Source organism: Juglans microcarpa x Juglans regia, chromosome 8D (genome assembly GCF_004785595.1).
Source record: "Juglans microcarpa x Juglans regia isolate MS1-56 chromosome 8D, Jm3101_v1.0, whole genome shotgun sequence".
Classification (NCBI taxonomy): Eukaryota; Viridiplantae; Streptophyta; class Magnoliopsida; order Fagales; family Juglandaceae; genus Juglans; species Juglans microcarpa x Juglans regia.
In genome coordinates, this window is record NC_054608.1 from 17,031,361 (window position 1) to 17,319,718 (window position 288,358).

The window sequence follows — 288,358 nt, forward strand, 5'->3', positions numbered from 1 at the left end:
TATCACCCTTTTATGAGACCACTATCATTCCACTAGGAATGATAGAAGTTGGGTCAGGAATTGACTAGGACGAGATTAATGGAGCACTGGATTCGCATGATTGAGGAGGAGTTAGATCTGGAGAGGAAGTTGGACTTAATTTTGTTGTTAATAGCCCGAGTCCTTTATGCTTTAGATCGTATTAAGAGAATGTTATGACTTTGTATATAAGTCTATGCTACTTTAGTATTTCGAACATGATGATTATCTAATGAAGTTGAGATGTTTGAGTTATTCTGGCATATTTTTTCACCTGAACCTTTTATTTCCGCTGCGATTATTGCATACTCTAGTTGCATACTAGGATGCATTGCATATTAACTGTCATGAACGGGGGGTATCTAACCATGTGTTGCATGTCCCGACGCTCTAAGTCTCCATTTCATCCCAAGCGGGGATTGGGGCGTCACTATAATAGACTTGATGGTAGGGAAATTGAAGCGCCATGTGGATCTCTTAGAGTTGAAGAATGTACTAAGGATAGACCGAATCCTACGTAACTTGATGATGGCAGTGCTGAGAAATCTTAGAATATCTAAGTGGATGATGATAATACGATTGAGAAGTCAAATTTGGGAATGAAGTTTAATTCCCTTGAAGATTTATTAAGTTATCATAAGGAATATGGTAAGAAATGCAGGTTCGGGATGATGACAAAGCAGACTAAGAGGGGAGAAGATGAGTTTGTTAGATATGTCACCCTTACTTGTGCCCGCAGTGGGAAGGCCCGGAATAGGATGTTGAATGTTGCCAACCCACGTTTGACAGGAAAGATGGAATGTAAAGCAAAGATTAATGCCTCAAGGTAAGATGAAATGTTTCGGTTGACGACAATACATAATATCCATAACCACGACCTTAGTCCAAAAAAATCCTGCTTCTTCCGATGTGATAGAAAAGTTAGTGATGCTATAAAAAGGGTCCTAGATACAAATGATTTGGCTGGCATCTGAACGAATAAGAGTTACGAATCTCTTGTTGTTGGCACGGGTGGATTCGAGAACCTCCCATTTTTGGAAAATGATTGTCGTAATTATATTGACAAGGCAAGACATCTACAACTTGGCGCAGGTGGTGCTGGAGTGCTCTGAGAGTGCTTTTCTCAGATGCAGTACAAAAATCATAGGTTCTTTTATATGATGGATATAGATGATGACGAGAGGTTAAGCAACGTCTTTTGGGCAGACTCCCGTAGTAGAGCAACGTATCAATATGTTTGGTCTCTCACTCGACTGTGACTTCTGAATGTGATGGGCAAATGAGTTATTGGTTTTCATTTCTGCCCATATTTTGCAGTGTTATTTACATGACTGAGTTTGCATTTTTCAATATTTATTGTTACAGTTCATTTTTTGTCAATCTTAAGATAACAATCGATGGGTTTTAGCTTATAATAAATAGATTTTTGGCGATTCTAGAATTTAAAATTTTGATCCAAAAAATTAACTTAAACTATCTCATTACTATTCTCAAGATTCTTATTTCAACCCACTCCCCAAGCATGCCCTTAGGCCGCCACTGGGCTATCATGGGCTAGCCTTCTATTCAACTGTTTTTTAAATTAAAAACAAATTAGAAAATAAATTATTTATATTATTTTTAAACTATCTTTTTACTGTCAAAAAATTGAGAATGATACGTGTAATATGTGATTATCTTTCCAAGTAATTAACATTATAGGAGTTATTTCTAAAATAAATAAATAAAGCAAAAAGGTGCAAAACTTAAATCACCATTCTTGGTTGTTTGACTGAATTTTTTTTATTAAATATTGTAAAAGAATTAATTGTTGAATTAGGATCTCTTGTTTTTATTGTTTTGTTAAAAACTTGCTGGATTTTTAAATTTCACGGCATATGCATAGGTAGCTTTTTCTTCTTGTTTCGCCCGTTAGGCGTTAGTCTAGAGGTACTGTTCAGACCCTCTCCTAACAAAGGCAAGGCAATTAGGGAAGTGCCACTCCTAGTGCTAAGCATGTAAAACTTTCACGTGTGCACAGTGCAATAGACTCTATGAGAGATGAAGTTCGAAATAACTCATTCCATCCATTATGCATCCTGTCAAATAAGATGCAACTAGATATTTAAATAGGGAGCGCCTGGAAGCAGGATGAGGTGACTTATAGGAGATTTACACCACCCAATCAACCTTTAACAAGTATGAGTTTTAGCAAATGTAAAACAGAATTAGTTGTAGGGGATAAATTGACCTCCTTCACCCTCTGTGTTTCTCCCCTCCTCACCCGTGAATCCTCTTTTGTCCCCCCCCTCTCTCTCTCTCTCTCTCAACAAAAAAAAAAAAAAAAAAAAAAAGAAAAGAATGGAGAAGGCACTGGAAGCTATAGGGGTGGGCTCCAACTCCAACGGAGTTGGAAAGCCCACCTCCGACCTCTGACTCCGATTGGAGTAGGAGGTCATATCGGACTTCGACTTCGACTCCAATCAGAGTCGGAGTTCGACTCTGATTGGAGTTGTCGGAGTTCGAGCATTGGAACGGATGTGAGAGAAATCACCACAAAAAAAAAAAAAAAAATCAATCCAAATATGATTTTCCACCCCTAGTAAAAAAAAAATTCAAATTTGATTGCCAAAAACAAAAACTCTCCAAAATCTCACTCCTCTAAAACCAACTAAACATGATATCAGGACAAATTAAACGACATAAAAAGGATGTTGAATTTAGCACATATCCCTTCTTGAGATCAAAATCCTAGATCGACAGGAAAACACCAATCAAAGCTAAAGAAATTGTACAAGCCAATGCAAGAAAACGATATAAACCCTAGTCCCTAGAAAAGCTTTGGTAGAATCTAATTCAAAACTTGGATCTCTCAACAAAGCAATCGAAAATAAGTAGGACTCTAAACCCTAGTCTCAAAACCTCTTCGTTGAAGTCCACAGAGAGAGAGAGAGAGAGAGAGAGAGAGAGTAGCGGCATAGGGTAGAGAGAAAACAAAGGAAATGTGTAATAGAAGCCGAAAGGAGTGAAGGCAATAGAGGATTATGGTTTAGAAAGAGATAAATATATGAAGGGTAGAAAACGGCGTCGTTTTATAAAAATAAAAAGTTTTCAAAAATGGGTTTGGTTGGGGTTTGAACACGTGACTCGTTATTTGCAAAACACCATCTCAATTGTTAGGCCACTGAGATGTCTAACACTAGTATTGTAATTTTAAATATATTTAATTTAGATACCAGAGTCAGAGTTCGGAGGTCGGACCCAACGCCGGCTCTGACTCCAACACTGAATCCGACGTTGTTTTTGGGAGTAACTCTGATTCCAACTCCGAACTCCAAATTCTCTGACTCCGTCAGAGTCAGAGTTGGAGTCAGAGCTGATGTTAGTCAGAGTTGGAGCCAGCAAAGTTTTTGCCCACCCCTAAGCAGCAGGACCAACAACCTACAAGAGCAAGAACCTCTAGTTAAGTTTGATACAATGATGAAATTTAAGGGAATAAAACATAATAATTGAGCTTAGGTGAAAATTTAACAGGATGCCCTTTTAACTTTTATAAAAGTAATGTAGTGCATTATGAAATTAAAATTAATTTTACAAAACCCGATGACGATGATCAGTTAATATGAAGTAGAAAATCTCAGAGGAGTGAGTACTGGTTTTATAAATATTTAGAAAATTGAAAATATCAAATTAATGAGAAGTTTTTAGATGAATGGATGATTGACAACCATTCCTCCAGACATATTACTTCACTCATCTTGTCTCAGAAACCAACAACGTTAAAGTTTAACATAAACCATAATCGAGTATTAAACCACTTAGAAAGATTAGGGATGTTATGAACGTGTTTCACCGCCACCACCTCATGATCACCTGCAACCAAAGTGTAGAGAGCTTGGGGGTCCGAGAGAATGCCTCTGATGCTTAAGTCAGTAATTTGAGGATAATAACAACAATAACAATCATTTCCTTTCTTTACTTACCTGAGTTTTCCTTTTATATGGAGTTTCATGATCTATCTTTGTTCCCTCATGGATAGTGTTTATCTTTTATTCAAATTCAAATTTAGAGATGAGGATTTATCTCTTAGCGAATTCGAATAATAATCTCTTTTATCTTTTACCATTAGTTGGATAGCTATTCCGTCGGAACTAGCTTAACCAGTCGTTATTGGCCATGGGCTGGTTTCTTTTGTACTAGGCTGGGCTCCTCAATAATGTGAGCTTTAGTCGTATGTAAGGGCCCAAGTCCATCTTAAGGGCTAATCGGTTGGAACATCCTCTCCAGTTACCCCGCGAAGTCTCTTTGCGTGTGGCGTGATGTGACTTAATTATTAGGCATCGTTTCTTTCTTCAAGGTGTGTCAGTATGTCACTTCGTTTTCTCTTCTCGGGCACGTCAACCGTCACTTCATTTCAACTTCTATTTATTGCCTACTTTCCCTCCTTTTTTGGTCTTCTGTCACGTTTCTTGCTTTCCTCTTCTTCTCTGAGTTCTTGCATTTCTCCTCTCTGGGTTCTTGCATTCCCTTTTTCTCTCCGAATTATTGTCTTTTTGTGATTTCTTTCAATCCTTCCATGGCTTCCTCCTCTTCCAAGGGTAAGGTAGTTGTTGCTTCCGACTCTTCTTTACCCCGCGACTCTCCTCCCCGACTCGTTGTTGCTTTGTAGGCTTCCATTTTTTAGGGTTCTTGCTGGTCCTCCGTCGTCACTTCCCGTGAGTTGGAAAACACTCGGAATAATTTCAATATCCTTGATTCTGTCGAGTTGAAGGCCCTAGTTCCCAGCCAGAAACCTATTGACGCCAAAGGTATGGCTGTTTTTGTTGCTCTTTACCTTGCTATGTTCACCATGGGGCTTCGTCTGCCCTTTGTGCACCTTGTTCGCGATGTGTTAGATGTCTTAGGGCTTGCTCCTACTCTATTTGTGTTTTGTGGCGATGGGTGCTAGAACCCGTGGGCGATGAGTACCCATACTTAACAGCCTACGATTTTTGTCCCTTCATGGGTTTAGGCGTTTGAATGGGAATCTTTGCAGTTTTAGAGCCCGTTGGGCCTTGGTTGACCTAGGGTGTAAATACTCTCATGTGAAGGAATGGACCAATAAGATTTTCTTTATTGATAGCTCTGGCTGGGAATTTCCTGCCGATGCAGTTCCTAGTCAGGAATTCTCCGTTAAGGCATGATGGTCCCCTGTCCCTGATGGGGATGACTACTAAGTGATTCTTTCGCCTCGAGAAGAGGCCCGTATTAGGCTAGTGGAGTCCTGGGTTCAAGCTCACCCCACACCATGGCTCTCAGATGCGCTTTTAACTCCAAGTAGCATTGAGAGGTTCGTGATGGTTCCCAGTCGGGCCCATATTTTGGGGCTTGAGTTTCTGGGTGCTCCCTCGCCGGTAGGAGACTTAAAGAAGAAGAAACGTCTTGGTGTAGGTGGGAATAAGCAAAGAAATGTTAAAAAGGCTCGCGTCTCACCTTGCTCCAATGAGTCTACTTCATCCAAAGGTGGTTCTCTTCTTCCCTTGGCAGCAGTCGGAGATACAAAATTGGTACCTCCTAAAAAACAGAATGGGGCTAGGTTGAGTTCTCCTCAGGACTTGTCGAGTAAAATTGCCTCCTAGAAAGGTGCAAGCACCAAGGTGGCCACTTCTCAAGAGAGACTAGGCTTTATGACCTCCTCTATGAATCCCATTATCTCTTTCCTTGGAAGACGTCATGTTGCAGGCCAAGGAAGACCTTGATAGCATACTCGCCGCAGAGGCGACTGTCGAAACTGCTACGCAATCTTCAACGACTCCAACTGATGATTCCCAGCAGGAATGTGATGACACTCCCGTGGAAGAGGACATTCTCATTTTGAATCCCATCCTCCTTACCACGTCACCTTCTACTCCTGCAAGCTTCCTGCCCTTTGAAGCTTCTACGCCTCTACTGATCTCGCCCTCGCCAATCGTTTTTGTGCATTCTGGCACTCATTCGGATCTACCTCTATTGGATGGGGGCGAAGAGGGGTGTGCTCAAGAGTTAACTACGGCGTCTAGTTCCCCCCTTGCCTCAATGATTTCGGGTGCGGTTACTCCAGATTTGCCCTTTGTTTTTCTAGCCCTCTCTTTTGCCAGTGACAGCAGGGTTTCGATTCCTTCGCCACCTTTTAGTGTTTCTCCTAAAGGAAGTGGCGAGACATCTTTGACAACTCCTGAGGAGAATCTCAGGATTGATCAGGCTGTACTCCGTCAACTGCTTGTTTGCCGCCTTTTGTTTATCGCCACTGAAGTTGCCTTTCCCTAGGGGGATTTTGCAAATGTTTCCTTGTCGGTTATCAAACCGAGAGGTTCCTCTAGCTCCCATCCGATGGCTTCCCCGGCCTCCTTACCTACTCGCTAAGCGAAGGTCATCAATGCCTTTGTCCAACAGCTTTGTAGCATTTTTGCACCGATATTGTTTATGTTCTCTCTAATACTTTGGTTAATCAGTCTAAAGACATATTTTTAATCATCAATTTTTTTTAGGGCGTTGATCGTCTTGCTGCTGACTTGGCGGATGATTGGATGCATTTGGAAGGCTAGAATAACCAATTGGCGGACGAGTTGGCTCTCTTTGAGGCTCGCTCCAATTCTTCTAATGACGAGTTGGCCACCCTTCATGCACAAGTTGCTTCACTCTAGGATGAGCTGGCGACTTCTGTTGTGGATGCTGACCACTATCGTCGGGAGGTGATAGCAATTGGGAAAGACCTGGATGACCTTGTTACTCGCCTCAATGAAGCAGAGGGAGCTGTGCGGGAGAGGGACAACTTAGTTGCCCAGGAGAGGCTTTCAAGAAAGAATGTGATGAGTTGGCTGCCTAGGAGAGTGTGTTTTGAAGGAGCGGGATGGCTTCGGCTCCAGCTTTGATCATGCGAATTTGGAAATCGAAGGATTGGCTAAATCCAATTCCGAATATGCTTCTCGCCTGGCCTCTCTTGGAGATGAAAAAAGGGAGTTACTTATAAGGCTAGGGGCAGCTGAAGGGATGAAAACTGAAGTTGAGAAAAAATTGGCTGAGGTGAAGGGCCTCCTTAAGAACAGTGACCGTCAATACCTTTAGCTTGATAAAGTTGTTAAATTTGCCAAGAAAACAATTTCTATCCTGGAGCGCCAACTGGCTGAGATGGGATCTGCCTTGGAGAGTTTTCAGAATGATCTTAATCGGGTCCTTCCCCAGCTGGCCGCAGCCCCCAAGATTTGATTACGAGCCTAGGGTATAGGCTTCAAGTTGTGGGTAAAACAGATTCGTGAGCCCTTTCTTTTGGAACCCACAATGAATCTATATACCTTGAAATGGAAGTCTATTTGGGCTAGTGAGATTGCCCTTCATTTCTGTGACTCCCTCGGTCGAGCTAAGATGCCTGACACTTTTCGCCGTTCATCCTGACGCTTGCTAAGTTGGAACTTTCTTATTCCCCTTGCTTTTGATTGAATATTTTAAGCCTTGTAAATGACTGAATTTCGAAAGACCTTTTTTTTTTTGACCTTTGTAGGCCCTTTTTGAGGCTTGTGAACTTTCTTTGATGGCTGTGAAGTATCCATTGCTATTTTTGCGTCATGATATCAACCCATGCTATTCATGTATTAGTCTCATATTTTTCTTGATTGTGATCGTTACGTCGCCCATCGATAGGAGTTTTTCTTGACCTCCTCTAACCCTTTGGGGCTAGGGTGAGGGTTCCTCGACCTCGTCACTTTTTGGGGAGAAGGTGTTAATGGGAGAGTTTCTCAACCGTTTTAACATGTAAGTTTTTAGGCAATCCTCGACTACGTCGCCTTCTGGCGAGAAGGTGTTAACGAGAGAGTTCCTCGACCATTTTAAGCATTAAGTTTTTCAGTTTGTGGGAGTGTTCCTCAACCATGTTGCCTTCTGGCGAGAAGGTGTTAACGAGGAGAGTTCCTTGACCATTTTAACTATTAAGTTTTTAGGCTCATGAGAGAATTCCTCGACCACGTCGCCTTCTGGCAAGAATGTGTTAACAGGAGAGTTCCTTGATCGTTTTAACCTTTAAGTTTTTAGGCCCGTGGGAGAGTTCCTCGACCACGTCACTTTCTGAAGGTGTTAATGGGAGATATCCTCAACCATTTTAACCATTAAGCTTTTATGTTCGTGGGAGAGTTCGTCAACCACGTCGCCTTCTGGAGAGAAGGTGTTAACGGCAGAGTTCTTCAACCGTTTTAACCTTTAACTTTTTAGGCTCGTGGGAGAGTTCCTCGGCCACATCGCCTTCTGGCGAGAAGGAGTTAATGGGAGAGTTCCTTGATCGTTTTAACCTTTAAGTTTTTAGGCTCGTGGGAGAGTTTCTCGACTACGTTGCCTTCTAGCGAGAAGTTGTTAACGGGAGAGTTCCTCGACCGTTTTAACCATTAAGTTTTTAAGTTTGTAGGAGAATTCCTTAACCACACGCCTTTTGGCAAGAAGGTGTCAACAGGACAGTTCCTCGACCGTTTTAACCATTAAGTTTTTAGGCTCGTAGGAGAGTTCCTTGACCACGTCGCCTTTTGGCGAGAAGGTGTTAACGGGGGAGTTCCTCGACCGTTTTAACCTTTAAGTTTTTAGGCTAGTGGGAGAGTTCCTTGATCACGTTGCTTTCTGGCAAGAAGGTGTTAATGAGAGATTTCCTCAACCATTTTAACCATTAAACTTTTAAGTTCGTGGGAGAGTTCCTCGACCATGTCGCCTTCTGGCGAGAAGGTGTTAATGGGAGAGTTCCTTGACCGTTTTAACCTTTCAATTTTTTTTTTAAGTTAAAAGGAATAAAACAAAACAAAGGGTGGACAAAATGTGCCGGCATTTATTGGAAATGATATTCATACGTAAATCAACAAATGAAACGAAGGAAAACTACATATCTTTCTTTTAACATAGTACTTTTGTAGGTGCTCTGCGTTCCATGGGTGTGGTAGCTGGCCACTACAACGTAAGGTCCCTCCCATCGAGGGCCTAATTTCCCTTTTTCTCCCGAGGTCACGCCGGTTTCCTTCAATACTAAGTTGCCTACTTTGAATGACTATGCCTCACTCGTTTATTGAAGTATTGCTCCACTTTCTTCTTAGAAGCCGTAACTTTGACTTCTGCATCTGCCCTTATCTCCTATGACAGGTCTAAGCTTTTTTCTAACCCTACCGCGTTTGTTTCTGGATCAAAGTTTCTTCTTCTGTAGCTTGGTAATCCGACCTCTACTAGTGCCATTGCCTCACTTCCATAGGCTAGGGCGAAAGATGTTTGGCCTATTGAGGTTTTGCTATCGTTCTGTAAGCCTACAAAATTTCTGGAAGCTCGTCGACCCATAGCCCTTTTCTGTCGCCTATCTTCTTTTTCATTATTCTCATAATGGTTTTATTAGTTGCTTCCACCTATCCATTTCCCTGGGGATGGTCTAGGGAAGAGTATTTGACCTTGATTCCTAGCCCTGCGCACCATTGACGATAATGTTAGAAGTTGAATTGTCTCCCGTTATCAGAAATGATACATTGAGGTATCTCGAAGTTGCATATTATTGTCTTCCATAAGAACTTTGTCACACTTTGAGTAGTTATTGCAGCCATCGCCTCAGCTTCTACCCATTTTGTAAAGTAGTCGACAACTGCAATGATGAATTTGACTCCTCCTTTGCTAGGGGGCATAAGGCCTACCAAGTCTACTCCCCATTGGGCGAATGACCATGGGATGTTATGGACCGCAACTCTTCAAAGGGTGCACCTGAGATGGGTGCATGAATCTAACACTGAACACATTTTTTCAAGAATTCCTTCGCATCTTTGTGTGCATTTGGCCGATAATACCCTACCCTTACAATCTTTGCGGCGAGTGATCGTCCTCCTGAGTGATTCTCGCAAATCCCCTATCTACTTCCCTCATCACGTACTTAACTTCTTCCTCTGTAATGTATCGCAACAATGGGTTCGAAAAACCCCGCCTGTAGTTACCCCGTCCATGATGGTAAACCTGGTTGCCCAGTTTCTTAGCTTTCTCACCTTTTCTCGAGATGAGGGAAGTTCACCTGTTTCTAAATACGTTTTTATATCATTAGCCCATCTTGGGGTGTTCTCCCCAATATGCAAACTTTCTTCTCCTACCGTTGGTCTAGCCATTGCTTGTAAACCAACCTTCCATGGTAATGTTTCTTCTTGCTTTGCTGAGGCCGCCGTGCCAATCGGTCAACCTTGGAATTGTCTCCCCAAGGTATCTTCTAGATTCGAAAGTACTTGGGATCTTTGCTTTGTTCCTGTACTTGATGAATGTATTTTATCAGCTTGGATCCCCTCGCCAAATATTCCCCTGTGATTTGCCTGACTACCAGTTGTGAATCGGCTTTCATCTCAACTTCTTCGCTTCCTAATACTCTCATGATCGCCAAACCGGCTCGGCAGGCTGACCCATCTAGATACACTTGCCATGGATTCTTCTCAGGTGGTTTGTGGACTTCTTCTTTGAAATTGAAAAACTCTGCTACAAAATCAGCTAGTATCTGCCCTTTCACAGCACTTTTTGGTATGTAGTCGATGTCATACTCACTCAGTTCAATTGACCATTTGACCAATCATCCTGAGGTGTCTGGCTTCTGCAACACCTTTTGTAGAGGTGACGAAGTGATTACCCTTATTGGATGTGCTTGAGAATAAGGCCGTAATTGCCTTATTGCTACTACCACAACGAAGGCGACCAACTCCACCTTTGGATACCTGGTCTCTGCTCCTCTCAACGCCCTGCTTAAGTAATACATCGGCTTTTGCTCCTTCCCTTCTTCTCGTACCTGTGCAGTAGATACTGCGTTTGGAGTTAGTACTAAGTATAATGACATTGGAACTCCCGTCATGGTGTGACTGAGCAGTGGTGGCTTAACTAGATACTCTTTCAACTGAGAAAATGCTTCTTCGCACTTGGCATCCCACTCTCGTGCTTTCTTAAGCACCTGAAAGAAAGGAAGACATTTATTTGTTGATCGGGGTACAAACTTGTTCAGAGATGCAATCCTGCCCACTAGTTTCTGTACTTCGTTCAAGTTTGTGGGCGACTTCATATCTATTATTGCTATGAGTTTCTTAGGATTTGCTTTGATTCCTCTCTTTGTTGGGTTTAGCTTCATTTGGTACTGATGTAAAACCTGGAAAGCCTCTCTAAGGTCCTTTATGTGTTGGCCAAACTCCTTACTTTTTACTAGTAGATCATTGACGTACACCTCCTTGCTTCTTCTAATCTGGTTTTTAAACATTTTGTTTACCAACCTCTGGTAGGTTCCCATAGTGTTCTTCAGGCCGAAAGGCATCACTTTATAGCAATACAGTCTCCGGTTAGTTATAAAGAAGGTTTTCTCCTGATCAACCTTTTTCATTCTTATTTGATTGTATCTCGAATAGACATCCGTAAATCTTAACATCTTATGCCCTATTGTTGCGTCTACAATCAGATTTATCCTTGGTAATGGGAAGTTGTCTTTTGGGCAAGACTTGTTGAGGTCGGTAAAATCCACACACATTCGCCACTTCCCGTTGGATTTTTTTACTAACACCACATTAGACAGCCACTCTGGATAGTGTGCTTCTTTGATGAATCCAGTTGCTAATAATAAAGTTTCTCTTCTTTTGTTTACTGGACATACCTTTGGGTCTACTTTCAGCTCATGTCCGATGACTTCCTCGCCTATCCCGGGTATATTCTTATGACTCCATGCGAATACATTTTTATGGTGTAGAAGGAAATCTATCAGTTGTTGTCTTTCTTCTTGCGCGAATTTTGTCCCGATCTTCACATGCCTTTTGGGATGGTTTTGCTCAAGGGTGACCAGTTCTAGAGGTTCATCTGCCTCACCATGCTAAAGGGTATCTTCATCCCTAGCCTCTAACTCTGTCGCCATCACCTGTGGTTCCAGCGGGAGGATCGAATGCTTTCTGGAAACCACCAAACTGACCTCCCTTTGCCCTTGTCTGAGCTCCTGCACATAACATTCTCTGGTCAAGACCTGCTCGCCACATACCTCGCCTATTCCTCTTGGTCCAAGCACCTCGCCTGTTGGGAACTTCATTTTTAGATGGTAGGTTGAGGTAATGGCCTTTAATGCATTCAACGTGGGCCGCCTAATGATTACATTATATGCCGACCGAATTCTCACTACTAAAAACTCAGTCATTGCAGTGGCGACATAAGGGTCTGTACCTATAGATATTGGTAATGTAATGGACCCCATTGATTGCATCGCATCTCTAATGAACCCTTTCAGCATAGTCGATGCTGGTTTCAATTGATCTTCGCCGATCCCCATTTTGCTGAAAGCATCCAGAACAAGTATCCGCTAAACTTCCATTGTCAATCAGTATTCTCCTAGCGATAAAACTTGCCACCAACATTGTTACCATCAAAGCATCATCATGGGGGTACACGACCCCTCGACAATCTTCCTTATCAAAAGATATCTTGGGGGATCCTTGCACACGGGGCTGTTTGATGGGCCTCTCTATGTTATAGATTTCTTCATATCTTGCCCACCTTGCATGGGTCTTTCTCCCTGAGGAAGTTGGGCCACCTCCTGCATATCCACCGGCGATAGTGTGTATCTCGCCCAGAGGTTGGTTTCTTCAGTTTTCGTCTGCTCTCGCTCTTCGGTCTCTAGGTTCATTTGACCTTCTCTCCCTTCTCGGTGATTCCCGTCACCTGGGGTTCTTACTTCTTCTTTCCTAGTGCTCATTCTTCCTTTCATTTGTTCGCCATGGGGGGCGGGGTCACGTTCTAACTCGCTATTGTTCCTCATTTCTTCTACTTTTCATTTCAGGTTGTAAAAGTCCTCGATTCTGTATCCCCTTGTCCTATGATAAGTGCAACACTTTTCGGTGTGCCGTTCTTTCTCAGATCGTTCTTCTTTTTTTGTATTTTCTGAATAGTGTACATAACCGCCACTATGCCTTCTTACTTTACCATCCCGCCTTGGCTCTTGCTAGTCTCTCTTCGCTTTTTGTCCTCCATCTCTGTCTTTCCTCTGTCCTCCTTTTGTTTCCCACTCACTCATTCTTTCTGGTTGGGTGGTCAAGGTGATCAAGGTGTCTTCAGTATTAACAAAATCATTAGCTCTATCCATGAACTCTCGTAAGGTAGAAGGGGTTTTTCGGGCTAGCTCGGCTATAAAAGGGCTCATTGGCCAAATACCTCCCAATAGCACTACTAGCATGATTTTCTTGTCTTGGTCATCGGTTGTCATCTTTTCTTTGTTGAAGCGAGTTAAATACGCTTTCAAACTTTCATCCTCATTTTGCTTTATGGACGTGTTTCACCGCCACCCACGATCACCTGCAACCAAAGTGTAGAGAGCTCAGGGGTTTGAGGGAACGCCTCCGATGCCTAAGTCAGTAATTTGAGGATAATAACAACAATAACAATCATTCCCTTTCTTTACTTACCTGGATTTTCCCTTTATATAGAGTTTCGTGATATATCTTTGTTCCCTCATGGATAGTGGTTATCTTTTATTCAAATTTAAATTTAGAGATGGCGATTTCTCTCTTAGCGAATTCAAATAATAACCTCTTTTATCTTTTATCATTGGCTGGATAGCTATTCCGTCGGTGCTTGCTTATTCAGTCATTATTTTTCATGGGCTGGTTTCTTCTGTACTGGGCTGGGCTCCTCGGTAACGATGTGGGTTTTAGCCGAAAGTAAGGGCCCAGGTCCATCTTAGGCTCTAATCTGTTGGAACATCCTCTCTAGGGGAGATGGGTTCCAAATCAATTTCTTGCTCTGGCTGAAGGTGATGTGTTCGAAATCGCAACTTTTAGAGAGGTGGGAAATCAATGGCCAGATGGGCTCGAGAGAGAACAAACCTTCATGAGATGAGAGAGAGAGAGAGACTAAAAGGAAGAACCCTAGAAACCTAATGGGAGAGGAGATCGGCCGAAGCCTTCATTCAGGAGAATGAGACACAAAAATAGGGGGTAATATTTTAAACTTGCACCCACTGTAAACAATGTGAATTTCTTATGTGTCCTTTTTCTACTGAATGGTGTAAAGTACAACTTTACACCATAACCTATTTCAAGCTTTTCTCATTTAAATATTTACAATACTACATTGCACAACTTGAGAATTACATTGCAGTACAAATTTTACATCTTTTACAACCAGTCAAACTTTTCTCCTATTGGTCAACCTCAATCTCATTGTGCTCCACCTCCACAGTTGGGTCAATTATACTTGCAATGAAATCTGCGGTTCAGTTTACCGGTACTGTAAATGGGCCTCCATTATAGGATTTACGTCTCAGTGATGCAAGGGATTGCTTTCGGGCTTTGTGCTGCCCAAGTCTTCAAACATTAACATTAAATTTAAGAATTAGACGGTCAATAACCCCGTATGCTTTACCCTAGTTGAGATTTGTCCCTTGTGTAATTTCTTTGAGGATTAAAACCTCATACTATCACATGTTTAGAATTATAGCCCTTCATCACAAATTCCGTCCATCCTACTTAACGGAAGATACGTAGTACATAAAATATAATAATTATAGTTAAACCCTCAGCTAGTAAGCTTTCCTCGAGGTCATTGATTGTCTGCCATCAACCAATTGATATCACTCTAGGAGAATTTCACTGAGATTTTCCCCTTCTCGCGATGTAGGGTAGTGATAAAAGTTCACTTATTCATTTTCACATTCAATCATTTATTTATCTAAATATAGTATACATGTTTAAAATAGGCCATTTCATAGTTCAATAGAACATTAAAAGATCACAATGCGATCAATTATTTTAATTACAAACAAAATGTCTAATTTAAAGATCTCTAGTTAAAGAGCTCCATTAGATTTTTAAGTGTTCTTTGGACTCCTCAATTTTTGTGTAGGCAATGTAAAACTATCAGTGCACAACTTTAATTTTGTAGCATTTCCTAAACCTTAGTAGATAAATAAACTATACCCATATACAAAAGATTCAAACCATAAGTTGTAATAGTTCAATTATTCAAAAAGTTGGGTCACTGTTAAGGACGTGTTTCACACCACCAACTATACGAATGACCTGCAATAGATGAGATGAAAGCACAGGGTGCCCAGTAGAACTCCGATGCCCTAAGTTAGAGGAAGTGATCTCAATATAAGTATAAGAATGAATGAATGACCAATATGTTACCTTTAAGTGTTATTTATAGGAGTATGAAGGTGTTGATAACAGTTAGCTCCATAGTTTATCTTGGATAACCCTAGGATAACTTTCTTGATCCATCAGAAGCGTTATCTATTCTCTATATTATCCAAGTATCCAACATGTGTCCATAGGTTCAATCTTTGGACTTGCAGATTAGCCTCGATTATTAAGGCCTCAAACTTGGGCACTCAACCACATGGGCTTATTCCTCCGAGGCCCTCCATATCCCTGCCAGTTATCCTACTAATTTTCTACGTGCCTGCATGTGGAAAATTCGTCAATTCGTGCTTTCACTCTACCCTGCTAGTTTGGGGTAGATGGACGACCCCTGGGATCGTTACTCCTTTTACCTCGCTAAGGGTCTATCCTAACTAAGGTGCGGGCTTTGGAAGATTCAACTTCCCGTTATGTTAAAGACATGGCCCACGTCATTCGTAATTGTTCCCGTGCTTCTATACATTTTTCTTTTATTAAAAAATGATAATCGACGGTGTTGTCACCCTTTTGCCTTCCCAAGAATCCCCTCATCATTGCTTCTTTTTCCCGCTCTACTTCTTTTATCTTCTAGCATCATTTCCTCTTATTGTTTCCTTTCCTTCCTTAACTCTATTCTCAATTTTCAAGAAAGACTCGCCACCCTTCACCATTTTGATCTCGTTTCTTCTGATTCATACAACAATGGCTTAGTGTGGATCTTCTCGTGTTCCTAGCTGAGCTTCTGCCCAAGCCCCATCAAGGGTTTCCTCTCATTCTGCACCCGGATCCTCTAACGGTCAAACTTTACCTTTCTTTGAGGGGTTCACATGGCGCTCCACACTCGCTGCCCAAGACTTGACAAAGCTGAGGACTTCGTATCGCATTCCTGACACCATGGTTCTCACTATTCCCTCGGAGGGCGCCGTCGACGAGGAAGGCTTCTTGGGGAGAGTTGCTTTACTAGTTTGTGCCCTAACACATGGTTTGCGCCTTCCATTCATTCACCTCATTCGTGATATCCTTGATTTCCTTTGATTGGCTCCTACCCAACTTCATTCACACGCTTGGCGTGTGCTTTTGTGCTCATGTGTGGTGTTCCATACGGTTTTGGAACCTCTAGGGGGAGATGTACCCAAATCTGACTGCTCATAAATTCATGTTGTTCTATTCTGTGAAAGGGCTACAGGTAACATCTGTAGTTTTCATGTTCGCTCACAACGTTTGGCGGCATTCGAAAGCTGCCATTCGAATGCCAAATAGTGGCAAAAGAGATTTTTTTCTTATTTCTGGTGGTGGCTGGGAATTCCTCGCCTATAAAATGACCATTTAGAACTTCCCCATCTGGCTAACTGGGGCAGGGTTCTTGCACTATTGGAAATTCGGGGAGTTTCGCTTTGCTTTGTACTATTGGAAATTCATTTTTTGATAAAGTTTTATGTGATCTTGGTGCTAGCATTAATCTTATGCCACTTTTTGTTTGCAGGAAACTGAGACTTGGAGAAATGAAACAAGCAACCATTTCTTTGAGCCTAGCAGACCGATCCATCAAGTATCCACGTGGAATCATAGAAGACGTATTGGTAAAGGTGGATAAATTTATTTTTCCTGTTGATTTTGTGGTGTTAGATATGGAGGAAGACCAAGAAGTCCCACTAATTCTTGGCCGGCATTCTTGGCCACTTGAAAGACTTTAATTAAAAAGGGTGAATTAACATTGAGAGTAGACAAGGAAGAGGTTATGTTCAACATCTACCAAGCCATGAGACTTCCAGAAGATCTAAGCACTTGTTTTTGGGTAGATGTCATTAAGCAATGTGTAGAAGAAGCCTTCCAAGAAGATGTACCAGCCGATCACCTAGAACGATGCATCACCACTTCATCTCATGCTTGTGATTTTAATAACTTTGCTGTTTGTGAATCTAATTTACCATTTGTTAGTGAAGAATTTCTCCACTATGTATTTACCTTGGGAGCCTTGCAGCAGGTTACATCACTTAGCAATGAGGTGGGGAGGCTAGAGACAATGGTAGCAAGGATAGATTCTGTAATTTCTAAAGAAAAGATCCAACAAACTACAACTCCAAAGTTGAAGCAATTACCAAAGCATCTTCGCTATGCATTCTTAAGTGATAGTTACACCTTTCCAATGATTGTTGCGTCATCACTCACACCCGAAGAAGAAGAAAAGCTACTGTGTGTGTTAAGGGAGCATAGAATAGCCTTGGGATGGACTATTTCTAACATAAAAGGTATAAGTCCCTCCATTTGCATGCAAAGATTTTAATGGAGGAACTTTACAAACCGTCGATCGAGCACCAAAGAAGTTTAAATCCAGCAATGAAGGAAGTAGTGAGAACTGAAATTTTGAAGCTCCTCAATGCTGGAATTATCTATGCTATTTCAGACAACTCATGGGTAAGTTCAGTGTAGGTTGTACCAAAAAATGGTGGAATAATAGCGGTGAAAAAGACAACGATTGAGTTTATTCCTACAAGAATAGTCACAGGTTGGCATGTATGTATGGATTACCGCAAGTTAAACAAAGTAACAAGGAATGATAATTTTTCACTTCCATTCATTGATCAAATATTAGATCGATTGGCTGGGTATTCCTACTATTGCTTCTTAGATGGTTATTCGGGGTATAACCAGATTGCCATAGCCCCCGAAGATCAAGAAAAAACTACATTCACATGCCCCTATGAAACATTTACTTTTAGGAGGATGCCCTTTAGATTGTGCAATACCCTAGTGACATTTCAACGTTACATGTGAGATCAAGCTTCCATGGTATCCTGATATTATAAACTACCTAGCTTGTAAAGTATTGCCACTAGATCTCACTTACCACAAACGCAAGAATTTTCTGCATGATGTGAAATATTATCTTTGGGATGAGCCTTTGCAATTCAAAAGATGCCCTGATCAAATCACCCGAAGATGTGTGCCAGAAGAAGAGATGCACGTCATTCTCCATCATTGCCATTCCTTATCATATGGAGGACACTTTGGAGCAACACTAACAATAGCTAATGTACTTCAAAGTGGTTTCTTTTGGCCTTTTATTTTTTGTGATAGTTATACTTTGGTAAAAACTTGTGACCGGTGCTAACATATGAGAAATCTTTCAAAGCATTAGGAGCTACCATTGAAAAATATCTTAGAGGTTGAGTTATTTGATGTTTGGGGAATAGATTTTATGGGTCCTTTTCCTCCTTATTTTGACTTTGTTTATATCTTGTTAGCGGTTGATTATGTGTCAAAATGGATGCAAGCAATTGCTACAACAACAAACAATGCAAAGGTAGTACTCAAATTTTTGCATAAGAATATATTCACAAGATTTGGCACTCCACGACCTATTATTAGTGATGAAGGGACCCACTTTTGCAACAAGTTGTTTGACAACCTTCTTTCTAAATATGGTGTGAAGCACAAGATAGCACTTGGCTACCATTCTCAAACTAATGGTCGAGCTAAAATTTCAAATCGAGAAATCAAGAACATCCTTGTGAAGACGGTCAACACCAATAGAAAGGATTAGGCAATGAAACTTGATGATGCTTTGTGGGCATACCGTACAACTTTTAAAACACCTATCGGGATGTCTCCTTACCGATTAGTGTTTGGAAAAGCCTGTCATCTCCCTATTGAGTTGGAGCATAAAGCTTATTGGGTTGTAAAAAAGTTTAATTGTGATTTGAAGGCATCAGGGGAAAAGTGACTTCTTCAATTGAATGAGATGGATGAATTCCGGAACGATGCTTATGAAAATGCAAAGATCTACAAAGAACGGACGAAGAAGTGGTATGAAAAACATATTCTTAGGCGTGAGTTTGCTCCAGGACAGTAGGTCTCTTCAATTCATGACTCAAACTCTTCCCGGGCAAGTTAAAATCAAGATGGAATTGACAAAGTTTCCTCTTTTGGAGCAATAGACTTGAAGGACAAGACAGGGAATATATTCAGAATTAATGGTCAAAGATTGAAGCACTATTATGGAGAACAAGTGGAGAGGAACTGTGCATTTATTCCACTTGGAGATCCTAATTGATAAAGATAGAAAAGTCTGGTTGTAGACTTTAAAACAAGCGCGTATGGGAGGCAGCCCATAGAACTTTCTTTTATTCTATTATTTTTATTATTTTTATTTTTATTTTTTTGAATAATATGGATTTTGATGCAGGTTTATTTATCATGAACAAAGAGCTGAAAATTACAAACTACGGCTATTACAATGAGGACATTGTTTAGTTTAAGTTTGGGGGTGTAAACTCCTATATTTTGTCTTCTTAATTGTTGGTTATTTTTCTTTTTTATTTATTTTTATTATTTTTTTACTTGTGATTTTATAAGTCTTGAGTTGTTGGATTCTCTTACCAATCATGTATTTGAGTATGATTGAATTCTCCATGACTTTGAAATTTGTGATTGAGGATGGATGTGAGAAATGTTTTTAAAAATTTCTTTTATGTCAGGCTGAGTTTTGTGGGTTCTTTGATTTAAATCTTTGTCCTTGAACATAATTGAGCACATAGTCTTTTTTTTATTCCATTTTGCTTGTGATGAGAATGAGTAGAATTAACTGGGTCAGGGAAGTTCAACTTTTCTTTGCTCTAGAATCCATTGATGGATCCTTGAGGCGAAATCCTAGTTGGTTCCAAATATTAGAGAAATGATTTAGACATTTTTTCTTGTCATAACCAAAAAGCCTTCCCAGCTATCCTAGTTATCATGCGATTATTCCATGGTGTATTTCCATAGTCAACCCCCTTGAGCTTTATGTTACATAAGCCTTTATTTGTTCTTTTAACTACAAAAACATTCTCGTTCATAGCTTGAAAAACCATGAATTTACCTTTACAGTTTGAGAAAATACTTTGGTGAAAATCTACATTTAAAGAGAAAGTTAGTTCAAAGGAAATTATCCACATTATGTTTGTACTGTTTGAATCAAAGTTTGAAAAGAAAAGAAAGTGAACGACAAGAATCGAAAAAGGTTGAAGTGGTTGAAAAGGCTACAAGAGTCGAGGTGACTGAATGAAAAAGGTGGGAGGTTGAAAAAATAGTGAGAGGTTGAAGTGCTGGGTTTGTCTTTTATTCGGAGGTGGTTTATCCATCATGGTAGAAAAAAATAGAGAAGACTCAATAAGTGGAGTGCAAATCACTTCAGAGTTTGCTAAAGGTGTAGTTGGTATTGCTTCATTGATTACAGCAACAACAATATCACTAGTATGAGCATATAATCGAAAAAGAGATATGGTTTGATCCTGTGGAATTCTATTTCATTGTTCTTTCCACCATGTATTTTTCCAGTTTGCTTTGATTTTCCATATCCATTTCTTTCTTAGCCCTCTCCCTGTGGCCTATCATTACAACCTGATTAAAGACCTATTGATCTCTGATTTTGGTGTTTGACTACATTAGTGGAGAGGATTTCTGAAAATTGGACTTATGGGGTTAACTTTTGAGAGAATTCTGATAATTTTAGTTGTTCTACTTTTATTTGAGTTTGCAGGTGGTTTGGAGTTAAATTGACAATATCACACATACACTCAAGGTCTTAGCTTTAGGTTGACGTAATGCGACCTTTAAACACCAACGTCGAGTACAAAGACTCGCGATTTGAGGCAAAAGGGCGCAGTGGTCAACAGACCACACAACCCTTAAACACCAATGTCGAGTACAAAGACTAGCAATTCAAAGAATAGGGGCACAGAGAACAACAATGACAAGTACAAAAACAAGCCACTTGCATAGTAAAAAGAAAAGCCTCGTGAAATCAAATCAAAGTGTAACATGGTAAAAAGCCAAAATTGGATAAGTGTTCCCAACATGCACAAGTGCATAAGTCTTCATATTGTTTACAAAGCTAATACAAAAGGCTATTACAAAAAGCTGTTAAAAGTGTAGGAGTGGAGGAGAACTATTTCAAAAGGCTAAGTGCTAGGATTGCCAGAAGGTGGAGGTGGGCATGAACTATCAAAGGCATCCGTCGTGGTGTCCTAACCAAAGGTGTCAACAAACTGACGCGAGGCTGCATCAGGTTTAAACATCACCAAGTCTAAGCGCCTCAAGTCGGTATGGGGATTGGCCAAGCAGTGTGATCTAAGCCATAACACGCCAGCCCCATATCCATAACCAAAAGCACGATCCCTGACGTTGCGCTCCAACTGTGGTGCCCCCAGGCCCCGCTTGGGATTTGAAGGAAACTGAAACGCCGGGACATGCAACACCAAGGTTACCTGCCACTCGTTCATGATAGATAAGATGCAATGCACCTACTGATGACTAACAGTATGCAATCTATTACAGAGGAAAGTCAATTTAAGTCAATTTAAAGGAAACATTGGTCATGGTACCGAAACATAATATCCCAATACTATTGCATAATTCAAAAGAGTCATCATAGTTGATACAAGTTTCTAAAGAACTCCCAAAAACACGGGACCAAACATTTAAAAGCTAAACAAAAGATCATTTTCCAAAAGTGGAATGGGTCAAAACCAGAGTCCCATTCTCAAGGAGACTTAAGAATATTCCCCTAGACGAGCGAACGTCTATGTCAAAACCCAATTCCGTGGCTATCTTCTTAGCCTCTATGGCAGAGTTCTTAGCTTGTTCTAGATGCCTTGACACAAAACTCATATCTTGCTCAAGTCTCAACATCGTTTGAGGGTCTAGTGATGAAAAACCGGCATCAGACTCATTGACAATAGCTATAATCTTTTTGAATCGCTGAGCTGACACCTTAAGCAACTTTAGGGTAGATTGACGACGAGCCTTCACAGTGAACTCGTCCTCTATTATTTCATTGATTCCATCCATACTTAATGGTCTCGAGTACCTGGCACAACTTCTATCATTTCGAGTGAAGAATGATAGTGGGTAAATACAACAGTGAGATTTCGAGAAATCTCAGTAAGTAACCAAATAACATAAAAAGATATCATAAGCAAATGCAACAAACTTAACAATGAATGCATGAACATGAACTTATACATATGCACTTGACCTTTCAAAGACTTTGTATAAAAACATGACATTTCATAACTTTTGCTTTCATAAACAAGCTTTCATCACTTCATACTTGTTCATTAACATACTTATGAACTCGTGGTGTTTCTTAACTTATAATATAACATTGGATACCTCACGGCTCCCCTATGCACCGTGTGTTCCGCGCTAGTTACCGCATCAACCATTGGTCACTTTGACCAAGATGACTACGTCTTGACTTTCATATATGGCAGCTTGTATTTTGCCTTCACCGTAGGTGTACCCACTAGCTTTAGGTGCAATCTTGCTCTAACATCCTTTTCTTTTAGGTACCATTCGAGATCAATTGACAGAGGAGTTCCACTAGGACATTTTCCCGTCCTAATATTTAGGACCGTGATTACTTTTAAAAAGACTCTTTTCTTTTCCAAAAGGGTTTTCATAATTCTAATATATGTGACATGACAATGAACCTTAGAACTTTCATGAGACACATGAAATACCAAAATGTTTCATCATAAAATAAAACACTCATACATGCAATACATATCTTGTTATGGCTTGAAAATATTATAACATGCGAACATGTTCCGTTATAACAATTCAAGGCATTCATATCAATCAAAGACATGCATTCCAATAATAAACATGTAAGGGCTGAAACCTTCAAACCCTAATGTAATCAAGAATTGTTCTTATCACATAAATAATCACAAAGTGCCAATTATCTTACTTCATTTATAAGGTTGGCCGAAAGCTTTGTGTAGGGAAACCATTCCAATCAATTTTTCATGAACTTAGAATCTTCTAATGCATTGAACAAAGTTTTTAACAAGGAAACCTCATGAGTGCCAAAGCATTTTTTTTTTCTGTATGGGTGATCCTTTCATGATCTTAGTCCATGCTGAAATGGTGAAATACAACATTCATGTTCAACCAACATAGAACATGCCGAAACCCTACATGACTTCTTACTCCATTTCCTTTCCACATTATACACATCTTCCATAACCCATTTCAATCATGCTTTAAAACAATCATATAAAGAGATATTCATAGCACATAAAAGAACAATAATATCATAAAAGACCATACAAAACCGAAACAACCAACAAGTTCACAAGCCATATACATAAAATATCCAAGTACAAGTTAGAAGTGTACTTACAAAAATCCAAAATATGTGTTTATAACAAGCAAGCTGAAAAGCACATGTATTACTAGTTAGGATCATTACTCAAGAAAAACCCTAACCCATGTGTTCAAGTGCAGTACTTCTTACATATTTTTCTTTCCAATAAAGTCCAATTTTCGAACCCTTACCTCCTGAATCTGAAACTTATCTTCAATAAAAAAACCCTAGCTACAACTCACTAGTGTCGTGACCCTCTTGCCTCAAAACATCATGTTTTAAAGCTTGAAAGAAATGAGTAGGGTTACACTTATCTTTCTTGAAGAAAACCCTAATCTAACCATGTGAGTTTAGGCGTGGTTCATGTGGAAGAACCTTTCAAAACACAAGCTAACTTTATCTAGCTCAAGTGTGTGGATGTTAGAGCATAAGTTCTAGATGAACTTTGCTTAAACCGAAACTTCCCTTCTTTAATGAAGTCGTGCGTGTGTATGTGTAAAGCAAGGAAACGTTAGCTTCTTACCTCCTTAGTTCCTTTTCATGAAAGTATCCTCACTATCCTTAAGAGAATGCTTGTGTGAGAAGAGAATATTGAAGTTGAGTGTTTGGTTGGTGAGAAAATGGTGGATACTTGGGAGGAAAAAATGTAGTGACTGGAGTCCTCAAGAGAAAACATAAAATGGCCAAAGGTTCTAGGGTTTTTGGTTTTTCCTCTTTTATAGACACTCGAAAGCTTCTTGCATGAACCAAGCTCATGCATGGATGCCAAGTGGGGTGTAGCCCTATCACTCTTTTCTTCTAGCTCATCATTAGATTGAGTTAGAAACCCTAAAACACCTCCTTGGATGTGGCATCCTCTTCCTCTAAGCCAAAACTCACTTCCTCTTTTGCCATTTCTTTTCATGTCTTGGTCCAATGTACGTTATGGCTAAAACGTTTTTTACTAAACTCAAATCTCCCTCCATCTCTTACAAGTGTGCATGTATGCCAAGTGGCATGTGAAGAGTGTGTGCATATACATGGGCTGCCAAACCCTACACTTCCCTAGGAGATCTTCTTTTTAACCATACATTTGGACAAACATGTGATTGGTAATTTTTGGCACAAAGAACTTTGCCTTAGCCGTCCACCTCAAGGGTTTACTTACACAAAATAATCTTCTAGAAGCCCTTAGGCATGTAGCCTTCTTTCAACCTTGATCTCACTCTTTCCCAAGGAAAACATTTTACCAACCTTCATGCATGGATGACACATGGCAAAAAGCAACCTTTCTCTTCTCCATTGTTGTCGTCCATGGCCTCTTGGCCTTCCCTAGTTCCACTTTCCCATAATCCTAATCATTTCCTTCTAGGTTCCTTTCGCTATAATGACATGTGTCAGAAAACTTCTTCCTACAAGAAAATCCTCATGCATGTGTGACACATGGCATGAAAGGGATTGATCTTCTTATGGTAGGCATGCAAGCCAAAATTCCTAGCTCCTTGTTACCTCTCTTCCCTTATTCCCATCTAGATTCATCAAGTCCTATACATAACCTCATTGGATGACAAGTATCATGCATAAACCTCAAGTTGGGAGTGAACCCTAATTCCATTGGGCTTAAAAAATACTAATTTCCTACAAGGGTCACTCTCATGGGCTTATAAGAGAAATTTTTTTTACACAAAAGCCTAGAAAGTCTTTGTCGTCACACCGACGCCAACTGAGGGTGAAGGCGGACAAGTTCTTCCCTCACAACTACCACGTCAAACTCCAACATCTTCACCTATTGGGTTCGTTCCTTCAGTCAGGTATCCATGTGAAGAAGTGCTTCGCTATGCTTTATCTGATGTTCATCTGCATCGGTGCAATTTTTCTTGTATTCCTCATGTTGTTTGGCCAGCTCCTCTAGAGCGCTGCACGCCTCGAAGAGGTCAAGGTTAGTTGTCGCTTACTTTGCTTTGAAATAGCCAGCGCCTCCTCGAGTTCGGAGCAGCGCTGTTGGGAACAAGACAACTCCTGGTAGATGAATTTAGCTCATCCTTGAGGGTGGAGTGTTCAAAGCGCGCATGATCCTGCTCTGACTCTAACTTACCCCGAGCAAGGGAAAGTTGAGCTCTAGTGGAGTTCAACATCCCTTAGACTGATGTTCTCACTCACGAGGCCGCCCAGAGAAGAGGATTCAACATCATCCCCAAAGGAGGAGGGAAAAGGAGAGGGGATAGAAACGTGGTCGCCGCCAGTCCTTAGGTCAAGCGGAGGAGTCTCCCCCCCCCCCCCCCCCGAGACAACAGTAGCCAAAGAGTGGGGAGTTGAACTTTTGCCCTCACTCTCTTCTTCAAGTTCTTCTATAATAGGAGCGTCGCCACCCTTGTCTCCACCTTGGACACCACAGTTGCTTAGGGCACCATCTTCACCGCCCTAAGCTCCCTCGTGGGCTACTCGGTCTACAAGGATCAACGAAAAAGCGGCATCCACATCCACATTGACCTCGTCGCTTTTCTTTGGCAAATCAGAAGCTTCAAAAATAGGGAATTCAAACGCTAGACTAGATGCAGAGTCGATTTGTTGATAAGGGAGGTCAAAATTGAAGGTGGTCACCATATCAGAAAGGGCTTGACCCATCAAGCCCTCGAGGTCATCAAGACCTAGAGAAGGTGTGCGAGTCAGCAAACGACTTAAAGGAGAAGCGCCAACACCTACACCTGCAACCACTCTTTCCAAGACGGGAGGAGCTGTATCAGTAGCTGTGGGCGAGGGCCTTTCCTCGAGGCCTTTGGAGTAGACTTTGAGGAAGGCTTCTTTGGGGAAGAGGGGGCGATGGCCTCGGTTAGAAATAGGCAACCCTTAACATTTGAATGATCAAGCATCACCATGAAACGATCAATATTGGCGGGTATCAAATGGACCTCGGTCCAATCCTTGTCCTCGTGTTCAGCTGCCCAGGCAGTGACAATGTTAACATAAGATTGCTCCCGTTCGGATAGGAAACCTAAAGATGTTGCCAGACCTTTGTCATCTGGGACCTTACTCTAGGTGCCCTTAACAAAGAATTCTTGGCACACAGCTTCTGAATGAGGAAATTCCCAACCTACACCATAAACGAAGAAAAACTTGATTGTCCATTGTTTGGCATTAGAATGGAAGCTCTCAAAATGAACCAATCGTTGGTCTTTGATTCGAAAATCGCAAATATTACCTAGAGAGCTCCTTAAAGAATAAAAGGCCAAGAACTCTCGAGTGGTTAAGTCTGGGTATTCTTCTTGAGTGGGCTCCAAGACTGAGCAGAACATTATACAAGAACAAAGAACTCGGCATGTGTGAGAGTGAAGTTGCGCAGGGGCCAACTTCAGAAGATCAAGAAAGTTGCGTATTGGGCGACAGAAGGGAAATTGCAGACCATGCTTGAGGGTGCAGACAAGTAGAGCAACCTTTTTGGCAAACTCTTCTTCATCAACATAGCCGCGACGAGGAATTTTGAGGAGTATCGAGTTTGGGATCCCATAAGACCTGTGCAGATTCACCAAATCCTTGGGGGGGTGAGAATGGAACGCCACATGGAATATCTTTCATGTGGAATATCTTTCACATGGAATACCTTCGAAATGTGGAATATCTTTAACTGTAGAAGACTCCGGGGTCTATGATATATTTTGTTGGGCCATCGTCACAACAAATGAATAGAGAAGAAGTGGAAAGGAGGAAAAGTTGCAAGCAAAGAAGTAGGAAGTGGGGAGTTGAAGTTGGGGAACTCAAGAATGTGAATAGGAAAGGGAGAGATTGGAGGGATGACAAAAGAATGAGAAGAGGTGAAGAAATGAGGAAAAGTAAGGATTGTGCACAATCATAGCCTGACTAAATGGCATCACAGGGGAGAATGTGGTGATGGTTACACAATAATGTATGCACGTTCTTCGAGTTTCAAATCTCCCACTCCTTGGAGAGTGGAAATGACGGACGAGGTAATTAATGGATGAGGTTATCTATGGAAAAAAAAAAAAGAAATTTCCCACACATACATGTGAGAGAAATTAGTGGGGAAACTGGAGGGGACAATGTTGATTTGGCCAGAACTAGGGGCCCGAGTACTAGGGACCCAAGGCCCATCTTTCATAAAGAGAGTTATGGATCATGCTTGGAGTCTAGCCGCCTTGTTTATTAGGGCGGAGAGACCCTTACATTGTGAATACAAATAGAGTGATGATCCAATATTTTCGTGATAATAGGGATAAGTCTTATTATGGCTAAGTCTCAGATGAAGTTGATCAATTAACAGTACTGATCCAATACTCTTCATGCCTATATATAGAGGCAACATGTAATTCTCTAAACGGATTATTGAGTATTCTTAAACCATCACCCACCATTTATTACTGACTTAGGTATCAGAGGTGTTTCAGGCATATCGTGCAACCAATTTAATGATTTGCAGGTGAACGGTTACAATTGGTGGTGGGACAAGTCCTTTACACATACCAGGACTATTTTAATTATGAATTTTATAAACAATCTTAATGACCTTACGGTATATATCTACTGTCCAGAAAATTTAAAATTCTCGGTTAGAGGAGTTCTTTATAATCGAAAGTGTTTCAACATAGAATAAATTTTAAACATTGGACTAAAGAACTCATTATTTAAGATTTATAGGTGTCATGATCAGTTTATAAAACGACATTTGGCACAACAAATGTTGGAAATATGAGGAAACCATGTATATATAATTGGGACACTCTCCTTAAAATATCAATATTAATTAGAGTTAAGGTTTGGCATTTAATTAATAATTATCATTTCTTCTCTGTCTCTCTCTCCCACTATGAGAAATTAGGTCTTTTCCAACACTCAGAATCGTTAGAAATACTCCTAATAATCGCTGCAATTGATCTTTTTCGGCGATTTCAAATTCGTTGCATGTTCGACGAAATTAAAGTGTCATTTCTGATAAATTTCAGCGACAAACAAAAATCGTCGCAAAAAAGTACTATTTCTGGTGATTTTTTTCCGTCGTAACTATCCAAAAAATCGACGGAAATAGCCCTTTCGTTTACCACTAAATCGTTTACAACAAAATCATTGACCATCAAGATATTCAAGAAATATATCTCACCATGTTTTGGAAAAAACCATTTACATCATTATTCCCAGCTAGAGCACCAGAGAAATCAGATTCTATTTGAACTTTCAACTACTGCAGCCTCCAACAATGCATAAAGCTCATAAATGCATAAATAACATATGACCCCACACTATCATGTACACAATACAACCTATGGAATATAAAATTCCTAAAAAAAATTTCAAGGAGCCATCAAGATGGCCATAAAGGGGAAGGGAAAAATTATCTTAGCACAACGGTTAAGTATTCACAAACAAGCAGGGAAAAAAAAGCCAATGATTAAAAGAATTGGTAATAAATTACAGGAGCAATTGTATAGTTTGGACGCAGAAAAACCTCTGTCAGCACATTGACAACTTCCTCTCCAGTCAACATATGTCCCTGTCCAAACCCAAATGCAAAAAACCTATCGAAATTGATATGTTCAATTAGTTCTCTGAAACAAAAGGCATATATGAACAAAACCTTCTATTTTCATATTTCAAAATTCTCTAATTCGTAGCAACAACAACAAAACTAAATTTACTTACTTAAACCCCAACTTAGTTATATGCCACACTTAATCCAAACCAAATCTGAGTCTTTCATCGTGTTATTTTTGTTACCAAACACTGCTTGAGGAATCGAAAGTAAAATCTTGCAAGAGTTCCAATTTTTTAAATTTAATTTTCTCAAAAACCAAACAAAGACAATACCTTTTTTACGACGTAATAAACAGCGGAAAAGATAGAAGCTTTGGGCACTGCAAGCCTCTATTTTGGAAATCTCTAGATTCTGAAATACAATGGGTTGCAATTTCTGCGGTGCTATGTTGTGGAGGAAGGCGGTGCATGGTGGGTATAGGAGCTTGAGCGAGATCCGTGAGGGGGAGAGCAGATCGACAGTGAGAGAGAGGGAGAGCTTTGGTGGAGGGGCTGGGGACCGTTGAGGGGTAGCTAGGCTGGTAGCTGGAGGTGGTGCGACGGCTGCGGACGCGGTGGCACTAGAAATTCGAGGGAGAAAGGAATTTGAGGGAGAAGAGAGAGGGAGATATGTGGGAGAGAGAAAAGCCGCGAGGGAGGGACTTGGTTGGGTTGGTCGGCGACAGTGGAGGTGGATGGTGACGGTGGGTCGACGGCGGCTTGCAGTGGCTGCTGCGTGGTGGCATGAAGAGTGGGGATCGGGGGAGAAGAGGGATTGGGGAGAGACGGGATGGGGGGAGGAGACGTTGGAGGGAATTAAAGGAACGAAGGGAAAAAGTGGGGGTTTTAAGTTTTATTAGATTTTTCGACGCTTTTGATTTGCTGTTGATAGTATTAATTGGCAAAAAAGACATTTACGGCGATAATATTAGTTGCAAAAAGCATCTATTGCGGCGGTTCTAAAATTCAACAGAAATAAAATGTCGCTACAGTTACAATACTTTGTTGTGACCAAAAAACCACAATAGGTATAAAATGTCACTGCAAAGAAATGAATAGTAAATCTCCCACAGCATTTCTCACTTTAGCGATGGAATTTAGCAGCGACTTAGAAATCGCCGTAAATAATGACCTTTTGCGACGATTTTTTTTTGTGGCGATAAAATCGCTAGAAAAAGCTTATTTTCTTGTAGTGTCCAAATGCATATATATGTTTAAACCTTCATGCCGCACGTGGCCTGAATCTTTTATAAGTCAGAAGAAGGGACCACTTAGCAGCTAGGAGCTGTGCAAATCAATTTAGAAATAAAACTAAAAAATTACTCGACAAGTTAGGATTATCTCACAACTTTGCAATTTTTTAATTTTTCTTTCCAAATGGACTTTGAGCTCCTTTTCGTTCCTGCCATTGACTTCGAATATAGTTCGACTACTAAACAAATTTACAATTCTTAAAGTCAACAGTCTGCACTTATAATTATTATTATTATTAATATTGCTAAAAAGCCTGCATGCATGCGCTTATTTAACACATGGATAGATTGATTATAAAAAAAGTAAGACCCATATAAGAAAACTTATTTTTTGTGTTTGATTTTTAATTTTTATCAAAGTGCTCGCATGAGATTTGCATATTTTAACTTGTATATAGCATTAATATTCTTGAACGAAAGTGGAGTTAGCTAGGGTTTGGGTTGATGGAATATTAGAAAGTTGGCCTTAGGAAAAACATGTAAGATTTAAATCTCTAAAAATACTGCAAGTACTTATCATGATGACCTTGTTCCCAATATCAGATGAATGGCATAACTTTAGCCATCATAGACCACCAATATTATTTAATTTTTGTAAACGTTGGTGCTAGGTAATAATTATGTCATGTTGCTTAACGTGCAAACATGATTATAGAGATTCAGCACAAAAAAAAAAAAAAAAAAAAAAAAGGAAGAAGAAGAAGAAGAAGCATGATTATAGAGTTCTGAGTTTCTAACTATATGTATTAGAAATTATTAGATACTTTTTTAAGAAAAACGCTCTTTGCAAACTTGCTTATTAACATATCAAACATATGTAGAAATTACTTATCACATGATCAGTTAGCATAAAAAAAAATATTTGTATTTTTTTTTTTTTTTTATGACTAAAGTGATTCTTGTGTAAGTTGTGATTTGCACATTAACTTATACATAGATATGAATGATGTGATACTGCCTGCAAAAATTTACATGAGTACTAGAAGAAAACACCAATCTAGACTCAATAAAGCAGTATTTTTCTCTCTTTTTTCCCCTATTTTTGCAAACTTGCTTATTAACATGATATCAAACATATATATGTAGAAACTTGTTACATCAGTTAGCATAAAAATAATATTTGTATTTTAATTTTTTTTTTTGTGACTAAAGTGATTCTAGGGTAATTAAGTTGTGTATTTGCACATTAACTTATAAATAGTTAACTCTTATCATAATATGAATGATGTGATATTATGATTTGAGAAACACCAGTGCTTGATGAAAAAGAACAGCTTATAATATGCATATTTGGGAGCTAACGTTCTAAATTATCAGTTTTAAACGAGCAACGTCCTTCTAAATGCTAAGTGGGTTTTTTGTGGCATTTCTACACAATTTTTTATTTATTTATTTATTTTTTCGCGCATATGTGGTATTTTATAAATTTTTTTATCTATTTTTAATTAATAATATAAATTGAGAAATAAAAAATAAAAATAAATTATACTTAATTTTAATAAAACTACCTTTTATAAAAATCGCAAGTATATTCAAGTTGGTGTACAAATTAACCGTGCAAATCAAAATGGAAATCATAAAGTATTACAATCTCAAAATTGAAATTCATAAAGTTCCATAATTCTTAAACACAATTTTAAAAAGATATAAGACGACACAACCCTTTTGTGGCTTTGTTCTAAATGGAGAACAGTTTTTAAAAAGTAAGTTGTAAAATAATTATATGAATATCGCTGTTTTAAAAAATGTCATCCATTTATGATAGAGTTTTTAAATAAAGATATAAAAATTAATATTGCATCGTATTTAACAAGATAACAATTATCAACCAACAATAAAGTTTTGATAAATAATATAACATAACAATTCAACAATAAATGGAGTGTATGTTAACATTATATTTAGGAATAAACTATGCATCAACTACTTATATTCACTCTCGCACCACATATCTATAGCCTTTTCATAGGGTGTGGGGGTATTTTTCATAGGGTATGAGTGTGTTTTTCATAGGATGTGAGGTGTGGGGTGTGGGGTGGTGCATAATGGCTGATGAGAAGATTTTTTCTTATATTTAACACTCTATTAGGTTAACATACACTCCAATAACAAAACGTTTGATAAAATAATATGACATAACAATTCAAAATAACATCACACACTAAAAAAAAAAATACAAAGTGAAAACTTTCACAGTTAACAACCAACAACATGCTAACCAATATTAGGGACAACGACATGACACCAACTTAGACCATTAATAAAACACTCCACATCAAGTTCTTTAAATCTTTCTCTATTGTTGTTAAATATTCTTTTTTCCTCTATTTTGTTATTTCCATATTCAAAATAGTTCACTCTTTATTTCAACAGACATGTTTTTCTAAATGTCATATTCTTCCAATGGATTTTTATTTTTCAATGATCACATTCTCCCAACATATATAATCTTCTAATGGTCATTATAAAAATACGATGATCATTTATTTCCACACTAATTCGCATTAGCTTACATACAAGTTTCTTGTCCAAATCGGGCATTATTTTCACTTTATAAATCGCTCTTGTCATTACAAAAATGCTTATTGTCGATTTAGGCTTTTATGAAGAGTTGGAGATACAAACGTGGCTGGTCATGGAAGAAAAAGGAGGATCAACATCACATGGTTGTTCTATACAATGTCACACATTCATCAGTCATGATTAGTTGCAAACCACACCAAAATTATTTTCGCAACTATTCTGCTAAACCACCAGTGTATTGTCACAAGTATTTTTGAATGAGGTTTTGGTTGAGTCGTTCTATTTTTCTCTCATATTCAGTCTGCTATAAAAATTCACGAACCTTATTTTGATAAAATAAGATATGGTTTCAAAAGGCTCGAGTTTTCTTCCATTCAAAAGATTACCACCACTAACAATATACTTGCATATGGTGTTATGACTTATTTTATTGATGAATACTTAAAGAGTACTTATGAAATAAAAATGATGACATTGCCATATTGCTAATGATTCATAAAAAGCATTGAATTCCAGGCATGTTGGGGACCGTTAATTGCATCCACTTGAAATGGAAGAATAGTTCGACTTATTAGCATGGCAACTATTTTGGTCATATCTATGAAACAACATTTTATTTTAGATGTAGTAGATTCTGTACGATTTGTAGATATGACACTACTTTTAGTTATGAAGATCTTATAATGATATAAATGTACTCGATAGATCATTTATATTTTTTTACCTTATTCAAGGGTGTACTTATTTTATCAAGTACATAGTAAATGGTCATATAAAGTATTAAAAAGGTATTTTCTCAATATGGCATATGTTGATGCAAATTTCAGTATGCCTGCGTAGTACTCCAATGACCTGCGAGCCGAAAAGAGAGCTTGGAAAATCCAATGGGGGATGCCTTTGATGTCTAAGGCAGGCAAGAGTTGTGCTCTTGCAAATGCTAATGAGTCTATGAATCAATGATACGTATGGTTTGACTGTTAATGGCATCTATTCGACACGAATATCTTTCTTGGGCTTAAGATTTGTATCTCATTGGTATATAGATAGTTAGGTTTTCATATCAGTTATGCCTTTTTAGGGTTTATCTTTGTTGACTAGCTCTGTTATTATAGGGATATAAGTGATTGACTTTTATCCCTAGACTCATATAGTGTGTTCACTGTAAATTGATCTTTTGACCACCTTTTGTCACGTGAACCTCGCATGATCATGGCTTTTAGTTGCTTGTGGCTTCTTCCTCGCCTATTAAACATTTTTATATCCAATATTTACCTTGCAAATTTCATTCACATATGTGCGCACTGGGAATTTCTTCTTTTCTTTTTATCTTTTTATTCCATGTCATCTTTCAAATCCAATACCTTTCTTCTAGGCACGTATCCTTCCCTTATAGCGTGCATAATTTGTACATTCTTTCTATCTGACAGTTAACGTACCGCCCCAAAGTTCACTTCATGCAGTGTAAATCTATCAGGTCGTCTGACACACGCCACCTCATAAAGCATTGAATACGATATTTGTTCGGTGTGTTTTATTTTCTTTCGACATGTGGCACTTTTTCTTTGGCTTCAATCACTACGCCCCTGCCGTTCTACCCAAACTGTCATCATCTTCTCTCTTTAATTTCTTCCATCTCCTTTCTTGCACCAAGTGTTTTTTGCTTCTCCTTAACCCGTCTGCCCCTTCATCAAGTTCTTTGTGTCTACCAAAATACTCCCTCCTACCTTCGAATATTTCCAGTACTTCGCTCAAATGGCTACAAGAAATTCTTTCTGCTTCGCTTCTCGATCCTTTTGACCTTATAGTTCCACAGACAAGTCCTGTGATGATGAGTCCTCACATCCCGTTACCTTTGAAGGGAGCCGTTCGTCTGCCACTATTGGTCGGGTCGAATTGGATTCAATGAGGGATTGGTATGGTAACCCTAACTCGGTGGATATGATCCTTTCCCAAGTCCCGTTGCAACATTGTCAATCTTGAGGGGGTCATGGATTTTGAATATGAGTGGAAGTTTTTGGAGATTTTTATTTATTTTTATCTCTAGACATGGGTGGAAGTTTCTCATTGGTGAAGCTGAGACGTCATGAGTTTCCAGTGAGGGCCTCGTGGCGCCATGTTCCTGTAATTTTGAAGTTACTCTCACCAGGGGAGAGATGGAACGTTTGGATATTGTTTATTCATGGGTTGGGGAAAACACAAATTTTGTTGATTCCGCTATGATCCTCAACTCACGTGCCCGTTGCCCCACTAGTCCAAAGAGAGGTACGGGGTGCCCTCGACCAACAGCCGTCCCTTAGTCCAGTGGTTGATACGAGACTCAAAAGTCACCTCTACTGACAAATCTTGATCACCTTGTAGACGTAATAGACCAAGGATCTTAGGACTTCGACTCAGTATTGGACACTATCATTCTTTAACTTGATTCCCGAAGACTTCCCAGACTCTTTTTCAAAGGTCTTATATGAACGGTTTGAGTTGTCTTTTTCTTCAACGGGAGTGTAACAGTCCGCCAGAAATGTAAGATATGAAATTTTTTAGGTTTTAGGAACCTCGTGAAAATTCGAAAGTTTTCATGAATCGAATCAATCGTGTAGGTTTTAGTCTGTCAGCATGGTCAATGTTACAATTCACTAGGGTGCCAGAAATTTGATTTTTATTTATTTGAGGTACTTAGAAGTTTCAGAATGGGATAGGTTCTACGCCATTAGTTTCACTTGAATATTTAAGATTTTATGGCGCAATAAACTCATTTCAGTTTTCAAATGAAACGCTTATTCGAAAACGTGTGATTATTTTGAGGCACTTTAGAGTCGAGATTTGATTAACGATTTGTACTCTAAGATTAGTATGATTATTTAGGATTTTACAGTATAAAGTTTTTTTCACTTTTTTTGGAATGAATAGTAACCTTGATAGTAGCACATAGGGCAGTGTTTTCAAAATCACAGCGTAGAATGTCAAAATTAGGTTAGAGAAGTTTCATTTGGACACTTGACAAGATCTTAGCCGCACTTGGTGAATAGTATTAGACACTTGGCACCAGGAGGAACCGTGAGATGGAAATGTGAAAGAAATCAAGTATTGAGATCATAGCACCTAAGCAAAATACTATTCCATCCAACCATCCAATTTGTACCAAACCAAAGAGGGTTTCAACCCTAGCAAAACCCTAAACAATTGGAATCTAAAAGCTTGGTTGAAACAGAAACCCTAAATGGTTTCCCCAAACTCCAAATTTGCTTCCAAACCCTAAATGGATCCAGTTTCTAGCTTAGTGTTTAATCACATGATTTAATCCCTTCCACATGCTATTAACCACTCAAACGAATGTTATGAAATCATTGTTCAATCCTTTAAGCCTTGAAAATTTTATTTGGCCAAGAAAAATTAGATTTGGTCTTGATAACAACCCAAACCCTAGCCAACCCCTCTTTAAACCTCAAATTGATGCCCATTCGGTTAAGGCCTATAAGGCTTAAGAAATTGAGTCACCTTTGCAAGGCTTATGGAGGAAGCTTCCCCCTTACCATGGCTAACCAAACACAGCCCAAAGCAGCCCCAAGTTATACTTGATGTGAAGGCCATGGTCACCTCATCCCTACCCCCTCACCCAGCAGTCCAAGAGCAAAAAACCATGGGCTTGTTTTGCCCCTTATTTTGGCTGACACAACCATCACTCAAGAAATTACCCAAGTACCTTTGTTTATGCACGTTAATGCTGAACAAAAGCTATTAGCATGGATTAGTAACCAATATAAAATATTAAGAGCATTAACAAAATAATTTGGTTACAAAGGGAAACCCTTTGAAGAACTCCTCAAAGCTAAAACCTTATGGGACAATCAAACCCAGGAAAGCCAATTTTATCGATTGAGAGTATTACAAGTAAAACGTTTACAAAACTTTTGCAACTAGACACGCGACCCACTTGTCTTCTACCGTTGTAGGTAGCCAGAACCTTTAGCGCTCTCTAATCTTTGTCTTTCCTACTGGAACCTCCAGTAGTTGAGCTTAAACACAGCAACTCCCCCTTAGAGTACGCTCTCACTCAACCCCACAAGCTATGCTTTTTGGAAAATCATTTTCTCAAGAATTTTCTTTTACACAATCTCTTGAAGTTCTATCCAGATCTTCAAGCTCTCAATGCTAGAGAATACGTGCTATTCAAGTGTTATTTAAAACCCTCAATTGACTCCTCTATAAATAAGCAATGTTGTGATTGATTTGGGGAAGGACTCTGCTGACCAGTTTATCTAGAATCTCAGTCAGATACATTGCTAACTATTTGCGAACATCTCAGACTAGATCACTTCTTCTAGATTGCATCGAGTTCAAATCAGCTTCAATTTCTTCAATAAAGCTTGCATCTTTATCTCTTCAACTGACTCTTAGACTCGAAACATACATATGACTCTTATAGACTCTTATCTTAAAATATAAACAAGATTTGATAAGAGTTACAATTCAAACACTTATCCTTATCGGATAACTTCTATTCAAATACTTATCTTTATCGTATGCAATCCTAGAGTCCTATTTAAAATTACATTCATCCAAAACTCAAATTTAAATACAAACTCACCTAGTCCTAGCCAAATATAAATTACATTTACAATTTTCCCCTTTGGCTGATTGATGAAAAAAATATATATTGGATGAATGTGATTTAAACCTGCATAAACAACTAATCAAACCACAAGCAACGATCTCATATAGAAAGTTATACTTCATATCAAAAAAATTCATCTTAGGCAAAATGTTTGAAGTATCACAATGAGTCTTAACGTAACCACACACATATCAGTTTAATGTAGCAAGTGAAATCAAAATTAGAAAAGCAAATCATTGTTCAATATACAAACCAAACTGAAAAAAACTTTTCAAGAAAAAGATAATAAAAGGTGGTGATGGTGGTGTCCGCATTCTGTCCGCACTGCCCTACTGCTCCCTCTACTGAAAGATTCATCCCATCTCCCCTTATGTTGTTGTTAGCATTAGTTAGAATATGATTTTTCTTCTTCTTCAAGTGGGTTTACTGTTTTCAGAATCTGATCCACATCCAGAACAACTTGCTACAGCCTATCATTCACCTTCTTTGACTTGTCCTGCAAGTATGCTAGCATTTGTTCAATTTTTCCCATTTTTCCTTCCCACTTATCCACAAAATAGTCAAATTCTGACTGCAAAATCTGAAGTTGTTCAAGCACTTCAGTGGATTCTCCTGGGGTAGGATGGGAAGATGTGGATGCCTCAGCGTGGCTTCTTTTCTTTCCACTAACCATAGCTTCTGACTTGGTAACCGTTTTAGAGGAGATCTTCCCGTACATCTTTATGTGGCCTCTCTGCTCCTTAAATGAGCTTTAGCAATTCTGGCCAACTTCGTGATGAGACCTCCAAATGGTAGATTTTCCTTGTCTGTCATGTCAGCCCTAGCCTTGAAAATAACATTAATGATATGGGAGGGAAGATCTATAGGTACACCTTTAACTAGAGCATACATAAACTGAACTTTTTCAATTGTCAGCTCGGTATGCCTAGTGATGGGCCAAAGATTTGTCAATGCAACTTTGGCAAGGAACCTATATTCGGGGAGCATTGACTTCATAGAGAGTCTATGAGTCTTCGAGGGCCATGCTGGTGCATTGGACCCAGCAAATAAATCTTTCATTTGGGCTTTTGATGAGGACCCCATACCCTTGTACGGAAAACCTGGGTTTTCCAAACTAGGGAGTTCATAGAACTCTCTAATAATCTCGGGAGTTATGATCATATCAACACCCCTAACAGTGGATGTAATGAAATTATTGTCCACACTTAGTAAAGAGTTGGCATAAAATTCACTCACAATTTCAATATAAGGGGCAGGGGCTCCCTTAGTATTTTTCTCTCATCCTCTGTCAGCAAATATGCGAGTAATGAATTCAAAAGCAAGGTCATTCACATCACTCAGAGTTACCTCTCGTTCTCCAAGAGCATTCCTCTTGGAGAACACAGTCTTGTAGGCCGTCTTTGCTTCCTCATTAACAAACTTTGGTGGTTTTGATCTTTTGGTAAGAGGCTTTGATATACTCCCCACTCCTTTAGAAGGGACAAATCCTTTATCTGCTGCCTTGGATTTTTTAGGATAGTTCTTTAGAGTTCTCACATAAGAGTCAGATTCTCCCTCACTAGAGGAATTTATTGGAGGTGTTTTGCTATCAAACTTCGCTTTCTTTGCAATCGACTTGTATTTCATCTACAAAAAAGAAAAAGAAAAAAAATCCTTTCTAAGCTTGAGAAATACGCAAAGTAACCAGATTCACTTTTCTCCCAAAATATCGACGTAATAAGGCAAAGAACGTGAAGATAATTCCTAAAAAAAAAATTAATCCAATCACACACGTGTTTCTAGGAAATTATTGTTCAGTGATTTTTACCAGATGAGGAAAATACCTAGACCTAAGCATAGGACCAACGCAACATAGGGTGGACAACGACGACATTGAGAAAATAACCAAACAGACTCACATGTAGCCTTTGTTCGTTACCTTCTACAACAAGAACCCACCACGAATGCTTTTCCAAGCATTATTTAACCCCTTAAAAAATATTTTCAAGTCCTGCCAACTAGGTTTCCAAAACTTCAACGATTTCAGATATCTTTAAGGAATCAGAGATTGAGAGAACTAAAAAGAGTCTTAAAGCAACAAAAACTTAAGAAATACATTCCAAAAAGAAGACTTACCTTAATTTTGTGCAGAAGATAAACACAAATTTCTTGAGATGCATGGACTAAATATGATGCGTTTCTCTCTAAGAGTGTATCGAAGAAGACAAACAAAGTGAATGGAAGAGAGAATCGAGGCTTAATGGTGATTAAGGGTGATTGACGTGTAGTTAATGCTGTAGAGCAGCTTTTTCATTTCCTGCCCAAAGCCTGAAATGTGTCATACACATGGGATCCCCTTTTTCCAACACGTAGAGCATGCCTTAAAGGTAACACCCCACTCCAATTCCAGTTACTCATGCATTTTTCTTTGTTTTCAAATTTTTTAAAAAGGAAAACAATTTTAAAGAACCTAGAAAAGTAAAAATATCATGTATTTTTTTTTATTATTCACAAAGGTTGGGCCTTTTTGAGTAATTTCCTTGTCCAACCTTTGTTACACTCAACGCTTTTCCACGTATTTAGGAGAATTATTCATTATTGGCCAGTCTTCACAATTGAGAATTTTTCTTAATTGATGACCAGCCAAGAATTCGTGTGTGCATGAGGAAAAAAAATATTTCCAAAATATTTTTATTACTATTTTTCTTTCTTTTATGTACTCCCCCTTTCTTTTATAATTGTTTCAGGTTTGCTCTAATAAGGGTGAACTTTTCTTGAAAGTCAAATTTTATGCTGGGGCCTAGATACCTGAAAAAGCAACTCCCTCCAAGCATTGTGCCATATTCACTCTATATGTCCATTTTGTATTGCATATCTTTTTCCACAATGATTGAGACAACGATTTTTTCTACAAGGACTTTTAGAGCTTAGATCCATGCATGAGTGTTCGTCTTTTTCCGCAATGACTTTTGAACACTGACTTTTTCTATAAGGATCGACCTTAATACATGGCAAGAGGAGACCTTTTTCGATTTGGTATTAGGTTCAACTAGTTTTAGTCAATTCAAGGCATAGATTCCCCCTCTCTTTGTGCAATGTATGAGTATACGCATATTGTCACCAAATTGGTAGGAGGTCAAATTTAAGTTCCTTATAGTGCAGAGAATAGAATCCTTGTGTGGTCTTCCTTAAGAGTTGTGCATCAAATGTAAAAACACATACTAGACAAGATCTACCTCAATCACAGCAAAATGAATTGGTGGAGTCACAAAGAAAGAGCCGGTACACTCATAAAGCTTGTAGCTTGCAGAATTATAGCAACATGAAGTTTTTGAAAGAAAAAGTAAAACAAACACCCGTTTTTTTATTATTTTAAAAAAAAAAAAAAATTAGGGCATGTCATACACACCAATGGCCTTCTTTAGAAATTCAAACCTTAGTCCATCTAAAGGTTTAGTGAACAAATTGGCCAGTTGGTGTTTGGTACCAACGTGTTCCAGAAATATTACCTTTGTTTCAATTAAGTCTCTTATGAAATGATGTCTTATATCTATGTGCTTGGTTCTTGAGTGTTGCACAAGGTTCTTCGATATACTAATTGCACTTGAATTGTCACAGTAGACAGTCATAGTATCTTGAGAGAACCCATAGTCCTCAAGCATCTTTTTCATCCAAAAAAGCTGAGTGCAACAACTGCCAGCCGCAATGTATGTGGTTTCAGCAGTGAACAAGGAGATGAAGTTTTGCTTCTTGCTCATCCATGCTACCAGATTGCTACCGACATAAAAACAACCACCTATGGTGCTTTTTCTGTCATCAGTACTACCAGCCCAGTCAGCATCAGAAAAGCCAACCAGACTCAGATTTGAATCTTTTGAATACCATATGCCATAGTCAACAGTAGCATTCAGGTATTTCAAGATTCTTTTTACTGCTGTGAGGTGTGATTCTTTAGGATTAGCTTGAAATCGTGCACAAACACCTACACTAAAAGCAATGTTAGGTTTGCTAGTAGTAATGCAAAGAAGACTTCCTATCATGCTTCTATACAGAGTAGGATCAATGCTCTTACTTGTAGAATCCGAACATATTTTAACCGAGGTGCTCATTGGAGTGCGAGCATGTGTCTTCCCTTCCATGACAAATCTTTTAACAAGATCTTTAGCATATTTAGATTGTGAAATAAAAATCCCTCATTCAGTTTGTTTAATTTGAATCCCAAGGAAGAAATTTAATTCCCCAATCATACTCATTTCAAACTCATTTTTTATTTCTTTGGAAAAGTCATGTGAGAGTTTGTCAAGAGTGGAACCGAACACAATGTCATTTACATAAATTTGAGCAATAAGTAGATGCTTACTAGATTTTCTTAAAAAAAGTGTTTCGTCAGCGTGACCTCTTACGAAGTCATTTTCAAGCAAGTATTTCGTTAGTCTCTCATACCATGCTCGAGGTGCTTGCTTCAATCCATAAAGAGCTTTATTCAATCTGAAAATATGGTCAGGAAACAAGTGATTAGAAAATCCCTTTGGTTGTTCTACATATACTTCTTCATTGAGTATGTCATTTAAAAAAGCACTTTTAACATCCATTTGATAAAGCTTAAAATTTAAATGGCTTGCAATTTCTAGCAATATGCAAACAGATTCCAAATGAGCTACTGGTGCAAAGGTCTCGTCAAAGTCAATTCCTTCAACTTGGGTGTATCCTTGTGCTACTAGACCGTCCTTGTTTCAAACAATGGTTCCATGTTCGTCTGACGTGTTTTTGGAGATCCACTTTGTTCCAATGATGTTGTGATCTTTAGGTCTTGGAACTAGCTCCAATACTTGATTTCGAGTGAGCTGGTGCAATTCCTTGTGCATGGCGTTGACCCAACTTTCATCTTGTGAGGCTTCTTCCACCTTTTTAGGTTCAACCTGAGACAAATAGCAAACGTATGAGACTTGATTTAAAACACATTTTCTTAATCTCATACCTTCATCCAATTCTCCATAGATGTTCTCCTTTGGATGATTGTGGTTGAGATATGTTCTGATAAGACAAGTTCTGAATAAGTTCACATGAATAAGAAAAAGTTAAGAAGTTTTTATGAAAATCTTAAGTCTCTGTTACAAGTCTTTTGAAAATGGTCAAGTGCATAAGTCAAGTTCTGATCAAAGGCATAAGTCAAGTACATGTCCATGCACACATTTCATGATATACCTTTTGTATGCCTTGTGTTAACTGTGGTATGTTGTGTGATTACTTGTTGAGATTTCTTGACATCTCATTGTGATAGTTTCCACTACTATTCCCCAATCGGAATGGAAGAAGTTATGACAGTTTTAGTAAATGACGACCATGACCACGAGAAAGAGAATGGCACCTCCTCCTCCGGAGAGGATTGTGCCTAAGATGGCTGTGAATCGGACCGAGCCCTCCATCCTGGAGCCACTCGAGGCCATCGACTTGGAGATCTTTGGTATACTTGAATTCATTGCGGAGTTCAAGTAGCGTAATAATCGGGATGAGGATAGGGCTTTGGAAAAAACATGTGAAACCTGAATCTTCTTGAAGAATACAGGAACTTAAGTTCTTTTGGTAGAAAAAAAAAAGTACTCATCATTTTAGACCTCAACTTTTATGGAACTATGTTTTGAGGACATCCCGTGTTTTAGGAGTTTTAAACTATACTCAATGATTTGGGATGTTATATCTTTATGATACATGTTTACATTTTGGACAATGTTTGGGATATAATATTAGTATGGTGCCATGTACTTTGCAATTGCTTGTCGCGTTGCTTAGTTTTGCCGACTTTTGCTATTTTTCCATTGCTACATTATTGCATATTGCTAGTGTACTTAGGTGCATAGCATATTATCTGTCATGAACGAGGGATGTGTAGCCTTGTGTTACATGTCTCGGTGTCTCAGTCACCGTCTAATCCCAAGCAGGGGCTGGGGGCGCCACAGAGCATGGTAGCAGAGCAATTACGTCTCTGGGTAAACCCACACGTTGTCCTAGGAATGCATGGTACCTTTAACTAGGTTTGGGATCTGTAGTTCTAGGCTTGGATCTTATAGCTTTAGGCTTGAATTCAAAGGAAGAAGAAGGTACGCCCGTAAGAACGCGAGTTCAAGAGAAGAAAGGTTATTCTACTTAAGGAAGGGACTGACCCACGTTGGTTTTGTGTATTTTCAGGAGAAGGAAATCATGGTTCCAAACTGGCATGAGAACGCATCTCCGAGAGGTGGGGATCAGGAGACTGGTTATCCTCCAATTGAAGGGGGACATGCTATAGCAGAAGCCATTCGCCAGATGATTGAGGTGGTACGCACTCAAGTGGAACAAGGACAAAACGCCAGACAAGTACCGCCTAGAGGGGAACAAGGATGTACCTATGAGAAGTTCATGGTGTATAGATACCCGAATTTCATTGGAACGAAAGGACCTTTAAAGGCTAACAAGTGGCTTATGGATTTAGAAAGAACCTTCAAAATTAGCAAATGCTTAGAAGAGCAGCACGTCCAATACGTAGGTCATATGCTTCAAGGAGAAGCTGGAATTCGGTGGCACACCAAATGGCACAAGAATTGGGAAGTCTGTCTGCACTCACTTGGGAGCGATTCAAGAAGGAGTTTGATAATCCTTTCTTTCCGGAGACAGCTAAGCAGCAAAAAGCTTTGGAATTTGCAAGTTTGACCCAAGGGAATATGATGGTTGATCAATATGCTGCTCATTTTATGGTGATGGGGAGGTTCACACCTCATCTGATTAGTATTGATTATATGTAAGAGAGGAAGTTCTAGGACGGTTTGCAACCTCGTATCCAAAATCAAGTAGCATGCCTACAGATAGGAAATTTTCAAGAATTGGTCAATGTAGTTTCGATAGTAGAGGCGGAGCAACGAAGACTAATCACACAGGCTAAAGCGGATAGGAAAAGGAGATTTCCTTACTCGTCAGGAAGTAGTACGGGGAAGCGAAAGGCCCCTGTAACTCCCAGTAAAGGAAAGGGCGTGGTAGTCGAGAAGGCAGCACCTGTCACTCCACCACCTTGTCGCCAATGCAGGAAGAGGCACAATTGAGAATGTCGTAGGGCCTCGGGAGCGTGTTTCAAATGTGGTCAAACTGGCCATATGATCCGGGATTGTTTGCAGATTACTCTTGGAGGAGCATTAAAGCGAAACACTAAACCCAAGATTGCAACGAAACCCAAGGTTTATATGCCATTACGCCAAGAGAGGTAGACCTAGAAGCTGATGAGACGGCAAATGTGGGAGTGATTACTGGTAATATTTCCAACTTTGCCTTAATTCATAGATAGCTTGTGTCTGGGAATCTTGAGTAATTATAATTACCTCTTTAGGAAAAGTTAGATTGAAGTAGTACGTGGTATGTGCTTTGTTTTACTCCGGAGCGTCAAGGTCTTTTATCTCTAGTAGATGCGTACAACAATGTGAGCTTGAGGCTGAGCCAATGCCTTAGAAAGTTTTAGTAGCTATTCCAGACGGGAAGGTAATCGGTTGCACAAGTGCTGCACAAGTGTAGTTAAGAATTGCTTGTTGGAAATTGCAGATTTTGTCTCCGCAGATTTGATTGTCTTCCACTTGATGGAATTCGACCTAATCTTAGGAATGGACTGTTTGTCTAGGCATTATGCCCAGATAGACTGTCGAAGCCGGGAAGTAGTGTTCAATCTACCTGCACGCTAAAGGATCTGTTATATGGGTGAGACTGTTCGGCTTGATTTGTCTACAGTAACAGCTGAACAAGTCAATAAGAGTTTGTTGAATGGGGCAACGTTTATCTAGTAATGATGATGGACATAACAGTAGGACCTAAAGAAATCCAAGGAATCCCTGCGATTGAGAATTTTCCTAGGGTCTTTGCTAATGAACTTACCTTGATTACCCCCAGATCGAGAAACGAAATTTGTAATTGAGCTTGAACCGGCCACAGCCCCAGTGCATAAGGCACCCTATCGAATGGGCCCCACCAAAATTGAAAGAGCTTAAAGTGCAAATTAAAGAGCTTCTAGCAAAGGATTTTATTCGACCTAGCTCATCATCGTGGGGAGCACCGGTCTTGTTTTTAAGAAGAAGGATGAGACTCTTCGGATGTGTATCAATTACAGGGAATTAAACAAGGTGACTCTCAAGAATAAATACCCCTTGCCAAGGATAGACGATCTATTAGATAAATTACAAGGAGCTATAGTTTTCTCAAAGATTGATCTATGATTCGGATATCACCAGCTCAGAATCAGGGTGCAAGACGTCTCTAAGACTGCTTTTCAGACTCATTATGGACACTTTGAGTTCCTAGTCATGCCTTTTGGGCTGACAAATGCCCCTGCTGCATTTATGGAACTAATGAATCGGATCTTCTGACAATACTTAGACAGTTTTGTAGTGGTGTTCTTAGATGACATATTGATCTACTCCCATGATGAGCAAGAGCATAAGAAGCACTTGAGGATTGTACTAGAGATATTACAGGAACATCGGTTGTATGCCAAACTTAGTAAGTGTGAGTTATGGCTCTGCGAAGTGAAATTTTTGGGACATGTGATTTCTAGCAAAGGAGTGGCAGTGGACCCTGCCAAGATTGATGTTGTAATGGAATGAAAAAGACCAACTAATGCTCATGAAGTATGTAGTTTCCTCGGTTTGGCAGGATACTATCGATGGTTTGTAGAAGGGTTTTCTAGACTTTCTGGCCCTTTAACGGCTTTGACAAGGAAGAAGGCTAGATATGTATGGACAAAGCAGTGTGAGAAGAGTTTTCAGGAATTGAAGAAGAGGTTAACCTTGGCCCCAGTTTTAGCATTACCAGAACCTCACAAGCCTTACGTGGTCTACAGTGATGCCTCTAAGATGGGTTTGGGTTGCATTCTAATGCAAGAAGGAAGAGTCGTCGCTTATGCTTCGCGACAACTCTAAGATCATGAACGGAATTATCCTACCCACGACTTGGAACTGACAGCGGTAGTTTTTGCACCAAAGATCTGGAGGGACTATTTGTACGAAGAGAAATGTGAAGTGTACACGGACCACAAAAGTCTCAAGTACCTGTTCAGCCAGAAAAATTTGGATATGAGACAACGGAGATGAGTGGAGACCATTAGTGATTATCTGTGCGAGATTAAATATCACCCCAACAAGGCTAACATTGTAGCTGACGCACTTAGCCGCAAAGCTCAGATAGACTTACCATTAGTCTTAACAAGATTGAGGAATCTAATGATTGGAGATCCGCTGCGAGATGTCATTTTTGCAGTAGTACAAGAGTTCATATCCGTGATTGAAGAAGAAATCCTGGAGGGATAGCATAAAGATGAGAAACTGGAGAGGGTTCGACAAAAGATTTTGAAATCAGAAGGGCCCCGACATTTCTATATTGGAAGGAATGAGATGCTCTTTTATAAGGAGAGGAAAGTGATTCCTAACATCGCTGAACTGAAGGAAAAGATATTAAGGGAGGCCCATTGCACCCCTTACACAGCGCACCCTGGTAGAACAAAGATGTATTGAGATTTGAAATGTCAGTTTTGGTGGGATGGAATTAAGAAAGAAGTAGCAGAGTTTGTGGCAAAATGCTCCACCTGCCAAATGGTAAAAGCCAAACATCAGGCACCGGCAGGTGAACTAGAGTCATTGCCTATCCTAGAGTGGATATGGGATGATGTGTCGATGGACTTTGTAATCGGTCTACCAAGGACATCTTCAAGAAAGAATTCGATATGAGTTATAGTCGACCGATTGATTAAGGCATGCACTTTCTACCCATAGCTAACACGGACTATATGGAAAAACTTTCTCGAATCTATGTTAAGGAAATAGTCCGATTGCACGGAGTACCTAAGAGAATAGTATCAGATTGAGATACCCGTTTTACTCCACGATTTTGGCAAAGTTTGCAAAAGATGTTAGGCACTCGTCTGAATTTTAGCAGTGCCTATCACCCTCAGACGGACAGACAGACGGAATGTACAATCTAGACTTTGGAAGACATGCTTCGAGCATGTGTTATAGAGCTAAGTGGTGATTAGGAAAGTCACCTACCTTTGGTGGAATTTGCCTACAATAATAGTTTTCAGACTACCATTCAAATGGCACCCTATGAGGCTTTATATGGAAGAAAATACAGATCCCCGTTGTATTGGGATGAAGTGGGGGAAAGGAAAATGCTAGGACCCAAATATTTACAAGAAGTTCATAAACAAGTAACCATGATTCAAGAAAGAATGAAAGCTGGCCAAAACAAGCAGAAGAGCCATGCCAATAACTGATGTAGGAGTCTGAAGCTTGCAGTAGGAGAATGGGTATACCTCAAAGTATCACCCATGAAAAGAGTCATACGTTTCGGTAAAAAGGAAAAGTTGAGACCTCGATACGTAGGACCCTATGAGATAATTGAAAGAGTCGGTCCAGTAGCTTACAGATTGGATTTGTCAACATAGATGCAGGGAATACATAATGTATTTCATATGTCAACCTTGAAGAAGAGTTTTGGAGAAAGACAGCCAGTAGTTATGGAGCCCGGCGAGATTCAGCTTCAACCCAATTTGTCTTATAAAGAATGGCACAGTTGAGAGAACGAAGACAACGTCTTCTCAGAGGGTGCCTTAGAAGAAAACAACAGGCGATAGCAGAACAATCAAGACAGATGGAGGTGTTTGAGCATCATCACACTCATGTGATGGATGCGGACGCTAGAGGAAGGCTTCATTTTCGACGAGCATTACCACATGAGGAACGACAACCGTAGAGTAGCTTGAAGGAAGTAGAGAGAAGAAATCTGTGCAATTTCAATCCAGAAGCAGAATCAAGTCGCACAGTGGAAGAACGTGCAAGTCGGTTCATATCTTTTGAGACCTCAAATACGTCTCTAGGTCGTATTCGCTTCCGTGAAGAAGGTCAACCAATCAAGGACACGAAGCTTGAGATAGAGCATAGGTTGAACAAAATGCGAGTCAATATGTATTTTGATTACAATTTGGAAGATATATTTTACTTTTCATAGGATTTCGTGACCGTGGAGGCAGATGAAATGCCCCCATCCTCAATATCGTCTGAGAAGTCTACAGCTGCTTATGGAAGAGGTAGTAGACCGAGATTTCTTCTTATGAGTATTTTAATGATTGTGGTGCCAATTTCAAGGACGAAATCTTTTTCTAAGGAGGGGAGGATGTGATGACCTGAGTTTTGTCTAGGCTTGGCCCTTAGAATTCGTTCTAGGTTGCCATGGCATTTTAGGAGTCTTAGTTACTTTGGAAGGCCTTAGAACCTTTAATTTGGTAACTTGAGCCCATGAAGAGAGTGACCTTAGATTACTTTGTAATTTTCGGCCCTATTTAGAAGCCTAGGTCCAATCGTTTAAGCCCATGACCCAACTCTATGTCACTAGTGCCATGTGTCATGAGAATGTTACACCTTGAAGCTAGTCTTGATAGTGGGTTAAGGGGGAAAGAGAGTTGTAGGAAAGCACCAAGAATGGCTTGCACACCTAGTCCATTGTTTTGTCCAAAATTCAAGTTCCAAGGTAGATTTCTTGGAAATGGAAGCCTAGGGAAGTGAAATGGAGCTTTTCTAGAAGTTTTGCATAGGAAACCGAAGGGAGGCACATAGGATTTCAAAGTTAGTCAGCTTTTGCCAAGTGTCAAGCATGCACTAAATTTCTAGAAGATTATGTGAAGAGACTTTTGTATCAAGGACAAGTTTGCCATCAGGGTTTCAGCTAGCACACTCCCAAGCATCCCATTCACTTGCCACTTGTCACTTAGTGTATTTTGGATCAATAGTACATGAAAGGTCACCTAGGGAAGGAGTAGTTGGAAGATGAAGCAACATCTTCAGAAAGGGAGATGGAGAGGATGACTAGGGCTAGGGCACAAGCCCAATGCCACTTGTCATCCATGCCAAAGGTTACTTGTTGAGAAAAAGAAAAGGCATGTATTATTTTACCAAGCTACCCTTGAAGAAATATTTACTTATTTAAGGAAAGGAAGGGCATAAAGGGGAGAGAAGGAATTTCGGCCAAGGAGGAGAAACCCTACACGCCACCCCCTAAAATGTCTCTTCCCAATACAATCCAAGTAGAAAACGCCAAGAGGCATTTCAGCAAAAGGCAAAAAGGGGAAGAAGAAACCTTGCCACTTGTCATCAATGCAAGGATTTTGGATGCAAACAAGGAGGGAAGTGAAGGGTCTCATATAAAAAGGGAAGGGTTCACGCCAAGGGGCTTTTCCCTTGCCATTTTTTCCGAATTGCATGAGCTCTCACTCTCTCCACTCAATTCTCCCATGTTCATTTGAAAGGTCCCTCACTTTCTTGTATCTTGCTTTCCAACCAAACAAGGAGAATCCTTGCTAGAGAAGGAATTTCGGCACCACTAAGGATTAGCAAGGTAAGGATTGGCTTCCTCTAAGTCTTGCACACACACGTCATTTCTCAATCCAAAAATGAGATTCAAATCTCATTAGATTTTGAGAAAGAAAGAACACACAAACTTTTTAACGTTTTCTTGGAAATATGACTTAGGGTTTTCAAGAAAACCCTTGAAGCCAATTAGTAAAAGGGGAGTTCATCCTCCATATTTTTGACCACCACATGTATCTTTACTTATCTTAGGTTTTGTTTTACTTCATGAGTGAAATGAAGGGGTTTTAGCCCAAAAACCCTAGAAGCCGAATGGTTTAAGACCAAGTGATGCCCTAGAAATCCACACACACACTCAAGAACATGAGGTAGGATTTTAGATACTCTCTCTCTAATATAGTATATTCAGATTTACAGCTTGCTAGTATTTCTTCATGTGGATTTTTGTAAGTATACACTCAACTTACTTTTGATTAATGCTTGTATATACTTGTGTAAATGCTTCCATGGGTTTGATTTCTTTGTTTGCTTATCTCTTGCTTGTTTCTTTGAATATGTTAATATGATCTTGAATAACTCTACGGAAGGAATTATATGTTTTAGATTTGTCATGAATATGTCATGAAATGTTCCTATATGTTCGGTTTTCACTTGATTGAGGTTGATGGTTTATGAAAGATGATGTTTCGGTTTGAAAATGCTTTGGGAGTTTCGGACTTGGTCAAAAACCTATGATTTCATGTTTGGTTTCACTATGTCTTAATTTCTATATTATATGCTTGTGGTTTGGAACAATGTTTAAGTGATGAATCTTCATGTTTTTGTACCTATGAGTTTCGGCCTAAGCTAGTTCTCATGGTTCCATGTATATCTTTTGACATCTCTTTTTGTTTATGTTATCATCCTATGAAATATACATGTTATGCTTGGTTATTTCATGCATGGCATTTCATATGTCATATGTCAAGTATAAGTAAGCATGTTATAAGTCTCATGTTACATGCATTTGGAGAAGAGTGTTTTCAAAAAGTGTTTTCAAAGAAAAAGTTTATAAGTTTTATCACAATCCCATGTGCTAGGGCTGGGAATTGTCCTAGTGGAACTCTTCCCTCTGTCCACTCTAGAGTGTTTAAGAATAGAGTGGTAACCCCTAGGTCGACAAAGTACCATCGACGAGCCTCGAATGGATTCTTTTCAAAGGATACCGAAGCAAGGAAGCGCCTAACGCTAGTGGGTGCATAAGGCATGTAGCTCGACGAAGTAAGGTCGAGTTAATATGAATCTCTATTTATGACGTATTCATCACAGTGTACAGACCATTGATGGTGTGGTAACTAGCAGGAACACATGGTGCAAAAGGGAACCGTGTTGTATCCACCCTCTGAACAAGGATAAGAGCTCATAAGATAAGGATTACTTGATGAAAATCTCGTGATATGATAAGGATCACTCGATGCAAATCTTGTGATATGTTCTAGTAAGGCAAGTTCTAAATAAGTTCACGTGAATAAGAAAAAGTTAAAAAGTTTTTATGAAAAGCCTAAGTCTCTATTACAAGACTTTTGAAAATGGTCAAGTGCATAAGTCAAGTTCTGGTCAAAGGCATAAGTCAAGTACATGTCTATGCACGCATTTCATGATATACCTTTTGTATGCTTGTGTTAACTATGGTATGTTGTGTGATTACTTGCTGAGATTTCTTGAAATCTCATTGTGGTAGTTTCCACTACCATTCCCCAACCAGAATGGTAGAAGTTGTCACAGGTTTAGTAAACGACGACCATGACCAAGAGGAAGAGAACGACACCTCCTCCTCTGGGGAGGATTGTGCCTAAGATGGCTATGAATCGGCCTGAGCCCTCTATCCTGGAGTTACTCGAGACCATCAACCGGGAGATCACTGGTATACTTGAATTCATTGCAAAGTTCAAGCGGCGTAAAAACCTGGACAAGGATATGGCTTTGGAAAAATGTGTGAAGCCCGAATCTTCTTGAAGAATATGGGAACTTAAGTTCTTTTGGTAGGAAAAAAAAAGTTCTTTTGAGTTCTTTTAGACCTCAACTTTTGTGGAACTATGTTTTGAGGAGGTCCCGTGTTTTGGGAGTTTTAAACTATACTCTATGATTTAGAATGTTATATCTTTATGATACATATTTATGTTTTGGACAATGTTTGGGATATAATACTAGTATGGTGCCATGTACTTTGCAATTGCTTATCGTGTTGCTTAGTTTATCCGACTTTTGTTATTTTTCTCCTGCTACGTTATTGCATACTGCTAGTGTACTTAGGTGCATAGCATATTATTTGTCATAAACGAGAGTTGTGTAGCTTTGTGTTACATGTCCCGGCGTCTCAATCCCAATCCAATCCCAAGTAGGTGCAGTGGGTGCCACAAGAGTCACCGGAGTCTCCTGAGGTACCTCGGTCATCCCTGCCTGGCTTGGCTGGGTAAGACGTAAAGCCGCTCTGGTAGCAGAAGATGGTGGAATGACATCTTTAACCTTCGAAACTAGCACCAAAGGTTTAGTGCGGCTAACCAAGATAGGGAGGAAGGGCAACGGGGCGGACTCTCCACTACTGTCTACACCTTCTTCAACTTGTCCCTTCTTCCCTTTCCCCTCCATTAGTGGGCTCGGCGGCCACTTGTTGTACCTACGCACTAGGGCTATGCAGATGACTTGAAAACCCTTTAGACCCATTCAAAATTACCGACCCGACCTTTATCGGTTCATTTCATGATTGGTTTCCAACCCGACTAGTTACAGGTTGGTGTCAAACCGTCCGACTATAAATAAGAAACTTATCAAACCCTAGCCGCCCAACTCCCAAGTCCCATTAGCTTTTTGCATCTTTCTCATCAAGTTCCGGCACAACCACATCCAGCTCACACGAGTCTCCCTCAATACCCCAATCCAAATATTCAACAATTATGCACATACAACAGTAACCACAACCACCCATAAATGCTAAATCATAATCTCAAAAGCCAAACCTTCTATTTCTTCTATGAGATACAATGGATGAGATGCAAACCGAGCCTTTTCTCCAAGAATGTCGTAACTTGGGTCTCTAGACAGATATTATTCTAGGTCAGATCCTTCACTTTCATAGTAGACTTCCTCTTCTTCAGACTGGTAATCGTCGGACTGCTCAGAGAAAGCCATCGTTTGTTTCTTAGCCTATTTTGCTCAAAGAAATTTTCTTTTATTTTTCTCCTATCGGTAGTGTAAGAAGAGATGGCTGAAATGCTGCTATCCGAGATTCCAAATGACTCACCACAGCGAAGCCAACGGCAATTCGACGACAGCATCAAGTTTCTACAGATGGCTTCTGTAAACGACTGCATCTGAATGACTATTCGCAAAGTTTTGCTCTTTTCATCTGAATGACTATTCGCAAAGATAAATCGATGTGCAGAAAGTTGGGTTTTTTTTTTTGTTTGGTAAAGGTCAGGTCATATGGGTTTGATCCAAGTCTATTTTATTTGGGTCGAGTTGATTTGGTTTGGCGCCAGACACAAATGCAGTTGGGTCGGGTACAAACCCGGTTGTACCAGCTCGGGTTGCAGCCCTATTATGCACAACGCCTCTCATGGGGACAGTAGGTTCATCGAAGTGGGTGTGCATTCGAGGAGCCAAGTAACATCTTATGTTGGCCTCAGTAAGGCCTTGGAATAGACGTCGTTCGGGTGCACCTTGGCCAAGGCTTGCACGATCTCCAACCGGGTCACCACCACGGGAGTCTCCTTGGGCTTCACTTCTTTATCTGTGGGCACTACCCACCATACGGCCCTCACGGGATACTCTCTCTATATGGTCTGCCCAGCAGGGAACTCCCATCCCTTGCCAAACAGAAAAAAAGAACAATCGAGTCCACCTTTGACCCATTGATGTTGTGATTCCAAGCGAACCACTGCCTACCCAGGGTGCGACTGAAGCTATAGGTGTTTCCCTTGTGCGTCAGAATGTTGTGCACCAAGAGGAACTCGAATGCGGTGAGGTCTGGGTTCTCGAGATCGACCTCCTCCAATGCCCTACGCCAAGCAATGCAACAACATACTAAGATCCTCCGTGCATTGGGGTGAAGTTGCATAGGGGTGAGGCCGAGGAAGTCTAGAAACTCATTGGGGTGAAGCTGCAAAAAGGGAGCCGCAACCAACATAACGAGGCGTAGTGCCACCTTTGAGGCAAAAGCCTTCACGAGTCCCAAGAATTTCTAACACAACGGTATCAAGGAGACCATAAGAGGCCTTCAACAACCGCAAGAGAAGGGGAGCAAGGAACAAGGAAAGCGAGAAAGCAAGGAAATAGGCAACCAGTGAAAATGAAAGCAAACGGACCAAAAATGGGTGAAGAAAGAGGCCTTAAACCTCCTCACGTCAGTTGAACTAACCCTGGCAATGTGCAAGACATGCACGACGTGGAGGAAAATGGATGGACATAGATCCGTTGTGCATGCCGCACAAAGCGACTTGAGAGAAGAATCGTATCTCAATTCTCCCATGCGAGAAGAAATAGACAGGTGCAATCAAATGCATACCGAACCTGTTATAAATGTGCCGTAAAAAAAAAAAAAAAAAAAAAAAAAAAAAAAAAAAGATTAAGGAGAAGGGGGAAGGGGGAAGGCAACAATGTAATTCCCACCGAACCAATTTAGCAAGAATTGGCGAGATAACTGGGAGGGGTATTTCCCACTCGGCCTCATCACGAGTGGGCCTAAGCCCAACTCTATGTGTTTAGCATTGGTCTCATCAGCCTGAGGCTCTAGTTCCATCCAAAGGGCCCAGGTCCTTTGGAGTCGCACCAGAGAAAGGAAAGTATGAAATGTGGGAAATCATCCATAGAGGACAAATGGGACCCTCTGACTCTAATGTCCCCTGTTACATCTGGCATTAATGACTTACGACGTAGAATTAACGGAATATGCAGATGCCCTCCATTCCCTAATGGAGGGAATCAAAAGTGATCGTGTCATTTACCCACCACCAGGACTCACTTTGGGAGTCACATCACATTAAAAGCACCATGTTAGAAGCCACACCACATTGAAGGCCCTGACCCAAGCAGTCGCATTGCATTAAATGCTTAAGCTAAGATGGACAAGAGCGAGATGACTCAACCTTGACACTGGGAACAGGATGTTCCCTAGGGACTTAGTATAAAAGTCCCCCATCTAGTTACAAAGGACTATCTCAGACTCTAAATACAAAAGCTATTGTAATACGCGCAAAGAAACTAACTTTGACATCGGAGGCTCCCCGGACCACTTTGAGCCCACACTTGGGGAAAGCAGATGGGACTCACCACCCTAACAACTCCCCGATCACACCCAACACTCGAGAACTTGCGCAGCCAAGTGAGTGGGAAACACGGGGAACCCTGGATCTCCTGACATCGGGTATGTTGGGGCTTAACAGAGAGCGTCAGTAGGGGAAAGTGAGTGAGGGAGCCACACCTTATTAATGGTGTCATTCCCTAGACTCTACGCCGCATTAATGATGCACCCTCTGAAGCCACGTCGCATTAAAGAATTCTAACAGAACGAATAGTGGAAAATACATAGGCTTCTCAAAGCTAGGTACTAGTTGTCCCCACCAAAAACCTAGTATAAAAGTCGATTCCTGGGTACAAAGAACTCTCTTGGATTCCTCTAAACTTACGCATAAACTACTAAGGAGATATACTGACTTTAGAATCGGAGACTCCCCGGCCACCACCACCAAGGCCCCTCTTTCTCCAAGTTTGCTTAAGTTGCATGTTATAGCCCGAAGACCTGAGTTGCTAGAACCCGGCCCAAAGGCGTGCGAAACATGATGTTAACAGTGTGCCATCTGTGAGATTTCTATAGACTTCATGTGTCCTTCGTATGCCTGCGACAACCCATTCTCAGACAGCTTAGGGATAGGAAGAAACAACGTCAACAAACATGGAAGCGAGGCTCACCGTAATGGAACAACTGGTAAGAAAATTGACTACCAAGGTGGAGACCCTCTGGAAGGAAAACGAGACACTCAAAGCGGCCACCAATGAACCAAAAAATTAGGCAAAACCAAGCAACAACGAGCACTTGGGATCTAGGAACTGAGGAGAAGAAGGCAACAGAGAGGAGGAAAGAAAAACCATGTAAGACGAGTTGTGTAACCTCAAAGAGAAGTACGATGAGATGGCAAGGAATATGGGCACATCATCATAGGTAGACCAATTGCTCACCAGCATAGGCCTCCCATACAGCGAGGAGGTGATGGGCAGGCTCCTACCACCAAAGTTCTGAGTGTCCCTCATGGACACGTACAATGGGACTAGAGATCCCTTCGAACACATGGAAACCTTCAGAGCCCACAAGATGGCCTGTAGGGCCTTCCCGCTGACTTTAAGGGGGCCGACAAGATTATGTTTCGTGTCTTTAGCGCTCGGGTCCATAGACTACTTTGGGGAGCTAGCTTGTCTATTCCTCACTTAGTTTATGGTGAGCCGAAGAAGGAAACATGCCACAGCATACCTCCTCACCATCAAGCAGGGGGAAGACGAGAGCCTGAAGACATACCTATCCAAGTTTAACAAAGAGGAGATGACTACGGACAACTAGGATGAGAAGATCACTCCAGAGTCTCTCTTGGGAGGACTGCGGCCCTGATCCCAATTCATGGCAGAGCTGGCAAGAAGAACTCTAGCCACCTTGCGAGAATTCATGGGCCAAGCCGACAACTATATCAATGCCGAAGATATACTTCGGGCCTTAACGAAGCCAATGAGGAGAGAACTGGAACCGACAGAGAAAAAGGCGAAGGTGCTGACTAGAGGCAAGGCTCCCGAGAAACCAGAGAAGGGGCCATCCGACAATAGGAGGGAAGAAGCACCAACGAAAGCCCCAAGCCTTCGATTTGGTCGACCGGTGCTCTCCATCCAGAAAGATGACCGCCAACCAGCCCAATCGAACGACTACAAGAACGCCAACCGCTGTTATTGCACCTACCACCAGTCCCCCACCCACAACACCGAAGATTGCCTTTCCTTGAAAGAGGAAAGATAGTAGGCTAGGTGACCGAGACTGCAGTACCCATGCACCCGAAGGCCAAAGCAGTACGGAGAGGATTAGAAGGTAAGGAAGGGAAGGGAGACCGAGGCAGAGAGTAGCTGCACAGGGACCAAACATGATTGCCCCCACGCACCGCATCAAGGAGGATAATCGCTAGGGGAGATTAGAACCATCGCGGGAGGCTTCGCTGGTGAAGGCGCAGCGCATGCCTGGCTGGCGAGATACAAATAGGTGTATTCGGCAGAGTGCCACCCAACCAAGTACAGAAGGCACGACCCGGCCCTAGTCATTTTCTTTGGGGAGAGGAAATGGTCATCTATCGGCACGACGATGCCCTGGTGGTAACTATGCTGGTCGCCAACTTCACCACTCGGAGGATCCTTATCGACAACAGTAGCTCCGTGGATATCCTGTTTTTGGAAGCCTTTACGTGAATGGGAATAGACGCCTCCCGACTCCAACCAGCCCCATGCCGCTATAAAATGTCTGTACTTGAAGCTAGGTTGGGAGATTGTGATGTGGACACTTGTGCAATAAATCATTGTATCTCTCTCATGCCTCATATAATGATTCACCCTCAATTTGGATGAATGTAGTAATATATTCATTAACTTCGCTGTCTTGATCGAAGGGAAATATTTTGCTAAGAATTTTTGTGCCAATTCCTCCCAGGTGGTGATGATGCCTGACGACAAAGAGTTCAACCAAGCTTTTGCTTTTTTCTTAAGTGAGAAAGGAAAAAGTCTCAATCGAATTGCATCATCTGTCACTCCGTTGTGTTTAAAAGTATTACAAATTTCTAGGAAATTTGCAATATGGACATTAGGTTCCTCTTGTGACAGCCCCCGAAACTGGACGATTTGTTGAATCATTTGAATGATGGCCGGCTCTATTTTGAAATTATTGGCTTGTATAGCTGGCCACCTTATACACATGTCGCCCCATTAACAGAAGGCATAATATTATCTCTGAACACCTTGTTCTCCTGGTCGGCCATATTAAATTTAGAAGCGGCAACTTCTTTCTTCTCCTCTTCTTTCAATCTCAGGATCAAAAATTGTATGCTCAAATGATTTAGATCGGGACTTGCATTTCTAATTCCTAAAAAGAAAAACCAAACTGACATCTAATTTAAATATTTTTTAAATAAAAATAAAGCCCAAAGTAGAAAAAAAAATCTAGCTATTATCAATATCAATAACAAATAATTAATCCCCAAGAACAACGCCAAAAACTTGTTGTATTGAGAATATCTGCAAGTTTACAAAATCGTAACAAATAGTAAAGTGTTTTAAAGAAAACGGATATCGAACTCACCGAAATTAGTTATGATATTGAGTACTGAAATTTACTACATTAATTACCATTTGGAAAACTGAAATTTAAAGAATAGATTATCTAAATTAAACTGGAAAAAAGAGCATTAAAATTAAGATTTTAAAGATAATAAAAATAAATCTAGAGCGTTTGATTTCACCTAACGAATCTCACACAATTTATTCTTCCTTATTATAGAATTTCAATTATCCCTTAACTATTCAATATTTTCTCTCGAACAATACTAAAAATATATCCAATTAATAATTTCATATCTCTATGTGAATTTAATTAGTTAGAGACTCATTAAGTTCTTTAGATTTTTCTTAAAAATCACACTAATCGTGATAAAGTATCTTTACTTTTGCTCAACTAATGGTGCTTGAGTATAAAGCTCTAATCACAAATCACCTCTCGGTCTCATTGCGATTCAATAGATCAAACAATAATTAGCTAGAAGATTGCAAGCATTACAAACAAGGAATAAACACTCAATCATGTAAATATTGAAACTAAAATAACCTAGAATATAAATTATGTGTTCAATGTTAGACTACATCAAAGCTCTAGAAAATAAAATTAGTTCATAATGAAACTAAAAAAAAAAAAACTAACGTTCTTCGTTGTAGTCGATTGATAAAGCATGCGGCTCTTGCCTCTGCTCCCCCAATCCGCCTCCTTAAAAGAAACTTAAAGAATAAACTCTGGACTATTGGCCTCTAACACTCAAACTCTCCTCCTTAATTTCATCCTAATGATATGTTTATACAGGGTAGAAAAGAAACCTTAACATTTTCATGATTCCCGCCTAAAAAATCGCTTAACTTTTAGGACTACTTTTGGCAGCCTCATATGCACTTCAGGAGTCAGAATTTAGAAATCCTTACAAGAGATAGAGTTGTAGCCCTTTAAGATAGCTTTCCAACTCATCTAGAATCGCATCCATCGAATGTGTGGGTAGAAAGTTATGATTGAAATACTCAAGCATGTCCAGGCCGTCTCCTAGTGTATTCCGAATTTGGACTTCTTATGGATTCCTTCTATGATTTCTTTCTCTTTTTCTTGATCAAAATTACTTTCAAACCCTTTGCTAGTTGTTGCCCATGATTTCCTTTAGGTTGATCCTTTAAGTTGGTCGATTAGACTGGTTGCCCAATCTAACTGCCCGGAACTCACCAAGTCTTCTCTCCCAAGAGGTGAAATATATCACTCATCGCCCAATCCTTTAAGGCCTCGTTTGTTTTCAGGAAGCATCTCATCTCATCTCATCTCATCTCACCTCATCATTACAACTTTCCCAAATCCCCACACAAAATAAAATAAACAATTCAACTTTTTCAAATCCCAAAACAAAAATAATATTAAAAAATATATTCTAACAATATTTTATTCAACTTTTTAACTTTAATCTCAACTCATCTCATCTCATCTCATCTCTGAAATCAAAAGAGCCCTAAGTTGTTGTCTAGGAGGGTATGGTTGCTTATATTGCTGGTAACTTGAGCGGTTTTGAGTCGCGGGCTGATTTACTTGTGAATTCTCATAGCTAAGATTGGGGTGATCCCTCCATCCCGGGTTATATGTGTTTGAATAGGGATCATACTTCCTTTGCGGTTGTCTAGGAAAACCACCCGCCGCATTCACTTGCTCAATGGGCTCCTCTTGAAGAGTTGGGCACATATCGGTTGAATGCCCTACTACCGAACAAATCCCACAAGCCTTCGCTGTTTGCATATTACCTACAACCATTTGACGAACAAAAGAAGTTAGACTCGCAATTTGTTGTCCAAGGGAGGAAATATTTACCTCATTAACATGCTTAGATGGAAGGTCAAGCCTAGTGCCAAATTGTTGAGAATTGGCCGCCATATTTGCAATCAAGTTTCTCGCAGCCTCGAGAGTTTTATTCACTAAAGCTCCTCCACTAGCAGTATCAATCATGCTCCTATCAGTGGAATGAAGGCCCTCATAGAAATACTGGATAAGTAGCTGCTCACTAATTTGATGATGGGGGCAGCTTGCACATAATTTCTTAAAATGTTCCCAGTATTCATGTAAGGACTCTTCGTTGTGCTGCCTTATACCACAAATTTCCTTTCGAATGTTGGCTGCCCTTGAATCTGGGAAATATTTCTCCAAAAACAATCTCTTCATCTCGTTCCATGTGACAACACTCCCGAAGGGTAGATAATAGAGCCAATCCTTAGCCGAATCCTTCAAAGAAAACGGAAAGGCTCTTAATTTAATTTGCTCTTCAGTCACCTCCGTGGATTTCATAGTCATACACACCACATGAAGCTCCTTTAAAAGCTTGTGAGGATCTTCACCTACAAGGCCATGAAAAGTGGGCAAGAGATGTATTAGTCCAGATTTTAATTCAAAAGTAGTAGTAGCATCTAAAGTAGGGAACGATATGCATAAAGGTTGTTGATTCAAATCAGGGGTGGCAAGCTCTTTCAAAGTTTGACTTCCAGCCACGACTTCCTCCTCTTCTAAATCAGAATTGCTAACAAATAGGGAATCAAGAGTCAAATCGTTCTTTTCAGAATTTCTCCGAGCTTCCTTCCTTAACCTGCGCAAAGTTCTCTCTATTTCTGGATTGCACTGAATCACCTTGATTAGAAGATCGAGTTGCAATCATAAACAATCAAGGAAATTCTAATAAACCGTGACAAACAAATCAGGAAAAGTCTAAAGTAATAAAAATAACTATTGAAAACTAACGATTTTTTTTTCTTTTAAAAATTTCAAGAACGAAATAAGGATCACATGAAGCACAAAAATCAAATAGAAAGCCTTAGCGCCAAAATTTGGTGTGCTGTAACTTTCGTGCACCAAATCTCCAAAACATCTGCAATTAAATCACATATTTGAATTGCACAATAAGGCCGAACGTTCTGAAACATCAGTAGTGCAGGTACGTCAACTTCAAGCCTGATTTCGACCTTTATTCAGCCAGTATCTTTCCAAACTTAAAACATGAAAGTTGTATATCTTTGTCTTGGGGTTCTATATCATCTTGAATCATCTCAATCAGAGCTCGCATTAGAAAGTTATGCCCAGATTATGAAGTAGTGTCGAAAATGTCCAAAACCGCCAAATTAACTTTGTTTTGCATTAAACGACTCCGTTTATAAAGGAAGATCCCTTAAATCAAGTAAATCAAAATCAACAAGATCAGCAAACAAATAAATAGCCAAAAATCAAGGATGTCAATGTTGTAACAGTCTGGAATTTTCTCTGTACAGTTTGGATTTTTTGCTATATCCGTTAGTCATAATTTTAGGAAACTTTCTTAGAATAGACTCTGTAATTTTGTATAAATCTTGTCATACAAATCAATCGAAAGTGTGTGAATATTTTCTCTATTCTTGGCAACAATACATCTCTACTCTGTTACTCTTCAAAACTCATCATGGTATCAGGAGAGCCATCCTCTAACGAGAACTCGATCCCCACTTCTGAGACCAATCGTAATTCGGTTACGACACCACCATCCCCCACAGAAACTCCTCTCATTGCTCTCAATATTGCAGCCCAAATTAATGAAAAACTCACACCCTCAACCTTCCCACAGTGGCGTGCCCAGTTTGAAGCACTGCTCATTGGGTATAACCTGCTTGAGTATGTCACTGGAAATCATCCCTGCCCATCTTTCCTTGATCCCACTATCACCAACCCACAAAAAAGTCACTGGATCCGCCAAGATAAGCTTATCCTCAGTGCCATTTTGGCATCTACTACCCCCACCATTACTCCTTTCATTTTCGCTGCCAAGACATCTAAAGAAGCATGGCACAAATTGCATACGATGTATGGGAGCAAATTGCGCACCCACGCTATGCAACTCAAGGAGGAGTTGACAATGATAAAGAAAGGAAAACAAACAGTTCAGGAATACCTGCATACTGTCAAGGCCCTTGCTGATGAGATCTCACTGATTGATCATCCTATTTCTGAAGATGATCTCACACTATACATTCTAAATGGACTGGGCAGTGATTTTCGTGAGATTGCAGCACCCAGTCGTCTAGAAGCTTCCACTCAATAGCTGGTTGCCTCAGCAAATTACTCCCATCGACAGTCCAGTTCTTCCCATGGAGGACAAGGAAACTGAAGCTTCCCCTAATCAAATGCCTCTGGCCAAAACGGAGCCCTCTCAAAACACGATGCAATTTCAGCCCAGCAACGCTCATCTGGAGGCCCAAAGAATAACAAGAAATTCACAAAGCCCAATGGGTAGCGCCGATACACACCAAAATGCCAAATGTGTGATGAAATGGGTCATATCGCAAAATATTGCCCCTGTCTGCAGTTCTCGGATGCAACTGCCAATTGTGTCTCTACATCACCTGCTCAAGATAAAAAATGGCTTATAGACTCGGAAGCTTCGCACAGTATTACAGGAGATTTAGCAAATTTATCTGTGCATACTAAATACGATGGTACCGATGAAGTTGTCATAGATGATGGCTTAGGTTTGTATGTCTCACACATTGGTTCCTTGGTTCTTAAATCATCCACCCGCACTTTTCATTTAAATGATACACTTTGTGTTCCTAACATACATAAAAATCTTATTTCCGTTCATCACTTCACCTCTCAAAATCATGTGACTGTTGAATTTCATCCGTCCTTGTTAAGGATCAGACCACGGGGGCGGTTCTACTCAGAGGTGCGTGTGAGAATGGTGTTTATGTCCTCCTAGAATCGCTGGTGCAAGTTCCTCAAAAAATGGTTGCCAATGTTCATGAACGAACTTCAATCGATGGGTGGGACAAACGTCTTGGACACCTGTCAAATAAAATTGTTCATCATCTTGTCCAGCATTTTTCTCTTCCAATAAAACAAAAAAATGATGATTCTCTTATTTGCACTTCCTGTTCTGTCAATAAAGCGCACAAACAACCATTCCGGGTTAATAGCTTGCAAAGTCATGCCCCACTTGATTTAATTTATACTGATGTTTGGGGCCCATCTAACACTGTTGGCATCAATGGATCCCGATATTATTTGATTTTGGTTGATCACTTTACAAAATATATTTGGTGTTAGCATGATTTTTCCTCAATTTAAGCATCTTGTTGAAACTAGATTTCATTCCAAAATCAAAAGTATTTTTTCTGATAATGGTGGTGAATTTGTTGCTCTCAAACAATACTTTGCAATCCATGGGATTAGTCATTACACTACTGCCCCCCGCACACCACAACAAAATGGTGTTTCCGAGCGACGTCACCGTCATTTGGTTGAAACCAGTCTAACTTTGTTACACGATGCTTCCCTGTCTTTATTATATTGGCCGCATGCTTTTTCAACTGCTGCATATTTAATAAATCGACAGCCCACACCCTTATTAAACAACAAATCACCGTTTGAGGCCTTGTTCCATCAAAAACCAAATTATCTGAAATTAAAGAAATTTGATTGTTTGTGTTTTCCTCTAACTAGGCCATACAATACCAATAAACTTCAGTCTAAAGCCAAGCCCTGTCTGTTTCTGGGCTACTCCACAACCCAAAATGCGTACAAATGCTTTGATGTTCAGGCCCAAAAATTATACATATCCCGACACGTTGTCTTTGCTGAAGATCAACTTCTTTCTCATTCTCAACAGCTTGAACCTTCAACACTGTCCCAGTTCGCATCGACCATGCCACTCGGGCCACCCATCGCAAATCCGGCACCATCGCAACAATCACCAGCGCTTTCGGGAGGCCACGAACATCACGCATCATCTCTAGGTAATCGTTCTCTGTCCGATTCACATGCTTTGAGTTTTCCCTCTTCTAGCCCTAATTCCTCAAACTCTCCTGCATCTTTCAATTCCTCACAAAATCCACTCACTCAACCCACACACAATACCACTGTGAATGATGGACCCTCCAGTACCACAGGTGTCCAACCCCCTCACCAAACCCACCCAATGAATACTCGGTCAATGAATAATATTTATAGACAGAAACAAATCAACTCAGTGACAAAGCATCCTCTCCCATCAACCATCGAACCCAGTTGTATGAGTCAAGCACTCCAAGAACCTCACTAGAGACAAGCTATGTCCGAGGAACTTACTGCGCTTATGCGCCATGGTACGTGGGATCTCGTTTCTCCTCCCAATAACTGTAACCCAGGGGGATGCAATTGGCTTTTTCGTGTAAAAAGAAAATCAGATGGGTCCGTTGATCGCTTCAGAGCGAGACTTGTTGCAAAGAGGGTACAGCCAATGTGAAGGGTTAGATTATAAGGAAACTTTTAGTCCGGTTGTGAAACCGGCTACAATAAGGACTGTTTTAACAGTCGCCGTGATGCAAGGGTGCTCCTTAAGGCAACTAGATGTCAACAATGCATTCTTGCATGGTGAGTTGACTGAGACAGTATACATGGTTCAACCACCGAGTTTTAAAGATGTTTTCAAACCCAATCATGTGTGCAGACTATAAAAGGCCATCTATGGCCTCAAGCAGGTGCCTAGGGCCTGGTATTCCGCCCTTAAAATGGCAATCATTGGTCTTGGATTTCATAACTCCAGGGCAGACTCATCATTGTTTATATACAGTCATGATTCCATAATTTGTTATTTGTTAGTCTATGTGGATGACTTGGTGATAACTGGCAATGATATGCACTTTGTGATTGATATTATTCAAAAACTTGGCAATCGGTTTTCTATTAAAGACATGGGGCCGCTTCATTTCTTCTTGGGGATGGAAGTCATTTCAACCAAATCTGGTCTCTTTCTGTCCCAACACAAGTACATTAGGGACCTTCTTTCTAAAACCAATATGACTGGAGCAAAAGATGTCTCAATCCCATTGTCTACAACCACAGCCCTCAAACTGATTGACAACACTTCCTCTACTGATAGTACCGAGTTTCGAAGTGTCATAGGAGGCCTTCAATATCTGTCCCTCACTCGTCCAGACATTTCTTTTACAGTAAATAAACTGTCACAATTTATACACAAGCCCACAGTCACCCACTGGACAGCGGCAAAAAGGCTTCTCAGATGTTTGAAGCAAACAATCTTCCATGGAATTCACATCAGAAAAACATCCAGCTTTAATCTCTTGACATACTCAGATGCAGATTGGGCAGGTAATTTCGATGATCGAACCTCCACTTCTGCTTATATAAGCTTCCTTGGTGTTAACCCAATCACTTGGAGTTCTAAGAAACAAAGGGCTGTAGCAAGATCATCCACTGAGGCTGAATACAGAGCTCTTGCAAATGCAGCTTCAGAAACTGTGTGGCTGTTATCATTGTTCAAGGAACTTGGTCTTCCACTATCGGGTCCACCAAAGCTCTTATGTGATAATTTGGGCGCCACACATCTCAGTTTTAATCCAGTACAGCACTCACGAATGAAACACATACAAATTGACCTTCATTTTGCTCGTGATATGGTCCAACGTGGAGTCCTCAATGTACAACATGTCAACACTCAAGACCAGCTAGTAGATCTTTTGACCAAAGCACTGTCACGCCAAAGAACTGAAACTTTAAGGAACAAGATTGGCTTGGCTGATGGCAGCTCAATCTTGAGGGGGCGTATAAAGGTAGATCCCTCAAATCAAGTAAATCAAAATCAGCAAGATCAACAAACAAATAAATAGCCAAAAATCAAGGATGTCAATGTTGTAACAGTCTGGAATTTTCTCTGTACAATCTGGATTTTTTGTTGTATCCGTTAGTCATACTTTTAGGAAACTTTCTTAGAATAGACTCTGTAATTTTGTATAAATCTCGTCATACAAATCAATCAAAAGTGTGTGAATATTTTCTCTATTCTCGGCAGCAATACATCTCTACTCTGTTACTCTTCAAAACTCATCACCGTTTGCTTCCTAAATAAAAATATAAGAATAATGAGTACATTTAGGCACCAAATAAGTATAAAAGACTGAACATTAAGGGAGAAAATATGACACTTTGTATTCTCATCAATGAGTCACGTTAAAGGCTGCTCTATCCTTCTTGTGGTGGAGAGCGGGCCAGCCAAAACTTACCTTCCTTGTAAATGTCAATAGGCGAGAGCAGGTCTCGTCTCAAACTACCTGATGACCTACCTCCTCGCAAGAGATAGAGGGCGAGATGCACCTTAAGGCCATCTCACCCTCCCACAATGTAGGTAAGTGGGATCAGCACCAGCCTGACCCAACACTTACCTTCCTTGTGATGTCAACGGGTGGGAGCGAGTCTAGTCTCAAACTGCCCGATAACTTACCCCACCCCCGCACTGCGAAAAGCAGACCAGCTTCATAGCCCCCAACAAATTACCTCCTCGGGGGACCAAAGGGCCAGAATTGGCCTAAGGCATCTCGACCCCTCCCCTGACGGAGAGCGAGTCTAGTCCTTCAACTACCAGACACAACGCCATCTCCAACAACGGCATGTCGAACGAGCAGCGCCTCGGACTCCTCGCCATGATCCTTCTCCACCAAATGGAACTCCAAGCGACTAACACCTCATACCTCCAGCAAAACAGCCCAAGTTTGCAAATTTTACACTCATAGGTCAATAATGGGTTATGTTAACTTATTTATTTTTTCCAACGATACATTAGATGTCTCCTCAGAGGGACCAAAGGGGTGGGCTTAGCCTAGGGCATTCAACCCCTCCCCCTCGGTCAAGAGTGTGCTTAGTCCTTCGACTGCCCAACATTACGCCATCTCTAACGATGGAATGTCGGACAAATAGCGCCTTAGGATCCTAGCCAAACTCCTCCTCCGCCAAATGAGAAGCCAGAGCAAGACGACTTGTCGACGACTCACGAACCCTCCCCCCCCCCCCCCCCCCCCCCCCCCCCCCCCCCCCCCCCGCTCGAGGGAGGCCAAAGAGGAGTACTTAGCCTAAAAGCATCTCGGCCTCTCTCCCGACTGGATATAGGCCTGTTCTCTCCGCAACCCAAAAGATGTGCTGATACAAGGAGGGGAGTGTTCAACTGGCAGGGTAGGCACTAGAGGGGTTGCTTGAGAGTGCGCTTGAGATCTGCTCCTTCCCTATTGAGGCCCCGCGCTTCTGGGCCTAGTCAAGAGGGAGTACTTACACTTTTGGCACCCCCGAATTACTTTGCCATGTGGTTGTGCTTCCAAGCATCACCATGCCTTCGTAGACCAATCAGTCTACGAGGCCGATGAGAAGATCAGGATGAGCAAAGCACCATGTCCCCACAGACTTACCTAACCCTTGCTTCAGCCTACAAGGCAGACGAGAAAATCAAGGTGGGCAAGAGACCATGTTCCCACGAACTTGCCTCGCCCCCTTACCTCGGCCTACATCGCCAGTGAGAAAGCCGGACAACCAAGTATTGCGTCCCCCCAGATTTAACTCTTATCCCTAGCATTAGGCGCACCTAAACAGAAGAAAAGTATAGGAAAGAGAACATTGAGGAAGGAATAGGGCAAATGGCAAAGAAAAAAAATACAATTTTATTAAAAAGTTCAACATATACAAAGCGAGAGCAAATGGATGCAAGGACATCTATAGATACTTGGTTAGAATTGGTCTACAATTAAAGGAAATAATGTAAATGAACAAAAACTAAGGTGCTGGAGAGTCAGGATTCTGCTCGGGAGCTATGAGATCTGGCGCAGGCACATTAGGATCTGGGTTGAGAGCATTAGAGTCAGAAGGGTAGGTGTTAGGATATCTCTTCCTAGGGTGCAGCCATGCTCGAGCGCTTTAGGCTCTAAAGGGAAGTCGCTAGGGTCAAGGACTCTTAAGTGTGCCTCGAGGGCTCCTGATTCTGCCGAGGGTTCTCCAGAATGTGGTCCCGCTTCCTCGCCTCCACGACAGCCTCTGCGGCAAGGACAGGAACCACGACCAACTTTGGCTCCACCCCTTCCACTCTAGAAGTCCTCCCAACAGGCTCCTCAGTCGAGGCCACCGGCATCTCAACGATGGCAGTGGCAGAAGTAGGGCCATCGAGTGGCTGCTGTGCACTGAAGGACTCAAACGAAGACATCAACTCCCCACCTGGATTGGAGGCACCAATCACCCTGGGGTAGAAGTAGGGCTTTCGGGTGCCTCCGGGGCAACCATTGCCTCCGAGATGGCCAGTACCTCGAAAACAACGTGGCTTTTTCCTCCTTGGCTACTTGGTGGATTCAAAGGACAGATGGGTGGTGTCGGCCAAGGGGAAGGTACAAATGGTGGAGGATGGCTGATGAGTGTACGAAAGTGCACTCTAAGTACCCTATTATTGGACTAAAATGCTAAAATGTTAATAGAAATCATTGAAATTAATATGTATTCTTGAATTGAGTTTCTATTTATTTTGGGATACTCCTAAACAGATTTTTATGTTTAATTTCAAAGTCTATAAAAGGGCAAGTCCAAACCCATTCAAATTCAAAAGAATTTCAAGTGGGCAGGACGTTGGAATAACCTAAGAACTTTTAACGAGTGTAGGACTCTTAAAATAAGGATAATGATGGGGTTTGAGAGTAATTCGGATCAAAGTCCAAAATGCGTTAGGAGACAGAATGGACACACTTTAGTATTTTAACCATAACTTTATGCTCAAATATTGGATTGATGCAATTCTTGATGCATTGGAAAGCAATCTTAAAAGGGCTACAAAGTTGTATCTAATAAGGATTTCCAAACTCGAACTCTTGAAGCATATACGTGGCTACCAAGTTGACTTCTAAAATTTAGGCAATTTTGTGTGCATGTATATGAAGACATTAGGGTTCCTTTCCTACTCTATTTAAGCATATCATTAGCACAAAATTGGGGAGTGCAAAAGAGGAGAGACGGCTCAGTTTGAAGGAGGAAGATCTGAAATTAATTTCTATGGCCACCGTTTGCTCTATTCTTCTCTTGAGATTTTTGTTGTCCATTATATTTATAGGTAACTAAATTCTCAAGAAGGGCTATGGATGAACTTGCACATTAGATGGCATTTTTAATTTATTCTTGATTTATATATTTGAGTTTTAATTACTAAAACTCTTTTGTTTTATCATTCTCAATTCATCATTAATGTTTTCTTCTCCGAATAATCATAGAATTTATTCTGTTTATGGATTCAGTCATGCTTTTTCTATTGAATGGATTGACTCTTTGATTATGTTTGGATCAATTATTTTTCTATATTGATTTAATTCTTTGATGTAATATCGCTTCCTGAGTATATTGTCGTCGTTGAATTTTCTCAATAGTGATAATAATTTACGTATTTTAAAAGTGGTGAATGATTTTTCAAAGGGTTATATTTGGTTTAATCTTGGTTTATAAATCTATACCTTCCCGATTGGAAATATTAGGAATTGAGTTCTCAATTGAGTTATTCAATGAATTAAGAATAATTACAATACCATATTTGTGCAAGGGATTTCCAACGCTTTACTGTTTGTCAAACTTGAGTACTTTTTCCGTTAGTTATTTTGTTTCACTTTAATTTGCATTTAAAATTAATCTTTGTTTTCCATTAATAATTTAATCTTTTTCTTTAGTTTCTTTGTTCCTTCTACAATTCTTTTAATTTGTCTCTCTATGGAATCGACATCCCAAAGCTGTGCTATAACTACCGCATTATTCTTTGGGCGTAATCAAATTTGGCTCCGTTGCCTGGGAGACGGTAGAAGAATTGCTAGATTGTTTTTCTAGGTAACTTTGTTCCTTCTTTTAGCTTACTGCATTATTATTTTTTTTTCTTCTTTCTTTTTATTGTATTTTTTTTTTCTTTTAGTATTTTGTTATCTTGCATGCATAGATTAGAGACACCTTGGGTAGATTTACTTGTAAGCCTGTGGAAGAGTCAGAATCAAATTTTTTAAATCCTTTATTTGACAATCCATCTAGTCCCGAAAAAATGAGTGAACACGAGGATCAACCCATTAGAACTCTTCATGATTACCTCCACCCTACACGCACAGCCACACCATCATGCATCATGTTTCCAACTAATACTTGCCAACTGGATTTTAAAACAGGGATGATACAGTTACTCTCTACTTTTCATGGCTTGGAAAATAAAAATCCATATGTGCACATTATGGAGTTTGAGGAAGTAGTTGCGACTTTTCATAGTCAAAATGCAACTGATGACGTTGTGAGACTTAAGTTCTTTCCTTTCTCTTTGAAGGATAGAGCTAAGAGTTGGCTATACTCACTGAGACCACGATCTATTGGGTCATGGAATGAGATGACTCAGGTCTTCTTTAATAAATACTTTTCCCAACATAAGACCAATGCTTTAAAAAGGCAAATCTTCACCTTTGCACAAAAGAACAGTGAGACTTTGTATCAGTCTTGGGTGAGATTTAAGGAGTTGTTGAGTATGTGTCCTCACCATGGGTATGAGAATTGGCACTTAGTGAGCTATTTTTATGAGGGACTTACACTTAGAGAGCGCCAATTTGCGGAGATGATGTGTAATGGTAAGTTCTTACATAAAGATCCTGATGATGCCATAGAATACCTCAATGAGCTTGCTGAAAAAGCTCACACTTGGACTGGACCTAGTGCTACTGAAAGCACAAATAGGTCACGACCTGCAGCAAACCCAAATGGTGGAGGAATTTACCATCTCAGGGAAGAGGATAGCCTAAAGGCTAAGGTTGAGATGCTTACTAGGGAGCTAGATGTGTTAAAGACTACGGACTTAAAGCCAACACACGTGGCTAATCATGCATAGTCTTTTGGACCATGTTTTGTGTGTGGTGGGGTAGATCACCTTGCCCAAGAGTGTATCACAAGTTCCTACTTATGCAAAAGTTCTCAAAGATTTGTGTACAGTTAAGAGGAAATACCATGTTAAGAAGACAACATTTCTAACAGAGCAAGTTAGGGCTCTAATTGAGCAGCGAATTCCTCCTAAGTACAAGGATTCTGGTTGTCCCACCATTGCATGTAATATTGGGAATCATGAGTTTGGGCAAGCCTTGCTAGATTTAGGAGCTAGTGTAAATTTGATATCTTATTCCATTTATTTGCAGGTTGGTTTGGGTGAAATTAAGCCTACTTCTGTTGTTCTTCAATTGGCTGATAAGTCAGTTAAGAAACCAAGAGGGATAGTTGAGGATTTTTTGATCCAAATTGACAAGTTTTACTACCTTGTTGATTTTTTAATTTTGGATACTCAGTCGGTTGTTGACTCTGACTCTAAAATTCCTCTCATATTAGGTAGACATTTCTTGCTACGGCTAATGCACTTATATACTGCAAGAATGGGCTGATGAAACTATCTTTTGGAAACATGACCATGGAGGTCAACATTTTCCACATCAATAATCAGCCCAAGGAGGATGATGAGTGCCACCAAACATATATGATTGACACACTCATAGACAAGAGAGTTCACACAACTCATGATTATGATTCCCTTGAATATTTTCTTGTTAATTCTAAGTTTGATACTATGAATGATTTATCTGATATTGTTCATAATTGTGCTATTTTTTATGAACCTCAGGATTATGGCCCACATATTTGGCAATTAAAATTTGAGGAGCTGTCTAAGAAAAGTGAAAAGCAAATTCCTTCCAGCATGGATAGTCCCAAATTGGAATTGAAGCATATTGTTAATAATTGTGCTATTTTTTATGAACTTCAGGATTATTATGGCCCACATATTTGGCAACTGAAATTTGAGGAGCTGTCTAAGAAAAGTGAAAAGCAAATTCCTTCCAGCATGGATAGTCCCAAATTGGAATTGAAGCCACTGCCCCCAGGTCTTAAGCATGCATCTGTCGGCCGAGGTGACACTTTTCCTATTAGTGTTTCTTTGAAATTGAATGCTGGTAAGCATAAGAAATTTCAGTTGACCGAGTTGGAGGAGTTGAGAAATGATACTTATGAGAACTCTAAAATCTATAAAGCTAAAACGAAAGTGTTTCATGATAAAAATATTTTGAGAAAAACGTTTAAGCCTAATGATTGAGTGTTCTTATATGATTCTAGACTTCATAAGGACCTAGGAAAACTTAGGTCTAGGTGGATCGGCCCTTTTGTTGTGAACAATGTTTTTGTAAATGGGGCGGTAGAAATAGAGGATCCTAAGGATAGTCGGATCCTTAAAATAAATGGTCAACGTCTTAAAGTATTAATTGATAGACAAGTTCCGAAAGTGGAAGACATTCCACTTGTGGATCCGGTCTATCAACCTTGACCACACCAAGCAGGTATGTTTTTCTGTATTTGTTTTGTTTGTATTGTTTTATTTTTGTTTTCTCTTATTTTCTTTCTTTTCCTCTTTGTTTGCTGTTGTTTTCTTTGTTTTTGTTTTCAGGTTAGTTTCATTTTGTCATTTCAGGTTACCATCTTTGGTGCTTAGCGAGCTATCCACGTCACTCATCAGGTGTATTCTACCCTTTTTAGTTATTCCTCATTCAAATTTGATTCTTAAACATTGAGGACAATGGTTCATTTAAGTTGGGGGTGGTGGTGCAAATTCAGTATTAAAAATGCTTGTTGGAACTCTGTGGCATATTTTCATGTGTCAATTTTTTTTTTTAATTTTGCATAACACGTCATCCTTTTCACATGTGTACTCATTCTTATTCATAGCCATCTTCGTGAATTCACCAAACCCACCATAATCATTTTTGCTGAGGCATTCACAGAACCTCTAATGCACTCATCCAAGGTTTGTGGTAAGATGGTAGTTTGACACATGTAGCTAGAGAACTATTTTGCTTAAGTATTCATGTGAGTTTTGGAGATGATTGAGAGCCTACAAATGCAATAAATTGTGATAAGCGTTTATTGATCTGTTGAATTGGGCACTTCTTGTGAGAATATCATTACATGGTTTGTGGAAAGATGGCGGATATATTTGGGATATGACGAACGTCAACTTAGGATCAATGTTTGAGCCTTTCAAGCTAACCCTTTCCATCATAGACTCATTGTAGCCAACTTTGAGTCAATAAACACATGTAGCATTTTCTTTTCATATGCCCACATTATCCTTACCTCTCCACATTGGAGTATAACATACACACTTATTTTTCCTACCCTTGTTAGTTCCAAGTGTGTATTAGATGTGAAATTCTTATTTTTTTGCATGGAATAAAAAAAAACAGAGAGAGAAAAGGGAAGAACATGAGTTATAAGGTGTTCAAGTGAGTGAGCTCCAAAGGCAAAAATACCAAGGCTGGGTAGAAATAGCAAAATACCAGGGTAACATAATTGTTCACCAAATTATAAAAAATAAAAATAAAATAAATAAAATAAAAGGAAAAAGATGCATTATTCGATGATCTGAAAAGTTGGAGAGTACATCAAGTGAGAAGTGTGATCTACTGAGATATTTAATAAGATTCCCTTTGTATGTACTTGGAAATTTTTGAATCATTTTTCATATTTTTCATATAGCCCCGAACCTAAGCCACGTTACAACCTTTTGTATTGACCGTTCTGATCCTAAGTAAGCTTTTGGAAAGAATGGTTGAATTGTCATTTATTAGTGTTCCTATCATAAGATCAATGCTTGCTTGTTGCTTATTTATAATTACCTAAATCTCTATGTGATTGTGTTTACACCATTTGTCAACTCCATAGAGAGAGCCGTTATACGAAACACTATTATACCCGTGAGTTATGGAGTTGAACCTTTTGCTTGAGACGTTCTTGATGTTGGATGTGTCAAGGTTAGTGATAAGATGGTTATAGCTTGAAAAACACACACACTTTGTGAATTGCTATAAGGGATTGATTTTGATGGGTTATTGGATTTCTTAGTTTGTTTTTTATATGTGAATCTAAAAAATGTAAATTGGTGGCCTATTTTAGTGATTCTCATCTCTTTTATCTCTTCAGCATAGAAATTGCAAGGGACTAGCAATAAGCAAGTTGGGGGGTGTGATGAGTGTACGAAAGTGCACTCTAAATACCCTATTATTGGACTAAAATGCTAAAATGTTAATAGAAATCATTGAAATTAATGTGTATCCTTGAATTGAGTTTCTATTTACTTTGGGATACTCCTAAACGGAATTTTATGTTTAATTTCAGAGTCTATAAAAGAGCAAGTCCAAACCTATTCAAATTCAAAAGACTTTCAAGTGGGTAAGACGTTGGAACAACCTAAGAACTTTCAACGAGTGTAAGACTCTTAAAATAAGGATAATGATAGGGTTTGAGAGTAATTCGGATCAGAGTCAAAAATGCGCTAGGAGAAAGAATGGACACACTTTAGTATTTTAACCATAACTTTCCGCTCAAATATCGGATTGATGTAATTCTTGATGCATTGGAAATCTATCTTAATGGGCTACAAAGTTGTCTCTAGTAAGGATTTCCAAGTTTGAACTCCTGAAGCACGTACGTGGCTACCAAGTTGAGTCCTAAAATTTAGGCAATTTTGTGTGCGGGAATATGAAGACATTAGGGTTCCTTTCCTACCCTATTTAAGCATATCATTAGCACGAAATTGGAGAGTGCAGAAGAGGAGAGACGGCTCAGTTTGAAGGAGGAAGATATGAAATTAATTTTCATGGCCACCGTTTGCTCTATTTTTCTCTGGAGATTTTTGTTGTCCATTATATTTATGGGTAACTAAATTCTCAAGTAGGGCTAGGGATAAACTTGCACATTAGATGGTATTTTTAAAATATTCTTGATTTATGTATTTGATTTTTAATTACTAAAACTCTTTTGTTTTATTATTCTCAATTAATCGTTAATGTTTTCTTCTCCGAATAATCATATAATTTTTTCTATTTATGGATTCAGCCATGCTTTTTCTATAGAACGGATTGACTCTTTGATTATGTTTGGATCAATTATTTTTCTATATTGATTTAATTCTTTGCTGCAATATCGCTTCCTGAGTATATTATCGTCGTTTGATTTTCTCAATAGTGATAATAATTTACGTATTTTAAAAGTGGTGAATAATTTTTCAAATGGTTATATTTGGTTAATCTGGGTTTATAAATCTATACATTCCGATTGAGAATATTAGGAATTGAGTTTCCAATTGAGTTATTCAATGAATTAAGAACAATTAAAATATCATATTTGTGCAAGGGATTCCCGACGCTTTACTGTTTGTCAAACTTGAGTACTTTTTCTGTTCACTTTGCTTCACTTTAATTTGCATTTAAAATTAATCTTTGTTTTCCATTAATAATTTAATCTCTTTCTTTAGTTTCTTTATTCCTTCTACAATTCTTTTAATTTATCTCTCTGTGGAATCGACACCCTAAAGTTATGCTACAACTACCGCATTATTCTTAGGCCAGTACCTCCGAAACAACATGGCTTTTTCCTCCTTGGCTACTTGGTGGATTCGAAGGATATATGGGTGGTGTCGGCCATGGGGAAGATACAACTGGTGGAGGATGGCGTGCCTCAATCAGCCAAGGACTGCCCAAAAGGAAATCGACGAGGGGAAACTGGGTTGTTGTCTGCCCTAGCATACTCCACGCAAACTTTCTTCCCCCTGCCTATGGAAGGAGGGCTCACCGAAAGCTTCCGAGCTGAGGTGGCTCTGAGCTGCATGGGAATGGTGCGGTCGTCGAAAACAGTGTGGCCGAAAGGAGGCAAGATGCCCTTTATATTTTTCTCCCAGAGGAAAGCCTCCGAGAGGGCATCAACCAAGTGCTTGCACACCCATTCTCTGACCAAAGTAATACAACGTAGCTCCTCAGGAGAGGCCTTCAGCTGTACCACTTTGTTGTCAAGTAGCACCCTTATATGGCCCAAACGGGGAAATCAAGCCAATTCACCCGCCCAATCGGAAATTCCCACCCGCAGCCGGACACGAAGAAAAACTTTGAGATCCAATCCTTGACTTTTCGATAGCGTGGTTCTAAAGAAACGAGGGCGTTCATCGCCCTAAAACTAAAAATATTTCCCTCACGCTTTATAAGGTTGTGAGTCAAAAGAAACTCACGACCAGTAAGGTCAACATGCACCGAATCTGACTCTAACAAATCTCGCCACTAAAGAGTACAACAACACATCAAGATCCTCCATGCATTTGGGTGGAGTTGAGAGGCTGCCAATGCGAGGTGATCTAGTAGGTTGCGAATAGGGTGAGGGAAAGGTAACCTCAGCCCTTAAGAAAACATGCTAGGGAAGAGGGTGACCTTCGAGGCATAACCCTCATCATCAACAGCCCCCTCATGAGGCCTAGGAACATCAAAAACCACTTTCTCAGGGACATGAAAGGTGGAAGCTAGCGACGATAAGAACTCAGGGGTGACATTTAAGTGCTAGTTATATCCAATGAAGAATTGCTCCATGATGTGAACCTTGGGCTGGTCCAGCTCCATTGGAATTTTGGGTTGGATGGTCTTCTTGGGAGCCATAAATTTTGGAGTTGAGAAAGGCAACAAAGAGGAAGAAGAGTCGAGCAAAGCGAGCAAGAAGGCTAGAACAGGAAGAGACGAGAATGTGAAAAAGGTGGAAAAAAGAGTACGAAATCGTATTTATACAAAGAGGAAGTGGTGGTTTCCCTTTCGTACTCACATGGCAGAACGGAGGATATGAAAGGGCTCAGATACCGTGAAACGCGCAACATGATGTGACGTGGGAAACAAAATGGCGCTTCGAAACAAGTCTGAGGAGTCTTGTTGCTAGGATAGAATGGGTAAAAACTTAAAAGAAGGAATGAGAAATGCCAAAAAGAGGGCCCCAACAACAAAGGAGGAAATTTAAATAAACGGCGGCAACGGTTAACATCCCAAAGTCATGGGAATGCGTGTGCCCAACAGAGCTGGCAAGACGTGGATGCATCCCAAAGCTCGTATTGTGCGATGCGACATGGAGATAAGAAACTGTCTAATGCCATCAATAATGAGAGAACTAGAAGGACGCCACCAAGTGCGAAACCCAACCGTCTGAAAACGTGTCAATAGAATTGGGAGGGTAATGACTGCCCATTTCTAGGAAAGAGGATCTCAACAACAGAAATAGCGGGAAAGTTTCTGGTGTGAAGACCAAAGCAAAAAGGAATTCCCATCAAACTAGTCCGATAAGAATTGGTGGGTTAACTGTAAGAGGGTTTTCCCCCTATCGGCCCATAAGGCAAGCCTACAAGAGGTTACTAGGAAATAAGTCAGAGAGCTCAGCTGAGGCCAAGGACCCTCCTCTAAAAGTAGTCAGTGGGCTTCTACAGAGTACTCGGCCCATGAGCGAAACCGACCCAAGAAGCAACCCATGTTTGGGGAAAGCGGACGGAAAGGACAAATGGGACTCGCCGCCCTGACAACTACTCGATGACACCCTATAGTGGAGAACTTGCACAGGCATGGGAAACACGAGGAACCCTTGATCTACTGACAGCGAGTATGAATGGGCTTAACAGGGAGCATTCGCAGGGAAAGGTGAGTCAGGGAGTCACGCCGCATTAATGGCACTACTCCCCAGACGCTATATCGCATTAATGACGTTGTCCCGAAAGCCATACCGCATTAAAGGATTCTGACAGAATGAACAGTGGAAAAGACATAGTCTCCTCAAAGCCAGGTATGAGTTATGCCCACTAGAAACCTAGTATAAAAGTCGATCCCTAGGTACGAAAAACTCTATTTGATTCCTGTAAGCTTACACACAAACTATCCAGGAGATATATTGACTTTAGCATCGAAGACTCCCCGTCCACCACCAAGGCCTTCGTTTCTCCATGTTTGCTTAAGTGTGCAGTTTAAAGCCTGAAGACTCGAGTTACTGGAACCCAAGCCCAAAGGCGCGTGAAACACGATGTTAACACCAATGTTGGAACAATCGAGCTTGGCTATTTATATATAAAAATAAATTTATTGCCTACTAGAAAAGAATATTTTAATCATTTTTTTATCTAATATTTGGATTAGTTTTCTGATAAGAATCTTGGTAGTATGGCACTCTAATTTCTATTTGGACCGATGGACTCATTAATTAGATCAGCTTAATTTTATTTTTTATTTTTTGATAGGAAATATGAACTTTTCATTAAATTAGACAAACATTACAAATATTGATCAACCCAACGGACTTATACAACTAGAGACATAACCCCACCAAACATTGATGTCATTGACATTCCATGCATCTCTTGCTAGTTTATGAGCAACTACATTGCAATCTCGGTAGACATGTTGAATTGTGCACCTCTGTACCCTTTACATATGCTGTTGAATATCCTTGACAATATGTCCTAGTAAAGATCTTGAATTATCCCACTCTTGGATTTCTTTAACCACTATAAGTGATTCACTTTCAATATGAATCTCCTATAGACCAAGAGGAATACTTAGTTGTAGCCCTCTTAGAATAGCATTTAGTTCAATTTCAGATGAATCATTCACTGCCACTTCCTTTTTACTAGTTGCCATAAGTACTGCTCCTTTGTTGTCTCGAAGAATCAGCCGCACACTTGCAAACCCCTGCACATGAATCATGGCCCCATCCACATTAAGTTTAACAACATCCTGAGGAGGTGGAATCCATTTTGAATTTTTCTTGGCACAGCTTTGAGGTGCTCCCTTGATTGACTTAAACAACTTTTGCATAGAAAGAGCTTGATTGATCACACTCTCTATTGGCAAGTGTTTACCTTCAAACATCCATTCATTCCTTCTATACCAGCAACTCCATGCAGTCAAGAACACTAACTCCAAGTCCTCTTTTTTACTCTCTTGTATTTGTCTAGCAAAGTTCACAAATTGTATATCGGGTTCACCAATTTGTAGGTTAGGAAGAACTTTCTTCCAGCTCTCTTGTAAGAGTGAGCAATGACACAGAGCATGCATCGTGTTTTCTACAGATTTAGAGCAGAGCTAACATAGATCATCAATCACTACTTTCCTCTTCTTCAGATTTGATAAAGTGGGTAACCCCACCATTTATGCCCTCAAAGCAAAAACCTTCACCTTGTTGGGGATGCTTAGTTTCCATATCCCTTTCCAAATTCTTTTTCGCCAACTAGCATTTGAAGATTCAACACGTCCACTACTTTTCTGCATATCATTGAATAGCCTGTAAGCACTTTTAACACTAAACCTTCCACTTCCTTCCAAAATCCAAGTCAAAACTTTTTCATGAAATCAGTACTCAGAACCATCTTCAACACTTCATCTGATGCTACTAGTCGAAGTACACTTTGAACTTTTGAAACATTCCACCATTTGTTATTTGGATCAATTTTTGCCTCCATTTTTGCCCCATACTCTCAGATCTCTCCCTCACCCACATGCAGTTTAAGATCTTTAAAACCTGGAATCTAATTGTTATTCCAGATATCAATATCTCTGCCATTACCTACCCTCCATCTGCAACCTTGTGCCAAATTATCCTTAACAAACCAGATGCCCTTCTATCCATAAGAACAATTATGAATTTAAAGAAAACATAAGTCAAATCATTGTCTGAAACACAGTCATATCTAAGTTTCCAAACCATCTAAATGAAAAGAAATCTTAAATATAGTCTAAGGTCTGCTTCTTCTAAACTTTGCCCGCCTGCTCGTAGTTCTCATTCTCCTCACCTGGGTGGTAAAAAAAGGAAATAAAACTAAAATGAGTCAAAGACTCAGTAAGAACTCACCACAATGTAAACATAATAATTAAAAGGCTTTCATAGAATTTTCATGCTAAATAAAATTATTGTCATATCATGTTGATGCTCATGCTATGCATGACTGTCTTAACTTATCTAAATTAACTGACTAATCTGACTAGCTCACACACTTAACCCTGTGTGCAAGGTTGTGCACCGGCCCCACATCTCGCTGCAGCAAGGGGAGCCACTGAGTAATATTTTGACATACTACGATGGACCACGCTTGAGTCCTTAGCTTGCACATCCACCCTAAATACTGAACTAAAAGGCCATCTGTTTAACTTATCTTATCTTATCTTATCTTCCTCTTGGATTTAAGATTATTTACGTGCCTTATGCAATGTGAGATGCATGACATTCATACTATTATAAATAACTGTAAAATGTTGAACCTGAACATAATGCGAAAAATCAATATAATCATATGCTATGATGATTGATATGCTTATACAGATCGTAATGTGCATGGTACATAAATAGATTGGCTATAAAAGAACTGGCTTTAATAGTACTAGTCTAACTATATGTTAATTCTAATTTGTGATCAAATTACTTATCTCGAAACACTGATACTGAATAATCTCCTCGTATCTCGTTGCCGTGTACAAAGCGACTTTGTGTAAGAAGAAGGCAGGCGATGTAACGATAGCTAGACATAGATCTATCTCTTCCAAAGGCACTGTGGAGCAAAACACCAGAGGAAAAAGATACCAAGCACAGACAAAATATATATATTTTATCTGTAGCATGATGTATGAGATCAAGAAAAATTTTGCTTGATGTAAAGGACAGAAACAGAGAATAAATGAGGTAGGGTATTTCCTGCATTGTTGAAATTAAGGAGAAACAGAGAGTAACGTCTGAAAATCGAAGAGATCGTTCGAGGAATGGAAACGGAAACAACGGCTGAAAAATCTGAAGGTTTTTAAGGAAATAAATTAAGAACTAAAATTAGTATTAATAATGGTATTAATAATATAAACATAAAAAATAAAATAATTTAAAATCCTTAATTTAAAAATCGTGGCCTCTACAAATCTCCCTCCCTAGAAGAAATCTTATCCTCGAGATGGAACGTACCTCGTTTAAAATAAATAGGGATACTTTTCCTTCATATCTTCTTCGCGTTTCCATGTAGCTTCTCTCTCCGTGTGATGACTCCAAAGTACTTTCACCATTTTGGTAGTTTTGTTGCGTAGGACTTAATCCTTTTGTGCCAATATTCCCACTGGAAATTCTTCATAAGTAAGATCATCACGAATCTGAAAATGCTCATGCTCCAACACATGACTGGGTTCTATGCATATATACCTCAGACTCAATTTTTCATTTTTACCAAATCTCATTATTCCTTTCATTGGTGCAACTTTTAGTAGTGCGTTGCTGCCTTCCTCAAATTCGAGTTCCCATCTCCGATGATTCGCATATTTCTTCTGCTTCTCTTGTGCAATGGTAAGCTTCTTCCGAACAATTAAAATTTTCTCGCACATGTCCTGAATAATTTCCTGTCCCATTATTCTGCGCTCTCCAACTTCATCCCAATAGAGAGGTGATCTAAACTTACGTCCATAAAGAACTTCGTATGGCGCTGCCTGAATACTCTTCCGGTAACTGTTATTATAAGCAAACTCAATGAGGGGTCAATATCGTATCTAGCTGCCCTTAAAGTCCATAACATGCCCTGAGCATATCCTCCAAAATTTGAATTGTCCTCTCCGATTGACCATCTGTTTGAGGATGAAAAGCGGTGCTATAAGTTAGTCGAGTTCCCAACTCCTTCCGTACATTTCTCCAGAATGCTGAGGTGAAACGTGTATCTCTGTCAAAGACGATCTTAGATGGTACTCCATGTAGTCTGACAATCTCTTCCACATACAACTCTGCCAATTTATCAGTGGAGTATGTCATCTGAATGGAAAGAAAGTGAGCTGATTTTGACAATAGATCAACAATCACCCAAGCTGCATCTTGACCTCCTGGTGCCCAAGGAAACCCTGATACAAAATCCATCCTTATCTCATCCCACATCCAAACTGGTATAGGAAGTGGTTGTAGTGGACCTGAGGGCCTTTGATGTTCTACCTTAACTTGTTGACATGTCAAATATTGTGCTACATAATTTATCACTTCTTGTTTCGTACCATTCCACCAAAAATTTTGTTTCAAAGCCCGATACATCTTAGTACTACATGGGTGAATCATGTACAATGAATGATGGGCTTCTCTCAAAATCAAATCCTTAATCTCTCTATCATTAGGTACACATAATCTTCCTATAAACCTCAGGGTGCCTTCATCTGATACTAAATAGTCAGGTCTCTTGCCTTCTGATACCTCCACCGTTAACTTCATTAATTATGTATCACCAACTTGAGCGACCTTAATCTGATCTATCAATGTTGAACCTAAGGTCAAACTACTTAATTTAGCTTGGGTATCCCTGATCATCTCAATACATGCTCACTCGATATCCAACAATATGTGCTTTTGTGACGTATACATAGTAGCCAATGTACCAGAAGATGATTTCCGACTTAGCGCATCTGCTACAACATTTGCCTTACCAAGATGGTAATTAATATTGCAATCATAGTCCTTCAAGAGTTCCAACCATCTGCGTTATCTCATATTCAACTCTTTCTATGTGAAGAAATATTTCAAACTTTTATGATCAGTATAAATCTCGCATTTTCCACCATAAAGATAATGTCTCCATATCTTCAAGACAAAAACCATTGCTGCAAGGTCCAAATCATGGGTCGGGTAACTCCGCTCATAATTTTTCAGTTGTCGTGAGGCATATGCAATGACTTTCCCGTGTTTCATTAAAACACAACCCAAACCCTTAAGTGAAGCATCACTATATGTGACAAATCCTCCATTTCCGGAGGGAACTGTAAGTACTGGTGCAATCACTAGTCTTTTCTTCAAATTCTTGAAAGCTCTTCTCACACTCATTTGTCCAAAAAGATAAGGTGCTTTAGATATTGGTGCGGTCCTTGGAACCAGGTCTATTGAGAACTCAACTTCTTTATCCGGGGGTAGTCTTGAAATATCATCTGGAAATAGATCTTTGAACTCTTTGACCACCTTTATATCTTCCAATCTAAGTCCATCCATCGGTGGTGAAACCAAACTTGCCAAAAATTTCGTGCAACCTTGTCTCAATAATTGTGCAGCTTGCATTGTCGAGATAACACGTGTTGGAGAACTTCCTTGTGGTGCTTGGAAACTGAACTCTTCTCCATTTTTGGATTGAAAAACCACCCTCTTATTAAAGCAATCTACACATGCATGATTCTGGGATAACTAGTCCATTCCCAAAATTACATTAAATCCGGACATGTTAAATATAATCAAGTCGGCAAGAAGAATCCTCCCCTGAATCTCAACCAGAGAACCCACTAGAATAGAACTGTAGTTGATATGTTCTCTCGAAGGCATAATGACAGACATACTAGTCTCTAATGGTTCAGGCAACTTTTCAGACAATGATGCATAATGATTCGAAATAAAGGAGTGTGTGGCACCGGAATCAAATAGAACAGATGTATAACGAGAAAACAACATCAATGTACCTATATGAATAGCATAATGACTTAGAACTATAAGGATCATATAGAATATGCATCATATTTTATATACATCTAAGTTTAGGACAGGGAAAGGTACCTGTGACTACATCATTTGACGTCGCAACATCATCAGGGGTGAGGGAATATACATGTGTTGTAGCTGTCATCTTCTATCCTCCACTCTTTCTTGGTTCCCTAGATTTCTGCATAGGGCAGTCACGAGCTAAATGGTTCGACTTCCTGCACTTGAAACACACGTTCTGGCCATATAAGCATTTTTCCAAATGCTTCTTCCCACATGTTGGACATGTAGGATGAGTCTATCATCCTATCTGTGGCCCTGGACAACTATCATGGTGAGGCCTTTTATTCTTGTTTGGTGCAGATTGGAGCGATTGTGACTGCTATTGGCGCTTCTTCTGATTATTATATTCAATGCTTTCCAGGATACCTTCTTCAACAATAGTGGCTCGGTTCACCAACTCCGAAAAATTTCGAATCTTGAGGGCATGTACTCGATCTCTAATTCTACAGTCCAAACCATGTTCAAATTTCTCAACTTTCTTTTCTTCATCTTGAATCAGATAACTGGCATAACAGGACAACTCCATGAATTTGGTTGCATACTAATCGACCGTCATTGTTCCCTGTGTAAGGTCCATGAATTGACGTGCTCTTCTAGACTCTCGTAAAGACTGTGGAAAGAAACGTTCCAGGAGTACCTCCTTAAAGCGCTCCCAAGCAATGGGGACTCCTTCCCCTAGTTGATTCTATAAAAGTACCCGAGTTGACTCCCACCAACTGTTAGCTAGGTCTATCAGGTTATATGCCACATAATTCACCTTTTGATCATCAGTGCAGAACAACGCCTCAAAAATCTGCCCCAAACGTTCAATCCAACTATCAGCATCCATAGCATTTAACCTGCCATCGAAGGTTGGGAGGTGCTGATGAGAAAACTGCTCCAACGTACAGCCAACTTGTGGTGCCCTAGGTGCAGCGTATAGACCGGTAGTCATCGATTAGAAAAACTGAGTCGCTGCTGCGACCAAAGCATCTAGATTTCCATTCTGACCAGATCCAGAAGTGTTCCTAGTGCCAAACATGGTTTGACATAAAATATAATAATATTAATAATTAACAATCAATAACAACTTCCTAGTGTCATCTATTGAGAGCTATAAGCACTTTATTCAATTTTAAAATATCTTACTAACTCTCGAGCGGGCCAGGAGCATCCTAGGTGACCTTATTCTTTCCAAGAGTCTGTAGAATCTTTCAAACCTGGGCTCTGATACCATTTTGTAATACCCCCTTCCCAAGGGTTAGGAATATCACGTACATACGTAATTAAAGCCAAGTAAGAGACTTGCATAAATTTAAAAAAAAAAAACATTGTTCATTCCAAAAGAAAACTTAAGTTAAATCATTGTCTAAAACATAGTCAGATCCAAGTTTCCAAACCAACTAAATGAAAAGAAATCTTAAATCTAGTCTAAGGTTCATTAGTCCACTTCTTCTAAACTTGGCCCGCCTGCTCGTAATCCTCATTCTCCTCACCTGGGTGGTAAAAAAAAACAAATGAAATAAAACTAAAATTAGTCAAAGACTTAGTAAGAACTCACCACAATGTAAACATAATAATTAAAAGGCTTTCATAGAATTTTCATACTGAATAAAATTCTTGTCATATCATGCTCATGCTCATGCTATGCATGATTGTCTTAACTTATCTGAATTAACTGACTAATTTGACTGGCCCACACACTTAACCCTGTGTGCAAGGTTGTGCACCGGTCCCACATCCCGTTGCAGCAAGGGGAGCTGCTGAGTAGTAGTATTATGACATACTACAGTGGACCACGCTTGAGTTTGTGGCTTGCACATCCACCTTGAACACTGAACTAAAAGGCCATATGTTTAACTTATCTTATCATATCTTATCTTGTTCTTGAATTTAAAATAAGTTACATGTCTTATGCGTTGTGAGATGCATGGCATTCATACTATTATAAATAACTGTAAAATGTTGAACCTGAACATAATGCGAAAAATCAATATAATCATATGCTATGATGACTGATATGCTTATACAGATCGTAATGTGCATGGTACATAAAAAGAACAGCTATCAAAGAACTAGCTTTAATAGTAATAGTCTAACTATATGCTAATCTTAATTTGTGATCAAATTACTTACCTCGAAATACTAATACCGAATAATCTCCTCATATCCCGTTGCCATGTACAAATCGACTTCGTGCGAGAGGAAGGCAAGCAATGTAACGACAGCTGGACAGAGGTCTATCTCTACCAAAGGCACGGCGGAGCAAAACACCAGAGGAAAAAGACGCCGAGCATGGACAAAATATATATCTTTTTTTTATCTGTAGCACAATGGATGAGATTAAGAGAAATTTTGCTTGATGCAAAAGGACGGAAATAGAGAATAAAGGAGGTAGAGTATTTGTTGCACTGCTGAAATTATGGAGAATATGGAATATAAATTGAAGAATTTGGTTCTTACTATGTAATGTGAAAATCTAAGAGATCATCCAAGGAATGGAAACGGAAACAACAGCTGAAAAATCTGAAGGTTTTTAAGGAAATAAATTAAGAACTAAAATTAGTAATAATAATGATATTAATAAAATAATTTAAAATCCTTAATTTTTAAATCATGGCCATTACAGAAACGCTTATGGAAATATTGAAATATCAGGTCATCTTTTTCCTCTCCTTCTCTCCACAATCCTTCTCCATCTTTGAGTCTCAAAATCTGATTATTTTTTCTCTTGTGATAGGTCTTTCTATGAAAGAATTTAGTATTTTGGTCTCCTACCTTTAACCACAAAGCTTTTGATCTTTGTCTACACAAAATTTCATCCCTTTCTAACCAACAGTGTAGTTCGTCTCTAGCTTGTTGTCGTTCTTCCTTGCTCTGGATTGTTAGGTCCGTATTCTGGAGTTTTTGAAGCCCAACTCTTGCTTGTGATATCTTGAACTGGACATTCCCAAAATACTGTTTATTCCACTTTGTGAGATTTTCACTGCACACAAATATTTTGTTCTTGATATCCCCAATACCATTTTGCCAAGCGTTATATTACCAAGACTTCTCAATGACCTTTTCACAATCTGTATTCTCGATCCACGTTGCTTTAAACTTGAAAGGTTTAAATCCCTTTCTTCTTATACTGTTGTCTTCTGTCTGCATAATTATGGATATATGATCAGCGTAATTGTCTGAACTCGTACAGGTAATTGATCAACAACAATAATTTAGCACTGATAGTACATAAATTACTAGTTAAATGAATGGACCAGCACGTACTACCTCTTGGTTGCTTTGTATAGGGTCGGCTTAATAGGTTCGGAGGCCTAAGGCTAAAATTTTGATTGAGACTTTTTTTTAAAAAAGTAAAATTAAATATATTAATTTTTTTATAGAATAAATATATTAATTTTAATGTTATATTTTTATTTAAAAATAATTCCTATCGTTTGGCAAAATAAAATTACTGATTAAGATTTTATAACACCTTTTCAACTAATAATCGACTTAATTTTTATTAGAAAACTTTTGATTTAGAAAGGATTTTATCAAATGTAGTTTTACAAGACATGTTTTAGACTCTGGGAGCCCTTGGGAACATAATTGTTCTCAACTATTATCAGATGTTCTCATATTCTACTTTTTTCTCTCTCATTTCTCAAAATCTAATAAAACACCTTAACTCAAACTATTTCATTTCTATTTACAAACTATTTTATTATTATTCACAGATATCATGATCTATTCTTAGTATCCAAATGAGTCATAAAAGCAATTATAATCATTATTGTCAGTAAAGTTATATAAATAACCTACACATTTGAGAAAAGTGGGCCCTTACCTCTACAAAAGATTATACAAAAAAAATTTATGAACACTCCAAAATTAGATTTTACTATTTATAATTTTTACATTATATATTAAATTAATAATGACAAAAAATGAGTCTATTTTAAGAATGAAAGTATCTGAAATAATTATTATGTGAAATATTTTCAAAACTAATAATGACATAGTATTTATTTGATACTTTAGATATTTTTATTGAGTTAATTAATTTTTTTAATTAAATATTTTTTCTATTTAAACAATTCTACTTAATTTTTTTTTCTTGAGGAGCTTCTTCCACTAGGGCTCTAGACAATTGCTTAACCTGTCTAATGAAAGAGCCGGCCCTGGCTTTGCATGTGGGGCATGAAGAGCTCAATCACAAATTGGATGAGAACCAGCAGGGTAGTAGCTGTGATCCAATGAATGAAACTGAAAGCCTGAAAGCTCTTTCACACGTGCTTTCAACAGAAGAGCGTCGGTCAAATTCGCAATCTACACCAGGGTCTAACAACACGTCCGTGCATGACTCGTTAATCGGAGTACGTAGAGAGTGCTTTTCGTGGGTCTAAACGAGGTAATGCTTTTCTGATTGAGTGGTGCAACTTACAAGAAATCATGATTTTATAATTGCCCTTTTAAAGCTAACTGCTACCTGATTTTAACTTCTTCTCTACTTTTTCACAAGAAAAGGGGAAAAAATAAAATAAAAGTAAAATGAATAAAGAAATTAAAGGAAAAAGGCAAAGTGAAAGATTATGAAACCAAGTAGATTTGATCTTTACCTAAAAATAAAAAATAAAAAAAAGTAGATTTGATCTTTGCATTGGAAAAAAAAATACGAACAAAGCTCGAGGTTGGCTAGGAACCAAAAACTAAAAATCAATAATAAAGAGATTGAAAGCTTTTTTGTTGCTCTTTTGATCTTTTTGCATGGGAGAATCTTTTACCTAACTTTTTATCTATCGGGTTATCTTTAAAATAATATTATATATACTTACAGTATTATTTATAAAATTTATTTTATTAATATTTTTATAAAATTTAAATTTAAAAATTTAAAATTTTTTAATATATTAATAATTGATTCATGTAAAAGTAAATTTTTATAATCTTTTTTTAAATACGTTTAACATTTTTCCGACCCTTATAATTGATTCTCTTTTACGAACGTTTGAAGAAAGAATTGACCCCTAAACCAAATAATCATGAACAGTGAAGCGTCGTGGCCAATTAAGATTGTCCTTGATTGTTGTGCAAAAACAAAAGATACCTTCGACAAGACATGCTGAACCGTCAAATTGATTGGCCTAGATGTTTAAAGCGAGAAAGAGAAACCAAACGATCAGAAAACCTGTAATTAGTTGTTTGACAGCGTGATAAAGACCTGTAGTACCACTTCATCGCATCGTGGATGTAATTGGCGAGTTAAGTTGTACAGTGGCAAAAGGTCATTTCGAAGCATTATCACCATATCTGTATTTCTGATTTGATTATAGAGATAATATAGAAAGCGATATCTGATAATAATAATTGAACGAGAATGTTGAATAAAATATTTAAAAAATAGAGAAAAAAATTAAATAAAATTTATAAAGTTAAAAGAGAGTTGAAATATTATTTTTATTTTAAAATTTAAAAAAATTTAATTATTTTTGTATTTTGTTTAGAGATTTAGAAAATTGTATGATAAGATAATGATTACAAGAAAAAAGTTAAAAATTTAAAAATTTTAAATTAAAAATATATTTTTTAAATGATGTTTGAATATTAGATTTATAAAACCAAACTAGATCTTAGAGTTGGTTTGGATTCAGAAATAAAATAAAATGTCTTTAGATTAAAGATGAATGTTAAAAAAAATATTATTAAAATATTATTTTTTAATTTTATTATTATTTTAAAATTTGAAAAAGTTAAATTTTTTATTATATTTTATAAAAATTTAAAAAAATTATAATGATAAGATGAGATAAGATAAAATGAAATACTTTCCAAATCTAAACATGTCTTCAAAATTTTGAAGTACTCGTGATCATATAACTTTCTAAACATTATCACAGAAGCGCAAGGATTTTTTTTTCTTTTTCTTTTTTGCGCAAAATATTTTCTTTACGAGGCAGGCCACCAACTTGTTGCTCAACGAGTATCGATGGACCTCATTATCCAACGACGGAAGTACTACGATGAACACAAATGCCTACAATATTCTTAATCACAATTTGATGACCAGATCGGATTGCGATTGGCCGGACTAGATCAGGTGATGTATCATCCTCGAAAAGATTTTCTGTCCAGGCGCAAGGATGGCCAACGGATCAAAAATCGCCTTCCTTTCTACGAATCTTGTCCATTGGTTCCCAAAATGTCCCTTCCATTCCTCCTGAGATTTATAGTGAGGAAGGTACAGTTTGAAATCAAAGCCCTTGTTAATGCAACACTGAATAATCTCGTGGTTCTGCGCTACCAGTTTTTCAGCTAAAGGCCCCTTTGGGTACGGAGGACTGAAACGTAGCAATGCAATTATGTAGAAGATCTCGTCCTTCGGCAGCACAACAGAAGTCCGAGTATCCCACCTGATGTAGATACAATATAAACATAAATAATATACATTCTGTTAGGAATAAGGAATTGATTGTGTATTGCAAATTTGTATAATTATAAATTGTCGATTTTATAAAAATAAACTCATAAATTGACATAATTTTATATGATATATTACATCAGTTTGTAAATTAATTTTTATAAGATATCTTTATAACTAAAAAAAATTATTAATTATAAATGGCAAATAGCTAATCGATTTTTTATTAGGACTAGCTTGTGGCATAAATTTAAAGTTTACGCTTTATCAGTAACAATTAACCAAACATATAAATAAAGAAATTTAAGCATTTTTGGAGTTACTTGAAAGACACCATCATGGATGTTCCAATATACGGGCAATTTCGTCCACAAGAAAATCATTGCTGGAGCCCAGCCAAATTATGGTGTCATTATAAAACAGTGGGCCAATTATAAATTTCTGTCATTTCTCGAATGGCAACAGTGCCGTGAAAGTAACATAATTTATTCCTTTCTACCCCAAAATAATTTCTATTAACATAAAACTTGAAACTGCAAGCGACCAAAAACGCCCCACTGTCCCGCACTAATTACATCCTACAAAGAGCCTTCATGAACACATAATAAGGTCATATATATATATATATATATATATATATATATATATATATATATAAATTTAAAGTGATTTTAAATTATCTGTAAATAATAGTAAAAAAATAATAAATAATTTATAAATAATAATAAAATAATTAGAGACTACCTCTCTTACCAAACACAACCTAAGAAACTTGAATTTACCAAACTACCACCAAGTGGATTGATATACGAGGCAGCCTCCTATCCATGCCCGACTTATTACCTTAACTAGAAAGATGGCAAAGGCAAACAATTTCTAGTAAAATACTCCACCGTGGGCCCCAACGCATCTTTGTCCCACAAGTAGTCTTTCCTACGATTTCTTATAGGCAACACGAAACACCCACCACCACCTGACGGGATTGCATTAAGTTGTTTTACTGTAGGAGGCACTGTAACAAAGAGGCATTTAGTAGGGTCGTTTTGGGTAATGAAATCCTCCTCCGGGACCCACTTGGGTGACCTTAGTAGTAGAAAATATTTGACCTACCTCCAAAATCTTAACCGACCTAAGTAAGTTAGTAAGCGTATCGGATTTGATAGGGCCAGATGACTCAATACCGGCGCGAAAACTTATGGTGGGTCCGTACGTAGAGCCTCGTCACTGAAGATCGAGTGAGCTATGTACGTCCAGCTCAGACGAAAGCAGCCCTCGAAATTCAAGCAAATTCAATTATCCTAGTTTACGCCATATTTATCATGTGACGAATGATAATTTAATCATCTATATGTAAGTATTATGTAATTATTTAAAAATAAATAAATATATGAATCTCATATAAAAATAAAAAATTTATATTTTAATAAAAAATCTTATTTTTTTTAAACAACTATACAATATTTATATATTCCATAATTATATATAATATTACTCTATATAATGTTAATTGGTGAGCCCACAAAAACATAAAGCCTGTGGATGTAGTACTTACATGCTTCGCACAAGAGGGTAGATCAACATCGGCCCACCAATTCCTGCCTTAAGGATATTCTTGAACACGTGGCGATCAAAATCAGCAATGTCCGACTGTGATACGAATAGGTTCAACCAAGGGTGAGGCGCTTCCCAGATACCGTTCGCCTTGGCATGTTCCTCAGCACGCTTCACACGTAATAGAAACTCCATGTACCTCAAGTCTACCTCAAACTTTAAATGCTCAACGAATCCTAAGCGTCCAAGCAATCTATTCACAACCTACAAAACGACAAGGAAGTATCGCACAAACAGGGTTAGTCATTGATAACCGCATGAACTTAAACCAAGGGACATAAACGTTCATGGTTTACAGGTTCCAGAAAATGATGGCTTTTTGGCCATTTGTGGAACTGTGGGGACCATAACGTCAGCAAAATCTCAATGATCAGCGCAATAACATCAACTGACGCGTCATTACCATTTTAACCCGGACTCCATCTGTATATCACGAAAGTGACAAATCTGAGTCCTGACAAGGAATTTGGAACCTTTCTGGCCCATGCAAACTCATACTGAGGCCGCTCGATAATTCATTACCTTTATATATAAATTGAATTCATTATAAAATTTCTATAATCACTTTTATTAATTCTTTATATATTATATTAATGTGATTGATTGTATCAATTTTTTAATATAAAATAATTATTTTTATCAATTAAATCAATATAATATATAAAAAATACGTAAAAATAATTATACGTAATATAACTCCTAAATCAACAAAGGAAACAATATAATGGTACTCTCGTAATTGAGAGGTGAATCCATGGGCTTTTTATGGTGTAATGCGCCAGAAAATCAAATGGAGGATGCATTATATATCGTATGGTCCGTTTCAAGCAGAAGTCAGTCATGATAAAATGGTAAAGTACGAAAACGATCAAAATAAAATGGCAAAAGTAAAATGCTTTTTTTTTTTTTTTTTTTCCGAGCAAAAGTGAGGTGCATGTAAGACTTGGGTCATGGCTGTGGACGAGAATCGGACCTCCTACGTTGCCTGGCGTCCTACACGTGTTAGGGATTCCTGAAGTGCTTTTGACTTTTTTCACCGTCCGGCGGGACAGTTTTGGCATGGAACCCACGTCCTACTTAGCAACCACCTAGGTCAAAACTCAGTGGCGACCTACTTACGGGCTTACGACCTCATTTGTACTGTTACTTGAGGACGCGCCCAGCTTGTGTCCCCCCAAGCCATATGTAAACTTAAAAAGGATTTCTGATCTACATAGTACAAACAACAACTCTGAAAGAAAAACGTCATCTTAAGGAGTCCTCAAATCGTGACCGCTAAAGAAACGGTGCATTTTTTTAAAGATGGCCCACGTTGCAGGAGATAAGAGAGAGAGAGAAGGTTCGTAAGTTCGTTACCCTATCAACGGTCGAGGGGTGGTCATTGTTTCTGTAGTGAAAAGCTACTTCAAGACAGTAGAGGACGGAGCCGGCTGTCTGAGGAATACGAGCCGGATCGAATGCCTGGTCCGGGTCCAACGGCACCGAGGGCCAGCCATTGATCGGGTCGTCACTGTTCACGAACACGAAGCCCTCCACGTAATCAAAGGAGTCGCCCTCTCTCCGAGTCACCAGAAACTCGGCGTCCCGAGTGAAATCCTCAAATTCGGTATACACCACCCTTATCCATCTCACCTAATCACAATAAACAACCCCAATTACGTTCCGTAAACGTGCCGTTCATGCTTTAATCCCACAAAGATTTCTTGTAAGCAAACCGACAAGTGGGAGATGTCGAATTCGAAAGATTTCATTATATATAACTCTTAACTTGCAAAATCGTAAAATACCCACCATGTCCGGTGCTGGCTGTAGCAAGACCCTAGCTCTGGTGATGATACCGAACTGACCAAGACCACCGAGAGCCCCAAAGAAAAGCTGGGAGTTTTCCGACTCCGAGCAAACAAAAATATCGCCTTTGCCCGTTACGACCTCCAATTCTGCAACGTTGGAAGTTTGCGGACCGTAACGGAAGGCCTGGCCACTGACGCCGGCGTTGGATAACGTCCCGCCCACCGTTAAACCCAGGTAATCAGTCCACGACCTGGGAGCTAGCCCGAACCCCAAGACGCACCGTTTCAGGACATCTTCCCATAATGCCCCTCCCGAGACATCAGCGAACACCGTGTCGTTCATCCTCACCACTTGGAAATGGTCGTCCATGGAGCGCATGTCTATGACGAGTCCACGATCCGCCATCGCCTGGCCGCTGATGGAATGGCCGTTGCCCCGCGCAGCCACCGTCAGACTCGATGACCGCGCCGCCGCTTTAACCACCCTAGCCACGTCATCGGCTCCAGAAGGTCTGACTAAGGCCAATGGTTTGGAGGAATACAAGCCACCAAAATCCTTACCGGCTAATCCGGTTGCCAGGCAGTCGATAGTGCCCTGGAGGTCCAGCGCGTTAAACAGGCTCGAACAGTCGTCGTCGTCTTGCCTCGACTCGACGTCGTTCCCGTGTACGAAACGCTCCAGGTAGGCAATCATATTCGCCGGCGAACTGAGAACTTGTTGTTTTGCTGGTCAATTATGCCGGTAGACGGTAATGTTTCTTTTGGCCCTGTGAAAGTCGACTTTTAGAACTCTCTCTCTCTCGGTTCTGCTTCGGAGTTTTGGAATTAAATAGCGGCTGATCGATTTAGATTTTTAATAAATTAAAAAAGAAAATTTGATAAGTAGCAGCGGAAAATTATAATTGTGACGTCAGCTTAGCCCTCGATATTCTGTTGACGTTGTAATCCTATCGACATCCTGTGTCTGCCACTTCCACGTATATAAATAAAAATATATGATTTTTTTTTTCAGGAATGTTATCGTAAACGCACCCCCTTCTTTTTTTATTTTTTGTAACTATGAGATTTCCTTCGATGAAACTCTCTATAACAAAGACATTATACAGTGAGAGGATCCTCAATGTCTATAAGATCAGACAATCCTAAGGCATTCTTGCCTAACATGTGTGCAATTACATTTACTTCTGTTGAAATGTGTTTGATGGAATTAGGCCTAGGCAGAAAAACCGTAGAATTGACCCACCCAAATGAACCGAACCGACTCGTCCGATAAATGTGGGTGAAAAGTATTTTCGGGTTGAACCCGTAAAACGCCAGTTTCAACCCGCCTAAAATCACGCAAATCACATCCTAGCTCTCTTATTACCTAGTCGACTCTTCCCAACCCAATCCACCCTCTTCACCTCTCGTTTTCTCTCATTTTTCTCAACTTTTCTCTGTTTAAGGATTGAGGCCGCCGAGGATGCTCCGTTCAGCGAGTTCATTGCCGTTGAGATTGAGGCTGCCAACATCCTGCTCCATCTCCCTCAACTATTCTTTGAGTTCAAGAGTTGCTCAAATTTCCTTCATGGGGTGCCACAAGAAAGAGATCTCTGGGTCTCCAATTTATCTGACAGTGCAGGCAACTGCATGAACCCAAGACGTGAGATGCTCTTTCATGGCTAGATTGACATTGAATGAAGGCAGTATGTAATAGCCCGCTAAAAATTCACTGGTGGAATTTCTATTGACTTTAGAAACCTCGTAAAAACTCCATATTATGAATCGACTAATCGCACAGGTTTTAATCTATCTACATAGTCAGTGTTATCACTCACTATGGTGCTAGAAATATGAGTATAATTATTTGAGGTAGTTAGAAGTGTCAGAATGTGTTTTGGTCTATGCCATTAAATTTAGTTGATTATTTAGAATTTTATGACGCAATAGCCAATTTTCATAATTCCGGACGAAACATCTATTTGAAATTATAAAATTATTTTTAGGGGTACTTCAAGGTAGAATTTCGGTAAATGATTTTCACTGTAGGTTAATATGAATATTTATAATTTTTCAGAACTAAGTTTATTATGCCTTTTTTTTAGTGAATAGTAATCTCGATAAGCGCACCCATTGTAGTGTTTTCAAAATCACAGTGTAGAATATCCAAATTAGGTTAGAGAAGTTTTATTTAGACACTTAGCAATATCTTAGCCACACATAGTGAATAGTACTAGACACTTGTCACAAAGAGGAACCATTTGTTAGATTTGTGAAGGAAATTAAGATGTCAGATCATGCCACCTAAGTAAAGTTTTATTTCATCTGATCAACCATTGTGCCAGACCAAAGAAGGTTTCAATCCTAGCAAAACCCTAAATGGTTGAAATCCAATTGAAACCCCAAAAGCTTGGTTGAAACCGAAACCCTAAAAGGTTTCCCAAACCCTAAAGTTGGCCTTCAAACACTTTTTAATCTGATTTCTAGTATTGTGTTTAATCACTTGATTAAATCACTTCCACATTAATTAATCAAACCCTTGTTATGACATCATTATCCAACCTTTTAAACATTGAAAATTTGATTGGGCCAAGAAAAATTGGATTTGGGCTTGATAGAATCTCAAACCCTAACCAAACCCCATTTAAACCCCAAATTGAAGCTCACTTGATTGAGGCCCACCAATGCCCACCAATTTGGCCACCTTGGCAAAGTTTCTTAAAGCAGTTTCCTCCCCCACATGGCAGACCATCCACTTCCATTGGCTGCACCCATTAGTGCATTGATGTGAATGAGAAGTCCACTCCATCAACCTCCATCTCTCACAGCTACTACAAGCAGTCCTTTGCCCTCATTACTCTCCACTCTATGTTACATAGCCAACTCCAATCAAGGGTCTTCCAAGCCCATAACTTCCCCCTCCAGGAATCTAAAGTCGTGCAAGACACATTTATCTCCTTTTTATCACTTCTTTCCCCCGTTCTTAGAGAGAAACCCGAAAGAGCCCTCTCGGGCAGATTTCTGGGTCTTTTTGCGTAGCCATTTTTGACCCTTTGTTGGTATTTTCTCTTGATAACTTCTTCATAAAACTTGTTCGTATTTGAGTGTAGCTTCCGTGGATATCTTATTATCTCATTACATGCTCATTTGGTCAGTCAAAAGTATTTTTAACTATGGAAATGCCATTCTGAGCGTGAAACTAGAGAGTATGTTATGTTTCGGAAATTTTGAACAAGCTAATGGACATATCTTGGTCCGAAAATTTTATGGAGTGTTGTTAGCATATGTTTATGAATGTTCTTTGAGGTTTTATTGCATGACTAAAGCTCTTGATGATATATTTTCTTAGATTTAGAAACTTGAAAATTGAAAGTGGAAAAACAGTGTTTGTTTTGTAAAAGTTCGTGGTTTAATCTTACTCCAAAGGCTTTGATATTTTTATATGATGATCCTAAGCCTCTTATAAACATGTTAGGATGTTATTTTGAAGATATTTAGTATTATTTTTAAAAATATGATTTTACAAGAGGATTTCGGTTAGGTCTAAGATTTGATATTTTTGAGTTAGATCCATGTTTTACTGAATTTTAGCTATGTGATTTTAAGTTTGATGGCTGGATCTTCTTCAGGACACATTTTTAAACTATCAGATGTTTTAGTTTGAAGATCACACGTCTTTATGCAATGGATTAAGAGATTGATCAAAGTTAGTTGAGAGAAAAGTTTTTGTTTTGGACTAAGGGTAAAACCAAAAATTCCAAGTATTGTTTTGTGATTTTTGGTGACTTTTGTTTGATGATTTAAAGCATGGTTGATCTTAGGATGATGTTGTGAATATGTTAGAAGTAATATTTGATTTTGGAATTCTTGGAGATTTTTTATTAAGGTCAAAACTTGTGATTTAAGGGTTTATTTTTTTTTAAAAAATTTGGGTCTTTTTACAAAAAGTTTGGTGTTGATGATTAACTTTTCTTAATGGATATTTTAAATGTATTTTTAAACTTAGGATAGGAAGCTCCTTGTTACAAAATTTTGGTTTAATCATGGGTTTTGAAGAAGGAAGAAATTGCAACCAAAATCAAGAGAAATGACCTATGAATGTTTTTACCATTGTAAGTTTTCCATAGTTGTGAATGATTTTAAATTTTTCTGAGTTGATATTTGAGTCTAGGACAAAAGTTACAAGAGGAATGTAAATTTTGGTAATTTTTGGACTTAGGATGTGAAATCCTTAAGTTAGGGGTAAAATGGTCATTTTCCCACATGTAGATGGTAAAATGGTAATTTTACTCTAAGTTGTCCATTTTCACTTTCCTAATTGTTAGTAATTAAATTTTTAACTTTTAGAATACCCTCTTACATTTCCTCGTATTTTGTGTTTTATTCTCGTAGACCACGACGATCAAGGTATGTTAGCTCTTAACTTACTATTAGTTTATTGTATATGTGTGATGGGTAAGGGAACTACAGTTTATGTTTGTATGTTGTTATGTATGTCATGTCACGTAATATTCATTGTCACATATTATGTCATGTTATGAAATGTTGTCTATTACATGTTATACCATGTTACGAAATATTGTTTGTTACATGTATGCCATCTTATGACATACATCAATCACATCACGTCACGTTACGAAACATGTCATGTATACCAGTTAAGTTATTTATATCAATCACAACACTAAGCGCTAAGATAGAATAATATCATAATGGAACTCCTTTGTTCACCCTGGAGTGTCTAAATAGGTGTAAAATTTTCTGGGTTGACGAAGTACAGTCAACAGGTTGCGAATGGGGCCTAAGTAGCTAGTCACCGGAGCGCACCAGACTCTAACGTTGATGGAGCAACACTTTATGTTACGTGTGTCTACTGCAAATGTGACACAAACAATTTATAGGGCCACAACAACTGTGGAGCATGAAGAATGGTGCCACAACAATTGTGGAGCATACACTATGTGAGACACAACAATTGTGACACGTAGAATACGTTGGGCCACAACAATTGTAGAGTACGTATTAACGCACTCACAGCTGGTATAGACACTTGTATTGTGATGTGGTAATCGGTAGGGACACACGGTTCAGGGGCCCCGTGTAGCACCCGTATGGTCACTTTTATTAATTAAATCTATTGAATAAGATTTCAAGTTCATGTATTTCACATTCAAGTTATGTTTCACGTTATGTTATGTTCAAGTTTATATTCATGTCAAGTTTCAAGTTCAAATCAATCATGGTAACCCCATGAGATAAGAATACCCAATCATGGTAACCCCATGAGATAAGATTACTCAATCGTGGTGACCCCATGAGACAATAATATGTTTCAAGTTCATATTTATGTCATGTTATGTTCATGTTCATGTTATGTTTAAGTCCATGTTTATGATATGTCATGTTCACGTTCAGGTTCACGTTATGTTTCAAGTTCATATTTATGTTATGTTGTGCTCAGGTTCATGTTATGTTCAAGTTCATGTTCAAATTATGTATGTTCACGTTCATACTATGTTTCAAGTCCATGTTATGTTTTAAGTTCATGTTCATGCTATGTTGCTAGTCCATATTATGTTTTAAGTTCACGTACATGCCATGTCACATCAAGCTAAGTTTCACTTTCAGTTAAAGTTATGTTATTTATGACATGCTATATATCAAATTATGTTATGCTTACTTATGACTTTGATTATACATTCATGTTTTTACTGTCATGCATGCATCATTAACCTGTGTGAAAGTTTCCTCTTAACTTGTTGAGATTTGTAATCAAATCTCACCGTGGTAGTCCCAACTACTATTACCCCCGAATGGTAGGTAATGTGTCAGGATCAAAGCAGGGAGTAGACACTGGTAGACTAGAGGAGGTTGACTAGACGCCTTAAAAGCAACACAGAGCTTGCAACCTCCATAGTTAAGTCTTTGGATAGTATGGAGCCTTGTCTCCGTTACTTTGAGATTACAGTCTTATGAGACCCGTGCTGTAATCGTGAATGTTTATTTTGTTAAGTATGCATGGATTATGTTTTAACTATTTGGGATGCTATAAGTTTAGTGCATAGTATTGCTAAAAAAAAAAAGTTATCAGCTGTGAATATTACATAATGCTAGATGCATATTAGGAACATTACATCTTATATGTCATGAATGGGGGCAGGTAAACTTGTGTTACATGTCCCGACCCTTCGGATGTCCGTCTGTTCCCAAGCGGAATTTGGGGGCGTCACATAGTATGTTTGGATGTTGATCTTCGAACATTGGATACTGACATGTTTCCTCAAACATCTAGGACTCGGAAACCTCCTTCAAATCAAAACCCAAATCAAGCTCTCCTAGAGTCTTTCTCCTTCAATTCTTGCTCCTCTTATGTCTTCTCCTTGTCCTCCTTCTCTCTTGCTTCTCTGTAGGCCTCTGGGACTCCAGAAACTCCATTTCAACTAGCTCGACAATCTTGGGTTTGACAATTTCAGCAACAAACTCACCATATTTGGGGCACATGAATGTGTGTAACCCTTGCTCCTTTCTTCTTACGTAAGCTTCTCTCTTTCTTATGTAAAGCTCCTCCTTTCTGACGTAAGCAAATTCTGATGACGGAATTATGCAACAGTCTGCCATTCTTTTTGGTGCATGCGAGCATCGTCATGTGTGCCTAACCATGACGACGTGTCTCCCGAGATATTAGGTGACTTCTAAGGCACGCCCAGTGTTTTAAATGTACTGGAAATATTTATATGAGAGGTATTTCCAGTATCGTTGAGTTAAACTTATTTTTTAAATGAGACAATTATAATATTTTGATGAGCTCCGAAATATTATAATTGTAGGAGATCATTTTAATATTAATTATTAAAATGATTCCTGTTATTTGAAATATTATGGGATTTAAATTATATTGAAGGCTTTAATTAATTTAATGGTTTTATTCTCTTAAAGATATTAAATAAGACTTCATCATTTTATTAATGATGAAGAAATATTATTTTATAAACTAAAGTTAGTTTAAAATAATATTTACCTTAATTCCTCTAAGTGCTTTTAATTAAGTTAACGTTTACGCATTTTCAAATCAGTGTTTTAATATTTCTACGTTAGATCGTTTTGAGGATCCCAAGACGAAGGGACTGGATTAAGTATCTAGACCCCCCTCTCTTTCCCCCTCACTTTTTCCCCAGCTCTCTCTCTCCTCCCTCTCTCCTTCGGCGTACGTGATACGTGACCATCTCCCACGCCGAAGCCTCTCCCGCACAGCCCGGCGCCGCCGTGCGTTGGCAACTCTCACCGCCGGCACCGTCGCACTCCTCTCCCTCCGGCGAGTCCATCCACAGCAGCCCCTCTCCCTCACCCTCTTTCTTCCTCTTCACTGGAAGCATAATGCCCGAATAGGCTTGCTATCCTTAGCACCATCGTGCGCCGCTCTCCGACGCCACCACTTCCACGGCAGCTTCCTCTGCCACCGGCCACCACCCTCCAGCAATCTCAGCTCCTCCCATGCAGCCACCTTCCCCCTCCATCGCACACACGCACGCACGAGGAGACCCACGCACGGCTTCATCGTGTGCAGCCTCTAGCGCCGCCGTGCGCGGCACCCATGGCCACTCAGCACCACCATGGACCTCCCTCAACCTTCCCCTTCCTCCTCCCTTGGACCCGAGGCCCATGGCATCTCCCCCATGCACGACACTTCTCCTTCACGCACGCACGGGTTGCACGCCGTGCACCGCCACCCACGGTGGGTAACCACCCTCTTCAGCCTCCTCAGGCCACCACGAAGCCAACCCAACCTCCCACGACCCCGATCTGCCCCCATTAACGCACACTCTCTCTCACTCTCCCACGGCCTTTCCTCCGCCGTGTGGCCAGATCTGCCGCCGTGAACCACCTTGGCGCCACCTCAACGCCATCACGAAATCCACCGCACCTCCCTTAGCCGAGACCTAAGGTCAAACCACCACTTTACGTGGTGGGTAATCACTGCACGTGATGGATAGTCACTGCGCGTGATTGATTGCCACTGTACACGGTTAGGTACACTGTGTACCGCCCTTCATAGCCACCAACACAAGGCCTTCATGAGCCCTTCCAAGACCACACTTAGCTATCCAAACGCCCAAACAGTCAACGTACGTGGATTAGCCGCCACGTACGACCTCTCCGACGTCATTGGCTGTGATGATCAGCGGGCAACGTACGGGTTATTCCGTCGATGGTATAACTCTCTAAACCTTATTAATTATGTTAGATGTTAATTAGTTGATTAGGTTGTGGACTGTGCTATTAGTATTAGGGGAATGATTGGGTTGTATTGAGATGAGCTATGTAGTGCGCTGTGAAGTGTTGGGCATATCTGTGTAGTGTGGTGACTTGAAGTGCTGTGTATGTGAAGTGTTGGACATATCTGTGTAGTGTGGTGACGTGAAGTGCTGTGTAGTGAAGTGTTGGGCATATCTGTGTAGTGTGGTGATGTGATGTGTCGTGTATGTGAAGTGTTGGGCGTATTTGTGAAGTGTTGTGGACTGTGCTATGTAATGTAGTTGTGGAGTTGTGCTGTAATGATGGCGTGGTTGTGTTGTGTAGTATAGTTGTGGGGCATGTGCCGTATGGATGTCATGGCATGTGGATTGGGAATAGTACACGCTAAGTGTACTTTGTGTGTGGCATAGTGTGGGATAAGGAGAGTATACTTACTTTCCTGGCGTATGTGGAGTGGGAATAGTACACGCTGAGTGTACTCTGTGTGTGGTGTAGTGTGAGATAATGAGAGTATATGTAAAATATGCCCTCCTGGCGTATTGTGGAATGGGATGAGTACACGTGAAGTGTACTCCATGTAATGGAGTGACGCACCATACGGCGGGTATGCCGTAATGGTGATGTGGCATAACGTGTATAGAATACATGTAAAGTATACTTTGTATGGCGTGATGTGTGTAACGGGAGGATGGAGCAATGCACCATACGGCGGATATGCCGTGATGGTGATGTGGCATAGCGTGTATGGAGTATACGCAGAGTGTACTCCATGTAATGGGGTGATGCACTATACGGCGGGTATGCCGTAATGGTGATGTGGCGTAACGTGTATGGAGTATACGTGGAGTGTACTCTTTATGGTAGAGTGATGCATTGTATGGTGGGTATGCCATATTGATGATTGGTTGTAGCGTGTGGAAAGGAAATATACGTAGAGTGTACTCCACGAGGAAGCGACACTCCGTGTGGCGTGTCGCAGAGATAAGGATGGTTGTGCAGTTGATGGGCGTAGAACGTGGTGAATAGTGTCGGGAATTGTGGAACAATGTCCCGAAGTAGTTATGGCATAACCTGTAGTCTAAGGTGACAAGTGTCATCGTGATGGACTTATGGCTAGGAGTATGCGTGAAGTAGCAAAACAAGTGTAAGAGTACGCAGTGGAAGCATGACTGGGCAATGTCACGAAGTGACATGGTTATTGACAGTCGTGCTTGTGATGGATGAGACGTTGGCGTAGAACATGGTGAGTTGTGTCGGGAACTGTGGAATAGTGTCTTGAAGTAGTTGTCACGCAGCCTGTAGTCTAAGGTGACAAATGTCACTGTAATTGACTGCGGCTGGAAGTATGGGTGTAGTAGTAGAATAAGTGTAAGAGTGCGCAGCGGAAGCATGACTGGGCAATGTCACGAAGTGACGTGGTTCTTAACAATTGTGCTTATGATGGGTGAAGGTAGTGTAGAAATGGCGTAGCAGGAACGTGACGAGATGTCACGATATTATGAGAGTACGTGAGGAACCGTAGCGTAACATCTATTATGAGTTAGATGTTGGCGTAGAAATGATGTAGCGGGATGTCAAGTGATGTGACAAGGTCATGGTATAGCTCAGGTGTAGTCTTGAGCTATATGACGTGACATAAGGCGTAATGGTGATTGGAGCCTTGTCGTACTAAGTGTTGGGATGAACTGTAAGAAGGGACGGATAGCATGAAGAGTCATGCTACCCGGGTCAAGAGAATGTTGGTATCAGAATATGGCCCTCATCCCTACGAGCAGGTGATCAACATGTTATATGTTGATCTTAGGTGATAAAGGGGTAAGGTACATGTGTAATCTAGTGAGACACTGTATCAGACGAATTCACCATATGTAATGGGTAGTCTGTCCTGAGCATAGTTACACAGTGCTTAAGCCTCAGAGTTGGCTTAGAGCTGTGTGGCTTGTATGGATGTGAATGAGGATTAGTATGGGCTAAGATGCATGAAGATAGTGACGAGTGTACTGTCTAAGGAAGGGATGTGTGACTTAGTTGGTCTAAGTCATGCATCAAGATGAGTTCAATAAGGAGAATAAGACGAATATCTTAGTGTCTTAATCCTAAGGTGAATCATGGGTTCACTTTAGTGAATGAGCACTCGAGGCAAGACGTTGAGTTGGAAGATGCGGTGACCGTAATTGGTCCCCGAAGGTTTTAAGGTAGTAAAGGGCACGTAAGTGCATGAGATAGAAGGAGAGTGTTCCAAGTATAGCGTAGTTCTATTTATAGTTTAAGTTGCTTATGCATTAGATAGAGAATGACGTTGAGGTTATGTATGCATGTAGGTTGCCAACTGACACGCGCATGAATGGACTGCATGGTATGAAAGTAGCATAGAGTCCAAGTAAGTATTACATTCATGCCCTTCTGGAGTTTTCTAGAAATTACGAAACGAAAATGAAAAGCTCTTCTCTTTAAGAAAATGCTTACGAAAGAAGATGTCATACTTTCAAACGTATATGTACGTACGGCCCTTCCATGAAAGTTCCTTTTTACGCACCCAAAGTAATTAATTGTACGCATGCGAATGGATGACTATAAGATGTATCTATTGTACGTATTTTCAAAGAAACGAACTGATGTAAATGCACGAAAGACGAGCTTGAGCCGACGCCTTCGTGGATCCTATGGACCGACGCTGTCGCGAGCACAGCGAGGTGATGCTCGCGGATGCTCGAAGGCCGACATTCAAGGTGATGCTTACGGATGCGTCGAAAGGCGAAGTTTGAGCCCGTGCTTTATGTTTTATGGACGGTACGAACCGATACTTTTATGAATGCCACGAGGTGATGCTTGTGGATGACATGAAGGAGGACGTTCAAATCCATGCTCACGAAATGATGTTTTCTCATAAAAAGAAATGTTTTCTCATGAAATGAATGTTAAACGAAAGAAAGAACATGAATGAATGAAAGCTCCAGCTCTTCGGAGCTGCCATGAAAGAATGAAATGAAAGCATGAAATGTATGAAGATACGTAACGGCCACATGAATGAATGAAAAGGGGTACCCAATGAATGAATGGGCAGATTGCAATGTCGGGCAATAGTACTGGTAGTGCACCCAGTGCTGCACCCTAACGGAATGGGATTCCAACCCGTGGCTATTGGCGAATCCATCGGCCATAGGGCCGCTAACCCTAACACACGGGGCGTAACAATGTGTACTGGCCTATGAAAGTGAAAAGAAAGAATGTATGTATGTACGTATGTACGCATGTACGAACGCACTTTAAGGAATGAAGGCACTGCACTCTTGCAGAAATGAAGGCACTGACGGGTGAAACATTTTATGAAAAGAAAGGAAAACCCCGTCCAGTGACGTTTTCAAATGAACGCACGTATGCACGTATGCATGTATGTATAGTATGTACGAATGATGAATGCATGAATGAAAACCTACGTTGTTATATTTTAACTGCATGAAGTAATGCTTACGAGTCTTCGACTCATTTTAGTTTTTATGTATGTCTCTCCCGCCCACAGGGAAGGAAATGAAGTACGCGTCGGGACGAACACGGCCCATAGGGAAGAGCACAGAAGTCTAGGCACGAGGTTCAAATGTAAGAGAGGCCTTTTATTATTAAAAATGATGTTTTCCGCTGTAAACCTCTTTTATTGCAAAAGCATATTTTATTTTATAAACGTAGAGTCTTGCACCCTGGGAAGAAGCAAAAAGTTTTAAATTGGATTGTAATTCCTGTCGTCCTTTATCAAAATATTTTATAAAAAGACCCACCACAAGGATGGGCGTTACAATGTGATCACTGAAATCTCAGCACTCTATAATATTTTGGAAGGAGATTCGTGATTTTTGCTTCAGATCGATCTGATTACGCGGGTCAGATCAGGTCGGCCCCAGATATTAAACAGTTTGGTCGGGTTGCAGCCCTAGATGGAACTGCGTTAAAACATTGAAGCTTGGTCTTTATATCTGTTATCAGCATCCCAACAGAACTCAAATCTTCCATACATCCTTTAGTAGCCTGCACAACTTTCTCTAAATCTTCCTCCAAAATAACTTTCCTCAGTCCCAAGTCAATACCAAAGCTAGTTGCACGAACAGCATCATAGGTCTCTGCTAGTAAATGATCAGTTAGTAAAGCTCGTCTTTTCCTCATTGTTGCCAAAATATTGCCTTCACTATCATGAACCACTATTCCAATTCCTATCTTACAATTAATCCTATCAACTACTGCATTCTAGTTAATTTTAGCATAATCATTTGGGGGAGGTACCCAACCTGCATTCCTAACAATGAAGCTTGAAAGCTGACTGGTTGCCACTTCCTGAGATGCTCTAAATTCTTGCAAAAACTGATAAGCTTGTTTAACTAAAAGATTAGAATGAGTGAAGGTGTTTCTGAAAATAAGATCATTCCTTCTCCACCAAAGCTTCTATAATACTACTGACAGTTCCTCCATTTCCTCTTTGTTTAACTTCATGAACATGACATTTAGAAGATCTTGAAAGCTGTTGAAAGATCTAATGCTTTTTTGGATTTTCATAGAGCATTGTCCTCAGACATCTCTTGCTGATGTGCAATCCCATAAGACATGTTCAATAGATTTTGGTTCTTGCAAACATAAGGGACAGAGAGGATCTACCAAAATTTTCATTTTACATAAGTTGAGTCTGGTAGGTAATATGTTAAGAGAAGCTCTTCACATAAATGTTTTTGTTGCTGGAGGAATTGACAATTTCCAAAGTTTGGTCCATTCTTTTGCATTTTGTTTTCCTTGTGAGGTTTGGCTTTCTAATCTCCTCTGTATTTCACCTTGCAGATGATATGCACCCTTTACATTGAATTTTTCATTTGATGTACATCTCCACATCAATACATCTAACTTGTTTGTGTGACTAATGGGTAGTTGGCTGATGACATCTGCTTCTTCTTTGGTAAAAATTTGTTTGACTAAATTGAGCTTCCAGTCCAAGTGTCTGAGTTGATTAACTCCTCAACCTTAGTTTATGCATCCAGAAATTTTATTGGACTTTTTACTGTGAAAGTAGTTGGTCGAGGCAGCCATTTGTCAGACCAGATACTGATTGTTTTGCCATTCCCAATCCTCCAAATGGTCCCTTCTTTAAACAAAGGTCTAGCTGAAATCAAGCTTCTCCATACAAAAGATGGACAACTAACCAGATTAGCTTGGAAAAAATCATTTCTTGGGAAATATTTCATCTTGAGAACCTGATGCACAAGTGAGGTTGGGGATTGGAGAATTCTCCAACCTTGCTTTGCTAAGACTTTAGTGAATATTATTTTCTAAATAAATTTAGCAACATCGATTCTTTTATTAGAAAATATGGGAAAATAGGCACAAGTTAAATATGGCCAAAGGATTTTTTTTTAAGAATGTTTTTTATAAACAAATATGATATTTATAGTCATAGAGTGCAAATGCCGTGCACTCATTTTGAAAAAAGTTAATTTTTTAATAGGAGACTCCACTCTTTTTAAAAAAGAACGCCCAACACTTGCAAAACTTATGAGTCTATCTAGCATTACCTTTTTCTTAAAAAAAAAAAAAAGTATACAAAGTATAATAGCTATTGGGTACCTTTTTTTTTTATTTAAAGGAAATACTCTCATGCCATTCCATTATAAAATTGATGAGATACAAAGAGGAGATTCCTCCATAGTTACAATTAAATCATAAATGGTAAGAGCAACTTTTGCAAGTAAGTGGGCTACAAAATTGTCATATCTCCTAACATGAAAAACTTCTCACTTTGCAAAATGCTTAAGACCTGACCTTGCTTCACTCATAAACATGTTTGAACTGCTCTAAGCTTCTTTATCTTCTAGTAATGCCTTTGTGACTTGCAATGATTCCCCCTCAATAACAATATGTTGCAGTCCAAGATCCAATCCTAGTTTAACAGCCTGTAAAGCTCCATATGACTCAACTAATAAGGGGTCAGGAAAAAACCGTTTCCTCTTCCTCATAGTGGCAATGATCTGGCCAGTACAGTCCCTAATAGCTACTCCAATGCCAATCAATCCATTAGCCTTATCCACTGCACCATCCCAATTAATCTTAAACCATTTCGATGGAGGAGCTTGCCATACAGAAGCTAAGGAGCAGACCTAGGTGTCTTTGCTATTGTGATCATTATTCCTCTCATATAGCATGTCTAACAATGTTCTTGCCTCCCTCACATTGGAGTTTGGACGAGAAAACTCCTTGTTAAAGATGAAGGAGTTCCTTCTCCACCAAAGCTTCCTTGCCACCGCCACAAATTCTTGCAATTCTTCTTCATTAAGTACCATAGTTAATAAATAAAAAAACAACAACATTGGAGAATGAGGGATAGTGCATTTCTGAGAGCATATAAGAGTGGCCGAACACCGCATTGTTTAGTTATATTTAGCTCAAAATTATCCACTACCAAAATTTGCTATTCTATTTTTACTCTATGTGAAAACCAATTTAGGTGGTCTTGGAGTATAAATGATGTGATATTCTCATTCTAAGTATAAAGTTTATTCTATTATAAAATTTATACTATTAAATTTTTTATATAATTACTATTTTTAATGATATGACATAATATAATAGAATGAAAATACCACGCGTCTCTATTTAAATTAAGATTATGTAATAATTACTTTACCATTATGTTGGTGCATTATTTTGATGTGACTGGAGCTTCACAATACAGTTGAATAGCCTATGATGATGAGTTAGGCATTGATACAGTTGTTGAGTTTAAAATCTAAATAAAGAGAGAGATACATAAATTTATGTGGTTTAGTAGAAAGCTATGTCCATGGTTTATTTGGAGGTAAAATCCACCATGTTCGATGATTGTATAGTCTTTCATGGCCTCTCGTAGCTCTCAATACAATAGAAAAAATAAGGTTAAAGAGAGGTTGAAGAAGATGCTTTTCTTTTAGAGAAAGAGAGAGAGAGCCCCACGAGTTGTAGGGTAGTAGAAAGTCTTTCCTTGTAGAATTATTAGATCTCCACGTTTGTAATGGTCCTCTCCTTTTATATAGGTCTCATTCATTCTTTAGAGTGGCTAAGTCTTACTTACCTTGCATAACTTTCACATTTTTTAGGGGGACCCCATAGCTGGTGTTCCAAGTAAGGTGGCCAGGTTTCCAAGCTTTTTGTTTGACCGAGGTTGATCTCATTGTACATTCTCTTTGTTCCATTTATTCGCCTTGGGTCTTTTGTTTGGGATCTGGATTGCCTTAACCTATTTTATTGGGAGCTTTGTTACTTGGAGCGAGCATTGTTGCTCAACGCGATACTTTATTGTTTGAGGGAAGCATTGACATGGTCCTTCACAACTTAGGTGTGCGTTGTTGCTCAATGCGGTCCTATGTTACTTAGGAGTGCATTGTAGCTCAATAAGTTCGTTTGTTACTTGGGTGAGATTTGAACATCAGCGAGTTCATTGGTTGCTCGGGGCGAGGGTCCGGTCCTTTATTGCTTGGTGAGCCCTTTTGTTGCTCGGCATAGTCCTTTATTGTTCGGGGTGTTCCTTCGTTGTTTGGTGTGGTCCTTTGTTGCTTGGGCAACATTGTTGTTTGGGAGAGAATTGTTGCTCGATGCAATCTGTTGTTGCTAAGGGCATTCCTTCATTGCTCGGTGCGATCTGTTGGTGTGAGGACCACACTATAGCACGGGAAGAGACCTCTTCCCACAAGCAATCTATTGTGGAAGATGAGGTAGTAGGTCGAGCAAAGTGCATCTATTCCAAAGGAGGCGAGCAACATTGTGTAGAAAACCTAGCTAACACATCTCAACACTAGGTGATAAAAGACTTTTTGCCTTGTGATCGGCGAGCAAGAACTATGTTGACTGTATTTGGTCAAGAACGAAGAAATGAAGAGTCTGGTAGTTCTAGAAAATGACGAGCCACATCAAAGGGTGAGCTACGGGTTAGGGTGAGTGTGATGCCCTCAGCCCCCTCTTGGGATTTGACGGAAACTGAATCATCGGGACATGTAATACAAGGCTACCTACTCCTTGTACATGACAATTAAGATGCAATGCACCTAATGATAACTAGTAGTATACAGTATATCGCAGCGGAAAGTCAACTTAGATCAAATAATAGGACAATTATCATGGTACCGAAACACATAAATCCCAAAATGTAGATTTCATAAGAGTCATCAAAAGAGTTAATTGTTCCAAAAGAGACTCCTAAAATGCGGGACCAATACATCAAGTTATCAAAATAAGTCATTCCCCAAAAGAGGTCCCATAACATAAGTCTTTTCATGAGGTCAATCCTACTTGGCCTTGTCCTAATTTAGAATCCTCCTCAGTTGCTCAAAAAGCTGCAACACCTCTGTGATGAATTGGTTGACAAGTTCCAACCTTTCTAAAAGCGATGACTCCTGAGAGACCTTGCATCGCTCCGGAGACTCCTTAGGCTTTTGGGGATCCGGTCTGTTGCATTTTCCCATTAGTGTCCTCTTGGGTTCCTGTCACACTTCTACCATTCCGAAGAATGAATGATAGTGGAAATTTCAATAGTGAGATTTCGAGAAATCTCAGTAAGTAAACAAATAACATGTAACAGATATCGTAAGCATATGTAAGCAAACTTAACAATGAATGCATGGATGTGAGATTTTACTTATGCATTTGACTTTTCAAAAGGACATCGTGCACATCATAACTTTTATAAAACATCTTTTCGTATTTTCATACTTATTCATTAACATACTTGTGAGCTCGGTTCTTATTCATGTATCATAGCATAACTTTGAGCTCAAGACCTTTTTTGACTTTTAACATATAAATGGATACCTCACGTCTCTCTTATGCACCTCGTGTTCCTCGCTAGTTACTGCTTCAACTATTGGCTACTTTGACCAAGGTGATTACATCTTATTTTTAATCTTTCATATTACGGCAATTCCTTTTTCGCCTTCACCGTAAGACACCTACTAGCTTTAGGTGCAACCCCGCTCCAATATCATTTTCTTTTAGGAACTATTCATGGTCCGTCAATTGTATTTCATCGACCCAGAGGTCACCATTCCATTTTAGTCACTCCTGAGTGAACAGAGGAGTTTCACTAGGACATTTCTCCGTCCTAGCCTTTGGGGTCGTGACAAAACTTTAAAAAGACTTTTTTTCTTTTCAAAAGGTTTTCACAATCCCAATGCATGTGACATGAACTATGAAAATTTAGAACTTTCATGAGACACATACAAATGCCGAATGCTTCATCATAGCCATATGACATACAAACATGCAAATCCATGTACATTTCACTTTACGACTTGAAAATATTAGAACATGCGACCATTTTCTTTTATAAAAATTCTAAGGCATCGAATATCAAACAAGAAACAAACATTCAATACTTTACATGTAGTGGCCAAAACATATAAATCCTAGTGCATCCAAGAATTGGTCTTAACTTATTAAAAGTCCAATCACAAAAGATCATACCTCATCCATGGTCATAACCGAGATCTTTAAATTTGAAAACATGCATTCCATCAACCTTTTATGAACTTAGATCTTCTAATGTACCAAATAAAATTTTATCAATAAACATTCATGTGGTGGTTGAAACATGCTAGTGATCATTCTTATCAAAGAAAAGTATTTTCATGGACTTAATCCCATAAGAGATTCGGTCATGCAGCAAATATTCATTTGCATGTTCAAATATTGTGCAATCTGAACCCTAAGGTGGCTTCTCATTCCATTTTTATAACATGAACTAATTCTGTAAGCCATTCTAACCATACATTGGATGGTCATGCAAAGAAGATATTATATCACATGGAAGAAAACATCAATATGACAAGCATCCACATAAAACTGAATAACCAACAAATTCACATGACATACATAAAATATGCAAGTACAAGTTAGAAATTTACTTACAAAAATCCACAATCGATAAGTGAGCAAACTGAAAAAATATATATAACAATCATTAGGTTCGGTCATTCAAAACACTAACCCATGTGAGTGAGTGTTGTGCTCTTGACATCTTTTTCCAAGAAAAAGACTCCCAATATTTGGACCTCCATTCCCTCAAGTCCGAATCTTGCATAAACTAAAACCCTATTTCAAATAAACACTAAGGCCATGGCCCTCTTTCCTCGAAATATCATGCTTATGAGCTTAAAGCAAGTAGGGTTGAGTCCTCCTTCCTTTTGAAGAAAAACCCTAATTTATCCATGTGTACGTATGTGTAAGCTCATGTGAGAAACTCCACAAAAGCCAAAAACTAACTTCCTCTTGGTCGCGGGTGAGTGTGTTTGAGCATGAGTTCATAGTGAACTTTGTCAAGTTCGAAACTTGCTTCTCATGGCTGTGTGTGTGGTGTAAAGAAAAGGTTGTTTTCACTTCATACCTTAGGTGATTCCCTCCTTAGAAGTATCCTCCAACTTTGCTTGCCCTAAAAAATGGTGTTTGAAAGAGATGAGTGTAGTATGGATGGTGTTTGGATGGTGAGAAAGTGATGGAAAGTTGGAGAGAAAGGTGGTGGCCGAATGTTTCAAGAGAAATTCACCAAATGACTAAAAAATTTAGGGTTTTCGGCTCCTTTCCCTTATATAGACACAAAATGCTTCTTTCACAAGCCAAGCTCATTGCATGGATGCCAAGTGGCGTCCCACCCTAAGGCCTCTTCCTTCTTCCTCATCATTTGATTCTGTTGGAAACACAATAGGACCTTTTGGACAAGTGGCGCCTCCTTCCTCATCATTTGATTGTGTTGGAAACACAATAGGACCTTTTGGACAAGTGGCGCCTCCTTCCTTAAGACTGAAACCTCATTCCCACTTTGCCCCTTCACCTCATGTCTTAGTTCAATGAACCTTGTAGCTAAATGGCCTTTGTCAAGTTAAAAATCTTCCTCAATCTCTTACATGTGTGCATGTGTGCCAAGTGACAAGTGAAGAGTGTGAGTGTGTACATGGTGGCTGCCGAAACTTCCATCTCTTGCCAAGAAGATCTTCTTCCACCAAACTTTTGGACAAGTGGCATGCAAGCCTTCCAAACTGAAACCCTAGTTCTTTCTTGAAACTTTACCCATATGCATGCTTGCCAAGTGGCAGGTGAAGTGTGTGTGAGTATAGGTGGCTAAAGTCTCCATCTCTTCCCAAGGAGATTTTTTTTCCTTTTCTTCTTCCATTTTCTTGGACAAAGCATGATTGGTCATTATGGGTGGCAAAATGCACAAATTTCCTTGCCCTAGCCATCCACCTCAAGGAAGTCTTTCACAAAATCCTTCTAGAAACTCCATAGGCTTGTGGCTCTCCCTTTCCATGTGGATTTCGTCCTTTCCCAAGACAAACATCCTCTCTTACCTTTTTGCATGCATGACACATGGGCGAGAAAACAAGAATATTTTCTCCTCCTTTTCTTATAGTTTGTCGTGCAAGGCCTCTCGGCCTTCCCTAAGCTCTACTTTTCCATAACCTTATCATTCTTCTTCTAGAATCTCTTTCTCATAGTGACAAGTGTCACAAAGCTTTTTCCTACTAGCAAGCCTTCTTGCATGCATGACACATGGCAAGAAGGTGGGTGATCTTCTATGGCAGGCTTGCAAGGTCAAACCCTAGATCTCTCTCACCCCTCTTCCCACAATACAATCTATACTCGTCAAGTCCTAGATATAAGCTCTATTGGATGACATGTGGCATTCAAGAACTAGAGTTGGGCGTGAGCCCTAGATCTATTGGGTTTCAAAACCCTAATTTTTGTATAAAGGTCGAAACACTCATGGGCTTGGGCCCTTCTCTAGTCCAAACCAATTCTAATTGGGTTACTCCACCTCTCTTGGGTCATTTAATAAAATACACAAAAAGCCTAGCAAAAATCTTAGTCGTCACAACAAGTAACGATCAAAGGACGAATACTAGTCAAGGTAAGACAATATGGATGTGAGGCCTCTCCAAGATAATGCAGAGAAGCTCAGAGGCGGCATGTGTAATACACAGAGGACCATGCTCCATAGAGATGTCATGTCTATAGTGAGATTGGAGGAAAAGGATTACAAATTTGCAGGCCATATCATCTAATCTTAGAAGTATGGTCTAGCACCACGAGGGAGACCTTTATTAAGGGAAGGACTGCGAGATTGGACCCTTGGCAAGCCGCAAGAACATGCGTGTCTTGTCCCATCAGTCACTCGCTCTATACAATTCTTCAAGTTTAGGGGACAAATGGACGCTTGAGATTAAGGGCTCCTATTCAAGCATATCAAAAGTCAAAAGGACACCTAATGGTTTTACCCTATAAAAGGCTTTGAACAAGGGACAAAATATCTTTTTTGAGATTCTAGGTGCCTGATCTTCTTTGGAGTCAGAGTTTTCAAGAAAGTAAGCGATTTCAAAAGTTGCGGCAGGAGGAGCTGTGCCAGCACCACCTGAGTATTTTAATATTTTTCAAGTAGGTTAGCTCCTTAGACCATACCAAGAATGTGAGTATGTTGTAAGATTAGGCTTTGCATATTCTGTAACTCCTCATTTTCTACATGAAAAATAATATATCTTCTTGATTATGTTTATGGATTATCTTTATATTGTGATTTTGAGATGACGAGTTTGAATGATATGAAATGGTGATAATCGTGATTTCCAAGTGAGTGTGGAGTCTTACCTTGTGTCGATCATCATGAACTGGTTGAGGAGTCCCCACGCCATTCCTATTTCACTTTGCCACGAGTTTCATAGGGTAGAGAGAGTCACTGTGATGATCAGGGTAGAACGTTTTCATATTGGCCTTACTTGATGAACTAGTAGAGAGATTATCTGGGTTGATCATGTGTGGTATCTTCGAGTCAGTTGACTAGGTAGATTGATTTCCCGGGTTGATAATGTGTGTTGTCTTTGGCTGTGTTGATTGAGTTGAGTGATTCCCCATGTCGGATGATTTGAAATGGGTAAGTCAACATGCACATTGGCAAGGTAGAGTGAGTTCCTGCATTGAATGGTGGAGCGATTCCTGCTTGATTTATATGAGGAGATATGATGGGTTTTACGTGCTTTTGATAAGAGGGTGATTCCTCATCTTGATAATTACTATGCATAAATGAGATTTGCTCCGAGAGTGATTTGTCACCATGCTTATATACTTGCGTTAACTACGTATACATGTGTTTTTGCCAGAGGGGGATTCCTCACCATGCATAAATATGTGTTCACAGATCATTTACATGAAACCATCCATGCATTTTCACCTGCATTGTCTCTCATTGGTAGTGTTGTCATAGATGTTTAACCTACATATGGTTTCATTTACTTGAATAGTAGACCTTGATGTAGATGTAGCCCAAGAGGAGTTTCGAGGAAGAATGTGTAACATCCCGGTCCCGGATGGAGTCGGAGAGTTACTTCCTGTCACCTAAATCCTTTTTCACAATAAAAATAAATATTCCAAAGACTCCATAGACATATCTTCATCCATTTTAAAAAAACTCCATAGCTATAAATATGACAACTCAAATCTCAATATAATTGTCAACTTCCCAACAAATCTAGTCAATACAATCGATCAATATATAAAATAATAACCTTTCAATAATCTCAATACCTATTCCCTACACTTAGCAATCTTGTATCCGCTTTCTATTCTTGATCCTTAGTCTAAGCATTTACTTCGTCTGAAAAATATTGTGGAGATAAGGGGTGAGTTATCAACAACTCAGTAAACATATAACATATGCTAGTATGTAAATATGAGCATTTTCATAGAGTTTAGAAAGCAGAAACAAAACAATTCAATTTCAATATGCAAATCTCAAAAATACATATTATCAGAAAATCAGAGCAACACTTCAAACTGTTCATATTCAAAGACACATTTGGCATAACACGACTGAACATATTTATCTTATTATATCATATCATAGCATCATCATATTAGAACAGAGACCATGTTTAACCCCCATGGTAGAGTTGCGCATTCTACAGAAAGCCAAGTAGAACATAAATCACCATGTTATCAAAACGATTACACTCAAAGTAGAGACCACTATTTTATCCCGTGGTAGGGCCAGAGGTCACTATTATATCCCGTGACAAGGCCAAAGGTTACTATTATATCCTGTTGCAGGGCCACAGGTCACTATTATATCCCGTGGCAGAGCCATATATCAGAGCAAAACAGAATCAGAATCACTATATCAGAACTAGAATCAAAGTTAGAATAGAATCAGAAAATCATGCCAAAGGTTTTTCAGATGCCATATCATATCAAAACAGAGTACTGAAATTAAATCGTTTCACATTTTCTCAAACATATTTAGAACATCTTCACGTCACATGCAAAAATTATCAAATTATCATGTTCACTCATTTTTCTCAGTTTGATTATAGAATGCCATAAATAAGCTCATATCTATACCAGTTATGCCAAAAAATACTTTATACTTATATGAAATTTCAAGAGTAATGCAGAACAAATAACTGAAGTCGTTTCAAATTTATTTTCATAACAAAACATGCATATTTTTCAAAAATCAACCTTAGCCCATTTTATTTTTATGCAAAGTCTAACATAGGAACTCCGCTTACCTAAATTTCTTGGCTTTTCTGAATTTTTCTACAATAGTGCCGAATGAATATCACTTGTCACCTGTAAAATACACACGTAACTTAAATTTCTTATTACACACATAATTTTATATTCTAGCCTACAATATTAAAATAACCTATTTTTCCTAAAACTTCTAACATTCTCGCAACCCTAAAATTCATCCCTCCCCAAGTAAAAAGATATCCACTTAATTTCTCCAACTAATACTTTGAACCCTAACATGTCTTACTACTGAAATCTAACTATACAAAGTTAATACTAGTTAATATAATTATGCCAAAAATCTATTACAATAAAAAATAAAATTTCATTTAATAAAAAATAGACTAGATTAGATTTAAAGCGTTCAAAATAAAATTACATGATTACTGTTTACTTCTGAAATTAAATTATAAAAATTAATGCTTAACAACATAATTTAAATCCCTTAAATATTTGTTGTAAAAATAAAGTTTATAGACTATTTTGAATTAAAATTGAGTGGACTTAAAAAATAATAAAGCCCAAAAATTCAATTGAACCCATTCGTGTGAGATCACAACTAGCCCACTAGAGGAAAAATAAGCCCAACTTGAACATGTCTTCACCAAGACACTGAAGAAAACAAAATGTGTGTGCAGTGTTATAGTAACTGAGAGGGAGAGAGAGAGAGTGAGGGCATACCCTCCAAGAGGGAAGGAGAGATGTGACGGGGCAGTGGTGGGCAGAGGTCGAAGGCTGTCTATGCGGTGGCATGGCATTGAGAGTAAGAGAGAAAGTGATTAGAGAGAGAGAACAGAGAGAGGGATAGAGCACCGTGAGAGGGGAGGGGGGCTACCGAGAGAAAAACAAAGGCTTGGGGTGGCGAGAAGTGCTCGGTGGCGCTTTCTCTGTAGGTGGTGCCAACATGGAGGGAGGCTAGAGGCATGGGGTGGTTGGTTTGAGGCTCACGATGGTAGGAAATATTCCTCTATTTCAGTTTGGTGCAAACAGAGCAACCACGTTGGAAATTTCTAGTGGCTGGACAGCGATGCAGGGTTGCCGGTTGCTACTGGGGCTAAGCAGTGGGAGTCTCATGCAGTGGACATACACAGGTTGGGGCTAGCCTACGATGGCTGGCGCAAGTCCGTGGGGTAGATCTTGGTGGTTGGGTTCGTTGGTAATGCGTCTTCAAGTGGTGGCCACGAGTTGTTTGGTTGCTTCCGGTGGAGGCTTGTAGTGGTGCGAGTCAAGTAGGGGTGGTTCAGGAGTTGGCAACACTAGATGTAGGTAGTTTGTACGTGGTTAGTCTAAACGGGTTGCAGCATGGATGAAGAGGCTCACGGTGGAGGCTTGGGTAGAGTCTACCTTAAGGTGGTGGTGGGGTGGAGGTCTCGGTTTGGCCTTCTGTGATGAGGAGGATGAGCGTCAACTTTGTCTAGGGTTAAGGATGATTAAAAACATGCATGCATGAGTCCTAGTAATGTGCATATATATATGGTGACACCATGTACCCTAATGGGAGACGTGCATGCAGAGGTAAAGGATGCGATGAAGGCAACCTTAGTTTGGAAAAAAAAATTGATGCCCAACTACTTATCGAGTATCAACCCATTATACGAGTGGTTGCCAGGAAAGTAGTAGAAAAAAACACTTGCATGGAGTGGAAATCGACGTGATGGAGTAGTGCGAAAAGAGGAGTCTGGCATGAGATCTTACGAGCTTGGGCTTTTTCATAAAAACAAATCCAAGAAAAAAACTTAGAAAGTGGACTTGGCTGGGCCCGGGTGTTACAGAATGACCCATCTCGCCCTAGTCATAGAAATGGAGGCTTGCCTCTATTATTAGTTGTTGTTTGTGTTTTGTTAAGATATACTATTTAGTTTGGCGACAAACCATGTTTGGTCATTGTACCTAGACGTAAGTTATGAACAGTTGGTGGTGTATAATACTATTTGGAAAATAATAATGACATTTGTATATTATTATTATTATTATTTTTAATGGAAGAACTTCTTACCAGTTTAGACCTTTAGTACAATTAACATTTAGTCTCTGAATAAACCTTTACTTATTTTGCTTACTACGTACTTGACCTATGATTATATGTCGAGACCCGACAGTAACAACTGGGGTGTTGCTGGCTGGTTGGCATTCTTGGTACCACAAGAGGGCCAAGCTCTTTACCGAGGAGGGGTGCCACATTTGTTGCTCGAGCAAAGCATTGTTGTTCTGGGTTAGAGTCGTTGGTTGGGAGAGCATTGTTGCTCAGCGAGTTCTTTTATTGCTCGAGTGAGCATTGTTGCTCGGGGAAAGAGTCGTTGCTAGGTGTGGTCCTTTGTTGCATGGGCAAGCATTGTTGCTTGGCAGGTTCTTTTATTTAGCTGAGCAATATATTTAAGTGAGTTCCTTTGTTGCTTGGGTCGAGCATTGTTGCTCGGTGCAGTTCTTTTATTGCTTAGCTGAGCAATGTATTTAAGTGAGTTCCTTTGTTGCGTGGGTCGAGCATTGTTGCTCGGTGCAGTCCTTTGCTAGATGAATTCTTTTGTTGCTCGGGGTGTTCTTTTATTGCTTGGGTGAATTCCTTTGTTGCTTAGCTCGGTCCTTTGTTGTTTGGTGAGCTTTTTGTTGCTTTAGCGAGCATTGTTTTTCAGTGTGGTCCTTTGTTGCTCAGGGCATTCCTTCATTGCATGAAATTTGTTGCTTGGGGCATTCCTTCAATTCTCCACATGGTCCTTTATTTGCTGAAGAGAGCATTGTTGTCAACAAGTTCCTTCGTTGCTCAAGCGTATTGGGTGCCCTTATGGCTCGTTCACTCTCCATTCGTGCATTCCTTTAAGATCCTTGTAGAAACCTAAGGAAATTTTTGTCATGTGTTCCTTTATGAGCCTTAAAGAAACCTGAGGAACTTTATGAGGAGAGCATTCAAACTTGTTGGTACAAGTGAAATGTAAATGGCTCTCTTTGGGCAAGCAAACTCAGGCAAGCTCCATTGTTTGTGTTACTTGTGCTTATTGTCTAGGATGGCTTTATTGCTCGTCCGAGACTCTTTATGTGCGATGAGGGTGAACTCTATTGGTTGCTTGAGCTTTATTGTGCCTGCGAGCTTATTGCCTATAGTGTGGGCTGGCGAAATGCTCGTCGTGCTTGTGCTCACCCATCAGGTTTTCTTCCCAGGTGAGCTACCTTTCTTGCTCGGTATGTTTCAAGCCTTGGTGGTCTAACTTCACAAAGATACATGGCTCAGGACTGGTTTTAGTGCTCGCCCCTTGTGCACCTTGAACGTATAGGGCTCAGTGCTTGCCAAACTAGACCTCTTTACATATTAAATCATAAAATGACGCATTTTGAGAAAATGATAAAGGACTTATCTTCTTAAATCTTGTTGGTGTAGTTTCCTTCTTGATCTGAAACTCTAGTCTTTCTCTCTCATTGTAACACTCCGTTCAATGCAATGTCTCCTTTGTGTTGAACCAGCCTTTGTTGGCTCATGCAATCTTTTGTTTGGAGAGTGATTTGTCGTTTCAACAGATGGCACCAAACTATTGATGCATTTTTTTTGTCGTGGCCGGAGCCCGACAATATGGTTGAAATGCCCACGATGATGGCTTGGGCATTGATACAGTTGTCTGATTCTCATCCATGAAATAAATAATAAATAAGGTATCTAAAATGTAAATAAAGAGAGACATAGAGATTTACTTGATTCAACATAAAAGCTTACATACATGGGTTGTTTGGGGCCGAAATGCACCATGTTTGATGATTGTACAATCTTACATGGGCTCTCATAACTCTCAATACAATGGAGAAAGTAAGGATATAGGGAGATTGAAGAAGGTGTTTTCTTTCTAGAGAGAGAGAGAGAGAGAGAGAGAGAGAGAGTCCCACGAGTTGTAGAGAGTCTTTCCTTGTAGAGTTGTTAGATTCCTTCACGTTTGTAGTGGTTCTCTCCTTTTATAGAAGTCTCATTTCTTCTTTGGAATAATTGAGTCTTACTTGCCTTACGTCACTTTCAGCTTTTTGTATGTTAGTCAACCTCTTTTGTATGAAATTGGTGAAGGCCCAAAGAGTGGTTTACTAAGGGCCCAAGCTTTTTGAGTATAAAGGCTTATGAGAGGCAATAAGACTTTAGGGCCCTAATGCATTAAGGATGTGGTGGGCTAGGTTAAGATGTTAAAAAGCTGTATGCCCAACTTGAGAGATATAAAGTTTTAAGTCTATCTTGGAGGACATTAGAAAATAGGCCAAATGAAAAGTACATAAAGCCATTGGGCCTAACATAGCAAGAGTGAAGGTATTAGGCCCAATTTATTAAGCATGGAGGATTAGAGAAGCAAGCCCATTGGTAATCTAAGCAAGCCCATTAGGACATTTATGGGCCAATCCTTGGAAGCCCTAAAACAAGCCTCATAGGAGTGCAAGACTTGGTAGGATAGCCTTGGCCCAAGCATGAGGATGGCATAAGGACTTTTGGGCCAAACATGGTATAGATTTGACCCAGGACCCAATTATGTCATGGTGGCCTTTCAAGTCCCATCTTAGTGGGTCTTAAGGTCTTTTTTAATCCCTCAAAATCTAGAAATAAGGCCACCATTCACTCAAGCCTAAAAGCCCTTGAACCATTAAGCCACACTTATGGCCCTTTTAAGCCCACAAGGCCCAAAGCCTTGTTTTTTTTTCTATTTAACTCTTCAATTTGAAAGCCCAATATACCATACCATGGGTTTTCTCATGTAATACCCGAGTCCTACTACGTAGATCCTTACGTTATTTTATTAATTCTTTAAGTTAAATATTTTGAGATAAAGATTTTTATTATTTTTAATTATTTTATTTTAAGATAAGTATGCTTTATTTTAAAATATGATTTATTAAAATAAATCAAGGGTATTATTTTTAAGACTTTGAAATATTTTCCCTTAAGCCTTTTAATTTTATTCATTTAAGAAATGACCTAATTATTCTCTACCATTAGATTGGTAGGTGAAAAGTATCCATGAGATGGATAGATCTTCACCATCCACTTGCTTCCTTGTGATGGAATAAGGGAACAAAGACTAAAATGCCATTTTCCCTCTTCCAAGCTTATGTTGTAAGCAACACAAAAGAAAAAACAAAAACAAAAACAAAAACTAATCCTAAGGCATTTCTTCTCCTACCTGTTGGCCTCTCACCCAAGAAAGAAAGAAACTTCATCTTTCTCTCCAAGGAAGCCATAGTCGACGCCACCTTCCTTTCTTCTTCTCCTCTCTTCTCATCTTCAAGAAACTAAGTTCTTCTCATCTTCTTCAAGCTTTGTGACTCCATGGAAAGGGAAGAAGAAAAACATTTTTTTCTCTCATCTTCTTCAAACCGTACGAGAACACTCCCTCCATAGCCATTTTCGGTTTTGCCTCAAAATTTGGAACCAAAGCTTGTTTTTATCTTCAAAAGGGTGAAAGCTTGAAGGTGATAAAATTTTGGTTCACTTCCTAGCATGATTCCATATGGGTTTCGATTTTCATCACTTACCTTACCTATGGTGTTTTGGTTTTGGGGTTTAACACAATGCCATCATCATCTACACTGCCATATCAACATTTGGTCTTCCACTTGTGTGTTGAAAGGGGCTGAGAGCTCAAGGTAAAAACTCTAATTTGACTCATTGATTTTAGTGTGATTTTGGAAGCTCACTAAGTTGTTTTAGCTTGTGTTTTGATGCGTTTAATTTCCTACGTTGAAAATAAATATGTATGCCATGTTTTTGGTCCAAACCAAATGGTATTATAGTTGTTTTGCTTTGTATTTTCCTATATTTCGAAAATGTCATGTTGTTATTAAACTTGGTTTAATCATAGGTGATGAATAAAGTAATTTTAAATTATATATATTGGTATCATGTGCTTTGTGTTGAGGTTTGGTGGGTAATTTGTTTTTAAAATGCTAAGAGGTTTGGTTAAAGGTTTTGCTTGATTCTATAATTTTATATTTTGGTATTAAGTGAGTAAAGCATAAGCTTGAGTGCTTAAAAGTTTTAAAGTTATTTAATGGGTAACATTGCTATACTTTATGCTACTCTAATTTTAATGGGATATGTTATCTAAACTAATTAAAATATTGCTTATGTGAATAGGTTATAGCTTAGTTAGTTAAATATAAGAGATTAATTATGCATGATATATTATGATATGTAAAGCTGTCTAAGTATTCCAAAGCCCATGTCATGTCATGTCTTGATGTAAAAATAGCCCATTTATGTTGTCCCTCGTTTAGTTAAATTCTACCTAACCCAAGAGTCAAAAATATTGATGAGCTAACTTTTTATAGTGAGGGACTACAAGTTGATTTAAAGGGCATGTTTCCTAAACTTGTTTAGCCTACTTGAAATGCCTAAATCTATTTTAAAGCTCATCGTTGAGAATTTCTAGATTTTATCTCCTAATGTTCAGAACCCAAAGTGAGCTTGAACCAAAGAGACCTTGCTTGAAGCTTATGAATTTCTAACTACTTTTCATGTAAGCCTTTTAAAGTAACATTTCCATGGACAGCTAGCATGTCTTAATATTTAAGTTATTTCTGTTGTAAGTTGAGGTGAGGAGTAGTCATTTGGGTTAATGCTAAGCATAAAAGGGACGTTAAATTTAATAATGTGACTTTCTCTTTTAAATGGAGGGCTAAAGAATATTGTATAAGTATTAACACACTTGTGCTATTTATTGGAATAGGACCTATATTGAAGTTGGAAGTATCAAGGAGCATATAGTTAAGTAGCTATGACCATGCTTCTCACACCAAGTTCTCTTTATGAAAGAATGTTCCTCTCTCTTATTGCAAATGTTCTTCTAAAGAAAAGAGTAAATGAATATAATATGCACGTCTTTTCTTGATAGCCCCTGTTAAGCATCCTATTGATTATAATAGTGTGTATGTGTATAAGGTAATGCATGCACGTTGGTCTTAAGTCATGAGATTTCCATACATGCTTTCTCAATAAACTTATTGATTATTCTTATATGTAGTATAGCATGAAAATGTATATTGTTCATAAAAATGCATGTGCATCGGAGTAAAAAAGATGATGAAAATGTTTTTTATTGCAAAGGAAAGGAAATGAATGTCTTATGCCTTATGTTTTAAGTGATGCTTTAAATGATACGAAGAAAACGTTTTAAAATGTCCATATGAATTGATGTTTTAAATGACATGAAGAAAGTGTTTCAAAATGTCCCAATGAACTGATGTTAAAATGTCCCTATGAACTGAATTTTTATGGATGCCATGAAAGATGATGTTTAAGCTTATGCTTTTAAATGATGTTCTTCCATGATGAACTATTAAATGAAAATGACTGAAAAGAAAGGATTGCAAGGACTAACATGAAAGAAAGAAAGAAATGACTGAATGAATGAATGTTTTATTGTATGAAAATACGTAATGGCCATATGAATGAAAAGGGTACCAAAGGAATGGACAGATTGCAATGCCGGGTAAGTTGTTCTGGTAGTGCTCCCAGTGCTGCCCCCTGACTAAAAGGGATTCCCAACCTGTGACCATGGGCGAAATCCAGGTCCAAAGGAAGACTGCTAACCCTAACACATGGGGCGTAATAGTGTGTACCGGCTAAAGAAAGTGAAACAAGAAAGCATGGTTATTTCTTAAAATGTTATACATGAAAGTAAGTTATTTCTTAAAATGTTTATGCATGAAAGTATGGCTTATCCCTTAAATTGTTTATGCATGAAAGTATTGTCATGATTAGCAAATGTTTATGTATGCATATTTTCAAAAGAAAAGATTATGTGGTTAATAAGATAACAGCATGGTGTATTGCTTACTAAGTATTCAACTCACTTTGTGTTTATGTTTTAAACATTCAGGTAATGACGAAAAGGCTGGGGAGCAAGGCACTACTATAGAGGGAGAGGCAGATGCTTAGGGTCTTCCCTAACTAGAACAATTATGTTTATGAATGATGGGTTATGTTTATGGTCGAACAATCTATTTGACCTTATATGGATGATGGGTTATGTTTATCTATAGATGTTTTTATGTTGGGATAGAGTCTCTTCCTAACTAGAACAGTTATGTTTTTAAAAACGTGTGATGGACTCTGAGAGTCTTTTTTGGATGAATGTTCGAATAGAATGTCTATCAGGTGTTCCCTTTATTAAATTAGAAATTTAGAGTACACGTGTGTCATGTTCATACTGATTGCATATTTTTAGAAAAGAAAAGAAAGAAAAAAAGAGGAAAGAATGAAAAGAAAAAGGACAGGTATGTACGTCGCGATCCCACCCTTCCCGGGGCGGGGTTGTGACACCTCAAGCCCATGTCATACCCTAAATACCCAAATTAAGTTTTGAAATTGGTTCAAACCATTAATTAACTTATCTATCATTAGTGATCTTTAAACCATATTTTAGAACTTAATTTTCTTCTTTAATCTTTTTTTAAACCTTTAATCTAAAATTTTCTCGTTTTATTATTCAATTACAACACTCTTAGATCATACTAAGACCCTACATAAACCTCAGCACATGTCATTAGAAGAAACGACATATCAAACCTCAAACTACACCAATTGGCACACATGTGTGCCCTTTGTGTGCATGGTCCTTTAACACCTCATATGATCCCTTATAACCCAGACCAAGCCTTGGATGAAATTAGGTTAAAAAACCAAACCAAATAGACAAAATCGATTGCACCTAGGAATCTAGTAGGATACAAACTTAATTGGTTGAGTTTCAACCACCCATCTGCCTTGGCTGAGCCACCATCACACCCCACCTCCATCATCACCCAATCCCCAAGATTCCCTCATGGTCATCATGAGCCTTTGACTGGGTTTTTCCAAAGAACACACCAAAACTGATTGAGCTGAGTTATTGCATATTTTATACATTTAGAATCAATATATTTTATTTATTTCATTACATTATTATTGGTTTTAGATGGAAAAATAGTTAAGATGAATAAATTTGAGTTGTGATTTAAATTGGTTAATAGCATGATTTATGCTTAATTTTATAACTTGTGATTTAATTAGACAATGTTCATTCACATGCACAACATATTTTTTTTTATATTCATTTCTTCTTTTTTATTTTATTTTATTTTATTTCTTTTTGAATTTTTATTTATTTTTATATAGGCAAATAAATGCATGAGAAAAGTCAAAGCTGCAAGGGTTTGAAAAGTATATTTGGATGGAAGCAAAGCTGCAAAACACAGAATAAAAGCAAAGAAAAAAATGAAAGAAAGAAAATGCACGCACCGAAAAAGGCAAGGGTTTTGAGTCTTTTGATTCTGGTTTTAAAGACGCAAAAGGACGAGGGACCAGGGGATAATATATATTTCCCTTGTTGTTTTCCTGGGACACACACAGAACATACTTTTTGGAAGCGTTGTTGTTGAAGAGCTCCTCTGGGATCCAACATTTGCCACTGCCTCCACTGCATCTCATCCCCATCTCCATTCATTTGGCTTGCTCTTTTCACTTTCTACTATGTATTTAATTTTAGTTTAAATTTTGTGATGTATGTTTGAGATATTTGACTTAGTCTTTTGGGCATTTTATTTGCTGTTTATTTACTTCGTATTATTTATTTTTCTCTCTTCTTCAAGCTTTCATTTAATAGTGATTACAATTGTTATGGATTGATTTTGAGAATTTGTGATTTGAATACAAGGATGAACTCTAGAATCTTGATTTTGGGGCATCTCAATTCTCAGTTCGTATTTTGTCAATTACTTTCTAATCTAGTTTAATTCTTAGCTTATTTTTATTAATCTCCTAATTCCATTGCATACTAGATTAATTAAAGCTTAATTAGGACTAAAATAATTTCAGTTTTGTTATTTAATTTTCAGATTAATTAAGATTGTTTAGTTTAGTTGATTCTTTGATTGTTAATTTCAATTTGTTAGTTTTTTACATTTCATTTCGACACTCAAAAATTCAAAAATATGAATCTAGTTCATGACTAGTGCCATTTTCATTCCCATTGTACTCTTCCATTCATTGTACATACCACTACTTTTATTTTCTCTTTGTGAATATTTTTATCATTTTAAACGAGTTTGATTTTAAGTAATTTTTCCTGAGGAGACGATCTAGGAATTTATTCATAATTATTACGTGACATCCTCCTGCACTTGGGACAGCATTTGTGCTACTCATTTTTTAGTGAGTCAAAAATCGAATGGCTTTTGTGCACCACTCCATTTCAACAATCACCCTCCATTGCATCATCTTCTTTGAGTTGCACCTTCATAATCACATGGCTACCAACCCTCCACCTTCCACCACTTGAAAAAGCCTTCAAGAAGTGACCTTACACCTGCACAAATCAACCTTGAAGAAGAGACAAAGAGATGAGTCAAGACAATGAACAAATCTGTCTAAGGAAAACCACCTTGAACCCGTTAGCCCCATGGTTTGTTTTTGTTGGTTTTCCTTCCATTTTTTCTGCACCACGACTTGACTAGCACCCATAGGAGCAATTTAGTACCTGACTTGATGAAGTCATGGTGACTTTTGGCCACTATTCCCCTTGCACAAGATGACACAAGCTGATGAAGGCAATCTGAAATTTCAGCACCTTACATCACCACCATTTGGCTGCCCATAAAAAGCCCCTTCACCCCTCATTTCCTCCACACCTCATCTCCAACTCCCCATTGAGCATAGAGAGCCATCTTCCCCCTTAGTTCTTGAGAAAAATAGAAAAGTGTATGTAGCTTGAGTGTTCTTGAAGTGCTTTGTTCTTGTGTTGGAAGCTTGAGTGGGCAAAATATTTGTGAGTTTCCTTTCCCTAGATCTTAGTTTGCATGTCAAGTCTTGTTTTCTAGTGGTAGAATAAATCTTGATTAAGTTTAGAAAATGTTACCATGCTTAATTCAAAATCGGGTTCATTAAGGATGGTTTAAATGTTTAAATTTTTCTAATTGGAAATTTTAGTTATGACATAACTTAGCATATTTTGATATGATTTATTAATGTCTTAGAATGATCATGGAAGGTTTGATTTTTTATTAGAAGCATACCATGATAGATTTTAATTCTATCTTGTTTTGATCATCAAAATATGCATGTGTTTTTAAGTAAGTTGTGATTAAGGTATGAAACTTGATTTCACCTAGGCTTGATAATTAAGCATTTAAAAATCTTATGATTGGGATAAAAATGAAAATACATATTTTGGGTGAATTTGGAAAGCATGACTTTGTGATTTACACTAGGAACATCAAGCTTAATTAATGAAGGATTGATTAAGGTTTTTAGCCATGATTAAGTGTTGGGATGAACTTGATTACCCAAGAGTTGGACTTTATCATATCATTAAGGACTAAAGTGATTGTTTGTGACTAAATAGAATTTCATATGTATGCATTCATAGAGATCAATAGTTGAAATCACACTTAGGCATCAACAAGAGTGCATGCCACGGGTTGTGTATGTTTAAGCTAGTCTCACTTTGAATTTTACAATTATAAGGGTATAGATGGTTTTAGAATATGAAAAATATAAGGTCCATGAAGTTTAGTGAAATTTGAGGTTTGTTTGCAAATAGTAAAAATTTAGGGCCTTAGTGGCAATTTTAAAAAGTTTAAGGGTATTTTTGCAAATACCCATTTTTTAACCCTTTGATTATGAACGTCTTCCTTAGTAGTACAAATCCTATCTTGGAACGAATTTTATTTCAGCTGCTACGATATTTCCAAACTCGGGAAGTTTATAAGTTAGTTTCTAATTTATTCTTGGATAATTTATTTATGATTCTTGTGTAAGCACCACATTCATATTAAATATCATTTTGACTTGAAACATCACATGATACATCATTGAGCATTTGATTACTTGTTTACATGACATGTGAAATTCTTACCATTTTTAGCACATTGCATATAAATGTCATTTTCACATGAAAGCTTGCCACATATACATATGTCATGAAATACATTTTTCAAGCATAGCATGAAAATAATTTTTGTCATGACCCCAAATGCTAGGATGGGGAATTATCCTAGTGGAACTCTTATGTCCACTTTGAAGTGTTTAAGAACGGAGTCGTAACCCTTGGGTTAACGAATAACAGTCAACGGGATTCGAATGAGTTCTTTTTAAAGAACGTCGAGGCGAAGTTAAATGTTATGATACCTAATGCTGGTGGGTGTATATGTTATGATATTATGATGATGTTATATTATATTACCAATGCATTGAGAACGATGTCTACAGACAAAGATGTAGTGTCGATATGAGTTGTGCTATAGTCACTGGCAGGTACTCACGGTGCATATGGGGAATCGTGTTGCTACCATATGTATGTTAATGATGGCTTTAATAACGATGAAATGTTATGATTTTTTTGAAAGCAATGAGGTATAAAATGTTCTCTTTCGGAATGTCATGTTTTTTAAATGAGAAAGTGAAAATGTTCTCAGAAAGAGAAAGTGCATCAAAGTTTTTTATTAAAATGTTGAAGAACCTGGATGGAAGACAAATACGGATTTCTTTTCTACATATCATTGCATGCATCTCATGTTTATCATTAATCATGCATATCTTATCTCTATACAAGTTGGTTGTTTAACTTACTGAAATTTTAAGTAAATCTCACCCTTGTAGACCCACTGTCATTCCCTCGGAATGATAGATGTTTTGTCAGGATTTGAAGAAGACAGGGTAGATGGCACGTTGGATCCGATTGATTAAGGAGGAGCCAAACCTCAAGAAGAGACTAGACTTGAGCCTTATGTTTATAGCCTTAGCCCTTCATGCTCTAGAATGCATGAAGCAATTGACTTAACTTTGGAGTCTTTTATGTTTAGCTTATGTTACCATTTGATTTTGAACCTATGATGGTCATTAATGCATTGGGATATTTTTAGTTATTCTGGCATAAATTATATTTTAACCCTTAAGCCGCTGCGAATATTGCATTCTACTAGTTGCATTTATAAGATGCATCGCATATTAACTATCATGTATGGGGGTATGTAACCTTGTGTTACACGTCCCGACACTCTAAGTCTTCGTTCCATCCCAAGCGGAGGTCAGGGGCGTCACACATCCTCTCCTCCTTAACAAAAAGTAAATAATTACCTAGTCATTGGGACCTAAATAAGTAGGAAACTATTCCATCATGAATTTTTCATTGTCCCATTGGACTGGTGGGCTTCCGAGCTTCTCCACAACACCTTTACCATGGGTATTGCTTTAGACCGTAACCTTTGTTCATTCCAGACAAAAATTTGCATCGGTGTTTCCTCTTAGGTAAGACTTGGTTGTAATTCAATCGCTGCCGATTTAATTTTTTGGGTTCTTGTTTCCCAAAACCTTTTCTCAAGGAAGAGATGTGAAATAAGTCATGCTCCTCTCCAAACTCAGCTGGTAGTGTAACTCTATAGGCCTCTAGGCCCACTTTCTCCACGACTTGGTATGCCCAACATACCTTGGGCTCAACTTTCCTTTCTTCTTGAATCATTTGAGACCCTTCAGGGGTTACACATATACACCTAATCAGCTTCCTTTAAGATCAAGTCCCTTCTTCTCGTGTCTGCATGACTCTTCTATCAACTTTGTGCCATCGCCATCTTTTCCCGTATGACCTTGACTTGATCCTTCATCTCTTGGATTTGCTCCGGCCCAATGAGCTTGCCCTCTTCAACTTCATCCTAGCATAAGAGTGATCTACACTTCCTTCCATACATAGCTTCATAAGACACCATTTGAATAGTTGCCTGATAGTTGTAATCGTAGGCAAATTCAATAAGGGCTATATGATTCTCCCAAGTACTCTTAAATTCCAAAGTACAAGCCCTTAACATGTCTTCCAGCGTTTGGATGGCCAGTTCTAATTGACCATTTGTTTGTGGGTGATAAGCACTTACTGAACCTTAATTTGGTGCTTATCGCCACTTGTAGACTCTTCTAGAAATGGAAAGTAAACCTTGGATCTCTATCAGACAATATAATCTTAGGCATTCTATGTAACTTAACTATTTTCTTAACATACAGTTGAGTTAACTTTCCTAAGGAATCAGTGGTAGTAATTAGATGAAAATGACCACTCGTGCTAATCTATCCATAGTCACCCACATTGAGACTTTCCACTCGGAGTCATTGGCAGACCAACTTCAAAATCCATGGCGTTGCCATCCTATTTCCACTATGGGATTGCTAAGGGCTACAAGTTCCTTACAGGTCTTCGATGTTCCACTTTTACGTGTCTACACGTGAAACATCTTTTGATAAATTGGGTGATGTCCCTCTTCATGCGTTCTAACCAAAAACTTTTCTTCAAATCTAGGTATATCTTCATGCGCCTTGGATGTATTGAGTACGGTCCCATAAGGGCTTCGCGAGTATCCTTTCCTTGATCTCCAAATTTGTCGAGATCACTATTTGACCCTTATACAGTAAGGTACCAATCCTACTAAGACTAAAATACACCCTTCGCCGAATGTCCATTAATTTTAGATCCTATCTTTCTTGCACCTTTAGCTTATCATAGTCTGTCGTCTTTACTTCCGATATAGAGATGAGAACTTCCTCTTATTGTGAACTTCCCAACAATAGCCTCCTTATTCCCCTAAGGAGAGAATCCACCTTCGAATATCCAACTATATGCTCCACCCGATCTTTCCAACTTAAAGCATCAGCGACCAAGTTGGCTTTCCTTGGGTGATACTTGATCTCGTACTAATAGTCACTTATGGTGGTTTCAATGAGATAAATTGGGCTTAACCGACTGGGTATCAATTGAGGTACGTTTGGGGTTCTAGTTAGTATTTGGTTCAAATCTAATTTTTTTTGGCCCAATACAATTACCAAGATGAAGAAGGATTAATGAGGGTGAATGAGTGAATAATCAAGTGATTAATATCATGTGGAAGTGATTAATCCAAGTGATTAAACACTTAATCAAAATTGGGCTACAAAGGGTTGAAAACATGGATTAGGGTTTCAACCAATAATGAGGGTTTTAGGATTTCACTTGTATTCCAAAAGTTTGGGGTTTCACTAGGGTTGAAGCCCTGCTTGGTTGATCAAAAAGTGTTTTGGTTGGTTGTAATAGTATTTGCATAGGTGGCAAGATCACATGGCATGATTTCCCACCATTCCATCACACTTAACTCTCCAAGTGACAAGTGTCCTAGTACTATTCCAATGAATGGCTAGGAATGTTCCAACTCTCCATTCAAGAAGCAATCCTAGTGTTTCTAAGTGGATTTAGACCTTCTACATAGCGATTTGACAATCGTTTAAACCGGGTGCCATGTGGTGCTATTCTGGGTGTTACTATTTATCCAAAAAATTGTGAAAGTTATTATTGAACCATAAAATCCTAAATAATCATATGAGTCTGGTATTGCAATTCATTTCACAAAATTCAACTCCTAAGTACATCAATTAAATCGAAAGGCACTCTAGGGTATTATTCACTCGGGAAACGGGAAACAGAAAAAGTAACATTGCACCTTAAAATCCTAAATAATCATACAAGACTAATGCTGCAATTCATTTATCAAGCTCATACTCCTAAGTGTTTCAAATAGATAAGAAAGAACCTCTGTCACCCTAGCAAGTTGCGACAACTTGAATTTTTTCCAAAATCCTCACTTGTTATTTTATTTATGTAATCTTAGCTTAGTTAGATTTTGGCCCAATATCTTAACAAGCCAAGGATATGTTAGGGTCATGAAGAAAAAAAAAACCGCTTGGATCTTGTAGCATAGGCGTTCAAGCCCAATAGAGGCCCAAAGGGGTAGGAAAACCCTAATTAGGGTTTAGGGCATGGGAGATGCCTACTTGGAAGGAGAAAAGCCTTTTCTGCTTTCCCTAGAAATCCCATCATTGGAACCTAGGGAAGATGCATTATTGGTTAGCACACAGTTTTCACTTGGCAAGCATGCATGATGGCTTCTAGAAGAAGCCAAAGAGATGGAAGAAGGTGAAGGGCTTGGCACACATAGGGCACACGCCCATCTCACCTACCCACATGCCACATAGCTCACATGCAAATTTACCTCTAGGATAAATTTAAATTGGACGTGAAAGTGGACGAAGGGAGAGAGAGGAAATAGGGTTTTGGAACCCAAAGAGCCACACACCCACCCATGTAATTCTGGTGAGCTCTTAGAAGATATGCAATGATGAGGAATGGGAAGAGGCGCATGGGGGATACCAAAAGTCTGAAGCACAAGTCTCAAAGAGACTTTAAGGTTTCGGCCCAGGGGTTACATGCCTAGCCATGAAAAGCCAACCACCACTTTTGCCATGTGTCACGCTTGCATGGAGTGTGGGAGTTTTTAGAGGAGTGCAATCATGAAGAAGGGGAAGAGAGGACCTAGGGAGTTCGCGCACATAACTTTTGAGAATTCTAGAAGAATCTTAGTGGGAGATGAAGACAAGAGAGGAAGAGAAAGGGTTGGGTAAGGAAAGATACACACACACATGCTAATGCCAAATGGCAAACATGCATATGCCTAGGGGAGCTTTTTGGGGCTGGCGTCTAAGAGGGTACCCAAGAGTCATTTTTGCCATTTCCATTTTCAGATCACTCTCCTTCACTCACTCACTCACTCACTCTCTTTCTCTCTCTCTCTCTCTCTCTCTCTCTCTCACGACCACCTTAGGGAAAGACCAACTCCCTCACTTTCTCACCTACCAAACACACTCACCTCATTTTCTCTCCAACCAAACACCCCTTACTCCCAAACCATTCCCTACCATCTAACCACATGAGTGGAAGGAGAAGCAAAGAGACCATGCAAGGAGGAAACTCGCATGCTTGCTTATCATTGGTGTTTCATTTCTTTGGATATTTGTAAGTTAGCTCTTAACCTACCTTTGGATAATGTTCGTACGTAATGTGTGAATTTTGCATGTTATCGAACAAATTGGATTATGGAATTGTTGAATGTCGATTGCTTTATATGTGGTTTTTCATGTCTTTGCCATGTTTGTATGTGTCGCTTATGGACATTTTGATATTCGGCCATATCTAGTTTGCCATGATCAAAATGTTGTTGCTTAAGATGCTATGCACCGATTGTTGTTTTATGGCGAGTGTATCGTTTGTTCTAATATTTTCAAGCTGTAAGTGTGATATGCTTAGATGTAAGTGTGTAACCCACGACCATGCATGATCAGGTCTCTCATAAAAGAAAAAGAGTTTTCAAAGTACATGTCACATGCATTTTGGGTTATGCATTGTTTTAAAAAGAAAATGTCATTTATGCTTTGTCATGACCCCAAATGCTAGGACAGGAGAATGTCCTAGTGAATCCCCTCTATCCACTCTGGAGTGCATAAATTGGAGTGGTAACCCCTAGGTCTACAAAGCATAGTCGATGGGCCTCGAAAGGGTCCTTTCTAATGGATTCTGGAGTGAGGTTACACCTAATACTAGTGGGTTCCATAAAATGGATGTGGTGAAGGTGAAATGTGAATTGTCGTATAATAAGAACTCTGACATTGTCACTATCGGTCAAGTGGGCCGGGAAGTGCTGGTGTAACTAGCATGGAGCCCACGGTGTGTGTGTGTGGGGGGGGGGGGGGGAGCAGTGAGGTGTCCACCGATATGTTACAAGGACTACATAACTATAAGTAATGTGTGAGATGAAAAGAAGAAAAGGATTTTTCTATAAAGAAAAAGTCAAACATGATTTTCTATCACCAGGTTTCACTGTCATGGGTTTTTTAAATGTACATGTCCATGTATACATTCTCATGGTTTGCCTTTATATGCTGATATTATCTGCTTGTATGTTATTTGTTAATCTACTGAGATTTCCCACAATCTCACTGTGGTAGTTTCCACTACCACTCCCCACCCGGAATGGTGGAAGTTGTAACAGGTTTAGGAGAAGACCATGGGCAAATGCAAGAGGGAGGATCCCTCAACATCTAAGGAGACTCCAAAGAGCCCTGAGCGCTCAACAAAGTCATCCCTAGAGGATAGGCTAGAGGCAGATGACACCGATTCATATGAGAAGTACTAAAATTGATTTGTAGAAAATCATCAACAAGGAGAAAGCAAAGTAGGCTCAAAGGAAAGCCTTGTAGAAGTTTGGAAAAAGAAAACCTTATGATAATGATGAAATGGAGGGATATGGTTTTGAAACCCTCTTGTATTTTGGGAGTTTTGATCACATATGTTATTTTGGGATTTTAGTTGTAAATGGTACCATGCTTTTAAAATTGCTCTATGCTTAGAAAAGAGTTTTTCCGCTAAGATTATTGCATATTGGTAGAAATATGTTATGTACATTGCATATTAACTGTCATATACAGGGGTATGTAGCCCTGAGTTACATATTCCGACACTTCAGTTACTGTCCAATCGCAAGCGAGGGCTGGAGGCGTCACATAGGTAAGAAACCGACCAAGCTGGTATACTAAAACTAAAGTGGTCGCTCGAGTCCTCAAATCTTTTTGGGCTTTCACCAAGTTTCTAAGGTCTAAAGAAATTCATCCACTGAATTCTGGAAGGCTGTTACATGAGCGAAAGCTACTTCCTTCCCCAGCATGTGTCCTTCATTTCTAGCACATTGTCATGGCTCCAGACCACGATGCTCATGCTCATCAATGGAGGCTGCTTCCACTAGCCTCTAGAACTCCTAGATTTATAGACAAGCCACTTGGGCACATGTTGGAGGCTTCATTCCATCTTGGAATCACTCAGCGTGCATCTTTTCCGTGGCAATGAGATGTGGGGCCAAGCTTCCCAATTCCGTGAATGTAGCGGCATGTTGCTTGACTGATATGCCACCCTAGAGCAAACTGGCAAATTCCCTTGAATTTTGCTGCTTTACAATGGTAGGTAAGAAATGGTCATCGAACTTCTTCTTAAACCTCTCCCAAGTAATAGCTTCCATGGATTCTAGATCCATGATCAGCATATGCCTCTTCATGTCCCACCAAACAACCTTTTCTCCTTGCAAAAAATAGCTCACGTATAGCACTTTTTGGTGCTCTATACATCCACTTATTTGAAAGGTCTCCTCAAGACCCTTAATCCACTTTCCTTTCCTTCATTGGCCCTTCATTCCCAAAAAATCTTGGATATCGGTAGGCTAAGAATCGTTCGTACATACAACCATAGTTATGAGCCATACTTCTTGTTGAAACAGTTCCTGCTGTCGTTGCAACATCTCTGCCAGATGATTGATTGCCTGAGCCATAGCATAGATCCCATCGTTATGAGGTTGACCCTCCTCATCCTCACCTCTAGGCCATTCATTTTGAGGAACTCTCGTCCACATGATAATGTATCTCATGCGAAATAAACCCATGCCTATCACTTTTGCTTGTTCCCAAAACTACACAGATTCAAACTTACTTGTTAACAAATTGAGCATATGACAATAAAGATGTAGGCCTACATACTAGATATCAAACCTTAAGATTTGGTAATGTATCTAGGCAACTTATGGATGTACCTTGCGCAATGAAAAAAATCTGATACCAAGTTGTGGCGCCCTCAGCCCTTCGTTGTGGTTGAGCAAGGCACCGTGGGCTGGAATGCATGCCAAAAAGGCTACATCCTTTATGAACGTGGGAGTCTATGTTTTTATATGCTAAGCACATGTGTGTATCATTGTCGTAGCGGAAAAGGTATAAGGAATTAAGTCAAAAACTAATAACAACAGTACCAGAGGTTTAAACATTACTTGCCCAACAAGAAACAATATCCATAAGTTGCTACCACATCATCATAAAAAAAAAAAAAAAAATATATATATATATATATATATATATATATATATATATATATAGCTTAAGCTCATTCGTCACCCAACTCAAATAATATTACATCATAGATTGTTCATCCCCTGGATACAATAAACATCCAAATTTACAAAAGATTCTAAATTTATTGGGGATAGGCCCCCATGGCTATTTCTTGGGCAGCACTAGTCCTTCCTTCTTGAAGTAACCCTCTCGATCTACATATATATGCATCAAAATCTACAGTTTTGAAACTAAGGGGTGAGACAGCAGTGGGACTACCACGGTGACATTTCAAAGAAACTACAATAAGTTAAAACCCATAACAGCATTAACAATGTATGATAATGGCGATGAATATGAATGCATAATCTTTATGTAAGTAAAAGTTGAAATCACATATATGATAAGTGTACTGAAGAACTAGTCCTCCGAGTAAAACCATAAAATCATGAATACCGTAAACCTTATCGAGCATTGAGTGCCGAAATCATCACATAACATACCATATAATTTTTTGGACACCCCATGATAACGACCCAAATATTGGAGACCCCATCAACTGGAAATGAGGTAGTGGTGATAGGAATGGTTATGCCCAAACAAGCGCAAGATCTGGCAAGGTACTTGACCAAAGGGAAGCTCCCCGATGAATGACTGGAGGCTAGGAAAAACCAAGTTCACTCACATAGAAGGGTTGCAATACAAGAGGTTTTTTGCCTTACTCTTGCAATGCATTTATGTAGAGGAAGCACAATACGTGATGGCGGAGATACATGAGAGGGTATGCAGAAATAATTCCGGTTATAGAGCCCTAACATAGAAAGTCCTGAGAGTGGGGTACTTCTAGCCCTACGCACTGTGGGATGTGGAAGGGCTTGTCAAAAAGTGTGTGAAGTGCCAAATACATGCTGTCGAGCCTCAAAACCCGCTTGAGGAGTTAACCATAATAGCAACACCATGGCCCTTCGTACAATGGAAATCGATGTTCGCACAAAACTATCTACAAATGCACAAAATCGTAACAAGTAGTAAAGTATTTTTAAAGAAAACGGATGTCTAACCCACATAAATTAATTATGCTATTGAGTACTAAAATTTTACTAAATTAATTACTATTTGGAAAACCGAATTTTAAAGAATAGATTATCTAAATTAAACTGAAGAAAAGAGCATTAAAATTTAGATTCTAAATATAATAAAAATAGATCTAGAGCGTTTGAATTCACCTAGAAAATTCTACACAATTTATTCTTTCTTGTTATAGAATCTCAGTTATCCCAAGTTGATGGTAAAAATCTCTTAACTATTCAATATTTTCTCTCGAACAATACCAAAAATATCTCCAACTAATAACTCTGTATCTCTATGTGAATTTAACTAACTGGAGACTCATTAAGTTCTTTGAATTTTTCTTGAAAATCTCACCAATTGCGGTAATGTATCTCTACTTTTGCTCAACTAATGATGTTTAATTCTAGAGTTTTAATCACAAATCACCTCTCAATCTCATTATGATTCAATAGATCGAACAATAATTAGCTAGAAAATTGCAAACATTAAGAATAAGGAATAAACACTCAATCATGAAAAGATTGAAAATAAAATAACTTAAAATATAAATTGTGTGTTTAATGCTAGACTACATCCAAGCTCTAGAAAATAAAATTTGTTCATAATGAAACTGAAAAGAATAAAACAAGTGTTCTTTGTTAGAGTCGGTTGATAAAGCATGCAGCTCTCACCTCTGCCTCCAGATCCACCTCTTTGAAAGAAACTTAAATGATAAACTCTGAACTATTGGAATCTAAAACTTAGACTCTCCTGCCCTCTATTCATCCCACAAAACAAGATTAAATAGATGTCAAAACTCAAATCTGAAAACAAGATAAATGCGGCTACAATCTTACATAAAGATTTAGAAAATAGTTTCTAAAGATAAGCGTTAACATAAAAGAAATTATCTCAAGAATAATGAAATTATCTAAAATAGAAGATTTAGTAATAAACGACTTGATTTATGGAGTTCGGGAGGATTTGGTGGTTAGTAGATTGATTGCAAAACTTGGAAGGGTCCTACCGAGTAGATGTCGTGTGCACTGAATATAATTAATCTCCTCGCTCAATGGCCAAGATGTAAGGTTCCTGACCGAGATGAACGACTTCTCTAGCCAACCTACCGAGCGGTAAAGCTGCTCGCCTTTACTAGTTGTTTGCCCAAGATGTCGTTTGGGTTGGTCTTTTAAGTTTGTCGTTTAGACTAGTCGCCCAATCTAACCGCCCGGAGCCTTGTTACCAAGTCTTCTTACCTGGGAGATAAAACATCTCACTTATCGCCTAACTCTTGTCGCCAATTCTGGTCGCCATTGGATCTCCTCGCCTAAACCTCCTCGGCTGTCTTCAAATCTCGTCGGTCTGGATCTGTAGTCTCTTCTTTTGTACCAAAATGCTATTCTTTTGCACTAATTCTTCTCATTCCTTCAAATCCAAGAAAAAAAAAGAAAAATATATAGAAATAAAATAAAATCAATAGAATTGAAGAAAAGCTAGCACTTTTCATAAATAAGAGTAATAAAAATCACATAAAAATACACTGATCAAATACCCCCAAACTTAAACTTTACTCGCCCTCGAGCAAAGAAGAAAAGAAAGACAATTAAAACAAGCATTGGTTTGATTCATAAAATTTATTACCTCAACGATTACCTAAAGTATATAATTCAAAGGGAATTATTCACAATCAATCAAGTCCTAAAAGTTAATTCAAAACTCAATTTCACCGCATTATCCATTCCACATTCATGCATACCCATCATTCTCACTTCATCATTAGCTTCCCGGATTGTTTTATGCAAGCAAGTAAATAAATAATGGATCTCTAAACACTCTATATACTTGCTTTTTAAATCACTATCCACTAATGTAGAATAGAAACTATCACCAGCGATCAGTAGGCCTTTATTAAGCTTGTAATGTAAGGCTAGGGTGAGGGCTACAAAGAAAATGTAGGATTCAAACAAATCAAGAGAACTTAAGTTTGAACACCATCAGACAAATAGAACATTCTCCCTTCTAACACAAACATCTCTTCTCAATCCTTATGAATCTCTCAACATACATCTCTTTATTGTACTTTCAAGTATCTCTCTCTTTACCCTTCTATTCGGCAGGTCAAACATTTTTTTTTTCTTGGAAGTATTCCATACATTTTCGACTGCCTTTGTAGATGACTCTCATCGGCCTTTTCTTGTTTGCCACACAGTAAACGAGTTGACTTTTCACACCTTCAAACTTATGATTTTGATAATATGGCTATAATTAACTTTACTTGTAGACTTCCTACCTATCTTGCCTTTCATGCTCATGAAAGTTTGTTACTTTGTGTAAACTTAATTATCTTAAAAGGTAAGAAAATTAGTGTTTAAGCTCAAATAGGGCAGGGAATATGAGGTTTACAATAAAGAAACATATAAGGTCAAAATATAAGTCAATAAAGCTCAAAAGGGTGGTTAGGGATAAAGATAATAAATGGGTAAGCTTGACAGGCTCAATCGGTCCAAAAAAAATGCCTTAATCATTTCCCCAGTAATCTTCTGTTTATGATTTCAGTTCGTGTGTAATCAAACAAGTTCTAGAGTAAGTTGAGACCATAAAAATTCATAAAATTCACATAAAATTTCTCTAGGTATGTAAAATGATTAATGATCATAAGAAGAATTCATTGAACATAGAAAATATCAAATTAAGTAAAATCAAGTAAAGAATTAACAACTAGACTTAAGAAATGAGAATTTTTCCTAAACATTATAATCAATTTCAATCATAGGCTTTTTATTCATCAACCCATACTGTTTTTATCATCATCATCATTATTATTATTATTATTATTATTTAGATAAATAAAATAATATCCTTTCCCTCCAAACTTAAATATCGCATTGTCCTCAATGGAAAAGAGGAAGAAAAACTAAAGTAGAGAATGAGAGAAGGTAAGAGATGCTCCCCTAATTTTTTTTTTTTTTTTTCTTGTGCTTCCAATTGAATATTTTCCTTGAAGGTGCAACCGTGTACCCCTCTCCCCAGCCTCTTCGTTCCTTAAATATGATGGAAGTGGTTTGAGTTCAAGTTTGGGTGGTTCCTCAAGTGGTAGCGCGGAAGGGAATTCCATAAATTTAAATATCTCAAAAGTGACTTACTCCTCGCTGACCCTCAAAATGAGTTTCCCTTGCTGGACATCAAGTAGGGTTCTCACCGTTGCAAGGCAAAGTTGGTCCAGTATCAAAGGAATCTCCTTGTCTTCCTCCATATCAAGTACAATGAAGTCGGCCGAAGATGAACTTATCAACTTTCACCAGTACGTCCTCAATGAGTCATCTCGGGTATTTAATAGATCTGTCCACCAACTGTAAAGAGATGGTGGTCGACTTTGCTTCTCCAAGACCTAGTTCCCTGAAAACAGAGAGAGGCATTAGATTAATACTTGCTCCTATGTCACATAAAGCTTTATCAAAATATGAATTTACTATAGTGCAAGGGATCATGAAACTCCCCAGATCTTTTAACTTAGGCGGCAACTTCTCTTATAAAATTGCACTACTCTCCTCGGTCAACATTACAGTCTCATGCTCTTCTAACTTCTACTTGTTTGATAATATATCCTTAAAAATTTTTGCATGTTTAGGTATTTACTCTAAAGGTTCAATGAGAGGAATATTAATATGCAGTTGCTTAAATATATTCAAAAATTTAGAGAACTAATTATCAATCTTATTTTTTCTTAATCTCTGCAGAAAATGAATTGGTGAATCATAAATTGAAGGAGAATAAGTTTCAGATATAAACTCCCTGGATTTCTTGGGTTTTGCAATCCCTTCATTCTCCTTAGTCTTCTTAGCTTTCTGGTCGGTCGCATCCCGCTCTGTTTCTTTCACCTCGCACTCGGTTTCTTTCTTCTCAGACTCCACATTTTTGGCAGCTTCTACATCTCGCTCGGTATTTACTGTCTATAGCTGGTCATATGTCAACCCACTTCTTAATATTATGGCTTTGACATGTTCCTTCAGATTGGTCACAATGTTGCTCGGTAAAGTCCCTGTTGTCTACTCGATAAGCATGTTTGAGAGCTGACCGATTTGTGCCTCAAGATTGCGAATTGAAACTGAGTTGTTTGGGATCACCATATCACTCTTTTGCATATGCTGCATAAACATATCCTCAAGTATTGGTTTCTTCTCTTGCTGTGGAAACTGTTGAGGTGGTCTAGCCTGCCCTTGATTATTGCTCCATGAAAAGTTAGGGTGATTTCTCCTTCATGATTGAACGTGTTTGGATAAGAATTATTCTGACGTTGGAAATTGGACAAATAATGGGCTTGTTCATAACTCGGTTGGGCAAAAAGATTCCCCACTTGGCAATCTACACTTGAATGACGTCTTGCGCAATGATCACTAACAACATTAGTTTGAATAGCATTAACGTTCATCTTACCTAGTTGTTGTGATAGATTCGCCAGTGCGCCGTCAATGTGGTAATAACATAGTCTCTTAACGCCTTGTGCTCTTGGTCGACCATATTAAATTTAGATGTGGTGGCCTCTTTCTTTTTCTCTTTATTAATTCGACGTAAGGTTCTTTCAATCTCGAGATCGAAAAGTATATGCTCTAATGATTTAGATCGGGGTATGCACTTCTAATTCTTGAAAAGAAAAACCAAATTGAGATCTAATTTAAACCAATTTCTTTTTTAAATAAAATAAAATCCAAAGTAGGAAAAATCTGGCTAGTATCAATATCAATAACAAATAACTAATCCCCGACAGTGGCGCCAAAAACTTGTTCACATAAAAATATCTACAAATGTACAGAATCGTAACAAATAGTATAAAGTGTTTTTAAAAGAAAACATATGTCGAACCCATAGAGATTAATTATGATTTTAAGTACTGAAATTTACTAAATTAATTACTACTTGGAAAACCGAATTTTAAAGAATTGATTATCTAACTTAAACGGAAGAAAAGAACATTAAAATTTAGATTCTAATGATAATAAGAATAGATCTAGAGCATTTGATTTCACCTAGTAAATTCAACACAATTTATTCTTCATTGTTATAAAATCCCAATTATCTAAAGTTGATGATAAATATCCCTTAAATATTCAATATTTCTATCGAACAATACCAAAAATATCTCCAACTAATAACTCCATATCTCTATGTGAATTAACTAATTAGAGACTCATTAAATTTTTTGGATTTTTCTTGAAAATCACACTAATCACCGTAAAGTATATCTATTTTTCCTCAACTATTGATACTTAATCTTGGAGCTTTAATCACAAATTACGGTCTCATTGCAATTCAACAGATCGAATAATAATTAGTTAGAAAATTGCAAGCATTAAGAACAAGGAAAAACACTCAATCATGGAAATATTGAAAATAAAATAACTTAAAATATAAATTGTATGTTCAATGCTAGACTACATCAAAGCTCTAGAAAATAAAATTAATTCATAATGAAACTGAAAAGAACAAACAAGTGTTCTTTGTTAGAGTCGGTTGATGAAGCATGCGACTCTCGCCTCTGCCTCCAGATCCGTCTCCTTGAAAGAAACTTAAATGATAAACTCTGAACTATTGAAATCTAAAACTCAAACTCTCCTCCCCTCTATTCATCCCACAAGACAGGATTAAATAGATGTCAAAAATTTAAAAACAAGATAAATACAGCTACAATCTAGCCTAAAGATCTGGAAAATAGTTTTTAAAGATAAATGTTAACATAAATAAATTATCCTAAGAATAACGAAATTATCTAAAATGGAAGATTCAATAATAAGCGGCTTGATTTATGGAGTTTGGGAGGATTTGGTGGTCAGCATATTGATTCTGGAACTCAGAAAGGTCCTATCGGGTAGATGTCGTGTGCGCTGAATATAACTGGTCTCCTCGCCCAATTGCCAAGATGTAAGGTTCCTGACCGAGATGAACGACTTCTCTCGCCAACCTACCGAGCGGTAAATCTACTCGCATTTACTAGTTGTTGCCCAAGACATCGTTTCGGTTGGCTTTTAAGTTGGTCGTTTAGACTAGTCATCCAATCTAACCACCCGAAGTCTTGTCACCAAGTCTTCTCACCTAGGAGGTAAAACATCTCGCTTATTGCCTAACTCTTGTCGCCAATTCTTGTTGCCATTAGGTCTCATCTCCTAAATCTCCTCTGCTCTTTTAAGATCTCGTGACCTCTCATTGGTCTGGATCTGTAGTTTATTCTTTTGTATCAAAATGCTCTCATTTCGCACTAAATTAAGAAATAAAGAAAAACATATAGAAATAAAATAAAGTCAATAGAATTGAAGAAAAACTAACATTTTTCATAAATAAAAGAGTAATAAAAATCACATAAAAATCACACTTATCAATTGACATAATGGGCCCCTTGCCATTAGGAAAAGGTGGAGTCAAATTCACAGTCCTTTGTGTGTCGGTCGACATAGCATGAGCCTAGGTATCAGACAACAGATGGAAATTTGACTACAACAAGAGTTTAATTCACAGTCCATTGTTCATTCACATCTAAAGCATGAAAGTGGGGATTGACGACACTGTCCTTTGTGAGATCTATGAAGTGACTGCATATTGGCGTTCCGCTTCCCATACATACTCCAGAAGTAGATTGCGGCACACCCCTATCATATTCATGAATTTCTGAGACTCGAATTGTTGCCTTTTCTTATGAATGTGCTACGCTTTTGGCCTATTGTAACGGCCGCTAAACTACAATGCTCATGCTCTACAATGGAGGCGATGTTCAAATTTCTTATCTCAACACAAGGTCAAATGTCCCAACTCTATGAATTTGGCATTGTATTGTTCGATCGTCATGCTGCCCTAAACTAAGTTGGTGAAATCTTTGGATTTCTATTATCTTATAATAGTGGAAAAGTATTGATCATCAAATTCCTTCTTGAAGCTGTCCCAGGATATTGCTTACATGGATCCCAATTCCATGATAAGTAGTTGTAGCACCCCACCATATCGTCGCTTCCTCTTTGAGCAAATAACTCACGCACAATACTCTTTGATTGACCCTTCATATAACCACACACCTCAAACGTCTTCCTAATATTTATCAAAGAAACCAGTGTAAAAATAAGCCAATAATCATTTAACATATATCCTCGTTGTTCCTCTCTTGAGTGAGTAACTTGTTTTAGCTGCATCTAACATTGAAAATATTCTTGTTGCTGTTGGAGCATCCAAAATATTGTTAATCGCCCGTGCTACCTCACTATCTCTAGCTCCATGAGGTTGATCTCCCTTACAATTGCCCATTGGTTGCACCATACTCGAATCCTGTGATGCAACCCCAAGTCTATTACTTCCTAGTCTACCTCTCATCTACTCACTGTAGATTAAAGCATATCATGCTAAAATTGAACCCTATGTTATTACAGATCCATCCTTATTTCTCTGGTATTGTCCCTATACGACATTGTGGATTTATCCAGAGTTGTATACGCTTTGATACCAAGCTCTGGCGCCTCGTTCCTCGGTAAAGAGCCTGGTGAGAATCCATGGTGCTCCATATGCCATCTGGTCGGCAACACCCTAGTGTTACTAACTGATCTAGGCACATAATAATGGATCGAATACGCAGTAAGTAGAATAAATCAAAGCTTAATAAGAAAAGGCTTAGTCATAGACTAATGCTAAATGTACTACAGGTCTGAACCAGTAAACCATTCATTAATAATAATAATATCGACAAGTTATTGTCACTTCCCAAATAATATTTTACAACATCAATTGTTCATCACTCCTGTCTAAGTAAAACATACTGAACATGACTTGTTGTTGGACTAAATAGTACAATTCCACAAGTACAAACAGCTAATAGCAAAGCCAAGCTTCCATCTCTAACACTCGAGTGACATCAGTCCTTCCTCTTCAACAACCTCCCATTCGACTACTTTTGCATCAAGGTATACGACTCTGGTGAATGAAATGATAGGTAGGCTAAATAGTTATGACAATACTAAAAATGAGAAACAATTCAAGTGAAGATGCATGCACTATTTCATGTAAAAAAGTTGTTGACCACATATATTTAAGTATGGCGAGGAACTGTTCTCTAAGTAGAAAAACATGTTTTCATAGTTATAGCGAGGAATTACCCTCTGAGTAAAACACAAATATATAAGCATAGCTAAGAATCATCCTTTGAGAAAATCTTAAGTATATGTTATTATCACTAATGTAAGGAACCGCCTCACGTGTAAGGGGACAAACCATTCTTGGAGTTGAGTAGGTGGCAAAAAAGAGGAATAGCCCAGTGGTCTAAGGAATTTGCAGCAGGTGCTGCAAAGTGCAGCCAATCTAGCACATGGGCAAGCATGCACCTTGCAAATGCTCGACTAACGTCTCCGAGAGCGAATTGGAGATAAGCGTGCCATTTCACTAAAGGAGAGCATGAAATGACTACTCATTGAGAAGTTGAGAACAAGGAGCTCGAAAGCTAGTAACTTTGACAAGACAAAGAGTTACCTACAAAGACAAGTAGTGGTCTAGAAGAGACTGGGTAAGTGAGGGAGCTTTCAGGAAGTACATTGAAGTGCTAAAGAAAGTGGTTCTACAATGAAAGGTGAAGGCTTGTGGGGACTTGTCATTTAAATGTAGTAGTATGACTCAAGCAACAATCGAGACCCTCTTTAGAGGAAAGTTAGAAGACCAAGCATACGAACCATGCATGACAGTTTGTCTTTATCATCCTGCAGTATGACATAAAAGGATTGAAGAAAACCCTTACTACAGATCCTGAGTTAGAAAGTGGTTAGAAAGAACATCTGACATTCCCACCATATTTAAAGGACCTAGACGTGGGACAAGATATCACTTTTGAGACTTTATTTGCCAAAGAGCTCATGAAGTTAATTGCTATAGAAAGCAAAGAGCACAGAGGCGACAAAAGAATTTCTGACTTGGGAAGGTAGGTTAGGTTCTAAGACCGTGCTGTGTAATATGGGATAAATGTTGTGAGTAAGAGGCATTGCATTATCTCTCTAACTTCTCTCCACCATTCTAAAAGCATTAATAAATATTTTGATCATTATGTTTATATCTATATTTACGCACTACTTTCTAATGTTTTGAATGTTTGAATGTATTAATTGTTTTCAATACATGATGCTAAATCCTTATGTGGGAAGCCAATATCTTTGTTAGAGAATATCTATCTTTGTGTGATAAATTAGTAGTGTCAATCTATAATCATGAGATGAGATGGAGAATTTTCTGAATCATTCTTCAGAAACGTTGCCATGTACTTCACACGAAAAGAAGCATGCCTCGTGGGGAATGAGGTGGAACAATGTTGTATTTGGGCTCATATGATGGTTGGAATGTAAGATCCCCCAACGTATCACGTGTTGGTGTCCTTGAGTTATTTGGCTGGGTAGAAGCATCCCTGGTGTAACAAGTATCTTGGTAAAAAGTTTTAGTGACAAAAATCAGTCTGTATGACAAATATCTATGTGATAAGCAATTGTTTAACTCTACCCAAGGCGAATAAGTTATTTGTGGTATTCAATGACATGTTGAAGTACGGCTTAGGTTATGTTCTAATGCAAGAAAGAAAGGTGGTAGCCTATACATCGCGACAATTGAAAGATCATGAAAAGAATTACCCCACCCATGATATGGAGTTAGCCATGGTAGTGTTTGCCCTAAAAATATAGCGACACTATTTGTATTGGGAAGAGTGCGAGGTTTACATGGATCACAAGATATTGAGGGCTAACTTAGTCCTAATGCCCTAAGTCATAAGTCAAAGACAAGAAACAAAGGTTAGACTTCAGAGGTAGATTTGCTGCTCAAAGATATGAGACACCTACTGGTGAAAGATAGGTCATCAGGAAAGGTTCTCACCGCCCTACAACAATTAAGGATAATTAGTTTTAGGGAATTACTAGAGTAACATGAGAATGACTGGAAGTTATTAGAAATCTAACTATAGATTGGTAGAGGCAAGGCAAAGGACCTGCCCATTTAGCTTGGGCAAGGATGGAATCTTATTGTTCAAAAGGTGGAAAGTGATCCCAACACATCCAGAAGTTATACAAGGATTTTTGGTAAACACCTATTCCTCACCATATGCCATGCATTCGGGAGGAACGAAAATGTACCGAGATCTCAAAAAGGGATACTGGTGGGAGGGATGAAGAAGGACATCACCCACTTCATCGAAAAATGAGATCGTGTAAGAGGGTAAAGTCAGAGTGTCAACGATTAGCGAGAAACTTGCAACCTTTGCTGATTCTTGAATGGAATTGAGAACACATCGCTATGGATTTCATAGTTGGATTACCTCGAAATTCTATGGATAAAGATGTGATATGGGTTGTAGTGGACCGATTGACCAAGAGTGCTTACTTCTTCTCGGTCACTACCATGGATACAATGAGTAAACTCATACAACTATACCTAAAGGAAGGGGTGAGGTTGTATGGAGTCCTTAAGACTAGTACAGATCGTGACCCTAAGTTTACATCTCACTTTTGGAGGCATTTACAAAAGGCAATGGGCATGAAATTGAAGTTTAGTAGTGCCTCCACCCCAGATGGATGGACAATCAGAAAGAAATATCCAAACCTTGGAGGACATGCTAAGGTCATGTGTACTAGATTTTAAGGGACCATGAGAGCAACACCTCCCACTTATTGAATATGCATACAATAATAGCTATCAGGAGACTATCCATTTATTGAAGTAAGAGAGGCCCAATTTCTTGGACCGAAGATTATTCAGGAGATGACGAAACAAGTCAAACTCATACAAGTAAGGATGGCTACAACCCAAAGTAGGCAGAAGAGCTACGTGACAATAGAATGAAAGAGTAACCTTCGAAGAAGGCTATTGGGTGTACCTTAAGGTGTCCCCAATCAATAGTGTTAAAAGATCTGGTCTAAAGGGAAAGTTGAGCCCAAGATGTCTTGGTCCCTACAAGGTAATGGAAAAAGTTAGCCTAATGGCGTACCAGATTTTGTTGCTTACGAAAGACAATGGTATCCATAACGTGTTCCACATTTCCTCCATTAGGAAAACTTTTAGGAACCAGTAGACTCGGGTAATTGAACTAGATCTAGTTCAGTTACAACCGAATCTTACGTATGAGGAAAGGTAGGTACTGTAATGCCCCGTTCCCGGAGGTCCGGAGAGTTAGCTCTTAATACCTGATATCAACTTAAATAAAACAACTATAAAATCTAGAAAAATTCCATAAAATACTAATCCATTTAATCAATCCAAATTTCTAAGTTCCTCCATGGGGACAACAAAGAAATTCTCAATAACATAAGTTAGAAATTCTCCGAAAGCTAAAAAATATCCTTAACTCATCAAATCAAAATACCCAAAAAATAAGTTTACTACTACGACTCTCAAATAAGCACTTGTACCCTCAGACACTTATTTCACTACGATCATCATATCTTGCTAAAACTTCCTACTCTTGTTCTCCAGCTGAACCATCAAAATTATCTGAAAAATATATGGAGATAAGGGGTGAGTTATCAACAACTCAGTAAGCAGAGGACATATACTAGTGTGTAAACATGAGCATTTATAGAGTTCAGAATGCAGAACAAAATATTTTCTTTCAAAATGTAGAATCAGAATAATGTTTTCAAAATGCAGCATCAGAAACAGGTTATCAAAAATATCAGAGCAAAAGTTCAAAAATATTCATGATCAAAATCTCTTTAGCATAGCATAAACTGAAACATCACATCTTATCTTATCTTATCAAAATAAATACGATGTTTAACCCCCGTGGTAGGGTTGTGTAAACCCCGATAGCTAACCGAGTAGAAACAAAATGTAAATCTTTCCCTTATTCATTCTCAGAGCCCTGAGTGTGCAGATAGAAAAGACCACGCAGAAAACCACTTTGTTTCCAAAGTGGGTGCACCAGAAACAGAAAATTTGGTACCAACCCGAACAAAGGCCATAGTTTTACACCTGTGGTAAGGTCAGAACGGAACAGAAACAAAAACAGAATGTTATGCCAGAGGTTTTCAGAAATCACATCAGATCATATTAGAGTACAGAAAATCTTCAGAACAGAACAAAATTATATGACAACATAATTTATGCATAAAATTTCATATTCGCTCTCTTTTTCAAAGTTCAGAAACAAAATGTCAAAAATAAGCTCATTTCTACACCAGTCATGACAGAAAATACTTTCTTCTTAATCAAAATCTCATGAGTAATGCAGAACAAATAACTAAGGTAATTCAAATTTGTTTTCTTAACCAAATATGTAGATTTTTCAAAAGTCAACCTCAGCTTATTTTATTTTATACAAAGTCTAGCATAAGAACCCCGCTTACCTAAACATCTTAACTTTTTCAAAATTTTCCTAAAAACTGTCGAACAATAATTAATCGTCACCTATAAAATAATCACGTAATTCTCGTAAATTTCCAATTAATCGCATATTTCGATATTCAATCCTAAGCTTCTAAAATAACCTATTTTATTTTTCCTCAAAACCTAAATTCTCATCATTCCCAAAATACCATCATTTCCCAAAACCATCAATATCCACTTAATCAAATTCGTACCGAATAAGAATTTAATCGAGCAAGTATTAAGATAATTATAGAACTCAATAAAAATTAATATTCAAAATATCTAAAATACCAACAATATTTTATAAATAAATAGTATACATTGGTTACTAAAATTTCCATAAAATAAGTAATGAAAAAATCCTCTCTTAAAAAAAATAGGTTTACTTCCTTTAATTAACAATATTATCAAAATATAAATATAATATTTAATGACACTTAAAGCAAAACCCATTTAAACATAAACCCCAAAAAAAACCTCACCCGAAAACATTAGGTTAAAACTAGGAACATTCCATTTGTATATATATTAGGTTAAAACTAGTAAGTACCCAACCTAGGTTAAAACTTTACATATATATATATATATATATGATACCATAACCGCATGTTTATTTTGTGCTTGCATAATTTAATTATTGTGTAATTTACTCTGATTTTTCCGTTCCTTTCTTCTCTTCTTCTTCAATCAGTTTCGGCTTTTCCTTCTTTCCGTTGTTTTGGTATCAGAGCCAACTCTGGTATCTAATTGTTGTGAATTGTTTCTTTTTTGTTAAACTTATTTTGTTTTCTGACAACCTACACCCGGAGTTTCTACTTTGGTTGGTCCGGGATCATCTTTCGACAAGTAGGTCAGGAACCCGGAGGTGTAAGTCCCGTTTTAAAGCCAAGGAGGCGAGTATAGGGCAGCTATAGGTTCAAACCCGAGGGCCGAGAGTGGTAAGTTCGCAGACCCCTGAGATGCAACGGTCGGTGTTGTCCTAGGACAAAATGAGTTGGATAAATAGATCCAATTCAACAATTAGTTCCAGGTCGGCTATGCCACCTAACATTGTTAATGAGGAAGACTGTGCTTTTGAAGCAACAGAGTCGTCTGTGCTGGGATCGTGGAAGATTCTAAAACTTGATGTTAGCACGATCTATCGAACTAATTGGTTTGAGAGATCTATGCACACACAATTCTGCGTGCGTACTGTTGAACAAACTTATGTTATTTCCAAAACTCAAGAAAAATGTTATCTCTTCCCAAAAGAACAGATGAAAAAATTCTTGCAGCAAGGTTTTAGATATATTCATATTGGATCTGTCCAAATTGTTGCCAAACTTTTAACAAGGAAAGGCATCAATGCATCCGTATTGTTTTGTTTAAGGGATGCCAAATTCAATAATTTTGAAACAAGTATTCTTGGAATGATCCAATCCTCTCTAACGGATGGACCAGTCCATTTTAATTGTTATCCTGATTTAACACTTGCTCTTGATGATGAACATATTTCAAAATGTTTGACTTTAAACATTTTGACTTCTGGATATGATATGCTTAAGGGTAGCAAACCCCTTACTTTAATTTACAGGATTTATTATCGTCTGTTAAAAACGAGTTTAAATCCAAAACCTATTGCAAAACCCATCCAGGGAAAAACTCTTCTGATCCATAGTTCAACCCCAGATGCGGATGTTTCAACTCCAAAAATGATTTTTTGGAAAGACATAACTCTTTCCAAAGAATGGATTTTGGAAGAAGAAATCTCTTCCATCCCTCGAAACCCTGTTGAAAGTTATCCAAGTAACATTCAACAGTACCTGGATGGAACTATTAAAATTAGTTCTGATCAGACTAGATCTCCAGGGCTAAGAAGAAATTCTTTTGCTGGATCTAGTTCTTCCTTTGCTGGGTCAGAAATTCCAATAAGAAGAGACTAAAATCTCAAGCAATTTCTGGAAGATTCTGTTAAAACAGCCCAACCTGTTAATCCTGTTTTAAAATTGAAAGGATTTTCTACGTCCTCTCAGGTTACTTCTACTTTTTATTCTGCACAGGATGCTGGGTCCTCTAAAGACTAGCCTATTCATAATGAAGCTGATAAAGAAGATGATAACTCATCTTTATCACCTACAGCTTTAGATATGGTAGCTCCTGTTGCACCACAAGTTCATCACAGTTTATCTGTGCTGATCAAACCGTTTGTGTTTGATCTTGTTTATCTTTTTGAAGAATACAAACTTTCCAAAAACAGTGCTAGGAAAAAAGCTTATCACACAAAGTATTATGAAAAAGAAAAACAACGTGTTAAACGGAAATGGAAAGAATAAATGAATAAGCAACAACAACATATTCTTTTCTTTGACTTTGTTAAAAATATTTATGTTTCTAACAATACTTTAAATGTTGTTAAAACTGATTTTGTCAAGGAAGAAGGAAAGATGGTAGTTCAATCTAGCCATCCACCTTTAGAGACTGTTCTCATCACCCATAAGGGAGTTGAGATATCTGCTTCACCTTTTAAAATCTTGAAAACTGTTTCTAGAGATCCTGAGAAGGACAAGATTCTGAAAGAAACAAAAAAGGTTATTTCTCAAAATAACTTCGTGAATCTTGCTCTTCATACGATCGGACAACAGTTAGATCGGATTGAAGAAAAGGTTGAAAAACCTGATCCTATCCCTTTGGTTTTGACTAAAGATCAACCAAAGAAAACAATTGAAAAACCTTCGATTATCTTACCTGAAAGTCGTGCCAAAATTAATTTTAAAAATCCTCAGGCTAAGACTTTAGATAAGATTGATCAAATGCTTAATGATCTGAAAAAAGAACAGCCTTCTACTAGTGCTTTGTCTAACAAATAAATAGAAGAAGAAGTTCTAGTGAAATCTACAGATGAGTTTTCTAGCGAACACTCTTCTGAAGAAAAGGATCTTGATTTACTTGAAAAGAATTTTCAAGGTATTGTTTTAAAACCTGAAATAGCCAGATTTTCTTCAAAAGGACCCAAACCAATGAGTCTGACGAAGAATTGGTATTCCAGGCCTACTCCTCCTGATTTACAGTTTGAAGAAAAAGTCTTTCAAAACAAATCTTCTTACTCTGCTGACAAGGTTTACGAATGGAATATTGATGGTTTCTCCGAACAAGAAATCATGAATACCATAAGTAAAATGTCACTTGTTGCAAATACTTATGTAAATAACAATATTAGGCAATCTGATATTGTTAAGATTTTAACACAAGACTTTTCTAGTGTTTTGAGAAATTGGTGGGATAAACACCTAACCAGAGATGCCAAGGAAACCATTCAGAACGCTGTCAAGTGTAATGATGAAAGGTTACCTATTTTTGATGAATCCATTGGGACTACCCAGTCTGATGGAGTTAATACTTTGATTTATACAATTTTAAAACATTTTATTGGCACACCATCTGATAGAACTAGCCGCATCAGCGACCAGTTAAATAATCTTAGATGTCATCAGATGTCTGATTATAGATGGTACCAAGATATTTTTATTTCCAAAGTAATGCTTCGAGATGATAGCCAGAAGCCTTATTGGAAGGAAAAATTCATTGATGGATTACCTCACTTGTTCGCTTACAAAGTGAAGGATGAACTTACTATTGCTGGGTCTCTAAATTATGATGCATACACTTATGGTGATATCTGTGCTGTAATTAAGAAACTTGGTATTAGTATGTGTAATGATCAAAGCATACTTCGTGAGCAGATGAGAAATAGCAAGAAAGCCAAATACGAAATGGGGACATTTTGTGAACAATTTGGACTTCCTGCTATAGCTCCCTCTAAAAAGAGGCACAAGTTTTTTAAACTTCATGGTGGTATCAGGAGAAAACTCCGTGATGAATTTTACAAGAAAACTTATAAAAAAAACCATTTTCTAAGCCATTTTCTAAGAAAAAGAAATCCAAGGATTTTTCTCAAGGAAAATATTTTATTTGTGGCAATCCAGGTCATTTTGCTGACAAATGCCCCCAGAAAGCCAAAAAAGATAAAAAAAACTAAAAAAGAAGCTTAATCAGTTGGATATTGATAACAATGATAAAGAAGAACTATTTCAACTCCTAGAAATATCTTCGTCTTCATCATCTGATATCCTTGAGTTCAATTCTAGTGATTTAGAATATCAATCAGAACCTAAATCTCCAGATTCTACTGGTCCTAAGCTAGGTTGCAATTGTAATGATACTTGTTGCCAGACAAAGGATAAGACAGTTCGTGTCTTGTCTAAATCTGAAGAGCAAGAAAACCTATTGCTAACCTTGATTTCTCAAATAACAAATCCTGAGCTTAAGGAAGAATATCTTCTTAAGTTAAGAAAGACTATGGCTCGCCAAGAACCAGAGTCTTCTAAGCAAAGGATTAGTTTTCAAGAAACCTTGGAAATATTTCAAAATACAAAACCCAAGGAAATTTCTACAAATGATTTAAAAAAGAAATCGTTGAACTCAGAACTGAGGTTATAACCTTAAGTCTAAAAATGAGATTTTAAAACAAGAATTTTTAGTATTTAAAATTGATAAATAACTTGATCAGGATATTCCTTCTGATAATGAGCAAACAAATGATTCTGGTTCAAGCCAACATGAGTTAGCTACTAATAATTAGATTTGTTTGATCCATCATACTATTCCTCCAAAATGGTTTTCAATGGTCACCATTGTGGTTGCCCATGATTTTCAATTTTCTGTTGTTGCTATGATTGATTCCAGCTCAAACCTGAATTTCATTCAGGAGGGACTCATTCCTAGCAAATATTTTGAAAAATCTTCTGAGAAATTATTTTTTGCAAATGGATCTCAGATGAAAATCACATATGAGCTTAACAATGCTCATGTTTGTCAAAACAATGTTCGCTTTAAAATCTCTTCTGTTTTAGTCAGAAACATGTCTAACAAAGTGATTTTAGGCATTCCATTTATTTCTGCTTAAATTTGCATCTCGTCAAGAGATTGATCAAGATAAAGGTTTGAAATCTTTGCTCTTTGCAAAAGAAAAACATCTGAATTTACTCCAAAATAGGAAATCAGATACAAAAAGATTTCTGAACAATTATCTTCGCCAATATTGATTTCAAAAATCTATGATTTTAACAAGCGTCTTGTTTTTTATGTTTGTTCTGATTTAACAAATGCTTTTTGGCATAGGAAGAAACATATCGTTTCTCTTCCCTATATCAAAAATTTTGATGAAAGTACTATTTCCACTAAAACCAGACCCATTTAGATGAATAGTCAGACTTTAGAATTCTGCAAAAAAGAAATTACAGATCTTAAGAAAAAAGGCATAATCAGAGATAGCAAGTCCTCTTGGTCTTGTCCAGCTTTTTATGTCAGGAAAAATGCAGAACTAGAAAGAGGTACCCCTCGTCTAGTCATTAATTATAAATCCTTGAACAACGTCTTGCAGTGGATTAGGTATCCTATTTCCAACAAAAATGACTTAATTCATAGGTTGAGTGAGGCTGTGGTCTTTTCCAAATTTGACCTCAAATATGGTTTTTGGCAAATCCAGATAGCTGAGTCAAACCGGTATAAGACAGCTTTTGTAACCCCCTTTGGTCATTTCGAATGGAATGTAATGTCATTCGATCTCAAAAATGCCCCTAGTGAATTCCAAAATATCATAAACGATGTTTTCAACTTGTTCACTGCTTTTACCATCGTCTATATAGATAATGTCCTTGTTTTTTCTAAATCTATTGATGAACACTGGAAACATTTGAATTCGTTTCTAGACATCATTAGAATCAATAGTCTTGTCGTCTCTGTGAAAAAGATCAAATTGTTCCAAACCAAGATCAGATTCCTTGGTTATGATATCTCTGAAGGTAAAATCAGGCCCATTCAAAGAGCCATTGATTTCGCCGACAAATTCCCTGATGTCATCATTAATAAAAAACAATTGCAGAGGTTCTTAGGATCTCTCAATTATGTTGCTGATTTTTACAAGGATATGAGGAAGCAATGTCGTCTTTTGTTCAAAAGACTCCTTTCCAATCCTCCTCCTTGGATAAAAATCCATACAAATTTGGTAAGGAAAATCAAAGCACATGTCAAAACTCTTCCGTGCCCTGGTATCCCTACCTCTGATTTATTTAAAATTATTGAAACAGATGCATCTAACATTGATTATGGTGGCATTCTGAAACAATCTGTTTCACTAGGTTCTCTTGAACAAATTGTTCGCTTCCATTCTAGAACCTGGAATCCTGCACAAGAAAAATATAGTACTATTTCTAAATTTCAATCTAATTTATTAAACAAGAAGTTTTTACTTCGAATTGATTGCATGAGTGCTAAATTTGTTTTAGAACAAGATGTTGAAAACATTGCATCAAAACATATTTTTGCATGATGGCAAGGTATTTTAAGTGTTTTTTATTTTGATATTGAATATATCAAAGGCACTAATAATTCTATCCTTGATTTTCTTACTAGAGAGTTCTTGCAGACACCCAATAATGAGCGTGAGCAAGAAAAAAGGAAAAGAAAAACAGAAAGCGAACCCCCCACCTCCAATACCCAGTATAAAACTCATCAAGAATGAGTCTGAATCCACCCCTGTGCCCAGTGCCTCCTCAACAGCACTGGATATTGCCAATAGGTTCACAACTCTTGGTAAAATTGTGCAACTGATGACCTTCGCATCTACAGTTTCTACATCTTTTGATCCATATGCAAGAGCAGTGGCATCAAAAGTACCTACTTTAATTACTCCTCAGTTTTTCCTCCTAAAAGGAAAATCTGAATATCTGAAAAAGCCATTTATAACCCATCTGTTTCATATAGAACCTAATCGTTCTAATCTAACAGATCCGTTCAAAATAGGCTCTTCTTATTTTCTCCCGAATTTCCACTGGATACCTGAAAATTCATCCAAAAATCTCCAGTATTATTCCAGTATCTTGATTCTCACCAACTCTCTTGTCGTAAAACCCATTTATGATAAAAATGATTCCACTAAATTAATCTATCACAGTGCTTACATCCTCCGAGTCATTACAGAAACCGAATGGGGAACAAATCCATGGACTCCCAAAAGACTCTCAGACTCTGCACTAAGTTACAATTATTTTGATTATATAACTGCCTGGAGACGCTTCATGTTTTTTCAAGTACCTGATATGAGTCATTCATGGTTCATCAATTTTGATACAAGATTCAAAAGAACTTTCCCTTATTGGTTTCTCCAATGGTGGGACCAATTTGGTTTAATTCCAGACAATCTTCCTGAGCAGCTCGCCAGAGCTTTTACATTTTACCGACAAGTTGCTGGTACCAAATTAAACCGGCATTCAGTCATGTTTCCTTATGAGCTCCATTTTTGCAAGAACTACAAATTACCGTGGATCTTCAAATGGACTTATGAGAAAAATGCTAACATAATTGACCGAGCCTACTTCACAAAGTGGTGGGATATGTTTGGATATACTGGAAAAGTAATCAACCAGTTGATTAAAGATTTCTCTCAAGTCGCCCCTGATCTACAAGACAAGAAAGAATTCCCAGCAATCAAATCTGGTACACCTGTTTCTGAATATCCCCTAATGATTCAGGCCCCTAATTCACCAACTGCTTCAGCAAGAGGAAAAGCTACCAACTCATCCTCAAAGAAATCTTCTAAGTCTGCCAAAGATAACATCCTCAACAGACTTGATAAAAAAGATTTAATTAAATTGCTTGAGCAACAACTGTCTAAGTCCTTGAGCAACAATTCTGAAGACGATGAGAATTCAGAAGCATCCTCAGAGGCTTCATACAGTAATATTTTTGGTCATGACTCAGAAGGCACTCCAAAGCTGGAAGATGATTGACTACTACTTGAGTTCAAAGAAGACTGGCCAAAGTCTACTTTGAGATGATTGTCGCCTAGTATCCAAAGCAACCGCCTACGAAGACAGCTGGAAGATAACCAGACGACCGAATACTATTTTGTCATCTTGTGCCAAAAGCAGCCGCCCACAAAGACAGCTAGAAAGACACAATAATGACACCCTGAGCCCCGTGCTTAAACAGTTCTTACTGTTCACTCACGGTTTGATTTACTGTTTTACTTTAATGATTGTAAACAAGAACTCCTTATGTTATAAAAGGAGAACCTTACCCTGAGCTAAGGCAGAACTCACATTTGAGAGAAAACTGATCCTCTCCCTCTAAAACTGAGTCTCCTTATTTACCTTGATTTCTGTAAGTGCAAATCTGCACTACCTTGTGCCTGTAATTACTTTAAGCTTGTTAATTTTAATAAAGCTTATATGTTTATTACAATTAATTTTGCATACTCATTCATGCATATGGTCGGTTTAACCGCCTGTTTATTTTGTGCTTGCATAATTTAATTATTGTGCAATTTGCTCTGATTCTTCCATTCCCTTCCTTCTCTTCTTCTTCAGTCAGTTCGGCTTTTCCTTCTTTCCGCTGTTTTGGTATATATATATATATACGTATATATATATAAATACACCTTATGAAAAAATAAAACTAGCAATGAACATAAACATATGAATAATATAAGTGCAGCGGCAACAGGGACTTACCCAAGGTAACCGAGGCACGCATGGAGGGGTAAGGCCCGACGGGGTTGGCTGGAGGGACTGTGGTGGCGCGGCTAAGGAGCAGGAGTCCGGCGGAGATGCCATCGAGTTGGGCTAAGCACGAGAGAAAGAAAGGGAGAGAGCAACCGAGATGGAGTGAGAGAGTGATAAGCAAAAGAGAAAGTGATGGGAGAACGGAGAGAGAGTGATCTCGGCATGAGGAAGAAGATAATACCGAGAAGAAGAGAGGGTTGTATGGTGGCGACGCGTGGTGGCTCCGGACGAGAAGAACTTTGAGCTGTTGATGCTCTGTTTTAGGGAGCTAAAACAGAGTATGCCGTGTGTGTTCCTCCTTCAACTGCTGGGCGACGGTGGTTGGCTTTTCGTGGCGGCGAGGACGGCCTGGAGGGTGGTGCGTTGTTTGCAAGGAGAAGTTGATGTCTGTGAGTTCGTGTGGCAGGGCAGCGGTGTCACAGAGAATCAAACCATGTTGCGTTACGGCTTCGCCAGCGGTTGGGGGTGCTACACCGCTTGGGGTGGGTTTATGTGACCAAGGCGGAGTGTTTTGCAATGGCTATCTTACGGTGTTGGTGGTTTGAGGTAGAGATTTATGGTGGCAAAGTTGATGAGCATAGAGTCGAGAATGCGAAGAGGCAGTGAACAAGAGGGAGCTATGCGTGGGTTGCGTCGATTTCGTATGGGGGTAGTGAGAGTTCTGGGCGGTGCACGGTGGAAATGGGTTGTGCTGCGAAGGAGCCGTGGTTGCTGTTTGTGTGGGGAGGAGTGGCTAGCGGCGGCAGCGAACGTAACAAAGGCAGTTCTCTATGCATGGCTAATGTGTGCGTATATATATGATGTGAAAACCCTAGAGATAAACCAAAAAGAACGGGGATGTGCATGAGAGACGTGCATGCAGATGGGAAGAGAGTCGTGCAGGTGAGGAAACTACTAGCTCATAAACCGAATGGGTTTTCAAGGTTTAAACAAGCGGCCAAGATCTCCAAAAATAAAAAAAGAATCATCGATTCATAACATAAAAACCAAAAAAAAATAAAAACCTAAAATTTCGAGCTCAAATTAAAAAAAAAAAAAAATCCATAGTCCAACCATAAAATTTTTGGGTCCTGGTGTTACAGGTACGTATAATGGATAGAAAGGAGCGGGAGGAGGAACGATGTGAGAAGAAGAAAAGAGAGGCCAAACAACAATGGATGGAAGAGGAACGCCATTGAGATGAGGAAAATGCTTGGAGGGCCATTGATCTAATATCCGAAATGCTAGGTCACACAGCACAAGTGTGGCACATCAAGAAGGAAAAAGGACAATGTCAGAACGTTACATGAAAGATGAGGGCAAGGGTGAAGATTCACCAGGACCATGACCGACAGACAACGTTGAAGAAGAAGGGAGATGAGACATGATGAGTCATCCCATGTCTTGACATCCCGTAAAGAAGGTCAGCCCGGTGCCGCAATTGAGGGAGCTTTCTAGAAGAGACTAGGTACATGGAAGTGCTAAAAAAAGTACATGGAAGCCCCACTCCATCCAAAGGAATGGGTCTTGACTCCCTCACTTACCCAGTCTAGAAGCTTTCTAGACTGGGTAAGTGAGGGAGCTTTTCGGAAGTACATGGAAGTGCTAAAAAAAGTGGCAGTACAGCATGTAGAAGCCCCACTCCATCCAAAGGGTCACATCTCGAGTGGTTCTGTAATGAAAGGTGAAGGCTTGACGGGTCATGTCATATGAGCATAGCAATACAACTCAAGCCATGGCCAAAACCCTCTTTTGAGGAAAGTTAGAAGACCAAGCATGCAGAACATGCTTTGCAGTCTATCTCAATCATCCTACAGTATGACAGAGAATGATTAAAGAAAATGCTTACCACAAATCTGGAGTTCAAAATGGGTCAGAAAGGACATTTGACAATCTCACTCTATTTAAAAGACCTATACATTAGGTGTGATCTCACTTTTAAGACTTTATTCGCGAAAGAGCTCGTTAAGTTAACTGCTATGGAAACCAAAGAGTAGAGAGGCGACAAAAGAATTTCTAACGTAGGAAGGTAGGTAGCTTCTAGGACAGTGCTGGAAAATGTGGAATATTGTGAGTAAGAGGCATGTAATTATCTCTGTAACTTCTCTCCCCCTTTCTACAGCGTGAATAGTTTTAGTATTTGAATATTTCGATCATGATGTTTATGCCTATATTTATGCACTGATTTCCAATGTTTTGAATATTTGAATGTATTAACTAATTTCAATACATGACTCTGAATCCTGACGTGGGAACCCAATATCTCTGTGTGAAAATGTCTATCTTTGTGTGAAAAGTCAGTACTATGAATCTATAATCATGGGACGGCATGGAGAATTTCTTGAACAATTTCGTGAAACGTTGCCACGTGCTTCACGCGAGAAAGAGAATCTCTCGTGGGGATTGGGGTGAACCAATATCGTATTTGGCTTCACCTAATAGTCTGTGTAACAGCTCTCTAGAAATTCAACAGATAAATTTCTTTAAGCTTACAGAACCTGTGAAAACATCAGAAGGTTTAACGAATCGAGCAATCACGCAAGTTTTAGTCTGTTAGCATAATTAGTTTTACTACTCACTATGGTGCAAAAAATGCGATTTATTTATTTGAGGTACTTAGCAGTGTGACAATTAGAAACAATTTGTGCCATTAGGCTCAGATGAATATTTAAGATTTTATGGCGTAATAAAACGATTTTCATTTTTAAGACAACAACTGTTCAAAAATGCATTTTGAATTGTTCGAGACACTTATGGGTTGAATTTCACAAAATGAAGTATGCTCCTAGTTTCATAAGTATATTTAAGATTTTAGAGTACAAAGTTATTTTCACCATTTTCAGAGTGAATAGTGACTCCAGTGTAAGCACCATGTGGCACTTAGTACAATATTTTCAAGATCATAATGTGAAATGTCCAAATTAGGTTAGAAAAGTTTTATTTGGATACTTGGTGAATAGTATTGGATATTTGGCACCAAGAGGAACCATGAGATGGAAATTTGAAGGAAAATCAAGTTTTGTGATCATACAACCTAAGTCAAACACTATTTCATCCAACCATTCAATTTGTTCCAAACCAAAGAGGGTTTCCACCATAGTTGTTGTATGCTCATGAAGTTCTCGTCACATAAATGTTCATGGATGTTTGATGGGTGAAAAGTTCTTTTAGAATGTTGTTTTGAAGATTTATGGTGTTGATATTGAAGATATGAATTTTTATGCATGCAAAGGTCCAGTTTAGGTCTTGTGTGTTCGGCTCACGGATGGATCTATGTTTTTATGAAGTTTTTACCATGTGATCTTTGGTTTGATGTTTAGATCTGTTTTAGGACATGAATATGAACCATATGATGTTATTTATTGATGATTTACTTCATGGAAGTTTCAGAACTAATGGTTTGATAACAACCAAATCTCATAGTACTCGGTTTTGGAGAATAAGTACAAACCCGTTATGTTAGGTTTGGTTTTGTGACTTTTTGTGGTTTTAGTTTAATTTTTCAAAGCATGATAGTCCTTAGGAGTGTTTTATGAACATATTGAGAGAATGTTATTGAAATTTGGAGTTCTTGGACTTGTTTTGAAAAGAGATAGACCATGAACATCAAGGGTGTTTCTTTAGGTCAAAATACTTGAAGTAATAGTATGAAGAAAGATTTTTATTTTTATGATGTAAGCTTTGTTGGTTGCTAGCATATTATTTAAGCATAGGATGTGATTTTGTAGGTTTTATATTTCGGTTTTAGCATGAAAGATAGGGTTTGAAAGAATTGCAACAAAAATCATGAGTTTTAGCATTGTCATGTTTCGGTCTATGCCTGGGTCACCTAGTTGTGTTATTTTTGAAAAATTTTGAATTAGATATTTGGATTTAGGACAAAATCTACATAAGAAATATAAATTTTGGTGAGGTTTCGAGTTAGGATGTGAAATCCTTAAGTTAGGGGGCAAAATGGTCATTTTTCTACATGTAGAGGGGTAAAATGGTCATTTTACTTTAAGTCAATATTTTTATGTTTCTAAGTTTGTTAATAAGGATTTTCTAACGTTTAGAAATATCTCCTAACAGTTTTCATTAATTCGCATATTTTATTCGTCACGCTATACTCACTGTAAGTTAGCCTCTAACTTACTGTCAGGATATTGTGTATGTGTGTTGGTAAGAGAATAGTTATTCATATTCTTATGGTCTTATACATGTCACATTATGCCATATCATGAAATATTTATCTGTCACACATTATGCTATGTCACGAAATATTTATCTGTTACACATTATGCTATATCACAAAATGTTATATGTTTCATGGTATTCCATGTCATTCATATGACATACAGGTCAAGTTCATTATGTCATATTTATATTTTTCCATTTCATATCACATCATGTCTTGAGTACAAAGTGTCTCGAAACATTATTTTCATGTTAGCCAAGTCCTTTTACGTTTGTCACGACCCCAGGTGCTAAAATGGGGTAATATCCTAGTGGAACTCCTTTGTTCATGTTGGAGTGTTTAAACTAGTGTAAAATTTTCTAAGTTGACAAGGTAAAGATCAACAGGCTTCAAATGTGGCCTATATAACTGGTCACCAGAGTGAAGTCAGGCACCAATGCCGATGGGGCCACGCACATTTCAATTTCATGTTATACATACTCATGAGGGTGTAGATACCTATCATGGAATATGTACATTACGTTTTTCATAGTAGGTGCAGATATTGGTGAACTAATACGTATGTTAATGCACTCACAACTGGTGTAGATACCTGTCATGTGATACAGTATCGACGGGGCACACGGCTCAAGGGGACCTCTGTAGCATCCACATTTCACTTTTCGTTAACCAGCTTAATTGTTGAACAAGATTTCAAGTTCATGTTCAGTTTCAGTTCAATTCATGCTCAGTTCACGTTTAGTTTCTGTTCACTTCATGTTAAGTTTCAGTTCACTTCACGTTCAATTCATCTTATTTCACGTTTAGTTCAAGTCATGTTATGTCATGTTCAGTTTCAAGTTCACGTCAGTTCAGTTCATTTAATGTCAGCTTAGGTCTTGTCAGTAGATGTCATGCTATTTGTCAAGTCACGTCCAGTTACTCATGTCCATATTTTGCATTCATGCTTTTACTGCATGCATCTTTAAACTATCAGTTTAAATTATTTGTTAACTTGCTGAGATTGGTAATCAAATCTCACTTGGTAGTCCTAGCTACCATTCCTCCTGGAATGGTAAATCATCTGCCAAGATCAGGAGACGTGGCAAAAGATTGATTGGAGGAGGTCAACTAGAAAGTGATGGCACGATGTGGAGCTCATCACTTTGATGCCCAGTTTTATCGATTGTATTATGGCATCCATGACTGAGTTGTGGGAGCTACTCGATGAATTAGCCTAATAGTTACCTTAATTTATGAATATACTGAGAGAGAGCTCTGTTTACAGTACTCTTATGGTTATAGTGTAACTTGAACATCTATTATCTTCAGTTTATTTAATATGTTTCATGTTTGGGATATATCGTATATGGTGCATAGTATTGCTTAAAGAAAAAAAAATCCACTACGAATATTGCATTCTATTTAGATACATGCTGGGTGCATTACATCTTTAATTATCATCAACGAGGCAGGTAACCTTGTGTTGCATGTCCTAATGCTTTAGAATATGTTCGATCCTAAGCGGAATCTGAGGGGGTCACAATCGGGATGTAGGATCCCCTGCGTATCACGTGTTGGTGTCCTTGAGTTGACTGGCTAGGTAGATGCATCCCTAGAGCGACAAGCATCTCTGTGTGACGAATATATGCACACGTGTGGTGGAAGTATGTTACTGCCTACTGGGGCTAAAACAGGCCGAATACTAGGTTTTAAGGGTTTTATACTATGTTGAAGAGGGTAAATTCCTCACCATGCATACATATATGTGTCTTTAATTGTTACAAGAAACTTTTCATTGCATCTTTAGAAGCATTATTTCTCAGTAATAGTTTTGTCATAGTTGCGTAACCTACCTATGGTTTTGTCTTTAGAACCATAGACATTGATACAAAGTTAGAATCAGGATCAATGCCTAAGGAAGAAGAGCCAATCCCGCTCAAAACCCTTAGTATGGGAACTTGTCCCTATTGTAGGATCCATGTGACATTTTGAGTTGTGCATATTTCTTTAATAATGGCGGCCACATGTATTCAGTTTGACGCCTTTAGGTGATGAACAAACTAGTATGGGTTTTATGTTCTTTTAATGATGGAATTAATGAGAAATGGTGTTACTCATTTCTACAATGTGATCTAGACTACTGGTACTGCAAGATCTTAGTTTACTTACTAAACCTTTATCTTTTTTGCTGTGATTTGACATCTATACCTTACACGTGCACTTCCATCTAGATGAAGCACACCAAATTCCAACTAAACCCTTGGTGTTGACCTTTTGGCTGACACTCTTGGCACCACAAATCCTCACCAGGTCCTTTACTGAGGAACTGGGTGCCACACAAAGCTATCACTTTCGAGATTAACTTCCACTCAATAAACACAGCGTAACCCTATCATGCTTCTAAGATTCAATCATATGATGCTAGAGATTGATTCTTATATTTCTGGTACACATATAAACTCACTCTAATACCCAATTGTGGTGCCCCATTCCTCAATAAAATAGTCTGTGAGGAACTGTTGTGCCTAGGGTGCCAGCCAAATGGCAACACCCAAGGTTTAAATCGAGTAAGGCATGCAATATTCACTAGGAAGTGCACGTGCGAGGGCCTCGCCAGCACAAGTGGATAGACCACTGATTACGCCCAAAGAATAACGTGGAAGTTGCAACACAACTTTGGGGTGTCGATTCCACAGAGAGAAAAATTAAAAGAATAGCAGAAAGAACAAAGAAACTAAAGAAAAATGTTAAATAGTTAATGGAGAACAAAGATTAATTTTAAATGTAAATTAAAGTAAAACAAAGTGCTAATGGCAAAAGTACTCAAATTTGATGAGCAGTAAAGCGTCAGGAATCCCTTGCACAAATCCGGTATTTTAATTATTTTTAATTCATTGAATAACTCAATTACGAACTCAATTTCCAAAATTCACAATCGGAAGTTATAGATTTATAAACCAAAATCAAACCAAATGTAACCTTTTGAAAAATCATTCACCACTTTTAAAATACGTAAATTATTATCCTTATTGAGAAAATCCAACTACGACAATATACTCAGGAAGCGATATTGCAGCAAAGAATTATATCAATATAAATAAATAATTGATCCAAACATAATCAAAGAATTAATCCATTCAATAGAAAAAGCATGACTGAATCCATAAACAGAATAAATTCTATTATTATTCGGAGAAGTTCATCTAATGTGCAAGTTCATCTAATGATTATTCGGAGAAGTTCATCTAATGTGCATGACTGAATCCATTTAGAATGATAAAACAAAAGAGTTTTAATAATTGAAAATCAAATACATAAATTAAAAATACTATCTAATATACAAGTTCATCCATAATCTTGATAATTTAATTACTTATAAATATAATAGACAATAAAAATCTCAAAAAAAAAATAAAACAAATAGCAGCTTGGCTCTTGGACGTGTCTCACGTTCAAGAGCCAAGCAAAAGAGTTGATGCCTTGTTACGTGTGGCGTCTTATTTAAAATTGAAGTTGGGCCCAATTGTGGAATGGAGCGTGTGGCTTTTTAAAGTCCATGTCCTTGTCAACCGAATTATATGTGGGCCCATGTAAGTGGAAGCCTAAGTGATATATGGCAGCTCCTATTCTTTTCACCTATATGTATGTTGCCATGCGTTTTACTCCATGCAGTTGCCATCAAAATAAAACCAAATGTAAAAGTCAAATAGTAAAGTTCAAAAAATGTCAAGTATAAAGCCCAACTGCAAATTATCTATCACCAACTAATAATGCAATATTTGAGATCTAAAATATTATAAAATCATGCTCAAATATATCTCAGTGTGAATAGATATTAAATTCAATAATATAAATTATATCTCATTATTCTTATTCATATTTTAGCATTTTTAATCTAATAATAAGGTATTTAGAGTTCATTTTCATGCCAAAACAACAAAAGAGACCAAAGAAAATCACACACAAAGGCTACCAAGTCACACTTTTCAGATTCACATATCAAAGCAATCTTAGGAATTTAATAACCCTATCACAAGCAATCCACCTATAGTAATCCACAGAGTGTGTGTGTGATCCAAACTATATCCATCTAACCAGAATCCCTGACACATGCAACATCAAAAATTGAAGCGAAATATTCAACTCTATAACTCACAAGTATAAAAGTGTTTCGTGTGAAGATTCACTCTATGGAGTTGACAATAGGTGTACACACACTCATAGGGAATTAGGCAATTATGTACAAGCAACAAGCAAACATTGATCTTATAATAGGAACACTAACAATTGAGACTTCCACTACTCTTTCCAAAAGTTTACTTAGGATCAGAACGGTCAACACAAAAGGTTGTAACGTGGCTTGGGTTCGAGACTATATGAAAAAAAAGATGAAAATATTCAAAAACTTCCAAGTACATACAAAGGGAATCTTATTAAATATCTCAATAGACCACACTTCTCACTTGATGTACTCTCCAACTTTTCAGATCATTGAATAAAAATGCTTCTTCTTCTTCTTCCTCTTCTCTTTTTTTTTTTTTCAATAATTTAATGAACAAACACACACCACTTTGGTATTCTTGCCATTTCTACCCAACCTTAACTTTTTTTTTTTTTTTAAAGAACTCAAAACAAAAGAAAGAAAATGTAAATTACACACCTAGTATACACTTGGAAGTAAAAAGGGTAGAAACATCAATGTATAGGCTATACTTCAATGTAGAGAGGCATGGATGAAGTGGGTATATGAAAAGAAAATGCTACATGTGTTTATTGGCTCAAAGTTGGCTACTAGGGGTCTATGATGGAAATGGTTAGCTTGAAAGGCTCAAACGTTGATCCTAAGTTGACTTTCGTTATATCCCAAGTATATCCACCATCTTACCACAAACCATGTAATGATATTCTCAACAGAAGTGCCCAATTCAACAGATCAATGAACGCTTATCACAATTTACTACATTTGTAGGCTCTCAATCCTCTCCAACACTCACATGAATACTTAAGCAAAAGAGTTCTCTAACTACATGTGTCAAACCACCATCTTACCACAAAACTTGGATGAGTGCATTAGGGGTTCTGTGAATGCTTCAACAAAAAATAATTACGATGGGTTTGGTGAATTCACGAAAATGGCTATGAATGAGAATGAGTACACATGTGAAAATGATGCACGTGTGATGCAAATTAAAAAAAAAAATTTGACACATGAAAATATGCCACAAAATTTGAACAAGCATTTTAAATATTGAATTTGCACCACCACCTCCCAACTTAAATGAAACATTATCCTCAATGTTTAAGAATCAAATTTGAATGGGGAGTAACTAAAAAATGTAGATTACACCTGATGAATGACGTGGGTAGCTCGCTAAGCACCAAAGATGATAACCTGCAATGACAAAATGAAACTAACTTGCAAACAAAAATAAAGAAAATAACAGCAAACCAAAAGGAAAAGAAAGAAAATAACAGAAAACAAAAATAAAACAAAACAAATAAAGAAAAAGATACATGCGTAGTGTGGTCAAGGTCGATAGACCAGATCCACAAGTGGAATGTCTTCCACTTCCGAAACTTGCCTATTAATTAATACTTTAAGGCATTGACTATTTACTTTAAAGATCCGAGCATCCTTAGGATCCTCTATTTCTACCACCCCATTTGCAAAAATATTCTTCACTACAAAAGGGCCAATTCACCTAGACCAAATTTTCTTAGGTGTTTATGGAGTCTAGAATCATATAAGAACACTCGATCATTAGGTTTAAAATTTTTTGTCAAAATATTTTTATCATGAAATGTTTTCATTTTAACCTTATAGATTCTAGAGTTCTCACAAGCATCATTTATCAACTCCTCTAACTCAGTCAACTGAAATTTTCTAAACTTACCTACTTCTGTCATGTCAAAATTGAAATGTTTGATGACCCAATAAGCTCGATGCTCGAGCTCCACAGGTAAGTGACAAGGCTTTTCAGAAACAAGCCTATGTGACATGCCTAAAGGAGTATTGAAAGCTGTATGGCAGACCCAAAGCACATCAACTAGTCTCAAAGACCAATCTTTGCGATCCGGGTTGATCCTTTTCTCTAAAATTTGCTTAATTTCTCTGTTTGCAAGTTCTACCTGTCCAATGGTCTGGGGGTGGTAGGCAGTAGAGATCTTATATTTCACCCCATATTTTTTCATCAAAGCCTCAAAAGAACGGTTGCAAAAATGTTTATCTAGGCCACTAATGATAGCATGTGGTGTACCAAATCGAGATAACACATTTTCTTTGACAAATTTAATTACCATCCTATTATCATTGCTCCTGAATGTTGTTGTCTCTACCCCTTTTGACACATAATCTACTTCCACAATAATATATTGATATCCAAAAGAAGGAGAAAATGGTTTCATAAAATCAATGCCCCAACAATAAAAAACTTCAATCACTAAAATTGGGTTTAAGGGCATCATATTACGATGGGACATAACTCTTAACTTTTGACACTTTTCACATGAGCGACAATATATGTTTGCATCCTTACATAAGATGGCCCAATAAAATCCACACTGCAGAATTTTTGCAGCGGTTTTCTTCATTCAAAAGTGGCCCCCACAAGCTTGGAAGTGACAAAATTCTAAGATGCTAGCAATCTCTTCATCAAAGATGCAACGCTTTAAAATTTGGTCAGGGTAGTATTTGCAAATAAAAAGGTCATCCCAATAGAAATTATGTACCTCAATCATGAACTTCCTCTTGTCCCGAGCGCTCCAATCCACGGGTATCTCACCTGTAGCCATATAATTCACAATGTAAGCAAACCATGGTAGAAAAGTAATAGAAAATAAATGTTCATGCGGAAAATCATCCCTGATTGGTAGATGGTCAGAGGTGTCCTCAAATGTGAGCCTCGAGAGATGGCCAGCCACTACATTCTCCACTCCTTTCTTGTCTTTGATGGTGATGTCAAATTCCTGCAAAAGTAAAATCTATCATATTAGTCGTGTCTTAGCATCCTTCTTTGTAAGAAGGTACTTAAGGGCTGCATGATCTGTGAAAATAATAATGGAAGAACCAATCAAGTAAGGACGAAACTTATCCAAATCAAACACTATAGCTAGCAACTCTTTTCAGTGTTGGAATAATTCATCTGAGCACTATTTAGAGTTCTACTAGCATAGTAAATGACAAAAGGCTTCCCCTCCCTTCGTTTTCCAAGAACAACAAGTACAGTAAAATCCCTAGCATCACACATGATCTCAAAAGGTAAAGTCCAATCAAGTGGCTGCATTATGGGTGCTGAGGTAAGCTTGTCAATTAGCGTTTTAAAGGCCTCTTGACAATCTTGTGTCCACTCAAATGGGGCATCTTTAGCTAGGAGGTCACATAATAGTCTAGATATGGTGGAAAAATTCTGTATGAACCTCCTATAAAGGCCCGCATGACCAGAAAAGTATCTCACATCCTTTACTGTCCTAGGTGTAGGTGAATTTTAGATTGATCAGGCTCTATCCCTCTAGAAGAAATAATATGCCCTAAGACAATACCTGAAAGTACCATAAAGTGGCATTTTTTCCAATTCAAAACCAATTCCTTCTTCTCACAACAAGTCAACATTCTCCAAATTCAATAAACATACATCAAAAGAAGATTCAAAAATACTCAAGTCATTCATAAAAACTTCCATGCAATTTTCAACCATGTCACTAAAAATGTTCAACATGCAACGTTGAAAAGTAGCAGATGCATTATACAATCCAAATGTCATTCTACGAAAGCATAAGTACAAAAACGACAAGTGAAAGTGGTTTTATCCTGGTCTTCTAATGCAATTTCAATTTGATAATAACCAGAATAACCATCCAATAAACAATAGAAAGGATGACTAGCCACAAGCTCAAGAATTTGATCGATAAAAGAGAGAGGAAAATGGTCTTTCCGGGTGGTAGCATTCAATTTTCTATAATCAATGCACATCTGCCACCCAGTCACAAGTTTTGTAGGGACTAACTCTCCCAGGTCATTCTTCACCACAGTCACACCTGATCTTTTAGGAACAATCTGTGTAGAACTTACCCATTTACTATTAGCAATAGGATATATGATTCCTGCATCTAATAGTTTCAACACTTCATTCTTCACCACTTCTTTTATAGTGGGATTAAGCCTACGTTGAGGGTCTTTACGAGGGCTAGTTCCTTTTTTCAAATTAATTTTATGAGAACGGACTAGGGGACTAACACATTTTATATCAGCAATGCTCCAACCTAAGGCTTACTTATGCTCACTTAGGGTCTGAATTAATTTCTCACCTTGAGACTCAGACAATTCAGATGAGATAATAATAGGAAAAACATCACCTAGACTAAGGAAATGATGCTTTAAACCCTTAGACAGAGGCTTCAATTCAACTTTGGGTGCTTCCACACTTGAAAGAATTTTATTTTTCACTTCTCTCAGGCAACTCCTCAAACTTCGGTTGCCATGCCTGAGTGCCATAATATTGAGTTCTATAAAAAATAGCACAAATATCAACTACATTAGATGGATCACTAATAGAATCAAACTCAAAATTAATAAAAAAATACTCAAGGGGATCAAAATCAAAAACTCCCCCATCCATGAGTGAGTTAATCATGTATGTCTGGTGGCTCTCGTCATCATCTTCTGGCTATTTTACAATATGGAAGATGTTCTCCACGAGAGTCATGTTTCCAAAAGATAGCTTCATAAGCTCATTCCTGCAATTAATAATAGCATTAGTAGTGGCAAGGAAAGGTATACCTAAAATCAAAAGAATTTTAGAAGTAGTATCAACAACAGAGCTAGTGTCAAGGATTAGGAAATCAACAGGATACTAAAATTTGTCAATTTGAAGAACATCCTCTACCACACCCCGGGGTACTTTGACTGAATGGTCAGCCAATTGTAATACCACAGTGGTTGATTTGATTTCTCCCAACCCCAAATGCAAATAAATAGAATATGGCATTAGATTCACGCTAGTTCCTAAATCTAGAAAAGCTTGCCCAAACTCATGATTTGCAATGTTGCATGCAATGGTTGGACAACCAAGATCCTTGTACTTGGGAGGAGTTCGCTGCTCAATTAGAGCACTAACTTGCTCTGTCAGGAACGGTGTCTTCTTCACATGGTGCTTCCTCTTAACTGTACACAAATCCTTGAGAACTTTTGCATAAGTAGGAACTTACTTAATCACATGCAAAAGAGAAAGATTGATTTTTACCTGCCTTTGATTCTCTAGGGTTTCATTGTTAGTCCAAAGTTCACTTGCTTGATTTTAAAGTTTGAGGGAATGGTACCTTAACAAGACTCTTTGTCACCTCAGGTTCTTTGGGCAGCTCGGCATCACTACTATCTTAATCATTTTCCACATCTAAATTGTTTGTTGTTGGGATGTGTAATGACTTACCACTTCGTGTCACAATGGCATTCACATCCTTTAAATTCTCTTGCGCCATGTGTTGACCATGGGGTGCGAACTAAGCTTGAGAAGGGAACTTACCTCGCTCATTCCCACTCAAGAGCTCATCACTTTGGCTCTTTATCTTCTTGTTTTCTTCAACAACCTACATAATCAAATATTCAAACTTTTGCTTAGTCTTACCCTGTGCCTCAATAAAAGCATGCAAAGTATCTTCTAAAGGACTCCTAAAAGATGAAGGTGCATGATATGGTGCATGATATGATCTAGAGGGTTGTGCAGGCAGCTGGTTTTCAGATTTCCAGCTAAAATTGGGATGATTGTGCCACCCCGGATTATAGGTATCAGAGTAATGTGTAAAAGGCTTCTTGTACATACCTAAAGCATTACATTGTTCCTCATACATCCCTCTCATCTTAGCAAGTGTGGGACACTCTTAGGCTAGGTGATCTACCCTACCACACATAAAACATGGTCTAAAAGACTCTGCATGATTAGCCACGTGTGTTGGCTTTAAATCCTTAGTCTTTAACACATCTAGCTTCCTAGTGAGCATCTAAACCTTAGCCTTTAGGTTATCCTCTTCCCTGAGATGGTAAATTCCATCACCATTTGGGTTTCCTGCAGGTCGTGACTTATTTGTGCTCTCAGTAGCACTAGATTCAGTCCAAGTGTGAGCTTTTTCAGCAAGCTCATTGAGGTATTTTATGGCCTCATCAGGATCTTTCTGTAAGAACTCACCATTATACATCATCTCCACAAATTGGCACTCTCTTGGTGTAAGTCACTCATAAAAATGGCTTACTAAGCACCAATTCTCATACTCATGGTGAGGACACATACTCAACTACTTCTTAAATCTCTCCCAAGACTGATACAAAGTCTCACAATCCATTTGTGCAAAGGTGGAGATTTGTCTTTTTAAAGAGTTGGTCTTATGTTGGGAAAAGTATATATTAAAGAAGACCTGAGTCATCTCATTCTATGACCCAATAGATCGTGGTCTCATCGAGTATAGCCAACTCTTAGCTCTATCCTTCAAAGAGAAATAAAAGAACTTAAGTCTCGCAACGACATCAGTTGCATTTTAACTATGAAAAGTTGCAACTACTTCCTCAAACTCCCTAATGTGTACATATGGATTTTCATTTTCCAAGTCATGAAAAGTAGGGAGTAACTGTATCATCCCTGTTTTAAAATCAAGTTGGCGAGTATTAGCTGGAAACATGATGCATGATGGTGTGGTTGTGCGTGTAGGGTGGAGGTAATCATGAAGAGTTCTAGTGGGTTGATCTTCATGTTCACTCATTTCTTAAGGACTAGATGGATTGTCAAATAAAGGATTTAAAAAGTTTGATTATAACTCTAGCATAGAAGTACAAGCAAATCTACTCAAGACGTCTTTATATCTGTGCATGTAAGGTAAAAAAAAATGCAACACTAAAAAAAAAACTACTGAAAGAAAAAGAAAATAAAATAAAGATGCATCAAGCTAAAAGAGGGAACGAAGTTACCGTTTTTACAAACTGCTGAAAAGAAAAACTATCTAACAATTATTCTATCGTCTTCTCGGTAACAGTGCCAAAATTTGATTACGCCCAAAGAATATCACGGTAGTTGTAGCATAGCTTTGGGGTGTCGATTTCACAAAGAGAAAAATTAAAAGAATAGCAAAAGGAACAAAGAAACTAAAGAAAAATAGTAAATGATTAATAGAGAATAAAGATTAATTTTAAATACAAATTAAAGTGAAGCAAATTGACTAACAGAAAAAGTACTCAAATTTGATGAATAGTAAAGAGTCGGGAATCCCTTGCACAAATCCGGTATTTTAATTATTCTTAATTCATTAAATAATTAATTTGGGAACTCAATTTCCAAAATTCTCAATCGAAAGGTATATATTTATAAACCAAAATTAAACTAAATGTAAACCTTTGAAAAATCATTCACCACTTTTAAAATAACGTAAATTATTATCCCTATTGAGAAAATCCAACGACGACAATATACTCAGGGAGCGATATTGCAGTAAATAATTAAATCAATATAAATAAATAATTGATCCAAACATAATCAAAGAACTGATCCATTCAATAAAAAAAGCATAACTGAATCCATAAACAGAACAAATTCTATAATTATTCGAAGAAAAAAATATCAACAATAAATTGAGAATGATAAAATAAAAGAGTTTTAGTAATTGAAAATTAAATACATAAATTAAAAATATCATCCAATGTGCAAGTTCATCTCTAACTTTACTTGAGAATTTAGTTACCCATAAATATAATGTACAACAAAAATCTTAAGAGAAAAATAAAGCAAAAGGCGGCCATGGAGGAAATTCTCCCTTTTCAGATCTGTCTGAGCATCCCACACTCTGGCCAAGCCAAAAACATTCACTTCCCCCCTTAAACTGGCCCCCATGTGTTGCCTTCAGCTTGCCGTTCAAAATCTCCAACATGCGTCTGAAACTCGAAAGAAGGGCTCGTGTTGCATGCCACTCAGAACTCTCCCCACTGTTGCGTGTCTCACGTCCAAGAACCAAGCAAAAGACTTGCTGCCTTGTTACATGTGGATGTGTCTTATTTAAATTGAAGTTCGGCCCAATTGTGGAATGGAGCGTGTGGCTTTTTAAAGTCCATGTGCTTGTCAACCGAATTACATGTAAGTGCAAGCCAAAGTGATATACGACTGCTCCAATTCTTTTCACCTATATATATGTTGCCATGCATTTTACTCCATGCGGCTGCCATCAAACTAAAACCAAATGTAAAAGCCGAATAGTAAAGTTCCAAAAAGTTCCACCAATGGGATTGAGTGGAAAGAAAGATGAGGACACTCCATTGGTTTGGAGAGGAAAATAGCAACTGGTGCTTAGAGTGCAGCTAGTCCAACATGTAGGCGATGAAGCACGTTGCGAAGAGCCTAGCAGATACATCCTAGCACGAGGTGGAGATGAGCTTCTCACCTTGTGGTAGGTGAGCTAGAAAAGTCATCCGCTAAGAAGGTGAGAATGAGGAGCTGAAGAGGTAGTGGCTCTTATGAGACCAAAGCTACCCGCCCAAGGCGTGCAATGGTCTAAGATAAACAGGAGCAGATATGGGAACTTTTTGGAGCCACATGGAAATTGCTTAGAGACTTTGAATGTATTTGCTGATTTTCCCCTGACTTATGACCTCTGTGTGATTATCTATATCTTTGTGTGAATAAGTGTATAGTGTGTCAATAATCATGGGATAGTACATAGTTCCCTGGACCATCCTGTGAGAGTTAGAATCATAACTGCCTAACCTACCTATGGTTTCACTCTCGGAACCATACACTTTGATATAGAGTGCCCGAGGAGGAAGAGCTAGCACTGTTCACCCGGCTTGAACAGAAAAATATTATCCCAACCCGACCCGACCCGAAACAAAGAGGCTTTGGAAACAAGGGATTCCAAATAACCAATTACCCAAACCGAAATTCTATTTCTGAAGTATTGGGTTTTCCAACCCGACCTGATTTTTTTCCCCTTCCCCACTTCTTTCTTGTTGGATAAGTATACTGGAAAAATTTTATTACCATTCTAAATAAAAAATAAAAATCATTCTAACAAATTCTTGATAATTTCTTAATGGCACCAAGTTAGCTCGAAGTGCACTCGTGGACCCATCAAAATGTAGTGTATTTTAAATCTTGGACTTCTTTAATCTCTTTTTATTGATTGGTATAGAATAAGACGTTACATGACGACTTTTGATTGATCTACATGTATAGTCATATCAATCTTGTGGAGTTATAAAATATAAATGGGAGTTGGATGTAAATGAGAAAATTATTGTATTGGCATATTTTGATTAAAAAGCTTAGTCTAATTGATTTGCAATTACTTTGGAGAAAGTTTGGTTCAAGATAAAATAAAATAAAAAGTGCAATTGGCCACATTGAAGGTTGACTTGACACAAGCCCACGAATTTTCTTACTTGGTGCAAGGGAATAGAACCATTGAGCAATATGTGACTTGTTTTATGGAGCTGGGAATGTTCACTCCACATTTAATAGTAATGGAAAAGATGCAAGCTAAAAAGTTCTAAGCTGGTTTACAGTCAGGAATTTGTAGCCACGTTGCTTGGTTTAGGATTTGGAATTATTGGGAACTAGTCAACGTAGCTTTTATAGCGGAAGATGAACAAAGGAGCCTTATGACCTAGATTAGTGTAGAATGGAATTGTGCTTTTCCTTATTCGCCAAGGGGAAACACGAAAAAGAAGAGAACGTCATCCCCAGTAGATAAAGGAAAAGGAGTAATGGTCAGGAACTTGTTTTAGGTGTGGGCAAACAAGTCATTTGATTCGGGATTCTCCTCGTAATATGCCTAGGAGCAGAGTTGTACGTACTCTCAACTTGAAGACTCTACTCAAGGCCTGAGTCTATGTCGTGACACCGGGTGAAGTGGATCTTGAAGTCACTGAGATAGGAGTAATTATTGGTAATGTTACTGGGTTTTTACTACATTTGCATTATGTGATTTGGGAGCATCACAGTCATTTGTATCTGCTACTTTCATGCGATTGTGTGATTTCCCTATTGAATTTTTTCCCTATATGGTCTTAGTGACATTACCTAATGGGAATACGGTTAGCTGTACCAGAGTAGTCAAGGATTGTACAATAAAACAGAGGGATTGGTATTAAAGGTGGATCTGACTGTGTTTCATTTTATGGGACTTGATATAATCTTAGGCATGGATTGGTTGTTTAGACACAATGCCAAGATTGATTGATGTAAAAGGGCAGTAGTGTTATCTATGCCTGTGAAGTTAGGAAGTGTATATTGGATGATACAATCGCCTTTATACTTTTTGGTTTGAAGATTAGAAGAAACCATAGGAGTCTAGATGATACCGAAATAGAAGATTCTCCTAAGGTATTCGCTGATGATTTGCCTAGATTACCTCCTGATAGGGAAATAGAGTTTGTTATAGAATTAGAGATAGCAACTGCCCCTGCTCATAAAGTGCCCTATAGAATGGCTCCTACTGAGTTAAAGGAGTTGAAAACTCAAATAGAGGAACTACTAGAAAAAGGATTCATTCGACCTAGTTCTTCCTCGTGGGGTGCACCAATGTTGTTTGTGAAGAAAAGCGATAGATCTAGGAGGATGTGCATCGATTACCAAGAATTGGACAAGGTAACGATCCAGAATAAGTATCCGTTACCTCGAATAGATGATTTGCTAAATCAGTTTCAGGGAGCTTTAGTGTTCTCTAAGATAGACTTGAGGTATTGGTACCATCAACTTTAGATTAGGGATCAGGATATTCCTAAGATTATCTTTAGAACTCGATATGGACACTATGAATATCTAGTAATGCCATTCGGTTTGACCAATGCTCTCCCAGCATATATGGATTTGATGAACCGAATCTTTATGCCCTATTTAGGTAGCTTTGTGGTGGTGTTCATGGACGATATTTCGATCTACTCTAACAGTGATGAAGAAAGTAGGAAGCATTTGAGTCTGGTACTAGAAAGGTTACGTAAGCATCAATTGTATGCCAAACTTAGAAAGTGTAGGTTTTGGCTATGGGAGGTAAGATTTTTAGGGAACATAATATCTAGTAATAGTGTGGCTATTGATCCTAGTAAGATTGAAGCAATAACTAATTGGCATAGGCCAACCAATGTGCACGAGATTTGGATTTTTCTTGGAATGGTCGAATATTACAGGAGATTTGTTGAGGGTTTCTCTAAACTCTCTGGACCCTTGACAGCACTGAGCAAGAAAAATGCGAAATTTTTGTGGGAAGAAAATTATGAAAGAAGCTTATAGAAGTTGAAGCATAGATTAACTATGACTCCAGTGTTGGCTTTGCCTGAGCCTCACAAGCCATACGTAGTTTATAGCGATGCATTAAAGATGGGTCTTGGACGCGTATTGATGCAAGAAGCATGCATAGTTGCTTATGCCAGTTAAAGGATCATGAGCAAAATTACCCTATTCACTATTTGATGTTAGTCGCAATGGTATTTGCTCTAAGGATTTCAAGGCACTATTTATATGGAGAAAAATGCTAAGTTTTCACTGATCATAAGAGTATCAAGTATCTTTTTAGCCAAAAGAACTTGACTATGAGGCAAAGAAGGTCGACAAAAATAATCAGTTAGAGCTAAAATACCATCCCAGACATGCTATTATTGTCACGGACGTCTTATGCAATACCCGAGTTCTACTACGTAGATCCTTACGTCATTTTACTAATTCTTTAAATTAAATATTTTGAGATAAATATTTTTATCATTTTTAATTATTTTATTTTAAGATGAGTATGCTTTATTTTTAAAATATGATTTATTAAACTAAATCAAGGGTATTATTTTTAAGACTTTGAAATATTTTCTCTTAAGCCCTTTAATTTTATTTAATTAAGAAATGGCCCAAGTATTCTCTACTATTGGATTGGTAGGTGAAAAGTATCCTTGAGGTGGATATCTATCCACCATCCATCTTCCAAGCTTATGTGATAAGCTTTGACCAAAACAACTAAATCCATTTTCACCCGTACTAGGCTTCTGAAGCAAGCCATTAAACTTTTGACCCATAAGCTTCCTAAGGAAGCTATTGAATTGACTTTTCCTTGCACCCATCGTCCAAAGCAACACAAAAGGAGAAAAGAAAAGAAAACAAAACAAAACTAATCCTAAGGCATTTTTCCCCAAACCCGTCAGCTACATTTAGGAAAAGTAAGAAAAAAGTTTCATCATCTTCTCCAAGCTAAAACCCTTTCTTCTTCTCCTCTCATTGTTCTTCAAGAAACCAAACTCCTCCCATCTCGTTCAAGCCAAACATCCATTTTTCCTTCTTCTCAAGAGGAAAATAGCAAGGTAAGAGTACCCTTAATCTTTCTCCTTTGTGCATTTCGAATATAGCCATGGTTGATCAAGTGTGTTTTCTTTTGATATTTTTTATGTTTCAGTTTTGGGGTTTAAAACAGTATTATCGTGTTGCTCTTCATCCACACGGCTATACCTCCATTTAGTCTTCCACTTGTGTTTTGAAAGAAGCTAAGAAGTTAAGGTAAAAATCCTAATTTGACTCATTGTTTTTAATTTGATTTTGGAAGCCAATTAAGTTGTTTTAGCTTATGTTTTGGTATAATTAAATTTCTATATTGCAAATAAATATGTATGCCCTGTTTTTGGCCCAAACTGAATGGTATTATAGTTGTTTTGCTAATTTTCTTATATTTCGAAAATACTATGTTGTTATTAAACTTGGTTAATCATAAATGATGATTAAAGTGATTTTTAATTATATATGTTGATATCATGTGCCTTGTATTGAGGTTTGGTTGGTAATCTATATTTAGGATGCTAGAGGTTTGGTTTAAAGGTTTTGCTTGGTTCTATAATTTTATATCTTGCTTTTAAAAGGTATTAAGTGAGTAAAACATAAGCTTGAGTATTTAAAGGTTTTAAAGTTTTTTAATGGGTAACTTTGCTATACGTTATGTTACTTTAATTTAATAGGAGGTTTTATCTAAACTAATTAAAATATTACTTATGTAAATAGGTTATAGCTTAGTTAGTTTAGATATAAGAGATTGTGTGTGTGTGATATATTATGATATGCAAAGCTGTCAAAGTACCCCTAAGCTCATGTCACGCCATGTCTTGATGTAAAATTAGCTCATTTATGTTGTCCCTCGTTTGGATAAATTCTACCTAATCCAAGAGTCCAAAATATTGATAAGCTATCATTTTTATAATGAGGGACCGCAAGTTGATTTAAAGGGCATGTTTCCTAAGCATGTTTAGCCTACTTGAGATGCCTAAATCTATTTTAAAGCCCGTTGTTGAGAATTTTCAGATTTTATTTTTTAATGTCCACAACCCAAAGTGAGCTCGAAGCCTATGAATTCTTAACTAATTTTCATGTAAGCTTTTAAAATAGTCATTCAATGGACAGCTAGCATGTTTTAATATTTAAGTTATTTCTCTTGTAAGTTGAGCTGAGGAGTAGTCATTTGGATTAATGCTAAGCATAGAATGGATGTTAGATTTTACTATCGTAGCTTTCTCTTTTAAAGGGAGGGCTAAAGAATATTGTATGAGTATCAACACGTTTATGCCATTTATTAGAATAGGACCTATATTGATGGTGGAAGTATCAAGGGGCGTAGAGATAAGTAGCTATGAGCATACTTCTTACACCAAGTTCTCTTTATGAAAGAATGTTTCTCTCTCTTATTGCAAATGTTCTTCTAAAGAAAAGAGTAAATGAATATAATATGTACAAGCCCTTTCGTGATAGCCCCTGTTAAGCACCCTATCGATTATAATTGTGTGTATGTGTATAAGGTAATGCATGCACGTAGATTCTAAGTCATGAGATTTCCATACATACTCTCTCAATAAACTTATTGATTATTCCTATATGTAGTATTATAGCATGAAAATGTATCTTTTTCATAAAAATGCATGTGCATCAGAGTAAGAAAAATGATGATAGGAACCCGCGGGAATAGAATCCCTTGAAACTACAATCAATTTGAAAACTCTCCAAGAAACCCAAAATCAAGTCATTGGATGGAAAATCTAAATCCGATGAAAACTCGTTTCAAGAACCTAAATTATATTAAAATCTAGACCCATTAAAAAACCCGTCTCAAGAACCCAGATTACAAGGAGGAACGCCACAAAGGTTGTGATTTACCTTTGATAAGTTCAAAAATTCAATTAACAAAAGGAGTAAAACTCAACTCACAATAAATAAATTCATCTAATTTCATAAACTTATTAAAATGAGGTAACAAAGAGTATTTAAATGAAAACCTATTAAAACCCTTGCCAAAATAAAGCCCCAACTTCCAAAAATACCCCTGAGTGAATAGTACTGCTGGTACAGTACGACGCTACATTAACTCCGCTATAGTACTTTTGAAATCCTAGTTCGCTACAGTACTTCTTAAAACCCTAGTTCAACAAAATAATAAATTTTCCAACATGCCCTTGAATAGACCCCCTTAAGTCATTCTCATAATTAAACCCAATAATTCTAAACTAATAAAATAAGTCATTTAAATGAATTAAACAAGTTGAAACCCTTCAAGAGCTCAAAGCCTTTAAGTCTTGTCGTTGCCCTCTTCCATAGCTTATCATATAAGTCAAAATTGGATTTTCATCCTTCAAGTCCATCTTGAGTGTTGGGCTCTTACTAAACTCGTCCCAAGTAGATTGTATCAATTCTTACATTGCCTCCTTGATCTTCTTGGCTCTTGACCTTGTAATTGGCCCATCTGAAAGTTGCAAAGGATCTTTAAAACTAGGCCCACCTTGGTTCTCATCTAATTGATGAAAATGTTTTGATTGCAAAGAAAATGAAATGAACGTCACATGCCTTATGCTTTAAGTGATGCTTTCAATGACGCGAAGAAAGTGCTTTAAAATGTCCTTATGAACTGATGTTTTAAATGACGCGAAGAAAACATTTTAAGATGTCTCTATGAACTGATGTTAAATTATGCCTATAAATTGACGCTTTATGGATGCCATAAAAGAATGATGTTCAAGCTCATGCTTTTAAAATGATGTTTCTCATGAATGCATTGTTAAATGAAAAGATGATGTTTAAGTTAATGCTTTTAAATGACGTTTTTCATGAATGAACTGTTAAATGAAAATAACTGAATGAATGAATGCTTTAATGTATGAAAATACGTAACGGTCATATGAATGAAAAGGGTACCAAAGGAATGGGTAGATTGCAATGCCGGGTAAGTAGTACTGGCAGTGCACCCAGTGCTGCCCCCTAACTGAAAAGGGATTCCCAACCTATGGCCACGGGTGGAATCCAAGTCGAATAGGAAGACCGCTAATCCCAATACACGGGGTGTAATAGTGTGTACCAGCCAAAGAGAGTGAAATATGAAAGTATAGTTATTTCTTAAAATTTTTATGCATGAAAGCAAGTTATTGCTCATTTCTTAAATGTTTATGCATGAAAGTATGGCTTAATTCTTAAATTGTTATGCATGAAAGCATTGTCACGATTAGCAAACATTTATGTATGCATGTTTTCAAAAGAAAAAGAATAGATGCCTAGTATGTTCACTGCATGGTGTACTACTTACTGAGTATTCGACTCACTTTTATTTTAAATGTTTTAAACGTCCAGGTAATGATGAAAAGGCTGGAGAGCAAGGCATTACTGCAGAGGGAGAGGCAGACGCTTAGGATCTTCCCTAATTACAACTGTTATGTTTATGGATGATGGAGTATGTTTATGTATAGACGTTTTATGTTGAGATGGACTCTAAGAGTCTCTTATGGATGAATGTTTGAAAAGAATGTCTATTAGGTTTTCCCTTTATTAGATTAGAAATTTAGAGTACACATGTGTCACATCCATGCTGATCGCATCTTACTGGAAAAAGAAAAAGAAAGAAAAGGACAGATATGTACGTCGCGATCCCACCCTTCCCGGGGCGGGGTTGTGACAAATCTTGGTATCAGAGCAAAAGGTTATAAGGTCCTGTAGACTTTAGGGATGAACTAAGCTGAAGTCCTCTCTCTAAAGTATACCAAGCCCCGTAGCAAGTTTAAAAGGTATTTTCTTATTGGGTATCATGAATTATGTTCGAATGATTGCAAGTCATGCACATTTGTTTCATATGAGCCCATTGTTATTGTTACCATCATACGCGTTTTATTATGGCACCGATAGACAATACTAAGAAAGACAGATGTTGGGGGGGGGGGACCCCGTTCCCATAATGTAGAGAATTAGCAGGAGGTTCCAGAGATACAAGGGACCTCACCAATGCAGTTGCATGCTTGATAGAGACCGTTATTGATAGACAAACTGAGACGCAAAGATAAACTCAACATTCAACAACCTTCGAACTATTCGGTAGACAACACCCTCTGTTGTTTGATGGCAAGTGTAGCGAAGCAGATGCTGACAACTGGGTTGAGTGCCTAGAGAAGATCTTCCGCGTAGTCTCGTGTCCGAAACAAGAGAAGATGGAATTCGCTGCTTACAACTTATTCGACTTGGCAAACGGGTGTTGGAAGTCTACTCATGGGCTTATTCAGATTTAAATGAGGCAACTCCAATTTTGTAGGCGATATTTAAAGAAGCTTTCACTGACCAGTTCTTCCCCTTATTTCCCCATCGTGCATTAGTATTAGGTGATTCTAGTGTCACACATTCTTTTATATCCCGTGAGTGTGCTTGTTTAAGTGAAAGGACCCCCGAGTCCTTAGAGTGTGCGATGTCCATTGCTACTACACTTGGAGACCTCGTAAATAGTAGTTTTGTATTGAAGGGATGCGCGATAGAGACACAAGGTAGGCACCTCCTTGCTGATTTAATCCTATTCGACATGAAGGAGTTCGATGCCATTTTGGGCATGGACTGGTTGTCTAAGCACCGTGCCTGCATGGAGTGCTTCGAGAAGAGAGTGGTCTTTAGACCACCTGGTGAGATAGAGTTCCGCTTCTGTGCAGTGGTAAGCGCCCTAAGCCAAGATGGTTTCTGCGCTAAAGGCAACCGAGATGCTGAAGAATGGTTGCGTGGGATTCTTTGCTAATTTGGTTATATCTCAACCAAATGAGCCTCAGCTTCTGGACATCGAGGTAGTGAGAGAGTTCCCAAATGTCTTTCTGGATGAGGTACCTAGTTTACCTTCGATAGAGAGACTAAGTTCTCAATAGATCTTATACTTGGAATGACGCCGATCTCCAAAACACCCCACCAGATGGCACCTATAGAGCTCAAGGAGCTTAAGGATCAGCTGTAGGAATTATTTGAGAAGGGCTTTATTTGCCCTAGCATGTCACCATGGGGATCACCCATCCTATTTGTTAAGAAGAAAGACGGATTGTTGCACCTTTGCATCGATTATAGAGAACTGAACGGGGTGACCGTTAAGAATCGGTATCCGTTACCTCGGATCGATGATCTATTTGATCAGCTTCAAGGAGCACAGGTATTCTCGAAGATCGATCTCCGTTTGGATACTACCAGTTGAAGATTAAGGTGGAAGATGCTCCCAAGACTGCCTTCAGGACAAGGTATGGACATTATGAATTTTTAGTAATGTCCTTCAGATTGTCTAATGCTCCAGCAGCTTTTATGGATTTAATAAACCATATATTTCGGGAGTACGTCGACCCATTCGTTATCGTATTTATTGATGATATCCTGTTTTATTCTAAGAGCCTGAAGGAGCGTGCAAAGCACTTGGAAGGGGTCCTACAAATTTTAAGGGAGAAGAAACTGTATGCCAAATTGACAAAGTGTGAGTTTTGGCTACAAAAGATTTCTTTCCTTGGCCACATCGTGTCGATAGAAGGGATCTCTGTGGATCCTTCGAAGGTCGAGGAAATTGTACAATAGCCTAGACCTAAGAGGGTCCAAGAGATCAGGAGCTTTTGGGTCTTGTGGGGTATTACCAGTGAAAGGTTTTCCCGCTTTGCAGCCCCATGATAAAGCTCACCAGGCAAGGGGAGAAATGTATATGGACTAAGGAGTATGAGAAAAGCTTCTAGGAGTTGAAAGAGAAGCTTGTGATGGCGCCTGTTCTAACTATACCTTCAGGTATAGGTGGTTTCGTGATATATAGCGATGCGTCACACCAAGGTTTGGGATGTGTCCTGATGCCCCATGGGAGAGTTGTAGCGCATGCCTCACGCCAACTCAAGGATTATGAGCGCAACTATCCGACCCACGACTTAGAGCTAGCAGCAGTCGTCTTGCCTTAAAGATTTGACGGAATTACTTGTACAGTGAGCGCTATGAGATCTATAGGGATCACAAGAGTCCTAAATATTTCTTCACCCAAAAGGAATTAAATTTGAGACAGGGCAGGTAGTTGGAGCTGATAAAGGATTATGACTGTACCATTAACTACCATCCCAGTAAGGCTAATGTTGTAACAGATGCCCTCAGCAGGAAGTTTTCTTCTAGTACCCTTGTGAGCATGTACACCCCTCAGAAATTTATTCTCCTAGACATGGAGAAGCTAGGAGTGGAGATGGTGAGGGATGTACAGGCGAGGTTAAGTACCTTGGTTCTTAGTCCGACAGTTTTGGACCAGATTGTTTCTGAAGATGGGTCCCTGCGATTCAAGGGGAGACTTTGTGTACCAGTAGAGAAAGAATTACAGGATCTACTATTGAGGGAGCCGCACAAGTCTTTATACACAGTGCATCTGGGTAGCACCAAGATGTATCGAGACAGAGACAACATTACTGGTAGAGTTGAATGAAGAGGGAGGTCCCAGTTTGGCCATGGGACGAGATTAGCATGGATTTCGTGACAGGATTTCCTAAAGCCTTGGGCGGACAAGACTCAGCATGGGTGATTGTCGATAGGTTGTCCAAAACAGCTCACTTCATCCTTATTTAGATAACCTATTCAATGAACAAAGCGGCAGAACTGTATGTTCGAGAGATAATCAGACTACGTGGGATTCTATCCAAGATTGTGTCAGATCGGGATTCTCAGTTCACGTCAACGTTTTAGAAAAGTGTGCAAAAGAATCTGGGGATAGAGTATTTGTAAGGATAGCTCCCATGAAAGGGGTGATGAGGTTTGGAAAGAAAGTCAAGCTAACTCCCAAATTTACTAGCTCGTTTGAAATCCAAGAAAGAGTAGGAGCAGTGACTTACAGACTTGCACTCCCTCCACAATTCTCAGCCATGCACAATGTATTTTACATATGAATGCTTCGTAAGTATGTGCATGATCCCTCCCATGTGATCAAGTACGCGCCCTTCAAGTACACGAGGATTTCTCCTATGAAGAAGCACTAGTTCAAATCTTGGATCAGAAAGTACAAGTGCTCCGCGGCAAAACAATTCTGATGCTCAAAGTGCAATGGAATCACCACACTGATCAAGAGGCGACGTGGGAGCATGAGGATGGTATGAGGGAAAAGTATCCCACCCTTTTCCTTTGAAGTACGTTCAATCTCGAGGACGAGATTGTTTTTAAGGGGGTAGAGTTGTAATACCCGAGTCCTACTACATAGGTCCTTACGTCATTTTATTAATTATTTAAATTTAATATTTTGAGATAAATATTTTTATTACTTTTAATTATTTTATTTTAAGACGAGTATGCTTTGTTTTTAAAATATCATTTATTAAAATAAATCAAGAGTATTATTTTTAAGACTTTGAAATATTCTCTTAAGCCATTTAATTTTATTTAATTAAGAAATGGCCCAAGTATTCTCTACCATTGGATTGGTAGGTGAAAAGCATCATTGAGGTGGATAGATCTCCACCATCCATCTTTCAAGCTTATGTGATAAGCTTTAACCAAAACAACTAAATCTCTTTTCACCTGTACTAGGCTTCTAAGGCAAGCCATTAAGCTTTTGACCCATAAGCTTCCTAAAGAAGCTATTGAATTGACTTTTTCTTACACCCATCGTCCAAAACACCATAAAAGGAGAAAGCAAAACAAAACTAGTCCAAAGGCATTTTCCCCCCAAACTCGTTGGCTACACTTAGGAAAAGCAAGAAAAAAATTTCATCTTCTTCTCCAAGCTAAAGCCGACCCTCTCTTCTTCTCCTCTCTTTTGTTCTCCAAGAAACCAAACTCCTCTCATCTCCTTCAAGCCAAGCATCCATTTTTCCTTCTTCTCAAGAAGAAAATAGCAAGGTAAGAGTACCCTTAATCCTTCTCCTTTGTGCATTTTGAATTTAGCCGTAGTTGATCAAGTGGGTTTTCTTTTGATGATTTTTTATGTTTCGGTTTTGGGATTTAAAATAGTGATATCGTGTTGCTCTTCATCCACATGGCTATACCTCCATTTGTCCTTTCACTTGTGTTTTGAAAGAAGCTAAGAAGTTAAGATAAAAATCCTAATTTGACTCATTGTTTTTAATGTGATTTTGGAAGCCAATTAAATTGTTTTAGCTTGTGTATTTTCTCACTTGTTATTAAACTTGTTAAGGTAAAAATCCTAATTTGACTCACTTGTTATAGTTGTTTTGCTATGTATTTTCTTATATTTCAAAAATACTATGTTGTTATTAAACTTGATTAATCATAAATGATGATTAAAGTGATTTTTAATTATATATGTTGGTATCATGTGCCTTGTATTGAGGTTTGGTTGGTAATCTATATTTAGGATGCTAGAGGTTTGGTTTAAAGGTTTTGCTTGGTTCTATAATTTTATATCTTGCTTTTAAAAGGTATTAAGTGAGTAAAACATAAACTTGAGTATTTAAAGATTTTAAAGTTTCTTAATGGATAACTTTGCTATACTTTATGTTACTTTAATTTAATTGGAGGTTTTATCTAAACTAATTAAAACATTGCTTATGTAAATAAGTTATAACTTAGTTAGTTTAGATATAAGAGATTGTTTGTGCATGATATATTATGATATGCAAAGCTGTCCATGTAGGTCTAAGCCCATGTCACGCCATGTCTTGATATAAAAATAGTCCATTTATGTTGTCCCTTGTTTGGATAAATTCTACCTAACCCAAGAGTCCAAAATATTGATAAGCTATTCTTTTTATAATGAGGGACCACAAGTTGATTTAAATGGCATGTTTCCTAAACTTGTTTAGCCTACTTGAGATGCCTAAATCTATTTTAAAGCCCATTGTTGAGAATTTCCAAATTTTATCTTCTAATATCCACAACCCAAAGTGAGCTTTAAGCCTATGAATTCTTAACTAATTTTCGTGTAAACTTTTAAAATAACCATTCCATTGACAGCTAGCATGTCTTAATATTTAAGTTATTTTTTTGTAAGTTGAGGTGAGGAGTAGTCATTTGGGTTAATGCTAAATATAGAAGGGACGTTAAATTGTAGTATCGTGGCTTTCTCTTTTAAAGGAAGAGCTAAAGAATAGTGTATGAGTATTAACACGCTTATGTCATTTATTGGAATAGGACCTATATTGATGATGGAAGTATCGAGGAGCGTAGAGGTAAGTAGCTATGACTATAATTCTTACACCAAGTTCTCTTTATGAAAAAATGTCTCTCTCTTATTGCAAATATTCTTCTAAAGAAAAGATTAAATGAATATAGTATGTACAAGCCCTTTTTTTATAGCCCTTGTTAAGCACCCTATCAATTATAATTGTGCGTATGTGTATAAAGTAATGCATGCACGTAGGTTCTAAGTCATGAGATTTTCATACATACTCTCTCAATAAACTTATTGATTATTCCTATATATAGTATAGCATGAAAATGTATCTTATTCATTAAAATGTGTATGCATCGAACTAAGAAAGATGATGAAAATGTTTTGATACAAAATGAGACGTGAGGCTCACGCCTTACGCTTTAAACAATGCTTTAAATAATACGAAGAAAGTGCTTTAAAATGTCCCTATGATCTGATGCTTTAAATGATGCGAAGAAAATGTTTTAAAATGTCCCTATGAACTGATGTTTTAAATGATGTCATGAAAAATGATGTTTAAGCTCATGCCTTTAAATGACGTTTTCTTTCCATGAATGAACGGCTGAATGAAAGGGCTGAAAAGGAAAGGATGAAATGAAAGAAAGAAAAGGACTGAAAGGAAATAAATGTGTCTATGTATGAAAAGACGTAAGGGCCATATGAATAAAAAGGGTACCAAAGGAATGTGTAGATTACAATGCCGGTAAGTAGTACTGGCGGTGCACCCAGTGCTGCCCCTTGACTGAAAGGGATTCACAACTTGTGGCCATGGGTGAAATCCAGGTCCAAAGGAAGACCACTAACCCTAACACACGGGTCGTAATTGTGTGTACTGGACAGAGAAAGTGAAACATGAAAGTATAGTTATTTCTTAAAATGTTTATGTATGAAAGTATGGCTTATTCCTTAAGCAGTTTATGCATGAAATTATTGTCAAGGATTTACAAATGTTTATGTATGCATGTTTTCAAAAGAAAAGATTATGTGATTAGTAAGTTAACAGCATGGTGTACTACTTACTGAGTATTAGACTCACTTTGTGTTTATGTTTTAAACATCAAAGTAATGACGAAAAGGCTGGGGAGCAAGGCATTACTGTAGAGGGAGAGGCAGACGCTTAGTGTCTTCCCTGTTGGTTCGACCTTGTATGGATGATGGGTTATGTTTATGTATAGACATTTTATGTTAGGATGGACTCTGAGAGTCTCTTATGGGTGAATGTTTGAATAGAATGTCTATCAGGTGTTCCCTTTATTAAATTAGAAATTTAGAATACACGTGTGTCATGTTCATACTGATCGCATATTACTAGAAAAAGAAAAGAAAAGAAAAGGGACAAGTATGTACGTAGCGACGCCCCTTCCCAGGGCGGGGTTGTTACAAATCAGGCTTCTCCTCAATCATCTGAAGCCAACTGTTCATCTTGTCGTTGAATGCTGGTCCTGACACAACTTCTATCATTCAGGAGGAATGGTAATGGGTCCACAAATGTGATATTTACTTGAAATCTGAGTAAGTTAAGCAACCAACTTACACAAAGATAATATATGCATGATTAATGAGATGCATGCTATGCAGAAATATCCATATTTGTCTCCCATCCAGATTCCTCAATATTTTTAGAAAAAAAACTTTTATGCACATTCTCATTCAGAGAATATTTCTTTTTCACTTCCACATTTCAAAAACATGACATTTTGAAAAGGAACATTTCATTAGGGGTGTAAAAATCGATAAAACTGGCTAGGACCAATGCAGACCGGCCGCTGGAGTACGAAATCGACTAAAACTGGCATAGAACCTGTCGGCTAGCCGTAGAAATAGGTTGCAACTTATGTCAGCCAGTTGAACCAGCCGATTATCTATATATATATATATATTATACATGTATAAAACGACGATGTTTCATTGAAGTAAGTGAAACGGCGTCGTTTTAAAACCACGATTTTGAAAAAAATATATGAAACGACGGTGTTTGGTTTAATACACCAAACGGTGCCGTTTTGGGTTAGGGTTCAACCCTAACCTCCAACACCCCCCCCCCTCCCCTTTATCGTTTTCACTTTGCGCCATTTCCCTCTCATCTCCCTCTTAGCTCCCTCTTTCTCTGATGCCATGTCCCTCTCATCTCCCTCTCAACTCTCAGCTCTCTCATCTCCGTTTTGGCTCTCTCTCTCAAAGATTCTCTCATCTCCAATTCATTTTTCTAGTTTTTGTTGTGAAATTTGCACACTGATATTTGTTGTGAAGTTATTTTATGGGTTTATGAAGTGAAAAAGAACGGGGACACTGATAAACCAATGGTAATTGGCGAAAACTACGCCGGTCGGTTTTATCCCCCTGAATCTGCCGATTTCAGTTGGTATCACCTCCTGAAAAATATGTCGATATGATTTCGGTTTTGGACTGAAACCTCACTGATATGGTCAATTTTCACCCCTTCATTTCATACTTTATCATTTAAAAAACATAACATCTTTTCTTATTATTAACATCATTAACATAACATATGGTGGCAACACGGTTCCTCATATGCATCGTTAGCACTTGTCGGTGACCGTAGTACAACTCATGTAACAGTATATCTTTGTCTGCAAACATCATAACCCAATGCATGGGTAAGATAACATTCCATCATAAAATTTCATTAACATATGCACCCACCAGCATTAGGTGTTATAAATGTCTTCATTCTGACATTCTTTAAAAAGAATCCATTTGAAGCTCGTTGATGGTTATTTGTCAACCCAGGGACTACCACTCCATTCTTATTCACTTCTGAGTGGACAGAAGAGTTCCACTAAGATAATTCTTCATCCTAGCCTTTGGGGTCGTAACAAAATGTGTTTTTCATGTTGTGCTTGAAAATGTTTTTCATGACATTTGTTTGTCAAGTGAAAATAACAATTTCATATGATATGATAAAATGGTGAAAATTACACGTCATGTAAGCAAGTAAATAAATACTCAACATATCATATAACAAAATCACATTTATATCATGAATGTGGCATTTATACATAAATCATAAATAAATTATCTAAGAGTAAGTTAGAGGCTAACTTACAAACTTTCTAAAGTTTTTTAGAGAATTGGTGCGGCTGTAATTAAAGTTATTCTAAGTTAGGAATTACACCAGTAAGGAATATATTCATAATCAAAAGGGTTCACAAATCCATCTTTATAAAACTACCCCTATACTTTTCAAAATCTCCACTAAGGCCCTAAATTTTTACTAGTTGCAATTGGGCCCCAAAATTAACCAAATTTCACAAACCCTATATTTTCTATGTTCTAAATTCATCTATGACCTTAGAAATTCAAAAATCACACAACTACTATGTCAAAATCATCCAACCCGTGGCATGCAATTTGGTGACCAATTTTTTATTTCAAACCTATAGCTTCTATGCATGCAGGAGTGATCCAACTCTATTAAACATAAATCTATAAAACTAATCTTGGAACATATTTACAACTTAGAATAATGCCACATGAGTTCATCCCAACACATAGGCATTGAATAACAACAAATCAACAAAAAACCATCAAACCGTGTATGCATGATGCTTCTAGCTTCTCTTTTTCAATGCAAGTTTTAAAGCCTAAAAAAATCATGCATTTCAACCTAACATGATGATAATTGGTTCCTAAAGTTTCATAAGGTGATCCTTGAAGAAACAGAACATGATATGCGAAGATCATTCTCATACAAGTGCAAATCGAATACTTAGATGATCAACACAAGATATAGATTTATAAACCTATCATGACATGCTTGTTTCCTCAAATTTAAACCTTCAATAAATCACCCAAGACATTAGTAAAACATATAAAATCATATCAAGACATGTCGTGGCTAAATTGCATCCCAAAACAATTTATTCCATCAAAACTCCAAATCCGAATCGAAATGCATCTCTTCACGTTAAACCACATCTAACTTAATCAAATCTTCATTCTCATGCCATAAATTAAAGCCTAACATGTAATCTAACACTCGACAAGAGATAAGGTAAGAGTAAGATCACTTACCAAAAGTCATGGCCTTTGAGCTCTCAAAACTCAATTCACTCTAAGAACCTCACTCAAGCTACTTGGTTTCAACTCTTTCACACACTTTGAATGCTTTTCTCTCAAGAACACCAAAGGAAAGCTAGAGATAGTTGTGTGCAGAAAGGAGGAGTGAAAGGCTTATTTACAGGACTCAATGGAGGGTGAGAGGCAAAGAGGGGCGCTGGTCTTGGATGACGGGAAGTGTCGTGAGTGGTGGAGTGTTGAGTGCATTTTTCAGAGTTGTCATGGCTTGGCCAGTTGAATAGTGGCCTAAATCTTTATGATTGAACCTTGGTCAAGTGCTAGAAGGTTTCCATAGATATAGGGGCTACATTGGTGCAGAAAATAAAACAAAAAAAAAAAAAAATCAAATGTGACAAACACAATGGAGGCCAACAGTTTTGAATATTGTCTAGATTTTTTATCCTCTTTTGTCCCATCTTCTTGGTCTAATTTGTGGGCATTATGACCATCATTTGAAGGCTTTTTCAGGTGAGGGAAAGAGGCAGGGATTGCTACGAAGTAATCATGCTTGAACTGAAAAAATAAAGAGATGAAAATGGAGGTGGTTTAGCCGAGTGATTCAAAGTTGTGCCTCTCCTTGAGCCAATCAGTTGGGCTGCCTTAGGGAGGTAATTAGGCAAGAAAGCACTTGAGTCATTTAAAGCACTTCAAAGGTAAAAAATGACAAGGGTGGTGGCATGGAGAAGTGAAGCAAATTGGTGCAAAAATTCTTTGAAGAATCAAGGTGCAATCGGTTTGAATTCAACTAGTTTTCTAGGTGAATAGTTGGGTTTTTGTTTTTGTTTCTTTAAACTACTTTGTACACTCACTAGTTCTGATTTTAGGGCACATCATGAGGTTTGAATGGTGCAGAAAATATTCGGAAGGAGAGTGGCTTTGGTGGTTTATTGAAGGGGTTGCTTGGTTTTGCACCAAGTGGTCGATTGGTGGGTTGTGATAGCATTAACATGTCTTTGGTTCATGAGCCATGGGTTGGGTTAACCCTAACTGTCAAGAGTTTTCTCAGAGGGAGGCAAAACAAGTGCATAAAATAAAAGTTCGAGATTTGAAATTATGAAGAAAAGGGTTTCAAGAAAACTATGCAAAGTCATGATGTTTGAGTTACCATTCATGAGTGAGATGCATAGTGATCTTAACTCAAGTTAGGAGTCTTACCATGGTTGGAAGAAGACCCTAGGGGCGTGTGGTTGAGCTTGGATTAAGTGGAAACTATGAAGCCCCAAACACCTATTGGGATTGGATGGTGACTAAAGTTTCGGGATATGTAACTCAAAGTTACATACCCCGATACATGATAGTTAAGATGCGATGCACCTATTGTAGTTCTAGCAATAAGTAATAAATCGTAGCTGAACTCATGTAAATCTAAGTAAGATTTAGAGCAATTTTTCTTATTATCATGTTACCATAAAAACTAAATATCCCAAATGATTTCATTGTTTGAATATCCCAAAATACAAGAGGGTTAAAGCAACAACTCAAAACTAAGCCCTCTTTTCACTACAAATCCTTTTAGGATCCATTTCAAAATCCTACAAACCTTCTCTAATTCCCCTTGTCCTTGTTGATTATCTTCCTCAACTCCTCAAAGAGTTGTAGCACTTTAGTTATGAATTGATTAGCGGCTTCAAGTCTCACCTTTAAGGATGGCTCCTTCGAGTGCTTAGGGCTCTTCAGGGCCTCCTTGACTATACGGGGTATTGGCTTCTAAGGCTTCCCCATACCTAGCCTATTACCAGTAATAATTTCTTCCATTCCAGGTTGGGAATGATACTGAAAACTACCACGGTGAGATTTCAAGAAATCTCAATAAATAAGCAAACAACATACAACAGATAACATAGGCATATAAAGACAAACCATGAAATGAATGCAAGGATATGTACTTGACACGAACCTTTGTTCATGTAATTTGACTTTTCCAAACATGTAATGGAGATCCGTTGACTTTTTAATAAAAAAATCTTTTCCATTTGCACACTGAACAATATGCATATAACACATCTTTAACTCATTCCCTTGTTTACTTCTTGTAACATGTAATTTAGATACCTCACAGCTCCCCTATATATCGTTGGTTTCCCACTAATTACCATATCATCCAACAGCTCACTTGACTATGGTGACTACGTCATAGTCCCTACTATGTAGCAATTTGCCATCTCGCCTTCATCGCATATAACACATGTGACACCCACTAACTTTAGGTGCTACCCTACTCTGGTATCATTTCCACAATGAGTCATTTGAGTCCCACCGACGGTACTTTGTCTACCAGGGGCTACCACTCCAATTTACGCACTCCAGAATGGATAGAGGAGTTCAATTAGGACATTCACCAATCCTAACATTTAGGGTCCTAATAAAAAATGTACAGAATCTTTTCATTGAAAATAATACAGGACCCAAATGCATGTGACATGAATTTATGAAACTTTTCTTTTCATGCAACATGTGAACATGTAAATGCCGAGAATCATGTAACCATATAACACAACATTGACCATCTCATGTTACGACTTGAAAATATTAGAACAGTCAAATACTTAGTTCACAAACATAAGCAATAGCAATAGAGGCATATAAAAGTAGAAGAGTAATATCTTAAACTCGAAAACATATGCATCGCCTAATCATTTGAGACTTGCACAAACGTGTTATAGCAAACAACTTGAACCAATATTTCTAAGCATACCTGAAACATCATGAACAAGTAAACATAGCAAAAATATCATGCAAATTCGATTACAAGGCATCACATAGCCAGAGATTATCATCAATCAACTAGTTCATATGATAGCACATAAGAATGCAAAGTTCACTTGGCATATACAAATATTATCCAAAGTAGGTTGAGAGTCCACTTAAAAATATCTGAAGCAATACAAGTTTCATGATCAAGCAAGCTAAAAATATAATTTGAACTATTAGACGTAGTAATCAACACAAACCCTAGTCCGAGTACGTGTAGGTGTGTGTTGTGTCTAGGGTCTACTCCCCAATGGTTTGTGAAACCTAATCCATGGCTAGAATGGCTCTCCATGTATTCAATCTTTACTCTTAAGGATGAAACTCTATAGAGAATGGAACCCTAGTTTGAGCTCAAAGTGGTGGTTGTGGTCTCTTTCCCTTTCAAAGTTCTCATGCTCACGTGTATATAATCTTCCTCTTGAGGAAAAATCCTAGTTCAAACAACCAAGCGAAATCCTCCAATCCCCTTCGAGCCTAGGGATGGAATGCGTGTTCCTTCACCCAAACCGAACCCTTTATTTTCCAAGAGAATCCTCATGAATGTGTGTTTCAATAAAAAAAAGGAACGTGTAGAGATGTAGTGGGTGTTACCATGTGGGTCTTCTCCCAACGTGGATTCCTTGCTCCTCTTTTCCTCCATGTGGTTGGATGGGTGGAGATGGTAGAGTGTAGATGGTGTTTAGATGGAGAGAAATAATGAGAAAGTGGAGAGGTGAACTTCTATCCAGGGTGGGAGGGAGAGAGAGAGAATACGAAAATGAAATGGGCAGTGTCCCCTTGGTGTGTGTCTCCTTTGGGCTCCGGCCTTTAAGCTACCTCTTATATAGACCACCAAGTTCCCACCTTCCCATGAAATAGAGAATCTCAAAAGTTGGATGCATGTATGCCATGTGTCACTAGTCTCTTAGCCTACACTTAAACCCTTCCCCTTCTTTCGGGATTGTTCTTCCTTGAGAAGTCCAAGTGACTTATGTAGCTTGTGTGACAAGTGGCTTGCCTTCTAGTTTAAGAAATTCGAATCCATAAGTGCCCTTAAGCATGTGACACAAAGTGACCTAGGTTCATTGAAATTCGAGAGTGCACCCTACTGCTAGACGAGGATGCGCTACCCTAGCATATCCACCTACTTTGTACGTGGGTTGTGTCCTCTCTCAAATTTATCGTTTGGGCTTTGCTCGCTCCACAACCATTCGTTAAAGCTCTCTAGTGCTAGCCAGTTTGGTCACCCTTTTCTTCATGGTTGTGTAGTCCTCTATCCAGTGTGAGTCCATTTGATGATATTTGCAGTAGCGCCTATAGGTTTTGGGCTGGCGGTGCTCTCTTTCTGATTCTTCCTTTTCTTGCACATTCAAATTATTGTGGACGAGTTGGGTGTAATGCTCTTATTGCCTTTTGAGCCTCCTGTCTTGGTGGTGCGGTGCAGCTTTTCTATCCCTTGAACTTTTGCGTTCCACTTTGGCTCCCACTTCCTTAGTTCTACAAGAGCCTGTAATGTATCTTCGGCGTTAAGAAAGTCATACGTCCTATCCTTAAACTCTCTCAGGGTAAAGGGGGTCTTTCTAGCCATCTCAGCCATGAACGGGTTGTGGGGCCAGATCTCGCCTAACAGGGTGGCTAGGGTAATCTTATCATCATCAACCTCTCTTTATTAAAATGGGAAAGGTATGTCTTTAGGCTCTCATCTTCCCTTTGTTTGATGGTCAGGAGGTATGTCGCTGGGCGCCTATGCCTCCTACTGGGCATAAATTGTGTTAAGAACTGTCTGGCTAACTCTTCAAAGCTATCGATCAATCCCGGCCAAAGTGTTCTAAACCATCCTCTCGCCATTCCCCTTAGGGTCAGGGGAAAAGATCGACAGGCAATTTTTCCTGGAAAACCGTGGAGTGTGATATGCACCTTGTGAAGTTCTCCAGGTGATCTACTACATCCTTGTCATACATCTCTATCTGTGGCACTTTAAACTTCGACCGGAGCGGCACGGCCATTACTTATGCACTGTAAGGCAAATCTGTGCAGCTTAACAGTTGTTCCACCAAGGAAGAGCCCCTCATCTTCTTCATCGTATGCTCGTACTTGCCGGCGAGGCTACGTTGCTCGTCATGCAGCTTCTTCTTTTCTACATCCTCCATGTTCATTCCTCCATTGCTATGTGCTTCTCCTTCTCCCTGTTCACTATGGCTGGGCATGGTAGCATCACTAAGCTCGATATTACGGTACTTTAGTTCCTCTTTCCTTTCCTTAGGTTTTCCATGGCATCTAATGCCATCTTCAACTTTTCTTATGTCATTGCTAATCGTGTTTCCATGTCTGCAAGCGTTGTGTCTGGGTCACGAGTTGTTTGAGAACGTGTCACGATTGGCATGCCAGAACCACGTTGAAATTCGATGAGAAACTAAAATCACAAATTACGGATCCCAAAGACAATGCCACTGTAAAGGACGTGTCCCACCACCGGTTATAACTGTTCACCTGAAAATCGTTTAAGTTGGTGGGACGATGTGCCTGAGACACCTCTTATGCCTAAGTCAATAATAAACAAGGGGTGACAGTTTAAGAATACTCAATAATCTGCCTAGAGAATTACATGTTGCCTTTATATATAAGCGTGGAGAGTGTTGGATCAGTACTGTTAATTGAATAACTCTTAATCTGAGATTTAGCCATAATAAGACTTATCCCTAATATCAAGGAAATATTGGATCATCACTCTCTTTGTATTCACAACATAAGGGTCTCTCCACCCTAATAAACAGGACGGCTAGACTCCAAGCATGATCCATAACTCAGATGGGCCTTGGGTCTCTAGTACTTGGGCCCCTAGTTCGGACCGAATCAACATTGTCCACTACAGTATGGTCATTACACATATTACTTGAGTTTTAATTTTTAACTTCTTCATACTTATATTTTGAACTTCGAAACTCACTAATGGAAGCCACATCATCTAAAAGAAGTCTGCCACTTGTCATAATAGAGAAGCTATAAAATAAAAAATTTTAAAAACATACAAAATCAAAAAACCAATTAAATTATTTTAAAAAATCAAGAGTGGCCATCCCGTTCCCTACCATTTTTTAAATTAAACTTTCATGAATTTTTTTTTATATTTTTCATTTTTAGTATTTTTCATATCTTTATATTTTATAATCTCATTAATTGTGATACATGGTGTGTTTCATTCGCCATGACACGACTTTCGTTAGTTGACTTGACAAGTTGACATAGATATAAAAGATGGATTAAAATGACAATATGTGACACGATCATAAACCAAACATGAATACTGTGATGTCCTCATCGTCGGGTTGGGGCCTAATCGACCTCATCCAATCGGTCCCCAGCTGGCGCTTCAGATCCTGACACATAGTCTACCATTTTGAGAGAAAAATGTAGTTGAGACTACCAAGTAAGATTTAGTTACAAACCTCAAAAATTAACTACCAACTTAACTAGTCGTATACAGAGATGCATGCATGATAGTAAAATGACATGAATGTGCATAACATGACTTAGCAAATAGCATGACCTATGTTGACATAAGTTGAAACTTGACATGGACTAAAAACTGACTTGGACTAAAACTGACATTAACTTGGAATCTTGTTCAACATAAACATGGCTAATTAAACATGAACATGTGTATATTATATAGGTCCCCTTAATCGGTGTCCTCCTATTGGTACTGCATCACATCATAGGCATTTGTGCAGCTATCGTCATGATAAATGAACTGAATAAAAATTGATAAACATGAGGTTGGCACCACCGGCGTTGGGTGCCTGACTTCGCTCTGGCAGCCAGTTAATTAGGTCTCATTCGAAATATGTTGACGGTACTTTCAACCTAGGGAATCCCACACTAGTTTAAACACTTCAACGTGGACAATGGACTTCAACTAGGATAATACCCCATCCTACACTTGGGATCGTGATAAAAATAAAAAGACTCCACTGAGTCGAAAGAATTTTCCTAACATACTCTATGCATGAGACATGACATGACATATAAAAATGAACATGTGACAGATGGCATGACATAACATGACGTGTAATATAGATAAGCATGTATTTGAAATAACTAACATGGTATGACATATTAGAATATTTATAATAATCATAAGTAACAACAATATGACAATCATGGTTTACCATGGTTTACCATCGTACATACAAAAATATATTAGAAAATAAGTTGGATGATAATTTACAATGATGGCAAGTGACATAAAAGTAGCGAAAAAATAGCGTGAATTGAAATGAGTTATTCTAAGGGTTAGAATATCCCACTAATTACTATAAAACATGAAATTCATTTCCTTGTGGCAAAATTTCCATTTTAGCCCTCTACTTGTGAGAAATGACCACTTTGCTCCTAAATTAAGGATTTTGCATACGAATTCCAAGTTTTACCAAAACTTATATTCCTCAAATCATATAATTAAACTGATTCATGCAACACAAAATCAAATCCAAGGTTCTAAGTTCATGCTAAGACATCAAAATAATCATTTCATAAAAATCTTAACTCCTCATATCAATAAAAATGCCCAAAATACTCAATTTTAGTCAAATAGAACAAACACTTGATGTTCTTGATCTAACACTATTCAAATCAACTCCAAAGACTACAAAAGTTCAAAAATACACTCTTAAAATGTTTATAAATCAAACCTAAGTGATAACATACTAGATCAAACAACCAAAATCACATAATTCATCACTAAACAACCGGCATGCTCACTAAGTTAAAAATCGAGTACCACATGTTTTTGACTTAGAACAAAAACATTAAATCCAAAACTTTCATAAAGTAAACCTACTTTCATAAAAGTAAACCTTCAAGAAACAAAAATATAAACTTGTATTCAAGTTCTAAACTTATGCTATGCATTTAATCTAGGATCACTTGTAAAAAATTCCATAAAAACATCCAGTAAACCCATGAGCTTTAAGTTTGTGCCATTACCGAACTTTTTCATGTAAAACATACTTCCAACGAAGATTTAAACTAAATCTCTTCAAAACAAAACTCTTAACACCTAAACAAAATTCTTAAGGTTTCTAGAACCAACAATAATCGTAACCTCAAAACAGAAATTGTTTTGTGTGTTCCAGTTTCAACCTCAAAGAATATATATATAACTCTTTAATAAAAATATTGACATGCTTTGGATCAACTCATGACATGTATAAAACTGTGTTAACATTTCATCATATTAATATCTACCCCTAAATTTAACAAAAACTTCAACAAAACATCAAGATTTCACAACTTCATCCAAACTATCACCCAGTATGACATTTGCATGTTCAAACCCACTTTTCACCAATCAATATGCCACAAAAAAATTTCACAAAATATTGGAAACTGACTCAAAGAGGAACAAATATTTGTAACACCCCTTCCCGTAGGTATAGAATGTTACGTACATTCGTAGCACAATGCCCGATAAAGAGATTTGACTCCATAAAAAATACCTCATTTATTGAATCATCAAACTAAATTACCATAACAGAGTCTCATAATATAAAAGCTAAAACATACAAATAGCATAAACTAGTTCCATGCACCAAAATCACTTGTTCCACTGTCTAATCATAACTAGACCCAACTAATACTAACATTTATTCAAGGTCTAAGTCTCTAGAATAATAGTTTACTCCTGGCACTCCCGCTCTATATCCACAAAATCATCATTTGGGATATTAAAACATAAAACAGAGAAACAAACAAATGAATGGAAGACTCAGTAATAGCACATCAAACTGTAAACTTAACTTAGCTTGACATTACGCTTAATTTTGAAAACTTACATACATCATCACACCTAGACATAACATATAGATCATTCATTAGTAACATATGTGGAATCAAACATAATTATGGCAATACATGTAATATGAATGCATGAATGACTGACTCCATGCATATCTTATCATTCGTACATAACTTATTCATCTTCTCTTTCACTTAGTGGTCATCATAATATGTGTGCATTGGTCTAATTGTTGTTGACCGTATATAACATATTATAACATATCATAGCATATGGTGAACCAAGTTTGGTTCTATGGCACCGTATAACGATATAGTGAAACACACTTGGGTTCGAACCACGGTTGAGTTTGTGGCACCGCGTACATATCATAACATGTGGTGAAACATGCTTGGGTTTGTGTCACCTCAAAATATCATAACATACATGTGGTGGACTATGCTTAAGTCTGTGGCTTGCACATCCACCATAACATAAGGCCAATCTTAAAGCTTGCTTATTATTCATGTGTCTTCTAAATAACTTTCATAATGTATGTGATATGTTGACTTTATGAATTTACATGGTGTGACATGCTCTTGTGCATGGCATAACATTAAACATAGTTTATTAACATGAGTCTTACATAACATAGCATAGCATGGACATGGCATGACGTAATCTAAACATTACATGGTATATGTCTAGTTTTCATGACATATCATCCATTCTAACAAAAATCCATCTCGGCATGGTATACATAGTCTCAGTCACAAGCACATTATCGTAATTCATCGAGGTTCATGAAAAGGGGCTAACCTTGAATTGGCTCGTAACCTAGCATAGGTAAACATCACATTTTTCATGCAAAAACATAATAATTACAGCACATATAAAGTTATGATCATACTATTTATCTCTTAGCGTTGCTTCCACAATTTCACATCGTAGTTCGTTACCTATATGAAACACTAATCGCCACTAACATTTCTAGAAAAACGTGTCATAGCATTCGACTTAATTAATCACATGCTAGGGAAATTAATCTAATAAAATATTTGGTTATATACTAAAATTTATAACTACTAATATCATATAATTATTTAAAAGCTAATATTATATTTAATCTTTCACATATACTTAGTAGAGTAATTTAAGGTTTATACCAATCTATTAGACAAGCCACATAAATCTCTCATTATGGGCCTGTTTGGGGTTGGGTATGAGTCTTAGACTCTTAAAAAGTGTTTAAATAGTTTTAAAAGCTTTTAAATGGAAAAATTAGATTGTTTGAGTGTTACATATTGCATCACTTTTAATCTCAAATAAACTAAAAAGTACGTTTGAGGAAAAGCATCATTTTGATAGTTTTCCTTAAAGGTGTTTTCTCAAATAATGCGGAATGTAATTCGAATTTTAAAAGGACTGTCAATAGATGAAAATACACATACAATTTTTAGATAATTACAACTTTCAAACTTTCAAAAATATGATCATAATCTTTAAAAATTCAAATAATCGTAATTTCTACATCAGAGAACACTTTTTTAATTTGTTTCCAAACAAATGTAATATGTTTGAAAGTGCTTTAAACATATAGTTATTAAACAATAAATAACTTTTTAATAGTAAACTTGTTACTTCAGTTATAAACTATAAGTTCTAAAATTATAAGTTATATGTCACACCGCAATCTCAAACATGCACTATAACATGGGTTTAATCACGTTCAAAAGGTTTAAAATAAATATAACCCTTTATACTATACTACTGTAAATTGGTTGATAAATTCAATACTTAATAACATAATTTAATCTCCTAGCATTTTCTGAAAAATAAAGTTTTTGGGTTAACATAAATTAAAACTGTACCCCAATAAAAATATTAAGCCAGCCCACTAAAATCCTTATAACAGTTTCTGCAACCAACAACACCAAGTCCACATGAGAAAACACTAAACAGTCCACTTAAATAATGTTCTAGTTCTTGAAAAGTAATAAAAATCGAGCCCAGCATATAACAAGGCCGATTTGAGAATTCAGCCCTCATAGAAATTAACAAGGCACCTGGCCGAATGGGCTTAAGGCTCAAAGGCCCACTTTCGATTTAAGAGGGTTAAACATTCCTGGAGAACACCAGGGGGGGAGAATAGTCATGCGACACTTACCGAGAGAAGGGAACCAATTGCGACAGTGGGTTTGGGTGGCTGGCCAAGAGTCACGACAGCCCAACTGTAGGCTCCCTCTAAACGTGGTTGTGAGACAGAGAGGAAAGAGAAATTAATTTAGTGACTGAGAAGGTACAAGGTCAAGGGAGGGAATGGTCGACATGGCTTACCGAGGGAGGAGGGAGGCGTGTCTGAGTTTAGGTTGCTGGGTCGGCAGTTTCTATGGCTACTAAGAGGTGTTCCGACTTCCTTGTGGTGGTCGACGATGGCAGAATGAAACACCTAGGAATTATTTGGCTTATTCACGGTAGAGGGAGAGGGGAAAGCGACAGAGGAGAGAAGAGGACTTATTGTCGGCGTGTTCTGTGGTGTTTCCAGCAGGGTGGCTTCTCTTGGTTGAAGGATGTGGTCTCTCAGTTTGAAGATGCTGCTACGATGGCTAGGCTGAGGGACTGGTTCTGCTATGTAGCAAAATTTGACTTCACTAGGATTCTGGCAGCAAGAATGTCGTGGTTTTGGTGAAGGAGAAATTGTGGGAAACAGAGAGTATATACGTGAGGGTTTCATGCTTGTAAAGCATGGCTAGAATGTTTTTGGAAGATTTTCGGACAAGGAAACAAATCCTTCTAAGAGAAGAAGAAGAAGGGGCATGAAGAGGGCTGAAGAAATAAACCTAAAATATACTCCAACCCCTTAAAAATGGATTTTAAAATAATAATAATAATAATAATAACAATAACAATAATAATAATCAAGACCGTATGTTACATAATAAGTTTGTGAGAATCGACCTACAAAGGCATTGAAAGAATCTAGAAAGATCAGCATGTGAAATAGCATGCACTTAAATAGTTAATAATACGTAGAAGTGATTTAATTAAGTAATTAATTACTTAAGCTAAAATTGACCATTTAGAATTTGAGGAAACCATTTAGAGTTTCAGCTTCTACCATTATTTTGGGATTTCAATTGGATTCCAAATGTTTAGAGTTTCATTGAAACCCTCTTTTAATTGGTTTCATTTGCAATCAAAATTCACCTTAACTCATTTCAACTCTTCTTATCTCATCATTACAACATTTTCAAATTTCTATACAAAATACAATAAACAATTCAACTTTTTCAAATCCTAAAATAACTTTTTCAAATTCTCACACAAAATATAATAAACAATTCAACTTTTATTTTACTATTCACAAACCATCTCAACTCATCTCAACTCATCTATGAAACCACTCCTTGTTTTTGGTTGGATGAAATAGTGTTTGGCTTAGGTAGCATGATCACAATACTTAATTTGTCTTCCATTGCTTCACATTTCCATCTTATGATTTTTCTTAGTGCCAAGTGTCCTACACTATTCAGCAATTGTAACTAAGATCTTGCCATATGTCTAATAGAAACTCCTAAAGGCTATTTTCTATAATCCACAAAGCAATTTGACAAGTGATTTGAATTGGGTGCCACGTAGCGTTATTCCTGGTGTCACTATTCATCCGAGAAAGGCAAAAATAAACATGGCTAGGCATATCATGCCCCCCTCCCAATCTAACATATCTCTTACCTATCTCTCTCACAGATCTCTTACTCTCAATCTAACCTATCTCTTACTCTCACTCTCACAAATCTCTCACTCACGCCCCCCTCCCAATCTCACATGGCTAGGCACATCATGTAACGTCCATCGTTGCGGTGGGATTTTAAGAAATAGTTCTAGATAACGAGACAAAAATTACTGAACTTTTTAAAACTTTTCATTTCCTTCATAGGATATAAAAGATTCTACAGTTAAATTTTAGAACTTGCACTTATAAATCTAACAGAGAGTTTTGCAGCAGTATTCATTTAAGTAAATTACAAAGTCCATTTTACAAAATGTGATTTCATATATTACATAAAATGGTTAGGCTTCTGTCACCTCTTCCTTGAGCCATGTCTGTCCTGATGCTTCGTCCTCATTTCGTTCCTGGGTGGGGCAGACATAAAAATAAAATAAGTCAAATACTCAGTAAGTATTACTTCATACTGTAAAAATATACTAACATAATTTTTCATTCATGCATTTATCATTCCTCTACATACCTTACATAAAACATTTTCTTTTTTTGAAAACATTATAAGGTGGGGTGTCCTTTAAAAATATTTTCATTCCTCAAAATATGTCCCACCTTGTACATTCCTTCATAAAACTAAAACATTTCATACATCCAATTACTCTTATCACTTTTTCTCTAGCCGGTACACACTATTATGTCTTATGTGTTGAGGTTAGCAGTCTTTTGGACTCAATTCCGCTCGTGGCCATGGGTTACAAATCTCTCAGTCGGGGGGTAGCATTGGGTGTACTACTAGTACTACTTACCCGATATTGCAATTTGCCAAATCCATTGGTACCATCATTCATTCAGTCATGATCGTTACGTAACTTCATACATTTAAACATGCATTCCTTTCCTTTCCTTTCAATTATTCATTTCAGTCTTTTCCTTTTCATTCTTTTCATTCATTAGTCTATTTTATTTCATAAAACATCATTTCATAACAAAAAGCATAAACATTATCATTTCATTTCATGTAACATAAAGACAATAGATACTATATATAACATTCATTTACATGTATACAACTATTCTTGAAATGCATAAAAAGGGGTTGCCAAAGAAGATCATTACATACATATACGTTAAAACATTAATACCGTAGCATAAACATTACCATGCGACCCTTAAACACCAATGACGAGTCAAAAGACTCGCAGTGCCTAAGAAAAAGGGCGCGAACGTCAGAAGACCAGCGACCCTTAAACACCAATGACAAGTACAAAGACTCATTGTGCCAAGAAAAAATGGCACAGAGGTCAACAGACCACGCGACTCTTAAATACCATTGACGAGTCAAAAGATTCACAATTCCAATGAAAAAGGGCGCGGAGATCAAGAGACATATTTTCCAACAAATGTCGAGTGTTTATGCTTGCGCCATAACCACTGCCAGCAGGTTACCTTTGAAAACGAGCCACTAAGCTCCACAACTGCATTGCGCGGGTTTCCTTCGAGAACGAGTCGACAAACTCAGCAGCTGCCTAATATGGACCCAAGGGGTCAATGAGCTTCCTGACCACTTAAGCGCAGGTTACTACCAACAAACAACAAAAATCAGGTAGGTTTGGAGAGTGAGATGAGAATTTTTTGTTTTAGATAAAAGTTTAAAATATTATTTTTAAATATTATTATTGTTTTGAGATTTGAAAAAATTGAATTGAAATTTAAAAAAGTTGAATTGTTTATTATATTTCTTGTGAGAGTTTAAAAAAGTTTGTAATGATGATATGAGATGAAATAAGAATTTTGTGTCTCATCCCATGCCCCAAAAGCAAAGGCCAGAAAATCCACTACTATCAACAAAAGCAAAAACGATCACAGAAGTACACAAAAGAAAAACCAATCTTGGAAATATGCACTCTTCGTTGACAATAAACAATCTCTCTTGGCAAACATTTACAAAAATAAACAAATTGAAAATTGAGTTCCACGCTCACACCTAATACGGTTGAGTACATCTTCCGCCAAAGTAGAGTTTCATGCTCACACCTAATGGGTCGAGTACACCTCCCACCTATCTCCCCAAATTGAGCTCTTCATTGCTTAGCACAAAACAAACAGAAAACTGGAGACGAAACAGGAAACTAGGGACCAATTTTCAAAATTTATTCTGCAAATTATTGACTTGAAGATATTCAAGGCCTTCTTTTCCAGCAAATCGCCCTTAAGAGTCGCGGGCATATGTAGGGGTCAAATCAGTAGCCTATAATTTAGCCTCCAGATAAGACCGAAAATCAAGTTAAGAGATAAAGTCAAGAAGAGATAAGACAACTTGACTCAAACTCCTAAAAGGAAATAAACTCAAACTTCTAAATGGAAAAGGTTTTAACAAGGCAAGTTGGACTCAATCACTCCAAAGAAATAGACCTCTATATAAGGAGGAGATCCTTCACAAATCTAACAGACTCTCCATGCTCTACGCAAAATATCTCCATAGAAGCTCCATATGCCAAACTCCACCACACATAGCAACTCCAAATGATCTCCCATAAATTCCTACATTGTATTGAGCGATATGTGAGCATGAGAGATTGTAAAATCACTCATTATAGTAGATTTTTCTCCCAAACAACCCGTGAACGTAGGCATTATACCGAACCACGTAAATTCTTAGTCTCTCTCTATATATTTTTATTTGCTTATTTATTACGTATTTTTTAGATGAATGAGAAGAACACTGTATCAAATCCCGAATCATCATCGTGGACCAGGGATGATTCTTTCATCCCTTTTGATCTGTTGTACAAATTAAGGCATTAATAGAAGGTATGTGCAGGTTGTTGTTTGCATGCGTGCAAGGAAGGAGCTCTTGATGTTTGCGGCAACCTTATTTCTTGGTTGAGGATGAAAGTGCATGTATGGTAGCATGATTTGGGCTACTAATGGGTGTAGGCCTTAGTGTAATTGGACAAAGTCCATTTCAAATATTTGGGTCCAAGTCTTGAGTAGTGTATGGACTTAACAAATCGGTTGGGCGAGTTTAGGAGATCTAAATAATCTCTTCATATTTTCATGGGCCAAGTATTCAATAAATTCAAGCTGGCCTGAACTTGAGTCCAAACTAAGCCCAGTTCGTCTAATAAGTACCTTTGTGCTTATAAAAAAAAGCTCTGGCCTATGGATCTAATTAAAGTTTCCTCTCCAATCCTAATAAACAATAGCTCGCAGCTTATGTAATATAACTCATTAAACCTAGCTTATGTAATATATTTCAGTAAACCTACTTTAGGCCCAATAAATTATCCATACTATATCTCTAATAATATTAGATCGAGTCGTTACAATATTTAATCAAGAGAATAGGCGTTCGAACAAAACCCAGCAAAATTGAAAAACCTAATAGTTCCAAATTATCCAAACAATCACAAATATCAAAATGAAAACCTAAAGAAACAATAAAAATGATCAACCCAAATATTTGGATCACAAATGGAAAGTTTTTGATAAACTTTTCAAAACAAAACCCACCCTCGGTGCTCAACTACTACCCTATAAAACTCCTATAGGAAAATGATTTACAATCACTTTTAGGCACAATTATGAAACCTTCGTACGACTCTAATATGACCCGTAATCTTTCACGAGTGACCCACTTGATTGACAAAGTGATCAAAAGATTAAGAAGTTGGTAATATATGTCTAGGAAAGAAAACTGTTCGAGAAGAGATTTTTCTCACTAAAGATATAAGAATTGCGAACATGTTTCCTTCTTAGCTCAATAGCTTTTGGAATTGATCGCTAATGTGGATTAGATATAAGTAAATATTAGTATTTATTTATACATCTGCACCATGGATGAAGATTGCTTAAGCAGATTATCTAAGACCACTTGCAGGAACAAGAAATTTCAATAAACTGTGGCAACTCTTGCTCATACAATAAACATCCCCAGCATAAGCGTCTTGATCAAGCTGTCAACTTACTTTGCATTTCAAATCACGATACACGTGCCATTTTCTGTATCTTTGATGACCAGGCAAAACGGGTCGGAGTCGAGGGGCAGTAATGCAACTTACACAGCAACATCCTCTTAGTTCCTTCATACAATCTGTACAGCATCTGGAAAGAGACATGTAGATTCAAGCGGGTTATCACAAACAATACTATGAAACTCTACGAGAAAAGTTGAACTTTGTATCACAAGCTATTAAAATTTACATTCCACCCTCAAACTACTATAAAGTTGTATCATACATACTCTTGAGATCTGACTGTGAAGATTGTGTCATGCCACCTATTTTCATATGTTTTCATCCATCTTAAAGGTAGATATAGACGAGTAGCTATTTGTTTGTTTTTCAGATTTTGAAGGTTCTTTGTGTCAAGTTTGGTAATTCAGGGCACAAAAATATTGAAGGGTGGAATATATGATGTCCAATATCCTAGTAAAAATATTAGCATTGTATGGAAGGCAGAAACATTAGGTAAAACAATGGAAGAGATCAAGTAAGATGAGCATTTGAATGAAGTGTACAAAACAGCCATCACCCGAACCTTCAAGAATGCCAAAAATAAAAGTGGCAAAAAGTTGATAGAGATAGAATGATATTTTTTCACAAGTAAAATGAAGCGTTATTGAATCGAGTAGGCATAGCCTATATACATAGAAAGTATATGAAATTCACGTGTTAGGAGTTAGAAATGAATATAAGAAAACCATGAAAATCAAACTCATTGAATATAACAGCAGAAGCCCATAGAAATATGGGATGGAAAAAGAAACATCTAAGCTCATCCAAAGAGCGTTACCGATCTTTAAAGCTTCGACTGTTCCTTCTGAGTCATATGCACCACATGAGGCAGAGATTCTCCAAACGGCAGTAATTTGTGTGTTACCCTTATGGGCTCTCCAACAAGCAAGAAGACTCACCACCCTCTAGACATCACACATGTAATTCCAGTCCTGCTAAAATTCCTAACCCATAACACCTTTGCCAGTTCACAATGATCTAACAAATGATCCACGGAATTCACCACTTTTTTTACACATTGCACCAATCCATAAGAATAAACCCACGCTTCTTCAAGTTGTGCATGGTTAAGATTTTTCCAAGGGAAGCAGTTTAACCGAAAAAAGCTACCTTGGGATGCACTTTACTCCATATGCACTACCAAGGAAAATGATTATGGTTCTGACAAGACAACCATATACCCACAGATCAAATACTGAACTTTATAGTGAACTTATTCTCAGAATAAGCCAGAGCATCCTGTCCACCTCAGCACTACCAATTCTTGAAACGTACAGCTGAAAAGATTGGAGATTGCACCAATTTCCCAATCCTGGGCAGCTCTAAGAAAATGAATGAATATTCCACTGTAAAGAGCCACCGGAGCTATCCAAAAACCACCACCAAAGCCTCCTGATTATAAGCAATCCGGAAAGGTTAGGAAATGGATACTTGAGGGCCATATCACCGCAGCAAGTTTCATTACAAAATCTGACCTTGGATCTCTAGCCAACCCCAAATCTAAAGTGACTAGCAGAACCCCCCAACCATTCCTAATATTTTTCCACAACTAAAACCATGTGCACCTCTCACTTCATCAGAACAGCAACCCCCACTCTCACTCGGAATCAATAACAACCCTCTACAAAGGCGCCGCCCCCCCCCCCCCCCCCCCCCCCCCCCCCCCCCCCCCTTCTCTTCTTTCTGATTGTCATTGCACCCAGACAAAAAGCATGAGATAAATCCACCACCAGTAGCAACCTTCAACATCCAAGCCATCCATAATGATAACAAAAAGGAAAAGAGACAACGGGTCCCCTTGCTCAATCCATGAGAACTATTAAAGAAACCAGCTAAGGTGCTATTCACCAAGACCAAGAAGCGGGCTGTGGATACACAATGATTAATCCAATTACACCACCTCACCCCGAGATGACACCTCCCAAGCAAATAAAATAGAAATTCCCAATTCACACAGTCGTAAGCCTTCTCCATATCCAATTTGCATAAAATACCTACCACACCCGCTTTGATTTTACTCTTCAACATTCATTGGAGGTTAGCACCGAGTCTTGAATTTGTTTCCCTTTGATGAAATCATTTTGATGATTCGACATTATCTTCTACATAACTGTGCTCATGCGATTTCTTATCACTTGTACAGCCTAATCCTCAAATGGTCTTTTCAGCCAATTAGCAATCAAACAATCAATAGATTAAAAGGCTAAACCCTCAAGTTAAGGCATCCAAGCAAACTGCTTTGAAAGAAAATTTTCATACTAGAGAACAACGCAGTCCTTGAATTGGCCACCCAATAGAAGACCTTGGTGCACTGATCCCCTTCCTTCAACCAAAGAGCCTGAGATTTTTGCCTCCACAAAATCTCCACCATCAAGATCACCTTCTCAAGCTCATAAGGTATTTGACTTTTCCTCAAAGTCACCCCATCCAACAATGCACCACTCTCCCTACCCTCCAAGCCCTACAACTCCTTGAGGAGACTTTTCTCTGACTATAAACATTCTCAAAAACTAGCACATTATGTCTTCAGGTCATTCTTCAAAACATGCAGTTTGCCTGCCAAAATGAAACAGAGTGCCTTGAAACTGTAGGATCATCTCACATTGTCCACAAAACCATCATGTTTTAACCACATTCTCATACTTGAAATATCTACGGCCCTTGTGAATGCCACCACAATCCAACAAGACAGGAAAATGGTCCGAACAAACCTGCGGTAATCTCTTCTGGCACACCACTGAGAAATGAGCTTTCTAGGAAGTAGAAACCAGGAATCTATCTAATCTAGACCAAATCCAAGTAATGAATCACGTGAATGCACCCCCCCACAAGGGGCAAATCCTAGAGTTCCAACTCAGATAAACTCAGAAATTTTTTTTTCATGGCTGGACTAAGACCAGCCTTCCCAAATTTATCACTAGGAAACCAAGTGACATTGAAATCCCCACCAATACACCAAGGCATATCCACCAGCTGAACAAACCAGCAATCTCATCCCACAAAATTCTCTTGCTGCTATCCACATTTGGTCCATAAATACATGCAAAAGCCCACACAAATCCATCCTCCATAAACTTGAAAGAGCAGGACACCAAAGTAATCACCAATACTCATCACAACCCTCTTGTCCCACATCACAAGGACTCCACTCGAGGCCCCCTTTAGAAGCAAGGAAAAGCCCATCCCACATATGGACAATCCCACTAACTTCTAGTGGCACTTCCATCAACCAATGTCAACCTTCTTTTGTGCAAACATACAATATCCACCTTCCAAAGGCAAAGCAAATACTTGATATGGAAGTGCTTATCGAAGTCATTCAGCCCCCATGAAATAAACTAAGAATTCATAAAATAAAGTCTGTTGCCCTACCATTGGACCTTTCTAGACTTGCACTTCCCTCCTTGGCATCATAATTTATCATACAAGTGAGTCTCTTTTACTCTCTCTTTTTGTGGCTGACTTAGAATAGAGAGAATGCCCCGACCAATAGCAATGACTAAAGCCCAAAATTGTTCTTCAAAGCTTTCTCAAGAGATTCCCACACAACCTTGAATCTCTTTCACTTTCTGAAGCATCCATTCCGAAGCTCCTGACATGTTGAAACACAATGGCAAGGAACAAAGAGGTACTGGATCAACACCAGCCTCCTCCCTCCCTCGGACTCCAATTCATGCACATCCCTTTCCCTCATCACCAATTGCATATGCTTATACATCTCTGGCCATTGCCTTATGGCTTCTGTTCATCCTCAACCCGAAGACATGAAAAAGGTTCCTGAGGACCCAACTCCAAAACACTGCCCATCAAGAGAGCTGGTGATGGTGCCAAAATTTCTTCAGACCCACTACCGCAAACAAACGGAGATTGTTTTTTATCAATAACGTGAACAGGTGGAGATTGAAGCAGCTGAGAGAGAGTCAGTCTTTGGCTCAGCACTAGTAGGGCGAGCTACATCATCAAGAACAACATTGGCAGTTGCATCCCAAGTCATTTCAACATAGATCTCTCGTTCACCAGCACAAGACACTGTTCAAAGGCACCATGCCTACAGGTAACCAGCAGCCTTGGCAGACAGGCTTGCAAGTGCAATGACTAGCCCAAACCCACCGCCAGCTTCCCTCACATTGTTTGCCCAAGTGACTCTATGGCCACTTGAAGGGTTCTAAGTAACCAGAAAACAAGTTGGTCTCTCACACACCGCCTTGTACACCACCACTCCCCCACATTATAATACCATTCAATAATGACCTTATGTGGTTCTTAGCCCCATGTCTATACAAAACATTTCTACTTGGATCCTTCATTCCTTCGTTTTCTACACCAAGAACAGAGTTCTTCAATTTGCACTTTCAAGCAATAAAGCAGCAAATGTATTCTTTAAGAGAATTGCTACAAACACAAATATTACACAAAATACACCCACAAACTGATGTGGCTTCATGGAATCCGTTAGATCTACTTTATAATAAAAATAACTTTACAATCTGACGTACTACATCAAGCCACATCAGTTTGTAGGTTTATTTTTGTGTAATCAATTTGTGGCTAAAGTATTTTCTATTTTTTAAAGTAAAACATAAAACATGTTTAATAACTAAAGATGGAAGAAAAAATTATACTTACCAACAAAAGTGCTTCTGCCGTCAGACAGACTATAAAATTCCCCCAAGTTCTTGCATGCCAATAATGGTAGCAGATGAAATGCACAAAGGCTCTACATATGGTTTAGGATTTTCAAGATCTTGAAATTTATCTTTGAATCATCAAATAGACACCAGTCAAAAACTAAATCCATTAGGATAAAGTCTTTTAAGAATCATTCACTATGGTCACTCTAAAAGACTATTGCCATGTCACAAGTTAACTTACTTGAGATGCAAAACACATGCTTTGAAAATCAAAACAGCCAGGATCATTGGTAAAGGTGACAACGTTGAGTTCACATGCATAAAATATGAAAGGGTTCAATGGAGATTGTAAATTTCGGGTTAGAGAAGATGACGAGAAGGATGCTTACAGAAAAAGCAGGTTGCAGTCAAGATTTGCACAGTTACGATGCCTTAGCTCAACAACCTGAGAACCACATATGTAGCATCTGGCAAATGTATTACTACCAGAAACTTCTTCACTCCTGGCTGCTTTAACAATGGCTTCAGGCTTGTAGGCAGAAGGGGCAAGAGAAAGACGGGAATCAAACACAAACAAATTCCCAATCCATTTTGCAGGACCTTCATTCTTTAAATAATGAGAAACACCGCCCTTCAAGGAGTACACATTTTGGAAGCCCCTTTGTCTAGCATTCAAAATTTGAAAAACATAAAACTCTAAAATTTGGGGGGGAAAGAGGCATAATCGAATAATCTTGCAACAGTAACAAGGTACCGTCCTGCCCCAACATTATTTTATTATCTCTCTTTCATTAAGTTTTCATACTAATCCCATATCTCAGCCACTCTGATGAAGAGAGGCCCACACTTCACACAGACATGCAATGCAGAGGGATTTGTGCTTCATAATGGGACAAGCACAAATAAAAAAAAGGAAGCTGACAGACCACAATCATTCATAATGGTCCTCTAGGTTGTCAAAGTAGATCAATATATGAAGAACAACTTCGCATCTAGCACAGGAAAATACAAATAGGTTGAAGTAAATCACAACTAATATTACTTATCAGAAAAAGAAAATCACAACTAATATCATCATACAAAACTTTTTCAATAGCAAGGAAACTGTGTCCATGCAATGCACTTTATGGTTGGGTTATTTGCGGGTATGATTTAGTCTTAGTATAATTGGGCTATCACCAGCCAATACCCATATCTGATCTGACAATCTACATCGTGCTTTATGGTTCTAAATATGACTTCATCTGCCTCAAAACAATTGCATGACTCAAACTTCATAAAAGGATTATAACTTTTACCCCAGGGTGAAATTGCTCAATGCATCAAGTCATTTGACTATTTCCAATTATGTGCACAAGAAAATAAGTGTTATGAATGAGCAGTGTAACACGAAGCAGTACAATACATCAATATATCCGTCCTTTCAGAAAGGATGGAAATATGGAAGAGAGAGATTGATCCTAGAATTTCAAGGGGGACAGGAGAAGAGAGAGGAGCCAGTTACCTCAGAATTGTAGAATATACATCACAACGGATACCTCCAGTACAATACATCAATATGTCTGTATTTTCTTTGTCAGCAAATGCTAAAGGATCTGATGCAACATTCTGGAAGATCAGAAACAGGGACAAAATGAAGTGCATTCAAAGCCATTAATAGAAGAAGATATTAATGATACGGTCATAACTATTTTACAACCCATTTTACTATTGTTCAATGTGACAATGCCAATTCATTAATATACTTTTTTTAATTTTGTGTTTTCCATCTTATTTGAATTTCAAATTTTGCATTGCCACCTTTGATTTTACAAATAGTGCAAAAAGAGTTACAAAGGGACATGGAAACCTTAGTTATGATATAACGACAAAAGCTCAAGAAAATCATTTTATAGCACTACTTCTATGGACTAAAAGCATCATATCATATGACTTTCTTGAAATTCTTTAAAGAATGTCAGCCTTAAAGGGGTACCACTGAGACCAGAAGCCCAGTTACTCAAGCAAAGTATTAGTGCACCACAAGCATCATATAATATTATTAAGCGATTATTATATTTATTTTTCATTTATGGTAATCTTTTATGTTGGATCTTCTATTGTGGTGTAAAAGATAAGTTATAGCAGCATTCCTTACCCTACAACAAAGGGGTGTTACAAGTTTGGCAGCAGAGCCAGGTTAAGAGATTCTTTAGACTGACTTCTGAGTTAAAAGAAAAGACATTAGGACTAGGTTACCTAGAATGAGTCTTGGCCCATTCAAGAGTCCAGCAGTTTATTTGTTTGTTTGCTTTAACCGCGATGTGTTTAAACTAATTTCAAGATGGCACTGAATATGAGAACCAGTATGTTCCAGATAACTTGGATTCACTTGCTGCTGCCACTACACGTTTCATTGAAGCATTTGCCAACAGCCAAGTCATGGGAGCAAGGGTTCCTCAAGTTGCATGCATATTCAAGCAATTCACCCATCAACATCTCCTACATTTGACAGCAAGTCAAATGCCATGGATATCAAGAATTGCCCATGGAGATCAGACAGGATCTTCATAGCTTTGAACTGCACAAACAAGCAGAATGTGGAATTCACCACCTTTAACTTGGCGGATGATGCAGATGAATGGCGGGCCCCGATGAGGGGATCTCCTACAACAAGAGCTTTGAGAATGATCAGTACCATTTATGTGGGAATGCTTCAAGAAGATTTTTTGGGACAGCTTCTTCATCTCGGGAGGTGAAGGTCGGACAATTTGCAAACATGGTCCAGGTGATGTTGACGAATGATATGCAACTAAATTTATCGAGCTGTCCCACTTTGTTACCAACCTAGTCACAGAAGTGGAAAAGAATATTCAAGAAGTTTGAGCGTGGTCTGCATGAGATTATCCTAGATTGTATCATTGAGGAGAATCTTCATCTGAACCACAATGAAAAGTTATTGAACAATGATTTCGGGACTCGATGATTGTGTTTTGAGTCCCCTATACATGCTACAAGCAATAAAGGAAGAATAATGTATTAATAGTTATGTTTCTCCAAGACTAGTTCATGTATTACGATGCTATGTAGCCTTCTTTGGTAGCCTTTTTATACATCTAATATTATGTGAAAAAGATTGTAATACTAATATTACATGATGAAAAGCAAAGAAAAAGAAAGAAATGAGAACCAAAAAAGGAAAAGGAAGGAAAGGAAACAAATGTGGATGAACAAATGTGTAAATGGTTTGAAGTGTTTTCTTGGCTTTTGTGACTGATGAATGACTGTAGCAAAGCTAGAGAGGCAAGGGCAGCCATATTGTATGGTCTGACAGAGAGGACCCAAGGTTCGACCTGTGGCCATAGGAGCGGAAACGAAAATCTTGAGGTTGCCACAATGTGTGTTGGTCACTTAAGTAATTAAAGGAAAAATGTTTGCGACGTGTGAATATCATTTTAAAATGTGAGAATGCTTTGTGAAATAGAAACGCATTTTTACCTTCTTTACTGCGTGATGTATCCATTTACTAAGTATTTAGGACATCTTGTTTTAATGGTTTAAACGTCTCAGTTGAGGTCAATGATGGGGATGCCACAACTAACAATTGAGAGCGTGTCCTAGTCAATTAGTATTCATCAAATAGTTTAGAACTTGGTTTGTGTAGGAACATGGCATTGGGGATCTTTCCCTAAGTTTCATTTTATGTGATTTTACAACTACTATCATTATGTTGTAATAAAATGTTAGTTTTGCTTTGAGGTATTTATGGATCTCTTATAACCTGGCTCAATGAAATGTTATTAATGTGACATCTGCAAAAATGGGAAAGGGTCACAAATACAGTGCATGGAGAAAAAAAACGATAATGAAGCCAATAACTAGTCCAAGCCCATGTTCCTCGACTGAACTGAGGAAGTAACCGCAATAAAGGTGGTTTTTTTCTTTATGCAATTCCAGTAAGGGATTGTGGTACTTTAACTTGCTGGTGATGTTGGATAGAAATCTCACTTCGAGGGTGAGGGGCCTCCGGGGTTAGGGATGAATAGTGAGAGAGAACTAGAGAAACTGTATTGTATTTTCATGCACACCCTGGAAATCATCTCTGACGAGAGATATACAAGATTCTCTGTAACTGTCTATGGTAGAGCAAGTAAAGGTTACCTGCAGGTGCATCTAAGAAAATAACAAGCAAACACTAAGGGCCTGGCAGCCCATAAGCCTAACGGACCAAGTCCTTACAAACTGACTAACAGATTAAGTAAACACTAAAATTAATAATAAAGAAAGCCCATTTCACTACGCAGCCCATTGCATGGCCCATCCCTACTCGACTTCAGATTCAACCGTAATCTCCCTAACACTTCACTTCTTTCACTTCCTATAACGTATGGGTTCAAATTTAAGGCTTGAAACTAGTATTTTATTTATTTATTATTTATTTTTATTGTCTTTATTATTTTATTATCATTTTAGGAAATATGCTAACCGATAGATTAAATTAGTGATTCCTTCCTTATCAGAACCTTCGTATGGTTATCCATTAGGTTCCCATATTAGATTTGGTTCCTAGTTCAAGACTAACTCCAACTCAAATTATTCAAAATCCTCTCAGAATCTGACCCCTCGTAGGAAAATGTTCCTACAGTTTAGGCAATTTCGAATTATAAACAATCTCCTAAAGATTCACGTTACTTACCTCCCATCGCCTATAAGAAACCCACAAGGCCTCTGAATTGTACACACAAAAATCCCTTGAGAAAAGACTCTTTCACGTAAAGAAAGAGACTCACTCCCGCAAGCACCACGCAGCCTCCCTCCCGGCAACCAACAGCCATCTCGACGGACCACCTCCCACACCTCCTACACCACCACAAAAAATGCCGGCCAACCTATTTCCGTCGCACCCACTCCCTCAGGTAAGCCCCTGCCGCCACGCGCCACCTTCCTACCTCTCAATAATTAAGTTTGCAATTCCATCTCTCTCTAAACTCTCTCTTTTTCTCTCTCCCTCCCTCTCTCGGTGTCGCACCACCATAGGAGCCTCCCAGTTGCACCGACGTCATTTCCAACCACCCTAAGCCACCATTGCACTTAGTCCCTCTCTCGGTGAGTCCCTCGTTTTTGCACAGCCATCCTCTGTTGTCTCGCATACTTTAATTCCCGTAGAATTAGTTTGTGTCATAGCAGGCCTTCCCCTAGGGCCATACGACTAAGTCTATTTTTAAAACAAACAGAGTGTTGGGCTTCCTTTAAATAGTCTTTTTTAATTGGCCTTAATCTTATTATACTATTTAGTAATTTTATTGGGCTGGTTATAATTTCAGAAAAAAACATTACTCTTCTATGGGCTTTATCTATTTGAATAATTATGAGCCCATAGACGCAATTTTTATAAAAGTATTTAAGGGATTTTAAAGTATGTTTTTAGAGGTTGCTATGAAAGCCTATTATTTTAGTTAAGTTCCATTATACATATTTAATTACTTGGAGTATTACGACACGCTTTTCTAGGAAATTAGTAAAGTTTAGTACCTCGTATAAGTAATGCGCTATAAGTTGGAAATCAGGAAGCAGCGCTAAGAGGTAAATATGATCATATAAATGCATGTGTACTGTGAATATTATTGTTATGTATGAAAATATGATGGCTTATGATGATTATCTACACTACGCTAAGAGACAAGTCAAGGTTAGATTCCTTCCACAACCCTTGATGAAATATGAGATTATGCTTGAATGAATGAATTTGTTGTTTGATTGATTGAATGTTACTAAAATCATACGAAAGCCATAAGATGTTCATATAGTAATTCAAGTCAAGTATGCCATGTAATAGAATAGCCAGATTATGCAAGCCATGTTCATGTAACACATTATATATGCCATGTTCATGTAATACTTAGATTATGTATGCCATGTTCATGTAGTACTTAGATCATGTATGCCATGGAATGTCATAAAATATTCAGATCATGTTATCTTATGTCATGTTATGCTATGTCATGTATAAGAAAATGCCATGTTATGCTATGTCATGATATACCATGTACAAGAATATGCCATGTTATGCTATGCTATGTAGAAGAAAATGCTATGTAATGCTATGTCATGCTATACCATGTACAAGAATATGTCATGTTATGCTATACCATGTACAAGAATATGCCATGTTATGTCATGTCATGCTATGCCATTTACAAGAATATGTCATGTCAGAAATGTTCATGAAGCTAATAAATTCTCATGCATTAAGAAAGATAAGAAATGTTAGGGTGCCATGGACTCAAGCGTGGTTAACCACAAATTAAGTGAAACACGGACCCAAGCGTGTTTCACTCCATGCTATGCAAGTTTAGGTGAAACACGGATCCAAGCGTGTTTCACTCCATGTTTTGCAAGTTAAGTGAAACACGGACCCAAGCGTGTTTCACTCCATGTTATGCAAGTTTAGGTGAAACACGGATCCAAGCGTGTTTCACTCCATGTTATGCAAGTTAAGTGAAACACGGACCCAAGCGTGTTTCACTACATGTTATGCAAGTTTAGGTGAAACACGGACCCAAGCGTGTTTCACTCCATGTTATGCAAGTTAGGTGAAACACGGACCCAAGTGTGTTTCACTCCATGTTATGCAAGTTAAGTGAAACACGGACTCAAATGTGTTTCACTCCACGTTATGCAAGATAAGTGAAACATAGACTCAAGCGTGTTTCACTCCATGTTAAGACAAGATAAACAGATATTATGCATTCACGTTACATGTTTGCCAGGATCATATATACTTCCGCTCATGTTAATAATGAATATGTATGCTATAAGAATCTGTGACGATATACATATATAAAGTCTTTTAGAAAGTCATGTTACGTGTATGATTGTAAATCTATGAAACTGTATATTGTGAAGAGTTTTCAGAAATTAAGTCCATGCTAGACCAGATTATATTTTACGGTATGATATACTATTTACTGAGTATTCGACTCATTTTTGTTTGTCTTCCTGTTTTCTTCTATGTTTAATTCTCACAGATGGAGATTATGATGATGCAGAGCTGGATGGCCAGGAGTAGATTTAGTACAAAGAATTAGGAAGGAATAAGTGATATTCACACAAGAATTAGATCTCTTTTACGTCATTCACAGGATTAGTTTATGTTCTTTTACTTTACATTCCGTTTTCGAGACAATATGTTCAAATCAGTTTTAACATTTCAATGCTTTTCAATAAATGAGGTATTTCAGGATATGAATCTCTTTACCGGGCATTATGTTATGAATGTTAGTAACATCTCTAGTCTACGGGAACGGGGTGTTACACTTCCCTTTAGATTCAAACCTTGGTTGTCGTCACCACCTGACCTGGGTTGTTACAATGCCTCCCCCAATTAAAACACCTTGTCCACAAGGTGCAGGAAGGCTGCCTTCAACTTATAGTTGTTCTCCCAGGTTGCGTCTTCAATCTTCTGGTTCTGGCCCTGCCATCAAACCAATAGATCTGTGACCAGTCTGTTGTTGACTGGACGGATCCGTCGCTCACCCTTTGTGAGTTGACTGGTGGCAGTTGTGTCAGCACCGAGACTCCTCCCAAACGCTTCTTGAGCTGAGAAATGTGAAACAAAAGGTGGATCTGTGTTGTTGCTGGGAGTTGAAGCTAGTATGCCACCTCACCAACCCTACCGTTGATCTCAAATTGCACGAGAAATGTGGGGCCAGCTTTAGATTCCGGCGTCGACCCATTGAGGTCTAGCGGTAAGGTTGCAACCACAGGTATACCCACTCCCCCACTCTGAAAGTTTGCTCCTTTCTATTCAAGTTAGCATTTGTTTTCATTCTTTCCTTGGGCTCTATTGAGACTATGTCGAAGAAGATGTAATATGTAGTCCCTGGACCTTAGTGTAGCATCTACCTCCTCAACCATAGTAGTACTTGGACTGTAGGACATGATTCTAGGTGGGAGGCATCCATATAAGGTGTCAAAGGGTGTCAACTTGCTAGAGGTGTGTGGACTGGTGTTGTACCACCACTCTGCAAGCGGCACCCACTTAACCCAATCTTTGGGCCTGTCACCACGGAGCACCCGAGATACGTCTCTAAGCTTTTGTTCACCACTTCAGATTACCCATTAGTCTAGGGGTGAAAGGCTGTGCTAAAGACCAACTAAACCCCATGTGCCTTGAACAACTATCTCCAAAACATGCTTGTAAAAGTACTGTCCCTGTCAAAAGTGGAGTGAGGTAGCCCATGTAGCTTAAAAATATGTTTGGTGAACAATTGGGCTACTGTTTTGGCTGAGTAAGGGTGGCCCAGAGGGGTAAAATGGTTGTACTTGGTCAGGTGATCCACCATCACCCAAATAGTACTGAACCGATCAGAAGTAAGCAGGCCTTTAGTAAAGTCCATGGTTATGTGTGACCATGGCTGGGAGGGGATAGGTAGGGGTTGGAGTAACCGACTAGGTATTGTATTTTCAATTTTCTGCACATCGCAGATTTCACATCTTTGCACAAGCTTTCTAACATCAGTTTCAGTCCAGGCCAATAAAATTTCCTCCTTGCCCTCTGTATAGTTTTGTTAAATCTAGAGGGCCCACCCCAAGAACTTCCATGTACAAATTGGAGTAACTTAGCTTTTAGGTCTGGAATATTGGCTATGTACATCCTGCCCTTATTAAACAGTAAGCCTTCTCTCATAGAATCATGTTGGTTCAACTGTCCTGCTTGATACTGAGTCACTAATTGTAACGCCCGTCCTTGTGGTGGGTCTTTTTGTAAAATATTTTGATAAAGGACGACGGGAATTACCGTCCGATTTAAAACTTTTTGCTTCTTCCCAGGGTGCAAGACTCTACGTTTATAAAATGAAATATGCTTTTACAATAAAAGAGGTTTACAGCGGAAAACATCATTTTTAATAATAAAAAGGCCTCTCTTACATTTAAATGCTCATGCCTAGACTTCCGTGCTCTTCCCCATAGGCCGTGTCCATCCCGACGCGTACTTCATTTCCTTCCCTGTTGGGGGGGAGGGACATGCATAAAACTTAAAATGAGTCGAAGACTCATAAGCATTATTTCATGCAGTTAAAATATAACAACGTAGGTTTCATTCATGCATTCATCATTCGTACATACTATACATACATGCATGCGTGCATACGTGCGTTCATTTGAAAACGTCACTGGATGGGATTTTCCTTTCTTTTCGTAAAACGTGTCACCCGTAAGTGCCTTTATTTCTGCAAGAGTGCAGTGCCTTCATTTCTTAAAATGCATTCATTCGTGCATGCGTGCATACATACGTACATACATACATTCTTTCTTTTCACTTTCATAGGCCGGTACACACTGTTACGCCCCGTGTGTTAGGGTTAGCGGCCCTATGGCCAATGGATTCGCCCGTGGCCACAGGTTGGAATCCCATTCCGTTAGGGTGCAGCACTGGGTGCACTACCAGTAATACTGCCCGGCATTGCAATCTGCCCATTCATTCATTGGGTACCCCTTTTCATTCATGCATGTGGCCGTTACGTATCTTTATACATTTCATGCTTTCATTTCTTTCATTCGTTCATTCATGGCAGCTCCGAAGAGCTGGATCTTTCATTCATTCAGTTCTTTTTCATTTAACATTCATTTCATGAGAAAATATTTCTTTTCATGAGAAAACATCATTTCGTGAGCATGGGCTCGAACGTCCCCTTTCATGACGTCCACGAGCATCACCTCGCGGCCTTCACAAAAGTTTCGGTTCGCACCGTCCATAAAACATAAAGCACGGACTCAAACTTCGCCTTTCGGGGCATCCGCAAGCATCACCTTGAACGTCGGCCTTCGCGGCGTCCACGAGCATCACCTCGCGGCGCTCGCGACAGCTTCGGTCCCTAGGATCCACGAAGGCGTTGGCTCAAGCTCGTCTTTTGTGCATTTTCATCAGTTCGTTTCTTTGAAAATACGTACAATAGATACATCTTATAGTCATCCATTCGCATGCGTACAATTAATAACTTTGGGTGCGTAAAAATGGGCTTTCACGGAAGGGTCGTACGTACATATACGTTTGAAAGCTTAGCATCTTCTTTCGTGAACATTTTCTTAAAGAGAGAGCTTTTCGTTTTCTTCTCGTAATTTCTAGAAAAATCCAGAAGGGCATGAACGTAATACTTACCTGGACTCCATACGACTTTCATACCATGCAGTCCATTCATGCGCATGTCAGCTAGCAACCTACATGCATACATAACCTTAACGTCATTCTCTATCTAATGCATAAGCAACTTAAACTATAAATAGATCTACGCTATACTTGAAACACTCTCCTTCTATCTCGTGCACTTACGTGCCCTTCACTACGTTAAAACCTTTCAGAGACCACTTACGGTCACCACATCTTCCAACTCAACGTCTTGCCTCGAGTGCTCATCCACTAAAGTGGACCCATGATTCACCTTATGATTAAGACACTAAGACATTCATCTTATTCTCCTTTTTGAACTCATCTTGATGCATGACTCAAACCAACTAAGTCACACATCTCAATCCTAGACAATACACCCGTCACTACCTCCATACATCCTAGCCCATACTAATCCTCATTCCCATCCATACAAGCCACATGGCTCTAAGCCAACTCTGAGGCTCAAGCACTGTGTAACTGTGCTCAGGACAGACTACCCATTACATATGGTGAATCCGTCTGGTACACGTGTCTCACCAGATTACACATGTACATTACCCCTTTATCACCTAAGATCAACATATAACATGTTGATCACCTGCTCGTAGGGATGAGGGCCATATTCTGATACCAACATTCTCTTGACCCGGCTAGCATGACTCTTCATGCTATCTGTCCATTCTTACAGTTCATCCCAACACTTAGTGCGACAAGGCTCCAATCACCATTACGCCTTATGTCACGTCATATAGCTCGAGACTACTCCCAAGCTACACCGTGACCTTTTCACGTCACCCGACGTCCTGTTACATCACTTCTACGCCAACTCCTAACTCATCACGAGTACGGTTCCTCACGTACTCTCGTCACATCGTGACATCTCGTCACGTTCCCGTTACGCCATTTCCATACTAACTCGTCACCCATCATAAGCATGACTGTCCGTAAGCACGTCACTTCGTGACGTTGCCCAATCATGCTTCCGCTGCACACTCTTACACTTATTCTGTTACTACACCCATACTTCCAGCCGTAAGTCAATTACAGTGACATTTATCACCTCAGACTACAGGCCGCGCCATAACTACTTCGGGACACTGTTCCACAGTTCCCGACACAACTCACCACATTCTACGCCAGCATCTCATCCATCACAAGCACGACTGTCAGTAACCATGTCACTTCGTGACTTTGCCCAGTATGCTTCCGCTGCGTACTCTTACACTTGTTCTGCTACTTCACACATACTCCTAGCCATAAGTCCATCACGATGACATTTGTCACCATAGACACAGGTTACGCCATAACTACTTCGGGACATTGTTCCACAATTTTCGACACTATTCACCACGTTTTACGCCGATCAACTGCACAACCATCCTTATCTCTGCGACACGCCACACGGAGTGTCGCTGCCTCATAGAGTACACTCCACGTATACTCCCTTCACATATGCCACATCACCACTATGGCATACCCGCCTTATGGTGCATCACTCTACCATAAAGAGTACACTCCGCGTATACTCCATACACGTTACGCCACATCACCATTACGGCATACCCGCCGTATGGTGCATTATTCCATTACATGGTGTACACTCCGCGTATACTCCATACACGTTACGCCACATCACCATGACGGCATATCCGCCGTATGGTGCATTGCTCCATCCTCCCGTTACACACATCACGCCATACAGAGTACACTTTACGTGTATTCCATACACGTTACGCCACATCACCATTACGGCATACCCGCCGTATGGTGCCTCACTTCATTACATGGAGTACACTCCACGTGTACTCATCCCGTTCCACAATACGCCAGGAGGGTATATTTTACATATACTCATCTTATCTCACACTACAACACACACAGAGTACACTCAGCGTGTACTATTCCCACTCCACATGCCACATCACCAAGACAGTACATGCCCCACAACTACACTGCACAGCACAACCATGCCATCATTACAACACAACCTCCACAACTGCATTACCCAGCACAGTCCACAACATTTCACAAATATGCCCAACACTTCACATACACGGCACATCACATTACCACACTACACAGATATGCCCAACACTTCACATACACAGCACTTCAAGTCACCACACTACACAGATATGCCCAACACTTCACAGCGCACTACATAGCGCATCTCAATACTACACAGCCATTCTCCTAATACTCAGCACAGTCCACAACCTAATCAACTAATCAATATATATCATAATTAAAAGGGATAGAAAGTTATACCATCGACGGGATAACCCGTGCGTTGCCCGTTGATCGTCACAGCCAATAACATTGGAGAGGTTGTACGTGGCGACTAACCCACGTACATTGACTGTTTGGGCGTTTGGATAGCTAAGTGTGGTCTTGGAAGGGCTCGTGAAGACCCTGTGTTGGTGGCTATGAAGAGCGGTACACAGCGTACCTAACCGTGTACAGTGGCGGTCAGTCACATGCAGTGACTGTCCATCACGTGCAGTGATTACCCACCACGTAAAGTGGTGGTTTGGACCTATGGTTCGGCTAAGGGAAATGCAGTGGATCTCGTGGTGGCTTCGAGGTGGCACCACGGTGGCTCACGGCGGCGGTTCTGGTCGCACGACGGAGGAAAGGCCGTGGGAGAGTGAGAGAGAGTGTGCGTGCATGGGTGGCAGATCGGGGTCGTGGGAGGTTGGGTTGGCTTCGTGGTGGCCTGAGGAAGCTGATGATGGTGGTTACCCACCGTGAATGGCGGTGCACGGCGTGCAACCCGTGCGTGCGTGAGGGAGAAGTGTCGTGCATGGGGGAGAGGCCATGGGCCTCGGTCCAAGGGAGGAGGAAGGGGGAGGTAGAGGGAGGTCTATGGTGGTGTTGAGTGGCCATGGGTGCCGCGCACGGCGGCGCTAGAGGCCGCGCACGGTGAAGCCGTGCGTGGGTTTCCTCGTGCGTGCGTGTGTGCGATGGAGGGGGAAGGTGGCTGCATGGGAGAAGCTAAGATTGCTAGAGGGTGGTGGCCGGTGGCAGAGGAAGCTGCCGTGGAAGTGGTGGTGCCGGAGGACGGCACACGGCGGCGCTAGGGACAATAGCCCATTCGGGCTTTACACTTCCAAGGGAGAGGAAGAGAGAGCGTGAGAAGGAGGGGTTGCTACAGGGAGGCTCGCCGGAGGAAGGGGGAGCTGGTGGTGCCGGCGGTGAGAGCTGCCAACGCACGGCGGCGCCGGGCTGAGGCGTGGAGCAGTTCGGGCATAGGGGGGGAGCCGCGTATCGCGTACGCTGGGGAGAGGGAGGAGAGAGAGAGGGCTGGGGAAAAGTGAGGGGAAAAGAGATGGGGTCTAGGTTTATAATCCAGTCCCTTCGTCTTGGGGTCTTTAAAACGATCTAACGTTGAGATATTAAAATATTGATTTGAAAATGCGTAAATGTTAACTTAATTAAAAGCACTAAGAGGAATTAACGTAAATATTATTTTAAACTAACTTTAGTTTATCAAATAATATTTCTTCATCATTAATAAAATGATGAAGTCTTATTTAATATATTTAAAAGGATGAAACCATTTAATTAATTAAAGCTTTCAACATAATTTAAATCCCTTAATATTTAAAATAATTGGAATCATTTTAATAATTAATATTAAAATGATCTCCAACAATTATAATATTTTGGAGCTCTTTAAAATATTATAATTGTCTCATTTAAAAACAAGTTTAACTCAACGATACTGGAAATACCTCATATAAATATTTCCATTACATTTACAATACTGGGCGTACCTTAGAAGTCACTTAATATCTCGACAGGCAAGTCGTCATGGTTCAGCACACATGACGATGCTCGCAGTTGCCAGAAAGAATGGCAGACTGTTGCATAATTCCGTCATCGGAATTTGCTTACGTCAAAAAGTAGGAGCCTTACGTAAGAAAGAGAGAAGCTTATGTAAGAAGAAAGGAGCGGGGGTTACACTAATTCCTGTAAATCAGGATCCTTGTCATACCCTTGTTTAATCTCCGCTAACCACTCAACTGAAGGTATTGATATTAATGCTAGAGAAATTTCATCCTCCTTTCGAGATAGAGCATCTGCCACTCTATTCTTTGATCCCTTCTTATATTCAACAACAAAATCATAACCTAGCAACTTACTCAACCATTTCTGTTGCATGGGTGTGCCAATTTTCTGATCCAGAAGGTATTTTAAACTGTGGTGGTCTGTTTTAACCACAAATATCCTGCCCAATAGATAGGGCCTCCATTTTTGGATGGCAATTACTAAGGCATATAATTCCTTCTCATACGTGGATAATAAAAGGGTCTTGCCTTTTAAGGCCTGGCTAAGGGATGAAATGGGTCTGCCCTGCTGATTGGGACTGCTCTCACCCCTCTTCCTGGAGCATCACACTCAATAAAAAATGGCTTAGAAAAATCTGGTAAGGCCAGCACAGGTGGCTGGGTTAGGGCCTCCTTTAGTTTCAAGAAGGCTATTTCAGCTGCCTCACCCCAATGAAAGTTATTTTTTCTTAGCAAAGCTGTGAGGGCAGCAGCTATGCTCCAATAACCCTTGATAAAACGCCTATAATAGCTAGTTAGGCCAAAGAACCCACTCAAAGCCTTTAATATCTTAGGTTTGGGCCAGTCAACCATGGCTTTAAACTTCTCAGGGTCTGCCTCTCATCCCTTGTCCAGAAATTAAGTGCCCCAAATATCTAATTTCCTGAAGCCTGAATTAGCACTTGGACTCTTTTGCAAATAGCTGGTGTTTTCTTAGAAGGCCCAAGGTTAACTCCAGATGCTTCAAATGTTCCTCTTCACTACTTCTGCATATTAGTATATCATCAAAGAAAACCAGCACGAACTTTCTTAGATAAGGCCTGAAAACCTCATTCATCAGGTTCAGAAAAGTTGACGGTGCATTGGTCAGCCCAAAGGGCATGACCAGAAACTCATAATGGCCTTCGTGGGTACGGAAGGCTGTCTTATGCACATCTTCAGGCCTCACTCGAATCTAGTGGTAACCAGATCTAAGATCTAGTTTGGAAAACAACTTAGAACCACTCAACTCATCAAGAGCTCCTCCACTATAGGAATAGGAAATTTATCCTTCATGGTGACATGATTTAGAGCCATGTAGACCACGCACATTCTCTATGACCCATCTGCCTTCTTGACCAGTAGTACTAGGGAAGTGTAAGGACTTTGACTTGGCTGAATCACCCCTGAGGGCAGGAGTTCCTATACAATTTTGTCAATTTCATCCTTTTGAAAAAAAGGATATCTATAGGGTTGGACAGACACTGGTTTTGCCCCTGGCAGTAAGTTAATTGCATGATCATGAGTTCTGCATAGAGGAAGGCCCTGGGGATCTTGAAACACATCCTCAAATTTATGCAAAATCTCCTTCAAGGGCCCAGACAACGTCTGTTCCCAGGTCAGTTCATCTTGACCAATCAACTGCAGCACCACTTCATTCCTTTTTAACTTATCCATTTCTCTGCAGGTACTCTCTTCCAACCATTGTGTTGATGCCAGCCCTGTCAGACTAATATTCTGCCCTTCAAAGGTAAATGGCATGGTTAACTTCTTGAAATTCCATGAAATGGTCCCCAATGTTTGTAGCCACTGCACACCAAGCACCATATCGCACCCAGCTAACTCAAGCACAAATAGGTCCATAGAAAATAAGAACCCTTGGATATTAACTTTTATTCCCTGTCCTTTAGCATCATTTATTAATTGGTCACCATTGGCAACTCTCACCCTTCACATTTTCCTTCAGACAAACTGGAAATTTAGATCTTCTCGCCACCTTAGGATCTACAAAAGTGTGGGTACTGCCTGAGTCGATTAGAATTACAGCCTACTGGCCAGCTACCCTTCCCTTTACTCTCATGGCTCTTGGACTTGAGGAACCAATGAGGGCATGGAGAGAAATCTCTGGTCTGTCTGGTAACTCAGGAAACTCAATAATCTCCTTCCTCTTTCTGTTTGATTCATTAGACTGATTTCATCCAACCCCTCACTATCTTCTTCTTCAATTTCTTCTATTAAAATCAGTTTAGGGCTTTTACATTTGTGTCCTGGGTTCCATTTGGAATCATAGTAGTAACACAAGCCTTTGTCCCTCCTCTCCTTCATCTGGTGAGGGTTTATTTTTTGAACGGGCACCGTGGCCTTTCCAACAGACTTGTTAGGATCATAGGTCTGGTTATTCCCCCCTTTTACACCTCCTGTCTCCATCAAACTCTGATTTACCCCCCTGAATCCCTTCCTATTGACTTTTACGTGTTCTTCCTGTATCTTTGCCAGACTAAGCGCTGTCAACAAGTCTGCTGGGTTGAACATTTTGACTGGTTGTGATGGTCTGTTAGTCTCTTTAGTCTATTAGAAACTGCTTCAAATTCTACTATATATTCCTCAACAGATCCAGTTTGTCTTAACCTTGTAAGGGTTTCCATTGGATCATCGTAAGAACTGGGCCCAAACCTAATCAGAAAAGCTCTAACAAACGATTCCCAATCCACAATAACACCAGAGTCCTCTAAATCTTGGAACCATACCATAACTTTTCCCTTTATGTGGAAGGAAGACAATCTGAGTTTGTGTCAAGGCAGGGTGTTGTAAAACATAAAAAATTGGTTGGCCTTATAAAGCCATCCCACGGGATCATCTCCCTGAAAAGAAGGGAAATCTAATCTGACTGACCTGTGTAAGATATCACCACCTTCTCCAAACCCTTCAGATCTGTGGGGATTGCCCGATGTTGAATCATCATGCTGATGTTCCTTGTTCTTCTTTTTCAGTTCCAGTGTGAGGGCTGCAAGTTGCTGAACAACAGAATCTGATTGCCTATTGATGGCAAGCATCTCTGCTTCCAAGGCTTTCAGCTGACTCAGTAGCCTTTTTAAAGCCATGCAGGCCATCCTAAAATTGATTAAGCCTTGTTCCTTCTACCATAACCCTGCTGAGCAGTTGCCAAGGAAAGGCTGGCTCTGGATAATTGTAACACACCAATGATGTTGGATGGAAATCTCACTTCGAGGGTGAGGGGCCTCCGGGGTTAGGGATGAATAGTGAGAGAATTAGAGAAACTGTATTGTATTTTCATGCATACCCTGGAAATCATCTCTGAGGAGAGATATACAAGATTCTCTGTAACTGTCTATGGTACAGAAAGCAAAGGTTACCTACAGGTGCATCTAAGAAAATAACAAGCAAACACTAAGGGCCTGGCAGCCCATAAGCCTAATGGACCAAGTCCTTACAAACTGATTAACACATTAAGTAAACACTAAAATTAATAGTAAAGAAAGCCCATTTCACTACACAGCCCATCCCTACACGACTTCATATTCAACCCTAATCTCCCTAACTCTTCACTTCTTTCACTTCCCTTAAGCATGCCTAAGCTTCCTCAAAGTGCCGTCGACCCCCTGGTTATCGTCGCCACGTGACCTGGGTTGTTACAGGTACTGCATTTGAAAGCTGCAAAACTGATGTTGCACTACACTTGACTTTTGTAGTGCGTCATATTTCCTTTAGAACCTCAGAAAGGGAAGTAAGGACGCCTGCTTGACGTACAATAGATGACAGTGGACTATCTCTCCAGAAAGGAACATATCCCATCTAGATGCTATTAAGGGCAGTAGGACGTGGGCAACGCGCACCGGTCACAAGGCTGGTTTGGTCGCATGGAATGAACTCGCGGTTGGAAAATCACTGGCAATGTGTCATGGTTATAGAAAAGTGGATTGCAGCAAACCAGAGATCTTTCCTTCTGACCAAAAGGGAGGACAGTGGAGAAAAAGGTGGCAAAAAAGAGAATATTTTTGGAAACAGAAAAATGGAAGAAACAGTCCCAGGCAAAGTTGGTTCTCCAAAACAGGTTAAAAAAGGTCGGAAAAGGCAATGCTGGTGATGCTGATACCCATGATATTCTCACCCGAAGGAGGGTGGGCTTGTTGGGTCTTTGGTTGATGGCTCTTTTGGTGGCGCAAGTTTGGGAAGAAAATGGGCTTTGCAGAGAGCTTGGACTTGTAATGACCAGAACAAAAAGTGAAAAAAGCATGGAATGGAGAGGAAAACCAGGCAAAAGCATAGGAGAGAAGGATAGGAGGAAGGGAGAATCGGAGCTCCCTCCCTCCCTCCGGTGAGGACAATGGGAGGGAGAATTTTGTTTCCAAAAATTGGAAAGCAGGAGAAACCCGGAGAGGGCTCTGTCCTTGGCAAGAAGCCAAATAGATTCAGTTGAAGCTTTTAAGACCATAGGTTGTACCCCCCATGAGTCATCCTTGCAATGACTCAAGTTTCCCAAGTTTGAGGCATACTTTGGGGTCAAGATGAGTGAAACTCCACAAATACAGCCTATCCACACACACACACACATCCATGGGCACAAATATTTAGCAGTTTCACACCGAAAAATTCACTTTTACGCCCCATAACAGACTTGAACAGGGATCTTAGAGTGGCTAAAGGATGTCAAAAACAAGCTGCTGTTAGCCTTTGCACAATTAACATTTTAGGGATTTAAATATAGGCATATGCAGACTGAATTACTTTATATTTGATACCTAATGCTATTCAGCCAAGAGGGTAAATATAAAGGTATTTGCAACAAACTTTTCAGCAATAAAAAAATAATTCAAGTGTCCAAAAGCATGTATGAAAAGGACTCAAACATTAGCATAAGCATGAGCAGATAGGAATGGTTTCCCTAGGTTGCGAAGGAAGTGTTGGCATTGTGCAAACTAGGAAAGAAGCTCACTAGATATGATCATATACTCTTTACTTTCTTTCAAATGTCAATGCAATGTTTTTTGGAAATTGTTCCACTTATTCCGTTGCAGTTTAGCCTTCCTTTGGTAGCCCTCTTTATGCACTCAATACTACATGAAAAAGGGTTTGAATCTAAATGACGTTACGTGCATGCTCCCGCTATGTGATATGAAATGAAAATGTTATAAATATCTCTGTCACTTCATGAAAAGCAAAGGAAAATTATGTGACTCTATGAATGCATGTAAAATAGTTTGAATGTGACTCTTGAGGGGTAGGGGGCAGCCATCTTGTACGGTCCGCAAAGATTGGCTTACCCAAGAGCACCGAGTTTATTGAGTGATGTCCACATATCATTGACACAGTTTCATCTGTGGCTACAGGAACAAAGCTGAGATCCTTGTGATTGCAAAGCATGCACACAAGATTGGCTTACCCAAGTGCACCTAGTTACTGTATGATGTATCTATTTACCTACCATTTACTCAGAATTTGGTTTAGTTAGAAGAAAATGACACTGAGGATATTCTCTTAAGTTTCCGTTCTATTTGATTTTGCTTCAATTATTATTAAGCTTTAATAAAGTCATCGATTATGTTCGAGGTAATTATGCTTTAAGGATCTCTTTTACCCGTCCTATGTAATGTTTTGATATGGCATTCCTAACCCTACAGCAATCGGGTGTTACACATTTACACCAATAAATGCAAAAATGATATCCAAAGCTCCAAAAAAGAGAAGTTAAGGCTAAGAGGATATAGAAAGATACACATTAGTGCATTATATTGCTACACTTAAAGGGTCTCTAAATTCAGCATATCATAAAAGGATAATCTCTACTTTTTCCACAATGAAATCCAACGAGGAGGTATGCTTGAATTCTAAAAATTCGAAAGAAAAGATGCATAAAGAATTAAAATGAACTGGAGCCATGATAATTATGATGAAACAAAATCCCGTATAGCTTATGTCCTATACTGACCAGCCACTTGTGCTTTAAATGGTGAAAGTGTAGGGTAGGGTTGGGGTAAGTTCAAATCATACCCTCCCCAACCCCCCCCCCCCCCCCCCCCCCCCCCCCCCCCCCCCCCCCCCCCCCCGCGCGGGCCCCTCCCACCACCCGTTATAAGTACCTGTAATGCCCATCCTTAAGGAAAAAAGGGTTTATTCACCATACCTGTATCGGCGATAGCCCAAATGAAGTGCTCCTAAAGCAGTCTACCGAAGGTCGTTGAGCTCCAGAGAAATGACCAATATCCCATTCATAACCTGATTACAGACAATCACAAAATCTTCAAAATTCAATCGGAATTATGAACCTGAAAACTATTATAGGTTATGAGTACTATAATAACAAGAATAGGATGATAACAACACAAAAAATGCATGATCTACCACCCGCTATGAAAATAGGTACACTTAGACATGCATGAAAGGAGGTGACCTTAGCACATTCATTATGTCCATACCAACAATGTAATCATACTTTGTCCCCATATATCTGTAATGGATCTTTAGTTCAAATATATTTCTTAGTAGTTTTCTGAATGTATCATAGTGCCTTTTGAATGTATTCTCCTCCGTCTCTCTTTGGGTAAGTAGGTTATTGTAAACCAGTCGATAGATATGGTTGGAATACCACCCCCCCCCCCCCCCCCCCAGGGTGAGCACTGATTCAATCGGAGTCGGTATGCCCTAATTTGACTCCGACCACCATAGACTCCACTCCATTGTTGAATATAGGTGCCACAAGATTATATAATCTTTGTCTTGTTTGGCTGAATTGACTAGGTTGTAGCATTATTCAATGGAAAAACATGAAAAGTTACTATCTTTGTTCAAATTGAATTTGTATCATATATGGATACCTGAAATAATCTCAGTAACAAGCAGGATTTTCCAGATTACAAGCTTTTTGTTCTTAAGAAAAATAACAAATGTTGAAGAGGCAATCCTATGAAAGGAATAATATCAATTCTTTATAATTTATGGATAAAAAATAATTTCATTTGAGATTAATGTTTTCAATGATTCTTCTCCTTATTATTTTAATCCAGCCAATAGAGTTCCAACTCCTCAATAATGCCATCCCATATGAATTTGTCATGGGTTGTGGATTGAAGCCGATTGAAGGAGGAGCAGCAGCTGGAGGTCGTGAATGAAGTTGGGTGAAAGGGGCAACAGCAGCTGAAGGTGTAAAGAAGGAAAGAAAGTGGCAGTTAGTCGTTAGAATTTAAGCATATGGTGTCGTTTTTCATTAAATGGGAACAGTGTCTTTTTACATGTACAGAATTTGTAATAAATAGTGTGCCGCCATTTTGAGGCAGTAGATTTGTAAACTAGTGAAACGCGGTCATATAGCCAATCCAGAGTCATTAGAAATGGAAGGAAAATGAAAGGGAAGATCATCTCTCATAATTGCATTCAACTTCTCTCTACTTCTTCTTCTTCTTCTTCTTCTTCTTCTCTCTCTCTCTACTTCTTGTTTCTTGGAGAGTGACTATCTCAAATTAGTCAACTGAAGGGCCCATTACAATTCGTATCAGTAGTCATGGCAGAGGGTACTCGATCTTATGCACAGATTGTGGATTCTACGAATCATCTTCGACAGCAACAAGAGAGGCAACAGAAATAGCTAGAGCATACAATTGCGATTTTAGTTCAACAGCAAGAAACTGCTCATGTGGATAGGGAAAATCAAGAAAAGAGATTTAATGAGATGCTAAAAAGATTTCAAGAATTTCCCTTAATGGTTCTGTGGGTAATGATCCAACAGCAAGAAATTTTCAGTAGGTGTTATGGGTGAACTACTGATCTTACCCAGAAAGTGAGAAGAATTACAGAAGAATTGCCAAACACTCAAGAGAATGAGAGAACACAGATTGAAGAAAACCCAAGAATCACTTGCTTGATTCTTGGAAGAGGCTTTCGAGGAACCTCCAACCTCCAAGACGAATTCTTATTGATCTTTCTGCACCAAAACTATTTACAATGCCCCAAGTATTTGTACTATGCTAATGATAAAATTCCCCATATTACAGTGTTACAAAACTCACTGTATTGACCCCCTATTCAGTTAAAACCGTTATTCATCTTCATCTAACAAAATGCACAGTTTCATTAATTCATAAAACACCCCGTTTTAACCCTTCATTTCCTCGACTGACTTCCCGTTATTAACTAACTTTCCTAACTAACTTCCAGCCGCTACAGGAGGCTCACACCTTTGTGAGGAATGTTGATATTCATGAGGGTGTGGGTAAGGTTCAACATTGGGAGACGTTTGACAGCGGTTTTACTAGAGGAATTAAATTGGAATTTCCAAGATTTGGGATCAAGAATCCAGCAGTTTGGATTTACAGAGCAAAACAATACTTCTTGTATCATCAAGTTCTTCCTGGGCAAAGAATCTTCGTAGCATCATTCCATATGGATGAAGATGAGTTAATTTGGTTCCAAGATGCTAGTGAAGCAGGAACTTTTCACTCGTGGTAAGAGTTTGTTCAAGCTGTTCAAATCAGGTTTGGGTCATCTCCATATGATGATCCAATGGAAGCGCTCACACGGCTCAAACAAGTTAGTTCTATTACTGCATATAAAGCTGAGTTTGAACTTCTTTCCAATCGGATTAGGGGTATATCTTAAAAGAATAAACTTAGTTGCTTTTTGAGTGGGTTAAGGGATGAAGTGCGACTTCCTGTTAGAATGTTAAATCCCACAACATTGAATGATGCGTTTGGTTTAGCAAAAATACAAGAACAATATGTGTGGGGAAGCCTTGGAAGAGTGGCTTTCTAGATTTTGCGCAGCAAGGGTCAGGATCCAGTGGGTTTAAGCCTAATCAAACTGGTTCTATTCTAGGCACTCCTAAAACACAGTCAGTGGCTAAGTTGCCATATCAGAAAGTAACTGAAGCACAGATGCAAGAAAGGAGGAGGAAGGGCCTTTGTTACTTTAGTGAGGAAAAGTAGCATCAAGGCCATAAGTGCATCAGGCCCAGATTGCATTTATTGGAGGGTATACAGTGTTTTGAGGGTAGGGAAGATGAAGTTAGTGATAGCCAGGAACAAGTGACAGATGTTGAAGAGGATTTGTTAGAAGTGTGATGAGATTTCTTCAATCTCACTTCAGGCTATGGTGGGTAGCCGGGGCCCTAAAACTACGAGAGTGATGGGGGAATTAAAAAAGAAGTCAGTGGTCATTTTAATTGACGCTGGGAGTACCCACAATTTTGTGGATACCTCAGTAGCCTCCAAATGTAATCTGTCTATTCAGAATTCTCACTTGATTCAAGTGAGGGTAGCCAATGGTGAAGTATTGAATAGCGAAGGGAAGTGTGATTCAGTGGGGGTACAGATACAAGGTACGGCCTTTACAGTTGATTCTTTTACACTGTCATTGGGAGGGTGTGATGTAGTGTTGGGTGTTCAATGGCTATTGCCGTTAGGTCCTATTCTTTGGGACTTTGTGAAGTTACAAATGGAATTTACTTATAATGGCAGTTTAACATGTCTGAAGGGCATTACTTCTACTTGTAGTAGTCTAATTGATGACAGAGAGATGTGTAGAATTTCAGAATTGGAGCATAAGGGTCTGTTATTACAGTTGATTTCAGAGGAGACTCAAGAATCTATGGATAAAAGTTGTGAGGTTGTTTCTGAATTGTTGGGAAGATTTACTAAGGTTTTTCAAGAACCTGCAGGTTTACCTCCTTCAAGGTCTCATGACCACCAGATTTCATTAAAACATGGTTCTGTAACAGTGAGTGTGAGGCCTTATAGGTATCCTTATTATCAAAAGAGTGAGATTGAGAAAATTGTTAAGGAGCCGTTAGGATCTAGGGTGATCAAACCAAGTCAGGCTCCATTCTCCTCTCCTGTGTGGCTGGTAAAAAAAACTGATGGATCATGGAGGATGTGCATCGACTATAGGGTGTTGAATGAGGCTATTGTTAAAGACAAGTATCCAATACCTGTGGTGGATGAATTATTGGATGAACTTTTTGGTTCAACTATTTTTTCAAAACTGGATTTGAGGTCAGGCTATCACCAAATTCGTATGAAAGAGGAAGACATTCCCAAGATAGCATTCAGGACACATGAAGGGCATTATGAGTTCCTTGAAATGCCTTTTGGACTCACTAATGCACCTTCTAAATTCTAAGGTCTAATGAATCATGTATTCAAGCTTTCCTAAGAAAATTTGTTATTGTATTTTTTATGACATCCTTGTTTACCGCAAGGACTTGTAGTCTCACTTGGAACATTTAGCCACTATTTTGCAGACCTTGGAAACCCATAAGCTTTATGCTAAGAAATCCAAATGTTGATTTGCATGCTCTGAGATTGACTATTTGGGTCATCTGAGTTCGAGGGAAGGAGTAAGGGCCGATCCCAAGAAGTTAGATTCTATGGTTAACTAGCTAGTACCTAAGAATGTCAAGTCATTGAGGGGCTTCTTAGGGCTGACAGGTTCCTATAGGAAGTTCATTAAGAACTATGGCCAGAAGGCTGCTCCTTTGACAACATTATTAGAAAAATATTCATTTGTATGGAATGAAGCAATTACTGATTCATTTAATGAACTAAAGTCAGTTGTCTCAAGTCCACCAGTGTTATCACTTACTTTTCTAAAGTCTTTGTTATCGAATATGATGCTTCTGGCAGTGGGATAGGAGTTGTTTTGATGCAGGAGCAGAAACCACTTGCTTTCCTTAGCCAAGTCTGTTGGAGGATTCATTCATTGTTAGAACTGACCATCACATCTTAGGAGATACTTGGAGAATGAGATGAGATGAGAATTTTGTGAATAGTAATAAGATGGGTTGTGAATAGTAGTAAGATATTTGAGTTAAGTATTTATTGGATTTTGGGAAAGGAGAGAGAAAAAGTTGAATAAAAAATATTATAAAGTTAAAATATTGTTAGAATATAATTATTTAATATAATTTTTGTTTCGAAATTTGAAAAAGTTGAATTATTTTTTGTTTTTTGTTTGAAAGTTTGTGAAAGTTATAATGATTGGTTTGAAAAGGTTGTAATGATTAGTTTGAAAGTGTTTTTATTTGAATGATGTTTGGGAAAGAAATGAGATGGAATGAGATGAGATGGGATGAGATGAGATGGAAATTGTTTCCAAACATCCCGAGCTTCAAGTATTTCTTTGAACAAAAAGTGGGTACAGCTGTTCAACAGAAGTGGGTGTCTAAGCTACTTGTTTATGAGTTCTCTATTGAATACAAAAAAGGGGATTGAAAACAAGGTAGCTAATGCCTTGTCTAGAAGGGACAATATTGCAGAATCCTGTAATCTTGGCTGCAATTACCTTCCCAACTCCAGCTTGGTTAGCAGAATTGAAAAATGCATTTGGGGTGGATCAAGTGGTGCAACAGCAGATTAGTTCACTTCAAGAGGGTTCTTCCTCTAATTCTTCCTTTACTCTTAGGCATGGTATTTTGTTCAAGGGAAGGATTTATATCCCTGATTCTCCTGAGTTCACATTGTTTGTGCATGCTAGTCCTTTTGCAGGCCACTCAGGGTTCCATAAGTCTTTGCAACGTGCAAGGGCTGATTTTTACTGGCCTGGCTTGAAAACTGAGATTAAAAAGTTTATCAAGGAGTGTGAGGTGTGTCAGAGGAATAAGGTGGAAAATGTGCACCCTACGGGTCTACTACAACCTTTACTAGTACCACAACAGATATGGACAGACGTATCAATGGATTTTGTTTAAGGTTTGCCTCTTTCAAACGGCTATTCTGTTATCATGGTAGTAGTGGACAAGTTATCGAAGTATGCCCACTTCATGGCCCTCAAACATCCTTTTACAGCAGCAAAGGTAGCTTCTCTATTCTTAGACAATGTTTTTAAACTACATGGCATGCCAAAAAGAATTGTTTCCAATAGAGGGTCCACTTTTACAAGCACTTTTTGGCAAGAATTATTCAAGCTACAAGGAGTTAATCTCTCTTACTCTTCTGCCTATCACCCTCAAAGTGATGGTCAAAGTGAAGCTGTGAACAGATGCCTAGAGCATTTTTTGAGGTATCATCAACCAAACTTACACCCAATGAGTTGAGTTGTATATGGATTGCCCCCTACCAGATTACAAGCGTACAGTCCAGGGTTAACACCCAATCAAGCAGTGGATAAATTGCTGAAGACTAGGGATCAAATTATGTCAACCCTGAAGACTAATTTGTTGGCTGCCCAAGAGAGGATGAAGTTACATTATGACAAAAATAGAACTGAGAGGCAATTTTCAGTGGGTGAATGGGTTTTTCTTAGCCTCCAGCCTTACAGGCAACACTCTTTGGTAGCTAGACCACAACTTCTACTAGAACTCAATCTTACAAATTACTATTCCTTCAACAACTAGACACCAACTAGACTAGGACTCACATACCACTACTCAATACTAGGACTCAAAACTCAACTAGGATTACACGTAAATATACTCTAGGATAATCGCTAACAGTAATTGAAATAAACAAACAATTGACCCTGTACTCTAGGACTCAATGGGACGAAATGGACTCTTAACTCCTACTAGACTAAATGGACTTTTACTAGGATTCTCATGGAGGTTTACGATCAACCTCTAACAGTATAACACCTGAAAATATACAAAATTGAGAAGACATTAAGAAATTGCAAGCAAGTAGCATCTGAGAAAAAAAAAGAGGAGCTACCATTTCTCACATCCAACAGAATATAGTTTGAACTACAATTCTCATGTGAAGCATGATCAATTCCATCCACTGCTTCCAATCTTTTTCTCCATTTTGAAGGTGGTAGAGGTGTTGCTCGCATAGAAGGGTCGAGCAAAGGAAGATGTAAAATGCCTCCTTCCATCTGGAGAAATATCATTGTAATCAGGTGAAATTTCTTTTGAAAAGGAAAGCATGCACCTTGCTGTTCTTGGAACTAGTAGAATGCATAACTTGCCCGATATCTTAAAAGAATGGGATTTGAGATGCATAGGTTATTAGGATAAATAAGAGAAATATAAAGACATGTGAACTATGTACAAAATGAAAGAGAGAGAAAATCATCATCTATATACCATATACATCAATTTTTTTTTATAACATATACATCAATTTTTTATAAGGTCAATTTTATTAATTAGTCAAAAGGCACCAAGTACACACAGGTTATAGATGAGATGCGCATGGTTAGAGAAAGTAAAGAGTGCGAGAAAGTCCTAATAGCTAAAACTAGAGCACAAAGATGGGCAAAGACAATTACAGCCTAGAAAGACCAAAAACAGCCTCGCCACAAAGTGTTAGCTACCACAGAGCAGAGTAAAAGATGGTCCACAAAGTCCACAAATGCCCGTTTTTATGTTGATTGCAGGAAACTTTCTCACTGCTGAAACCACCACATACTATTTAAAAATGTCACAACCAAACATGGTATCAACATTTTCACCAACGGAGGACCACCCATTCTATACACTACAAGCCTGCTTGATTTGCAATTCGTAATACATTGCCGAATATTGTGTTGAGAAGTACAAAGACATTGCACTACTCAATGGCAAAGGTTTTCCAATGCGCTAGATACAAGCCTTGAGTGCGCAAGCCCTTTAAAAAAAAAGTAGGACCCACCGTTAAAAAAGGCTTGCACACCCTGGGCCTACACAAATCATTTTCCTTTTCCAACCCTTCCCCTCCATTCTGGTTTAAGATGAAAAATCTTCGGCCATCTCCACCTTGTTTCCAACAGAGGAGAAATTTACAAACACTGACCTCCCCCTCCATATGCAGAGAGACTTCCACCATAGCCAGCAGAGATACTATTCAAGCAACCTTCCTACTTCACTAGGCATTGTATAGAACATTTACTAACATAGACTACCATATATGCATAAATAAAAAACAAAAAATTGAAGGTTATGGAGGAAAACAACGCATACGGGAGAGGGTCATTATAATTAAACCAGAAATAATATGAAGTTGGAAAACCCCAGTTATGAGCTGAATATGGAAACCAATTTGTAAAGATAAAAAGTGATTTAATTGAAAATAAAAAGATATGCAAACATAGAGCTTGCCTGCAATAATGAAGACTTATACCGCAACTTCAGTTTTGGAAATGCATGACCATTAAATGCTGGAGAAATCTGAACCAAAATATCAGAAAATCTATAATCTTCTCTCAACCATTTGACATACAGAAGAGCATCTTTTGAAGGCCCACTGTACTGCATCAAGATGAATTAAATCAGCAAGAGTTGAGAATAAATGGATGCTAAAATAATGGTGAACAATTAGTTCAATGAAGCTAAAAAGGATCAAAACTAACCAATAATTCACATTATAATATGGAGATTTAATATATCCTAGAATGCATTAAAGAACCAAATCTCCCCCTTGCATCTATAAACAACAAGGTTGACCATCTATGTGTCAACACAAAAGGAGAAGGGGTTTACCCTTATAAACAGAAAAAGACAGTAGAGAGAGCATCTGTATGACTCATACTACATCATCACACGCTTGTGGTGGACTCCCACTGCCAAACTTCAATTCAGAAACACAAATGCATGGAAAAGAAATTGATCTACGGGGAAGATATCTACCTGTGCATTTATCCCTTGTTCATTGAGATACACCCGGCCATATATGTCAAGACCCTAACAATAGATATCCAGGAAAAAAAAAAAAAAAAAGGAAAAAAAAAGTTTTAATGTCAGTGACGTAAATAGTATGGCAGCTGGGATCTTCTCCCTGCTTCTCTTTTGCTTTCTGGGAAGTACACAACTCGAATCTCAACGACATTGGAATGCGATGAATTTTTTTAAACAAAAAAAAACTAATGTACATTAGAATGGAACAACACACCAAAAGGTTAGGGGAACAAGTGAAACAGTAAACAAGAAAATAAGCAAAAATACAGTGAATATAGCTTTTCACCTTTTTGTACGAGTAACCAATCAGCAAATCATATATTCTATTTTATATGGCAGCCAAGAGAGCAATCAACATACAAGCTCTGTTTAATGTTGGAATCTGAATTGCTTTTAAGGATTGTGAAACAGAGTTCCGAAGACATTTTGAAGGTCACTCTAAAGACTGCGGTGAGACTTCTCGTTCTCTTAAGACCAAACCAAAACGAGGTTTTAAAATCATAGATTGGTTCATCATGTTAAGAAAAGAGTATAAAAGAACAATGGGACCCAGTATGCTATCTTCTAAATTTTTCCAGTGAAAGTGCACAATCGAAATTGATTGATGTAGAGAAACCGGTAGAAATTTTAGATATTTAGTAGGAATTAGACTCGCAAAGTGAGTTTTGTCCTAATAAGTGAAGGGCTGGAGCAAACCTCTAAGAAGGAGAGGTGCCTGGCGACCTCGGCCTCTGGGTTTTTGATGAACACAAAATGATAAAAATTCACTACGACAAAATCATCCTCTGAAGGCTCCTCTGCCTCGCCGAGACTGCATTGTGCAGAAATGTCGCACTTGCCGTTGTTGACCATTCGCTTTAGGTGGCTAAAATAAGCTGAGCAGAACTTGGAATGCCTCTGAAACCGTATGAGAGGCTTATCTTTAAGTTTACCAATGCTTCTGCTTCTACCGGGAAGCGTAGGGATTGAGAATGCCGGGGTGAAAGCACCGGTGATAACCGCAGAACCACCCCCCATTGTCCCTGCCTCGCCTCTTCTAATTCATCCGCTCAGATTATCCGTTCTCTTGACAGAGCTCCATACAAAACAACTTTTCGAGGGTCCGGTTTACGGTGATTAATAAAATAGGAAAAATTATATGCATCGTGTTACTAGACACCATTTAAAAATATATAATTTTATTTATCTATTTTTATATTTTATTAAATATAAAATATAAAAATATAAAAATAAAATTAATTATTTTTTAAGTCATGTATAAAATGTGAGACTTTTGTATAGTATCTCGTAAAAAAATTATGGTTATTATTCTCTTAACACCCATTTATTATTCTAAATTTTATTTAAAAGTTTTATTTTTTTATTATTATTTTTAAGTATTTTTTTAATATCATTAATAATTAAAAAATTAAAAAAATATACGACTTTATTAATAATTATTTTCTTAATTATTAAGTAAAAATAAAAATAATAATAAATAGATAATAAAATGATATATCCCAGGTATAATAATATTAAGATATTAATGAGAATAATAGGCGGTAAAACCGGCCATATGCATGATAGCAAATAGGGCAGCGGTATAACCGACCATATACATGAGGAAATAAATAATATAAAAAAGAGATATGATATAAACTTCTTCATTAAAAACATAATACTTATAAGGAGACTAATTCTCAAACGAGTTGGAAGCTGAAGATATGAGGGAATGATGATTGGAAGATTTATAAAGAAATGAGGACAGGACTAGAATGGAGAGGTTTGGGCGAAAGAAGAAGGGATTTCAGATCAGAATTCTGAATGCTCTTCTTACCTCGTGAACCCCTTTATATAGAAACTAAAACAGTAACTCTAATAATACATGAACAGTACTGGCCGACATTAAAAACAAGAACAGTATCAGCCGACACTAAAAACAAACATAGTATAGAACACGTAATCTTGTATGTACAGAATCATTTGTTGCTTTACTGAGCAATAATCTATCATGAATAATCTTCTGGGGAGATAATATTCCTGACAATTTCCATCTGTCATACTGGCTAATCGAAAAGTAATAATCTTTTGGAATCATATAAATCACATATTCTGAGGATCATAATTTGCTAATTTCAGTTCAAACGGACTTGAGAATCCATCAGATGTACCGGATAGTAAGGTGAATAATCTTGAGAATGAGAGGCAGCTTAGTTACCCTGAAATTGTGAGGCCTGTTGGGAAGGAGAGGTCTGATGGGCTGGTGATAATACGGGTTGCTGTAGTGGAGATAATCTGAGTTGTGTTTCTTCTTCATCGTCACTATCTGATACTTGTGACATTGTTTCGGCTAATTTTTTCAAATCTTTCTTGTTTGTAATGGATGCTAATTGTGCTTGAAATCTGTTTCGTTGGACTAGGACTTCTGGAGTTTTTATAACTTTTGAAAACATTTTTAATACATGATCATAATTATACTTTTCCCACCATTTGATGGAGACTTGGCGGGTTAGGAACATAATAGTTTTGAGAGAGGAATGAGGTTTAATAACGTGTTCCCATTTCATAATCCAATTTAATTTTGTTTTGAGAAAAAAAAGTAGAAGTGGTGAACAATGGTTTAATGCTGGTGGACTGTCATTTTGTGAAGTAAAATTTCGGAGACTTTCCTGGAGGGGAAGAGGAAGGAGAAGAGGTACAGGTCCATAATATTCCCACCATATTGAGAACCATTTCAGGAGTGTTTTAATTTCTTGTAATTTATCAAAATGAATGAACCATGAATGACTCAAATTTTTATTTTGTTTTAGAAATATTTTTGTCCATACTTGCTGGTAATCATAATAATCATAATAAAGAGGATCATAGGGATGAGAAAATTTTCTTGTTAAATAGGAATTTTTTCCCCATTGTTCCAGAGTGAGAACTTGTTTAATGGTGACTTTATGAAAAGCAATAATTGGAGATGTAAGTGGAGAAGGCTGAGTTTGAAGAGAATAAGAAATTTCTGAGAGAATAATTGAGTCAGTATCTACTAATATGAATTCATAAAAATGTTGGGTTTTCTTAATGTTTTGTGGAACATAATGCCAGTCCGGTAAAAGAAAGGCATCAAATAGTTTCTGGGGGTCAGACAAATGTTGAATTTCAGATTCAATAGAAAAGACTGGATGCCAATGAGATTTGATGATAATAGGAGATGAAGAAGGCTGAGATAATAATAGGAGATTAATAACAGTAACACTATAATAGTATAATATATAGTATTAGTATATATTAATATATTATGAGAGTTATAGCATAATATAGTATGTAGTATTAGTAATAATTTAGTATCAATGTATTATTATATTATATATATTCCACGATTAGTATATATATTAATATATTATAAGAATTATAGTATAATATATGTATAATAGACTAATAATATAGTTAATTTAATATGTTATTATAAATCTATAACTACTAATAATATAGTTAATTTAATATGTTATTATAAATCTATAACTATATAATTACTTTCTAATCTATAAACTATAATAAAAGGCATCAACTGCTTATGAATGGTGCTTTTATTTTGTTTGTTAAATTACTTTTTTGACCTTTGTTTGCCAATGTTGAGCGTTGCATTTGCTAAAAATTTGTTGATTTTTTGGGTTGATATCTTGAATTGTGCATTTTTTAAAGTTGTGTTCTACTAGATATTTGATCGGTTTCTTAAAGCTTCCGCCCACTTCAACTAAAAGGCAATGTTGATGCTGTAAAAATCGCACAACATGCCTGAAGGAGAGAAATAGTAATTTCCAACCCACTGAGTTGACTTGGCCTTGATCGGTGTTGTTTGGAACCCCCGATAGTATTTTGGTGCGATTGTACGATGGCAATGCGTGCGTCCATAACGATGAATAGAAAATAAGTACAAAAAAAGTAAAAGTAAGGGACATACAGATTTACGTGGTTCAGCATGTTGCCTACGTCTGCAATTGTTTGGGAGGAAAAGTCCACTATAATATACTTGTTTACAGTCTCTCATGGCCACTTATTTCTTACTGTACAAAGAAAATTGAAACTCTTCCTATTGCAGATGTTGTCTTCCTTGAGAGGTTGTTAAAGAAGAAGAAGAAGAAGAAGAAGATCTAATCCAGCGAGAGTTGAAGTTTTCTGGGCATCCCCTTTTATATGACCCTCTTCTTGCAACTGTTGGTAGTTGCGTGTCTAACCCCCTGACTCCTGATCCCCCCATGCCTCCTGACACTACCATGCCTCCTAACTCTCCCTGCCTCCTAACCCCTAACACCTCCTGACTCTTAACATCTGCATGCTTCATGTCCCTTCTTGTCTCCTACACCTTTCTTTTTCTGTCCCTAGTGATGGCCTGATGGGCTAGGCCCAACCTTGGGCTTGGTATTTTATCCCTCCACATATGCCCGTGGTTTTTAAGGGCAACTTTTTCTAACAAAAACCTTGAGAATCTTTAAGATAAAATATGCAACATAGGTTGTCAGTACGAAAACAAATCTCAAAAAGGGGTTCTTCGTTCTCCATTCCGCTTGTGTTAAGCGATAATGCCTCTAGGGGTGAGTTTTAGGGAAGAGGTGCACTCGAACACGTATGATGCAAGCGTGGAACTAGGATGTGGCGAGAGGTGTACTCGACCACGTATGATGCGAGTGCGGAGCTCAGATGTGACGGAAGGTGTACTCAACCGCGTATGATGCGTAGTTTTGGCTGTGCATCGTTTGTATGTTTATCGTCATTTGAAAGGTGTATGTTCATTCGATGTTTTTGTTTCCGATTTACTGTTAGTGTTGGAGTTTGTGTGAAGTACCCCATGCAAAGCGGTCAGATGGCCCTTCGTCCCCCAAGGTCCACTTTAGGTGGTTGCCGAGCCCATCGGCTCATTCCTAAAGGTAACCCGCACTAGGCAGTTGTGGAGCTCGGAGGCTTGTTAACTCCGAAGGCTTGTTCCCAAAAGTAACTCGCTAGCAACGGTTATGCATCATGGTGAGTCTAGATACTTGACTTGTAGCAAGAAAGTCGGCAAGTCAAGGGACTTATATCATACTGGCTATGAAGGGGCAAATCTCGAGAAGCCCTAGTGATTAGGTGGAAATAATATGAAAATTGAGCATGAAAATTAGGGTTTTGGTTTGAAATTGAATTACATATGCTTATTTACACAACATGTTTTCAACAAAGGACCCACAAGGTCAAAATGGGAAATACATGTGAAATATTACTATCTGCCACTTACCTCACACACTCATTCGACACTTCTAGGAAAAAAGAGAAAAAAGGGAATCCTTTCACAAACCCTTAACCCTTGCTATTTTGCATCTCAGATTTCGCACCTTAGAGAACAGCTTTGAATTGGACACAGCAACGACCTGAAGAGAGAGATCAGCAGGAACATTGGAGAGGATGAGGAAGGAGAGCGTAAAAGGGAGGAAATGGTGTGCAAGAAAGGGACGTTGGGATTTTTGGCAGAGTCTGAAAATCACTTCGAAAACTCTGCTTCCAATTTTAGGGTTTTTATTTTTCCTTTCTTTGGATTATGAACTAGTCCTTTTACCTGATTAATAGTTTGTTTTCATACTTGATGAGGGAGTAATTTTGTAACCTAGGTCAAGGGAAACCTTTGAGCAGTAGGGTTTCACTTGGGGTTTTGATTTCCTTTCGATTTTAATTTGTATTTTCCATAAGTTTCTGTCATTCTTATAGACATCAAGATTAGGGTTTTTTTTGTTTCCTTTTTAGTTCATAGTTGATTGAAGGCACAGGGAATGCTTAAGGAATGCAGACCTTAATTCCAAGTTGCAAGTTGATTGTCGGTCTGATGTGAAATTTATTGAGATTATTCAGAAAATGTTTGTTAGTGCTTAAATCATATACATCATCTAAATGTTTTAATCTTGACTGAAATTGCATTTGATAGTAATTGTGGAATGCAAAACCCTCCTGAAATCCCTCTATGTGAAGGAGACCCGAAGTCTAGGTGTTTGTCTAAAAGTTGTTTAGAACTTCGATCTCAAGTATCGCATTTGTTTTTTTATCAATGCAGAGAGTTCAGTTTCTTTAGCTGTTTTATATATTCCTTGTGCACCCAAATCCATCTTATTCTCTCATTTAGGATTTTCAGAAAAGAATTATTTTCAAACCTTTGAGTTTTCTAGTGTGAACAATCTGGTTTAGAAGCTTGCTCAATGACCAAAAGGAATTTACCCAACAAATATTTCACTTCCTTAATTCCTTTTATTCCATAAATAATTGCATAGCACTGAATATGTCTTAATCCCTATGAAATCAACTTTGGGACTCTCATTATACACAAGCTAGACACCTTCTGCACTTGGGAGACAATTTAAAAGGAGAGACAAGTTTTTGGCGCTGTTGCCGAGGATCAAAGGCAAATTGCAAAGCTATCAAAACACTACAGAGACAATGGGTGACTGAGTGTGAACCTCTTCACACTCTGGTGATCTCTAACCCTAGCTTTCTTTGTTTTTCCTTTGTTTTTTGTGAATAACATTCTCTGTCAAAGCTTATTGTCATTGTTTTTTTTTTTTACTACTACTATTACTATACACCAAAACTTGGTGTTGGTTGTGTATTGTGTTTGAGCATTTGCATTTCTTTTTGGAGTAGAGACCATTCCTCTCGATTGGTCAGATAAGATTATGTGACACACTCTGATTGTGAGTTGCTTTCATTTAAGTCATCTTCTAAGAGTTTCAGTTCCATGGCTGAAGAAGAATAAGATGGGAGGAGAGTGGGAAATCATAATAGGACTCTCAAAGATTATTTGCAACCTGCTAGGACTAGCTCACCCTCATGCATTATATAACCCCTTAATGCAAACAACTTCAATTTTAAGCCTGGCATGATCCCTCTTATACCTCATTTCAATGAGATGGAGTCTGAGAACCCATATTTGCATGTTAAAGAATTTGAGGAGGTTTGCTCTACATTCATGGACAGAATTTGTACAGAATAGGTGATAAGCCTTAAACTCTTTTCATTTTCCCTAAAAGAAAAGGCTAAAACCTGGTTGAATTCATTAAGACCTAGGTTAATAGGGACATGGCAGGAAATGCAAATTGAGTTCCTAAAAAAATTCTTCCCTATGCATATAACACATGCATTAAAAAGATATATCATGAATTTTGCCCAAAAAGACACTGAGACTTTTTATCAATGTTGGGAAAGATTCAAGAACTTGCTTAATGCATACCCTCATCATGGATATGAAAACTGGAGAATAATTAGTTTTTTTTTTTTTTTTTTTTTTTTTTTTTTTTTTTTTTTTTTTTATGAGGGTTTGCAACCCAAGATGAGGCAGTTTGTGGAAATAATGTGTAATGGGGAGTTCTTTAATAAAAAACCCTAGGAGGCATTTGAGTACTTTGACTATTTATTTGAAAATGCTCAATCATGGGACACTTCAAATATGTATGATAGGATTGAGCCTATAAAAACTATCACTAGAGGAGGTAAATACAACTTAAAAGAGGTGGATGATTTGCATGCTAGGTTATCTTTGATTTCCAAAAAGTTAGAAACCATAGGTGTTAATAAATCCAAAGAAGTTCAAGTTGTTTAGAAAATTCTAGAAAAATGTAATATCTGTGAAGAAATATGGCATGTCATTGGTGATTGCCCTACAATCCCAACTTTTAAGGAAGTTCTTTTAGATCAATCTAATTTTGTTAACTTGGTTTCAAAACCTTTTGCAGGTCCCTTTTCGAATGCATACAATCCCACTTGGAGGAGCCATCCTAATTTCAGCTGGAGGAATGAACAGATAGCCCAATCCTCATCTCATCCACTTGGGCCTAACCAGTATGCAACAAACGTGCACCTAGCTATACAAGGATCACTCCAATACCTAGCACCTACAGCTGTGAACCAAAGGAGAAACTTGGATGAGACTGTTCACTAGCTAGCATCCAGTTTGCAGCAATTAATGTAAGGGCAAGCAGTAATAAATAACCAAAATTCCCAAGCACTCAATGACCTCAGAGGATCCTTACCAAGAATCACTTCAACTTTGAGTATTCAAGAAAAAAGGAAGTTCCCTGCACAACCACAACCCAATCCTCAAAGCCAAATTCATCAAGTGTCAGAAATGGGAGATGACTCTACCTTGAAGCAAGTAAAGGCTGTCACAATCTTGAGAAGTGGAAAAACTTTAGAAAATCCAACCCCTAAAGCAGAGATTTGTCCCGAGACTTTCTTCATGCATGAATTCGGGGAAAACAAAGAGAATCTCTGGGTGTAGTGGAAATGATAAGTGGATGTTCACTATAGTTCCACTTTGGGTGTAAGAAAACTAAGGTTTTGGTAGACTCTTGGTGTTTCCATGGAGTTTTGGAATTAGCTACACATAAGATAAAAGAGATGTCTAAAGGAAAAGAAGTGGAGCAGTTGTTGCTCCTTTGTTTTAGCTATTGCACTACCAATTGTTTATTTTTGGCTTCCCCTGTTATGAGGGTCATGAATGGCAAACAAAGATTTAGAATTTATTGGTTCATTGACATGGACTAAGGCAATAAAAGTCTTCAAAATAGAGGTTGAATAAGGGAAGGAATATAGAAGATTGAACTCAAAATTGAGAGTTACAAGGATTGAAATTCTATTGTTATGATGCCTTGTAGTAATTCTAGTTCAATCCTAATAGAATTTGTGACTTAGAGCTTGAGATGGCTATATCTTGATGCGATGAAGAGGAAATGAGGAAGGGAGTGGCTAGGACTTGTGAAAAGAAAAGGGACAACTAAGAAAGTCACACCCGAGAGGCATGTACCAACTGGTTTTGTATTTTTAAATGAAACCAAAAGGATGGCTCACGAGAACACATTGACTTATAATGGTTTGATGTACAAAAATGGAGGTTTAAACCTAATATAGAACAAACCAACATAAATCCATGGCTTCACCAATTCCCAAACCAATATAATCATCATACCTCACATTTTCCCAACCTCCACAATCCCACACTTAGCATGACATCCCGCCACTTAACAAACTACACAATCATCCCATCAATTCACACATCACAAACTTCACATTTAATCCCATCACTTCACAACATACAACCACATCACAAACTACATCACAACTGCACAATAACCGTATCACTTCACACAACATATAATCATATCACAATTATACCATTCATAGTTCACCACAATGGAACATATTTCAAAATTTATACAACAGTACAAAGTCCACAATTCCATCAACAATCATATTCAAGGTCAATCCATAGAGCCACTTATAGTGCAAAAGGGATTTCTAGATGATTAAGGCATCCCGAGATTTGCTGCAGGTCGTTGGCATTCCTGTCAATAGGTGATGCGATGGTTGCACGGTTGCTGGTGTTGTTGAGTCGGGCAGAGGATGAGAAACTGTGTGTGTGATGTTCCCTGTGGTTGTCCAAGGTAGTGGAAAAAAGCAAAGGGACTATGGTGGAGGCTGGCCATGGACGGTGGTGCTAGGCTGAGGAGTAGAGGACCATGGTGGTTTTGGTTGGTGACTGGGAAACTCACTATGGGTGGTGTGGTGGCTGCTCATGGCTAGGTAGTGGCTGGCAATGAGGCTTTTTGAAGGACAACCAAGATGACGTGAGGGGTGGAAGTGTTAGACCCCCACGTCGAGTCGCCTCTAGAGATGTTGCACATGCCTTAGTCATGGTGGGAACAAACACCTTGGCTAGTCCACAACCATGCCTTGGCTCGTGGGGTGAGGTGCGCAGGGCGCCCAGCATGCATGCATGCCTTGGCCTGCGCGCTAGCACACACGGGGCGCCCAACATGAGGGCTAGTGAGGTTAGTCAAGACCAGCTTGCGCACGCAGCAATGCGCCGCGCGCATGTGCGCGTAGCAAGGCGCGCAACTCTTGACCTCACGCGCATGCGCACGACAATACAGGCTGCAGCGCGCCGCGCGCTCCCACGAGTTATTGTGCGCAGGCCCATGTGCTTGGCAATGGGCCGTGCGGCCCTTGCGAGCGCCCATGCGGCGCAAGGCCTTGCGCCACACTGCCAGTCCACCCAGTGCGCGCGCGCGCGCACTTGCCTAGCCATACAACACTCCAACGAGGTTAGTGGCATGCCTCACGGCATGCCAACCAGCGAACGGCTCCAGCCCGTGCCTTGCAGAGTAGGCCAGTGGCATGCCCACCAGGCATGCCATCCAGCGCATGGCCCCAGCCCATGCCCTGCAGACTCAGCGCCTAGGCCACCAGCCTAGGCCATGCCGTGCACCACCTTGGCTCACCATCAGCAAGCCATGCCGCACCACATGACCATGGACCAGCCGAAGACCACCATGCTCCAACCTAGCCCATCATGGGCCATGCATGCTACGGCTAGCCTTGGTCCATGACCACTATCTTGTTATTTCTTTTATTTAATTAATTTGATTTAATAATTTATTTTCAAGGGACCTATTGGGGGTTTCCACTTTGTATTGCTTATAAATAGGACATCTTTCATTTGCTTCAGGATCTTTTGGCAAAACTCCTAGAGGGAAGACTATTGTTTGAGAGATCACAAACCGGTGCCATTGCACTTGGGCTTTTTGGGTGAAATTCTTAAATCCCAAAGAGAGAATCACACTTTGCAATTCTTTGAATAAGTGTGATTCATTTATCTTGTTATTTGGAATTTGGTGCAATTCGTGAATCCAAGTTGATTTTCTTAATATATGAGGTTTATTCATTACTTGTGCAATTCGTGAATCAAGTCTTGAATTATTATTGTTTATGTTTTTATTCATTCAAGTTCATAAGTATTTGCTTGTGTTCTTGAGTGTTCTACATTTTATTCTTGGTGTTCTTCATAAGTGGCTCTTCCAATCCATTCCTTTCATCAAAGTCGACCAACCCTTGTGTTAGTCAACTTTCCATAAATTGTTGGCATCATCTTGTTGCCCTAGTCGAACCCTACTTCCATTGGGGATTGAATTCAAATTTCGGCAACCTCTTGCCTAATTTGAATTGTCCTAGCCGAACACTCCACTTACCAAACTAGGTTCCTATAATCTAGGAACCCTAGTTGACCCAAACACTTCTCCATACTCAGCTAAGCCTTTCCAAATTGAATCCCTAGATTTTAGGAACAACTTCCTAAAATCTCTCCCTAGCCTTGTTCGGCCAACCCTAGCCGGCCACATACTTTCCCATCTTCCATACACTAAACTTAAACCCTAGCCATCCATCACCCAACTTCCCAACCCTAAATTCCATCTTCCAAGTGGCGCCAACCCTAGTTCACTCTAGTGCCGTGCGCCCACATTCATTGAACCCCACACAACTCCTTGACCCTTACCACCACTCCATACACCCATCTTAGCCTAAACACCTAACCTCACCGTACCCAAGTGGTCATCTTGACCACAATTGTTCGAGAACCAAGTAAGAGAGGAACAAGGATTCGGTCATCACAAGGCCACCTTTGGCGAGGAGAACATAGTGTTTAGGGACTTGACCGAGGTCCCTAACAAGAAGACGATGGTTGAGGGTGCGATGGGGTTGCGGGTTTGTGGTTATTGGGGAGGCTTTGGTTCTAGTCTCATAATGATGGTCGATGTTTAGTGACTGGCAATGTCGCAAGCGGCTGTGGGTGGCTGTTGAGAAAGGAGAGAAATAGAGAGGAAAATAGATGGTGAGAGCGTGAGGGGCCGAGGGAGGGAAAAGGGAGATTAAGAACGTGACGCCGGTGGTCTCATTTCTTCATGGTGGCTTGCGGTGGCAATAGCTAGTGGCTAACGACAGAGCCCTAATTGAGAAAGGGGCGGAGAAGAGAACGAAAGAGAGGGAGAGAGAGAGATTCATGGGGCGAGGTTTAAGTAGAGAGGCAGGAGGGGTTGTTGCCAGCTAGGCATGACGGTGGAGGCGGTGTTATTGGTGGCGACGACGCTTGCTAGCTTGCAAGGAGGCCAACTTTGTTTTCTTGATCTAAAATAATATTTTTCATCATAATATAAAATGATGAATATTAAATAAATATTACTAAAGATATAAAATCATTTAAATAATTTTTTTAAATTATATTATTTCCAAGGCTTCAAAATTAAAGACGCTTACTTGAAAATTAAACTTGGTCCAATAACACTAAAATATCCCATTAAAATAATTTTGGATTTATGAAAATATTTAGAAGATTTTAAAACACTTAATTCAATTTAAAAAATCATCCGTTAAATTTTAAAATAAAATTCAAGATTTAATATATATAAGCAAGACTCGTAAAAATAAAACGGTCACAGTCGACGAGCAAGTGCACGTGTATACAAGGCCATAGACGACACCCTAATCTTCGCTGAACTCGGTATCTAATTAATCATTGCAATTACTAATGCTTCCAACTTTTGACTTCACTTTTTTATTCTCCTTATGATACTCGAGACGTCACGCATTATTACAACAAGACTGCTATACTGATCGACGGTCGAGTCTGTTAGTTGTCATCATTCTATTCCCTGCGAAAAACTGAACAAATCACATGCAATAACCCTAAGAATATATTTTTTCCATTTCCTTTCTGGAAGCAGAAAAGGATCATCTTTAGTGTGTTCAAATATTTTCTTGAACCGGATAACAACAGCCATTGACATGTATTATAAATCTGTTTTCTATGTTCATCATGTGCCACATTGCATGGTGGTCCAAGAACAATCAGTAAAGTCCAATGCATGCGGGCTCAGTCATTCGTACAAATGTTCAAATACTATTAATTCTCATTCTTCAATCATCACAGCACGCCGCATCTCTTAAGAAATTATTTCTAGCCTCAAACCTTACACTCTTCAATTAATGGTTTACTTACGGATCGTATTCTTCCGGAACAAAGGTAGCTAGATATAATAAAGGACGCAATTCTCATGACGATCTACTACTACATAGGTACAGTACCTTGCAAGCACTAAGCAAAATCACTCTCTGCCTCTCCGAAAAGAGTAAGAGTTCCCAGCCTTGCTTTCGCATACAAGAGAAGGAGTAATGGCAAGCACCCTTTGCACCAAGTTGAGAGATGGTAATAGAGGAGCATGGACAGCTGAAGAGGACCAAAAGCTGGCTCGAGTCATTGAAATCCAAGGTCCAAAGAGGTGGAAGATAGTTGCAGCTAAAGCAGGTAAACATATCAATTCTAACAGTAACTACCAAAAAGAACGATTCTCGAGTTAATGGTTTTGATGGAGGAGTTCCGGTTTGTTTCAGGTCTAAATCGATGTGGGAAGAGTTGCAGGCTGAGATGGATGAATTATCTTAGACCCAATATTAAAAGGGGCAATATATCTGACCAAGAAGAGGATTTAATACTTAGGCTTCATAAACTCATAGGAAACAGGCAAGTCTCTTGTTCCTGATCTGCAAGCCAAGGTTTAAGATTTTTTTTTTTTTTTTTTTTTAAATAAGAAGCCAAGGTATAAGTTATACGATCCTTATATGCAATTTAACCGATTTATATTTGCTTGCGACGTTTGGAAGTTAACTAATTTGGTGATCATTTAGGTGGTCTTTGATTGCTGGAAGACTACCGGGTCGAACTGATAATGAGATTAAGAATTACTGGAATTCTCGTTTGAGTAAGAAAATAAAGCAAAAGGAGAAGAAACAAAACAAAATTCTCAGAGTGCAAATTGATCACCAAAACAATGGAGTGGGGATGGGCAATATACTCAATAGATGGGAAGAGGGTATCTCCAAGGGATATGAGAACTCAAAAGCTAGTTTCAATGGAGATAACTTCTTCAATAGCTCTAGGGAGGAGGGGCCTTCAGATCTAGAGTGGATGAGCAAATTCCTTGAAATGGACGCAAGTTGGTTTAAGTTTTTACATGAGATATGAATTGATCTATTGTATTTAAATTGCTTCTTTAGCGGTTTATGAATCTGCTTGTGTATTCTGTTGTCAACTGGAAGTTTGATAATCCAAGGACAATTCCACTGCATGCATGATCTATTCTTTCTTTTGGGATGACAGCGAGTTGGCTCAGGTGGGTGAAAAGGGATATTGCGTGAGGCTAGAAATGGATTTTTATTTATTTTTCCATTGATTTGCAAACTGGCTCCTTTCTTTCTTACTTCTTCTTTTGCAAAAATATTCGGCAGTGGAATGTTTTTTCTATATATTTTAAGAACAAAATTTTATCAGAAATTAATGACATGCAGGAAGAGTATCCAAGTTTGTGCAGTAAACAATTGCCCACGTCACCCATTTTTTGTTCCATCAAATATGCATTCAATCCCTACACAGCTACACTGGATAAACGGCCCCTCTGCCACTCCTCTTTCTCTATCTAACAGCTCAATAACAGCCGCTTCTTCCTTTTGCCAACCTCAGCGGGGGAGGTGCTGCTGATCCATCTCTTTCCTCTTCCTTCCTCCTTTCCCTTCCAATGCTTTATAGTAATAATAAAGTTTTTTTTTTTGTTTTGTTTCTTTCCTCGTAAAATGAAAAAAAATCGCTATCAAGCTGTTAATTTTCAAAACCAGATAGTTCGTGCATCATTCTTACTAATTCGTATATTACGGGTGGGTTCTGACTCCGACAAAGTTAAAAAGTCCACCTCCGAATTTTGACTTGGACTCAGACTCCGAGTCGATGGGAGTTGGAGTTCTAATTGGAGTTCGGAACTCAAACTAGATTGAGCTGCAGATCCACAACCTCCAAGGCTCAATTGGCGCCAATCTGAATTTGGGGTCTAATTTTCGAAATACCTATTTCAAGAAATGACAAAAAAAAAAAAAAAAAAAATACCACCACAAACACAATCACAATGCAGTGAGTAAATTACATAATTACAAGACCTTCCAAAACATGCAGTGATGCAGAATCATAAACACAACGTAAAAATAAAAAAATAAAAAAAAGGAGCAAGAACCACCAAACAACCAACAAAATAACAACCGCCACAATCACAAGTTCACAACCTGTCAACCACCACTACTACAATGACAATTACCACCAAACAACCACTTGTCCACCACAATTACAACCAATCATATCCAACTTCACCAAAGTCCTCGACCAATTTAAAATGTAATATTGTATCGGAATAAAACAAAAAAAACTAAGTTAGGGATTAGAAATTGTCAATAGCCTCTTCCAATTTTGTGAAAAAATAAAAAATCTATCAGCACCATTAGCCTCTTCCAAGCATCTTGCATTGTTTTAGAAATTAAAAAAAGTTAGACAATACACCACTTGTACAACCGTAATAAAAACAAACATTATGACAAAAAATAAAATAAAAACAAATAAGCAAGTAAGCTAATAGTATTTCATTTCTCACCAGCAAAGGGGGATCTCCATCCTACGGTGCATTAATTTCAGTCATCCACAATTATTGTAAGGTTCACAACTAGGCCTACAAAATCATAAAAATTATAAGTTAAATAATTAAAACATTAAAAATATGTAAATAATCATTTAAAAACATAAAGTTACCCAATGCAAGCCTATAGCTCTCGACATCAATAGTATCTAATCCAATGGTGGTTTCATTTATTCAGTTTTGTGTGCAAACGAGGGCCTCCATGGTGGTTGGAGCTAATGAACTCCGATAAGCATCCAACACCCGACCTCCATGCTAAATGCCGACTCGAAGGCAACCTTATTGATATGAATGACTAGCACATTCCAAGCTATTCAGGAAAGGATTAGAAACTTGGTGGAATTAACCTTCCACCATGTTAAAATCAAATGCATTAGTAGGTGTCTCGACATCTTCCATAAAATAATACTCAACCTCTGTAATACCCTGCTATTTTCTTCTTACATACGCTTCTTCTTTCTGACGTACGTTCATTCTTTCTAACGTAAGCAAACTCCGAGGGCAGAAACTATATGATTGTCTGCCCCTTCCATCTAGCGACTGCGAGCCTCGTCATGATTGCCGAACCACGATGGCATGTTTCAAAAGATATTATGTGACTTCTAAGACACGCTCAATGTTTTAAATGTACTAAAAATATTTATAAGGAGTATTTCCAGTGTTATTGAACTAAGTTTGATTTTAAATACGACAATTATAATATTCTTGAAGAGTTCCAAAAATATTACAATTGTCAGAAATCATTTTAATATTATTATTAAAATGATTCCAGTTATTTAAAATATTATGGGATTTAAATTATATTAAAAGCTTTAATTAATTAAATGGTTTTATCCTTTCAAATATATTAAATAAGACTTCATCATTTATTAATGATGAATAATATTATTTTATAAACTAAAGTTAGCTTAAATAATATTCTACCTTAATTCCTCTAAGTGCTTTTAATTAAGTTAATGTTTACGCATTTTCAAATCAGTGTTTTAATCTCTCACCGTTAGATCGTTTTAAGGATCCCAAGACGAAGAGACTGGGTTAAATACCCAGACCCCTCTTCCTTCTCCCTCACTTTTCCCCAGCTCTCTCTCTCTTCTCCCTCAACTCGCGTACGCGGTACTCTACCTTCCCCCTTGCCCGATTCCTCCACCTCACAGCCCGGTGATGCCAGGCCTTACCGCCCTTTCCACCGGCACCTCCTCCCTCCGGCGAACTGGCTTAGTGCTTACTACGCCGCCATGCGCTGTCCTCCTGCGCTTCCACCTCCACAGCAACTTCCCCTCCCACCAGCCATCCTCCACCGAAGCTGGCCTCCACCATGCAGCCCTCCTTCTCCTCCTTGCGCCGCCGTACAAGCCACCAAGCACCGCCATGAACTTCCCCTTCCCTCCTCCTTCATCTGCCACGTGACCCGAGGCCCATAGACTCTCCCCCTCTCTCACACACGGGTTTCACGCCCTCCACCACCGTACGCCGCCACCCATGGCAGATGACCACCATCTCCAGCCACCACCAACCCATCCCAATCGCCCATAGCCCTGATCTGCCACCCATGCATGCACACTCTCTCTCACTCTCTCACGGGCTTCTTCCCCCTCACACACGGCCATTCCTCCTTCCACCACCTCCGAGCCTCCACGGCTCCACCAGCAACTCCCTTAGCCGAACCCTAGGTCCAAACCACCACTTTATGTGGTGGGTAGCCACTGTAAGCGATGGACAGCCACTGCGCATGGCTGATCGCCACTGTACACGGCTAGATCCACTGTGTTACGCTCCTTGCCACCATCACAAAGCCACTACGAGCCATTCCAAGACCACACTTAGCTATCCAAACGCCCAAACAATCACCGTACTTGGGTTAGCCACCACGTACGACCCTTCCGGCATCATCGACTGTGAAGATCGGCGAGCAACGCACGGGTTATCCCGTTGATGGTATAATTCTCTATCCCTCGTTAATTATATTAGATGTTGATTAGTTGATTAGGTTGTGGACTGTGCTGTTAGTAATTGTGGAGTTCACTGTATTGAGATGTGCTGTATAGTGAAGTGTTGGGCATTCTGTGTAGTGAAGTGTTGGGCTTATCTGTATAGTGCGCTGTGAAGTGTGGAGCGTAGTTAAGAATTGTGCTGTGCAGTGTTGTGGATTGTGCTGTGTAGTATGATTGTGGAGTATGTGTTGTATTGGTAATGTGGCATGTGGAATGGGAACAGTACACGCTGAGTGTACTCTGTGTGTAGGTGTAGTGTGGAAGAATAAGGAGAGTATATGTAGAAAATACCCTCCTGGTGTATTGTGGAATGTGAAAAGTACACGCGAAGTCTACTCCATGTGGTGGAGTGATGCACCATATGGCGGGTATGCCATAATGGTGATGTGGCGTAGTGTGTATGAAGAGAGTACACGAGGAGTGTACTTCATGTGGTGGAGTGATGTACTATATGGCGAGTATGCCATAGTGGTGATGTGGCGTGGTGTGTATGAAAAGAGTACACGAGAAGTGTACTCCATGTGGTGGAGTGATGCAACATATGGCGGGTATGCCGTAATGGTGATGCGGCGTAGTGTGTGAATGGAGTACACGTGAAGTGTACTCCATGTGGTGGAGTGATGCACCATATGGCAAGTATGCCGTAATGGTGATGTGGTGTAATGTGTGAATGGAGTACACATGAAGTGTACTCCATGTGGTGGAGTGATGCATCATATGACGGTTATGCCATAATAGTGATGTGGCTTAACGAGTGTGAATGAAGTACATGTGAAGTGTACTCCATGTGGTAGAGTGACGCATCAAATGGCGGTTATGCCATAATGGTGATGTGGCGTAACGCTTGTGAATGGAGTACACGTGGAGTGTACTCCATGTGGTAGAGCAATGTACCATATGGCGGGTATGCCATAGTGGTGATGTGGCGTAGTATGTGTGAATGGAGTAAATGTGAAGTGTACTCCATGAGGCAGTGACACTTCGTGTGGCGTGTCTCAGAGATAATGATGGTTGTGTGGTTGATGGTTGTGTGGTTGATGGGCGTAGAGCGTGGTAAATAGTGTCAGGAACTGTGGAACAATGTCCCAAAGTAGTTATGGCGTAGCTTGTAGTCTGAGGTGACAGTGTCACCGTGATAGACTTATGGCTAGGAGTATGCGTGAAGTAGCAGAATATGTATAAGAGTACGCAGCGAAAGCATGACTGGGCAACGTCACGAAGTGACGTAGTTACAAACAGTCATGCTTATGATGGGTGAGGAGTTATTGTAGAAATAGTGTAGCAGGAATGTGACGAGATGTCATGTGTGACAAAAGTACATGAGGAACCGTACTCGTGATGAGTTAAGGGTTGATGTAAGAAATGACATAGCGGGATATCAAGTGACGTGACAAGGTCATGGTGTAACTTGGGTGTAGTCTCGAGCTATATGACGTGACATAAGACGTGGTGAATAGAGTCTTGTCGTGTTAAGTATTAAAATAAACTGTTAAAAGAGACGGGTAGCATGAAGAGTCATGCTAGCTGGGTTAAGAGAAGGTTGGTATCAGAGTATGACCCTTGTCCCTGCGAGCAGGTGATCAACGTGTCATATGTTGATCTTAGGTGATAAAGGGGTAAGGTACATGTGTAATCTGGTTAGACACATGTGCCAGACGGATTCACCATATGTAGTGGGTAATCTGTTCTGAGCACAGTTACACAGTGCTTAAGCCGCAGAATTAGCTTAGAGCTATGTGGCTTGTATGGATGAGGATAAGGATTTAGTATGGGCTAAGGTGCATGGAGGTAGTGACGGGTGTATTGTTAGGATTGGGATGCGTGATTCCATCGGTCAGAATCATGCATTGAATGAGGTTAGTAAGAAGAGTAAGACGAATGTCTTAGTGTCTTAATCCTAAGGTGAATCATGGGTTCACTTTAGTGGATGAGCACTCGAGGCAAGACCTTGAGTTGGAAGATGTGGTGACCGTAAGTGGTCCCCAAAGGGTTTAAAATAGTAAAGGGCACGTAAGAGCACATGATAGAAGGAGAGTGTTCCAAGTGATGTGTAGTTTTATTTCTAGTTTAAGTTGCTTATGCATTAGATAGAAAATGACGTTAAGGTTATGTGTATTCATGTAGGTTGACATGAATGGACTACATGATATGCAAGTAGCATGGAGTCCAGGTAAGTGTTACGTTCATACTCTTCTAGAGTCTTTCTAAAATATAGAGAAACGAAAAGAAACGCTTTTCCTCATGATTCCTTACGAAAATACACCGAAAGACGTTTTTACGAAAGAAAATGCTAATTGTTCAAAGGTATACGTATGTACGGCCCTCCTTGGCAGCCCATTTTTACGCAACGAAAGTATTAATTGTACGCATGTGAATGGATGACTATACACTGTATCTATTGTACGTATTTTCTAAGAAAATCCATGAACTGCATGAAAGACATGAAAACGGACACTTTTATGGATCCTACGAACCGACGCTTTCATGTGCGCCATGAGGTGATGCTCATGGATGCCGTGAAAGATGACGTTTAAGGTGACACTTATGGATGCCACGAAAGCCGACGTTTAAGCTCATGTGTGTTTTAAAATGACGTTTTCAACGAATGAACTGTTAAATGAAGGATATAACTGAAATGAACTAAAAAAGGAAAGACGATTTTCGGGCTTACACCTCAAACGATGTTTTCTCATGAAAAGAAATATTTTCTCATGAAAAGACTGTTAAAGGAAAGAAAGAACTGAATGAAAGCTCTAGCTCTTTAGAGCTGACATGAATGAATGAATGAAAAACAAGAAGGACATGAAAGCATGAAATGTATGAAAATACGTAACGGCCACATGAATGAATGAAAAGGGTACCAATGAATGGGCAGATTGCAATGCCAGGTAAGTAGTACTGGTAGTACACCTAGTGATGTTCCCTATGAAAGGGGTTCCCAACCTGTGGCCACGGGCGGAGTCCGGGTCCAAAGGAAGACCGCTAACCCTAACACACGGGGCGTAACAGTGTGTACTGGCCTATGAAAGTGATAAGAAAGAATGTATGCATGGATGAACACACGAATACACGAATGCACGAACTTTTAAGAAATGAAGGTACTGACGGGGGAAACGTTTTACGAAAAGAAAGTCCCTTTTTAAAAGAAAACCCCGTCCAGTGATGTTTTCAAATGAACGCACGTATGTATGAATGCACTGCATTCTTGCAGAAATGAAGGCACTGACGGGGGAAACGTTTTACGAAAAGAAAGCCCATTTTCAAAAGAAAACCCCGTCCAGTAATGTTTTCAAATGAATGCACATATGTACGCACGCATGTACGTATAGTATGTATGAATGATGAATGTATGAATGAAAACCTATGCTGTTATATTTTAACTGTATGAAGTAATGCTTACGAGTCATCGACTCATTTTAGTTTTTATGCATGTCCCTCCCCCACAGGAACTGAATGATCAGGACGGACACGGCCCATGGGGAAGAGCACAGAAGTCTAGGCACGAGTTTTAATCATACGAGAGACCTTTTTATTGTAAGATTAATATTTTATGCTGTAAACCTCTTTTATTCTAAAAGCACATTTTATCTTATAAACGTAGAGTCTTGCATCTTGGGTATGCAAGTAAAAAGTTTTAAATCGAATGGTAATTCTCGTCGTTCTTTCTAAAATTATTTTATAAAAAGTCTCATCACATGGACGAGCATTACAACCTCAGACCTACACTGCATAGTTTTCCTCAATGCACGAATTTGATGATACCGTTACATCAAAACAGATGAACTCAATGTATGTGTTTCATCTAAAGAAGATGTTGAGCCAGTCAGGCGTGAAGAGCTACCACCTTCAGTTGAAAATTGACCACTGTTATTGTAATGAGTATATGAGTGTGGCGCCCCCGACCCCCATGTACGGAAACTTGGGAATCGAGACGCCCGGATGATGATAAAATGGTCACGCATCCCAACGATAATGCCAAGTGTGTGTAAATACAACAATATACAATGAACAACGCAGCAAATAATTTAAGTCAACTAAGTACCGGAATTTTTAATATAAATTTACATAAGTAAAACGTTTAAAAAGAGTTATACAGTTATCCCAAAATAAAATATAATACAAGGCCAAATACATGAATGAGTGATCCCATATCACTCCTCGGGCGGAGCCGAATCCTCAGGCTCACCCTCAGCATCATCTGCATCAAAATCTGCGTTACCATAAAATGGTACCCGCAGGTAAGTATAATTCAAACAACACTTGAGAATAAAAATGCATTAATGTAAACAACAATTATGCATGCATATGATGAAATATGCTTTATGCCCAAAACATCATTTTTCCCGAAAATGAATATTTTCCAATGCATGCCAAAATCCCATTTGGCCCAAAACATATCCATAAAAACATTTCCAGTCATTTTCCCTAAAAATGGTCCAAAACAATAATCCACAATTTTCCCAGAAAATGGTTCACATAAAAATCATTTTATCCAACACACGCTATTTTCCCAGAAAATAGCCCAATAATCCATTTTAACCATATGCACCATGATCTCCCTAGAGATTATTCGCACACCCTGGCTCCCTTCATCACACCACGGGTAATGACTGTGTGAGTGACTTCGTAACGAGCGATGCTCAGTTCCAGGCCCAACGCGTTCGTGGCCAAGCATCCTCTAGCCCCCGCCAGCAGAGGGGCCACGGAGTTGATACAAGAGCGTTACCATCCCGTCTGATCCTGTTGTTGCCCAATGACAACCCAGGGGACGTCACTCAGTATATTCCACTCCCGAGTGGCCAAAAGAGCTCTACCGAGATAATACCCCATCTCAGCTTGGGGTCGTGATACACACGCACCCAAAATCCATTTCTCACATGAAAACTCAGTTTTCATGAAATACACATGAATATGTATGCAATCATGCAAAAATTCAGTTTTCATTTACAAACATGAACATGCGTACAAATATGCCATGTACATGAAACAACACAATATCTAACAACCAACAAATCACAACACACAACAACTCCATTCTCCAATCCATCCGACCCCCTTACTCTTCGGACTTAGTCCGGCACAACCAACCAGATCACAATAAAATGTGTTAGTACAAAAATACATTTAAATCTCAAAAGTTCTTTGAAAAAATACTTACAGCGCTATAATATAATTTTCAAAGGATCATGAAGGTGCTAGAAGTGGCGGCACAACAATATAACAATGCAAAATGCACTATGGCCATGGGTCTCAATATGCAAGATTTTGAATGAGGACAAACGAAGACTTGAGATTTCTAAGGAAGGGCTTAGGGATGTCGGTGAAGCTAGTGGTGGTGGTGGTTGGCCGTGAGTGGCCGCGTGGGAGGTGTTTGGAGGCCAAAATGCTCAAATTAAAAGATTAGATGGTGGAGCTTTACAGGTGACAGATTGGAGCTGGGGATGGGTGGGTTAGGTTGCTGGGAGGTAGCCGGTGATGTAGTGAAGAAATGGTGGCCAATGGCAGTGTGTGAACACAAAAGGTGCCGCGGCTTGAAGCCGTGCATGGAGGAGAGTGGTGGCGCGAGAGAGGGTGGGAATGAAGGGGGGTGGTCGCTAGCCGAAGGGGAAGAGAACGGGTGGAGTGGTGACGACCACGATGGCGCACGACAGCAGTGGGTGGAGGACGACACAACGAACATGAGAGAGATGGGCTCGCAGGTAGGAGAGAAGAGAGAGAGAGAGAAGAAAAGAAAATGAGGAGAAAAAGAACAGAAGAAGAAAAGAAAAGAGGAAAAGAAAAAAGGAAAAAGAAAAAAGTGAGGGAAAGAAATGAGGTCTAATCCTCAGATCTTGGATCACACAAATGATCCAACGAAAATGATTTCAAAATATCAAGTCAAATAAAATAATTTAAACGTAGTGATTAAATGCAAATAAAGTAATTAAATCCAACAATAAACTAATTTAAAATAAAGTGCAATTTAAATGCATAACAATAATTAATATTTAGAAAGCATATCAAAATAATTTTCACAAATTAAAAAATCATAAAAATAAACCAACTAAAAATCCGATAAACTTAAAACAAGAGAACTAATATTTAAATTAATAAAAATAATCATTTAATTAAAAATACACTAAAATACGAGATGTTACATAAGTCATCAATATCACTTTTGAGCGCTTTAATAAACTCATTAGCCTTCTCATTCCCGAGGACGTCCCTAATCCAAAATTTTATAATAACCAACTTATATCGGGGGTCAAGGATCGGAATAACAAATAATAATCTATTTATCTTCTCAACATTCTCCTAATATTTATTATATTTAGATTTCATCCTCATGACCATAGCATTCAACAATCCCACAATGTCAACACATCATTGTTGCAAGTGATCATAAAGTCTCGAGAGCTTGTCGAAGTACATGTTCGCAATAGTATATTTGGTACCAAATATCCGTAGATTTATTTTATAAAATAACTTTAAAAATTGAACAAAATACCTCACATTGGCCAATCAAATGTGTCCGGCGCACCAAGCCCCTTCTCCCCCTACTAACTCCAGCAAAACATACCTCAACCCTCATCTTCGACCTCCATCCACTCAAATGCTCATTGGTAATGGAACATCCAAACTCAACATATTAGATGTTGGGATCTCAAGTTGTTTGGCTATTGCCTTAAACTTGGCACCTTTGGGGGAAGCCTTCACATAGCTCACAAGTTTGCGGACTTTGGTAATAGAATCATCAACCTCTTTCAACCTCTCAGCAACTATGAGGTTGATGATATGAACAGAACATCAAACATGGATAAACTCATGCTCACGAATAATATCCTCTTTTACCGTCGTATTCTGCCTGAACCAATCACTTGCAGTATCATTCGCATGGGCATTGTCAACTGTGATACAAAACACTTTTTTGATTCCCCAATCTTTTATACAATCATCCATTTCTGCCCCAATAGATGAACCCTTGTGATCAACAATTTATTTGAAACCAATAATCCGCTTGTGTAACGTCCAATCACTGTCAATAAAGTAGACTGTGATACATATGTAACTGACATTCTGTATGGACGCCCATGTATTAGTCGTAAATGATACTATTTGGTTAGTGGTAATAAACATCTCCTTCATCTCCACCTTCTCTTTGGTATGCCTCTTCAAATAATCTCGCATCACTGTATACCGTGAAGGCATGAAAAAACGTGGCTCAAGAGTGTGCACAAATTTACTGAAACCTTTTTTGTCAACTATGGTAAAAGGCATTTCATCACATATGATCATCTCCGCAAGCAAATCCCTCAACATCTTTTCATTGTATTGAGGGATTGACAGTTTCTTAAATTGTGTACCATCAGTGGTAGAAGTTTCGTTACTGAGCTTGGTCTGATCAATACCCACCTACCCCTTGTGTATCTTATACCACTGGCAACCATTAAGATGTGTTATTAATACAGAGGTGCCTCTCTTCTTCGAATAACAATCACAAAGTTTCCCACAGTGGTGACATCTTGCTTGTGGGTTCTCACGATCGTCAGAAATTTTAGTGAAATGTTCCCATGTCCACGATATGAATATGCATCACCTCCTCTTCATTAAGCATATCCTCATCTTCTACATCTATTGGGACTCGACTACTTGCACAAGAAGTAGTTGCTCTAGATGTTGGTGTAGGGGTGGAAGTACCCCCACCAAGACTAGATGTGGGTCTAGATGTAGGAACTGTGGCATCCCCTTGTAGATGATCGTCCACTGTGATAACCTTATCATTAACCATTTCACTTCTTTGTTTTCCTCTACAGGTATTCGAAATGTACCTCATGTGCTTGATAACATTGACAGCAAAATCACAATAGAGATGAATACAGACCTTATTAAACCATATTCTGTGGATGAGGTCAATAGAGTTTTGAAAGAAATGCACCCCTCGAAGGCCACAGGACCTGATGGAATGCCTCATTTATTCTTTCAATAGTATTGGCCTCAAATTGGTAATTCTATATCTACTGTTGTCCTTCATGCTCTAAACACTGGTGAATTCCCATAAGTTGTTAACCATACTTATATTACCATGGTTCCCAAGAATAAGAATCCTATTAAAGTCAATGACTTTAGCCCTATTAGCATCTTTAATGTACTATACAAGTTGATATCTAAAGTAATTGCTAATAGGATCAAATATGTCTTACTTGCTGTTATCTCAATCTACCTTCTTACCTGGTAGATTGATATCAGATAATGTCCTTATAGCCTATGAGGTTCATCATTTTTAAAAAGGAAAAAAAGGGGTAAGAAGAGTTATATGCGTAACACCCGCTCATTTCTCTCTCGATTGGTTACGAGTCTCATCTATGCGTTTTAAATACTGAAGCCGTGTTTTAAATATAACGGTTGATTTTTAAAGTATGCCAGTGTTTTAAAGCCCTCGAATATTTTAAATGCCCTGCAAATATTTATATGAGGTATTTCTAGTGTTATTGAACCAAACCTGATTTTAAGTAAGACAATTGAAGAGTTCCAAAAATATTATAATTGTAGAAAATCATTTTATCTAAATGATTTTAGTTATTTAAAATATTATACGATTTAAATTATGTTGAAAACTCTAATTAATTAGATGGTTTTATACTCTTACAGATATTAAACAAGACTTCATCATTTTATTAATGATAAAAGAATATTATTTTATAAACTAAAGTTTATTTTAAATAATATTCTATCTTAATTCCTGTTAGTACTTTTAGTTAAGTTAATGTTTATGCATTTTCAAATCAGTATTTAAAGCCCACTGTTAGATCGTTTTGAAGATCCCAAGATGAAGGGTTGGGATCAAAACCCTAGCTCCCTCTCTTTCTCCCTCACTTTCCCTCTTCCCTCTCTCTCTTCCCTCCCTTTCACACCGCACGTCCCCCTCCCTTACCCAATTCTCTTCTTCAGTAGTCTAGACACAGCGCACCGCCACCTGCAGTGCCGTCACCGTCATCAGCTCCACCTCACCAGCCTCCTCCTCCTCCTCCAGACCCAACCACCACGAGCCTCTCTCTCTCTCTCTCTCTCTCTCTCTCTCCCCACAACAACCAAGCCCAGAAACAGTCCCCTCTCCTTGTGGTTTCTCCCTCTTGTAGCTACTAGCGCCACCGTCGACCACCACTGAAGCACCGCACCTCCACCACCTCACACCGGCGACCACCTCTCACTAATCTAACCCATGACATCTCCCTCTCCTCCCCATTTCTTCTCTCTCACCGGTTCACTCACCGCAGCCTAGTGGCGCTGCCACTGCCACCCACGCCACCGCACCACTGCCTCTAGCCACTGTCGCCACCTCAATGCCACCACTAGCTCCACCGCACCTCCCTCAGCCCCTCCATGCCTGGCCATAGTCCTCAGCTGCCCCTAGCCTTCGCATGCATCCTCACCCTCTCGGATGCACTGTACACGGCTAGATCCACTGTGTTCCGCCCCTTATCGCCACCACAAGGCCACCATGAGCCCTTCTAAGACCACACCTATCTATCCAAACGCCCAAACATACACCATACATGGTTTACAGCCACTGTACGTGGCTAACTGCCACTATACAGAGCTTTAGCTGCCACCCACGGACTCCCCACCATGTCGGCCACCCTCGCACAACCTAGATCTAGTAGCCAAAATCCTAGATCCCGTCCCCGAGATAGTCCCATTGTAAGGTCATGGTAGTGACTGCTATTGCCCAAGCTAGTGGCTTCCAATGCTACTAGCCATGCCGGACAGCGAGCAACGTACGAGTTCACATGCAAAGGTGAGGTAGCGTGGTGGATTCGGAAGAGAGTAAAGTGTACTCTCTTGGCATAGTGTGGGATAAGGAGAGTATACGTGAAATATACCGTCCTGGCGTAGTGTGGATGCGAAGAGTACACATTGAGTATACTCTATGTGGCGTAGCGTAATGTGAAAGGTGTACATATAGAGTGTACTTTATGTGGTGGAATGATGCACCATGTGGCATGCCTCGTAGTAGTGCTGACGTAGTGTGATGTGAAAGGAGTACACATGGAGTGTACTCTATGTAACATAATGTGGATTGGAGGGAGAACACGAGGAGTGCACTCCCTGGGGTAAAGTTGTGATGTGCCATATGGTGTGTCACGAAATGTGAGATGGTTGTGTAGTTGAGAAGTGTGTGGAGCGTGATATGGAGTGTTAGGAACAGTGTCCCAGAGTAGCTATGATGTGACTCATAGTTCCAGTGACGGGTGTCAGTGCAACAGTGTTATGGTTGTTGTACGTGTGAAGTGACAGAATAATGTAACAGTGGCGTAGTGGAAGCATGACGGGGGAATGTCACGAAGTGACATGGTTAAACAAGAAGTCGTGCTGGTGATGAGTGATGAGTTAGTGTAAGAGCGATCTAGCGAGAACGTGATGAGATGTCACGATGTGATAGGAGTACGTGAGGGACCGTACTCATGATGAGTTAGGAGTTGGAGTAGAAATAACGTAGCGGAATATCAGGTGACGTGACAAGGTCACAGTGTAGCTTGGGAGTAGTCTTGAGCTATATGACTTGATGTAAGGTGTAGTTATGAATGGAGTCTTGTCGTGTTAAGTGTTGGGATGAACTATCAAGAGGGACGGGTAGTATGAAGAGTCATGCTAGCCGGGTTAAAAGAAGGTTGGTATCAGAGTATGGGCTTGTTTACACAAGTAGGTGATCAACGTGTTATATGTTGATCTTAAGTCAAAAGGAGATAGGGTACACGTGTAATCTGGTGAGACATATGTGCCGGACGGATTTACCATATGTAATGAGTAATTTATCTTGAGCATAGGTACACGATGTTTGAGCCTCAGAGTTGGCTTAGAGTCGTGTAATATGCATGGATGAGAATGATGATGACGACAAGAAAGCGTAAGCTCAAATGTAGGAAATGACGTGTATATTGTCTAAGATGGGGATGCATGACTTAGTTGGTCTGAGTCATGCATCGGGATGAGGTTAATAAGAAGAATAAGATGAAGGTTCTTAGCGTCTTAACCTTAAGGTGAATCATGAGGTTCACTCTAGTGGGAAAACACTCGAAGTAGAACGTCAAGTTTGGAAGAGGTAGTGACCATAAGTGGATCCCTGAAGGTTTTAACATAATAAATGGCACGTAAGAGCCCAGGGATGGAAGGAGAGTGTTTCAAGTGAAGTGTAGTTCTATTCTAAGTTTAGTTACTTATGCACTAGATAGAGAATGACACTAACGTTATGTGCATGCATGTAGGTTGGCATCTAACACGCACATGAATGAACTGCATGATATAAAAGTAGCATGGAGTTCAGGTAAGTATTATATTCATACTCTTTTTTAGAGTTTTCTAAAATGATATGAAATGAAAATTAAATGTTTTTCCTTTACGATGCTTTATGAAATGAAATGAAATGATGTTTTATGAAAACATGCTAAGTATAAATGTTCAAAGGTATATGTATGTAATGACCCTTTTGGGTAGCCCTTTTTTATGTAACCCAATTATTAAGTGTATGCATGTGAATGGATGACTATACGTAGTATGTATTGTATGTATTTTCATGAAATGAGATGTGAGGCTTATGCCTTATGCTTTAAGTGATACTTTAAATGATGCGAAGAAGGTGTTTTAAAATGTCCATATGAACTTATGCTTTATGGATGCCATGAAAGATGATGTTTAAGCTCATGCTTTTAAATGACCTTTTTCTATGAAAGGACTGATAAATGAAGAAGACTGGAAAGGAAACGACTGGAATGAATGAATGAAAGAAAGGATTGAAAAGAAATGAATGTTTTAATGTATGAAAATACATAACGGCCACGACTGAATGAATGATGGTACCAAAGGACTAAGCAGATTGCAATGCCTGGTAAGTAGTACTCGTAGTGCACCCAATGCTGCCCCCTGATTGAAAGGGATTCCCAACCTGTGGCCATGGGCGGAATCCAGGTCCAAAGGAAGACTGCTAATCCTAACACATGAGACGTAGCAGTGTGTACCGACCAAAAGAAAGTGATAAGAAAGAATGTATGAATATATTTAATTCTTTAAAAAATGAAGGCACTGACAGGAGAAATGTTTTACGAAAAGAAAACCCATTTTAAGAAAAACTCCGCCTAGTGATGTTTTCAAAATAAATGTATGTCTTATGTACGTATAGTATGTATGGAATGATGAATGCATGAATGAAAACCTATGTTAGTATATTGTAACTGTATGAAGTAATGATTATTGAGTATTCGGCTTATTTTAGTTTTTATATATGCCCCTCCCCCCATAGGAACTAAATGAGCAGAATGCGTCAAGATAGACACGACCCAAGGGGAAGAGCACGAAAGTCTAGGCATGAGAGTTTTAATTGTATGAGAGGCCTTTTTATTTTAAGACTGTGTTTTTCGCTGTAAATTTCTTTTATTCACAAACCATATTTTATTTTATAATGTAAAGTCTCACACCCTGAGTATGGAAGCAAAAGTTTTAAAAGGGTTAGTAACTCCCATCTCTTTTTTCTAAAATCATTTTCTAAAAAGTCCTACCACGAGGACTGGGCTTTACAATATGTCCTAAAACTGGACATGAGTAAAGCTTATGATAGGGTGGAATGACCCTTTCTGAAGAGTAATGTTTAAGCTTGGTTTCCATGAAAAGTTAATCAAACTTGTTATGAAATGTGTTCAAAGTGCCTCATTTTCAGTTCTTATTAATGGAGCACCTTCTGTACATATTACTCATTCTACATGCTTGAGACAAGGAGATCCCATCTCTCCTTATCTATTTTTGATGTGCACTGAAGGTTTAATTGGTTTGCTTAGGAGAGTAGTTGTTTCAAACTCAATCCCTGGTATAAAAGTTTGTCAAGGGGCCCCAAGGCTTAATCATCTGCTATTTGCAGATGATACCCTCATTTTTGGTACTGCTAGTGTTGAGATTAATCACAAATTACTTGAGCTCTTGAAAACATATGGGGATGCTTCAGGTCAACTAATTAACCAAGACAAAACTGCCTTGGTGTTTAGTTAGAATACTGAGGTTGCTAACAAGAGAGCTATTATGGAACTGTGGGGTAATTCACAAGTACAACACTATGACAAGTACCTAGGCTTACCACCATTGATTGGTAAATCAAAGAGGTGCATTTGCTGAGATTAAGGACAAAGTATGGTTGAAACTACAAGGTTGGAAAGGCAATATATTTTCTTAAGGGGGAAGGGAGGTGTTGCTAAAAACAGTGGCTTTAGCTATTCCATCTTATGTCATGAGTTCAAACTCCCTCATAAGTTATGTGTTGACCTTGAGGGAATGATGGCAAGCTACTGGTGGGGACAGAAGGAGGAAAGAAAGGTCCATTGGGTTAGCTGGCATAGCATGTGCAAACCTAAAGCTGTTGGAGGTTTAGGGTTCAAAGACTTGGAAACCTTCTATAACAACCCGACCCAGATTTTTTAGAGATTAAATGCAAATATTTTAATATTTCAATTTCTCATATTACTGTATAATCCTCTTATTGTTATTATTTGCATTATCGTTTTAATCGGATCTTATGACATTAATAAGTTGTTTATTTTTTTAAATACAGATTTTTATTATAGCTATTATTTTTATTATAATTATTAATATTTATTTTAATAATAATCTTTCTTATTTAGCTTAAATATTTTGAGACCTTCCATCATCTTTCACGCCTTTTTTCTCAAACGTTCTTATTTAATATATAAACTTTTATAGGTCTCTTTCTATCATATTATTTATTTTCTTATTCATTTCATATTTTGCAACCGTTTTAAGCCCCATTATCTCAGTTTGAATCTAAACACTTTTCTTCTTACAACCGACGTACTCATGTAAAGGAAAAACCCTACACAACTCCTATTTTTACCCATGTTCAGCCCGTAATGCATGACCTCCCTGTGATCTATCATTGATCTATCATGTGAGACTCTCGGAACATGAGTTTTAGACATGGCATTCTTTGGAGCTTCCTCATCTTGACTTCCTTTAACAAACATGATACTTTTTGATGAAGTGACGGCGGATGATGAGCCTTTAAGTTCCATACCTTGGGAAGTCATATACCCCAAGCCCGTGCGATCACAACTAGATTTTTGAGAACTCAACATCTCTTCTAATTTCTGTGTTGCTGTTTTCTGCTTGCACTCCTGAAACTTTTCCAATTCTTTTTCAAGTGCAACCTTTTGATCTTTTAATATTGATATTTCAACATCAGAAATTTTTAATGCCTTAGAGAGATTGTTTTTCTCATTCCCCACAGTAGTAAATTTATTGTACAGCTTCTTATTGAGTTTCTTTAATTTGACCACTTCTTCACACACATCATTGTATGCTTCCTGTAAACTTAGTTCTTGGTCAACATCAACAAGTGATACATCCGAATCACTATAAGCACAACCACTTTCAGATTTTGTTAGTGCAATCTCAGGAAAATCATTCACAATAGATGGAAAAACTATAAAAAATTTTTCATCATCAAATGATGAGCTTGAACTTTCAGAATCTGAACTATCACTATGTGTGACATTCAACGCTTTTCCTTTACTTTTCTTGAAATTTGGACATTCAATTCTTATGTGGCCATAACCCGAACATTCATAGCACTTTATTTTTATTATCAAATTTTTCTTTAATCCAATTTTCAGAATAATTTTTCTTTGCAAAAAATTATTTACCTTGCTTTTGTTTTCCACTAGCTTTCTTGTTAAACAAGAATTTTCTGAATTTTCTTGCAATGAGATCTATATCCTTATTGTTAAAATTTTCTTCATCAGAAAAATCATTTTGATCATCTTTTACTGTTTTTAAAGCAATGGACTTACCTTTTCTTGTTTGAGGAAGTGAGGATTCATACGTTTGTAAGGAACTAACCAACTCTTCAACCCCTATTGCATCCAAATCCTTACTTTCCTCAATGGCAATAACCTTAGGCCGAAATCTTTCAGGTAGAGACCTCAAAATCTTTCTCACGACCCTTGAATCTTCCACCTTCTCACCGAGATTAAACCTGGAATTAAGAATATCGTTAAGCTTAGCATAAAAATCATTAAAACTTTTATCTTCCATCATCTTAATCTCTTCAAATTTCGAAGTAAGCAATTGTAATTTTGAATTTTTCACAATTTTTGTTTCTTCGTGTGTAACCTTCAAGATGTCCCATGTTTCTTTAGCAATCTCACACATGGAGATTCTCTTAAATTCTTCTGGAGATATAACCATGAATATAACATTCAGTCCCTTGCTATTCCAATTACAGTTGCTGATCTCATCTTTTGTCCAAGCATCAATACTTGTTGTTGGTTTAGTCCATCATTTTTCAACGGAATACCACACTCGTTCATCCAACGATTTGAGAAAAGCCCTCATACGAACTTTCCAATATGCATAGTTTTTCCCATCAAAGTGTGGCGGGACATCTAGCGACATAGTCAACAGGGGAACGGATAACACTCGGATGAGTGAACTACGCTCTGATGCCAATTGAAATTACCCAAGTACCCTTGTAATGCAGCAGAAATATCTACCAATTTATTCAATAAATTGGTTAGTATTCAAGCATGCAATTAATTTAATAATTAAACAATAACATAAAATAAATAAATTGCATAATACTAAGATTGGTATCGAAGGGAAACCCTTTAAAGAACTCTTTAAAGGTAAAACCCTACGGGGTAGCCAAACCTAGGAAAGTCAATCTTATTATTTGAAAATCAATTATAAGTACTCATCAATTACAAAACCTTTATAACTTGACTCTCTTACTTGCCCAGACAAACGACTTGTTTGTCTTCTACCGCGGTAGCAGCCAGAACATCTGGCGATCTTCAAATATTGTCTTTCCTCCTAGAACTCTAGGGGCTGAAATCCAATCACATGATCCTCCACACATGAAGCACGATCACATTCAAAGAGAGATCACAAATATGAAATTTCACGAAGGAATTTTCTTACCAAACAATGCACTAGAAAGTGCTCTAGAAAATATGTAGATCTGAATCTCTATGGATCCTAACCAGTAGGATCCTTTAAATAAACAATCTGAAAAGAGTTCCAGTTTCAGTAGGATTCTGCTGACAAATAGAATTTGTCGCGAAGATGTCTCCTGACTGATTGCTGACATGTCGTGATAACTCTTCTTTGCAGTAACGATTTTTGTTCAGCTTCTGTTCTGGATAGCTTCTTGATAGTTCGAAATTCTTTCTGCTTGATATCTTTTTTTTGAATCTTCTATTCAGATCACTTGATATCTCCTATCTTTTCGAACATTCAATCTTGATCAAAAGTCTTTTGAACCTTTATCTATTTAACCACTTATCTTATAATTCAAATATTCATAGATAAAGATAAAGACAAACCTTTATCTATTAATCTATTTATCTTTAAATTTAAATATTTATAGATAAAGATAAAGACAAATTACATTCATCCAATAATTCAAATAGGTCCTAGTCATCTAATCCTAGCCAACAAATTTTTACATCAACAACTGTCAATGCCTTCATTTCTTCAAGAGTTTGCTGCATTCATACATTCGTGCATTCTTTCTTATCGCTTTCATTAGCCGGTACACACTCTTACGCCCCGTGTGTTGAGATTAGTGGCCTTTTAGACCCGGATTCCGCCCGTGGCCAAGGGTTGGGAATCCCTTTTCCGTCAAGGGGCAGCATTGGGTGCAATACCAGTACTATTTACCCGGCATTGCAATCTGCCCAGTCCATTGGTACCCTTTTCATTCATTCATATGGTCGTTATGTATTTTCATGCATTTTATTTCAGGCATTTTTTTCAGTTCAGTCCTTCATTTCTTTTCATTTACCAGTTCGTTCATGGAGAAACATCATTTGAAAGTATGGATTTAAACATCATCTTTCATGGTATCCATAAAGCATTAGTTCATAGGGACCTTTTAGAACAACATACTTTCTTTGCGTCGTTTAAAGCATCAGTTAAAGCAGCATGCATAAGCCTCAACATTTCTTTTCGTGAAAAATACATACAATAGATACTGCGTATAGTCAGCCATTCACATGCATACAATTAATACTTTGGGTGCATAAAACGGTGCTGCCAAGAATGGTCGTACATACGTATACATTTGAACACTTAACATGCTTTCGTAAAATATTTTTTGTGTCGTTTCGTAAGACATCGTAAGGGAAAAACATTTCATTTTCATTTCGTATATTTTAGAAAACTCTAGAAGAGTATGAACGTAATACTTATCTGGACTCCATGCTACTTTCATATCATGCAGTCCATTCATGTGCGTATCAGATGGCAACCTACATGCATACACATAACCTTGATGTCATTTTCTATCTAGTGTGTAAGCAACTAAACTTATAATAGAACTACACTTCACTTGGAACACTCTCATTCTATCTCGTGCTCTTACGTGCCCTTTACTATACTTAAACCTTCTGGATCTACTTATGGTCACTATCTCTTCCAAACTCAAGGTCTTACCTCGAGTGCTTATCCACTAAAATGAACCCATGATTTACCTTAGGGTTAAGACACTAAGACCTTCATCTTAATCTTCTTTATTGGTCACATTCCATCGCATGATTTCGACCGACGGAGTCATGCATCCCAATTCTAGACAATACACCCGTCACTACCTTCATGCACCTTAGCTCACACTAACTCCCCATTCCCATCCATATACGCCACACGGCTCTAAGCCAACTCTGAGGCTTAAGCACCGTGTAACTATGCTTAGGACAGATTACCCATTACATATGGTGAATCCGTCCGGCACATGTGTCTCACTAGATTACACATGTACCTTACCCCTTTATCACCTAAGACCAACATATAACACGTTGATCACATACTCTTAGGGACAAGCGCCATACTCCGATACCAACCTTCTCTTAACCCGGCTAGCATGACTTTTCATGCTACCCGTTCCTTTTAACAGTTCATCCCAACACGTAACATGACAAGACTCCATTCATAACTATGCCTTACGTCACGTCATATAGCTCAAGACTACTCCCAAGCTACACTATGACCTTGTCATGTCACCTGACATCTTGCTACGTCATTTCTACACCAACTCCTAACTCATCGTGAGTACGGTCGCTCATATACTTCTGTCAGATCGTGACATCTTGTCACGTTCCTGCTATGCCACTCCTACACTAACTCCTCACCCATCACAAGCACGACTACCAGTAACTATATCATTTTGTGACATTCCCCAGTCATGCTTCCGCTGCACTACTCTGATACTATCCTGCCACTTCACACATACACCCGGCCATAAGTCAACTACACGGTGACACCTGTCACCTCAGACTATAGGCTACATCACAGCTTATTCGAGACATTATTCCATAGTTCCCGATACTACTCACCACGCTATACGCCCGTCAACTATGCAGTCATCCTTATCTTCGCGACACGCCACATGGTGTATCGCTTCACCTCATGGAGTAAACTCCACGTGTACTCCCTTCACACACGCTACCCCACATCACCACTATGGTGTACACGCCATATGGTGCATTACTCTATCACATTGAGTACACTCCATGTGTACTCCCTTCACGCACGCTACCCCACACAGAGTACACTCCACGTGTACTCTTCCCAATGCACACTTCACAACACAGTCCACAACACTACACAACAAACTTCCCAACTACGCCCAACACTTCACGTACATAGTGCAGCACATCACCACACTACACAACGAACTCCACAAATACTAACAGCACAATCTACAACCTAATCAACCAACTAATATAAATAATGAGGGATGGAGGGTTATACCATCGTTGGGGCTGACCCGTGTGTTGTTTACTAACCGTCACGGTTAATGACGTCGGAAGGGTTGTAAGTGGCGGCTAACCCACGTACAGTGGCTGTTTTGGCCACTAGAGGTGGCTAGAGGTGCGGGTCTGGAAGGGGTTGAGCATGGAGGGGCTTAGGTGGTTGCTGGTGGAGTTGTGGTGGCGAGGTAGAGGAAGCACGGTTGACTACGACGGGAGATCTAGGCCGTGCGTGAGGGAGAGTCCGTGAGAGAGTGAGAGAGAGTGGGGGAGCTAAGTGGTTGGACATAGGGGTGGTTAGGGGAGGTCGCTAGTGGGAGGAGAAGCCTCTGGTGGTGGTGCTGTTGCTGTGGGAGGTGGAGCTCGGTCGTGGGTATGGAGAACCCGTGCCTGGGAGAGCTGTGTGCGTGCGGTCTACGGAGAGGCTATCGACTTTGGTCAAAGGGAGGAGGAAGGGGGAGGTTAGGGGGAGCTCGTGGTGGTCCTTGGTGGCCGCGTACGGCGGCACTAGAAGCTGCGCACAGTGAACCCGTGAGTGAGGAGATGCTGCCATGCATGGGAGAGGGTGGCTACGAGATGGAGGCTGGGTTTGGTGGTGGGAGCTCGCCGGCGTGAGAGGAGGTCGTTGGTGGTGGTGAGCGGTGCACAGTGGCGAGGCCGAGCGGTGCACGGTGGCGCCGGGCTGGGCTGAGGGAGAGGGGCATGCAATGCAAGCTAAAGGGAGAGGGAGGAGAGAGAGAGAGAGAAGGGAAAAGTGAGGGAGAAAGAGAGGGGGCTTGGATATTTAATCCATATCCTTCATCTTGGGATCCTCAAAATGATTTAACGGTAAGAGATTAAACATCTATTTAACTTAAAAGTACTGAGAGGAATTAAGATAGAATATTATTTAAACTAAACTTTAGTTTATAAAATAATATTCATTCATCATTAATAAAATGATGAAGTCTTATTTAATATATTTAAAAGAATAAAACCATTTAATTAATTAGAGTTTTCAATATAATTTAAATCTTATAATATTTTAAATAGTTGAAATCATTTTAATAAATGATATTAAAATGATTTTCGACGATTATAATATTTTTGGAGCTATTCAAAAATATTATAATTGTCTTATTTAAAATCAAGCCTAGTTCAATAACACTAGAAAGACCCCATATAAATATTTTTAGTGTATTTAAAACACTGGGTATACTTTAGAAATCACATAATATTTTTAAAAACACGCCATCGAGATTTGACACACATAACGAGGCTCACAGTTAAATTTGCTTACGTCAGAAAGAATGAGCGAGGTGTTACAGGGTAATGGTAGAATTATCCATATCCTGAAGGACCCTTGGATTCCTAGCTTTCGAGAACTAAGTAAGGAAGCATTTGGTAATTGCATCCAGTACAGTAATGCTCTAGCTGAATTGGATGATCAAGTTTCTTCTTTAATTGACTGAAATACACATTGGTGGAATTAGAATATGTTTAGATTAGGACTCTCTTCAATCAAAAATTTGCTAAGGTAGTGTTGAGGATTCAACCCAGTTTTTCTAATAAGCCAAACAAGTGGATTTGGGAGCATGAAAGGAGTGGCGTTTCCAGTGTTCAAAGTGCATATAGGTTTTTCAAGGGGTTAGTTACTACAAATATAGGAGAGACATCATCTAGGGCCTTTAATAAGAAGTTTTGGAATGCTTTGTGGAAACTAAAAATTCCCCACAAAGTCAGAATTTTTGTATGAAGGGCATGCAAAGAGATTCTTCCCACAGAGTCTAACCTTCTTAGAAAAGGGCAACGGTGGATGGCTCTTGCTATTTCTGTGATCAAAGGATGGAAGATTTAGCCCATGCTCTATTTTTTTGTTCAGCTATACATCAAATATGGGTGAACAAATTTGTTGCTTTACAGAAAGTGGAATCCTTCAGATCGTTTATGCTTACTGTCATGGAGATTAATTCTACAGAGTCTACTGAAAGTTTAACAGACTTCGTCCTCATGGCATGCGGGTTTTGGTATAGAAGGAATAAGATGATTTATGAAAGTATTAATCCACCTCCTCAACAAGTTTTAAGCTACGCTCTTTCCTTGAAGGGTATTCTGCCTACTGGTCTTCAACAATAAGCTACTGTCAATAATCTGAACCATAGGTGGAGTCCACCTCCACAAGACTGGTTTAAGCTAAATGTAGATGGGGCACTCTTCTTTGACTGCAATAAAACTGGAATTGGAGCTATATTTTATAATGCTTGTGGTGATGTGATCATGGCTCTTAGCAAAGTAGAAGAGGAGTTCTTAGAACCAGAAAATGTGGAGGCTATGGCAGTTTTGAGAGGTCTGCAATTCTGTCTTCAGACTGGTATTCATAATCTACTTATTGAAAGTGATTGCTTTCATTTAGTGGATGAGATAAACAGTGTTGTCGAGCCTTGTTCAACTATGAGAACTGTGATTGCTGAAATCAGAAGGCTTATGCTCAGATTCACGCAATGTAAGATCAAACATGATTTTCGTATGGCTAATGCAGCAACTCACCGCCTAGCAAGGCATGCTTGATCCATTTTTTATATGCAATTGTGGTGGCATGGAGTTCCTTATTTTATTGATAATATTGTTTACATTAATGTTCTTTCTTGTAAGCATTCTTAAGGCATTTTATGCCTATTTGCAATGAAGTTATTTTCCTAACAAAAAAAAAAAAAAAAAAAAAAGAATTAGTCTACGTACAGTCCCCGAATAAAGACTACTCATGCAAAATTGAACAGTTTTGTCTTTAAAAACTTTTTAAAATTACAATGATATCCCTCCCAAAATGGTGCTTTTTCTCATTTAATGAAACACATAAATGTGTCTGCACACGTAGTCCCCACTTGGAAATAGCAAATAGAATTTCTCATTTTTCAAACTTTCACATAAAATACAATAAATAATTCAACCTTTTCAAATCTTAAAACAAAAATATAATTAAAAAATTATATTTTAATAATATTTATATAACTTTCAACTTTTATCTCATCTTATTTCATTGGTGTAAACAAAGGAGGATTATGCGCCGAAATAGTCTTCTATGATTCTTAGGCCTCGTTTGTTTTCGCAAATGAGATGTGTTGAGATAAAAGTTGAAAGTTGAATAAAATATTATTAGAATATAAATTTTTAAAATTATTTTTATTTTGAGATTTGAAAAAATTAAATTATTTATTTTATTTTATATGATAATTTTAAAAAATTATAATAATTAAATAAGATGAGATAAAATGAGATAAAATTTAAATTTTTATAAAAGTGAAGGAGGCCTTATTCGCTGAAAACTTTCGCTTGGCCAGACCATTCACATTTATCTACGTTACTTTCCCAAATGACCAAAGTCAACACTCCTTTATCAGTGACAAAGAAAGTGAATTTCATGATGATAGTTTCTATCCTAAAATCCCAACCTCCATTGGCACGGAACCCCACTGCTATAGTCAAATCAAATAATTCCATAGAATTCTTATTAGAGGCGAACTAGCCTACCAATCAGTTTTGATTGCTGGACGTGTCGTCTAGTATAATTTTTTTTTTATTATTATTTTTTCATATTTTTTAATATTTTTAAAAATATAAAAAATTTGTCAATAGATTAAAAATTATTTTTTTAATCATTTAATAAAAAAAAATAAAAACAATCTCAGTTTTCTTTTACCAATCAAGTGCCTAGGAAATATCATTGAAAGGTTGATTATAACAAGAAGGAAAATTCTAGTATGTCACTTGAATTTGCCCTCTTACTTTAACCACTTGTATATTTAAATTTTTTAAAATTTTTTTACTTAATGATTAAGAAAATGAATTTTAATATATTGGTGCATTTTTTTAAAATATTTAAATATGTTAAAAAAATATGAAAAGAAAAATGAGAGAAAAAAAATAAACATTTGAACTAGCTGTCACATTGAGCGAGCTACTCTGGGCGACAGAGTAGCCTAACTCTTAATTTATCTCAATTTCCCGCCTTTTTCCATTTTTATTGGTGTTTTCTATACTAATTGAGTAATTGTGTTGGAGTTTTCGTCCGGGCCCTAGCTCTTTGCCAATACTATAGAGAAGTTCTACTCATGATCATCCTCATACAACACTTAATTTTTAATCTTTTAATTTTTTTTTTTCTTATCAAATGTATGGTGTATAGATGATAAGTAAAATAATTCAATTCTTTAAGAAGAATAAAACAAAAAAAATAAAAATAAGAGTGGTGTGTGGGAATAATGAATAACAAAACTCTAATATATATTATGGCTGTGTAAAAATCCCATTATGACTCTACATTGTCGGAGTCAGATCTCTGAGTCGAAATTTCTTTTAGTCGAATTTGCTGTTTGATCGACTCTATTCCAGTTCCGACATTATACATCCGACTCTGAATTCGACTTTGATCTCCTACTCCGACTTTAATAAAAATAGGTATTATATATATATATTCATATAACAAGTCTAAAACTTATATAGTTCAATTCAAGAATATTAATAGGCTGATAATCAATATGATAATTATTAAAGAATAATATTAATATACTATTAATCAATTATATGTACAGACTACACATCATAGTATCACTATCATATATTACATATATTAGGGTAGATGAAACTTGACTAGCAAATAGTGAGTTATGTATCATATATAATGTATATATTGCAAGACTATTAATTTATTATCTAGATTCTAATATAGTAGTATGTAACAAGATTCTAATACAATATTTGGCTTGTATTTGAGTGGTTGGCTGTGTTTTCTATTTGTTTTTTTTTTTAGCAGTGAATGATTGGATTTTATGGACATTGCCATTGGATCCCATGGTAGCTCATGATTGCTCTTACTTGTAACTAGTTGTTATTTGGAGCGTTGGATGCTAGCTTAGGCCTTGGCTAGATTGTTGAATAATTATTTTATTGCTTTTAGTTGATTTGGGAGTTTAAGGCAAGGTGTGGTTTAACAAAACTTTGAAACCATTACATCTCATCTCAACATCTAAATATCATTTAAATACATATATTTTTTAATTTTAAATTTTCAAACTTTTAACTTTTTCATCTAATTCTTAGAATTTTTCCAAACTTTAAAGTAAAACAAATACAAAAATTTCAAAATAAAAATAATATTAAAAAAAAATATTTCTAACCCTCTTTTAACTTTATATTTTTTTTATTCAACTTTTCCTCTTGAGAAATACTTTAGACACAAAGTGAATATACAAAAGTAAATCCACAAAGTGACATGGTTTGATGTAGTACGTTAGATTGTAAAGTTACTTTTATTGTAAAGTAGATCTAATGAATCACATGAAACTATGTCACTTGATGGATTTACTTTTGAGTAATCTATTTGTATCTGTAACACTTCTCTTTTCTATTTCCTCTCCCAAGACCTGATAAAAATCTTAACTCAAACAGTTTCACTACTATTCGCAAATTATCTAACTACTATTCACATATTTCTTATCTTATATCATTTGTATAACCAAACGAGACATAAAACTCTAATATGAAATTATGAATGATCGTATATAAAAAATAGTCTAAAGGGCCTATTGTATATTTTTAATTTATTTAAGTTTTTATTTTTTTCTTTCATGTGTGCATAGCATATGAAATATTTTGAGTTATATGTTTGGCTTTTTCATATCGAAAATTTGTTTCTTTTCTTTTTTGTAATGTTTTTAATAAACTTGTAACTTAAAAGCCTATAAAAAATATCTATTATATGTAAGTTCTTCTTTAAAATTGGCTAAATATGAAGGAAAAAAAAAAGATTCAAAATCCAACTCAGATCAAATAAGTCGAAGTTGGAGTCAGACTTAAGCTTATACAAGTCAAAGTCGGGATTCAGATTCAAACTTAGACAAAATCAAAGTCACAATCGGATTTCCTTGATATCGACTCGACTCAATCATTGCTCAACCCTAACATATATGAATTGCTTAAAAAATACTGCTACACTTTGACAACTTTTCGGTTGCTTTCTTTGGAGCACTTTGAAATTTAATTACTTCTCTAAATTTTATTTAAAATACTTTCTTATAAGCTATTTTATCCATTTCAACTTATGCTTTTTCATATGATTCAATGTCCCAGGTACCATTTTCAATCAAATAAAGAATGCTTATTTGTTTGAATGTCTAACAATTCAATGACAGCTTTTCCATTGACAGAAGAAGACGATATAATATAATATATATATATATATTACTAAAAGGATCTCAAACCGTGTGTACATAGCCAAGTCACAATGAAGTATATAAAAGGAAAAAAAGGACACAAATCCGAAATTTGTACACGATGCCTGAACTGTAATACTCAAGTCCTACTACGTAGGTTCTTATATCATTTTATTAATTCTTTAAGTTAAATATTTGGATATAAACATTTTTATTATTTTATTTTAAAATGAGTATGCTTTATTTTAAAATAAGATTTATTAAAATAAATCAAGGGTATGATTTTTAAGATTTTGAAATATTTTCTCTTAAACCCCTTAATTTTATTCATTTAAAAAATGACCAAATCATTCCCTACCATTAGATTGGTAGGTGAAAAGTAACCTTGAAGTGGATGGATCTCTACCATCCAAATTGTTTCCTTGTGTTGGAAGGAGGGAGCAAAGACTAAAATATCATTTTCCCTCCTCAAAGTTCATGGTCAAAGCAACACAAAAGGAAAAAAAATAAAATCAATTTCCCTTTAGTCCCCCTTAACCCGTCGGTTACACTTGTGAAAAGAATGAAAAAGTTTTCATCTTCTTCTCCAAGTTGCCCAGCCGACGCCAACACCTCTCTTCTTCTCCTCTCTTTTCATCTTCAAGAAAACAAGCTCTTTTATCTCACTCAAGCTTGTGACTCCATAGCAAGGGAAGAAGAAAAATATTTTCTTCATCCTCATCAAGCCTTACGAGAACTCCCTCCATACCCACTTCGGTTTCTTATTCAAAGTTTGGAACCAAAACTTGTTTTCATCTTCAAAAGGGGGAAAATCTTGGAAGTAATAAGTTCTTGGTTCACTTCATAGTATGATTTTCATATAGGTTTCGATTTTCATCACTTACCTTACCTATGGTGTTTCGATTTTTGGGGCTTAGCACAGTGCAATCATCCTTGCTTTTCATCTACACGACTACACCACTAATTAGTCATTCACTTCGTGTTTTGGAAGAGACTAAGAGTTTAAGGTAAAAAACCTTAATTTGACTCATTTGATTTTAATGTGATTTTGAAAGCTCACTAAGTTGTTTCTGCTTGTATTTTGGTATTGTTAATTTACCATCTTAGGAATAAATATGGCTGCTCTGTTTTTTAGCCTTCACCAAATATGTTAAAGTAGTTTTCGCTATGTGTTTTCCTATATTTTGAAATTTTCTATGTTGTCATTAAACTTGGTTTAATCATAGGTGATGATTAGTGTGATTTTAATGTATCTATGTCGATACCATGTGTTTTGTGTTGAGGTTGATTGATGATCTGTTTTTAGAATGCTAAGAGGTTCGGTTAAAGGTTTTGCTTAGTTCTATAATTTTATATTTTGCTTTTAAAGTCTATTAAGTGGATAAAGCATGAACTTGAGTGTTTACAAGTTTAAAAGTTTGCTTAATGAGTAACTTTGCTATACCATATGCTACTTTAATTTTAATGGGAGGTGTTATCTAAACTAATTAAAATATTGCTTATGTGAGTAGGTTATATCTTAGTTAGTTTAGATATAAGAGATTAATTGATCATAATGTATTATGATGTATAAAGCTGTCCAAGTATTCCTAAGACCATGTCATGCCATGTCTTGATGTAAAAAAAGCCATTTATGTTGTTCCTCATTTGGTTAAATTCTACCTAACCTAAGAGTCCAAAATATTGATGAGCTAACTTTTTTATAATGAGGGACTACAAGTTGATTTAAAGGGCATGGTTCCTAAGCTTGTTTTGCCTACTTTAGATGCCTAAATCTATTTTAAAGCCTGTTGTTGAGAATTTCCAGATTTTATCACCTAATGTCCATAATCCAAAGTGAGCTTGAATCAAATAGACCTTGCTTGAACCCTATGAATTCTTAACTACTTTTCATGTAAGCTTTTAAAATAACATTTTCATGGATAGCTAGCATGTCTTAATATTTAAGTTATTTCTCTTGTAAGTTGAGGTGAAGAGTAGCCATTTGGTTTAATGCTAAGCATAGAATGGATGTTAGATTGTAATATCATGACTTTCTCTTTAAAGGAAGGGCTAAAGAATATTGTATGAGTATTAATACACTTATGCTATTTATTGGAATTTGACCTATATTGAAGTTGGAAGTATCGATGAGCATAGAGGTAAGTAGCTATGACCATGTTTCTTACACCAAGTTCTCATTATGAAAGAATGTTTCTCTCTCTTATTGCAAATGTTCTTCTAAAGAAAAGAGTAAATGAATATAGTATGTACAAGCTCTTTCTTGATAGTCCCTGTTAAGCACCTATCGATTATAATTGTGTGCATATGTATAAGGTAATGCTTGCACATAGGTTCTAAATCATAAGGTTTTCATACATGTTCTCTCAAGAAACTATTTGATTATTCCTATATGTAGTATAGCATGAAAATATATCTTGTTCATTAAAATGCATATGCATCGAACTAAGAAAGATGATGAAAATATTTTGATACGAAATGTGACGTGAGGCTCACGCCTTACGCTTTAGGCGATGCTTTAAATGATGCGAAAACAGTGTACGCCTCACGCCAACTCAAGGATTATTAGCGCAACTACGCAACCCACGACTTAGAGCTAGCAATAGTCGTCTTCACCTTGAAGATTTGATGACATTACTTGTACGAGGAGCGCTGTGAGATCTACATGAATTACAAGATTCTTAAATATTTTTCACTAAGAAGGAATTAAATGTGAGACAACGCAGGTGGTTGGAGTTGATAAAGGATTATGACTGTACCATCAACTACCATCCTGGCAAGGCTAATGTTGTAGCAAATGCCCTTAGCTTGAAGTTTTCTTCTGGTACCCTTGTGAGCATGTACACCCCTTATAAATTTATTCTCTTGGACATGGAGAAGCTCAGAGTGGAGATGGTGAGGGATGTACAAGCAAGGTTAAGTACCTTGGTTCTTAGTTCGACAGTATTGGACCAGATTAAAGCTGCTTAGAGTGAAGATGTTAGCCTCCAGAAGATCAAGACAGAGGTTTCAGAAGGGAAGACTTTGTGGTTTCTGAAGATGGGTCTTTGCGGTTTAAGGGGAGACTTTGTGTGCCAGCTAAGAAAGAATTGCGCAATCTACTACTGAGGGAGGCGCACAGGTCTTTATACATAGTGCATTCGGGTAGCATCAAGATGAATCGAGACCTGAGACAATACTATTGATGGAGCAGAATAAAGAGGGATGTATCTAATTTTGTAGCTCAATGTCTGACGTGCTCGATGGTTAAGGCCAAACATCAAAGGCCTTTAGGAACACTGCAACAAGTGTTGATACCAATTTGGCCATGGGATGAGCTTAGCATGGACTTTGTGACAAGATTTCCTAAATCCCCGAGTGACAAGACTCAACATGGGTGATTGTCGATAGGTTGTCCAAGATAGCTCACTTCATCCCTATTCAGATGACCTATTCGATGAGCAAATTAGCAGAATTGTAGCTCTGAGAGATTGTCAGACTACATGGGGGTTCCATCCAAAATTGTGTTAGCTTGAAATTCACGGTTCACATCAACATTCTGAAGGAGCGTGCAAAAGAATCTGAGGACAGAGTTGACATATACCACTGCTTTCCACCCCTAGACGGATGGCCACTCTAAAAGAACAATCCAGATATTGGAGGACATGTTACGGGCTTGCGTCTTGGATTTTAATGGGAGTTGGATTAAGTACTTGTCATTGGTCAAGTTTGCATACAATAATAGACATCATGAGGGCATCAATGCAGCCCCTTACGAGGTACTGTATGGGCATAAATGTAGATCACCCCTTTATTGGGACGAGGTTGGTAAGAAGAAGATGCTAGGCTCCGACTTAGTTCAAACTATGCAAGAGAAAATAGTTGTTATCAGAAAAAGACTTGCATTGGCTCAGGAATGACAAAAGAAATATGTGGACTGCCGAAGGAAGGAGCTACACTTTGAGGTTGGGGATGGAGTATCTCTAAGGGTAGCTCCCATGAAAGAGGTGATGAGGTTGGAAAGAAAGGCAAGCCAACTCCCAAATTTATTGGCCAGTTTGAGATTTTGGAAAGAATAGGAGCAATGGCTTACAGACTGGCTCTCCCTCCACAATTCTCAGCCATGAAAGACATCTCAATAAAAGTATGTGCATGATCCCTCCCATGTGATTGAGTACTCGCCCCTTCAAGTACACGAGGATTTCTCCTATGAAGAGGCACCGGTTCAGATTTTGGATCGAAAAGTTCAAGTGCTCCGTAACAAGACAATCCTGATGGTCAAAGTGCTATGGAACCACCACATCGAACAAGAGGCGATGTGGGAGCATGAGGACAGGACGAGGGAAAAGTATCCCACCCTTTTTCTTTGACGTACGTTCAATCTCGAGGATGAAATTGTTTTTAGGGGGGAGTTGTAATACCCGAGTCTACTACGTAGGTCCTTACTTCATTTTATTAATTCTTTAAGGTAAATATTTTGAGATAAACATTTTTATTATTTTTAATTACTTTATTTTAAGATCAGTATGCTTTAATTTAAAATATGATTTATTAAAATAAATCAAGGGTATGATTTTTAAGACTTTGAAATATTTTTCCTTGAGCTCATTAATTTTATTCATTTAAGAAATGGTCCAATCATTCCCTACCATTGATTGATAGGTGAATGGATCTCCACCATCCAAATTGTTTCCTTGTGTTGGAAGGAGGGAACAAAGACTAAAATGCCCTTTTCCCTACTCCAAGTTTACTGTCAAAGCAACACAAAAGGAAAAAAAAAATAAAATAAATTTCCCTTTAGTTCCCCTTAACGCATCGGCTACACTTAGGAAAAGAAAAAAAAAAAGTTTTCATCTTCTTCTCCAAGCTGCCCAGCCGATGCCAACACCTTTCTTCTCCTCTCTTTTCATCTTCAAGAAAACAAGCTCCTTTATCTCCCTCAAGCTTGTGACTCCATAGCAAGGAAAGAAGAAAAATATTTTCTTTATCCTCATCAAACCGTACGAGAACTCCCTCCATACCCACTTCGGTTTTTGATTCAAAGCTTGTTTTCATCTTCAAAATGGGGAAAATCTTGGAAGTAATAAGTTCTTGGTTCACTTCATAGTATGATTTTCATATAGGTTTCGATTTTCATCACTTACCTTACTATGGTGTTTCGATTTTTGGGCTTAGCACAGTGCAATCATCCTTGCTCTTCATCTACACAACTACACCACTAATTAGTCCTTCACTTCGTGTTTTAGAAGAGACTAAGAGTTTAAGGTAAAAATCCTAATTTGACTCATTTGATTTTAGTGTGATTTTGGAAGCTCACTAAGTTGTTTCTGCTTGTATTTTGCTGTTGTTAATTGACCATCTTATGAATAAATATGGGTGCTTTGTTTCTTAGCCTTCACCAAATATATTAAATTAGTTTTTGCTATGTGTTTTCCTATATTTAAAAACTTGCTATGTTGTCATTAAACTTGGTTTAATCATAAGTGATGATTAGTGTGATTTTAATGTATATATGTCGGTACCATGCGTTTTGTGTTGAGGTTGATTGGTGATCTATTCTTAGAATGCTAAGAGATTTGGTTAAAGGTTTTGCTTGGTCATATAATTTTATATTTTGCTTTTAAAGACTATTAAGTGGATAAAGTATGAACTTGAGTGTTTAAAAGTTTAAAAATTTGTTTAATGAGTAACTTTGCTATACCTTATGCTACTTTAATTTTAATGGGAGGTGTTATCTAAACTAATTAAAATATTACTTATGTGAATAGGTTATCGCTT

At 38.4% G+C, this 288,358-nt stretch overlaps 5 protein-coding genes and 3 non-coding genes across 8 annotated transcripts; 4 read left to right on the forward strand and 4 right to left on the reverse strand.

Annotated features, from left to right (window-relative positions):
* Positions 1-57,037: 57,037 nt before the first annotated feature.
* Positions 57,038-57,144, forward strand: LOC121243791. The gene has a single exon (XR_005936278.1). It is a non-coding gene; the product is annotated as a small nucleolar RNA R71 (small nucleolar RNA).
* Positions 57,145-61,261: 4,117 nt separating this feature from the next.
* Positions 61,262-61,897, forward strand: LOC121242245. Its single transcript, XM_041140137.1, has one exon. The coding sequence runs from the start codon at positions 61,262-61,264 to the stop codon at positions 61,895-61,897; it is 636 nt and encodes a 211-aa protein (XP_040996071.1).
* An 8,150-nt stretch (positions 61,898-70,047) lies between these two features.
* On the reverse strand, positions 70,048-70,155 carry LOC121243801. Its single transcript, XR_005936285.1, has one exon. It is a non-coding gene; the product is annotated as a small nucleolar RNA R71 (small nucleolar RNA).
* Positions 70,156-88,819: 18,664 nt separating this feature from the next.
* Positions 88,820-93,646, reverse strand: LOC121242857 (cytokinin dehydrogenase 7). The gene is made up of 4 exons (XM_041140847.1): positions 92,792-93,646; positions 92,357-92,632; positions 90,942-91,204; positions 88,820-89,381 (listed from the first exon to the last, which is right to left on the reverse strand). The coding sequence occupies exons 1-4, from the start codon at positions 93,482-93,484 to the stop codon at positions 89,060-89,062; spliced, it is 1,554 nt and encodes a 517-aa protein (XP_040996781.1). The 5' UTR covers positions 93,485-93,646; the 3' UTR covers positions 88,820-89,059.
* A 13,201-nt stretch (positions 93,647-106,847) lies between these two features.
* LOC121242246 lies at positions 106,848-170,905 on the reverse strand. The gene is made up of 7 exons (XM_041140138.1): positions 170,857-170,905; positions 170,496-170,591; positions 169,496-169,621; positions 168,597-168,791; positions 168,034-168,396; positions 167,326-167,787; positions 106,848-107,080 (listed from the first exon to the last, which is right to left on the reverse strand). Exons 1-7 carry the CDS (start codon positions 170,903-170,905, stop codon positions 106,848-106,850), a joined length of 1,524 nt encoding a protein of 507 aa, XP_040996072.1.
* Positions 170,906-171,689: 784 nt separating this feature from the next.
* Positions 171,690-171,797, forward strand: LOC121243793. Its single transcript, XR_005936279.1, has one exon. It is a non-coding gene; the product is annotated as a small nucleolar RNA R71 (small nucleolar RNA).
* Positions 171,798-206,917: 35,120 nt separating this feature from the next.
* On the reverse strand, positions 206,918-241,422 carry LOC121243153 (rhodanese-like domain-containing protein 8, chloroplastic). The gene is made up of 8 exons (XM_041141221.1): positions 241,014-241,422; positions 240,270-240,323; positions 239,742-239,891; positions 238,375-238,537; positions 231,864-231,955; positions 213,267-213,370; positions 212,152-212,427; positions 206,918-207,219 (listed from the first exon to the last, which is right to left on the reverse strand). Exons 1-8 carry the CDS (start codon positions 241,332-241,334, stop codon positions 207,075-207,077), a joined length of 1,305 nt encoding a protein of 434 aa, XP_040997155.1. The 5' UTR covers positions 241,335-241,422; the 3' UTR covers positions 206,918-207,074.
* An 11,742-nt stretch (positions 241,423-253,164) lies between these two features.
* LOC121243238 (transcription factor MYB3-like) lies at positions 253,165-253,731 on the forward strand. The gene is made up of 2 exons (XM_041141334.1): positions 253,165-253,434; positions 253,521-253,731. The coding sequence occupies exons 1-2, from the start codon at positions 253,302-253,304 to the stop codon at positions 253,667-253,669; spliced, it is 282 nt and encodes a 93-aa protein (XP_040997268.1). The 5' UTR covers positions 253,165-253,301; the 3' UTR covers positions 253,670-253,731.
* The last annotated feature ends 34,627 nt before the right edge of the window (positions 253,732-288,358 follow it).

What these genes read in the sequence shown, in the direction of transcription:
- LOC121242245 (XM_041140137.1), top strand. Translation starts at nt 61,262, where the DNA reads ATGGTATCAGGAGAGCCATCCTCTAACGAGAACTCGATCCCCACTTCT.
- LOC121243153 (XM_041141221.1), bottom strand. Translation starts at nt 241,334, where the DNA reads ATGGGGGGTGGTTCTGCGGTTATCACCGGTGCTTTCACCCCGGCATTC. An exon ending in ATAAGTCTTCATTATTGCAG is followed by an intron (nt 238,538 to 239,741) that starts GCAAGCTCTATG and finishes ATATTTCTCCAG; the next exon opens with ATGGAAGGAGGCATTTTACA. An exon ending in TTGGGCTATCGCCGATACAG is followed by an intron (nt 213,371 to 231,863) that starts GTATGGTGAATA and finishes CTGATCTTCCAG; the next exon opens with AATGTTGCATCAGATCCTTT.
- LOC121242857 (XM_041140847.1), bottom strand. Translation starts at nt 93,484, where the DNA reads ATGATTGCCTACCTGGAGCGTTTCGTACACGGGAACGACGTCGAGTCG. An exon ending in TACAGCCAGCACCGGACATG is followed by an intron (nt 92,633 to 92,791) that starts GTGGGTATTTTA and finishes TATTGTGATTAG; the next exon opens with GTGAGATGGATAAGGGTGGT. An exon ending in ACCCCTCGACCGTTGATAGG is followed by an intron (nt 91,205 to 92,356) that starts GTAACGAACTTA and finishes GTCGTTTTGTAG; the next exon opens with GTTGTGAATAGATTGCTTGG.
- LOC121243238 (XM_041141334.1), top strand. Translation starts at nt 253,302, where the DNA reads ATGGCAAGCACCCTTTGCACCAAGTTGAGAGATGGTAATAGAGGAGCA. An exon ending in GATAGTTGCAGCTAAAGCAG is followed by an intron (nt 253,435 to 253,520) that starts GTAAACATATCA and finishes GGTTTGTTTCAG; the next exon opens with GTCTAAATCGATGTGGGAAG.
- LOC121242246 (XM_041140138.1), bottom strand. Translation starts at nt 170,905, where the DNA reads ATGGCGCAAGAGAATTTAAAGGATGTGAATGCCATTGTGACACGAAGT. An exon ending in TCCCAAGTACAAGGATCTTG is followed by an intron (nt 169,622 to 170,495) that starts GTTGTCCAACCA and finishes ATTTGAAAAAAG; the next exon opens with GAACTAGCCCTCGTAAAGAC. An exon ending in TCACTTCCAAGCTTGTGGGG is followed by an intron (nt 167,788 to 168,033) that starts GCCACTTTTGAA and finishes TTATTGTGGAAG; the next exon opens with TAGATTATGTGTCAAAAGGG.